Raw genomic sequence first — 288,358 nt, 5'->3', positions numbered from 1 at the left:
AGATGTTCTTTTCCTCAAACTTCCTGAGGGAGAATATGAGTACAGGTCAGGAATCAGCAAAGCATAATAATGTTTTATTTCAACTGAGGTTCTGGTTCCAAATGACCTTGTAGGCTGGAATTCATGGAGCCCTCCATTTGCCCAGGTTAACTCTAGTCTGAATCTCAGACTTCACTGCTCCAGGGAGATGAAGTCCTTTTTACTTGGGATAACAAAAATGGAATGAGGAAGCATTTGCCCCATTGCTTGTAGAGAATATTTCCTTTTCTATCCCAAGGCTTTCTCAGGCAGGGCTAGTCTAAGTCATGGTCCCACATATGGAAGAAGAGAGGGGAGGAAGAGAGAAAGAGAAAAGGATATGTTTTCTGTTCCTACTGCTCAAGCTACTTGGAGGAAAGAAGCAGAAGAAAGGCCATATCCTTGTGTACTTGATCTTTAACTAGACATAATGACGCCACCCATTTAAACAGTGGCCCGTAAAGTGTCCTTACAATTGAACAACATTATCGGTACTCCTCTTCTTAGCAGAGGAAGGAACCTTAATATTTTGGGCAGTGTGAAGGAGGGAGATTTGAAGACAGGAGACCATGAGCTCCTACTGGGACGTCACAGATGGGATAAGATGAATTAGAGAGGATCGTGAATACCAAACAGAAGAGGTTCAACTTTTTTTTTTAGTCCTTATCTGAGGCCACCTGGCATGGCTCAGTGGTTGAGCATCCACCTATGATCCAAGAGATCAAGGTTCCATTCCTGGTCAGGGCACATGCCCAGGTTTCGGGCTCGATCCCCAGCAGGGGGTGTGCAGGTGGCAGCTGATCAATGACTCTCTCTCATCATTGATGTTTCTATCTTTCCCTCTCCCTTCCTCTCTCTCTGAAATCAATAAAAAAGTGTAAAAAAAAATTTTAAAAAAAACTTCACCTGAGTCCATGCTTAGAGACAGTAAGGGAGAGAGAGGGAGGGAGGGAGGAGGAGGAGGAGGAGAGACAGAGAGAGAGAGAGAGAGAGAGAGAGAGAGAGAGATCGGTTGCCTTCTGTACACACCCGGACCAGGGTGGAACGCACAACTCAAGTATGTGCCCTGACCAGGAATCAAACTGGTAGCCTTTCTGTGCATGGGACAACGCTCCAACTTGGCCACTCCAGCCAAGCAGAGGTTCAACATTTTTTTTTAAAAATTCAATTCTCATTTCATGTTGAATGTTAATTTTCATTTTAGGAATTGGAGAATGACACAGCTTTTCAGCAAGCTGTGAGAACCAGTCATGGCAGAAGACCTCCAGTAAGTAAATAATTTTTATTGTGATAAAAAACACATAACAAAATTTACCACCTTGACCATTTTTTAATGTACATTTCAGTTAGTGTTAAATATATTTATTCTTGCCCTGTCCTGTTTGGCTCAGTGCTTAGAGTGTCCGCCCGCAGCACTGAGGGTCGCAGGTTTGATCCCGGGTCAAGAGCGTGTACCTCAGTTGCAGGTTCGATCCCCAGCCCCAGTTAGGGCACAGGCAGGAGCCAACCAATCGATGTCTCTCACATCAGTGTTTCTCTCCCTTTCTCTCTCTCCCGCCCCCCCTTCCACTCTCTAAAAATCAATGGAAAAAAATATCCTCAGGAGAATTAACAAATATATATATATATATATTTTTTTCCCCTCATTATTATGAAACTGATCTCTAGAACCTTTTCATCTTCCCAAACTGAAAACTGTCCCCATTAAACAACTTTCCTATTCCCCCTCCTCCTGGCCCTGGCAACCACCCTTCTACTTTCTGTCTCTATAAAGTTGACTACTTTTGATATATCATATATGTGGAACCATAAAGTATTTGTCTTTTTGTGACTGGCTTATTTCACTTATTATAATATTCTCAAGGTTCACCCATGTTGTGGCATGTGAAAGGATTTTCTTCCTTTTTAATACTGAATAATAGTCCATTGTATGAATACTCCACATTTTGTTCTGTGGACACTTGGGTTGCTTCCACTTCTTAGCTATTGTGAGTAATGCTGCTGTGAACATGACTGTGCACATAACATTTTGAAACCTTGTTTTCAATCCTTTGGATAGATACCCAGAGGTGCGATTGCTGGATTATATGGTAGTTCTATTTTTAATTTTTTTAGGAGCTTCCTTTTTCTTTTCCATAGTGGCTACACCATTTTACAATCCCAGTAACAGTGCACAGGGGTTCCAATTTCTCCATATCCTTGCCAAAAAATATTATTTTCTATTTTTTGAGAGTAGCTATTTTAATAGGTCTGAGGTGATTCTCTTGTGGTTTTAATTTACATTTTTCTGATGATTGATGATGTTGAGTATCTTTTCATATGCTTATTAGCCATTTGTATATCATCTTTGAAGAAATGTCTATTCAATTTCCTTGCCCATTTCTTAAGTAGGTTATTTGATTTTTTGTTACTGTGTTCTAGGAGTTCTTTCTATATTCTGGATATTAACCCCTTATCAGATATGTGATTTGAAAATATATTATCTCATTCGGTAGGTTGCCTTTTCAGTGGGTTGACTGTGTCCTTTGATGCACAAAATTTTTTTGTTTTATGTAGTTCCATTTGTCTATTTTTGCTTTTGTTGCCTGTGCTTTTTGTGTCACATCCAAGAAATCATTGCTAAGTCCAATGTCATTAAACTTTTCCCCTGTGCTTCCTTCTATGAGTTTTATAGTTTAGGTTTTATGTTTAGGCCTTTTATTTATTTTGAATTAACTTTTGTGTGTGGTGTAAGATAAGGGCCTAAATTCATTTTTTGCATGTGGATATCCAGTTTTCCCACTATCACTTGGAAAGATTGACCTTTTCCCATTGTGTGGTCTTGGCACCTTGTTGAAGATCATTTGACCATATACATGAGGGGTTTTTTCTGGGCCCTTTATTCTGATTCATTGGTCTGTTCTGTTTTTACAGCAGTACCACACTGTTTTTGTTACCATAGCTTTGTAATCTGTTTTGAAATCAGGAAGTATGAGTTCCCCAACTTTGTTCTTTTTAAAAATTATTTTGGCTATTCAGGGTCCCTTGAGATTTCAAATTCATTTTAGGATGAATTTTTCTATTTCTTCAAAAAATGGCATTGGGATTTTGGTAGGGATTGAATTGAGTCTGTAGATTGCTTTTGGTAGTATAGACATTTTAGCAATATTAAGTTTTCCAATCCATGAACATGGGATGTTTTTTCTTTAATTTCTTTTAGCAATGTTTTGTAGTTACATTTTAGATCAAATAATATTTTATGCTTTTGAGAATATAAATTCTATTTATGTAAGGTTTGGAATATGTTTACCTAAATCACTCATTGTTTGAAAAATGTTTGCCTTTCTAATTTTTAAAGTTATATAAATATTGATCCTTCAAAACAGCAGAGCTTAATTTACAAATTACTCTCTTGGATTAATGGTCCTCCATTAATTAATATTTCATCAGTACCTAAATTGCTAGAGTGATTTTCTTCAGTATTATTAAAATTTTTGTGTATGTCATGCAAAGCATAGACATCTGACTTGCACAGTGTATGGAATCTGCCAAGCTTTTGTAGTTGAAAACAAACAAGGTTGGTACTAAGTGAAATAGTGAAATATAGAAAGTTTTGTAAGAAAGGGTGTAAGTTGTTATGGGACCATAACAACTTATTTGTCACTGGGACAATCAGAAGAGACTGATTAGGGTAAATTTACAGTTGAATGTTAATGGGAAGAAAGGTACGACAAATGAGAGTGTAAAGTGAATAAAGGAGGAGACAGTAGGATCACTTTATCTGAAGAGATCTTACCAATGCTTACAAAAAACAAAAAACAGATTTAGTCATTTGTAAATAGTTAAAAAGAGTAATAGCAAAAAAGATATATATAGATATAAATCTTTCCTTCAGTTTGTTCTCATAGAAAAAAGTCCTGAGACCTTACCCTTTTCAGCTTTTTGTAAGACCTATTGTCTGTCAATTAGGTCAAGTTTTTAATGTGTATGTTTTTAGTATCTTATATTTTTACTGATTTGGGGGAGGGGGCCATTAACTACTTATTAATGAAAAAGATATGGTCAAATTTTACACTATGATTGTAGATTTTTTTTTTAAGTTTTTTGCTTTACATATTTGGAGCAAAAATATTTAGAAATGTTATATTTTCATGGTAAATTGAGCCTTTTATTGTTATGAAACACCTTTCAATCTCTAGTAATGCTGTTTGTCTATTTTGTTAGATATTAGTATGTTGATATAGCTATACCCACTCTCTTTTGTCTAGTGTTTTCATGATATATCTGTCCTGATCTTTAACTTCCAACCTTTCCATATCCATATATTTAAGACATGTTGCTTATTAGGAACATGTAACTGAGTTTTGCTTTATAAATACAGTCTGATAATCTTATTGTTTTAGTGAAGTATATAGTCCATTTGCATGTAATGAAATTACTGGCTTGGCTTAAATTTATTGTCTTACTATTTGCTTTTCAATCTTTCTGCCTCTTATATTTCATTTTCTTTCTTGCCTTCTTTTGTTTTTTTTTTATTATTCCATTTCCCCCCACTGTTATCTTGGGAGTTTACATCTATAACCATTCTCTTAGTGTTTTCCTAAAGATTATAATGTTCATCTTTAACTTATTAAAGTCTGGTATAAATTAGTGTTTTACTGCTTCTTGGACAATGCTAGAATTTTACATTATTTTCAGCTATTTTTCAGTTCTAGAATTTCTATTCTTTTTTTTAATATTTTCACATTCTCTGCTGAAATTATCAGTCTTGTGTTTTAGTTCATTGAACATACTAAGCATAGTTATGTTCAAATCTGTGTCTGATATTTTCATTATATGTATCACCTTCTGGGTTTCTTTTCATTCTTTTGTTTTTCTTGGCTCTTTGTTAGGTAGTCTTGCCTCCTATATGTCTGGTTGTTTTTGAATGAATGCCAGACATTGTAAATGAAAAACCTGAGAGATAATTTAAGGCTATATGTCTGTGCTTTCCAGTATGATAACCACTAGCCACATGTGGTGAGTTACAATTAAATTTTTTAAAATTAAATAAAATTTAAAAATTCAGATCCTTGTTACACTAGCCACATTTCAAATGCTCAGCAGCCAGCCACGTATGGCTAGTAGCTATCTCATCAGACAGGGCAGGTATTGGATGTTTCCATCAGTGCAGGAAAGTTCTACTGGATAGGATAGCCTGAAGTGATCTCATCTTTTACTAGAGAGAATTCACTCTTGCTTATGCCCCTAAAGGCACTAGAAATCCTGGGTTACCCTGATCCTGTTGAGTTTGAGATGATTCTAAATAGGAACTTTAGTCCTTATGAGGGCTGGTATACTTCTAACTTACTTTTCAGTCTTAGCCTTTTGAGATCAGTCTAAAGTCAGAAGGATTACAAGGGCAGCCACCTTCGCCAGCCCCAAACTTCGATGTTTAAATGTTTATTTCCTCAGACCTGTTAGTGTACAAAAAGCTATGTATAGCTTCTCAGCCATGCCTTTGGAACAAATAGATGGTTGTAGGAGAAAACAAAACCTAATGCTGGCTCACCTCTCCAGCCTTCCCTTTTCCTCATCTGGAGACTTTGCAGTTCTTCACTGCCTTAATGGTTCTCTAATATATTCAAACTGATATTTTACAAAAACATTTTTGTCCCCAGCTTTTTAATTCTTACTGGCAATGTTATTTAAAACTAGTCCATCATAGCCAGAAGTAGAACTTCTCTATTGATGTTTTAATCAAATATTTCAAACAAATATGCCTAACAACTGACCAGTTTCCCTACATGATCCTGTTTGATTTCAACTATAATTTTGTGATCAACATACATACCTTGGATCCTTATTTCAAAGATGAGAAACTTTAGGTTCAAAGAGATTAAATAAACTCAGCTAATAGAGGAAAGCTGAGATTTGAACCCAGATTCTCTGACTACAAGTCCTGTCTATTGTTAGACCTAGTGGCTGGCAGTAATAAGAATGCATGATGAATGATGGCAGCAACCATGAAAATTGATCTTTCCTAGTGGCACTTTGGGTCATTCTCAAGTCCCCTTTCTCCTATAAAATTAATTCCAGAATAGTCTCCTTCTCAATGCCTAAAATTCCTGAGCTCCTTAATATGTAGGATAATTTAAAAGGAAATTATTCTAAATATTGTATAAACATTTCTCTATTGATAAGTCTATATTTCCCACTTTTTCCAGTTTTCTATTATGTAGCTTAATCTGAATTCTATTAACTATGTTTTTTTCCCCCCTCCCCAAGATAACTGCTAAAATACCAAGCACAGCAGTTACTAGACCTGTAGCTACTGGATATGGGGTAGGTTTTCTTAAGGTGAAAATATTAAGATGCTTTATCTTAAACATAAGTTCACTTTAGGCAGTTCTAAGCAATTTGGGCTATTTTTCTGTTCATGACCCAGATATATTTTCTATTTTGAATAGTTATGAACATTATAAAAGTCCTATTTGATTAATAGCTTTGAATATTCTAGTCATTTTGATTGTAAATATATCATAAAATATTTTATTATCTTGTTCTATTTGTAAACCTTGTGTTGATTGACTCCCTTTCATTTATTTATATAATATGACCAAGTTTCATGTGTATTCCATTCATATATTTTATGTGAAGTTAGATGTAATATAAATGTAATGATTGTAATTTTAAAAAACTTATTAATTAATACATAAAAAAGTAAAATTTAAGAAAAATTTCAAAGGCATATATTTGGGCCTTGCTTTTATTTGAGATTTTTGGAGGAAAGATGCTATATAAAAATCCATAAAGGAAAATCTTTTAAATGTTGCCCAAATTTGGATGTTTATATGAAATAACAGAAGAATGGGAGAAACATAAGTGAATGAGGTGGTATATCATTTCCCAGTCCTTATGATAGTATTTCTTAGAGGTCAGAAAAATGGTTTCAGAACCTAGAGGTCCAGGGCAGTTGCCTTCATGCTGTCCCTTTATATGAATGAAGAAAGTAACCTTATATATAACTGTGTGCCATATGAAACTTGCTTTTATTAATCAGCCTACACATGTATTACTTATAAATTTGATTTTTGGTGATGTTTCAGAACAGGAGACAGCAAACATTTGCTGTGAGGGGCCGGGGCGTTTAGGCTTTCCAGGTTAGACAGTCTCTCCTGCAGGTACAGGAATCTGCATTCCTAGTGCAGGAGCAGCCACAGACAGGCATGGCTGTGTTCCAATGAAACTTTATTTACAAAGACTGAGGATTGTAGTTTGCTGATGCCTGCTTTAGAGTTTTACTGTTTGACCCTATGTCCTCAGATGATACATGGAAAAAAATATGTTTAGGTTCATTTGCCAATAGAATGAAGAAAAAAGTTATGAAAAACTTTTATAACTTTGTTTGTAAAATAAAGTGTAGATTTTTTTTGGAATTGTTTTAACTTAGTTTTCTGTTTACTAGTCCAAGACATCCCTGGCATCATCAATGGGAAGACCGGTGACAGGGGCTGTCCAGGTATCTCTGTCATGTGGTTGTTTATTTGGGGCCTCTCTTGTGACTTAGAATATTACCAAGGTTTTCTTTTTTTTATTATATTATTTAAAATGTTAAAGAAGATATTATTTATATAATGACCCTGATTCTTTAAAGTGTGGGCTACAGGTTGGACTGTTTGAAATCTTTGGAGGCAGTCTCTGGACTTACCTGAGGTCTCAGATGGGATCCTACTGGGGAGTGGACATGAACTGATGGTTTGCTTGTATGGTGCACTCTGGTTTACAACCATGTCTGTGGTTTCTCTCATGGGCATAGAGGATACCAACCAAAAGTAGGGGAGTAGCCAGCTAATAGGCTACATAAGGTGCTACGTAAAAATCCATGAATTTTGGGGTTTTTTTTCTTTTCAAACAAAGTAAGCCCAGTTAATCAAGGAATTATAGTTATAGGAGAAAGGGAAAATAGAGACAGGATTGACACACAGGAGCAGAAGCAGAGAATAAGTAGATAGTGATTAAAAATCAGTATTAAAAATTGCAGTTATATTAAGGTATGTGTCATTTGCAGAACTGTAAATACTTTTAAATGATTCCTATTCTTTTAAGGATGGAGTTACTAGACCTATGACAGCAGTGAGAGCAGCTGGTTTTACCAAAGCAGCTTTGAGAGGTTTGTCTCTTAATTTTTTCAGAGCTTTTAATATTTGTTACTGTTTTTGTATGTGTAAATATTATTACCATTTAAAATCTAACATGCCATTGATTATAAGGTGTGCCATTATTTTAAGTACCATAAGAAAGGAAAGGGGTGATGAAAATACTCTGCATCACAATTGGGATATAGTTCTACTGGCAGTAATTTGTTAAATTGTACTGAATAAATTGTACATTACAATTTTGTGTTTTATTTTATATAAGTTAGAGCTCATTTTTTAAAATTAAAGGTAAAAATAGTATTTTTTTACATGATAACTTAAATAATAATTTTAAAATAAAATTTTTAGGACAAAAATTAATGTTTATTATACCAGCAAGGACAATTAAAAAGCCAATACCAGGTTATTACTCACATGATTGATAATTTAGAGTTCATAATAGGGATAGATTACTGTGAGGGAGGAGTAAATACTGAGAGATCATCTCATTTTTGTTTTTGTATGTTAACACACATGTTTTATTTACACAAAAAGTTTTATGTAAAAAATCTCACCAATTTCTTGATATACAAAATATTTATGTAGACATAATAAATGTCCTGCCTACTTGATAAATAGGTAATCCAAGTCACTTAATAAATAAATAACTTGTGCAAGGTTTTATATTTTCTTCAGTTATACTGGGTTGCAGATTAAATATGAACTTTTGAATTGTGTCTCAGGCTCTGCATTTGACCCCCTTGGTCAATCAAGGGGCCCTGCTCCTCCTTTGGAAGCCAAGAATGAAGATAGGTACGTAAGTCCTTATGCTGTTGTTTCATTGTTGTTGTTGTTGTTTTCCAAATAAATAATTTTTAAGTATTTTAAAAGTTTGTTTCAGCAGAATAGTAATTATGATATCATCCCAAGTTCTTGGAATAGCAAAAGAATCAAACCTAAGAAAAATAGCCATGTGTATACTGTATAGTTTTATTATAATGTTATTTGACTTGAAGATATATTTAATTTTTATGGAGCCCAATATTGATTCTCTTGAAGGCCAAACAGGGTTGTAAATGTAATAAAATATGCTTATTTTAAAAGAATATTTCAGAGAAAAGAATTAAGAGAACATGAAGTCAGTCGTATCAGTATTGAGAAATTTAATTTTTACTGAATTAACTTAGTTTTGTGCTAGTGGTTAGAAAGTAGCCAAAAACTATGGTATAAATTCAGCTGTATATAAGTACTTGTATCTAGGTTCCTTTGATGTGTACATTTTACAAATAATTTTAGAAGCAAATACTGAGTACTCACTGGGTGCCAAGCATTGTGCAGTTTTATAGATAAATGAAGACTGAGCTATTATTATCATTAGTTTGTAGAGAGAGAATATAAAGAACAGAGATCTTGACTTGGTAGCACTAATAAATGGCAGGACTGAGATTTGAAACCAGGCTATTTCCAGAGCTCATGCTATTAACCACTGCACTGTTTTGTTTCTATAAAGTAGGTGTTATTAAATTGTAATTCTTAAATCCAGTATTTGGGCTTTTGTTTAAATTACATAATTTCCATTTTCAACTAACAAAGATCTCTATAGAAAATCAGTTTATTTTGTATTCTAGTTAATGACAGCATGTCTGCTAATAAAAGTATGTTATTTTTTAAAAATATTATATCATTCTGGATCCTTTTAGCTGCTAACAACAGAAGACACATCAGAAACACACACACAATAAGAACATCTGTTATGTTATTAACAGGAAGTCTGGAGGAAGGGCAGGTCTAGGGATGGTTAATTTAACTTCCCAGTAACATCAGCCCTGGTTCATTTTCCCTCTGATTCTCTTGGCTTTTCTCAAGAGCCTGCCCATCCTTATGATGCCAAGAGTGCCATTAGAGCTCAAAATTTTCAGAATCAGAACATTGATAAAGCCTAGCTGGAATCAGAAAGTTCCAGTCTCAGGACCCTTTTAAAAAAGCAAAGAAAATCTCTCTAGGACCCTCCACCCCAAGAAGATGTGCCTTCACTTCTCATCACTTGCCTATGACTGAACCAAACATTTGGCAACAGAATGAGACTTGACGAGTGTAGATCCTGCATGCAAGGAAGGGTGGATGGCAGGCTCTTGTGTGGGTTGGTGTCCAGCACTGTCTGCATACAGAGTCCATTTTTTAATTTTTTTTGGCATTTGATATGGACAGGTTAGTTACTTTGAGTGTCTTCATAGAGTTCTCTTACAGATTTTTGCTTTAAAATTTTACATTGATATTTTAGGTTTAGTAATAACAAACTGTTGGCAACCAGAAAATAGAATTCTATACATTGTAACCTTTATGAAACCGCCATCTATTATGCTCATTTATTAGTTAGAATTTTGCAGATCTTTGTAAACTCATAAAATTTATATTCCACCTGATGAAATTTGTAGGCAGGTTCCAATGAAAAATATAATTCTGTAGACAAGGCTATGCTGTTAAGTTTATTCCTGTATTTTTTAAAGTCACATTTCTGGAGGGTTAAGAGAAATACAATGTGTTCCGATATACTCATGGTAAAATTTTATCTAGGCACTGATGTGCATTCAGAGTGTTGTATTTTGCTGAAAGAAAGTAGGAGCAAAAAGAAATTTATGTCATTTTTGAAAGGTGACTGATTTGAGGTATTGTGTTTGCCACTAATGGAGTCAGGGTTTTTAAACTTCTCACCTTGTTAGAAACCTTCTCTTCAGTACCTATCTGGTAGTAAATAATAATTACTGTATTATTTCTTTTATGGGGAGCTTCAGTTTTCCTAACCACCATATAAAGTTTCCATTTGGCCCAGCTGGTCATGGCTCAGCGGTTGAGCATCAACGTAGGATCCAGGAGATCAAGGTTCAATTTCCAGTCAGGACACATGCCCGGGCTGTGGGCTCGATCCCCAGTGGGGGGGCATGCAGGAGGCAGCCGATCAATGACTCTCTCATCATTGATGTTTCTACCTCTCTCTCCCTCTCCCTTCCTCTCTCTGAAACCAATAGAGATTTATTTTTTTTTAAAAAAAGTTTCCATTTGTCATACATCTGAAAAAAAGATCTGCTTTCTCTTGGAGATAATAATACAATAGCATGGCTCCTAGACTTACCTTACTGGGTTTAAATCCTGGCCCTCTAACTTTCTAGCTGTGTGATCTTGGGTGTAGCACTTAACTTTCTAAATCTCAGTTTCCCTATCAGTAAACAGAATAATGATAGTACTTGTATTAAATGTGGTTATGAGGATTAAATGCCACAATTAGGGTAAAGCATGTAGCTCAGTGTGAAATTATACTTATACTAAGTAAATGTTAGCTATTTTCACTGTTATTCTGAATAATTACATAATGTAATTGTTAAAAACAATAGTACATCTGCTCCTTAATGCCATTTCTACATTTGTCTTATCTATGACCTATTCATGTTGAAAAGCACATATAATGGAAATGTTAAAAGTAAGTTTAATTTTAGTATACATCATTAGAGGTTGAATGATTACCTGCTTTCTTCTTTGATAGTCCAGAAGAAAAGATTAGACAACTAGAGAAGAAAGTAAATGAGTTGGTTGAAGAAAGTTGTATTGCCAACAGTTGTGGAGACTTAAAACTGGTAAGTTTATAAACTAACAGGATTCAGTATTATGAAGTGTGTATATGTATATATCTGGTTTTGTATGTGCATACATACAAGTATCTGTATAGATAAATATTTTTTGTTTTGCTATTGATTGGCCTTAGAATTTTCACTGAAGCAATTATTTTGAGAACCTGCAATTGTAACTACATAAGCTCTGATGTTAGACCAGTTGACTGATTTTATAATTTTTGACATTAGTCATTTTGGTAGGGGAAAAAAATTGTAATGTATTTGTTGATTAAATTTTGAAGCCTGGTGGACTAATGGATTAAATTCAGCCTGCTCAAAGGCATAGCTAACATCATCCGCTCACAGTGCTGAGAGCTCTCTTTTATTTAAGTCTCACTACAGTAAAGTATTTTTTCCTAAGTAGACTGCAAAATCATGGTTTGTTTGTTGGGAATCCTACTCTGCTTTCTTTCTTTTTTTTTAATTATTAAATATTTTCTTTTAATTTGCTTTTGTTCATATTACTTTGATTGTTATACTATATAAATATAATTTCTGTGACTTTAGTTATCGGATTAATGACTACCATTAGGGAAGAATGTTCAATATGAAAAGCTACTTTTGTTGCTGATAAAACTGGTGCCTTTTTAAATCTAGTTCTAAAAAAAAAAATCTCCTGTTGCATTAATCTGTGTATGGTTAGTCTCAGAGGAATAGAAAGTTCCTGGCATTCTAAGTAGAATGTGAGAGCCAAACTAAGCATCTGCCATAACATTGAGTAGCAGTTATCCTGTGACTTGTCTAGATTTTGGGCATCCCAGAAACCAAACAAATCCATCTAAATTCCTATCACATAAGATGGAATTAAAATACCCAAAGATTGAGGAGTTTGGAGGAAAAAATAAAATCAAAGGCATAGTCAAACCTAAAAGTAGTGGAAGGCATGGTAATGAAGAGACTGGACTTGGGGCAAAGCTACTGTACATTTTGTCCCTCAGACTCCCTCTTCTTTTCCAGAATAAACACATATTTTTATGATGGTGAGCTCCAGTTTAAGCAAATGGTCTGGCTTCTTTTGTTGTCAAGGAGAGTGTGTGTTAAGGGTACTGCCGGGCCCTGGGCATCCAGGGATGGGTATGGCATCCAACCAGCTGCATGCAGGTGTTTCCCAAATGTACAGATGCTCATAATGAAGGCTCAGAGTATAAACTTGATTTCAGGCCTTAGAAAAGGCGAAAGACGCAGGAAGAAAAGAGAGAGTGTTGGTGAGACAACGTGAGCAAGTGACAACTCCAGAAAACATCAATCTGGATTTAACTTACTCAGTAAGTATGCAATACCTGTTGAGTAAAATTATTTTGCCTAGGATTTGTAGATTCCAGAAGTCTTTTATCTTTTATATTTGTTGTTTCCTTTTATTTTTAAAATCTTATTGAACCTCAGATGCCTAGAATTAGATTAATGATAATCTTTCTTTGAGCAAGAGTTCATGAGACACTGTTGTCTTTGGTCTGTGTGAAGATCTCTTTATACACTTTATTTATTGATTGACTTAGAGAAAGAGAGAGAGAGAGAGAAAGAGAGATATTTGTTGTTCCACTTATTTATGCATTCATTGGTTGATTCTTGTATGTGCCCTGACTGGGGATTGAACCCACAACCTTGGTTTATGAGGACCACATTCTAACCAACTGAGCTATCTGGCCAGGGCAAAGATCTTCTTTTTATTTAGTTTGTTGATTAGTTGTCTTTAATAACTTAGTAAGTGCTCACAAACCACCAGCCAATGGCTATTTCTTGAAGACTGCTGATATTTATGCTCTGTTCAGTGTGGTTACTTTAATTAGATTCTAATGTGGACTTTTTGGCCTGTGATTTTCAAGAACTTCAAATGAGGCAAATAAGACATTGTTCTGTAAGGGTAGTAAAAAAAACCAAAAAACTAATTTCTAGCAAAATTTCTTTAATTCTAAAAAGAGAGTTCCTTGATGTTGATAGAGCTGTTTTAAAGGGTATATTTTTAGTGGGAAAAGTTGTTATGTGTCAAACACATGGAAAAAAGTACATATGAAACTAAATAAGAATTTTAGATGTTTACTATTTGTAGCAAATATTTTTAAATTCCATGACCAATTTACAATGATCATTTTTTTACCTCTAGGGAGATAACTTGCTATAACTTAATAACTTAAATTATAATTTTGCATGTAGAGAATTACTATTCAAATAAAAGTTTAAGATATTCCTACATGAAGTTTAATTTATATTTATGAAAAGAATTTGGTTCACTATATTGCTTATTCCTTTTATCACTAGCAACATTAAGAAGACATGATTATTCTGTGTAGGTCTTCCTGAGATTAATGGATGGCAAATACTACCTAAAATAGAAAGAATACATAGGAAATTAAGGTGAAATTCAGAGGTCAGCCTTACCTATCTGAATGTTCTGTTTCATTTGGAATGCAAGATTTTCTGTCTACTTCATTTTCTAATTGGTTGGGTATCTTGATATAAGCAACTAACTTTGTTATATGACTTTAATCTCTAGAAAGGTTATAAGCAAAAGGGGCCTAAAATGGTCATTATGTGTCTGTTTGCAATATTTTTCTTCCTTAGGTTCTTTTCAACTTGGCCAGTCAGTATTCAGCTAACGAAATGTATGCTGAAGCACTAAACACATATCAAGTTATAGTGAAAAATAAGATGTTTATCAATGCAGGTAAGTGTTTATAGTCAGTTTGTCTAGTAAGTTTAGTTCTTTTGTGGTGTTCATTTATGTTTCCTCACTTTATGGTTTCTTACAATGAAATGACCTATGCTCTAAAATAAATTTGTTATTTATATAGTGGTGTCCTGCTTAAAGATACAATTTATATTAAAATCACACAAATGCAAATGAGGAAATATAGTTGGTATGAGGTATATTACCTAATAGTAAACAAAAAATGTGCTCTGTCATCACAGGTAGAGTGAGGCATGGCAACCCCATCAAGTGTGCTTCCCCTTGTATAATTCATTCCCAAGAGACTATTATTTATATCTAGCATGCACATTGTGTAGTTTTTGATATCCGTATTAAAGTTTATTAATATCATTTTTTGAATGTCATATTAAAATGTATGTAGCATTATTGAGTCTAATTTTAAAATTCCACGTTTTTCTTAGGAGAACACAACTCCAGTTTTCTAATGTAAATCAGTTGTTTTCTAGTTGTATTTTTTAGGAATCCATCTGTCTTAAGTTCCATTTCCTCACATAATTAGTTTGTGGATATGTGAAAATAGTATGACTATTCTAAAGGGAGAATTTTAGGTAATGCCTGAACCTTTATAACTTGAGAAAGCTTCAAATAATATGAATTATGGTTATCTAAAATATCATAGAAAAAAAATGAAAAACAAAATATTATATATTCATTTATTTTTTAAATTAGGAAGATTGAAAGTGAATATGGGAAATATTTACTTAAAGCAAAGAAATTATTCCAAAGCCATTAAATTCTACCGGATGGCATTAGATCAAATTCCAAGTGTCCATAAAGAAATGAGGTGAGTTTACATAATGATAACTTGTAAAATTTGTGTTATTTTTCAGAAACAAGATAACTCTTCTGACCTGTTGTCAGTGGGTTGAACATTTTGAGGTGTTTGTACATGAGAGGTGTTAGATTTATGTGATGTCTGTACTTGCACACATTTGTATAATGACAAGTTAAAGGTTAAAGGCATAATATGTGACCAACTGAAGTAAAACTAAACTACTTGCCCTCTATAGGGGATAATCACCAAATGCAGCTAATTGCCAACACAAAATCTAACTTAGTCCTTTAGTACATGCCAGACTCTCGAAAACAAGGCTAGAAATTTAGACACTCTGACATTGGTGCTATAGATTGAGAGTGAAATCTTGGGAGGAAGGGATTGCTTTTGAATCTGAGAAGACAGGGTTGGAGGGGGAAAATGGGATACTTTCTATTCCTACAATATTTTGAGAGCAGACACAGTAAATTACCTTATGGTCTGGTAATAAATTCAGGAACATAGGTTTCCAGGATATTTACTGGTCATAATTTCCCCTAGTCCCAGTACACTCCCTCTGTGAAACTTAATTATGTGCAAATGCCACCTTTCGTGATCATTTGTTTTTAAATTATGCACGACATCTTATCAGTAAATACCTGGCTTATAAAACGGTGCCCTTAAAGTACTTTTAACCCCAGGTGAGGCCAAGAATTTGAGCTTTTTAGAAGGTAATAATGTTAGACAGCATATATTAAGTATTTAATAATCAGGAATCAAAAGGTGCTGTAGTGCCCTGGCAGTGTTTCTCAGTGGTTAGAACATTATCCCGCACACCAAAGGGTTGCGGGTTCAATTCCCAGTCAAGGGCACATACCTGGGTAGCAGGTTGCATTCCTGGCCTGGCTCGGGTGCATGAGGGAGGCAACCAATCAGTGTGTCTCTCTCACATCGATGTTTCTCTCCTCCCTCCCTCCTCCCCTCCCTCCCTTCGTTTCACTCTCTCTAAATTCACACACAAAAAAAGTGCTATAGTAATTAAGTTGAGGGAATAATTATTGAGAACAGGAGTAGTAAGGAAAGACATTATGAAGGAGGTGTACTTGAGATAAATGAGTTAAGTGAAGAGGAAAGAAGGGGAAACATTCCAGACAAAGGAACAACACAAGAAGAGTCAAGGAAATCAGTGTTCATGATCTGGTCAGAGAATTATGAATGAATGAATGAATGTAGTTGAAATAGAGGGATTATGTTGAGAAGTAGTTAGAAATAAGATGGGATCGTGGCCTTTAGAATGTCTATAACCAAAAGATGGGCAATAACAAGTACTGAAGAGATGCAGAGAAATCAGAAACCTCATACATTGGTGATGGTACAGCCACTTTGGAAAATAATTAGGCAATCTCTTAAAAAGTTAAACACAGATTTATTGTATGACCAGTGGTACTGTATGTACCACTCTCAGGTACATACCCAAGAAAGTGAAAACATGTCACAAAGGATCATATATGAATGTTTTTAGCAGCAGCATTCATAATTACCGAAAGTGGAAACAATCAGTGTCCATCAAGTAGGCTATGGATGAGTTAAATGTGGTGTATTCATACTATTTGACAATGAAAGGAATGAAGTGCTGGCATATGCTACAATATGAGGAGCCTTCAAAAGATTCTGCTGATTGAGAGACACCAACACAAAAATGTAACATTTGCATGAGTCCGTTTATATGCAGCATCTAGAAAAGGCAAATCCAGAAACACAGGTTAGGGCCCTGGCCAGGTAGCTAAGTTGGTTGTCACATATAAGAATAATCAACTAATGAATGCATAAATAAGTGAAAGAACAAATCAGTACCCCCCCTTTCTCTCTCATCAGTCAATCAATAAAGGAAAGGTTTATGTTGCCCAGGGCTGGAGGTGGTAATGGGAGTGACTGCTGATGGACATAGGTTTTCTCTTTAGGGTGACAGGAATGACTTAGTAAGAATACAGTTATAGTTCCACAACTGTATGAATATAGTAGTAATCATTGAAGCAGGTACTGAAAACAAATAAATTTTGTGATATGTGAATTAAGCCTCAATAAAACTTCAGCAAAACAAAGCAAAAAAAGTCAAGTAGAATAGAAAAGAAGGGAACTCTGGAATGTCTTGACTACGGTACTGAAGAGTTCAGACTTAATGCTGATCCCTGTTTATTTCTCTTTAGGATTAAAATTATGCAGAACATTGGAGTTACATTTATTAAAACTGGCCAGTACTCTGATGCCATTAATTCATTTGAGCACATAATGAGCATGGCACCGAACCTGAAGGCTGGCTTCAACCTCATTCTCAGTTACTTTGCAGTTGGAGATCGAGAGAAAATGAAGAAGGCTTTCCAAAAACTGATTGCTGTTCCATTGGAAATTGATGAAGATGATAAATACATTCCACCAAGTGTGAGTATGGGAAAGACTGTGGTAACAAGACCTTAGTTATCCATGCTTTTCTCTTTCCACAAATGAAAAAGTTGGAGTGGATGACTTCTTAGGTTTCTCCCAGCCCTATATTAATGTATTTTAATTAAACAAGATTAATTAATGCATTTTATCATTTTTATTTATTATTTAAATTAGCTTGAGAATAGGGTGCCATTGAAATAGGGTTAGAAAGTATGGTTAAAACAGACTGTACAGTTTTAGTTAGAAAAAAAAGAATATTAGGAAAAACAGGATTACATGCCAGGACATCTATAATACTCTCAACAATAAAAATAAATTTAAAAAAAAGAGTAATAGCCCTGGTCGGTGTTGCTCAGTGGTTAGAGCATTCAGAGGACCATATGTGAATGTTCATAGCAGTAGCATCATAATCAACAAATGTGGAAACAGTCAATGTTCATCACGTAGACTCTGGATGAATGAAATGTGGTGTATTCGTACTATGGAATATGGCCCGCACACCTAACAGTCATGGGTTCAATTCCCAGTCAAGGGTTGCAGGTTCAAACCCGGCCCTGGTCAGGATGTGTGCAGGAGGCATCCAGTCGATGCCTCTCACATATCAATGTTTCTCTCTCTCCTCCTCCCTCCCTCCCTTCCAATCTTTCTAAAAGTTATTGGAAAAAATATCCTCAGGTGAGGATTAAAAAAAGTAAAATTAAAATTAAAAAAGAGTAATATAAAGCCTTTTTTATTGTTTCTTTAGTCATTGTTGAGCAGCGGGAACTAAACCATATGTACTAAATACGTCAGGAATGAAAAGAAGTAATTCTTCATCCTTATTCACAGAATGCAGCATAATATAAAAGTCATATTTTCAAAGACCTGAGGAAATTTACATAAAGTGAAAAATACTCATACATGAACATAACCTGGAAGGAAGTATACCAAAATAGAAAAAGTAGTTTCTGGAATGAGATTTTTTTCTTAATGCTTTTAAAAATATTTTTCAAATTTCTTACACAGAAATTATCGCTATGCCACGATTATTTTACATTAAGTCAAACCATATGAAATTGCCTGTATTTATAAATCAAAATAGTATAATAATATCAATTTCATAAGTCAAATTTAATAGATTTTCTTAATAGATTTTAAGGGCATTGCAGCTCTGTTGTTGGTTCCACCACTCAGTACTTATTCTCTTGTGCCTCAGTTCCTTTATATATAAATTATATGTAATTATAATAACCTGCCTTATAGGGTTGTGAAGGTTAAATGAGAGTATGCATGTGAAATGCTTAAAACAGTACCTGGAATATAGGAAGTTTTGAGTAAATGTTAACTATTATATGTTAATTTCATAATGAGAAAAAATATATGTTGTAAAAAAATAAGTATTTTTAATAGGGAGTAGAGATATGGATTATACTAAGTAACTGATGATCATTAAAGCATTTGTATTTGAGTTTATAATTGATAATATCACACAGCTTCTGTGTAGTTGGTCCTTTTCTGTCCAGCCTGACGTTTTTATCAGCTGCTCAGAATCTGTGTTAGTTCACTGGAAAATGTGACAGGTAATCAGAAATAAGAAAAAGAAGTTCTACTTTACATAAGGGAAAATGATGTAGAAAGATTAATTTACTGTTAATTTTCTGCAACTACTTAGTGGTGAGGTTGATTAGAAATCCAAGTTCTTGGTGTTTATTTCTGAATTATTAATTTTTTTCCCAATTTTATTTTCCAGGATGATCCACATACTAACTTAGTGATTGAAGCTATAAAAAATGACCACCTAAGGCAAATGGAACATGAAAGGTAATATTTGGGGCACTTAATAATTAAAATCTGATAATATTGGTTAAAGTTGTATAAAAGACTTGAATGTGCATATGATTATTTCTTTCAAAGCTCATTATATGCAATGTATTTCTTGAATAGTCCTGTTTTTCACCATTTCTGTACTTCACTGGATTCTCTTTTGTCCTTTACAATAACGGCAGTGCTTGTTTGATTCCAGTTATTCTTCCTCAGTTACTCTTACTATTTCCTTGTAATTCGCTTTCCCTCTGCATTTGGGCAATATTGGAATTTTGTTTATATTACCTTTATTTTTGTAGATTGTATCTTTATGTGTTTTTGTCCAGCTTCCCAATTAAATTTCAGCTCCCAAAGACAAAATTCTTTCCATTTTATTTTTTCCTTCCTCCAGTATGGTACCTAGTCTCTGCCAAGTATGTTTTGAAACTTCTAATATTTATTGAATATGCAACAGGTATATTGTTAGTATATCACATGATATACAGGGCCCTTATTTTTTTTTTAATTGTAGTAAAATACACTTAACATATAGTTTACCATCTTAACATAATCCTCATGGTTCAGGAGTGTTAAGTATATTGACAATGATTTGTTACAAGAACTTCCTCATCTTCCCAGACTGCAACTTGGTACACATTGAACAACTCTACAGCATACCCTCACCAGCCCCTGGCACCCACCTTTCTACTTTTTGTGTTTATGAATTTGTCTGCTCTAGGAACCTCATATTGGAGGAATCACATTATTTATCCTTTTGTGACTGTCTTATTTCACTTAGCATAATATCCTCAAGGCTCATCCATGTTGTAATGTGTCAGAATTTCCTTCCTTTTCAAGTCTGTATGATATTTCATTATATGTATGGAGGGCCCTTAATCTTTAGGAAGTAGTTTAACATTAAAAATAAAATGGAGATTCTGCCAATAATACGCCTGGTAAGGGGTTAATATTCAAAATATATAAGGAACTCATACAACTTAACAAAAAGAAGACAAACAATCCAATTAAAAAATGGGCAAAGGACCTAAATAGACACTTCCAAAGTGAATATACAGATGGCCAATAGACATATGAAAAAACACTTAAAGTCACTAATCATCAGAGAGATGCAAATTAAACAACAGTGAGATCACCTCACACCTGTCAGAATGGCTACCATCAACAGTTCAACAAATGACAAGTGTTGACAAGGATGTGAAGAAACAGGAACCTCATACACTGCTGGTAGGAATGCAGATTGGTAAAAAATAGTATGGACTTTCCTCAGAAAATTAAAAATGGAACTGCCATTTGATCCAGTGATCCCACTTCTAGGGATATGTCCTAAGAAACCCGAAACACCAATCAGAAAGAATATATATGCACCTCTATGTTCATAGCAGCGCAATTTACAATGCTAAGATCTGGAAACAGCCCAAGTGCCCATCAGTAGTTGAGTGGATAAAAAAGCTGTGGGACATTTATACCATGGAATACTATGCAGCTGTGAAAAAGGAGGATCTCTTACCCTTTGAAACAGCATGGAGGGACCTGGAGAGTATTATGCTAAGTGAAATAAGCCAGTCAGAGAAAGACAAGTATTACATGATCTCACTCAAGAATTTATATGCATATATGCATAATCCATGGACATAGATAATTGTGTGGTCAAGGCCTGGGGAAGGAGTAGAGATGAGGTAGAAGGGGTCAATGGGGTAAAAAGGGGACATCTCTAATACTTTCAACAATAAAGATTAATTTTTTAAAAAAGTAGAGGAGCCCGGCCGGGCGTGGCTCAGCGGTTGAGCGTTGACCTAGGATCCAGGTGATTGGGGTTCCATTCCCGGTCAGGGCACATACCCCGGTTGTGGGCTTGATCAATGACTCTCTCATCATTGATGTTTCTATCTCTCTCTCTCCCTCTCCTTTCCTCTCTCTGAAATAAATAAAAATATATTTAAAAAAATAAAATAAAATAAAAATAAAAAGTAGAGGAAATATTAAGAGGTACAAAAAACTGCTGAATAATAGAGAGGGGGATTTAGATTTGATTTATCAAAACCTTTTTGGCCACAGGCATTCTCAGCTGATCAGTATAGCTTCCAACACTAAGTACTTGAAAGCAGCTCTGTGGGCATCACTGAATACTAAGAATCCTTGCTGACAGAGTGCTTGAGCACTTGCTATATGTGACTAGCACTTTGCTGAATCCTTTCCGTGGATTATCTGGTTTAATCTTTACCTCATCCCTGTGGAGACTGTGGCATTTCTTTCTCTTGGAGAACATTAAGAATAAAGTGAACCTTTTTTAGAACAGCTCTGGCTGCCCTGCTCAGGGTGGATCTAAGAACATGAAGCGATGGTTGGAAGGACACAGCAGCCTGTCTCTGTGCTGCATACTTGCATTGACTTTTCTGAGATCATGGCTCCAGGGGAGTCTGCAGGGATTCCATGTCACTTGTTGCTCATGTCCTCACTGCATTTCCATACCTCCCCTTGCCAAGTACTACAGTGATTCTTGGTTACAATGAGTTAGAATACTCAAAGCAGAGAAAAGGGAAAACGATGAAATTGCTTTGTTGCATTTTGACTGTGTAAATTTCACAAATCTATTTGCTTGGCTGGCATGATTCCCCATCTGTTTAGGAAAGTCATATTAAATATAAATGAAGGTTAAGTGATTAATCTGATTTTCCCTCATTGTCATGATTTAGAATTTAACGAGGTGTCTGGACACTAGTAAAATTAACTTAGAGTCCTAAAAAATGTATATGGTTTGTATATAAGATGGCTCCACCTACATCTTCATTCTGACTGCTATAAACATGTTATGATTAAATACATTCTTATTCAACAACAACAAAAAAATAGAAATTAAGAGTAGTTTTTTATTTATTAGACATTATAAACATGCAATTAAAGGCATTTCAACAAAATAAGCTCCAGGTTCAAGTGGCTTTATCACTACATTCTACCTAATACTTGTAAAAGAAAGAGCACAAATCTTAATAAAACTCTCCAACAATAAAAACAAAAAAGACAAACGTAATAACAAGTATTGGCGATATCACACCCACTAGTATGACTGTAATAAAAAAGACAAATTTGCCCAGCCGGCGTGGCTCAGCGGTTGAGCATCTATCTATGATCCAGGAGGTTGTGGTTCAAGTCCCGGTCAGGGTACATGTGCAGGTTACGGGTCCGATCCCCAGTCAGGAACGTGCAGGAGGCAGCCAACCAATGACACTCTCTCATCTTTGATGTTTCTCTCTCTCTCTCTCCCTCTCTCTGAAATCAATTAAAAAATATTTTTTAAAAAGATGTAATAAGTATTGGTGAGGATGTAGAGAAATTGCAATTTTATATGCTGATGGTGGGAATGTAAAATGGTACAGCCACTTTGGAGAACAGTCTGAAAATTCCTCAAAAGATTAAGCCAGCAATTTCTCTTCTAGGTATGTACTCAAAAGAAATTAGAGCATATATCCACACAATAACTTACACACAAATGTTCATAGCATTATCCATACTATCTAAAAAGTGGAAACAACCCAAGTATTCACAACTTATGGATAAATAATACATGGTCTATCCATACAATGTAATAGTATTTAGCCATAAAAAAGAATGAAGTACTGATATATACTACAATACATGTGAACCATAAACATTATGATAAAGAAAAGAAGCCGGTCACAAAAGACCACATATTCTGTGATTCCACTTACATGAATGAGGCAAATCTATAGAGACATGTAGTAATTCAGTTTTACTGTTTACCACACAATATTTCTTTAATGGCCATTTGCTTTAATGACCACAGACAGTGCAGGTTATGTAATATCAGCTGCAGAGCTATTTTTCTGTAGAGATTCTCTTCCTTTAATTTGTCAGCATGTGTCATAAAATAGAAAAGTGAACTGTTGACTCAGAAGGCAGTCACAGCTTCCATTTCCTAGTCCTGATTTTCAACCTGACTTACAGGTTTCTAGTGTAGCTGTTCACCATTCTGCAGGCTTCATGGTATGTTAACTTTGATACATAATTTTTACACTTAAATTTTTTTACATTTTATACCATGTTTCTTTATAAACTTTTTTTTGTTTGTTTGATATAGAAAATCCATGGCAGAAAAATACATCATGACAGCTGCAAAACTCATTGCTCCTGTAATTGAAACATCTTTTGCTGTAGGATATGATTGGTAAGAGGGAAATTCAGTATAACTGGATGGGTATGGTATTTTCTTTTCATAATTTATATTTTTATTGGTTAAAATTTTATCTGCTATGATTTGCAAATATTTTCTCTTATTTTGTAGGTTGTCTTGTCATTTTGTTGATTCTGTCTTTTGCTGTGCAGGAGATTTTTAGTTTGATGTAGTGTCACTTGTTTTTATTTTGCTCCTTGTGCTTTAGGTGTCATATCCAAAAAGTCATTGCCAAGACCAATACAAAGGAGCTTTTTCCCTTGTTGTTGTTTTTTTCTAGGAGGTTTATGGTTTTCATTTCTGATTTTATTTACTTGAGTTTTTTCTCTTTTTTTCCAAGATAGTCTAGCTAGAGATTTGTCTGTTTTGTCCATCTTTACAAAAAACTAGCTCTTATTTTTGTTCATCTTTTCTATTGTTTTACTAGTTTCTCTTTCATTTATTTCTTCTCTGGTCTTTTTTCTTTGTTATTTCTTTCTGCTAACTTTGGACTTAATTTGTTTTTATATTTTTAGTTCCTTGAGGTATAAAGTTAGGTTGGGCGCTTTTTTTTTTATGGTTTTTTTCTTAATGTAGGCATTTATTGCTATAAACTTTCCTTTTGGAACTGCTTTGCTGCATCCCATAAGTTTTGGTGTATTTTGTTCTCAATTTATTTGTTTTAAAATATTTAAAAATTTTTTCTTTTGATTTCCTCTTTGACCCATACGTTATTCAGAGATATGATTTTTAATTTCTACATATTTGTGAATTTTTCATTTTTCCTCTTGTTATTGATTTATAGTTCCATACCATTTGCTAAGGTTTGTTTTGTGACAGCACATGATCTATCCTGGAGAATGTTGTGTGTTTGCTTGAGAAGAATGTGTTATTCTGCTGCTGTTGGATTTCTGTATCTCTGTTAGGTCATCTGAGCTAAGGTATAATTAAACTCCAGTGTTTCCTTATTGATTTTCTGTTGTATAATTAATTGATCCATTATTGAAAGTGGGGTATTGAAATTTTCTACTATTATTGTATTGCCTATTTCTCCCTTCAGATCTGTTAGTATTTGCTTAATATATTTTGGTACTGTGATAGTGAAATCATATATACTTATGATTGTTATATCTTCTTGATGAATAGACCTTTTTATTGTTCTATAGTGACCTTCTTTATCTTTTGTTACAGTTTTGACTTAAAGTGTATTTGTCTAAGTATAGCTACCTTTTGGGTTTCCCTTATACATGGAATATATTTTTTCCATTCCTTCAGTTTGAGCCTATGTGTGTCCTTAAAGCTAAAGTAGATCTCTTGTAAGCATAATATAGTTGGGAACTTGTTTTTAATCCATTCAGACACTCTATGCTTATTGACTGGAGAATTTAATCCATTTACACTTAAAGTAATTTTTGATAGCTAATAATATTGATAGGTTAATTAGTAATTATTGATAGGCATTAATGCTATCTTACTGCATTCTAGCTCTTTTGTAGTTGCCTTATTCCTTTTTCCTCCTTTCCCTTTTGCTGTCTTTGTGAATTGATGATTTTCTCTAGTGGTATTGTTTCATTCTCTTCTCTCTCTCCTTGTGTATCTACTGTAGATTTTTGCTTACATAAACATCTTATAGATATAACAGTCTATTTTAAGCTAATAACAACTTAACTTCAACTGTATACAAAAACTACCCATTTACACCCCCCCCATAATTTTGTTTTTGATGTCATAATTTACCTCTTTTTATATTGTATATCCACTAACAAATTATTGTAGCTATACTTATTTGTAATACTTTTGTCTTTCAACCTTTATACTACAGTTAAGTGATTTGACATACCACCATATTAAAATATTAAAGCATTCCGAATTTGACTATAGAGTTACCTTTTCTAGTATGTTTTATATTTTTATATGTTTTCATGTTACTAGTTAGTATCCTTTCATTTCAAATTAAAGAACTCTTTTCAGAGTTTCTTATAAAGCAGGTTTAGTGGTGGTGAATTCCCTTAGCTTTTGTTCATTTGGGTAAGTCTGTCTCTCATTTCTGAAAGACAACTTTGCCAGGTAAAGTATTCTTGGTTGGCATTTTTTTCTTTCAGCACTTTGAATATATCATCCCACTGTCCTGATCTGCAAGGTTTCTGCTAAGTAATCTGCTAAAAACTTTATGGGGGTTCCTTATATGTAAAGAATTATTTTCCTCTTGCTGATTTTAAAATTCTCTCTTGTGTGTAACTTTAGCCAGTTTTATTATAATGTGTTTTGGAGAAGACTGTGTTGGGTTGAAATTTCGGAGTTACCCAATAGCTTCATGAACTTGGATTTTCAAATCTCTCCCCAGATTTGGGAAGTTCTTAGCCATTATTTCTTTAAAATAAGCACCTTGCCCCTTCTCACCCCCCTTGTTCTTCTGGGACTCAAGTAATACATAGATTGTTTCTTTTAATGGTATTCCATAATGCACGTAGGCTTTTTCACTCTTATTCATTCTCTATTTTGCTCCTCTACTGATGATTTCAAATAATCTGTCTTCTAGTTCACTACTTCTTTCTCTGCTTGGTTGAGTCTCCTGTTGAAGCTTTTTATGAATTCTTCAGTTCAATCATTATATTCTTCAACTCTAGAATCTCTGTTTGTTTTTTAATGGTTTCTGTGTCTTTGTTGAACTTCTCTATTTATTAATTCATTATGTTCCTAATTTCATTTAGTTGTCTGTTTTCTTATAGTTGACTGAATTTCTTTAAGAGGATTATTCTGAGTTTTTTGTCAGGCAGTTCATAGGTTTCCATTTTTTAGGGTCACTCATTGAAGTATCATTAGTTTATTTTGGTGGTGATGTATTTCATTGATTCTGATCTTTATTTCCTTGTGTTGGTGTTTGAGGAAGTGGGCAGCTCTTATAATCTTTACAAATTGACTCTCTTGGGCAAAACCCCTCACCAATCAGCCTGTGCAGACCATCTGATGGTGTTTGTGGGCAGGCTTGCTGCTGGAATACTTGGGTGTGCAGGTCTGGTGCCTGAGTTAGCAGATCAGCAGGCCTAGTGCTTGGGTACACAGGGAGCTGCCTGGAGCCTGGGTCCACTAGGGCAGGCTTTGTGCTTGAATCTGTAGTTATGGGGCTGGGACCTTGATCTGCATGGACAGACCTGGATCCTAGGTCCCCAATCATGCACTAGGGACTACTGGGGTGGGTTCAGCATCTAGATCCACAGAGGCTGTTCTGGTATTGGGACAGGCCAGGAGCCTGGTTTTGCAGGAGCCTACCTGGAAGCTAGGGCCATGTGGGCCAGCCTGGCCTCAGAGCAAGCCTAGAGTCTAATGCTGCAGGAGTTGGCCTGTAACCTGGTAGCCTCAGGGACTGGCCTGGAGGTTGGGTCTTCAGGGCTTATTATGGCGCTTGGGCAGACCAGAAGCCTATGTCCATGGGAGCTGGCCTAGCCTGGGGCCATGGTGGCTGGCCTGGTGCTGCGGTGGGCTGGCGTCTGAGGTGACACAGTCAAATGTCCAGGAGATACATGGAACTTTTTGAAAGTATAGGGTTAGTAAGGATAAAGCGGGGGAAAGGGGAGGACCTTCTAAGCAGAGAGAAGAGTATTCTTGAAAGTGCAAACACTGTCAGCCTTTCTCACATAGAGTCCTTAAGACAGTTAAGCCCTGAGGTTCTGAGGCATCCTATGCAACTAGAATGGTGAAAGCTATGTACATACATCCTTAGGAAAATTGAGGGAAATTACTCAAATAATTTTCTGTAGGGCTACATTCATTTGCACACACCTATTTGAGAAAGATAGGCAGGAGGGCACAGTGTATTTGTCTTTGAGGCCCTTGACTTGTTAATAGCAACATGGTGAAGGAATCAATTTCTTAAATAGTTCCTGCTTTTTTGGTCTGCCACATTTGTACACATGCTATCTCCCCTTCCTGGAATTCCCTTCTCAGGTTTTTTTTTAATCCTCACCCACGGATGTGTTTACTGATTTTAGAGGGGAGGGAGAGGCAGAAACATCCATGTGAAAAAGAAACATTGATCGGTTGCCTCCTGTACACACTCCCGACTGGAGATGGAACCTGTAACCTCGGTATGTGCCCTGACTGAGAATCAAACGCACAACACTTTTGGTGTATGGGGCAATGCTCCAACCAACTGAGCCACCGAGCCGGACACCCTTCTTGTTTTGCCAAATCAGTTCTTCCTTGTTCTTCAAACTGAGTTCAGATATCTCTTGAATTCCTTTCCCCAATCTGGTTTAGATTCTCTGCCTCTGTATTCTTGTATTCTTTACAACAGTTCTCACACAATGCAATTCACTGGCCTACTTCCCTCATAAGGGCATGAACAGTATCTTATTTATCCTTACATCCCTCTACCAAACATAATATCTGATGTACAATAGACATTAAATGTTTGCTGAATGCATAACTGAATCAATGGTTTTCAAATTATTTCCTTGTAGTTCTTGAAGTTTCATTAGCTGTGTCTACAGGTTTAACTTGTTGGTAGGGGTGGGAGGTGGGGCTGGGGAAAGAGGGACATTGAAAGGAGCACTGATCAGACAGGGCTTCAAGTCCTCTCTCCCCACTTCAAGCACGAGGCCTCTTTTATAAATCAAGGTTAAAGTAAACAGATTCTTCTTGAAGAAAGAGATCTTCTGCTTTAATAGTTTTTAAATATTGGTCTAGGCCAGTGGCTTTAAAACATTTGTTAACCAGACTCTCAGTAAGAAATATATTTTCCATTGTTTACTGAAATTTACAAGGTTTCTTGAAACAATCCTTCCCCTTATTATGTACAATGCCCATTGATATTTTTTCTATTCTGTGTTTTAAAATAAGGCTCATGATCCTTATTTTAAATTAATTATGTTAATCCAACTAATCCTAAATTGATCTCAATTGACCTCAATTTTAAGACCGTTGGTCTTGGTGCAGTGGGTTTTGGTATCAACGAAAATTGGGTTCAAATTCTTACTTAACAGTTTGCTACCTATGTGATCTCAGTTCTTCCATTTTCCTATCCATGAAGTAGAGACAATGCCTGTCATTCAGTGTTGTTGTGAAGATTAAATGTGACAACGCTTGTAAAGGAATTGGCACAGTGCCTGATATACAGTTAAAAATAGATATTCTGTGTGCTTTGGGGAACAGATCTATAGTCTGTTCAAGTTTGGACTCACAAAAATGAAATATATTCTGTAATTTCTATTGAATTTTTCTCACCATCACAGCATTTAAGATGAAAAAATATATAGAAACAATTTTACCTGTTAAAAATTGAAATTGTTTTAGTAAACCCCAAAACCAGAATGTAGCTATAATCCAATTTCATTTAAAATACCATAAATATTTAGAAATGACAGCAGGCTAATGAAAAATTGGATGAGGAAATTAGTTGAGAACTGTAGAATTCAGCAATTCAATGCCTTTATTGGAAGAAAGCAAATACTTAGGCTTACATAACAGTAGGGACACTTCAAATTTTTTTTCCAAAAGTCAAATTTAAGAAAACCAACAAAAATATAGTAAAACAAAATAACCTTTTTTCCACTTTACATTATAGGTGTGTCGAAGTTGTGAAAGCTTCTCAATATGTAGAGCTAGCAAATGACCTGGAAATAAATAAAGCAATTACATACTTGAGACAAAAGGACTTTAACCAAGTAAGTTTAAAAAGTTAGATGATATTTCATATGTTATTTGAGCAAAACAATCATATTGGGAAACTCCTCTCTAGAATAATGTTACCTCTGAATATTCTGAAGGTGAGTGACTTCTATCTGACCATAATTTCCATTACTGTGATACTTTGTTTGAATTTTGACCTGTTTATCCTGTTTGTTTGTTTTTATAATCCTCACCCTAGAACATGTTTTTATTGATTTTTAGAGGGAGAGGAAAGAGAAGAGAAACATAGATTGGTTGCTTCCTTTACACGCCCCTCTGGGCATCGAACCTGCAACCTACGTATGTGTCCTGACCAGGAGTTGAACCTCCCTACCATCATCCTACAGCACAGGACGATGCTCCAATCAACTGAGCCACCTGGCTAGGGCTGTCCTCTTCCTAAAAATGTAAATGCTTTTCATGTAAAATGTGGTTGTTTGCTAAATTATTAAACCATGTTCTAGTCCAGAGATTAACTTTCTCCTAGAGGTTTTCAAGCTGCTCCCTGAAGCTCTAAGGTTTTTCAGAATCGGGTATTACGTGTAGGAGAAGGAAGGCCAGGATCTGGAATAGTAGCCTGGGGCTCCCATCCACGGTTTTCACCTGCTGTCTGTTTTATGTTGCATTGGATCTAAGAGGGTCCTATTGAAAACACAGTTTCAAAACCCTCCAGGATCTCTCACTGCTACCACTGCTTTCTTGCTTCCTCTGGTGGAGGTGGAACAGGTGAGACATAGTTGTGACAAAACCAGAGGAATAGACAGCTTTATAAAAGAGGAAAGGGGACAAAAGAGAATAAACAGAATGAAACTTGATACTCTAGTTTATAAAGCCAGTGGTTAGTGTAATATGCGCCAGTAACTAGAAAACTCAGCTTCTCCGAGTTTAGACCCGGAGAGCAGGGGCCAAGAACATCCTATCCCAAGCCTGTGTTTTCTGGCTTTCTTCCTACTGAAGGACCTTCCTTTTGTCTAGGAGACAATAGAAATGACTAACCCCTTCTAGAGGGGTGAGGAGAATGCCATCTACTCCCAGATATGAGAGGCTGCCCTAGTGTTCATGTTATGATTACATGATTAATACAGTGCAGTACCATGGACTGGTTCCATTTTGTGTACGAATTTAGTGTGCTTAATGTTGCTTTAGCGCCCTTACCAGTGTGGGTCAGTGGTTAGAGTGTTGGTCTGTGCACCAAAGGGCTGTGGGTTTGATTCTCGGTCAGGGGCAGCTCCCTGGGTTGCAGGTTTGATCCCTGCTCCAGTCAGGGCCCCTTGTAGAAGGCAACAAGTCAGTGTGCCTCTCTTTGCCTCCTCTCCTCCCTCCCATTCTCTCTAAAAAAATCAAAGGAAAAAAATATCCTCAGATGAGGGTAAAAACAAATTGTTCTAACATTTGTAAAGCACTAAAAAGACTTTTTTTATTACAGGTGTCCCATTTTTCCCCCCAATTGACCCCCTCGACCTCCCTCACACCCCCTCCCCAGGCCTTAACCCCACAGTTATTAACTGTGTCCATGGGTTATGCATATATGCATATAACTTCTTTGGTTAATCTCTTCCACCCTCCACCCCTCTTCCCTCTTTCCTCTGAAATATGATCGTCTGGTGCCTGTGTCAGTGTCTCTGGATCTATTTAGTTCATCAGATTCTTTTGTTCATTAGCTTCTTCTTAAGGAAGACCCTTCAACATTTCATGTAGTGCTGGTCTGGTGGTGATGAACTCCTTTAGCTTTTTCTTATCTGTGAAGCTCTTTATCTCACCTTCAGTTCTAAATGATAGCTTTGCTGGGTAGAGTAATCTTCGTTGTAGTTCCATGTTTTTCATCACTTTGAATATTTCTTGCCACTCCCTTCTGGCCTGCAAAGTTTCTGTTGAGAAATCAGCTGACGGTCGTATGGGTGCTCCCTTGTAGGTAGCTAACTGCTTTTCTCTTGCTGCTTTTAAGATTCTTTCTTTGTCTTTAGCCTTTGGCATTTTAATTATGATGTGTCTTGGTGTGGGCCTCTTTGTGTTCCTCTTGTTTGGGACTCTGTGCTTCCTGGACTTGTAAGTCGATTTCTTTCCCCAGGTAGGGGAAGTTTCCTGTAATTATTTTTTCAAATAGGTTTTCAATTTTTTGCTCTCTTTCTTCTCCTTCTGTTACCCCAATAATACAAATGTTGGGCCTCTTGAAGTTGTCCCAGAGGCCCCTTATACTCTCTTCGTATTTTTGGATTTTTTCTTTTTACTCTTCTGCTTGGGTGTTTTTTGTTTCCTCATGTTCCAAATTGCTGATTTGATTCTCAGCGTCCTCTACTCTACTATTGATTCCCTGTAAATTATTCTTCATTTCAGTTCATGTAGCCTTCATTTCAGATTGGTACTTTATTATGTCATCAGTTTTCTCAGTTGTTTTCATAATACTCTTACTAATATGCTTGAGCATCCTTATAAACAAAATTCTGAACTCTGTATCTGTTAGCTTGCTTGGTTCTATTTCATTTAGTTCCTTTTCTAGAGATTTCTTCTGTTCTTTCCTTTGTGACATGTTTCTTTGTGTCCACATTTAAGCTGCTTCCAGCTGTTTGTTTCTATGTATTAGGTAGAGCTGCTATGTCTCCTGGAATTTGTAGAGTGGTTTTGTGTAGTAGGTGTCCTGTAGGGTCCAATGACTCAGCCTCCCCGGTCACCTGAGCTGGGCCTTGTAGGTGCTCCCCTGTGTGGGCTGTGTGCACTGTCCTGTTGTAGTTGAGCCTTGGTTGCTGTTGGCATTACTGGGAGGAATTGACCCCCCAGGCCAATCAGCTGTGAGGACGAGCTGCAACTACAGCCAAAGAGCTGTTGTGCTGGAGACACCCCTATGGAGCAGGATTTACTTCAGTGGAGCTTTGGTGTTCACCAAGTGCATCCCTTGAGTGTGTCACCTGTGGATGTGGTAGGGTTGTAATCCAATGTGGTCAAGTCTGACACCAGGTCGACTGTCTCCGGGGTCTCCCAGGAGGTGCAAAGTCAGCTTCTGCCAGTGCTTTCCCCAGGGCCACCCAGCATGAGCTACACAGCAAACCATAGTTGGCTGCTACTTGTGCTGGGCTTGGCGTTGTCCAGGAGAGGCCAAGCTATGAACCAATGCAGGCTGCCACTAGTGCCAGGCCTGGAGCCACTTATCAAGCCATATGGGGCACGCTACTGCTTGTTTGAGAGATTTTAGGAAAGTCCTAAGCATAAGGCTCAAGAGGCCACTTGCATAGAAAAGCCACTGGAAATGGCTTGGATGAGCTTACAGGTAGGGAGGGGCGGGGCCTCCAGGAATCATCAGGATGGGCCCAAAGGTGTGAGTCAGGTACTGGAGATTCAAATATGGTGCCTGCTTCCTGGCTCTGTGCGGGGAAGGCTCACCATAGGGCCAATGGCCTCTGCCAGCTCTTCTGTCTGGGAAAAAGCTGCCCCTCCAGCTCTCGCCCCAATTTCAGGCAGGTTAGTTCCTCCCCAAGTGTCCCAGGTTCTTTTCAAGCTGCTGCCTGACGCTGGAGCTCAGAGGGAGTGAGTCCGTGCACAGGCCCTTTAAGAGGAGTTGCCTGGGACTCCCGTGACCCTCGGCGACAGTCCCCACTGGTTTTCACAGCCTGAAGGTGTGGGGACTTCTCTTCCTGGCCCTGGAGCCCTGGGCTGGGGGGCCTGATGTGGGGCTGGGACCCCTTACTCCTCCAGGAAACCTCCACCACCGAGATTCCCTCCCAGGTTTCAACTGCAGCACCGGGTGTGGGCCTGCAGCCGCATCTCTGTGATCCAGCCTTGATCCACCCGCATCTCTGTCCCTCCTACCGGCCTCAATGCTTTTTCAGTTCCCTGGTTGTAGGGCTTCTGTTCAGCTAGATTTCAGGAGGTTCTGCATGACAGTTTTTCTGTATTTTAGTTGTAATTTTGATGTTGTAGGAGGCGGTGAGTACAGCTGTTATCTACGCCGCCGTCTTGTTTCCTCTCTAAAAAGACTTATCAAAGGATCTTTATATCTATTCTGTCATTTGATCATCACACTGTGGGTCATTAAATGTACCACTGATAGCTCTTTAATTCTGCTGTCATGCTGTTAAATGGAAGCAAAGCGAGATCACTTGTTTTTTGTTATCCTGCTGAAGTCATCTCTGGGCCAAAACAAAATTTTTGTTTGTGTGGGAAGTACTGTTTAGGTCACAAAATAGAAAAAAACATGTTTGTCTTTTTTTTCAGTATATTATTTTTAAGTGGTCTTTTTAGAAAGATTTAACAATATATTACCATAGTTCAGGATTTTAATAACAGTTTAATTTACCTGTTTTAAGAATGTAATTTCTGCTTTCTTTTCTACATGGCTCTCACATACTAGGGAGCAGTTTTCTTTCCCTCTCACGTGACTTCAGAGTTTAATGGCTGTGTGTTAATTCCTATTCAAATGACTTATGTTTTAAATTTGCATATACATTTGTGACACAATTCAAAAGTAAAGGTAAAAACATCTCAATTCTTATTCAAAGTGAAATGCAGCTTATAAACTTACATAAATAGTGGCTTTCCCACAAATAGTGTAGAGACTGAGTGAGGGGTCTATGAGGAGACTTCCACGGTTGAGCAGTACAAGCAGCAGTAACTTCTGATATAAGTTTTAGGACCTTCTTAGCAGTTTTAAAGAGGACTGTCCAGAAACATAAGTGAAATAAAAATCTCAAAAGTGAGGGCATGTTTGGGTTTTTTTCTTCCAGAGTTTACTTTGTGGAATTATATTAATTGCTGGCCTAGAAACTCCCAAAAGTTTTCTTTAAAATACTCAAAACCCCTGTAAAAGAATAATTATTTACTCATATTATAACCAAAGCTTATGGAATCTAGTATTTTTAAATCTTCTACCCTTAAAAAACATTAAGTCAAGTATGTTTCATGTTTCTGACTTCATTTGAGGTCAGACATTTGAACAGCACACAGGTCAGACTTTGTCAGATATTTTCAATACCAATAGCTGATGGCCATTGTCAAAGCTCAAGAAGGATTTTTGCTTGGACACAGTGCTCTCTGGCAGCAGGAGGCACCATGAAGCAAAGCATATTCTACTCAGTAAATGCATTTGGAAGGGAAGGAGGAAGGCATGCAGGTAGGCAGACCCATCATCTTTCTCTACTTTTTTTTCCACCCTGATATTTCTTAGTAATTCCAAAGTTGATAACTTATTCACCTTTCACGCAAGGTGTTTGGCCATTCCAAATGTCCTATTTGGTTACAATTATCTCAGACTTTCAGGTGGTTAAAAGTATACTTTGATTTCTCATGGCTTTTAAATGTAGTTATATTTGGATCTACTTCAGATCATTTTTTGTAATACTCCTAGAATTATTTTCTGTCATCAGTTTTGGAAAATCCTCAGCCACTAGCCTTTCTTCACCTTCTGGAATTCCAGTTATGTTTGTCAGTGGTGGTCAAGGGGGCTTCTGGCCAGAGATAAGCTCTGCCAGAGAGTACTTTGTGCCCCCAGTTCTTGTCTTGCTTGTAGGAATGAATTCAAACAAGAGACAACAAATAGCAGCAAAAGCAGTCAAGGATTTATCTGTAGGAAAGAAATACACTCAGATAGGGCCTGAGCAGGCAACTCAGTCAGCTGAGATCAAACCTAGTGCCCTGAGCGGGCAGCTCAGCAGGCCCCAATATTTGGGAGTTTAGAGGATTTATACCCCTAGGCTGGAAAGTCCCTAGGCAAGGGCAAGTCACGCCCTCCCACATGTCTCAAAAAAATGTATCTTTAAGCTATAAAGCTCCTTCATCTAGGTGCTATGCCACTGGTTAGGCTACATCCTGGAGGGCTCTGAATCTGCCCACATAAGGGTCTGCCACCTAATTGTCTATTTTCAGTTTGTCACATCTCACACACACTCCCTCCAAGCCCCACCTACCTCTCCCAGCTCATATCTTTCTAACTGCCTGCTCTAACATGCTTATATGAGATTTCACTTTGTTCCTATATGCCTCTTATGGTCTTTTCTAAGAACATTTTTTAGCCTTTTATTTTGCTGTGCTTATTTTATTTAGTTGGAATGTTTTCTGGGATCTTGTTTGACCTTCAAATCCTGGTTGCCTCTGTAGCTCTTCAGTGCCTTCAGAAAATATTTTCAGTATTTTATCTAACTTTTCTAATTGTTCTCAATAGGACAATGGTCTTCTGTAAGCTAGTTTCTAATGGCCAGAAGCAGAAATTATAAAATTATTTTGCAGAGAGCAAATTGGATCATGATTTTTAGGTAAAAACCTTACCACGCACACCATTGTGCAGAGTAAACTAAACTGTGTAACAACACTCACAGGCTTGCTATTTACTGCTCTCTTCTACGGTCTAATATGGCATTAAACACATCTATTGTGTTCTTAATTTTAGTTATGTTATTTTTAGTGTCATTTTATTTTTTATAAATTTTAATTCCCAAATGAAATTCTCAATTTGTCATGTTTTCTTAATCATATTAATGCACCCATCTTTTGTCCATCCCTGCTCCTACAGTTAGCCTGAACACTGTCATATTATAATGGTAATAACTTAGAGATATTTTATTTCTAGGCTATAGAGACCTTAAAAATGTTTGAAAAAAAGGACAGTAGAGTGAAAAGTGCAGCTGCAACCAACCTCTCATTTCTGTATTATTTGGTAAGTTTTATGTTTTTGTAACTAAGATTTGATAATGTGGTATTTTCATGTTGCTAAATTTCTGCCTGAGGAGCTGGCCTAAGGAGAGACTTGACAGAGCATATGCAGAATGTCAGTGGAACAGGGTATATGGAAGGCCAGGTCATATAACAAGTTCTGGGCCAGCGGTTGAGTTTATGGGCATGAATGAGAGGACATCTCAGGAGGAGAAGGGAGGGTGAAAAGTGGTGGTGGGAAACATCACATCATGAAATTGTAGAGTGTAGATCTGGGAGATGAGCTGGAGATAACATTTCAATTCAAGGCTAGTAATAACGAAAGTGACATCTTAGGTTATATGACTTATGTAAGGTCACAGTGTCATCTATAACAAGCAGAGGTTGAACATCTATGGATGCCAATCATGGGGAATACTAAAAGGCTAAAAGCTTCCTAAAAGGGAACATTCTTAATTTAGAACAAAGGGGGCAGATGGGTAGAGTAGAAAGGAAGGAAGGTTGGCTGAAAGTAGAGAACATCAAATTAATGTGAGATACTAAATGCTTTAGAAATTCAGAGGAGGCAAATAGCATTTTCATTTAGGGGTTTGGGGGAAGATTCCAGAGAGAAGTTGGATCTTAAAGGTCAGAGTATAGATAAAAGAGACGGGGACATTTGCAGGGAAACTAAGGGAATAAACAATGCACAGAGGCAAAAAAAAAAAAAAACTGGGAGAGAAGAGGTATGTAGGATCATTGTGTTTGGTTGTACTACACTTTCAGTCCCTCTTAGAGTTTCTGATTTGTGCACATTGAGAATTGCTGCCGTATAGAACCACTGTTATAGCAGAAAGGTGTTACATCCTTTGTGTTAAGACAGAAAAGAGATAAAGTCCCTGGTGAGGAAGGACCCTAGTGTTTTATTCTGCTGGCAGGAGAGTAGTGCCAGAGACATGTGCAGAGGAGTGTGCGAATTAGAGGGGAAGATGCCAAGTTTGTTCTTAAATATATTTTTTAATTTTTATAGTGATGGCAATATAATTCAAATGTCCAGGAGACATGTGTAACACTGATCTCAGACAGGAAGTCAGGTTACAGATAAAATTTGATGATTGTCTCTGTGAATTATAAGCTTTCATAATAGATGCTATGGACTGAATTGTGCCCTCCAAAATCATGTGTTGAAGCCCTAAGCCTAGTGCTGGCCAGGCATCTCAGCCCTCCAATGCTTCTCTAGCAGGAGAGCCTGGACTTCCTACATGGGACAGGATCCATCGAGGAGACCCCAGTGCACAGGTGTTTATCAGGTTCCTCTCTGCATTGAATTCATTGTTATCTTATTGAGCAAAATGACCATGGGAGAGAAACATACAGGGGCATGAAGACTGGGCGGTGTCATCCATTGTGGCCATTGTTTTAACAGTGAGTGTATCACTGCCTGCGTTCAAGGCCCAGTTATTCACATCCTTTCCATATTCAAAATGTACATACCCCTCCCAAGACTCTCATAGTCTCATCATCGTAGTCTGAGGCTAGCCTCTTTATAAGGTCTAGATAGAGAAAGAACTTTCTCAGGCACAGGTCCTCTTGATCTAAAGATCCAGGAACAAAAAAAATCACATCTGCCCCATACACTTAATTTTCTGTGGTGAGCCAAGGATAGGAAAACTGTAATAGACGCTCCCATTCAAAAGGGATGGGATGGAGGCACTGGTCCTTAGCAGTTCTGAAACTCAGCTAAGCACTTGTGGTCAGTGCCCCCAAATGTGGGAAAAGGAAGTGTTCCTTGATGAGGGCCCAGCTCTGATCCCTGGTGGGTGGTCTCCAATCCTTTGGTCTCTGGCTCTTGGTTGTGTCCTCTGAGAGCACCTTTCTTTTACAGAAAAAACAACAACAACCTATTGTTTGCAGCTGATTAACTTTCTTAGCCTCCTTTTTGCCCGGAAAAATTGGGGGTCCAGAGGCCCTTTTTCATTTTGGACTGTGTCTGTACCTTTAATCCAAGCTGGCAACACTTTCATTAGTCCAACTCCCTTAAAAACTTGGAAAATTTTCTATAAATCTCGTTGGGGTGTCCTTATGCCCCCAAAACCACATCCATAATTTTCTTTTAAGGCACACCTTTTTCTACTTAGTTGTATGAGGCTGCTGTTGAACAGAGCCCTAAAGATACTACCTGAGAGAGAAAGTTGGCTCTGCTAGGCACTCTTAAATCTGAAATGTCTCCAGAGATGATACAGCCACATCTTTGATTGGATCTCTGTCCTTCAGCCATTTCTTACTTTGAGGATCTGTTTTCACTAAGAGAAATCGAAGACATGAAATATATAAAATGACACTGAACTGTACATTTTTAAAGGGTCAATATTTGAATGATATCTCAGTTTTTCAGAAATTCAGTCAGGGTAGCCACTGGAAGTGTTATGAGAGAAGGGATACAGGAATTAGAACATCCATAGTGGTGGAGGAGCTGTGGGAGTGAAGGTGAAGAAGCAGTGTTTGGCAACCTGAGCAGGGGTCACCATTCAGTCAGTGAATGGCCTAGCACATCCAGAAGCCACCCGGGGGGACACTTCCTGGAACAGCTGCCTCCTCTGAATCCACTGCCAGGCCTCAGCATGGATCTAGGTCACTGTCGTCAGCAGGAACAATGCAGTCAGGAAGAACAACCAGGTGTGGAATAGAAGTGAGTGAGGAGGACAGGCTGGAACCCCAGCATTTCTGTATCAGGCATGTATCTGATGACCAGAAAAAGACCTGCAGAGAGGAAGGCTGCTGCTTCATATTCTAGAAGTTCCCTTCAGCCAACTCTAGTCAAGAGCCACACAGGGAAAGGTGTTCTGGGAACGGTGGCCCCCAGCTTAGCCAAGCTGATAGGGCACCAAAGGCCACACCACCTAAGAACTGAGAGGTCTATATGGCAGGGTCCTGATGGAGCACTTGGCAGCGAGGAGGAGTGAAGAAGCAAAGACAATCGAGTGCTAGGACTTAGTAGGTGATTCACCCAGTTTGATCAGGGCAGATGGACAGTGATGCCTTCATACTACTTCAAGGACTTGAGGTTTGGGAAGCATGGTGTGCAGTAAACAATAACATGAGATTTGGGCATTTGAAATGGAGCCACCTACATATAGATAGCGATGTTATTCAAAACATGAGACTGGAGACATCAATCATAAGACACATGGATAGTTGAAAGTGCTGAATAAGCCTATCAAACCCAATAGATGTAAAATACTTGTTTCTGTTTTTCATGTCTGTAATCTCAAAAAAAACATTTGATGAACTCCAAATAATTTGTATATGTTTTGTGCTTTAGGAAAACGAATTTGCACAAGCCAGCAGCTATGCAGATTTAGCTGTGAACTCTGATAGATATAATCCATCTGCTCTTACTAACAAAGGGAATACAGTGTTTGCAAATGGTGACTATGAGAAGGCAGCTGAATTCTATAAAGAGGCTCTGAGAAATGATTCTTCTTGTACCGAAGCACTTTATAATATTGGTAAGACAGGACAAATTGTTTTTTGTGCTTTCTTAAATATATTTTTATTGTTGAGAGTATTATAGATGCCCCCATTTTTCCCCTTTGCCCTCCCCCACCCGGCTCCCGACCCACCTAAGCTTCCACCACACTATTGTCTGTTTCCATGGGCTATGCATATATGCATATAAGGTTTTGGTTAATGTCTTCCTGCCCTCCACTCCCTCCCTCCCTCTGATATCTGTCAGTTTGTTCCATGCTTCCATGTCGCTGCACCTGTTTTGTTCATCAGGTTATTTTGTTCATTAGATTCCACATATAAATGAGATCATAAGATATTTGTCTTCTTCTGACTGGCTTATTTCACTTAGCATAATAATCTCCAGGTCCATCATGCTGTGTCAAAAGGTAAGAAGAGGTCCTTCTTTTTTATAGCTCTTTAGTATTCCAATGTGTAAATATCCCACAGCTCTTTTATTTACTCATCTACTGATGGGCACTTGGGCTGTTTCCAGATCTTAGCTATTGTAAGTAACACTGCTGTGAACTTAGGGTGCATACATTCTTTCCGATTGGTATTTTGGGATTCTTAGGATATATTGCCAAGGGTGGGATCACTAGGTCAAATGGCAGTTCCATTTTTAATATTTTGAGGAAACTCCATACTACTGTTTTCAACAGTGGCTGAACCAGTCTTCATTCTCACCATAGTATACTAGGGTCCCCTTTTCCCCACATCTGGGCCAGCATTCATTATTTGTTGATTTATTGATGGTAGCCATTCTGGCAGGTGTGAGTAATACCTCATTGTAGTTTTCATTTGCATCTCTCTGATGATTAGTGACATTGAACATTTTTTTATATGTCTCTTGATCATCTGTATGTCCTCTTTAGAGAAGTGTCTAGTTAGGTCCTTTGCCCATTTTTCAGTTGGATTGTTTGTATTCCTTTTGTTCAGTTGTATGAATTCCTTATATATTTTGAATATTAACCCCTTATCAGATATGTCATTGGCAAATATGTTCTCCCATACAGTGGATTCCTTTTTTTGTTTGGTTGGTGGTTTCTTTAGCTGTGCAGAAGCTTTTTAGTTTGATGTAGTCCCACTGGATTTTTTTTTTCCATTTGTTTCCTTTGCCCTAGGAGATGTATTGATGAAAATTATGCTATGTGAGATCTCTGAGATTTTACAGTCTAAGATTTCTGCTAGGATTTTTATGGTTTCATGTCTTACCTTTAAATCTTTTATCCATTTTGAGTTTATTCTTGTGTATGGTGTAAATTGGTGATCTAGTTGCATTTTTTTTTTTTTTGCAGATACCTCTGCAATTTTCCCAGTACCATTTATTGAAGAGACTGTTTTTACTCCATTGTATGCTCTTGACTCCTTTGTAAAATATTAATTGACCATAAAGACTTGTGTTGATTTCTGGGCTCTGTTCTGTTCCATTGATTTATATGTCTGTTGTTGTACCAATACCAGGCTATTTTGATTACAGTGGCTTTGCAGTATAGTTTAATATTTGGCATTTTCAGACCTCCAACTTTGTTCTTCTTTCTTAAGATTGCCATGGCTATTCTGGGGGTTTTTTGGTTCCATATAAATTTTTGGAATATTTTTTCTAGATCTGTGAAATATGCCACTGGTATTTTAATAGAGATTGTGTTGAATCTGTAGATTGCATTGTGTAATATGAACATTTTAATGATGCTGATTCTTCCAATCCATGAATATGGTATATTCTTCCACTTGTTTATAGCTTCCTCTATCTCTTTTTGCAACTTCCTATAGTTTTCCGAGTACAGGTCTTTTACCTCGTTGGTTAAGTTTATTCCTAAGTCTCTTGATTTTTTTGTTGCAGTGGTAAATGGGATAAAACAATTACATTTACAATTAGTTTCTCTTTCTGAGAGTACATTATTGGTGTGTTTTTATAAAAAATGGGTGTTGGATTTTGTTGAATGATTTTTCTGCATCTATTAATATGATCGTGTGATTTTTGTCCTTAATTTTGTTTATGTGATGTATCACATTTATTGATTTGCGAATATTATACCAGCCTTGCATCCCTGGAATAAGTCCCACTTGGTCATGATGTATGATCTTTTTAATATATTGCTGGATCCGATTTGCTAGTATTTTGTTGAGGATTTTAGCATCTGTGTTCATCAGGGGTACTGGCCTGTAATTCTCTTTGTTTGTAGTGTTTTTATCTGATTTTGGAATTAGGCTCATGCTGGTGTCGTAAAAAGAGCTTGGAAGTGTTCCTTCCTCTTGGATTCTTTGGAATAGTTTGAGGAGGATAGGTGTTAGTTCTTCTTTGAATGTTTGGTAAAACTCCCCTGTGAAGCCGTCTGGACCAGGACTTTTGTATGCTGGGAGTTTTTTTATTACTGCGTCAACTTCATCAGCAGTTATTGGCTTATTCAGGTTTTCTGACTCTTCCTGATTGAATTTTGGAAGATTGTATTTTTCTAGGACTTTGTCCTTTTCACCCAGGTTGTCCAGCTTGTTGGCATATAGTTGTTCATAGTATTCTCTTGCAATCCTTTGTATTTCTGTTTTGTCTGTTGTTCATCTCTTCCATTTCTGATTTTGTTTATTTGGGTTCTATCTCTTTGTTTCTTAGTGAGTCTGGCTAAAGGTTCATCAATCGTATTTATCTTTCCAAAGAATCAGCTCTTGGTTTCATTGATCTTTTGTATTGGTTTTTTAGTCTCTATGTCATTTATTTCTCTTCTTATCTTTATTATTTCCTTCCTCCTACTTATTCTGGACTTTTCCTGTTGTTGTCTTTCTGTCTTTAAGTTGTAGGGTTAGATAGTTTATTACAAGTTTTTCTTGCTTTTTGAGGTAGGCCTGTAGTGCTTGAACTTCCCTCTCAGGACTGCTTTCATTGTGTCCCATAGATTTGGGGTTGTCGTATGTTCATTTTCATTTGTTTACAGGAAGTTTTTTATTTCCTCCTTGGTCTCTTCAGTGACCCATTCATTGTGTAAAAATAGGCTATTTAGCCTCCATGTGTTTGAATGTTTTTTAGTGTTTTCATTGTAGTTCATTTCTAATTTCATGCCATTGTGGTCTGAGAAGATGTTTGTTATGATTTCAGTCTTCTTGAACTTGTAGAGACTTATTTTGTGTCCTAACATGTGGTCTGTCTTTGAGAATGTCCTGTGTGTACTTGAGAAGAATGTGTCTTCTGAAGCTTTGAGGTGGAGTGTTCTGTAGATGTCAAATCCATCTGATCTAGTATGTCATTTAGGATCACTGTTTCCTTGTTAATTTTTTGCCTGGAAAACCTATCCCGTGATGTCAGTGAGATGTTAAAGGCCCTTAGTATGACAGTATTGCTGTCGATCTCTCAAAGTCCTCCAGAAATTGTTTTACAAAATTAGGTGCTTCTTTATTGGGTGCATATATGTTTGAGTTATATCCTCTTGTTGTAGTGATCCCTTTAGTATTATGTAGTGACCTTTCTTGTCACTTGTTATGTATGGTCTTCATTTTGAAGTCTAATTTGTCAGATATGAGTATTGCTACCTCAACCTTTATTTCATTTCCGTTTGCATGGAAAATTTTTTCCATCCCTTCCCTCTCATCCTGTGTGAGTCTTTTTTTCTCACGTGGGTCTCTTATAGACAGTTTATATTTGTGACATGTTTTCTTATCTACTCAGCTACCCTATGTCTTTTTATTAGAGCATTTAATCCATTTACATTTAAGGTTATTATAGATAGGTACTTATCTATTGCCATTTTATTTCTTTATGCCTATGTTTCTCTCTCTATTTCTACTTCTATTACAACAGTCCCTTTAACGTTTTCTGCAATGCTGGTTTGGTGGTGATAAACTCTGGCTATATGTTCATCAATCTTATTTATCTTTCTGAAGTGCCAGCTGTTAGTTTCATTGATCTTTCGTATTGTCGTTTTTAGTCTCTGTGTTGTTTATTTCCACTCTGATCTTTATTTTCTTCCTTCTACTTCCTCTTGGCTTTTCTTGTTCATTTTCTAATTCCTTTAGTTGTAGGGTTAGATCGTTTACTTGAGCTTTTTCTTGTCTATTGTGGAAGGCCTGTAATGCTTCAGGACTGCTTTCGCCCTGTGCCATAGATTTTGTGTTGTTTGTGTTCATATTCATTTGTTTCCAGGAAGTTTTTTATTTCTTCCTTAATCTCACTGGTAACCCATTTATTGTTTAATAACATACTATTTAGCCTCCATTGTTTGAATGTTTTTTAGTGTTTTTATTGTAGTTGATTTTTAGTTTCATGCTGTTGTGATCTGAGAAGTTGCTTGATATGATTTCATTCTTCTTGAACTTGTGAAGACTTGTTTTTTGTCATAACATGTATTCTATCTTTGAGAATGTTCCATGTGCACTTGAGAAGAATGTATATTTGGTAGCTTTAGGATGAAATATTCTGTAAATATAAATGAAAGACATCTGATATAGTGTGTCATTTAAGGTTGCTGTTTTCCTTGTTTTTTGGTCTGAAAGATCTATCCAGTGATGTCATTGGGGTGTTAAAGTCCCCTTCTATGGCTGTATTGCTATCTATCTCTATCTTAGAGTCCTCCAGGAGTTTTTTCATATATTTAGGTTCTCCCGTTTTGTGTGCATATATGTTTATTAGGGTTATTTCCTTTTGTTGTAGTGATCCTTTTAGCATTATGTAGTGACTTTCTTTGTCTCTTTTATGACCATTGTTTTGAAGTCTAATTTGTCAGATTTAAGTGTCCCCCCGCTTTTTTTTGTTTTGTTTGAATTTGCTTGGAAATTTTATTTTCACTTTCATCCTGTGTGTCTTTTGTTCTGAGGTGGGTCTCTTATAGACAGCATATCCTTTCTTATCCATTCAGCTACCCTTTGTCTTTTTATTGGAACATTTAATCCATTTGCATTGAAAGCTATTATTGATAGATACTCATTTATTGCTGCTCTTTTTCTTTATGCTTGTTTCTCATTTCCTACTCCCTCCCTCCTTCCCTCCCTCCCTCTCTCTCTCTGTCTCTCTCTCTCTCCCCCCCTTTTTTGTACAAGTCTCTCTAGCATTTCTTGCAAAGCTGGTTTGGTGGTAATAAACTCCTTTAGCCCTTTTTTGTCTGGTAAGCTCTTTATTTCACCTTTAATTTTGAATGATAGCCTTCCTGAATAGAGTAGTCTTGGTTTCAGACCCTTGATTTTCATTACTTTGAATACTTCATGCCGTTCCCTTCTGTCCTATAGTGCATCAGTTGAGAAATCAGCTGACAGCTTGTAGTAAGTGACTGTCTTTCTCTTGCTGCCCTAAGATTCTTCCTTTGTCTTTAACATTTGTTATTTTAATTATTCTGTGTCTGGGTGTGGGTCTCTTTTCGTTCATCTTTATTGAGACTTTCTGTGAATCTTAAACTTGTGTGAGATTTTCCTCCATCAGGTTAGGGAAGTTTTCTGTCGTTATTTCTTAAAACAGTTTCTCTATCCCTTGCTCACTGTCTTCTCCCTCTGATATCCCTATGATGTGGAAGTTCTGTTTTAGTTGTGTCATTGTTCCCTTAAACTTTCTTCATGCTTTTTGTTTTTTATTTTTCTAGTCTGTTTTTTCTACCTTATCTTCCAAATCACTGATTTGATCCTCTCCTTCATGAAGCCTGCTTCTAATTCCTTCCAGTGTCTTCTCAGTATCAGATAATAGTATTCTTCATTTCTGACTGGTTCTTTTTCATGGTTTCTACGTGCTTATTCATACTGTCATTCCCACTAAGGTCCTTGTAGTTCCTATTTAGTTTCTTGTAGTTCTCACTAAGCTCCTTGAGCATTCTTATAACCATTACTCTGAACTCTGTGTCTGATAACTTGCTTTTCTCCATCTCATTTAGGTCTTTTTCTGGAGATTCCTTCATTTCTTTTATTTGACGTTTATTCTTTTCTCCCCATTTTAGTTGGCTCTTTGTGTTTGTTCCTGTGTATTATATGTATACCTGCTATTACTCCCAGTTTATGGGTTGGCCTTTTGTAGCAAATGCCCTGTGGGACCAAGTGGTACGGTGTCCTTGAACTCCAGAGCTGGATGCTCTAGGAGTGACATTTTGTGGGTTCCTTGGGCTCTCCTGTTGTAATTGGGTCTTGATTGTTGTTGTCCCATTCATGGGTGGGATCTCCTCTCAGGCTGGCTTGAGGCTCCACCCCAACCACATCATGCAACCTGCTCTACAGGTGTTGACAGGGCAAAATAAAACAATACAGGGAACAAACAAAAGCATACAAAAGAACCCAACAAAAACAGCAAAAACAACCACAAAAAAGAAATGAGAATTAGGAAAGAAAAAAGAAGAAGAAGAATAAATGAAAAAAAATAATAATAAAATTAAATAAAAATATAAAGAATACTAGAAGAAAAAAGAGGAAGATAAAAGGTTATGAAAGGAAACAAGGGGAGAAAAATAATAATAAGGATTGGGAAAATAAAATGGTAAAAAAGAACTGATGGAATAGAAAAAAAGTTTTGACATGGTAAATAGCAGAGAAAGGAAGATAAAGCTAAAGAAACAAAAGAGATAGAAGATGGCGGCCCTGTGAGAAGCAGCAGCGCCCCCGCTCCAGCCACGGACTTGATTTCCTCCTAAAATCCTATGTAACCAGCTTGAAAATAAAACAGAGAAACATACCTGAGTGGATGAAGTGTGAGTGGGGAGCACTGAGGAACCATTACAGAGTCCAGTAAGAGAGGGGGCCCTTGGAAGGGGGAGTCCCCCCTGAAGCCTGTGCTGGGCTCCGAGCCTGAAAGCTTGGAGGCTGCAAAGCCCTGCAGACGGCATCCAAAAGTGGGGATCTCACACCCGGAGCAGAGAGAGGAAGGAGCACCCCGAGCACAGGGCAGAGGGACCCAAGGGAGCGGTGAGTCCGGAAGGAGATGGCACCTTCCTAGGAAACAAAGCCTCTAGGGACGGCTGCGACCGGCGTCTGGTGCTTGGGGTGCCGACCATAGGGAAGGCTGTCCCAAGGACTGTGGCACCCAAGTAGTGAGGGACCAGAGGACTACGCTAAGCACCCGCACACGGGGACCCTCTGCCTCCCTGTGGGGCACTGGGTTGAGCCCCAGAAAGTGCTGAATCTGCATGGTGTGGGGGAGGGGAGGAGCCCTCCCGCCCTGAGCTCCCGGGTGCCAAGAGGCTGGGATCTGTGACCGGCCCTGAGGGGCCCAGTGGTGGTGCCTCAAGCCGCTCCAGCTTTGCTGAGACCAGTGGTGTGGAGAGCTGTGTGGAGCTGACTTTGGGTCCCCTCCCGCTGGGTGCCTTGGAGCAAGGGTGGTGGGACCTTGCAGGGCGGACTCTCTGCCTGTGTGTTGCTTTGTGCTTTTGGAAGTTCGATTGTGGAACTGGTTCCCACCTTCCCGGCGTGCACTGCACAGACAGACCAGCGGAGGCTGCCATTGGGGTGTGCACAGTAGATGGTCTGAGGGGTGAGAGTGGTGCGACCAGCCAACCAGAGCTGAGCAGGGAGGGGTGGAGCCGACCGGCCTCTCCTGAAGCCGGGAGCACCACCCCCAACAGGAAAGGGGCGGGTCCCGCTCACTGAAGCCCCAGACACACCCGCAGGGCACAGTCCTGAGGGGGAAGGGGGAGCAGCTCACAGGAGGACTCTGCAAGAATAAGACTCTTGGGGACTGTTGTTTGGGAACTGGAGGACACGCTGAAAACCCCTGCTTGGGGCTGGGCAGGCAAAGGGCCCACCAGAATGTGTTCTTAGTCGAACCCACTGGGCCCTGGCTGCTGAAACGGCCCATATAGAAAAGGCAACAGGCTGAAATCAATCTGAAGCTGCAGCAGGACAGAGCCTGGGGAGCTAGAATCAGAGGACAGGGTAGGGACTGAGGAGCTGGCAATGGAGCAGAGACTAACTCCCGCAGAGTGAGCACCTGACAGCGACACCTCTAAGGGGAGTGATACCCTGAGCTACACTAGCCACCCTGCACCCTGAAGACTCTACAGAAGACTCTGGAGCAAGACCAGGCAACTACAAGGTTGCAAAACAGCTGACAAGAGAAGTTGGCCCACGGAGAGTCTCAAATCAACCATCTAACTAAGGACACCAGAGCCAAACCTAGACGGATACTTGTGTATCCTCACATTGAGTGATACACAAGTACCTCCCAGGAGAACTGAAATCACAAAAAACAGTGACCCTCAGACAACATAAGTTGCCCAGAAGAAACGCACCTCATTGACTACCTTTTTCTCTGCTGTTTTTTTGTTTTGTTTGGTTTTGTTTTTTTTGGTTTTTGGTTTTGGGGGGGTTTTTGTTTGTTTTTTGTTTGTGGGTTTGTTTATTTTTTCTCTTTTTTCCTTAGGAAGAAGAGAAAGGGGAGAAAATTTGTTTTTTCTTCATCTTTAAATTTTATAAAAATCTTTTTTTTTTAAGACATTTTTTAACTAATTTTTTTTTTTTATAAAAGAATTTTGTGTTGCTTAGCTTGTTTTTGGTTTTGTTTTCGTTATTTGCTTTGTTTTGTTTTATCCTTGCTTCTACTATCAAGACTTTCTTGATATCCCTGCTTAACGACTGTGACTTTATCATTATCACCAAGTTTACTGCTTTCCTCTATAGTTTCCCCCAAAACTCTTACCAGACTCCCTGCCTGCCTGGGCTTTATCTCTCTCTCTCCTCTCAATCCATTGGCATAACTTTTTTCTTCTTTCTTTTTCTACTTTTCTTTCATTCTTTCATTTTGCCCCCTTCTGTTTTCCTGTCTGAGTGTTAGTTTCTCTTATTCTCTTTATTGTATTTTTGTTTTCTCATTTTCAACTATTATCCTATTCCTATTTTCTCCCTTAATTTTGTGCTGGCCCTTCTTTCAGAATCTTTTCTCTGCTTCTGTTATTTCCCAGTAGCTTCTCTATTTTTTACATTTTAGTTTATTATTATTTTCTAAATTTTCACCAGTATTAACAACAACATACACCTCTGGGCTCCACTGGACCCACAAGACAAAAATTCCACCCCACAAGACTGGGACACAGCAAATATATCTAATATATAGATATAAGTACTAAGACCTACCAAAATGGGGAGACAAAGAAACAACCCCCAAATTAAAGAAAGGGAAACATCGCCAGAAAAAGACGTTGATGAGATGGAGTTGAGCAAGTTATCAGAAACGGAGTTCAGAGTATTGATGAAGATGATCAAGGAACTTAAGAAGACTATAGATGATAAGATCGAGAACCTTAGTGAAAACATGAAAAAAGAGATACATACCATAAATACAACTCAGATAGAGATAAAGAATGCTGTATCTGATATCAGAAATGCACTGGAAGGAATTAAAAGCAGGCTCAATGAAGCAGAGGATAGAATAAGTGACTTAGAAGACAAAGTAGAGAAAATCACACAATCAGAGCAGCAAAAAGAAAAAACACTCAAAAAGCATGAGGACAGTCTAATGGAACTTTGGGACAACATGAAGCGAAACAACATTTGCATTATAGGAGTGCCAGAGGGGGAGGAAAGAGATCAAGGGATAGAGAACTTGGTGGAAGAAATAATTATAGAAAACTTCCCTAGGCTGGCGAAGGAGAAAGCCACACAAGTTCAGGAAGAACAGAGGGTTCCAAACAAGAGGGACCCAAAGAGACCCACTCCGAGACACATCATAATTAAAATGGAAAATGGCAAGGACAAAGAGAAAATATTAAGGGCTGCAAGAGAGAGACAAGCAGTGACCTACAAGGGAAACCCCATAAGGCTGACAGTGGATTTCTCAACAGAGACTCTTCAGGCCAGAAGGGAATGGCATGAAGTTCTGCAAGTAATGAAAAGCAAGAACATGCAACCAAGATTGCTTTATCCAGCAAGGCTATCATTTAAATTTGAAGGTAAAATAAAAAGCTTCCCACACAAAAAAAGGCTAAAAGAGTTCAGTACCACCAAACCATCATTGCAAGAAATGCTAAAAGGACTGCTTTAAGTAAAAGAAGGAATAGTGAGAGAAAGGTACATCAGCATAAAGGGGGAAAATGGCATTAAATAAGTTGATATCAATAGTAACCTTAAATGTAAATGGAATAAATGGTCCAATCAAAAGACAAAGGGTAGCTGAATGGATAAGAAAACAGGACCCAAATATATGCTGTCTACAAGAGACCCACCTGAGAGCAAAAGACTCACACAGGCCAAAGGTGAAGGGGTGGAGTAAAATATTCCATGCAAATGGAAAGGAAAAGAAAGCTGGAGTAGCAATTCTTATTTCTGACAAAACAGACTTCAAAATAAAGACCATAACGAGAGAGAAAGATGGTCACTACATATTACTAAAGGAATCAATCCAACAGGAGGAAATAACCCTTATGAACATTTATGCACCCAATACAGGAGCACCTAAATATATACAAAATCTCTTGGAGGACTTCAAAGGGGAGATTGACAGCAACACAATCATAGTGGGGGACTTTAACACCCCACTCTCAGCACTGGACAGATCATCAAGACAAAAAATCAACAGGAAAACGCAGACCTTAAATGAATCACTAGACCTAATGGATTTAATTGACATTTATAGAACATTTCACCCCAACGCAACAGAATACACATTCTTCTCAAGTGCACATGGAACATTCTCAAAAATAGACCACATGTTAGGGCACAAGGCAAGTCTTTACAAATATAAGAAGATTGAAATCATATCAAGCATCTTCTCGGATCTCAATGCCATGAAACTAGAAATCAACCACTATAAATAAACTCAAAAATATTCAAACACATGGAGGCTAAATAGCATGTTATTAAACAATGAATGGGTTTCCAATGAGATCAATGAAGAAATCAAATACTTCATGGAAAGTAACAAAAATGAACAGACAACCCAAAACCTATGGGACATGGCGAAAGCAGTCTTGAGAGGAAAATTCATATCATTACAGGCCTATCTCAAGAAACAAGGAAAAGATCTAATGAACCATCTAACACAACAACTAAAAGAACTAGAATGAGAACAGCAAGGAAAGCCCCGAGGAAGTAGAAGGAAGGAAATAATAAAAATCAGAGCAGAGATTAATGACATAGAGACTAAAGAAACAATACCAAAAAAATCAATGAAACCTAGAGCTGGTTCTTTGAAAAGGTAAATAAGATTGATGCACCTTTAGCCAGACTCACTAAGAAACAAAGAGAGAGGACCCAAATAAATAAAATCAGAAATGAAAGAGGCAATATAACAACTGATCCAACAGAAATACAAAGGATTGTAAGAAAATATGAGCAACTGTATGCCAACAAATTGGACAACATAGGGGAAATGGACAAATTCCTAGAAGCATACAACCTTCCAAAGTTGAATCAAGAAGAGGCAGAAAACCTGAATAGGCTGATAACAACTAATGAAATTGAAGCAGTAATCAAAAAACTCCCAGCAAACAAAAGTCCTGGACCAGATGGATTTACAGGTGAGTTTTACCAAACATTCAAAGAAGAATTAACACCTATTCTATTCAAACTATTCCAGAAAATTCAAGAGGAGGGAAAACTCCCATATTCTTTTTATGAGGCCAGCATCACCCTAATCCCAAAACCAGATAAAGATACTACAAAGAAAGAAAACTACTGGCCAATATCTCTGATGAACATAGATGCTAAAATCCTCACTAAAATACTAGCAAACCGGATCCAGCAATACATTAAAAAGATCATACATCATGACCAAGTGGGATTTATTCCAGGGATGCAAGGCTGGTACAACATCCACAAATCAATAAACAAAATGAAGGACAAAAATCATATGGTCCTATCAATAGACAAAGGAAAAGCATTTAACAAAATCCAGCATCCATTTCTGATAAAAACTCTCAGCAAAGTGGGAATAGAGGGATCATACCTCAACATAATAAAGGCCATATACGACAGACCTACAGCCACCATCATACTCAATGGGCAAAAACTAAAACCATTTCCATTAAAAACCGGAACAGGACAGGGATGTCCACTTTCACCACTCTTATTCAGCATAGTACTGGAAGTCCTCGCCATAGCCATCAGACAGGAGGAAAACATAAAAGGTATCCAAATTGGAAAGGAGGAAGTAAAACTGTCATTATTTGCAGATGACATGATACTGTACATAGAAAACCCCAGAGACTCCATCAAAGTACTACTAGATTTCATAAACGAATTTGGCAAGGTAGCTGGATACAAAATGAACATCCAGAAATCAATGGCATTCTTATACACCAACAATGAACTTTCAGAGAGAGAAACTAAAAAAGCAATACCATTTACCATTGCAACTAAAAAAATAAGATACCTAGGAATAAACTTAACCAAGGATGTAAAAGACCTGTACTCAGAAAACTACGTGACACTGAAAAAAGAAATAGAGGAAGATTTAAATAGGTGGAAGAAGATACCATGCTCATGGATTGGAAGAATTAATATCATTAAAATGTCTATACTACCCAAAGCAATTTATAAATTTAATGCAATTCCTATGAAAATACCAACAGCATATTTCACAAACATTTCGAAAATTTATATGGAACCAAAAAAGACCCCAAAAAGCTGCAGCCATCTTGAGAAAAAAGAACGGAGTGGGAGGGGTCACATTACCAGACTTCAAACAAAGCCACTGTAATCAAAATGGCCTGGTATTGGTACAACAACAGGCTTATAGATCAATGGAACAGAACAGAGACCCCAGAAATTGACCCACACCATTATGGTCAGTTAATATTTGACAAAGGAGGCAAGAGTGTCCAATGAAGTAAGGACAGTCTCTTCAATAAGTGGTGCTGGGAAAATTGGACAGATACATGCAAAAGAATGAAACTAGACCACCAACTTTCACCATACACAAAAATAAACTCAAAATGGATAAAAGACTTAAATGTAAGTCACGAAACCATAAAAATCCTGGAAGAAAACATAGGCAGTAAAGTCACAGACATCCCACATAGTGGACTTTTCACTGATACATCTCCTAGGGCAAGGAAACAAAAGAAAAAATAAACATATGGGACTACATCAAACCAAAAATCTTCTGCACAGCAAAAGAAAACAGCTTCAAAATACAAAGGAAACCCACGGTCTGGGAAAACATATTTGCCAAGGATGAATCTGATAAGGGGCTAATTTCCAGAGTGTACAAAGAACTCATAGCACTCAGCAAGAGAAAGACAAACAACCCAATTAAGAAATGGGCAAAGGGCTTAAATAGACATTTCTCCAAAGAGGACATACGGATGGCCAAGAGACATATAAGAAAATGCTCGACATCGCTAATCATCAGAGAGATGCAAATTAAAACCACACTGATGTATCACTTCACACCTGTCAGAATGGCTGCCATCAACAAACAACATGTGCTGGTGAGGGTGTGGAGAAAGGGGAACCCTAGGACACTGCTGGTGGGAATGCAGACTGGTGCAACCACTATGGAAAACAGTACGGAGGGTCCTCAAAAAATTAGAAATGGAGTTGCCGTTTGACCCAGTGATTTCACTCCTAGGAATGTATCGTAAGAATCCTAAAACATTCATCAGAAAGAATATATGTACCCCGATGTTCATAGCAGCACAGTTTACAATAGCTAAGATCTGGAAACAGCCCAAGTGCCCATCAGTAGATGAGTAGATAAAAATGCTGTGGGACATGTACACCATGGAATACTATGCAGCTGTAAAGAAGAAGAATCTCGTACTCTTTGGGACAGTATGGAAGGACCTGGAGAATATTATGCTAAGTGAAATAAGCCAGGCAGAGAAAGACAAACATCACATGATCTCGCTTATACGTGGAATCTAAAGAACTTAATAAACTGATGAACAGAATAGATTCAATGACATGGAAGCATAGATGAGACTGATGAATGTCAGAGGGATGGAGGAGGGCGGGTGGGTGGAGGGGGAGAGAGTAACCAAAGGATTTATGTGCATATATGCACAACCCAAGGACATGGACAATGGTGGGGAGAGAGACTGGGGAGGGGGAAGGAACGGGGTGGAACGTGTCATTGGGGAGAAAAAGGGACATCTGTATTATTTTAAACAATAATAAAATTTAAAAAAAAAAAAGAAACAAAAGAAAAAATAGAGTAAGAAAAGGAAAGGTGCAAATAAGAGGTCTGAAAGACACAAGAGAGAAAATAGTTACAATAATACCAACGTAATGAAAAAGAAAATAATGAAACAAAAATAAAACCAAAAACCACCAAGTGAAGTTTGTCTTGGCAGATTTTTGTGCCTTCTAGGATTTCCTTTGGATCCTGCTCTTATGTTGTCTGAGGCTGACTGTTTTGTATGCTGATTTCAGGCCTCCCAGCAGATACTTTTGTTCTATCCAATGTCAGAAGCTGTCCAAGTTTGGCTCTCGGCACCTTTTTCCAAGCTTCAAGCAATCCACAGCTTGTGGCTGCCTCCATTGGGCTTCGCTGCCCATGGGAGAAGCCAAGCTGAGCTCCTAGACCTGTTTTTTAGCAGCACAGGTCCCTAACGTGGGTCAGCAAACATTCAGACTTTAGGGAAGTGTTCCTGGTGGGTGTGTTCCCAGACTATTTCCCTGTCCTTAGTCTGGCAGAGTACCTCTTAGGCTGGGTAGTGTGGTCTGCCAGGAGTTTCTATCAGCCCTCCTGTGAGAGGGAAGTGCCGAGCAGCTTCCTGGGAATGTGGGGGAAATATTCCTGCCCCAAAACCAGCCACTGAAGTTCCCTGAGACTGCTGCCTCCTCCACATGGGTTGAGATGCTGGGTGGGCACGCTGGATTCCAAAGGGTGGGGCAAGCAGGATTCCTTAGTGTGGAGCAAGCTGAAACCTGGAAGGCGGGGTATTTGCCTTTCCCCAAGATTCTGCTGTTAGGAGGGGCTTGTGCCTCTCAGGAAAAATGGCTGCTGAGATATGGGGTGTGGGATGATTCAGCACAGGTATCAGGCAGTTGCCCTCCTTGTGACTCTCCCCTATTGCCTCACCCTGTCTCTCCTCCAGAGACTCCAGTCCACTCCACCCTCTCTCCCCTGAAACCTAGGGTGAATGTCTAGGAACAAAACTCCTATGTTCCTAAAAAATGGCTTTGTCTCCAGGCAGCTCATTTCCCTGGCTGATAGAAGCCCTGGTGACTGGCTTCCATGTGAGCAGCTGTTCCCAGCTGTGGCTGTCTAGGATGGGATGCCCTGCCTGGGGTCCAGGCCTCGCTCCTCATCCTTGGCCTGCAGCTCCTGGTGCTGGGCCAGCGCCTCTTGTGTCCCGTCCCTTCCTACCGGTCTCGAGGTGGTTTCTGCCCTTGTTTAAATCTTCTCTTCACCTAGTCTTCAGCTGGTGTTTCAAAGTAAATATTCCCCAATTTAGTTTTAATTCTACTTAGATTCCTGGAGGAGGTGGGAGAAAATCCACCTTTTCTGCCCCCATCTTCCAGTTCTCTCGGGGGTGTGCCCTGGAGTTTTTTTGTTGTTTTGGTGTTTTGCTTTTTTTGCTTTGTAATTATTTTTCCTTTTTTTCCTCTCTCTTTTTGCTTATTGAGTTCCAACTCATTAGGAGGAGTTGACTTCCTTTTAACAAAGAGTTAAAAAGAAGACACTTTGAATATAGATTATTTTTAATGGAATTAATGATTCAGAAGCTGTGCACCTGTAAAATTTGTACAGATGTTGACATATTTCCCCCTAAAAAGGCTTTTCCACCCTGGCCAGTATTGCTTGGTGGTTAGAGCATTGGCTGTCACACTGAAGGGTCACGGGTTCAATTCCCGGTCAAGGATACATAACTGGGCTGTAGGTTCAATCCCTGTCCCTGGTCGGGGCACATGCAGGAGGCAACCAGTCAATGTGTCTCTTTCACATTAATCTCTCTCTCTCTCTCCTTTCCTCATCCCCTTTCCCCTCTGTCTCAAAATCAATGGAAAAAATTTCCTCAGGGGAGGATTAAAAACATAAAACAAAAATAACACTTTTCCAATTTCTGTTTCCATCATGGTGTATGAGACTGATTTCCCAAGTCCTGCTAATACTGCATATTGTAATTAAACTTTTGCCAAACTGGTAAGTAGGGGGGAAGTCTCATTTTCTTTTAATTATGAACAATTTCAAATATAAAAAAACTATACAGAAAAAAATAAATGCTCGTGTACCTACTACCTATATTTAATACATTTTAACATTTTGTCATTTTTATTTCAGAATGTTTTTAATAAACAAAATGTTACCAGACCTGAAAGCTCATCACCTCATTCCCTGACTGTCAGAGGTCAGCTGAAATGAGTGCATTCCTTCCTGTTCATGAGTTTGCAACGTTGCATACACAGTTCAGTGCAGTACTGTGTCTCATCTCGGGTTACTTCTGAAGTTTTTTTCCAGTTTTCTTTTCCCTGCATTTTGCTTTGTGTGTGTGTTTTATCCTCTCTTTCTCATCACTACCTTTTTTCTCTGATGTTTGAGTGTCCTCAAAGTGTCCTCATGTTCAGGAGTGTGCAGCTGAAGCCGAATAGGTGCTCCAACGCATGAATGAGGCTGATTGCAGGCCACCTGCCACAGGGCCATTTGTCTGGCCTGTATATTTGGGGATCTTCCGGTCAGGCAGGTGGATATCTCCTCCAAGGGAAGACTCTAATCCGTCAGACTGAAAAAGGAAACCCTGGCTGGGCCAAGATGAGAGGAGGCAGGGGGAATTTGCAATTTTAGGTGGAGTTAAGGAGAGCCTCCCTCAGGAGACATTTACAGTCACACTGGAAGGGAGGATACGGCCTTTTGAGCATATGGGAAACGAGCATTACTGACAGGAAAGTAGAGAGCAAAGGCCTCCATGCAGGAGGTTGCATATCTAGGTATATATTTATCCTGTTTAAACGCTTCAAAAACTTGTCCTAGTTCATTGTTTGACTTTATAATTCCTTTGGTCAAACAGAATTTTTCTATTTTTCATGAAAATTTTTCTCTTTGAAAATGTATATTGCTTTACAAAGCCCTTCTCTTCCCTAAGATTTTCCTATTTTTTTATAGTTTTACAGCTTTGCTTTTTGTGTTTAGTTTTAAAATATAAATTTTCAATTTATTCAAAATCGAAACAAATTGAAAATGGTAATCTACATTAGTCCTCATTAATTTTAAGTAACCATTAACTAAGTTCTATAACTGAGTCCATTTCTGAACTGTTTATTCTATTTTAGTGATCTTTTTGCCTAGTCCTTTTTCCTACTACACTCTACCATCACTAAAGCTTTTTGGTGTCTGCCAAATATTAGTGGAACATCCCTGCCCCCAACTTTTATTTTTTGTTGTTTTAATTTTTATTTATTGATTTTTAAATAGAGAGAGAAACATTGACTTGTTGTTTCACTTATTTATACATTCATTGGTTGCTTCTTTGTGTGTGTGTGTGTGTGTGTGTGTGTGTGTGTATGTGTGAGAGAGTTTTTTTATTTTATTTTAATCTTTTATTGTTGAAAGTATTACATTTCATGTCGTCCCACAGCTCCCTTAAGCTGTCCTCCTGTTTTTAAATTGTTTTTTCTTTTTGGTTCTCTAATTGTTTTTCTACCCTATCTTCTAATTTGCTGATCCGACCCTCAACTTCCCCCAATCTGCTGTTTATTTCTTCCAATTTTTTTTTTATTTCTATGACATTCTTAATTTCCTTCATAGTTTCCATTTCTTTTTTGAAGCTGTTGAGCATCCTTGTGATCAGTATTCTGACCTCTGTATCTGATAGATTGCTTATCTCCATTTCATTTAGCTGTTCTTCTGGGGAATTCTTTTGTTTTTTCATTTGGGGCTTATTTTTTTTTTGTCTCCCCATTTTAGCTGCCTCTTTGGAGTTTTTTCTGTCAATTAGGTAGATCTGCTAGGACTCCCAGTCTTTTGGATGGTCTCTGGTGCAGGCCAATGTCAGAAGCTGTTTGTGACTGGCCTTGAGTACCCTGTTTGGAGCTATCAAAAGTCCACGGCTTGTGGTCCCCTATGCTGGGGCTGGGTGCATTGGGACAGTACCAAAATGCACACCAAAGTCTGCTTTTCCAAAGCCCAGGTCCAGAAGCAGATCAGGCAAAGTCTCAAAGCATCAAGAGGTGTGCCTCTGCCTGTAGACTGATTAATCTGAGTCTTTTTTATGAACCTCACACTGTAGGCAAGGCATAAATACCACAGGGCGGGCTGTGAGGTTTTCCAATGGTGGGGAGGTTGCTTCCCTCCCAGGCAAAAGCTGCTAGCTGGCAAAGGTCTACCTGAGAAAGATGTGCTCTGCAGTATGAGTGAATGACTCAGCACAGCAATCCAGATTGCTGCCCTCTGAGCTCTGTCTCCAGTCTGCAACCCTGGTTTCTCAAACAGCTCTAGTCACCCTCCCTCCCTCTGCTGGAGCCCAAGGTGAGTGACTCACATGAAACTCTATGCACTGGCCCTTTAAGAGGGTGCCTGTATTTTCAGCCATCTCTCCCTGGTAGACAGAAACCCAGCTGCTTTTCACAGCCATATAGTATGTGGGCACCTTTCTCACTTCTGGTCCTCTGAGCTGGGAAGCCCAGCTTGTGGTGTAGGCCCCAGAGTTCCCAGTGGGAACCCCCACAGCCGAGATATCCCTCTGGGCCTTCAGCTGCTGCCTTCGGAGCCCAGCCAGCCCGCTTGCGCCTCTGCACTTCCTGCCAGTCTCTATGCAGTCTCTGCTGTAGGTCCTAGGTTATGAGGGTGCTCTCCAGCTAGTCTTCAGTTGCCTATTCAGGATGGTTTTTCTTTATTTTAATTGTAGTTCCAGTTTGGTCCTGGGAGAGTGTCAGTGTAGCTTCTGGTCAGTCTGCCACCATCTTGGAAAAAATCTTTTTGTTGCTTCTTGTATGTGCTCTGCCAGGGAATGAACCTGCAGCTTCAGTGTATTGAGACAGTGCTCCAACCAACTGAGCTACCTGGCCAGGGCCCAACCTGTTCTTTTAAAAAGAAAATCTGTTCATTTTTATTTTCTCTTCTGGATGAATATTTACATGTATTTAAATGTTCATTCTGTTACTTTGCAGAAATTCCTTATACTTTTTCTTTTTTTCTTTCCTTTTTTTTAAGGCCTTACCTATAAGAAGCTAAACCGGCTTGACAAGGCTTTGGATTGTTTCCTGAAGCTTCATGCAATCTTGAGAAACAGTGCCCAAGTTTTGTACCAGATAGCCAATGTGTATCTTATGTGAAGAATTTAAAGTCATTATTAATTCATTAAATTGGTGATTGAGTAGCAATTATGGAGTAAGCTTAACCAATGAAGTAATTTACTCGACTGATTACCTCCCACATGCACCCCAATAGGGAGCGGGGAGAAAGCTGGCAACCGAGGTACATGCCCTTGACTAGGAAGCAAACCCGTGCCCCTTTGGTTCATGGGGCGACACTCTAAACACTTAACCACACTGGCCAGGGTACCATTAGTAATTTTAAGTACTATCTGGTATACTTTTGGTACAGTAGATAAAAAAGTTGTTTTATTAAAAAAATTTAGTTATAGAACAAATGACTTCATAGTTATTCCTTTTAGCCTTTTTGTTTTATCCATTTAATTTCTCTGAAATTGCCAGTATCATGATCTGATAGTGCCCAGTTCATGATCAGTTTGGACGCAGTCAAGTCATTGATATGTTTAAGACTGTTTCAACATATTTTCTTATTTTTATGTTTTTTTATGGTATCACATTTTTCATCATTAAAAACAGGCGACTCTTATTTTTCAAAAAAAGTTTGGATTGGAATAGGTGTGAACAGGCTGAGTGTATGCAGAAGACTCACTAGGCACAAAGGCTACAAAAAACTCCCTATTTTTGGCTTATAACCTAATTAGTGAAACAGGAAAATAAATGAAACTATGCCCTCAATATGTTGAGTGTGTTACAAGAGGTAGGATGATTGAATACAACATTAGGCATTTTATTAAGGAGAGACTTTGGACAATGCTTTGGGAGTTGATCTTAGTGGATGGTAATGAGGCAAAGGAAAATCCAAGTGTACATATGGAACAAGAGTCACAGTGCTGCTCAATTTTTCATTTTCATCCCTAAGGAAATCCAAAGTAAATAGTATTAAGTAGCACATCACTATAGGCTAAGGAATATTTTTATTGTAATGTTATCTTTTGGTTTGCTTATTGATCAATGAATTCAGAAAAACTGTTATCCTTAACTGAAATTGTCCAAGATATGAATTAATGGAAGATCCCAATCAAGCTATTGAATGGTTAATGCAGCTGATCAGTGTTGTTCCAACTGATTCTAGAGCTCTGTCTAAACTTGGAGAATTATATGATAGCGAAGGAGAGAAGTCCCAAGCATTTCAATACTACTATGAGGTAGGCAGATAATCATACTTTCTTTCTACTTTTTAGTGTTTACAAATTGTTTTTAAAAATGGAGTGTACCTTTTAACTTACCATTTTTTTTATTATTGACACTATTACAGATGTCCCCTAATTTCTGCCCCTTTACCCACCTCCTACCAGCCCCTGCCCGCCCCCACTGTGGCCATCACCACACTGTAGAAATGCTTATTAGTTTATAAATGAATAATGATTTAAAATGAAAGCATTTGTGGAATATAAAGTTAGTTTTTGATTGATTTTAATAAAAAATTAAATAAGAAATACAGACTAATTTTTCTCTTGAAGCATGACTTTCATTTTTTATTCTATTATGTATTTAATTTGACTTGAATTATGTATCAGTACATCAAAAAAATATTTATAGATAGTCAAAAATGTGTCAAGTCTTGTTTTCTAAATCTTGTATAGTTTCAAAATCTTTTAAAGTACATATGACAGACAGTTCATACTTCTTTATTGAGAAATTTCACACTGGATAAATTAATCCACTCAATGGGTAAAATGTTCCAGAAGTAAATTAAGCATTGCCACTGAAGTTGTATTGTCATGTTCTGTATTTTCTCTAGTCATACAGGTATTTCCCTTCTAACATTGAAGTCATTGAGTGGCTTGGGGCCTATTATATTGACACCCAGTTTTGTGAAAAAGCCATTCAATACTTTGAAAGAGCTGCTCTTATACAGTAAGTAGCCATTGTAATTTTATGTTTAATTAAAGTCTTCTGGTGGGATTTTATTTTATTTATAGAATTAGAATCCGAGAGACACATTAAGTTCATGAACAAGTATGAATAAACATTCATTATTTCCATTTTCTTGTATTATGTTCCATTTTACTTGGTCTTTATTGTGATCAATATATTTCCTTTTTATGCAAAAGTTTTTTAAATACCTGCTTTAAGGTACTTTATGTATTTTTCTTATTCATATCTCAGCAAATAAGTATTATTTCTTTATCAATCATAAAAATGACTATCTCAAAATACGGGGATGTAAAGCACAGCATAGGGAATATGGTCAGTAACTGTGATAACTATGTATGGTGCCAGATGGGCACTAAAAACATCAGGGGCAGCACTTTGTAAAGTATATGATTGTCTAATTACTATGCTGTATACCTGAAACTAATACAAAATAATATTGAATGTAAACTGTAATTGAAAAATAAAATTAAAAAAAAAAAAAATTTTTTTTTCTCTTACTTCCAAAAAGAAAATGACTATCTCAATCCTAGGACAAAGTTTCATTTCTGAAATAAGTTTCAATTTATAATTGATATATATTAAAAATTAAACTTTTAAAGATGTCTTTAATTTCATATTAATGTTTTGTACATGTATGTTTTAAAAATAATTGAAATATATAATATTCTGCTTTGTATTTGGCCAAATTTAATTTTAACATTAAATATGACTGAGTCATTTGAATGATAAAGGAAACCTTAATCATTTGAGTGGTTTCTGTGTGGAATTTGTATTAGGTAATTAATTTTTGTGACATCTGCTTCACATAAACATTTTGAGAATTATAAAACTAACAGGCATAGGGGAATAGCTTTTAGTTTATATGTTCTAGATATGGCTGCAGAGGTAATACACTGTAACCTTTTTATTACACTTAATCCTAATTCTAACCCTTAACTGTTAGCTCAGGTAAGACCCTTCCTCCTTTGAGGCTCCATCTACCATTGTTCCCAACTGACTCCTTCTGTGAATGTCACATGTTGACCTAGTCTAGTACATGCTCTTTCTTTCTAGCCCATCAGTATTCTAGCCTCACAAGTGTCCACCTCCCCAACTTCATTGATCTTTATCTTCTCTTAAGATTAGCCATCTGCCCGGCCGGGCGTGGCTCAACGGTTGAGCGTCGACCTAGGATCTAGGCGATCAAGGTTCGATTCCCGGTCAGGGCACATGCCCGGGTTGCGGGCTCGATCAATGACTCTCTCATCATTGATGTTTCTGTCTCTCTCTCTCCCTCTCCTTTCCTCTCTCTGAAATCAATAAAGATATATTTAAAAGATTAGCCATCTATATCTTACCTGATTATCACCCAGCATATTTTTACCAATAGAATCTTCCATTTTAACATCCAGATGTCTAAACATAACCTCACCTCTTTCCCACCCCTACTCTCCAGTGTGTCTCTCTTGGGTAAAGACCAAGAACTCCAGTCTCTTGACCCTCCTTCCTCTTCCAGGCTCTACTGGCTTTAGCTCTGAGGCCATCCCTTCTAGGCTGCGTCATTGATCACATCTCTGCTCTTTCTTGTCAACATTCGTTGGCTACTTTGCTGCCCCACTTGTCCCCCAAAATTTCATGGGTTGATCCAACCTTTCCACTGTTGTTCACAGCCTGGAAAGGTCTATTGTACATAGATGAACTAAGGCCACACATATTTGTGTTATGTGAACACTCCTCATCAGTCTGATGTGTTTCTCATTACTCCCCTTTTTATTTCCCTAACAGATCACCTCAATTTTTCTATTTTGCATTTCAGTTTACCTGAAAATAGAAGCCTTTTCCAGGAACTCCCCTAACGTTTCCCTATAAATTTGCAGCTGAATTTGCCTCCTTCTGTCTAAGTGACAGAGACATTCCATAATACATTGGTTACCCTCTCCTCTTTCTGAGCACTTATTTTCTGTGCCATACATCTGAATTTCCACTTTATGGAGGGGTGCTGGTTTCTATTTGCTTTGGTGAGAAAGTTAGGAAATACATGACGGTGCTTTTTTAGTTTTTCTTCCTGAGAGTTCATTGTTGGTGTATAAAAATGCCAACGATTTTCGGATGTTAATTTTGTATCCAGCTACATTGCCAAACTCGTTTATCAAAGCTAGTAGTACTTTGGTAGAGTCTTTAGGGTTTTCTATGTACAATATCATTGTCATCTGCAAATAAATACAGTTTTACTTCCTCCTTTCCACTTTGGATACCTTTTACGTTTTCTTTTTGCCTGATTGTTGTGGATAGGATAATCCAGTATTATGTTGAATAAGAGTGGTGAAAGTGGACATCCCTGTCTTGTTCCTGTTTTTAGGGGAAATGCTTTTAGTTTTTGCTCATTGAGTATGATCTTAGCTGTAGGTGTGTCATATATGGCCTTTATCATGTTGAGGTATGATCCCTCTATTCCCACTTTGCTGAGAGTTTTTATCAAAAATGGGTGTTGGATTTTGTTGAATGATTTTTCTGCATCTATTAATATGATCGTGTGATTTTTGTCCTTAATTTTGTTTATGTGATGTATTACATTTATTGATTTGCGGATGTTGTACCAGCCTTGCATCCCTGGAATAAATCCCATTCGGTCATGATGTCTGATCTTTTTAATATATTGCTGGATCTGATTTGCTAGTATTTTGTTGAGGATTTTAGCATCTGTGTTCATCAGGGATACTGACCTGTAATTCTCTTTCTTTGTAGTGTCTTTATCTGATTTTGGAATTAGGTTCATGCTGGTGTCATAAAAAGAGCTTGGAAGTGTTCCTTCCTCTTGAATTCTTTGGAATAGTTTGAGGAGGATAGGTGTTAGTTCTTCTTTGAATGTTTGGTAAAACTCCCCTGTGAAGCCGTCTGGACCAGGACTTTTGTGTGCTGGGAGTTTTTTTATTACTGCTTCAATTTCATTAGTTGTTACTGGCCTATTCAAGTTTTCTAATTTTTCCTGATTCATCTTTGGAATATTGTATTTTTTAGGAATTTGTCCATTTCACCCAGGTTATCTATTTTGTTGGCATGTAGTTGCTCATATTATTTTCTTACAATCCCTTGTATTTCTACTGAGTCAGTTGTTATATCGCCTCTTTCATTTCTGTTTTTATTTATTTCAGTCCTCTCTTTGTTTCTTGGTGAGTCTGGTTAAAGGTTCATCAATCTTGTTTATCTTTTCAAAGAACTAGCTCTTGGGAAAAAATGAAAATGAACAGACAACCCAAAATCAGTGGTTTCATTCACTTTTTAAATTATTTTTTTAGTCTCAGTGTCATTAATTTCTGCTCTGATCTTTATTATTTCCTTCCTTCTACTTCCTCGTGGCTTTTCTTGCTGTTCTCTCTCTAATTTTTTAGTTATTGGATTAGATGGTTTAGTAGAGCTTTTTCTTGTTTCTTGAGGTATGCCTGTAATGCTGTAAACTTTCCTTTCAGGACTGCTTTCTCTGTGTACCATAGATTTTGGGTTGTCTGTTCATTTTCATTTTTTTCCAGAAAGTGTTTGATTTCTTCCTTGATCTCATTGTTTAATAACATGCTATTTGTCCTCCATGTATATGAATATTTTTGAGTTTTTTTATAGTGGTTGATTTTTAGTTTCATGCCATTGTCATCCAAGAAGATGCTTGATATGATTTCATCTTCTTGAATTTGTAGAGACTTGCATGGTGCCCTAACATGTGGTCTGTTTTTGAGAATGTTCCATGTGCACTTGAGAAGAATGTATATTCTACTGCTTTGGGATGAAATGTTCTATAAATGTCATTTAAATCCATTAGATCTAATGTGTCACTTTAGGTCTCTGTTTTCCAGTTGATTTTTCGTCTTGATGATCTGTCCAATGATGACAGTGGGATGTTAGTCTCCCCTATGATTATGTTCGGTCGATCTCCCCCTTAAAGTCCACCAAGAAATTTTTTATATATTTAAATGTTCCTATATTATTGGGTGCATATGTATTTATAAGGCTTATTTCTTCCTGTTGGATTGATCCCTTTAGTATTATGTAGTGACCTTCTTTCTCTCTTGTTATGGTCTTTATTTTGAAGTTTATTTTGTCAGAAATAAGTATTGCTAATGCAGCTTTTTTTTCGTTTCCATTTGCATGGAATATTTTTTCCCATCCCTTCACTTTACACTTGTGTAAATATTTTGCTCTTAGGTGGGTCTCTTGTAGAGATCATACATATGGGCTCTGTTTTTGTATCCATTCACCTACTTTAATGTCATTTTCCCCCTTCATGCCAATGTACCTTTCTCTCAATATTTATTCTTGTTCTTAGACCAGTCCTTTTAGCATTTCTCGCAATGCTGGTTTTGTGGTACTGAACTCCTTTAGACTTCTTTTGTCTGGGAAGCTCTTTATTTCACCTTCAATTTTAAATGATAGCCTTGCTGGATAAAGCAGTCTTGGTTGCAGGTTCCTGCTTTTCATTACTTTGACGCTTCATGCCACTGCCTTATGGCCTGAAGTGTTTCTGTTGAGAAATCTGCTGTCAGCCTTATGGGGGACCCCTTGTAGCTCACTGCTTCTCTATCTTGCAGCCTTTAATATTCTCTCTTTTTCCTTAACATTTGCCATTTTAATTATGATGTGTCTTGGAGTGGGTCTCCTAGAGTCCCTCTTGTTTGGAACCCACTGTGCTTCCTGAACTTGTGTGGCTTTTTCCCTCACTAGCACAGGGAAGTTTTCTGTCATTATTTCCTCCTCCAAGTTCTCTATCCCTTGCTCACTTTCCTCCTCCTCTGGTATCCCTATGATGCAAATACTTTTTTACTTCATGTTGTCCCAAAGCTCCCTTAGACTGTCCTCAGACTTTTTTAAGGGTTTTCTCTTTTTGCTGCTTTCATTGAGTGGTTTTTTCTACCTTCTAAGTCATTTATTCTGTTCTCTGCTTCATTGAGCCTGCTTTTAATTCTTTCCAGCCTATTCTTGATATTAGATATAATATACTTCATTTCTCCCTGGTTCTTATTTATGATATCTAGCTCTTTTTGCATGTTTTCACTAAGTTCCTTGACCTTCCCATTTAGTGTCTTGTCGTTCTCATTAATTTCCTTAAGCATCTTTATAACCACTACGCTGAACTCTATTTCTGCTTACCTCCATCTCATCAAGGTCTCTTTCTGGTGATTTTTCCTTTTCTTTAGTTTGGGGCTTGTTTCTTTGTCTCCCCATTTTAGTGACTCTTTGTGTTTGTATCTGTATATTAGATATATTTGCTGTCTCCCAGTCTTGTGGAGTGGGACTTTATAGTGTATATCCAGTGAGACCCAGAGGTGTGTTTTCTGTATACTTCTGAGCTCTTTGCTCTAGGTGTGTCCCTTTAGTGGGTATCCTTTTTGTGGGTTCTTTGGGCTCTCCTGTTGTGATTGGGTCTAGATTATTGTTGAGCTGTTCTTTGGAGGACTCTCCTCTCAGAATGGCTAACTTTGTGGCTCAGCCCCAACCATGTCATGTGATTTTTTTTTACAGATGCTAATAGGGCAAAACAAAACACAACCAAACTCCCAAGAAACAAGCATTATCTTAAAAAATATCCTGACAATCACAATGAAAACATCACAAGAGAAAGTAGAATTGGGAGAGTGAAGCCAGGACACAAATGCTAAAGCAGAAAACAAAACAAAACCAAAGGAAAAATCAAACAAAAAAAAGTAGAGAAAAGGATAATATTCTTAATAGTAAAGAAAAATTAAAAATAATAATAATGAAATAAAATAAAACAAAAAGTAAAAGGTAGAGAAGCTACTGGGAGATAAAAGGGGCAGAGAAAAGATTCTGAAAGAAGGATGAGCAAAAAATTAAGGGTAGAGCATAGAAATAGGAAAATAGTTGAAAAAGAAAAAATAAAAATAGACAAACAGAAACAAACGAAAAGACAGGAAGACAAAGAATAAAAGAGGAGGAAAAGAAAAGAAAAGAAGAAAGTTATGCCAATGGAACAAGAAGAGAGAGAGATAAAGCAAGGGCAGGGAAGGAGCCCAATAAGAGATATGGGGGGAACAATAGAGAAAAGCAATAAACTTATTGGTTATAATGATAATATCCCAGCAATAAAGCAGAGAATATCAAGAAAATCTTGATAATAGAACAAAAAAACAAAGGAAGAAAAAAAAACAAAACAAGCAAAGCAAGACAAAACAAATTTTTTAAAAATTAATTTAAACATTAAAAAGAAAAAAATTAAAAACAATTGAAAATGTTTTTTAAAAGTTTTTTCCTTTTTTTTTCTTAAAAAAAAAGTCAATCATGTGAGAGTCCTCTAGGCAGCTTATGTTTTTTGAAGCTCACTGTTTTGTATGCTGATTTTGGGTCTCCTGGCAGGTACTTGTGTGTCAGCCACTGTCAGGAGCTGTTTGGCTTTGGTGTCCTTAGGTAGTTGGCTGGTCTAAGGCTCTCTGTGGACCACCTCCACCTACCTGTCAGCTATTTTGCCTTCCCCTTGTGGTTGCCTGGTCTTACTCCAGAGTCTTTTGAAGAGTCTTTAGGGTGCGGGCTGGCTACTGTAGATCGGGATATCACTCCCCTTACTTAGTGGTTTTGCAGTCAGGCGTTCACTATGGGGAAGTTAGCCTCTGCTTCAAAGCCAGCTCCTTAGTCTCTACCCTGTCGTCCAATTCTAGTTCTCCGTACAATGACCTGCTGCAGGTTCAGGTTGCATTCAGTCTGTTGCCTTTTCTGTATGGGCAGTTTCAGCAGCCTGGGCTCAGTGGGTTTGATTAAAAAAGACTCTGGTGAGCACTTTGCCTGCCCAGTCCCCAGGAGGGGTTTTAAGGTTTTCCTCCAGTTCCCAAACAATAGTCCCTGAGAGTCTTATTCTTGTATTGCCATTCTGTGAGCTGTTTTCCCTTCCCCCTCAGGACTGTGCCTTGTGGGGGATATCTGGGGCTTCAGTGAACTGAACCAGCCCCTTTCCTATTGGGGATGGTGCTCTTAGCCTGCTCCGCCCCTCCTTTCCCACTTCTGGTTGGCAGATCTCACAGGGCTCTCAGTTCAAACTCTCCACAATGCAGACACAAATCCCAGCTTTTGCTGGTCTATCTCCCCAATGCAAGCCAGGAAGGTGGACGCCTGTTCAGCAATCAAAAACTCAAAAACGCATAAAGCAACAAACAGGCTGAGAACCCTCCCTGCAAGGTCCTGGGGCTCTGACGCCTGGGAACCAAGCAGGAGGGGGCACAAAGTCAGCCCCACACAGGTCCCCTGCACAGCTGATCTCAGTGAAGCTGACGCAGCTCCTTGTGCGCTATCCTGGCTCCCCTCAGAGCAAGTCAAAATCTCTGATTCACCCCACTGGCAGCTCTGGCAACTGGAGTCTCGATCCACCCCACTGGCAGCCAGAGACCCAATCCTCCCCACCGGCAGCTTCAGTAGCTGGAGTTCCAATCGGCCCTGTTAGTGGCTCTGATCCCCCTCTGGCAGCGGGAAGGCTCTCTTCCCCTTCCCCATGCCACACAGTTCAAACGCTTTCTGGGGTCCTACACAGTGCCTTACAGGAAAGCAGTGTCCCTGTAGGTGGCTGGGGACTGCAGCCCTCTGGCTCCTTTCTATTCAGAAGCCACACACTGCCAGACAGCCTTTCCTGCGGGCAGCACCCCAGGTGAAAGTCCCCTGCCCCAGCTGCCGCCATTAGGCGCATTGTTTCACTGGGAAGGTGCAGTCCCTTCTTTGCAGGCACACTGTTACCCCGGTTCCCTCTGCCTGCGGTGCACGGCTCTCCTTCCCTTCTCCTCTGCTCTGGCTTTGAGGAGCCAGTCCAGCCTCTAACCCTCGGGCCTCGCAGGCTAGCACTGGCTTCAGGGGGTCTCCCCCTTTCTATGCCCCCCTCTTTTACCAGACTCTATGGTGTTTCTTAGTGCTCCTTACTTGAAATATGTCCACTCAGGTATATTTCTCTTGTTTTTCCAAGCTGGTTATGCAGCATTTTAGCTGTAAATCCAGTCCATGGCTGGAAGCAAGGGCACTCTGCTTCTTGTCAGAGTGCCACCATCTTCTCTTTCTGTGTCCTGTTTCTTGAAAGGCAGAGCATTTACATGCATGTTCACTTTGTGACAATTTACGGCGCTATACAGTTATGTTTTGTATAGTTTTTCGTGTATTGTACTTCAGAATAAAAGGTTTAAAAGTAATAAAAGACAATTCAAGCCAGAAAGGCAATACTGCCCCACCCCAATGGTGCCATTTGGAAATGTGGGGGTGGGGAGCATTTTATGGTCATGGTGATGGGGACACACACTGGCTATGAGGTGGGCAGCTGCCCAGGATGCTTAACACTCAGTAATGTGTAGAGGGTTTGTATAATGAACAGTGAGTGTCACCCTAAATGCCAACAGCACCTTCCACCAAACACTGCACTAGAATAGAACATGTTAATCATATGGCTTTGTCACTGAAATGTCATCTTAAAACTCTAGGGTCTTTTCTCTGGGGCCATTTGGTGTGTTCAAGGAAAAGTGTCAGCCTTGCTGATGTCATCTTGGTAGCTGAAAGAGGCCAGGACTGAGCCTCACTGCTCCCAAGAGGACTTCTCACTATATCCTCCCATTTTCATTTCTCACCTCAGACCAGCCTGGGCCCTGGCCACAGCCTCCCTGATGAACTCCTAGAGCGTGGGGGCCAGCTGCTTCCCAGTCACAGTGCTCATCTGTCTTCCTGTTGCAGTTCCACTCTTTGTCCTCCCTTTTCAGTTCTGTTGATTCCAGTTCAGCATTTCTGGAGATTTTCGGAGAACATCTCCTGCTTCTCTTTATATGCCCTTTGCACACCCTCGAGTTTTAGCTTTCTCCTCCCTGTTGAAGGCAGTCTCCATCTCCTTCATCCATCACCCATCATTTGTTTGTGTCTTTATACCATTTGAATTTCTTCTGAGATGGAGCTTGAGTCTTCCCTTCTCCTTCTTGTTTTTCGGGGTTAATTCCAGGAGAGACATTGCTACATAAAAGATCTTTACTCTTCCATCTTAACACAAAGTTGTGACTCTTACGTGTTACTTATTTATTCCAAACACAGAGATAATTCTTTCTGGTGGTAGTTTTCAAACTGCATCTCATTGCCTTGTGTAAGTGTGAAACTAGGGGTTAATATGGGATTTTTATACTGGTACATACTTTTGGGGGAATGGCCTTAGACATAGCTCTTACCCTTGCCTGATCTGTTTGTTTCTTTAAGATAAATGGATAGAATGAAATGCTACCTGAGGCCAATTCTGTTTCTAAAATTCCATCATTTTCTAACTTAAAGTCAAGTCATTGCAGATTTAAAATACTTAAAGCCTTTAGCACTCTTCTGTATTTATTATACTGTGCTAGGCAATTTATAACCAATTTGCTGGAATTTTTTGGTGCATTATTTAATATGTCTTACCTATGCTCTCTGTAAATTTTTCTTTACTATAAGGACGGAGGAGAAAAGTAGGCATTCATTCAAGAAATGAACTTAGTTTGTTATTCCTAAACTAGGTTCTAATGTAAAACAAATAAAAGAGACAAGCGAAAACAGTTAGCCTCTTTTACTGCAGAGCATGCCTGTCCTAGATTAATAAGCACCTGGCTTCCTCAATTACAAAAGTAATAGCAGGAACGTGCAGGTTAATGGTGGAGATGAATAAAATACATTTATCTCATGTCCTAAGTTACTCCTTTGTTACCTTTATGAGACATGGCAGCTTAAAGCATAAAATCTATTGATGGTCACACAGGTGACCTCAGTGCCCAATCATCTGTGCTAATGGAATTAACAGATCACCTGTAGTTATGAGCAACTAGAATTAATAATCCAGAGTGTCATCTAGCACTTTCTTACCCTGAAGTTACTGAGCTATATTCTTCCTCTCATCATGCTACGTTAGTGGTTGGAAAGATTGATCCATTTTCCCCATAAGGGTGCACTCACATGCACACACACTACTTAACAACTGGTCTAGCTGCTATTGTGTGAATTTCCCAATAGGTAGCATTCACAAAATAAGATTTTCTTTAAGAAAAAAAAAGTGGTTATAATAATAAGTAATGTTTATGGTTTACATACCTTGTGTTACTTAATTCTTACAACAACCCTTTTAATAGGTACTATTACTATCTCCATTTTATAGATGAGGAAACATGGATAACTTACATGTCATGGAATTAATACATTACCAAATTAAAATTCACAATCCTGACCTTGAAGGCAGCAGTCAAAATGTATAATAGAATATGCAAAGGAGGAGAACTTAAGTGAATAGTGACACCCAGTATGTGTCACTGGGTGGTCATGTCTGGTCCTTCATAAACAAAGGCTATACTGCCCTCAGAAGTTTATGGATTAATAAGGTTCAGAAACCTAAGTAACACTGCAGTATAGTAAGTGCAGTATGAAAGAAACTGTAGTGTTGAGCAAGTCCATGGAACAGTCTCACCCAACCTGAATGGCAAAGTGTTACGAGGTCAGCAGAAGCCTCAATGTGGAGTGGCTGTCCTGTGCTGAGACCCAGAGTGTAGACATGTAGCATGCACATACTCTGTATTCCTGTCTGAATTTGTGGTAGCATAGCATGGTGAAAGACACATGGAAAGGCAGAAAACTACAAAAAGTGGGTAAATGGAAGTGGGATCTTGGATTATCATGCAGTTGAAGAAGAAGTGATGGGTTTTAAGGAGGAAAATAATATGGTTTGTTTTTGTTTTTTTAAAATCCTCACCTGAGGATATTTTTTCTATTGCTTTTCAGAGAGAGTGGAAAGGAGAGAGAAAGAGAAACATTGACATGAGAGAAACACATCAATTGGTTGCCTTCCACATGCGCCCCGACCAGGGACCAGGAATTGAGCCTGCAAATGAAGTACGTGCTCTTGGCCAGAATTGAACCTGGGACCCTTCAGTTGCTCTAACCACTGAACCAAACTGGCCAGGGCTGGTTATTTATTTTAGAAAATCATTTTTTAAGGGAAAGGGGGAGGGGATGAATAGAATTCTTTTTTATTCTCTCTTTAGTTGAAACCTAATTGTTCAAATACAAAGTCAAAAATTGCCTTGTAGGTATTAAATTTCCAAGCGTAAGTATAAGATTATGGCAAAAGTAATAATAATGTTTAAAGTAGAATGCAGTGGTCTTCAACCAAACAAGTTAATGGTTCTCATAAAAATTTCTAAGTAAAGGCATAAACTAGATTGAAGGCCTCTTAAATTTAAATTTACTAATATAAATATGACAGGCAATAATGAAGTTGTATATAGTATATGCTATTTTCAATAATAAAGATCTAATCAAAAGTCAAAAAATAATTGAAAGATAGTACAGATCTGTGGCTTTATAAATCTGTTTGACCATCTCAGATTATTTTTGTTTCCTCTCTAATTTCATATCATTTATTTCTCTTATAGGCCCACACAGGTGAAATGGCAGCTGATGGTAGCTAGTTGTTTTAGAAGAAGTGGTAAATGCTTTTATTTTTATTGATTTTTCATATATTTTGCTGTTTCTGTCTTATAGGTAATTATGCATAAAATGTGTTCCAATTGCATTTTTGTTTATTAAAGCATTAACTTTTCATAACTACACATATTTGAAGCATTATATGAAAAACATAATAATTACTACAGACAGAAAAAAGTTACACTTTAAAAGTAGGTCTTGAAGGAGGAAACAAGATGGCGGCGTAGGTAACAGCTATACCCACCGCCTCCCACAACCACAGCAAAATTACAGCTAAAATACAGACGCACCATCACTCAGAACCTCCTGAAATCTGGCTGAACAGAAGCCCTACAACCAGGGAACTGAAGAGGCATCGAGACGGGTAGGAGGGGCAGAGACTCGGGTGGCTCGGGGGTGGATTGGGACTGGATCATGGAGATGCGGCCGCAGGCCCACACCCGGTGCTGCGGTTTAAGCCTGGGAGGGGTATCTCGGCAGTGGAGGTTTCCCGGAGGAGTGAGGAGTTTCAGCCCCACATCAGGCCCCCCAGTCCAGGGCTCCAGGGCAGGGAATAGAAGTCCCACAACTTCGGGCTGTGAAAACCAGTGGGGACTGTTGCTGAGGGTCATGGAGGGAGCGGGAGTCCAAGGCAGCTCCTATTAGAGGGCCCGTGCATGAACTCACCCAGACACACTCCCTCTGAGCTCCAGTGCCCAGCAGCAGCTTGAAAGGAACCTGAGACAACTTGGGGAGGAACTAACCTGCCAGAATTCGGGCGAGAGCTGGAGGGGCAGTTATCTCCCAGGCAGAAGAGCTGACAGAGGCCATTGCCTCTTTGGCAAGCCCTCCCTGCACAGAACCAGCAGGCAGGCACCATATTTGAATCTCCAGCACCTGACTCACACCTTTGGCCCCACCCTGGTGATTCCCAGAGGCCCCGCCCCTCCCTACCTGCAAGCTCATCCAAGCCATTTCCAGTAGCTTTTCTGTGGAAGTGGTGTCTCGAGTTTATGCTTAAGACTTTCCTAAAATCTCTCAAACAAGCAGTCGTGTGCCCTATATGGCTTGATAAGTGGCCCCAGGCCTGGCACTAGTGGCAGCCTGCATTGGCTCACAGCTAGGTCTCTCCTGGACAATGCCAAGCCCAGCACAAGTGGCAGCCAACTGTGGTTTGCTATGTAGCTCATGCTGGGTGGCCCTGGGCAAGGCACAGGCAGAGGCTGACTTTGCACCTCCCAGGAGGCCCCAGAGACAGTGCACCTTGTAGTCAGACTCGACCATGTTGGATTACAACCCTACCACATCCACAGGTGACACACTCAAGGGATGCACTTGGTGAACACCAAAGCTCCACTGAAGTAAATCCTGCTCCATAGGGGTGTCTCCAGCACAACAGCTCTTTGGCTGTAGTTGCAGCTCGTCCTCACAGCCGATTGGCCTGGGGGTCAGTTCCTCCCAGTGACGCCAACAGCAACCAAGGCTCAACTGCAACAGGACAGTGCACACAGCCCACACAGGGGAGCACCTAGAAGGCCCAGCTCAGGAGACTGGGGAGGCTGAGCCACTGGACCTTACAGGACACCTACTACACAAAGCCACTCTACAAATTCCAGAGTCATACCTAATACATAGAAACAAACAGCTGGAAGCAGCCAAAATGTGGAGGCAAAGAAACATGTCACAAAGGAAAGAACAGAAGAAATCTCTAGAAGAGGAACTAAATGAAATAGATCCAAGCAAGCTAACAGATACAGAGTTCAGAATTTTGTTTATAAGGATGCTCAAGCATATTAGTAAGAGTATTATGAAAACAACTGAGAAAATCGATGACATAATAAAGTACCAATTTGAAATGAAGGCCACATGAACTGAAATGAAGAATAATTTACAGAGCATCAACAGTAGAGTAGAGGATGCTGAGAATCAAATCAGCAATTTGGAACATGAGGAAACAAAAAACACTCAACCAGAAAAGCAGAAAAAAGAATCCAGAAATATGGAGATAGTATAAGGAGCCTCTGGGACAACTTCAAGCGGCCCAGCATTTGTATTATTGGGGTGCCAGAAGGAGAAGAAAGAGAGCAAGAAATTAAAAACCTATTTGAAAAAATAATTACAGAAAACTTGCCCTACCTGGTGAAAGAAATCGACTTACAAGCCCAGGAAGCACAGAGAGCCCCAAACTAGAGGAACACAAAGAGGGCCACACCAAGACATCATAATTAAAATGCCAAAGGTTAAAGACAAAGAGAATCTTAAAAGCAGCCAGAGAAAAGCAGTTAATTACATACAAGGGAGCACCCATACGATTGTCAGCTGATTTCTCAACAGAAACTTTACAGGCCAGAAGGAGTGGCAAGAAATATTCAAAGTGATGAAAAACATGGAACTATAACCAAGATTGCTCTGCCCTGCAAAGCTATCATTTAGAACTGAAGATCAGATAAAGAGCTTCACAGATAAGAAAAAGCTAAAGGAGTTCATCACCACCAGACAGACCAGCACTACATGAAATGTTGAAGGGTCTTCTTTAAGAAGCTAATGAACAAAAGAATCTGATGAACTAAATAGATCCAGAGACATTGACACATGCAACAGACAATCGTGTTTCAGAGGAAAGAGATAAGGGGGGTGGAGAGTGGAAGAGATTAACCAAAGAAGTTATATGCATATATGCATAACCCATGGACACAGTCAATAATGAGGTGAAGGCCTGGGGAGGGGGTGGGAGCGAAGTGGAAGGGGTCAATTGTGGGGGGAAATGGGACACCTGTAATACATTCAACAATAAAGATAAATTTAAAAATTTTTTAAAGTAGGTCTTAGTTATGTGTCCCAACCCCACTGTTAGAAACAGATTTATCTCTCAAAGTTAATATGTAATCATTTTTACCAGTTAGCCACAGAAAAACAGGCATTCTGTACACATCAATTTATATTTCATTTTCTGTCACATAATTCTTTTTTTTTTTTTAAATATATCTTTATTGATTACAGAGAGAGGAAAGGAGTGGGAGGGAGAGAGACAGAAACATCAATGATGAGAGTCATTGATCGAGCCCGCAACTGGGCATGTGCCCTGACCGGGCATCGAACCCTGATCGCCTGGATCCTACGTCGACGCTCAACCGCTGAGCCAAGCCCAGCCGGGCTGTCACATAATTCTTAATGTCCTATGTGTGTGGCCACATTAATGAGACTATCTCTATCTCCAAGCCTGAGGAAGTCCCGGGTATAGAACACTGGGGCTATATTTTTATACGAGATGTTACTTGTGTTTTCAATAACTGCTTTATTAGGTCCTGTGCTGTTGACCCCTGTCCTGAAGGGTAGCGATGTTAATAGTTTTGAACTGAAGTGAATGATGTTAAAATTCAGAGATTGAGCAGGAGACAAACATTAACAAATGTATGATCCCTCTTGTAAAGCATACAAATGACCCAGGAAAAGAAACTCCTCAATCTCAGGGAAGCATTTGTTTTGTCAAAGTGTTAACAGGGTGCTCTTGCCCAGTTCTGTAGCTTCTTTCTTGACAGACCCTATCTGAGCTCCTTCAGAGTGGCGTCAAAATATCTGCTCTGGGTTGTCTTCAAGTCATTGTGAGGGTTGATCGTTAATATGACTGTGTCTCCTGTCAAATAACATACAACATAACTGCACTGTATACACTTTATCTCATCTGAGTTCTGATTGCCTCTGTTTATTTCCATATCAGTCATATGTAGAGTGTACGTATATGGGGTATTCTGAATAATTTAAAGACATAAACCTTCTTGAGTTATGGATCGGTGGGTTGGAAGAGAAACTAACATTTACGGAGAAACTGCTGTGAGTTAGATGCTTCCTCTCTTTGATTTAATTCTCACAGCAACTCTTTGAGGTTAGCGCAGACATCCCTCTTGAGCCCTGTCGCCCAGAGATTCTTAGCTCATTCACTGAGGTTTCACCAAGACCTTTGACCCAAAATTCATTTTTTCTATTCTTTGCTGCTGCATGAAGTTCAATTATTTTATTATAAAACAAAATGTTTCCTATAAACATTTAAATGTTTCAGTGATAATTACAAAAAAAATTATGTTTCATCTTTTCCAACTAAGTGAATGACAAAATTATTAGTCTATCACATAAATTCTTTTAAATTTTCAATTCACTTGAAATAATCTTTAATTTTTAGGAAACTGAATGGATCTTAATTTGTACCACTAACATTTATTTTAAGAAGTGGAACTAAGTTTTAACCATAATTTTCTTCTCCTCTAACCCTTTTCAAATTTTTTTTTTTCTATGCATTTTCTTCCATTAGTTATGTTAAGAACTGTTACACATGCTTGAGGCAAACATGAAAGAAAGTCTTCCTGCTAAACCAATTAAGTGGTACCAGTATATTAGATTAAAATTAATGTTTTGCTGAATCCTATTAATTTATATAATCTGCTAGTGTGCTTCTTTCTCTTTTTTTATTTGTAGGTAACTACCAAAAAGCATTAGATACTTATAAAGATATTCACAGAAAATTTCCAGAAAATGTTGAATGTAAGTGAGATTATATTTTGTAACTTTGAAAGTATAGGTTCTCACATTTTATGCCCTGTTTTACATTTGGTACAATAGTTACATACATAGATACCAACCTATAATTGTGGTACATGTGTTTTGATCCACGTTTACAGGATTAGAGAATATGACTATACAAATACACATTTTTTTAGAATTTAATTGTTGATGGATTTACATTTACTATTGAACTCTCTCCAAAGTAAACAAATCTATATTCCCCATCTTTTGTACAGTGGATTTGATGTAACTTAAAATAGCAATGGGAAGTATTACAGCAATAACAAATCAGGATCAAGAAAAACACAAAATAACCATAATCATATGCTGTGTATCCCCACTAAACTCTATATTGAGCCCTGAATAGATGTACGGCTAAGGGAAAGAGATAAAAGACAATCTATTCTATAATCTTTAGTGTTTATAAGGAAATAAAAGGCAATTTCTGACATACTCCTCCTGGTAGCAAATAGAGGCAAGATTTCCAGATGGCACTTACTGGCGTTCAATTAACATTAAATGACTATAGAATGAATAAATGAGAGCCAGGAAGGAAGATGGTGGCACTCTGACAAGAAGCAGAGTGCCCTTGCTTCCAGCCATGGACTGGATTTACAGCTAAAATGCTGCATAACCAGCTTGGAAAAACAAGAGAAATATACCTGAGTGGACATATTTCAAGTAAGGAGCACTAAGAAACACCATAGAGTCTGGTAAAAGAGGGGGGCATAGAAAGGGGGAGACCCCCTGAAGCCAGTGCTAGCCTGCGAGGCCCGAGGGTTAGAGGCTGGACTGGCTCCTCAAAGCCAGAGCAGAGGAGAAGGGAAGGAGAGCCGTGCACCGCAGGCAGAGGGAACCGGGGTAACAGTGTGCCTGCAAAGAAGGGACTGCACCTTCCCAGTGAAACAATGCGCCTAATGGCGGCAGCTGGGGCAGGGGACTTTCACCTGGGGTGCTGCCCGCAGGAAAGGCTGTCTGGCAGTGTGTGGCTTCTGAATAGAAAGGAGCCAGAGGGCTGCAGTCCCCAGCCACCTACAGGGACACTGCTTTCCTGTAAGGCACTGTGTAGGACCCCAGAAAGCGTTTGAACTGTGTGGCATGGGGAAGGGGAAGAGAGCCTTCCCGCTGCCAGAGGGGGATCAGAGCCACTAACAGGGCCGATTGGAACTCCAGCTACTGAAGCTGCCGGTGGGGAGGATTGGGTCTCTGGCTGCCAGTGGGGTGGATCGAGACTCCAGTTGCCAGAGCTGCCAGTGGGGTGAATCAGAGATTTTGACTTGCTCTGAGGGGAGCCAGGATAGCGCACAAGGAGCTGCGTCAGCTTCACTGAGATCAGCTGTGCAGGGGACCTGTGTGGGGCTGACTTTGTGCCCCCTCCTGCTTGGTTCCCAGGCGTCAGAGCCCCAGGACCTTGCAGGGAGGGTTCTCAGCCTGTTTGTTGCTTTATGCGTTTTTGAGTTTTTGATTGCTGAACAGGCGTCCACCTTCCTGGCTTGCATTGGGGAGATAGACCAGCAAAAGCTGGGATTTGTGTCTGCATTGTGGAGAGTTTGAACTGAGAGCCCTGTGAGATCTGCCAACCAGAAGTGGGAAAGGAGGGGCGGAGCAGGCTAAGAGCACCATCCCCAATAGGAAAGGGGCTGGTTCAGTTCACTGAAGCCCCAGATATCCCCCACAAGGCACAGTCCTGAGGGGGAAGGGAAAACAGCTCACAGAATGGCAATACAAGAATAAGACTCTCAGGGACTATTGTTTGGGAACTGGAGGAAAACCTTAAAACCCCTCCTGGGGACTGGGCAGGCAAAGTGCTCACCAGAGTCTTTTTTAATCAAACCCACTGAGCCCAGGCTGCTGAAACTGCCCATACAGAAAAGGCAACAGACTGAATGCAACCTGAACCTGCAGCAGGTCATTGTACGGAGAACTAGAATTGGACGACAGGGTAGAGACTAAGGAGCTGGCTTTGAAGCAGAGGCTAACTTCCCCATAGTGAACGCCTGACTGCAAAACCACTAAGTAAGGGGAGTGATATCCCGATCTACAGTAGCCAGCCCGCACCCTAAAGACTCTTCAAAAGACTCTGGAGTAAGACCAGGCAACCACAAGGGGAAGGCAAAATAGCTGACAGGTAGGTGGAGGTGGTCCACAGAGAGCCTTAGACCAGCCAACTACCTAAGGACACCAAAGCCAAACAGCTCCTGACAGTGGCTGACACACAAGTACCTGCCAGGAGACCCAAAATCAGCATACAAAACAGTGAGCTTCGAAAAACATAAGCTGCCCAGTGGAATCTCACATGATTGACTTTTTTTTTAGTAAAAAAAAGGAAAAAACTTTAAAAAATTTTTTTTAATTGTTTTTAATTTTTTGTTTTTAATGTTTAAATTAATTTTTTAAAAATTTGTTTTGTCTTGCTTTGCTTGTTTTGTTTTTTTTTCTTCCTTTGTTTTTTTGTTCTATTATCAAGATTTTCTTGATATTCTCTGCTTTATTGCTGGGATATTATCATTATAACCAATAAGTTTATTGCTTTCCTCTATTGTTTCCCCCATATCTCTTATTGGGCTCCTTCCCTGCCCTTGCTTTATCTCTCTCTCTTCTTGTTCCATTGGCATAACTTTCTTCTTTTTTTTTTTCTTTTCTTTTTCTCCCCTTTTATTCTTTGTCTTCCTGTCTTTTTGTTTGTTTGTTTCTGTTTGTCTCTTTATTTTAATTTTTTATTTTTCAATCATTTTCCTATTCCTACACTCTACCCTTTTTTGCTCACCCTTCTTTCCTTTCAGAATTGTTTCCCTGCCCCTTTTATCTCCCCGTAGCTTTTCTATTTTTTACTTTTTACTTTATTTTATTATGTATATATATTTTTATATTTTTTTACTATTAGCAATAGTATCCTTTTCTCTCTCCCTTTTTTGTGGTTTTTTTTTTGCTTTAACATTTGTGTTCTTGCTTCGTGCTTCCAGTTCTACTTTCTCTTGGGTGGTTTTCATTGTGATTGTCAGCATATTTTGTAAGATAATGCTTGTTTCCTGGCTGTTTGGTTGTGTTTTGTTTTGGCTTGCCAGCACCCGTACTACAGCTCACATGATGTGGTTGGCGCTGAACCTCACAGTTAGCCAACCTGAGAGGAGAGTCCTCCAAAGAATGGGTGAACAACAATCTAGACCCAATCACAACAGGAGAGCCCACAGAACCCACAAAAATGACACCCACTAAAGGGACACACCTAGAGCAAAGAGCTCAGAAGTATACAGAAAACACACCTCTGGGTCTCACTGGACATACACTACAAAATCCCACCCCACAAGACTGGGAGACAGCAAATATATCTAATATACAGATACAAACACAAAGAGTCACTAAAGTGGGGAGACAAAGAAGCCCCAAACTAAAGATAAGGAAAAATCACCAGAAAGAGACCTTGATGAGATGGAGGCAAGCAAATTATCAGAAATAGAGTTCAGAGTAGTAGTTATAAAGATGCTCAAGGAAATTAATGAGAACCACAAGACACTTAATGGGGAGGTCAAGGAACTTAGTGAAAGCATGAAAAAAGAGCTAGATAAGATAAATAACAACCAAGCTGAAATGAAGAATACTATATCTAATATCAAGAATAGGCTGGAAGGAATTAAAAGCAGGCTCAATGAAGTAGAGGATAGAATAAATGACTTAGAAGATAAGGTAGAAAAAAACAATGAGAGCAGGAAAAAGAAAAAACACTTAAAAAGCATGAGGACAGTTTAAGGGAATTTGGGGACAACATGAAGTGAAACAACATTTGCATCATTGCAGTGCCAGAGGGGGAGGAAAGTGAGCAAGGGATAGAGAATTTGGTGGAGGAAATAATGAAAGAAAACTTCCCTATGCTGGTGAGGGAGAAAGCCACACAAGTTCAGGAAGCACAGAGGGTTTCAAACAGGAACCCAATGAGACCCACTCCAAGACACATCATAATTAAAATAGCAAATGTTAAGGACAAAGAAAAAGCAATTCCTTGGGAAGATGTAACATTTTTTCAACTTCTAATGCAGTCATGTTGAGACACTGAACGATAGAGTAGATAAGTTCATTGAGAGATACAGCAGCTCTTTGCTTTAAAATACCCATACAGCAGATAAAATAACATACTTGGAAAGACTATTTTTAATTTTGTCCTACAGTGATAATGAACACAAAACAGCACATTGCAATTCAGTACAAACAATCTTTTCTGAGCCACGTTTCCCAGTGGCCCAGCTCTAGCCTAGGATTACAGGTACTGCCTCTTCCTTAATTAACATATTCCTCACTTTGGCTTTTATAAAAGCTCAGCAGCAGATGGCTCAGCTATAGTGTTGCTGGTAGCTTAGGAGCAAGGAGTTTCTAGTGCTAATTAGAGCAAGTTCTTTAACCTGCTGCAGTGGTCTCCAGAAGCCAGTCAGGAAACAGCCTACTTGCTGGGGATTCCCTGTCACAGTTTCAAAAACTATAGATTTGTTGCCCTATCTATACAAATTCTCATTTAGATTCACAGTGGACCCAGATATTTAATTTTTTTTATTTATTTAAAGCTTTTTATTTGATTCTTAATCTCAGTCACTTTAGGAAACTGGTGCTTTAGAGATTAAATGAGAGCAATGATTTTTTGTGTGGAAACTATGCAACCCAAAAGTCACCTGGGCAAAAGTCTCAGCAGCACTGATGTTGGGACTGGACCATTCTGGGTCCCATGGATTATAGAGTATTTTAGCACTCCTGGCCTCTGCCCACTGGATGACAGTAGCACTCGCCCCCACCCCCACACCATTGTTATGAAAAACAGAAATGTCCCCAGACATTGCCAGGTGTCCCCTGGGGCTGGGAATGCTGTCTGTCCAGAACCACTGCAGTAACCAGAGCACCTGGCACTTGACCAGTTAAAGAAACTATCTCCAAACACCACCAAATTTCTTTCTTTATGGAGAGTTTAAGATTCATTCTAAATATTAAATGAATGTTTACCTGTGCCACAGGGAATGTCTAAGATAACTTTTGCCTGGATAATTTCAAAACAAATGTCAATAGTCTACCTTAACTGTAGTCTTAGGGAAACATTTGCACCCATGGAATGTCTTGTTTTGAGCAGAGTTTTCCGGTGAACCCAACAAGATAATTTAGTCTTAAAATATATTCTTCATTTATCAAAAATTGACTTGCCCTATGAAGTTACAAATGACATACTAAATTTCAGAGGATATCTACCAAAAACAATTTTTATTTTACATTCAGTATTCCTGAGTCATTCTTTCTAAGGATGGGTAGATAAGAGTAATAGTTGTGTATTATTTGTAGAAAATAAAAATTACCTTATTATGATTTACTAATGTATATGTAGACAATTTATATGCTAATATGTGACATTTTAAATTACTTTAGCATTGCTACTTTGCAAAACATTAACGGTCATGAGTAGATCATTTACTTAAACTCATTTCAGGGAAGTCCATCTTCCCAGGTCAAGAGAATACGAGTAGAGGTACTTTTTTAAAAAATGTATTAAACTTACTGGGCTATCATTGTGTAAGAAAATTATATAGATTTCAGTTTTGCAATTTTTTAACACATTTTTCAAGAGAGAAACAAATACTGTGAGCATCATTCCTAACTGTGCCCCAAAAGACTGGTTAATGATTTGTTGTACTTTCAACACAGTGCACAAATACTTTTCTAAATGTACTTTTTACAATTTAGGTCTGCGTTTCTTGGTTCGTCTCTGCACAGATATTGGATTAAAAGAAGTTCAAGAATATGCAACAAAACTCAAGAGGTTGGAAAAAATGAAAGAGATAAAAGAACAGGTATCTCATATGGGCCGAAAACTACTGTCTGTTAATTTTCAAAATGTCAGCCTTCTATAGCTCAACTGAGTGATGTTGGGGCTTCTGTCAGTAAAATGAAGTTGAAATTGTTTTGCTCTGGCATAAAGGAAACACAATAACTAAAATCGTACTTTTAGGATAAAGTTCTGTCAAAAGTAAATTTCCAATAGGAGGAAGTACAATAGACTCACGGTCTTTAGTGGATCATACTAATAGACAAATAATTGTAATTTCACACAATATGAAGTAATTTATTTAGTCATTTTACATACTTAATTTTTAGATAATAAGTTAGTTTATACTCTCAATTTTAATTTAAGAGTCCTGTGGCCCATGGAAACTAAGAGGCAGTTATTTGTGTACAGCATAGTACTTTTCCCTCTATAGTAGAGATGGCTTTGAGAATAACATTAACATACATGGAAGCATTTTAAATATATTTCTATGTTCCATGCAGCATGTGGAATACCAATGTACTTATCTTTACTTCTTTAAAAGAATAATTTCTCCGAAGTTTGAGCCGAGAATATTTAAAAGTTTAACATGATTTTTCAAGTATCTGCCTTTCATTGAAGATATATTTACCCTCTATAGATAGAGATTCAGATTAACTTTCCCATTTCTTATAGTTTACCACTTAATTTTTTCATTTACTGAGCTGTGTCTTAGTTGAGCAATTATACCATCCTCTCTCTTTTAGTTACCTTTACTTTTGCTTCCTCTCCCCTATTGACTTTTCCTCTCCCCTTTTCCTCTTTCCTTTCTTGCTTTCTTGCTCTATGATGTTAAACTTTTGTTTTTCATATGACTACTATGGACTAATATTCATATGGACTGAGTTTATTATAAATATATGAATGTCATTGAAACTGCTTTTCCTTTCTAATTACTACTCAGCCAACTTGGTTCTTCCATCAAAATATTTATTTATTCATTGACTATTGTCAACTTTTGCCTATTTCTCTCACAAACCTGACCTCTAATCCTTATGTTATACTCATTAAAAATAATTCCCTAATTAAGAATACTTTGGTAAACTTGTTACCATATGAGTTACAATTGATGCCTTTAGATCATTTGTTTACCTTACCAAATTATTAATGTCTCCCTGTGCTTGAGCGAAACCTCTTTTGGTAATATTTTATCACTATTCTCCTTGTAATCTGTATAAAACCAAGTATCATTGAGATGTCTTCTTTTATTATCGCTTCTCCTTAATGTCTTCCCTTCCCACCTAGTTATTTCTTCATCTTTAGGATTAAAGCTCTGTCCTCACCCACAAAACACTGTCTCTCCAATTTCCTTGAAATCAATTTCTCTGTCATTCTTCAGTACTCCTCATTAAATCTTACGTCAAAGAAATGTTTTCTTGATGTTTTCTTTTTTTATGTTTTGCTTATAAACACAAAGCAAAGAGGAAAAGTTGAAAAGAAAGGTCCTTGGAAGAGGAAGAAGAAGCTTAAAGAGAAAGAATTCTCATCTATCTGAGAGCCAGCTTCTCAGTTAATTGTTGCAAGCCTGTTTGTCTTTTCTAGGTTGTAAGTGCAGAGGGCAGGGCACTCTTTTCTGGCTTGTGGAGCACAAAAAATACTATTAGTCATGAAACAAGATATAATAAATAAGTTCCTTTTCTAAGTTTGAACTTAAAACTTCTTGTTACTTTTTCTCTGTTTCTTGTTTAGAATCAATCCTTAACATCTTTCCTATGTAATTAGAATTTCTTCATAAAATCATTGTTATGCCAGCCTAATACCCTGCTGTACAGATATATCTTGATTTCTTTTAACATTTCCACAATGTTAGACAGTCACGTGTCTTTTTTATAGTTAGTAACTTCCTATGTCTGATTTTGAGGTGCTTCTTGCCAAAGCTGTATTGGCCTCTGTGATCATTTATAGGAGATCTCTTCCATGTTGCTGACTTGAGCCGTTAGTGAAATAGCCATGTAATGGAAACCAGGGACAGTGTAGCTAATCATCTGGAACTGCTTAAAGAACATAGAATTGACGCCCAGTCTCTGTCCCTGTCTCTCCTCTGGAAGGCTGATAATTGCAGCAGTTTGACAGCAGGAAGAAATAGAAGTGTAGAGCCTGATAACTTCCTGCATGATGTCAGCAATCTTTTGGTGACAGGTTTTCCTTTCATTCCACTTTACTGCATCTGCTTAACTAGACATTAATGATGACAGCTGATATTTATTGATTTCATGGTGAAGCGCAGGCATTGTTCTAAGCAATTTACATGCATCAACTAATGTGATCATCCCAATAATCCTATGATGTTGGATGTGGTATGATTATTACTACTTTTTACAGGTGAGAAAGCTGAGTTATATAGGGCTAAGTAACTTTCTGCAGGTCACCAGCTATTGGGGGCAGACCTGGGATTCAGATCCTGGCTCCTAACACTGTGCCTGCCACCTTAGGAAGATCAGAGAAAGAGAGTGATACAAGTCATCATTTTTAGTTGTATACAGTCCTTACTTATTCTGCATCCAGCAAAGTTGCTAACTTGTACCATGAATTAGATCAAATGTACCTTGCCATCAACTCACCATAATATAATTAGGAGTTAGGGTCTCAGAACAGTACTAGTAAAGTATGGTCTGTGGACCAGTAGAGCTTCAGAATAACCTGGGCATTTGTTAGAATTGCAAACTTTTGCGCCCCAGCCCCGACCTGCCCAAACCCTACCCCAGAATTACAGTCTCTGAATATGGATCCTGTGTATGTGCTTTTTAAAACAGTTCTCCAGGTAATTTTTATATTAACTAAAGTCTGAGAAGCACTAGTGTACAGTTTATGGTCCCAAAGGGCCACCTTGCAAAAGATCAAATACCAGCTCAGGGTATGGAATCGGATTTAAAGGTGGGGGAGGGGGGGAGTAGACATAAAATAAATCAGGCCATGGAATTTTAAAAATTATTTTTAAATGGAAAAGGATTTGTGTAGACCTCAGAAAGAAAGATAAATCAATTCAGGTTTATGTGGGTCAAGATAATATATCTCCTTTAGCCGCTAATGCCATTTTTAAGATGTTAAAGCCAGAAGGTTGTTTATATAGAATAATTATCAGAGAAACTCATCGTCTTCCTGGAACTATTACAGAAAAGAAGACCGTTCTCCCCTTTGTGCTTGAAGGATCACATTCTGAGTAAGAAGAAACTCCACCCATATGTATTCATTAGTGACAGCAGGAAGCAATTCCAGGCACAGGCCAGTGGGCCAGGCAAGAGTCACTCTGCCCAGTCTGGACCCCGGACCCCAGACCCCAGAGCAGTGCTGTATTTTAAGAGATGTTCATGTTTCTGTCAGACTTGACTCTTTGCTAGGGAAAGAGCAGAGTGAGAAGAACAGGAAGTGAAGACAGTATTTTAAATATGAAAAAGAAGAGAAAAATGTCAGCTAAAATTCCAAAGAGGATTAGAAAACAAAAGGAAATTATTAGGAGGCAAAAGAAAATAGATAAATAATTTATAAAATACAGGAAGTTTTAATTGCTAGTCCAAAAATAGAAGTATATTAGTAATTCATTCCATTTTTAAAATCAAATTTCTGAAATTTCAAAATTTTCAAATAGAGAAACTCAGGTATGGTGATCTCTAGAAAAAAATTTTGCTATTTTCTCCCCAAAGAAATCAGCAAACAATTCAAGAAATGCTTTATTTTGTCCAAATTGACAAAATATCATTTGATGTTCAAAAATAATATAAAATGTAGTTGCTATTTATCATCAAATTTCAGTTATTATCAAAAAACAATGAAAAATAAGTATACCATCTATTTGAGCAGAAACCCTTTTGGTTATATTTCCTAAAAGAAAAGAGATTCAGCAATAAGATCTCATAAAGGCATGGCTTTCAAATTGACTTACAGAAGAAATACAAAATTTAAAAAAGTTTATGTATGTAATAAAAGCTACAAGGATGTCTTGCACATTTTATGCATTATGGCATTTACAAAGTCTAACAAAAATGTGGAAGAAAATATGTATCATTGATATCAAATTCATGGTGATTTGAGCATTGGTTACATTTTCTAGGCGCAGCTTCCCAATCACTGCCTTTGTTAGAGGCCATTGATGCCAGTGTCTTCCTGTCCTACCTTCTGTTAGTCCCCATTCCTCCTTTCAGGAAACATTTATCACAATGTGCTGTACTCTGTGGAAGACACAGTGCTGTGTAAGAGCTGGCCCCATACTGAAGGTGCTCGTAACATGGGAGTACAAGATGAACACCAGTTCCTCTAGCCAGGGTCATGTGGCATGTGAGGGAAACAAGAGCTGTGGGAAGAGAGATGGAGGGGTTCAGCTTCAGAGGAGGACTCACATCATTCCTGGAGGAGCTAGTGTTTAGAGCAGGTACGGAATCTCTAGGAAGAAGAGTGCAGGAAGTTACAGCCATGTCCATGCATTTTTTGGAGTTTTCTCTTGAATTTGAAATCAGAGCCGGTCTTCTTAAGAATCCTTAACTAGGAAACAACTAACTGCTATTTGTTTATTGGACAAAAATCTAAGTCTTATTGAACAAAAGCATATGTGGTGGACAGGACCCTGGACTTATTTCCTGGCTTGACCATTGGCCAGCTCTGTGACTCAGAAGGGACATTCGTTCTTCTGGACCTCATTCTCATTAGCTGTAAAATTGGGAGAGTATTCCAGATCACCGCTTCTCAAAGGTCTGTGGTGCAGTTATTTTTTTGTCCCAATCTGTCATTGACATCACTAGCAAAATGATCACGCACTTGGATGTCAGAAATGTGAAATCAATATGCAAGCTTGTCAACCCTCACCCTCGAGTTCTGTGCTCACTTCATCAAGGATAGGTGACAGTTTGTGGGGTGGCAGGTTATTGGCCTCCACTCTGAGTAGAACATTTAAGGCTCTGATTTTATTCCAATTCCAGAGTAGTAGTAGAGGACATATATAGTCATATGCTCATATCGAACCGTAGGTATAAAAGGAAAAAATGTTTCTCACTCTCAATGCCTGTTTATTTAATTTGTCCCATTGTTTTATTTGTATCTATTTTGCTCCTCTTGCACCTACCTTTTTTTTTTTTTCAAAATTGGAATGGCATATATGTTTCAGAATAGGAATGCCATCTTTTTTTATATTATTAAAAAAATGTTCTTTTAAAGTTAGATAGATTACTTTTTTTTTTTAATATATCTTTATTGATTTCAGAGAGAGGAAAGGAGAGGGAGAGAGAGAGATAGAAACATCAATGATGAGAGAGTCATTGATCGGCTGCAGCCCACAACCCAGGCATGTCCCCTGACCGGGAATCGAACCCCGATCGCCTGGATCCTAGGTCAACACTCAACCACTGAGCCACACCCGGCTGGGCTAGATAGATTTAATTCAAATTAAAATGTACAAAGAAAGAAGTGAAAATCACCCATCCTAGCACTTTAAGATCACTATCAGCATTTTAGTATGTATCTTCCTGGGCATTTTACAAATATATACAAACATAGTAATACATATATATTTTTAAATGGTACTTTTTTTTACAAAAATGGGATTTTTGCAAAAATCCTGGCTTATAGCCCCCACACTGTCCCCCCAAAATAATGTGGACAGAGTTCCATGTCAATAAACAGACGTCTGTCTTTTTTTTCCCCTCTGTCACTTTCTGATTTGTGTTCCATTTTATGGCTGCTTCCCTCACATTTTAGTTTTGCTGTGATGAGAATCATTTTATTAATTATTATTCCAGTGTTTCCTCTTTTACCTGCCATCAGGCCCTGCCTCATACCAGTCAAAGGGAGACTTGAAGCAGCTTGTGATATAAAAATTCTAACACTTAAGCAAAACACAAAACAATAAAATATAAAAGGAAAATTAAGAAGGTCACAGCTTGGAGGTATTTCTCTTTAAGGGTGAATCTGTGTCTAAGAAAGTAGACTATTAAACAGATAAGGCATTTGTGAGGGTTTTTTTGGTTTTTTTTTAATCCTCACATGAGGATATTTTTTCCATTGCTTTTCAGAGAGTGGGGAGGGGGGAGAAACATCAGTGTGAGAAAGACACATCAATTGGTTGCCTCCCACACTCGCCCCAACCAGGACCTAGGATTGAGCCTGCAACCGAGGTACGTGCCCTTGCTGGAATCAAACCTGGGACCCTTCAGTCCTCCAGCTGGCACTCTAACCACTGAGCCAAACCGGCTAGGGTAGTGAGATTTTAATAGTGCTTTTATTGTAGAAGTTGAATTTCAAAAGCCAAGTTGCCTTTTTTCCCTGTAATAGTTTAGGTCCAACCATTGTAGAGTAGGACCAATGCAGGAAATAGCCTTTTAATAGATTATCTTCCCTTCTCCCACCCCTCCAGATGATTGTGTTTAAACCTGAACTTCCACACCAAGAGAATATTCGGGCTTTAGGATGTTTGTATAAGCAGAGGTTACACTGCAGTTAGAAGTGTAAGTGCCATTTGAGTGTTGGAGAGCAGGCTTTGAACCCCAGACTTACAAAACAACATAGTCTTTATTTCCATAGAACCAACTAAGGTAACAATCATTTTGACCCCAGCTTTCAGGAAAGTAGGAGCAGTAAGTCTTCAGAATTACATAGTAACATTAATTTAAAAATCAACTTTTAGTTATATTCAACTTCAAAGAAATGAGTTATTCTTTTAAACTCATCTTGTTCTTGTTCTTGTTCTTGTTCTTGTTCTTGTTCTTGTTCTTGTTCTTGTTCTTTTGCTCTAGCGCATAAAGTCTGGCAGAGATGGCCCCGGAAGTTCCCGCATCAAGAGAGAGGGTAGTGCTGGCAGTGGTAAGTATTTTCTGTCATCTTGAAGTTGTGGATTAGTACATGGACTTCTGGAAACATTTTAATCCAGAAATGTTCTTTATCTGTGTGTGTGTATTGTATACACAGTAAAACCTAATTAATTTTGTAGGCAGTCAGTCTGATATGTAAACAGTGTAAATGTTGGCGATTTTTGTTCTTTTTTTATTTTTTTTATTGATTTGAGAGAGAGAGAAAGGGAGAGACATTGATTTGTTGTTCCACTTATTTATGCATTCATTGGTTGATTCTTTTATGTGCCCTGACCAGGGATTGAACCCTCAATCTTCGCATATCGGCACGATGCTCTAACCAACTGAGCTACCCAGCCAGGGAGCAATTTTAGTTCTTAACCATACCTGTTTCTGCTAATAGCATAAGAAACAAGTTCAGGTTAGATATATTATCATAGATGTCCACCCTAATGAGGTTTTACTCTGTAATATTTAAAATTTACATTTTAGAGAAGTAAGATGGTCATATAGAATGTGGACAGTCCCAGGTCTTCAGTCTCACCTTCAGTTGTAGAAACAGTGCCAGTCTGGGAACTCGAGAACATGGTTCTTGTTCCAGTCTTAATCATGACAACCATGTGTCTCTGAAGCAACCACATAAATGCTGTAGGATTTAGGTGATTTCTGAAGTTTTTTGCATCTCCAAATGCCTTCATTCTGTAACAGCTCGTGACATCATTACTTAATAAGAAGTTTGTTTGGCAAGTCTTCCTTCCCTTTTTCCCATCAACAAAATCTACCTTCTCTCTCTACTTCAGGGGAAGTTAAACTTAGTAGAAATTTACTGGTTTTACATAAACTATTAGAAAAATAAATGCTAAATGAGACCAATAAACACAGCTCCATTCTCTCACACCCCTACTTAGCAGGGTCGTGCATATGTGACTCAGTCTGTGCAGCTGCCCGGCTGCATATCTGTCTGTGATCTAGGAGTCAGGACAAGGCAAGATGTGACCCTTAGGCAGGCTTTTCATTCCACAAACATTTAATAGATGCATCCTCGGTGCCCAACACTGTGCGCAGTGCCAGGGACACAGGGATGAATAAGATGGTGACCCCTGTACTCAAGAAAATTCACACAAGGAGAGACACGCAAGGAGAGAGCATAAGGGTTCTAGTGCTGAAGGTGCTGCCACAACAAAGACAGGCAGGTGTGTTTTCTAAGGTTCAGGGCTAGAGACTGCACCAGGGACAAAGACTCTTTCTAGAAGTCAGAGCTCCGCTGCGCCAAGTATGTAGGGCAGTTAATCATCAGTGCCTCTAGTTCTAGCAAGGCAGCCTGCCTCTCCAAGGATCAGTCCAGCTCTTCCCACTGGACCTCATAGTCCTGACTGGTTAGCCCTCAAGCCACAGGAGCTGTTGCCCAGAGCCTGCATCCCAAGAGTGCCAAGGGCGGGCTGCCACCTCGGGGAGCAGCCATCTCCTGTCTCGTCAGACTCCTGGTCACAATGGGCACTGGTCGCCATACTGTCCTCCCAGCCCTCAGATATACCTCAGTTTTGCCCCTACCCAACCCCTACTCCTGTTTGACTGTCGGGGGTTAGATTTAGCTGCGTCCTGGGTCTGAGAAACGGGCGCCTGCAGTTGTGGTAAGCCAGAGACAGCAGTCCAGGCCCACAGCCCCTCTTCAAGCCTCTGGGGCCAAGTGTGCTGTGAAATTCAGCATTTTTTGGAGTTTAGAAAAGTAATGTGGTGCATTAGCTATGTAGCATGTAATTCCCATGGGAGCACCTCATCGTCAAATAAAGTATTAATTCAGTGAAACGTGAATATTTACATTGAGGATAAATAATGGCTAAAAATCACTTCAAGGCAAGTTAGGGTTTATGCCCCAGAGGTTTACATACTGCCACCTGAACACATGGCTTTCAAACCTCTTTATTTGGAATTGTAGAGGAGGGATCATGGACCTGAATTAACAAAAATGTTCTGAACGGCCGAGAAGTCAGCAGACCAGGAATTGTGCTTCATTCCACTAAAGAACCTCTAGAAGGCCGCCAGACTCACTTGCTGCTGCTGGTTCACCCTTGCTCTTAGGAAGCAGGCTGTCATGATACAAGCTCTTGACATTGAGTGTCCCGTTAGGGGATAATTGTTTTGAGTAACCCCTGGGGAAAGTATTAATTATTTACTCAAATTCTGAGAACAGATTCACCACCCTCTAAGTATCCTACTTGTCTCTAAAAATCTTGCGTTTAGAGTTACCAACCAGTCCCTCCCAAAATAGCAGCAGCAACTTTATGGGAAGTTCTCAGCCTTCCCTGGTAACTCATGAAATGTCTCCAGTGTTAATCCCTAACCTGAGCCTGACTTACCCTGATGTCTTCACTTTGAAAATCTGCTTCAGAATCATCAGGACCTCCTAACAGGATGCCATGGCAGGCCCAGAACTATAGAGTAGGTTGGGGCTTAACCAGAGCTCCAAGAAAGTATCCCTAGGCCAACTCCAGTGTCCCCCTCTCAGAAACATCAGAAAGGCCAAGGTGCACCTCAGGGGCCAACAAGGTACCAGGTCCTCAGAAACGAAGAGCTGCCTAGCCTCCCTAGGTGACCTTTCCCTAATACTTCTGGAATCATGCTGTGCCTCAGAACCAAACAGGCCCGGACCCCCTCCTCAGTCAGGTCAGGTCGGTGAAGCAAAGACTGACACATAGGAAAGGTGAGCTCCCTGATCTGACACTTGCGTGCAGAGAGAGGCTTCTGTTAGAAAGTCACCCCTGGTCCCGGCCTCCTCACTGCTGCTTGTTCTTGTTCCTGCTTAATGAGCTTCCCTCACTTCAGTCTAGCAGATAGTCGGCTCGCGTACACAAATAAGCTTTATTCTCACACAAGGGCAGTTTGGAGTAGAAACTGTGGTATGGAGGCATTTTTACCAGCTGGGTTTCATGTTCCCAGTTCTCTTGGCACAAGTTGAAGGCACTAAACAGTTCCTTCCCAGGAGACTTGCCCGCTTTCTCTACCATTTGCTTTTTTGTTCCTTATTTCTTCCCTTCATCCTGAAGCCCAAGTTGGAGTGCCTCTTTTGATGACAGTGCCTCATGTTTTCTGCCTCCTTTCTCCAGTTCTCAGTACAGGCCCAGGGCAAGACTGTCCCTGGCTTTGAAGTCTGAGTAAATCATGCTGTGGACCCTTCTCTCACTGCCCCCTCTCTTTTTCCTTGTGCCCCTCCAGCACCCCGTAGCACACTGGACACACCCCCATCCTCAGTAGCCATCTACCCCCCTATACACACACACACACACACACACCAGCAGCAGTCACTCTGCATGGCTGTCACTTACCATTTGCTATTCAGGAATTACCAGTACCAAGAAATCATTTAGTCTGGCCCTGCCAAGAGAACTGCAGGCAGGACTCAAAATTCAATAAATCTAAGAGCTTTTTTCAGAGCTAATTTTTAAGTTGATAATTTTGTACGGCCCGTGAATGATGTTTAAATATCCAAATGGCCCTTGGCAGAAAAAAGTTTCCCCACCCCTGCTCTATGTAAAGGGAACCCTAATCTCACCCATCTCCCACCTCTAACCTGTAAAACCTAGACATGCACATTTACAGCTTAACATGGAAATATTTGGCCCTTCGACCTGGATTAGATGCACAGTGCAGTTAGGAGAAAGGGATGATTTTTATGTGAATCCAAATAAGGCCAGTCATAAGTATAAAAATTTAAATGCACTTCCTACAACTTGGTTTTTAGAAAATTGCCTAGGACAAAGGACCGTGGATCATCATTAATCGTTTATATAAAATAGCTATTTCTGAAATGCTTGAGGGTCCTTGGAAATTGTTCTTTTTTATGGATCAGACTGGTCTCCTGGCAGCTTGATTTTTGCTGTTATTAATTTGCTCAGCAAACCTCAGCTCCCTCCGTCTACAGTGGTTCTCAGATGTTAGTCAGAATAACCTGAGAGCTGACTACCCAGCTCTAGTGCTTCTGAGTCAGTCAGCTTCTGATGGGCCAGAAATCTGCATTTCTGACAAGGTCCCAGCTGATGCTGCTGGTCTTGGGACCACACTTTGAGAACCACTGCTGTATCTCCAGTGAGATAATACAGGATTAAATGTGACAGAATGTCAATAAAAAGGCCACCACATTTAAAACTGCAGTGTATGGCAGTGTATAGTCCCAGCCTTGGCCTCTTGTCCTGGCTCTGTCACAGCCGAAATAGTATAAGCATTACATGCACAACCCCACAACCCACAGAGGGCTGCACCGTACCTGGCACACTTTGAGGCTCAACACCACAGTGGAACTTCTTTAGTAGTAACTATTAGAGGATAGTTAGCAGTATCATGGTAGCATATTCAGTGTCACAGATCCTGCTAGTCTGATCGTGTTACCTGTCTTCTGGCACAATGGTTCTCTAAGCCAAGCGCCAGCACACTTTTCCCATAGAGGCCCAGATAGTAGGTAGTTTAGGTTCGAGGGCCGTGTCCTCTCGTGCCACTGTGATGAGAGGCAGCATGGACAACATGTAAGTGGATGGGCATGGATAGGTCTCAAACTTCATATTCAGACACTGAAATTTGAATGTCATGTAAATGTCATGTGTCACAAAATATTCTTCTTTAGCTTTTCCCCAACCATTAAAAAAGTCTATAAAACATTGTTAACTCACTAGACAAACAAAAACAGGGATGGGCCAGGTTTGGCCCACAGACTTTACTTAGCTGATCCCTACTCTATGCCCAGCTCTCCATGAATATTCTTGGTCATGCCCAGGTGGCAGTTCAGGGACTTCCTTTTGACCAAAGCATCAGTTACAGCTGTCTAATCTAAGGGTACAGCTCTACAATGAGACTATCGTTGAACTTTTCCTCTTAAAATGATCTCAGCTGTTTACAGCTCAGCCACCTCCAAATATGTCACACACAGAATAATGGAGTGATGAGACTTTGTATCAGCAGAAGATGCTCCCTCCCTCTCACCCTTAGCTTATGGCCCTTAGTTTGGGGTCGTTTGAATTAGTTCCTCAGTCCTGGTGTTCATTCAGGATCCGTGGACTCACTTTTCCAGGTTACTGCATCTTATGTGATCTTGGACAATTACTTAATCTTTTGTCACAGTTTCCTCATCAGTCACAGGATCTACCTGGTAGGCTTGTTGAGAGGAGGAGCTGAGTTTATACACAGGAAGCACTAGCAAGGGTGATTCCTTTGACAATAGAGACCATGGGCAGTACGCAAATTCTAGTGTCCACCTCTGGATATAGTGATGTACGACCTTGAGTTTGTTGTTCTCGATTTTTTTCCTGACACCGCAGGCTCACGTGTAATTTATTCATGAAGGTAAATGTCAGCACATGGATCACTGCCTTACCGTTTATAAAAGAAGGCTTTTAACAAAAATGCTAGAATTATATCTACAAATGAGTGTTGGTTTTTGAAGTTGCCAATCTGGAAAGTAGAACATTTATTCCAGTAATGCTATAGTTAATCAAAACATTCGTCAAACACCTCTTTTGGAATTTCCATCAGAGGCAATTTACAAAAAGCACAGAAAATCCAGTCTAAAAATTTTACAGATATGTGTACTATACATATTTAAATGTGATAAAATCTCTAAAGTATATTACATATATCTACAAGTATATACACATGTATACATATTTTATACATACAGTTACTTCCCTCTGTCCCTTCCAGTCTTTCTATCAACAAATAAACTTTTGTGGAGTTCCTTACCACAGGTACTCAGGAAATACCAATTCCCTTCCAGCTCTTTTCCCATATCCTTTTTATATGCCAAGTACTGAGTTAAGCATGTAGGATGTGAATTATAGTAAAAACAGAAAATAAATAAATAAATAAATAAATAAATAAATAAATAAATAAATAATAGTCTACTTTGCTTCCATCCTCACTGATCCCTTCACAGGCTCCCTCTGCCCCTGAGTGTTGCCTATTACACTGGCTGTCAGAGCCTACTTCAGTTTTGATGGGTAATATACAATTAAGTGAACAAAAGGAAGGAGTGAGTGGTGCAGTTAAACTGAGCCTCACAGCTGGAACAACGTAAGAATGAGCTGACATTCTCAGAGTACAGCTGGGTCCTAGCCATGGGTCCTGTGCAGTTATGTGCCAGTTGTATCATCTGTACTGACAGGCCATGCTGCTGGGGGCTGGGAGGGAGCTTCAGATTGTGGCCCCTTAACTCTCAAAAGGGATGGAGCAAAGGAATAGCAGTTTCCTCATGACAAAGGGTAGGTCACTTGCAAGTCAGACTACAAAGTAAGTTGGACAGTAGATTCATGTGAAAGGTCTCAAATATGCTGTCTGAAGTTCATTAGTGTTTCTAACAATAAACAAAAATTCCCTCATACTTATGGAGTGAGAGTAGTTTCCTTAGTGACTGTATTTTAGTTGGTGCTAAATTGAATATCATCCCAGGGATGAGAGAGGGAGAGAGAGGCCAAAAAAATTTTTAATGTCTAATGGAGAATGAAATCAGAGTTTATAGTTCACCAAAAGAGAATCACTTCAGAAGAGATTTCAAGGAATAAGGACACTATGTTTGTAGCACTCCGAGGAATGAGAAGAATTTTTTAGGTTTCATTTGGATAGCAGTTTCAAAAAATAAGAAAGTAATGGGATAGTTGATAGTCTTCCTAACTAAGGGAAATGGTGAGGGAGTTGAAGAATTATCGATATGTATTGATTAATTGAGCTTGAAGAAAAAAAGGGCCATTCAATTTTCAACAGTGTTGAAAACCCTAAAGACAGCGGTCTCAGTACACTGTTGGAGGCAAAAGTCAGATTTCCGTGATTTTAAGGAGACGCAAGTGTAAGATGCAGGAAGGTGGTGGAGAGGTTAAACTGTTCTCTTGTAAATGGTGGTAAGTATGCAACCTCACCAGTTATTAAAGAAATGCAGTTAACCTGTATGATTAGCAAGGACAGTTCTCCAGGATCCAGCGGGCACAGCCTTCTTTACAAGCTAAGTGCTTCTGGTGGAAGCTGAAAGTAGGACCCTGCACGTTGTGTTTGGTAATACTCTTCAAGACCTTTAAAAGGTCCACACCATAGACTCAGACAGAGAATTACTATACACACACACACACACTTATCACATTATTTATGGCATAAAATGCTGAGAATAAACTAAATGCTCAATGGGAAATAATCCTGGGTTTAATTGTGTTCTGAACAGTTGCCTCACTGGCAGTAACAACAGGCCCCTTTCTCCTTCCCAGTGCTGGGATCCCACATCCTGCTTCCCGGCCTGAGCTATGAGGGGTTATGTTGCCACTGTAAGCCCCAAAGCCAGAGTTGATACAACTCACAACTCTCAAGAAACAATCATATTTGCAACCAGAGAGCAATGAATAATAGTAATTTTACAATGTGGTTTCTTTCTCACTTTTCTGTAAACAAATTATTGTTCACTTAAAAGCATACTGAAGTCAGTAAAATAAGAAACCAGCAGGAAAGTCAGATATCTTACTGGATTTTAAAAGTGTATTAGAGGCATGGCATCATGGAAATTATTTATAGCAAATGTTTCAGGTAAAAGTTACCCACAGTTAGTGGACCTGATGGTGGTGGCCATGCCTCCTTTGCCTCTGCCATGAAGCACAATTAGTAGTTATCAGAATTTTAAAACATCATTGATGGTAGTAAAGATAAAAATCTATGTATTTTTCTTATTTTCATTACTAGTATAAATGTATTATGTGTTCAATTTGGTAAAATCATTCAATTTAAATCATAAAATCAGCCTAGCCGGGTGTGGCTCAGTGGTTGAGCGTCGACCTAGGATCCAGGTGATCAGGGTTCGATTCTCGGTCAGAGCACATGCCCAGGTTGCAGGCTTGATCAATGACTCTCTCATCATTGATGTTTCTATCTCTCTCTCTCCCTCTCCTTTCCTCTCTCTGAAATCAATAAAGATATATTTTAAAAAGTAAATAAATAAATAAATCATGAAATCATTGCCATAATCTAATTGTTTAAATAATTAACAAAAATTAAGTATATTGCTTTCTATCTTCTCTTTAGTTATTCTATTCTGCTTTCAGTTTATCTACAATTGTAAATAATATTCATGCTCCTAACCACATTCTTTCTAAATAAGTAAAGACTGTCTTCCCTTGGAAACTGACTTCATTTTTATTTGAAGAGAACATATGGGAGGAGTTTTTGTAGTCAGCCTCTTAACTTAATTTGTCCATGAATAGAGTCTATGTTATGAAGCGCACATTCTCACCAAAAAAGAACTCGTATTTTAAAACTGTAACATTTGAGACAACAAGATGGTGGTGTAGGTAACCGCAATGCCCTCTGCCTCCTACAACCACATCAAAATTATAACTAAAATACAGAACAGCCATCACGCAGAACCTCCTAAAATCTAGCTGAACAGAAGTCGTTTAGGCATCGAACTGAAGAAGCATCGAGACTGGTAGGAGGGACAGAGATGCAGGGCAGAGGCGCGGCCACAGTCCCACACCCCATGCCATGGTTTAAAACTGGGAGGGATATCTCGGCGGTGGTTTCCTGGAAGAGTGAGGGGTCCCAGTCCCACATCAGGCCCCCCAGCCCAGGGTTCTAGTGCCAGGAAGAGAAGTCTCCACAACTTCAGGCTGTAAAAACCAAGAGGGATTGTGGCTGAGTAATGTGGAGGCTGCTGGAGCCCCAAGCAGCTCCTCTTAAAGTGCCAACCCGTGGACTTACTCAGACAACACTCCCTCTGAGCTCTAGCGCTGGGCAACAGCTTGAAAGGAACCTGGGACATTCAGGGAGGAACTAACTTGCCTGGAATCAGGGTGAGAGCTGGAGGGGCAGCTTTCTCCCAGACAGGACTGGCAGAGGCCATTGCTCCTTTGATGAGCCCTCCCATCTCACAGAGCCCACAGGCAGGCAACTTCTCTAAGTATTCATCAGCCTGACTCACACCTTTCACCCTGCCCTGGTGATTCCTGAAGACCCCTCCCCTTCCTACTTACAAGCTCATCCAAGCCATTTCCAGTGGCTTTTCTATGCAAGTGGCCTCTCTAGCTTCATGCTCAGGACTTACCTAAAATCTCTCAAACAAGCAGGAGCTGGTCTCAGTGTGCCCCATACCTCTCAGTAAGTGACCCCATGCCTGGCACTACCAGAAGTCTGCATTGGTTCATAGCTTGGCCTCTCCTGGGCACCTCCAAGCCCAGCACAAGTAGCAGCCGTGTACTGTTTGCTGTGTAACTCATGCTGGGTGGCCATGGGCAAGGCACAGGCAGAGGCTGACTTTGCACCTCCCAGGAGGCCCCAGAGACAGTGCACCTGGTGGTGAGCTTCGACCATGATGGATTACAACCCTACTACATCCACAAGTGACACACGCAAGGAGTGGACTTAGTGAACACCAAAGTTCCACTGAAGTAAATCCTGCTCCATAGGGGTGTCTCCAGCACAGCAGCTCTTTGACTATAGCTGCAGCTGTCCTCACTGCCAGTCAGCCTAGGGATCAATTCCTCCCAGTGATGCCAACAGAAACCAAGGCTCAACTACAACAGGACAGTGCACACAGCACACATAGAGGAGCACCTAGAAGGCCCAGCTCAGGTGACTGGGGAGGCTGAGCCACTGGGCCCTACAGGACACCCACTACCCAAGGCCACTCTACCAACTCCATGAGACATAGCAGTTCTACCTAATACATAGAAACAAACAACAGGAAGCAGCCAAAATGTGAAGGCGGAGAAACATGTCACAAGTGAAAGAACAGAAAAAAATCTCAAGAAAAAGAACTAAGTGAAACAGAGCCAAGGAAGCTACTAGATATAGAGTTCAAAACAATGCTTATAAGGATGTTCAAGTTTCTTAGTAAAACCGTTAAGGAAACTAGTGAGATCATCAATAACATAATAAAGAACCAGTCAGAAATAAAGGCTAGCCCAGCCGGGCATGGCATTGACCTAGGATCAAGGAGATCATGGTTCAATTCCTGGTCAGGGCACATGCCTGAGTTGTGAGCTCAATCCCCAGTGTGGGGCATGCAGGAGGCAGCTGATCAATGACAACTCTCTCATCATTGATGTTTCTCTTTCTCTCCCTCTCCCTTCCCCTCTCTGAAATCAATAAAAATTTATTTTAAAAAAAAAAGAAGAAATGAAGGCTACACTAACTGAAAGTAAGACTAATTTACAGAGAATCAACAGAAGAGTAGAGGATGCCGAGAATCAAATCAGCAATTTGGAATATGAGTAAGCAAAAAACACTCAATCAGAACACCAAAAAGAAAAAAGAATCCAAAAATATGAAGTCTCTAGGACAACTTCAAGTGGCCCAACATTCACATTATGGGGTTACCAGAAGGAGAAGAGAGAGCGCAAGAAATTGAAAACCTATTTGAAAAAATGACGATAGAAAACATCCCCTACCTAGTGAAAGAAATAGACTTACAAGCCCAGGAAGCGCAGAGAGTCCCAAACAAGAGGAATTCAAAAAGGCCCACAGCAAAACACATTATTAAAATGCCAAAGGTTAAAGACAAAGAGAACATCTTAAAAGCAGCAAAAGAAAAGCAGTTAATTATCTACAAGGGAGCACCCATACGACTGTCAGCTGATTTCTCAGCAGAAGCTTTGCAGGCCAGAAGGGAGTGGCAAGAAATATTCAAAATGATGAAAAGCAAGAACCTACAACCAAGATTACCCACCAAAGCTATCATTTAGAATTGAAGGTCAGACAGATAAAGAGCTTCACAGATAAGAAAAAGCTAAAGGAGTTCACCACCACCAGACCAGCACTACATGAAATGTTGAAGGGTCTTCTTTAAGAAGAAGCTAATGAACAAAAGAAACTGACAAACAAAATAGACCCAGAGACACTGAAGCATGCAACAGACTATTGTATCTCAGAGGGAAGAAGGAAGGGGGTGGGGGGGCAGGAAGAGATTAACCAAAGAAGTTATATGCATAACCCATGGACACAGACAATAAGGGGGTGAAGGCCTGGGGAGGGGCTGAGAGTGAGGTGGAGGGGGCCAAGGGGGGAGAATGGGATACCTGTAATACTTCCAACAATAAAGATTGATTAATTAATTACAGTAATAAAAACTGTAACATTCTAGTCCTGGCTGGGTAGCTTAGTTGGTTAGAGTGTCGTCCAGATACCCCAAGGTTGCAGGTTCGATCCCTGGTCAGGGCACATAAGAATCAACCAATGAATGCATAAATAAGTGGAACAATATATCAATGTTTCTCTCCGTTCCTTTCTCTAAAATCAGGGTTTTTTTAAAAAAGGAAGGAAAAAGAAATAAGAAAACGAAAAGTACTTTTTAAATTTATGGCTGAATTGGCAAGAAAGAAGGAAATTATTTGGAGACCAAAAATGAGTAGAAAATTTAAATGCAAAGATGTAAGTTAAGCACAGAAGCTGGTGTTGGTACTAGCAAAATCCAGGTGGCCTAGAGCCTGGGTTTATAGGCACTCATGGGGAACAAGAGATAAAACTGGGGCCCCAGAAGATTAGAGGTCAGATCAAAGAATCGCTTTCATTAAGCCAGGACCCCTAATCAACAATACCCTCAGTGGGTCAAATAGAAAAGAATTCACCCCACAAAGGGTGAATTGACTCTATTGGAACATGATAAACAAAAAAAGCTCCCTTGCAATTCCTAACCATAAGTCTTCATGGTTTTGGAGGTACAATACATTATTAACCTGTGTGGCCTGAAGAATCAGAACTGAAAATTTGGTATAGAGTGGAATTGAGTTGGTGGTGCTCCCAGGGACCTAGAAGAAATAAACTTAATCCTCCCTGGAGGAGTATACTTTAAGCCTCAAATAATTCCTTCAGATAAAGTTCAAAAGAGCAAGAACCATGAGGAAATAAGCCTCTATGAGTGAGCAACAGAAACTATAGAATCTTGTCTTCAAGGACTATATATAATTATCAGATAAAGAATATATTTTAAAAGTAAGGCATATCTCTTGTTATCTGAATTCTAGAACTAAATAGATTCAGGTACTTTTTTTGAGGTGGGGTTGTAGATATCCTCTGTTATCTAAACTCTAACACTTGCTACCTAAAATTTAGGAATCAGGTAACACAGAATGCCGCGCTTTCCAAATTCTCACTATACAAACTCAGCAATTGCGTTCAGACAGTGGCGAATACTTATGTATTTTAAGTATGACAACAAATTAAAATAATATAAAAATTACTAGGCAGACTTGGAAAAACCAAATTGAACTTCCAAAACTGAAAAATATAATTGAAATCAGAACGCAATAGATGGTTTAAAGCAGGGGCCAGAAAACTACAGTGTGCAGACCAAATCTGGTTTGATCTACCACCTGCTTTTGTCAATAAAGTTACTGGAGCATAGCCATACTAAATCATTTGTAGTCAGAAGCTATATGGTCATTTACAGGAAAAGTTTCTTGACACCTGAAGAGCAGATTAGATCAAATGAAGAGAGAATTCATAACCTGGGAGGTAGAGCTGAAGAAATTACCCAGAATGCAGGACAGAGTCAAAGTGATGGGAAATAGGAGGGATTAAGAAACATGAAGGATGTAGGGGAAGAATATACATATTGAAAGACAGAATGAGGGAATGGAAATAAAGAATGAATGGCTGAGAATTTTCAAGGATTAGTGAGATCCTCAGATTTACAAAGCTAAATCAAAAGTGGGATATCCCTGGCTGGTGCTGCTCAGTGGTTAGAGTGTTGGCCTGTACACCAGAGGGTTGCAGGTTCAATTCCCAGTCAAGGGCACATGCCTGGGTTTCAGGTTTGATTCCTGACCCCAGTTGGGGTGTGTGCCAGAGGCAACCAATCGATATGTCTGTCTCACATCAATGTTTCTCTGTCTCTCTACCTCTCTCTCCCTCGCTCCCTCCCTCTCTTCCACTCCCTCTGAAAATGGAAAAAAATACCCTCAGGTAAGGGTTAACAAAAAAATTTTTAAAGTGGGATAAATAAAAAGAATTGCATATGTTGCAGTCAAATTACCATATACAAAAATTGAAAATCTTGCTGACTTCTCAAAGTCGAAAATGGAAACCAGAAATAATGGAATTAAATCATCACATTGCTGTCTCCAGTGAAGTATTTTAACTTCAGAAAGGTAATAAAATTTCCTAAAATACTACAAAAAAAATGAATACCGCCTTATCTTAGAAAATGTAGACTTCCAGATAAAAATAAATAAACTAGTTACTCAAAACATTATACTCAGCCCGGCCGGGCGTGGCTCAGCGGTTCAGCATTGACCTAGGATCCAGGAGATTGGGGTTCAATTCCCGGTCAGGGCACACGCCCGGGTTGCAGGCTGCAGCTGATCAATGACTGTCTCATCATTGAGGTTTCTATCTCTCTCTCTCCCTCTCCCTTCCTCTCTCTGAAATCAATAAAGATATATTTAAAAAAACAACAAAACAAAAAAACATTATGCCCAGCCCAGCTGATGTGACTCAGTGGTTGAGTGTAGAGGTCACCCCTTGGTTCCCAGTCAGGGCACATGCCTGGGGTTTGGGCTTTATCCCCAGTAGGAGGCGTGCAGGAGGCAGCTGATCAGTGACTCTCATCATTGATGTTTCTATTCTTTCTCTCCCTCCCTTCCTCTCTCTGAAATCAATAAAAACTTATTTAAAAAAACATTATTCCCAAAAATGAATGTATTTTAAAAATAGAGGTCATAGTGCTGTAAAATGTAATACCTTGCTTTTTCATTCAGCATTATATCATGTCTACTTTCCTGTCATCAAATATTGTCATGATTTTCTTAGTAAAAAATTTTAGGGAGTAGAATTACTGAGTATAAAGGTGTGCAGAATTTTAAGAATTTTTGAAAATTGTAGTCAAAAATGAAAAATTTTACATCTTAATCATTTTGAAGCATGCAGCATTAGCTAAATGTATATTGCTGTGCTGCAGGTCTCTATAACTTTTCCATCTTGCAAAACTGAAACTCTAAACCCAGTGAACAATGACTGCCCTTTTCTCCCTCCCATCTCCCCACCACTGGCAACCACCACTCTACTCTTAGTTTATAAGTTTGACAACTTTAGATAACTCATCTAAGTAGAATCATGCAGTATTTGTCTTTGTGAGTGGCTTATTTCACTTAGCATAGTGTCCTCAAGGCTCATCTATAGTGTAGCATGTATCAGGATTTCCTTCCTTTTGAAGGGTTAACAATATCACATTGTATGTCTGTACCACATTTTCTTAATCCATTAATCTGTTGATGGACACTGAGGTTGTTTTCACCTTTTGGCTGTTGTGAATAATGTTGCTATAAACATGGGTGTGCAAATATCTCTTTGAGATCCTGTTTTCAGTTCTTTTGAATATATACCCAGAAGTGGGATACTGGATAATATGATGGTTCTATTTTTAATATTTTGAGGAACCTTCATACTGTTTTCCATAGCACTGCAACATTTACATTCCCACCAGTGGTGCACGAGGGTTTCAATTTCTCCACATCCTTGCCAACACTAATTTTCTATTATTTGATACTGGCTATCTAACGAGTGTGAGGTGTTGTGATTTTGATTTTCATTTCCCTGATGATTAGCAATGTTGAGTATCTTTTCATATCCTTGCTGGCCATTTGAATATCTTATTTGGTTAAATGTCTATTTAAGTCCTTTGCCCATTTTAAAATTACATTGTTTTTGTTCTTGAGTTGTGGAATTTATATAGTCTGGATATTAACCTCTTATCAGTTATATGATTTACAGATATTTTCTCCTATTCTTTAGGATGTCTTTTCACTCTTGTTGAATTTTTCTTTTGCTGAACAGAAATTTTTAAAGTTTGATGTGGTTTTATTTGTCTGTTGTTTGTTTTGTTGCGTGTGCTTTTGGTGTCTAGCTTTTCCTCTGTTTTCTTCTAAGAGTTATATAGTTGCAGGTCTTACATTTTGACCTTTAACCCATTTTGAGTTAATTTTTGTACATGGTTTAAAGTAGTTTGCATGTAGATATCCAGTTTTTCCAACAGTGTTTGCTGAAGAGACTATCCTTCCCCCATTGTGTTGTCTTAATACTGTTTTTTGTTGTGTTTTGTTTTGTTTTTTTAAATATATCTTTATTGATTTCAGAGAGAGGAAAGGAAAGGGAGAGAGAGAGATAGAAACATCAATGATGAGAGTCATTGATCGGCTGCCTCCTGCATGCCCCTGACTGGGGATCCAGCCCGCAACCCAGGCATGTGCCCTGACCGGGAATCGAACCCCGATCGCCTGGATCCTAGGTCAATGCTCAACTGCTGAGCAACGCCCAGCTGGGCTTAATACTGTTTTTGAAGATTAGTTGACCATACATCAGAGTTTATTTCTGGGCTCTCTATTCTGTCCCATACTGTTTTGACTACTGTAGCTTTGCAATATGTCTTTAAATCTGTAAGTGTAAGGCGTTCAACTTTGTTGTTCTTTTTCAGCATTGTGTAGGCTATTTGGGGTCATTTGAAATTCTATAAAAATTTTAGAATGTTTAATTTCTGCAAAAAAAAAGTCATTGGGATTTTTATAGGGATTGCATCAAATCTGGACATTTCTTTGGGCAGTATGTACATTTTAAGAGTATTAAGTCTTCCAAACCATGAACATAGAATATATTTCTATAATTTGTGTCTTCCTTAACTTCTTTCGGCAGTGTTTTGTAATTTTCAGTGTACAATCTTTCACTTTCTTTGTTACATACATTTACTCCTATGTGTTTTATTCTTTTTGATGCTTTTTGTAAATGGAATTGTTTTCTTAATTTCATTTTTAGATTGTTCATTGTTAATGTATAGAAATGCAATTGACTTTTGTGTTGATTTTTGACCCTACAACTTTCCTGGATTTGTTTATTCAAATAGTTTTTTGGCAGAGTCTTCAGGGTTTTCTATGTATAATAAGATCATGTCATTTATGAACAGATGTAATTTAACTTTCTCCCTTCCTGTTTGAATGCCTTTTTTTTACTTGCTAACTGCTCTGGCTAGAACTTTTAGTACAGTGGTACCTTGGTTTTTAAACGTCTCTGTTGACAAACATTTTGGTTTACAAACGCCGTAAACCCCAAAATAAATTCTTTGGTTTTCAAACACGCCTCAGAAGTCAAACATGCCACACAGCTTCTGCTGAGTGCAAAATCCTGAGGCCTAGCTGTCAGCTGTTGATCCCTCGGTTTTCAAACATTTCAGAACTCAGACGGTCTTCCGGAACGGATTGCGTTCGAAAACTGAGGTACTACTGTTGAATGAAAGTGGTGAGCGTGGATATTGTTGCCTTGTTCCTGATCATAGAAGAAAAGCTTTCAGTTTTTCACCATTTAGTGTTATGTTCACTGTGGGTTTTTCACATATGCCTTTTATTATGTTGAAGTCATTTCCTTCTACTCCTAGTTTGTTTAATGTTTTACCTTGAAAGAATGTCAAATTTTGTCAGTTGCCTTTTCTGCATTAAAGAGATGATCATGTGGGTTTTGTTCTTCATTCTGTTAATGTGGTGTATTATACTGATTGACTTTTGTATTTATTCCTGCATTCCAGGAATAAATCCCACTTGGCCAAAATGTATAATCCTTTTAATGTGTTGTTGAATTCAGTTTGCTAGCATTTTGTTGAGGGTTTTTGATGATCAGTGTTCATCAGGGATATTGTTCTGTAGTTTTCTTGTGTTATTTTTGTCAGATTTTGGTGTCAGTGTAATGCTGGCCTCCTAGAATGAGTTTGGAAGTGTTCCCTCCTCTTCAATTTTTTTGGAAGAGTTTGAGAAGGATTGATGTTATTTCTTCTTTAAATATTTGGTAGAATTCTCCAGAAAAACCATCTGGTCCAGAGCTTTTCTTTATTGGGAGATATTTGATTACTGATTTAACCTCCTTACTAGTTATCAGTCTGTTCAGTATTTCTTCATGATTCAGAAATTTGTTTCTAGAAATTTATCCATTTCTTCTATGTTTTCCAACTTTTCACATAAAATTATGCTCCTTTTTATTTCTGTGTCATCAGTTGTAATGTCTCTTTTCATTTCTTTCTCTTTTTCTTTTTTTTTTAATCCTCAGCTGAGGATATGTTTATTGGATTTTTATTTATTTTTTTAGAGAGAGAGGAAATGGGGGGAGAAAGAGAGAAAGAGACATCAATGTGCTGGTATCAAACCCACAACCTAGGTATGTGCTCTGAGGAGGAATCAAACCCACAACCTTTTGGTCTACAGGACAATGATCCAATAAATTGTGCCACCTGGCCAGGGCTCATTTTTTGTCATTTTAGTCTTCTCTTTTTCTCAGTTTAGACCTAAGGGTTTGTCAATTTTGTTGATCTTTTCAAAAACCTAAGTCTTAGTTTTATTTTTTCTATTCTGTTCTATGTTGTGTTTATTTCTACTCTAATATTTATTATTTCCTTCCTTCTGCTAACTTTGTTCTTTTTTTAATTGCTTGAGGTATTTAGTTAGGCTGTTGATTTGAGATCTTTTTCTTTTTATAGTATGCATTTACAGCTGTTGCATTTCCCCCATAGCACTGATTTTGCCACATCTCATACGTTTTGGTATTTTGTGGTTTTATTTTCATTTATACCTAGATATTTTCTAATTTCCCTTGTGATTTCTTGTTTGACCCATTGGTTGTTTAAGAGTGTGTTTAATTTCCACATATTTGTGAATTTTCCAGTTCTTTTACTGTTAATTTCTAGTTTCATTTCATTGTGATTAGAAAAGATACTTAGTATGGTTTTGATTTTCTTAAATTTATTAAAACTTGTTTTATGGCTAACATGCATTGTATCCTGGAGAACATTCTGTGTGCTCTTGAGAACATATATGTCTACTGTTAATGGATGAAGTGTTCTGTATATATCTCTTAAGTCTACTAGTTCTGTAATGTTCAAGTCCTCAATTTCCTGTTGATCTTCTGACTGGTTGATCTATTTATTATTGAAAGTGGGATATTGAAATCTACTACTGTTGTGTTGCTTTTTCTCCCTCCAATTCTGTCAACGTTTGCTTCATACATTTGGGTCTCTGTGCTGTAAAGGTGTGTCTATATTTATAATTGTTATATCTTCCTGGTGAATTGGCCCTTTGATCTTTCTATAATGTCCTTGTGACAGTTTTTTTTTTTTTAATTTTTAAATATATCCTTATTGATTTCAGAGAGAGGAAGGGAGAAAGGAAGAGAGAAATAGAAACATCAATGATGAGAGAGCCATCATCGATCGGCTGCCTCCTGCATGCCCCCGACTGGGGATTGAATCTGCAACCTGGGCATGTGCCCTGACCAGGAATCGAACCTTGATTTCCTGGATCCTAGGTCGATGATTAATGGCTGAGCTGTGCCTTACCCGGGCTCCTTGTGACAGTTTTTACTTAAAGTCTATTTTGTCTGAAAATAAGTATGGCTACTCCTGCTCTTTGGGTTACCATTTACATGGATTATCTTTAGCTGTCCTTTCATTTTCAGCCTATGTATGTCATTATATCTCAAGTGAGTCTCTTATAGAAAACATATAGTTGGATTTTTTTTTTTAACTGTTCAGCCATTCTATGTCTTTTGGTTGAGGAGTTTAGTCCATTTACATTTAAAATAATCACAGCCAAGGAAGTATTTACTATTGTCATTTTATTAATCTTTCTGTATATCTTGTAGTTATTTTGTTTTTTTCTCTCTTGCTGTCCTCCTTTGTTTTGTTGATTTTTTATTTTTATTTTTTGTAGTGACATGCTTTGATTCCTTTTTCATTTTCTTTTGAGCATTTTCTATGGGTATTTTTTTGTGGTTACCATGGTAATTACATAAAACATCCTATAATTATAACAGTCTGTTTTAAACTAACAACTTCAATCGAATACAGAAATTCTTTCTTTTTATATCTTCCTCCCTTCACTTTGTTACCGATGTTGCAAATTATGTCTTTTTATATTTTGTATTAACATAGTTTTATAGTTATACTGATTTTATGTTTTTATTGTTTATATTCTATACCTAAATTAAAAGTGATTTATTTATACACCACCATGATAGTAGTGCAGGATTCTGTTTGTCTATCTATTTACCTTTACCAGGAAGCTTTATATTTTCATCTGCATTTTTGTTGTTTAGCGTCCTTTTGTTTCAACTTGAAGGACTCCCTGTAGCAGTTCTTTCAAAGCAGGCAATAAATCCCCTCAGCTTTTGCTTATCCAGGAAGGTCTTCTTTACTTTTGAAGGCCAGTTTTGCCCGATATAGTATTCTTGGTTGGAAGATTTTTCTTTCAGAACTTTGAATATATCATCTCACTCCCTTCTGGCCTGTAATGTTTCTCCTGAGAAATCTGCTGATAATCATTCTAGTTACCTTGTACATGATGAGTCACTTTTTTCTTGCTGGTTTTAAGATTCTCTCTTGGTTATAATGTGTCTCATTGTGGGCCCTTGGTTATAATGTGTCTCATTGTGGGCCTTTTTGGATCCATCCTAGTTGGAGTCCTTTGAGCTTCTTGAACTTGGATATCCATTTCCTTCCTCACATTTGAGAAGTTTTCATTAATCATTTCTTCAGATAATCTCTGTCTCATTCTCTCTCTTCTTCTGGGGTTCCCATAGTACATATATTTATCTACTTACAGTGTCCCATAAGTCTCTTAGGCTTTCTTCATTTTTCTTCTTCTTCTTTTTGGTTCTTCTGACTATAATTTCAAATGACCTATCTTTGAGTTCAGAGATTTTTTTGTTGTTGTTCTCACCTGAGGCCATGCTTAGAGAAAGAAAATGAGAGAGAGAAACATTGATTGGCTCTCCTCTGCACATGCCCCAACTAGGGGTTGAACCTGCAATCCAGGTATGTGCCCTGACCAGGGATCAAACTGGCAACCTTCAGTGCACAGGACGACACTCAAACGAGCTGCTCTGACCAGGCCACAGATTTTTTGTTGTTTGATTATGTCTGTTTTTTAACCCTTGTAGTGAATTTTTTTTAACTCAGTTACTGTATTATTGTAATCCTCAGCTCCAGAATGTCTATTTGGTTCTTTTTCTTTTTTTAATATGTCGTCATTGATTTCAGAGAGAGAAGGAAGACGGGGAGAGAGAGAGAGAGAGAGAAACATCAATGATGAGAGTCATTGATTGGCTGCCTCCTGCACGTGCCCCACTGGGGATTGAGCCCACATTCTGGGCATGTGCCCTCACCCAGAATCGAACTGTGATATCCTAGATCATAGGTCGATGCTCAACCACTGAGCCACACCTGCCAATCTATTTGGTTCTTTTTTAACAGCCCCTATCTTTTTGTTGATAGTCTCATTTTGTTCATGCTTCATTTTTCTCATTTCATTTACTGTCTGTGTTCTTTGTAGCACATTTAGCTTATTTAAGACAATTATTTTGACTTATTTGTCAGGTAGTTCATAGATCTCCATTTCTTTAGGGTCAGCTTCCAGAGATTTATTTTGTTACTTTGGACCATGTTATCCTGTTTCTTTGTGTGTCTTGTTACTTTTCGTTGTGTTTTCTTCATTTGAAAAAACAGCCACTTCCAGTCTTTTTGTACTGGCTTTGTACAGGGCAAGACCTTCACTCATCAGCCCTGCTGGAGATTATGGGAATTTCTCAAAATTTTTATGGGGTACTTCTTCTCTCTGGCATAGTGGAGGATCTCTGGCACTGCAACAACCTCTTCATTTGTTCTCTGCAACCCTCAAGTATCTAAAATATGCCAATTCCTCTTTAGTGCTCTAAGTCAGGTGAGACAGAAACCAGACCATCGGACAGCCCTCCAAAAAGCTGGCATTTTGGATGTATATTTCATTCCAATCTTTCCCTGCTTAGGAAGAAGCCATGAGCTGGACACATTCTGCTGATCACAACAAACTGCCAGCTTTTGTCTATAGAGAGGGAGGTCCTCTGAAGCTTCAACAAGCCACTGAGCTTTCTTGTGTTCTTAGCAGCTCTCGGGCATCCAGAATATACTGGTTCCTCATGAGCACTCCAAGTCAGGCGAGACAGAAACAAGTCTCTCAGGCAGTTCCATGAAAAACCCAAATGTTGGGTGTACATTCTACTCTTGTCTTTCCTCCCAAGGGAGAACCTGCAAGTTGGGCTTTTCCTCCCAAATGCGAGCTATGTTAACTTGTGAGTAGGGGCTGACACAGTTGAAATAAAATGGCTTTTCTTACCTGTGTCAATAAAGTTGTTCATGCCTTTGAGCTTCCTAACTGGTTTCTGGAGTTCTCATGAAGGCTTTTTGGACCATATGTTGGTGTTAAGTCAGTGTTTTTGTAAGGGAACAAGGTCTGGGGCTTCATGTTTCATTATCTTGCTGACCGGAAAATTTTAAGTCTTGTGATACTATCAAATTAATCTCAGAAAATTTGTTCATTTCACTTGCTATTCTGATATTTTTAAAATCTGGGCCACTTTAATAGGTGATGTTGAATCCTACATTTAGAATTATTTTAAATTATGTAATGTTTGATATCTACAAAAGAACCTGTATAGCATTGTTACAAAGCATATTAATAAAATTAAAATTAATGAAGCCATCATAAATCATTAGAACCAGAACATTGCTGTTTTGCCTACCTATGTGTTTTTCCATTCTGTCTTCTGCCTCTCTCACACATAACAACTATGAGTTTTATAGTTTATATGTATACAGGTTTACATTTTTCAGTTTCTTGCCTTTTCATATTTAATTTTATCATGTATGCAAACAATGTATTTAATTTTGCTTGTGTTTAAGCTTTCTTAAAAGGTATTCAATATATAGTGTCCTGGCTTGCTTTTTTTTTAACTTATTATGTTTCTAAGGTTAAGTAAGTTTAACCATTTTTATGTATTTATTGTCCATTTGAAATGTTTACTTTGGGAATTATCTCTTTGTATACATTATACATTTTATAGGGATATTCTTTTTTACTGGTATTGTTACTCTAAATTCTATGATTTTAAGATTTTTTTTCTTTTATAAAAAAGTATAATTTGGAAGTTTGTTAATTGATGGATAATTCAGATAAATTGTTTCCTGATTCTGTTTTCTGAACCTATTTGTTATTTAACTTCCCTCTAGGAAATAGTAATTGTTGTTTGTTTCTATAGGGAAAAGATTATAATAACTTGTTTTATTATTTGGGCATAAAACCCACCCCGGCTTACAAATGCTTATTGCTGCATTTTTACCTGCCCATGTATGGGAATGTTATTGCATGAAAGTTTATTGAAAATTATGAAATGAGGATATTTACAATATACCCTTATTGGTCTTTATAATAGAAAATATTTAAAAATTATATTCATGGCTTTTCAATTGGACAATTTAAGTTTTCTGAGGAGGTCAGTTTTCAGTTTTAAAAGTTTGTTCTTTCCGTGGGACCGAGTCCTTCAGGCTTGGAATTGTACATTAGGATTTCAGAAAGGCTTTGGATGCCTGAGAGAGATGTTGGGGTCTTGTTATATTCATGTAGATAGCTTATATCTGTGTGAAAAGTGAAGAAAAAGCAGTATTGCCTAGAGCAATAATTTTCAAACTTTCTTGACCTGAGCTCACTCAGCCACTTTGAAAGACACGCATTTGCACCTATAGATGGAAAAAAATTGACCTAATGGTACCAAAAAAATTAGAGAAGAACAAAATAAAACAAAATATGTGGACACATTCAATGCATTAAGCTAAGGCATTTTATTTTCTATAATATCAACAATACAGATAAATGGCAAGTTTTTTATAAGAACCCAGAGAGAACTTATAATTTTGGTTCAGTTGATCAACCTTAAAATGTGGGGATTTTAAAGACCATCTTGATTTGATTTATATTCATTGACATTGTCAATAAGCTAAAATATAAAGTACAATGAGAAACGATCAGAGCATATCTGTGGACTAGTCTCATTGAAAGTGAAGCTTTCATAACAGAAAAAAACAATATTGTGGGAATTTCAAGGGAAAGAAATAAAAACTGTGGGAGTGGAGGAGTGGTTCTTTTAAAATATATATTTTTTTTAGTAGAAGAGATGTAGGGTTCAAAAGTACTATTAATATTTCTTACTAATGTGAGTGTACAGCCCTATCTGAAAATCTTCAGTGATGTGAATTGCATTATTTCCCATGGCAGCCATTCCATATTCGGACACTGTCATCCTTTTCAAGTGTTGCCTTATACTGAGCCAAAATCTATTGTACTGTGCAGGGCAAATCTAATATTCTTCTGTATAAACATTCTTCAAATGTTTGAAGAAAGTGGATTATATGTCTATGTTATCTCATTTGCGTTTGCACAGCCTCTTCTGTTTATTATTTTATTTGATGTGGTTTTTGGTCCCTCAGCTGCCTTGATATGAGGTTGATGACACAGCTCATATTGATCTTATCACTTTCTATTTGTTCTTTCTCCAGTTCCTCTTTATTCTTTGCTATATTATAACTCCACAAAGTGGTCTTTAACTTCTCACAAGTGAATTGGCAAAACTGAAACCTATAACTAAGCACACATTTGAAAGAATACATACAGACTACTCTTAAGTGATGTTTTCTCTATATTATAGATTCCCAACAAGAGATTTCTTTTAAATATAAGATAACAAGAATTACACCCCTCAGTATTGACTATGATCTTGATCTTACTAAATGACCTATCATTGTCAGTTTAGACCAGACCAAAACAGGAGAGAAAGACTTGAGAACTAAAACTAAAAGGATTTTCAAAAAAAATTTACATCTCTCGGAAATTGGCTTCCAAATGAAACAACCTGCCTGTTTCTTGGCAAATAAGTATGCTTTAGCTTCATGATGTAGTGTTATGTTTTCTTAACATGTTAAACAAATGCATTTTTATTTTTTTGTTTTCAGATAGTGGCCAGAACTGTAGTGCCAGTAGTAAAGGTGAACAGCTAAGTGCCAAACTCAGAGCTTTACCCGGGACACACGAGCCTTATGAAAGTAGCAGTCACAAAGAAATAGGCAAGTGTCCATGATCCCCATCCAGCCCTACAGGCAAAATGGGTCTGAAGACTGGTGAGATGGCAAAAATGTATAATTGGGTGTTAAGAATTTCGTACACAAAGACAAAATTTAAATGACATGGAAGGGCATTTCTGTTCATGTTTGTTTTGTTTTTTATATCACTCTAATGTAACAATCTGTTTTGAACCTAGATGCCTCATATGTGGATCCACTTGGCCCTCAAGTGGAAAGACCAAAGACTGCAGCCAAGAAAAGACTTGAGGAGGATGATTTTGCTGATGAAGAGTTAGGAGATGATTTGCTTCCAGAATAATATGTACCTTATATGTTATTTATTAAAGGAAAGAAATTGCCTTGCATGGTAATACCCATGTTAAACCTTGGGTTAAATATACAAATTCTAATTATGTACACTTCCAAAGTTTTTAATAAGTGTATTCTGTTCTATGAATATAGGTTTAAGTCTTGTTTTGTTTTTAATTGAATAAAAACATGAAACTAATCCTTTAGGCCTATGACTTCCTTACCCTTTTGAAAACATTAACCCCCAGTAAGAAATGAATTTTGTTGCACAATCAATTATCACACACACGTGTATGTGTGTATTCACAAAAATTACCTTTTCTACTGCAGTGCATGCTATTTTCTGTAATTTCATTTTTAAAGTATTATAAACAAAACTACATTGATTTCATGGGTTGGAGCTTAAAAAATACTGTGCTAGGACATATCCTTGCTGAATCTTTATTCAAACTAAATTACTTCGAGTTTAGAAACTACAACTCTGGAAGTTTGCCTGAGGGAGGTTATAATACTATTCAAACAATATGGGAAATCTAGGATGGCTGCAGAGGAGGTGGAAACTACACACTCCTCCTCCATGTGCCAAACTGGATTTACAGCTAAAATACAAAGCAATCAACCTGAATTAACAACTGGAGAACACCTGAACATGAGTATTATATCCAAGGATTGCTAGAAGAAGCTACGCAGAAAAGGGCAGAGACACAAAGAGGGATGGTCCCTGCACCCAGGTGTAGCAGCTGAGAAGCCAGAGGGATATCATGGCTGCAAAAGTCCCCCCTGAGGAGAGTGGGGTCTCAACCTCATGCCGGGACTCCCAAACCAGAGCACAAGGGCCTGGAAGAAGAGCCTGCATAGCATCTGGCAACAAAAATAAGCAGGGAGGCCCAACCAGTGTGGCTCAGCAGTTGAGCATCGACCTATGATCCAGGAGATTGTGGTTTGATTCCCAGTCAGGGCACATGCCCAGGTTGTGGGCTTGATCCCCAGCGGGGAGCGTGCAGGAGGCAGCCAGTCAATGACCCTCTCTCATCATTGATGTTTCTCTCTTTCTCCCTCTCCCTTCCTCTCTCTGAAATCAATAAAAACATATTTTTATAAAATAATAAGTAAGCAGGGACTTTGCTGAAAAGAAGAAGGAGTCTGCTAGATTCCCTTTGCTCTCCTAAAGGGCCATCACACAGGAGTTCACCCTTGGGCACTTACCTGGGGCTCTGATAGAAGGAAGGAGATTCAGGGTATACGGGAGTCATAAAGAGAAGATCTTGGGGGGATGTCTCTGGAGAGATATCTGGAGGGTTGGCTACTGAGTTCCTGGTCCTGAGTCAACATCCCATACCATCCTATCTCAGGGTCCGGCAATCCTTTCTTACACCACCAGCGGGGGAAAGTGCACTAACCCCATCCTCCAAATACTGGTGATATCACCCTACCAAGCTCGAGTCTGGCATAAAGGAATGAAACTACAGACAGACTCTCAGATGGTCATTGAACTGAGTGGCTTTGGAACAAGGGCCAATCTTTCCCCTATCCCACAGGTTAGGCAGGCCCCTCCCCCAATGGAAGTCTCCCTTGTCAGGGTCTCTGGCACCAGGCAGCTACAGAGCTAGGGTGAGTCTTCCACTTGCTTCCCTCCTGCAGATCTGTGCCACTCCCAACAGAGGGCTACCTTGATTTACTTTACCAAATCCTGCTCCCCCCATCCTAAGCTCAGTTCTGCGGGCGGGGGGTGGGGGGGGCAGGGGGAAAAGGGAACGCAACTCAGAACTGGAACATTTGGTGCAATGCCCCTTCAGAGAGTCCCATCAGGGTCTCTGGAAGTGCACAGAGGAGCTAGGGGGAGGAGAGCAGATGGCTTCCCCCCCAAGGACCAGGCTACGCCCACTGGAGGGCTGCCTTATCTGTTCCTTCAAAGCCTGCTGGCACCATCCTGCTGAGTGCAGCTTCACAGGGGAAAGGGAGTGCAACTCAGAACTGGGACACTTGAGGTGACCTGCTCGGAGCCTCCCAACAGGATCTCTGGCAGTGCACTGTCAAGCTATGGGAAGGCAAGCAGCTCTTTCCCCTCCCAAGGGTCAAGGCCAGCGCCATGCGGAGGGCTGCCTTGATCTGTTCCTTTAAGTCCTGCAAGTGTGAGGGAGCAAGGATCACAGTTCAGAGCTTTGGAATGCAGGTATGTCACTGGAGTCTCTGAAGGTGTGCCTACAGAGCTACGGGGAGGAAGTGTGCAGTTTTCTCTCCTCACACAGGCCAGTGCCACCACCAACAGAAGACTGGCTTGATCTGTTTTCAAAAGCCCAGCTGGCCCTATCCCGCTGGGCTCAGTTTTGATGCAGGAAGGAGGCTCCACTCAGAGTGCATCTACATCAGAGGCTCCAGATAAGGGCTTGAATAGGTGTGGATATAACATAAAAAGAGGAGTGCAGCTCACCCCACTCCCATAGCCCAGGCACCCCAAGCAGAAATCTTTCTTGATCTGTTTGCCCAAGTCCCAGTGACCCCATTCTGTCTTGGTGAGCTTGCTCCTGCAGTGAGGACAGCTGGCTACATGCAACTGAACCTGTGGTGCACTCCTCCTGGGGGAGCTAGAGTTGGAAACTCTGGCAGATACTGATAGTATGTCTCTGGAATAGGAGCCACATTCTCCCCATCAAGTGCCAGACCATGCTGCCTCAAACGAGGGGACCCACTAGCCCTGTCTGCTCGACCTGGTCACTACTGAGCTTGAGCCCTGTGGAAGGGCCAGTGGAGCATGACCAGTTTGGGCCCATTCTACAACCTTTCTTCATAAGACTCTGGAGGAAGTCCAGGCAACTCGGGGGGGGGGGGGGGGCACTGAGTAACTGACAGGTGAAGGCCTACCTCAGGGAGCCTTGGAATTTTGTTGATCTGACCCCAGCTCAGAGCTCCAGGAAGCTGACCCATCTACACAGATTGGCCACTCCCATGCACACCCAAGTCAGGTAGATGCAGACACACACAATGAACATTGTGGTAGCTCTAGACAGGTAGCCCAAAACTGATTACACTCCTGCACCTGAACTACACAAAAGTGGATCAGAACCAATACAACCAGTGGTGGGCTTCAGACCAAACCAGAGCTTGATCCAACCACCAACCAGCCACACAAGTGATACACCTAAAGGAAGATTCTGGTAGGCACCAGATACTGCTGAGAACAACCCCACCTTGGGAAACAACCCCTGCATAGCATCTCATACAAGGTGAAAGAGGTTTATCCCTATAATCACTCAACCTGAAAGGTTAACAGCACCCATGAAAGAGCCAATAGCATTCATCAAGATGCAACTATAAGATGGGGTGCATATAATCCACAAGAAACATTCCTGGAGCATGGAGCTCAGGTGATCTGGAAGATTATGTCACTGAGCCCAATAAGACACCTACATAGCCTCTTGCATGCCATGATCAGGGTTGAGCCTCACAGTCAGCCAGCCTGAGGTTTGATCCCACCCACAAATTTCCCAACAGTAATCAAGACCCAGTTACAATATGAGGGCCCAAATAACCCACACAAGAGACATTCCTAGAGCACCCAGTTCAGGAGATGGAGACTGCAATGCTGGGTCCCCCAGAACACCTACTACAGAAGGCCACCCCACTAAGACTGGGAATTATAGCAATTATATCTATTATATAGAAACAAACACAAAGAGACAGCCAAAATAGGGAGACAAAGAAACAGGTCCCAAATGAAAGAATAGGAATAATCTCCAGGAAAAGAGCTAAATGAGATGGAGGCGAGCAATTTATCAGAAACAGAGCTCAAAGTAATGGTTATCAGGATGCTCAACAGCATGAAAAAGGACATAGAAACCATGAAAAATAGTCAGAAATGAAGAATGCCATTTGTAAAATAAAGAATACACTGAAATAAATAAACAATTGGCTGGATGAAGCAGAGGATCAAATCAGTGATTTGGAAAACAAGGTAGAAAAAACACTCAATCAGAGCACCATAAAGAATTAAAAAGAATGATATTAGTTTAAGGGAACTTTGGGACAACATAATATAACAACATACGTATCATAGGGGTTACAGAAGGAGAAGAAAGTGAGGAAGGGATACAGAACCTGGTTAAAGAAATAACGAGAGAAAACTTCCCTAACCTGGTGAAGGAAAAACTCACACAAGTTCAGGAAGCACAGAGTCCCAATCAAGAGGAACCCAAAGAGGCCCACACCAAGACACACCATAATTAAAATGGCAAATGTTAAGACAAAAAGAGAATCTTAAAGGCAGCATTAGAGAGATAATAAGTTACCTACAAGGGAGTTCCCATAAGGTTCTAATTTCTCAACAGAAACACTATAGGTCAGAAGGGATTGCAATGAAGTATTCAAAGTAATGAAAAGCAAGAACCTGCAACCAAGACAGCTCTATCCAGCAAGCCTATTATTTAAAATGGAAGACAAAGAATTTCCCAGGAGGAACCAAGATGGAGGCATAGGTAAATACAGTACCCACCTCCTCCCACAACCACATCAAAATTACAACTAAAATACAGAACAACCATCATTCAGAACAGCCTGAAATCTTGCTGAATGGAAGCACTATAACTAGAGAATTAAATAAGTAACCACATTAAGACTGGTAGGAGGGGTGAAGGCATGAACGGCTGGTCTGACACCCACATGTGGCAGTTTAAAATTAGAAGAAATACCTTGGCCGTGGAGACCCCCCGGGGAAGAGGAAGGGACCCCAGCACCCAGAACCATCAGCTCAGCATTCCAGTGCCGGGAAGAGAAGTCCCTGTAACTTCGGGCCATGAAAACCAGCAGGGATTGTGGCTGAGTGACAAGGAGGCAGCCGGAGACCCAGGCATTCCTCTTAAAGGGCCAGGACATGGACTTACTTGGACTTACTCCCTCTGAGCTCTGAGCTCCAGTGCTGGGGCAGCAGCTTGAAAAGATCCAGAGGCATATGGGAGGAACTGAATTGTCTGGCATAGGGCAAGAACTGGGGGTCAGTTTTCTCCCAGACAAAAGTGCTGGCAGAGGTCATTGTTACTCTGCTGAGGCCTCCCCCAACACAGAGCTAACTGGCAGGTGCCATATCTAAGTATCCATAACCTGGCCCACACTGTTCACCCACCCTGGTGATTACTTGAGTCCCCGCCCCACCCAATTTGCAGCCCCATCCAGGCTGTTTGCATTGGCTTTTCTACATGAATGGCCCATGCTGGCTCAGGGTTCAGATTTTCCTAAAATCTCTCAAATAAGCACAGCTGGCATCAGCATGCCCCACACGTCTCAATAAGTGACCCCAGGCCTGGCACTAGCAGCAGCTTGCCAAAGTTCATAGCTTGGCCTCTACTGGGTACTTCCAAGCCCAACGGAAGAAGCAACCATCTGCAGATCACTCTGTAGCTCGTGCTGTGAAGCCCCAGGCAGGGTACAGACAGTAGCTGAATTTGCACCTCCAGGGAGGTCCCAAAGACAGTGCACCCAGTGGTCAGCTTCAGACCACACCAGATTACAACCCTACCACATCCACAAGTGATACACTCAAGGGGTGGACTCAGTGAGCACCAAAGCCCCACTGAAGCAAACCCTGCTCCATAGGGGTGACTCTTGCACAGGAGCTCTTCAGCTGGAGTTACAGCTGGTCCTCACTGCAAATTGGCCTGAGAATCAATTCCTCTCAGTGACACCAACAGCAACGAGGCTGAACTACAACAGGACAGTGCACAAAGCCCACACAGGGGAGTACCTAGAAGGCCCAGCTCAGGTGACTGAGGAGGCTGAGCCACTGGGCCCTACAGGACACTGACTACACAAGGTCACTCTACCAATTCCAGGAGACATAGCAGCTCTACCTAATACACAGAAACAAACACAGGGGAGCAGCCAAAATGCGGACACAAAGAAACATATTGAAAAGGAGAACAGAAGAAATCTCCAGAAAAAGAACTAAATGAAATGGAAGCAAGCAAACTACTAGATATAGAGTTCAAAACAATGATTATAAGGTTGCTCGAGGAACTTAATGAGAATTTCAAGAAACTAAATGTGAATTTCAAGGAAATTAATGAGAATTTCAAGGAAATTAGTGAGAATATCAACAACATAAAAAAGACCAGTCAGAAATGAAGGATACATTAACTGAAATTAAGAATAATTTACAGGAAATCAACAGAAGAGTAGAGCATGCCGAGAATCAAATCAGCAATTTGGAATATGAGGAAGCAAAAAACACCCAATCAGAACACCAAAAAGAAAAAAGAATCCAAAAATATGAAGATAGTGTAAGGAGTCTCTGGGACAACTTCAAGTGGCCCAACATTCGCTTTATGGGGATGCCAGAAGAAGAAGAAAGAGAGCAAGAAATTGAAAACCTATTTGAAAAAATAATTACAGAAAACTTCCCCAACCTGGGGAAAGAAATATACTTACAAATCCAGGAAGCACAGAGAGTCCCAAACAAGAGGAACCCAAAGAGGCCCACAGCAATGCACATCATAATTAAAATGCCAAAGGTTAAAGACAAAGAGAATCTTAAAAGCAGCAAGAGAAAAGCAGTTACCTACAAGGGAGCACCCATACGGCTTTCAGCTGATTTCTCAACAGAAACTTTGCAAGCCAGAAGGGAGTGGCAAGAAATATTCAAAGTGATGAAAAACATGGAACTACAACCAAGATTACTCTACCCAGCAAAGCTATCGTTTAGAACTGATGGTCAGATAAAGAGCTTCACAGATAAGAAAAAGCTAAAGGAGTTCATGACCACCAAACCAGTGCTACATGAAATGTTGAAGGGTCATCTTTAAGAAGAAGCTAATGAACAAAAGAAACTAACAAACAAAATAGACCCAGAGACACTGAAGCATGCAACAGACTACTGTATTTCAGAGGGAAGAAGGAAGGGGATGGGGGCAGAAAGAGATTAACCAAAGAAGTTATATGCATATATGCATAACCTATGGACACAGACAATAATGGGGTGAAGGCCTGGGGAGAGGGTGGGAGCTAAGTGGAAGGGGTCAATTGTGAGGAAAACAGGACATCTGTAATACTTTCAACAATAAAGATAAATTTTTTAAAAAATTTCCCAGACAAAAGAAGACTAAAGGAGTTCATTACCACCAAGCCAGCATTGCAAGAAATGCTAAAGGGATTGGTTTATGAAAAAGAAGAAGAAATACAGAGAGAGGAACATAGGCATAAAGAAAAAAATGACAATAAGTACCTATCAATACTAACCTTAAATGTAAATGGATTAAACGCTCCAATTAAAAAAACATAGGGTAGCTGAATGAATAAGAAAATATGACCCATATATATGCTGTCTACAAGAGACTCACCTCAGAACAAGAGATTCACAGAGGCTGAAAGTGAAGTGATGGAAAAAATATTCCACGCAAATGGAAACAAAAAAAAGCTTGGGGAGCAATACTTATATCTGACAAAAATAGACTTCAAAACAAGGGCTATAACGAGACAAAGAAGGTCAGTACATAATACTAACGGGATCAATACAACAAGAGGATATAATCTTTGTAAAGACATGCACCTAATATAGTTTATATATATATATATATAAAACTCTTGGTAGACTTTAAGAGAGATATTGACAGCAATACAGTCATAGAAGGGGACTTTAACACTCCACTATCATCAATGGATAAATCTTCCAGACAAAAAATCAACAAGGAAACAGTGACTTTAAATGAAACACTAGATCAGATGGCTTTAATTTATATTTAAAGAACATTTCATCCCAAAGCTAAAGAATATACATTCTCCTCAAGTGCTCATGGAACAGTCTCACACACAACAACCCAAAATCTATGAGACACAGCAAAAGCAGTACTGAGAGGGAATTTCATAGCATTATAGGCCTACCCCAAGAAGCAAGAAAAATCTCAAGTAAACAATCTAACCCTACACCTAAAAGAACTAGAAAAACAACAACAGGAAAAGCCCAGAGTAAGTAGGAGGAAGAAAATAATAAAAATCAGAGCAGTAATAAATAACATAGAAACTAAAAATTAAAAAAAAAAAATACAAAAGATCAATGAAACCAAGAGCTGGTTCTTTGAAAAGATAAACAAGATTGATAAACTTTTAATCAGACTCATCAAGAAACAGAGAGGACCCAAACAGATAAAATTAGAAATCAAGAGGAGAAGTAACAACTGAATTACAAGAAATACAAGAATTGTAAAAAAATATTAGAACAACTAAATGCCAACAAACTGGCCAACCTGGGCACAGGGGACAAATTCCTAGAAACATACAATGTTCCTAAACTGAATCAGTAAGAGTCAGAAAACCTGAATAGACAGATAACAACTAATGAAATCAAAGCAGCAATAAAAAAAACTCCCAACAAACAAAAGTCCTGGAGCAAATGGCTTCACAGGCAAATTTTACCAAACATTCAAAGAACTAACACTAATCCTCCTCAAACTATTCCAAAAAATTCAAGAGGAGGGAAGACATCCAAGCTCTTTTCACAAGGCCAGCATTATCCTAATTCCAAATCCAGAGAAAGATAGTACAAAGAAAGAAAATTATAGGCCAATGTCCCTGATGAATATAGATGCTAAGATCCTCAATAAAATATTAGCAAATCGGATTTAGTGAAACATTAAAAAGATCATATACCATGACCAAGTGGGGTTTATTTTGTGGATGCAAGGTTGGTACAATATTTGTAGGTCAATAAATATGATACATCACATAAACAAAATATAGAAATCATATGATCATATCAATATGTGTAGAAAAAGCATTTGACAAAATCAAACACCCATTTATGATAAAAACTCTCAGCAAAGTGGGAATAGAGGGATCACACCTCAACATATATGAAAAACCTACAGCCAATATCATAGTCAGAGGACAAAAATTAAAAAGCATTTCCCTTAAAATGAGGAACACGACAGATATGTACACTTTCATCACTCATATTCAACATAGTACTGAAAGTCCTAGCCACAGCCATTAGACAAGAAGAAAAAATACATTGGAAAGGAGGAAGTAAAACTGTCATTATTCACAGATGACATAATATTGTACATAGAAAACCCTAAAGATTCCACCAAAAATCTACTAGATCTAATAAATGAATTCAGCAAAGTAGCAAGACACAAAATCAATATCCAGAAATTGGTTGCATTTTTATATACCAATAATGAACTATCAGAAAGAGAAACTAAGAAAACAATCCCATTTACTATTACAACAACAAAAATAAGGTACCTAGGAATAAATTTAACCAATGAAGTAAAAGACCTGTACTCAGAAAACTACAGGACATTGAAGAAATTGAGGAAGATACAAATAAGTGGATGCATATACTGTGTTCATGGATTGCGAGAATTATATCATCATCAAAATGTACATACCGCCTAAAACAATCTATGAATTCAATGCAATTCCTATTAAAATACCAATGGCATATTTCACAGATCGAGAAAATATATTCCAAAAATTTATATGAAACCAACAAAGACCCCAAATAGCCACGGCAATCTTGAGAAAAAAAGGACAAAGTTGGAAGGATCAGAATACTGGATATCAAACTATACTACAAAGCCACTGTAATCAAAACAGCCTGGTACTGGCACAAGAACAGGCATATAGATTAGTGGAACAGAACGAAGAACCCAGAAATCGACCCAAGCCATTAAAGTCAATATTTGACAAAGGAGGCAAGAGCATACAATGAAGTAAAGATAGTCTCTTCAATAAATGCTGTTGGGAAAATTGGACAGATCCATGCAAAAAAAAAAAAAAAAAGAAAAAAAAGAAAGAAACTAGACCACCAACTTACAGGATACACAAGAATAAGCTCAAAATGGATAAAAGTCTTAAATGTAAGTCATGAAACCATAGATATCCTAGAAGAAGACATAGGCAGTAAAATCTCAGACATCTATTGTAGCAATATTTTTGCAGATTTATCTCCTAGGGAAAGGGAAACAAAGGAAAAAATAAACAAATGAGACTACATCAAACTAAAAAGCTTCTTCACAGCAAAAGAAACCATCTACAAAATGAGAAGGGAACCCACTGTTTGGAAGAACATATTTGCCATTGATACATTTGATAAGGGGTTAATTTCCAAAATATATAAAGAACTTATACAACTCAACACAATCCAATTAAAAATTGGGCAAAGGACCTGAAAAGACACTTCTCCAAAGAGGACATGCAAATGGCCAGTAGGCATATGAAAAAATGCTCAACATCACTAATCGTCAGAGAGATGCAAATTAAAACCACAATGAGATATCACCTCACACCTGCCAGAATGGCTACTGTCAATAAGTCAACAAACAACAAGTGCTTGGCAAGCATGTGGACTAAAGGGAACCCTAGTGCACTGTTGGTGGGAATGCAGACTGGTGCAGCCACTGTGGAAAAAAGTATGGGGGTTCCTTAAGAAATTAAAATTGAAGTGCCTTTTGGCCCAGAGGTGCTACTTATGGGAATATATCCTAAGAATCCTGAAACACTATTAGGAAAGAATATATGCTCCCCTATGTTCATAGCAGTGTTATTTATAATAGACAAGATCTGGAAACAGCCCAAGTGCCCAAAAACTGAGTAGATTTAAAAACTGTGAGCCCTAGCCATTTGGTTCAGTGGTTAGAGCATTGGACTGAAGGGTCGCTGATTTGATTCCAGCCAAGGGCACATACCTCAGTTGTAGGGCCCAGTCAGGGTGTGTGAGGAAGGCAACCAATTGATGTGTCTCTCTCACATCGATGTTTCTCTCTCTCCCTCTTCCACTCTCTGAAAAGCAATGGAAAAAAATCCTCTGGTGAGGATTAAAAAAAATAACTGTGATACATTTACACAATGGAATACTACACAGTTATAAAAAGAAAGGAATTCTTACCTTTTGTGACAGCATGGATGGACCTGGAGATTAATGTGTTCAGAGAAAAAAGCCAGTCAGAGAAAGACAAATACTGTAGTGTATGATCTCATTTATATGTGGAATCTAACGAACAAAACAAACTGATGAACAAAATAGAACCAGAGATATGGATACATGGTACAGGCCACAGATCTCAGAGAGGAGGTGGGTGGGGCAGACTGAAGGAAAGAAGGTGAAGAGATTAGCCAAGGAATGTGCACAGCCCGTGGACACAGACAACAGTGTGATGAGGGCCAGAGGGAGAGGCGGGCTGGGGCTGGGTGGAGGCGGGCAAAGCAGGGGGGGATGAGGGACATCTGTAATAATCTCAACAATAAAAATTAAAAAAAAAAATAAAAATCTGTATTGGAGGCAGTACAAAATATAGTAAAAGAAAATATCAAACCATGACCCCATTGCTCTTTCCTGTAGTTTCTTTGTGCCTTCAGCCCAGTGGCGTGTACCCATAACACTGAGCAGTGACAGCTCTAGGAACACATTTCCAGTTTGTTACCTAGGGGTGGGGTAGAGGCCGGACTGCCTGAATTTCTTCTTATCAGGGTGTCTGGCTGATTGACACTGTGTAGAGGAATCACAATGATGAGCTGTCAGAAGAAGGGGCTCATCATGAACTCACTGGAGAGGACGGACTCCTTCACCTTATCTAACATCACTACTACAGCGTGCACTCTACTACTAGGTGCAGGAGACAGAAAACCAAGATCAATTATGATCCAACGGGGGAGGCAGTCAACAAATGCACTAGTATCTAGTATGTGCAAGACTCTGGGGAGACAATAGTGACTAGACTGAACAAGACCCCATCCTCAAAGAGCATTAATTCTGGTCAGAAGACAATGAGTATATTTTTAAAAGGGCTTTAGATATGGTTAAGTGCAGTTAAGAAAATAAAACAGTGATGTGATAGGGAGTGATGGTGGTAGAGTGGCTATAGATAGAAAGGGCTTGTGTCAGGAAACAGGATATTTGAAATAGAATATTTGGATGTGGTCCCATCATTGGGATGACAGTGTCTGGCGTCTGACCATATGACTTGATAGTTGAGATGTGAAGGGAGAGAAGATAACTGGAGCTCAGCTGTCTGGCCATGGTCACGTAGAGGCCAGGGCCTGAATGAATCATCTGTGTGGGTGTTACAGGTGTCAGGAAGGCAGAACAGAAGTAGTGGTAGGTCCAGGTGCTCACCAAGATGACAGCAATAACGAGAACTATGGTGGGAAAACCTGACAGTCTTTTAAAGGATGGAGAAGTTTGGGTAGATGTGTACATCAGTAACCCAAGAAGTTAAGTATGAAGGTAGCCAACCATTGCCTTTTGGGATTATGGGCCTAAAAGATTTTTCCAACAGCTCAGTTCCAGCTGTGCCTGGTACTTGGGTGGCTAAGTAACCAGAGGGTGAGAGGGAGGAACTGAAGATGACAAATTAAGTTTACGTGACTGCAAGGATGGTGACATCTTCAGTAGAGAACACGGTGAGAATCTGTTTCTAAGTAAATGTGACAAGCTTGATTTTGAGTATTTTGTTGCCTTTTTCTTGCTGTATGTCTCAAATTTGGATTTAATTATTAACAAGCTGATTTCACATGTTCATAAATATGCTCAGATTGAGAACTGACCACAAACTGGACAACGAAAACACTTTGCACCTGTTTGTAAGACATTTTCTCAACTGTTTAGACTCACAAAGATGAACCGTATATTCTTTCAAATTGGTGAGCATTTTCAGTAGTTTGTGATCTTTTCAAAATGAAAACTGTTAGAAAGTATTTTCCTTTCCACTTCCAAGGTAATAAAAGAACAGAGACATTGCCACGTTAACAGACAGTGGCAGGCATTCTGTTGAATAATATACAGAATAGTCTGGCACTGTATTGCCTCACATATTAAAGTATGTCTTGAGACATACTGAGTATTCCGTGAAACTTGTTATATATTGTCTCTCCTAAAGGACTCCTACATTTTATATATATACAAAATATATATATAAAATATATTACATGTAACATATAAAATATTTTAAAATATATTAAAATACATTAAATATATACATATAGCAACATTTGAGTATTGGTATCTATTTCCATTTCACCAGAAAGGAAATAAAGAACATTAACATTTTACTCATCAGAAAAAGGTGTTTTATAACCTCAAAAGAAATGTTTACCCATCCAGAGCTGTAAATCGCTTAAATTGGATATTTCAGTGGGATTTTTAGCAGTTAATAACATAATCCTTAAACTGTTCAGTTATAGACTATTCAAGGCATATAAAAATGTTGCTTTTCTACACAGCATAACTGAAATGTAGTTTAACCAATGGTCTACAAGGTAGTCAAACACCAAAGCTGCAAAACATTCAGGGAGCCATGACTTAAGTATTTTCTACACGTTCAAGAACAGTTTAGTGGGTATCTTTTGTCCTTATTTTCAAAGTATTACTGCTATAAAATGACCATATTCATGAGCCTGCCACCCAAAAAGCATGAAGCATTAATTTGTGGAATGAACAAATGAGTAAGTTTCCTTGTAAATATAACACATACAATTTAAGTATATTTCCTTTAATTTATTCACAGGATATCAGGTTTGTTTGACATGACTGTTTGCATTTACAATTTAGTTATCATGAAGCAGGAATCCCCAGCCCGGGGAAAAACCAAGTGATGCTCACGTACAGCCGTAAAAATACAAGTTGAGGGAAGATTTTAGTACTTTGATTTCAGAGTTGACAGAGACACGGAAAGATCATTTTCTGTGTTTAGGGGAAAGGAGAAACTGCCTCCTCTCGCCCTATTAAAGAAGTTGAAAAATCTGTAATGTATTTCTTTGAACGGTGGAGTCTAAGAGAAGGAAGTCGTCCTGCAGAAGAGAATCCTTCCAGGCTACTGAGTTCGCTTTTCCCAGGTAGCCTGGGGCGTTCTTGGAGAGCTTTGCTCACTAGAGACCTCTTTCCGCCCCGAGCCCGCTCGGTCCCCCTGACTTGGCAAACGTGGCCCCTCTGAGCCCGCACACTCTCCACGGCGGCGGGGGCGGCGCCATCTCCGGCCACGGCCCCTCCTCGAGCCCCGGCCCAGTCCCGAGGCTTGCGGCCCCCGGCTCGGCCGACGGTCCCGACGGCGTCTCCGGGGACATGGGGTCACTGGTGAGTACGCGCTACCAGCCGCTGGCTTCTCGTGCCCGGTTCGTCCCTGGGACCCCGCGCGCCGGACACCGAGGAGGAGCCGCCGGGATACGGGCCGCGCGCGAGGGCGGGCGGCGGGAGAGAGGCGGCGATGGCGCGGGGACGGCCGGCTCACAGGCACTCGCAGCCCGCGGCACAGCAGCCTGGCCGGCACACGCACACGCGCACGCCGCACGTGCCCCAGCTGCGGGCTCCGGGTCGGGCTCCGGGTCCGGCGCGCGGAGCTCGGGGCGGGGGCGGGGGCGAAGCGGGGCGCGCGGGGCGCGGGGCGGGGACGCGGGGCGCGCGGGGGCCGGTGTGCTCGGCGCCCATCCTCTGGCGCGGACGCGGCTGAGCGGCCTGTCCCGCAGGTCTGGACGCTGGCGGCCGGCGTGCTGCTGGCGCTGACGCTGCCGCCGGGCCGGGCGGGTGCCCCGAGGAGCAGCCGGCGGCCGGCGCGGGGCTGCGCGGACCGGCCCGAGGAGCTCCTGGAGCAGCTGTACGGGCGGCTGGCGGCCGGCGTGCTCGGCGCCTTCCAGCACACGCTGCAGCCGGGCCCGCGCGAGCAGGCGCGCAACGCCAGCTGCCCGGGGGGCCGGCCCGACCGCCGCTTCCGGCCGCCCACCCCGCTGCGCAGCGTGTCGCCCTGGGCCTACAGGTGAGCTGGGGGGCCGAGGGGGCGGCGGCGGGGTGGGGCGAGGCCCGGAGAGATCTGGGAGTCGGGCAGGGAGGACGGGCACGGGCGGGGGGGGGGGGGGGGAGGACGGGCACGGGCGGGGGGGGGAGGGCGGCGGGGGGGGGAGGGCGGCGGGGGGGGGAGGGCGGCGGGGGGGGGAGGGCGGCGGGGGGGGGAGGGCGGCGGGGGTGGGAGGTCGGGCAGGTGGGGTGGACGGGGAGATGGGGGAGATGGGGTATGGGGACAGGCAGGTGGGATGGGGCACATACAGAGGGGAAAGCGAAATGGGTAGGTGGCCCCGGACAGGTGGTGCGACTGGGTTGGGACCAGTTCAGTCCCACAAAGGCCTATTACCTCCCTTGAAGGAAATCTGCCCTGTACAGCTAGGCGCCACGTGATGTCTGGGTGGGAACGTGTATATACATATAGGACGATGGTTCCATACATTATAATGGAGCAATGATGCCACTAACCTATGCCTGGTGACATCATAGCTCTCGTGGTGTCACTAAATAGCCTTAAAAACGCTTGGAAAAATCTCTCTGAGCAGTAGCTTGGCTTCTCAGGCCAGAAGCTGTTCCCTTTGCATTTTTCTTTAGCCAGCGCTGACCTCTCTAGGCCCACAGGTGCCTCCCAAAGTAGGCTGAGGGCCTGAGGGCCAACAGGGGGAAGAGTAACACACAGCAGTAGCAGTGGTTTGTCAAAACCTCTTGTTGGGCATGTCTCCCAGTACAATTGGATCTCAGCCATACATGAAAATAAATTCTAATGTGAAAAATAAAACCACAGAAACATAAGAACACAGTTATAACTGACATATGTTTCTGGCTTGGGTACTTGATGGTATTTAAACAAAATGGGGAAACAGAATGAGCAGCAGGGTTTTTGGAAGGAAATTTAGTACTGGACCCATTCTCACATGCCTGGGAGGTGCACAGGTTTAATGACCAGTGGGCAGAAGGTGTGGTCTCAGAGGTCAGGGCTGGAGTGCAAATCGGGACTTGTCAGCCCTAGAATTTTGCACAGTGAGTTAAGCTGAGCTACCCTTGCTGCGTTCCCTGGGAACTGACACTTGTGCCTCCCCAGGACTCATCCCAGAGCCTCTGGGAGCAGGGGACTACTAAGGGAGGTTACGGATAGGAACAGTACACAGTGTTGAGAGATTCTGGTCTGGGCTACCCTGACTACCCTGGGAGCCTTTGCCAGGAGCTGTGTCTGGTGGCCAACAGCATCATCAGTGTTGTTTTTTCATATTATTTAGCAACACTGATGAAATTACCCCCCTCCCCTTTCCAGTGAGCAAATGGAAGCCTGAGGGCTTGCACTCTGAAGTTTTTTAGGAACCTGCGTGGCCAGGACTGCTGATTGCTGGATGCTAAAGGACCCAGCCCTCTGATCATTTCTTCCCACTTCCTCCAGGAGGGGTGTGGGAGGACAGGATTGGCTCCTAAGTGATGTTACTGTGGGCCAGTTTCATTGGGAGAGTGTGCTCCCTGTATGGCCTGAAGCTTGGATTCTAAAGAGTATTTAAGGCAAAAGACAGCGTGCTTAATAAAGATGGGTGGGGAAATGGACTCCAAGTCAGAAATTCTGAAAGGCACAGAAAGGACCACTCTAGGTTGATAAGACAGGCTTTAAAATAGAAATTTGGAATATAAGGTGACTTGCCGTATCTTTATGGGAGAGATGGTTCAATAAGTGATGTTGGGACAGCTGAGTAGCCCTCTGGAAAAAAGTACAATTGGATCTCAGTCCTATATGAAAATAAATTCTAATGTAACAAATAAAACCACAAAAGCAGATGATAACACATTCAGTTATATTTATAATCTTGAAGGAGAGAAGGCCTGCTTTGTAAACCCAAAGTCATAAAAGACAAGATTTATCAATTCAGTTACATAATTATGCGTCATTTATTCTTGGCAAATTTTTTTAAAACAGAAAAATACAAGGGCTAACGGAGAAATACTTGCAACCCCTGTCACAAAGGGTTCCTTCCCTAAAGAGCTCGTGAGAGGAAGACCTCGTGAAACAATGAGCAGGGCTGTGGACAGTCCCCAGGAAGGATGGCAAATGACTGAGGCACTCGAAACATGAAGAGATGCTGGACTTCAGGCACAATGAGTGAAATGCATGTTTAAACTGCGCCGAGAACCCTTTTTTTGTTGTTTGGCACCCATCAGGATCTGTTGGCAAGGCTGTAGGAAAAGGCATTCTTGTACAGTAGAGGGGTGTTCACTGATGCAAAGTTTATGGAGGGCAGTTGGGTATTAACTACAAAATTTTAAAATCACACGCTCTTCAACCCAGCAGTTCCACTTGGAATTCTGCACTTGTCCATGTTACAAATGGTGTTCCCTGTGGTAATAGCAAGTGATTAGAGCCATCTAAATATCCACCAATAGGCAACTAGTTTGGTAAGTGCTCTAAAAGCAGCTCTAGAGAGGACGGGGGCAGGTCTAAAAGTGCCTCAGTGGAGAAGTCCATCATCAGCATAAGGGAGGCAAGCAAGGCGCACGGTGTGGGCAGCCCTCTGCCGGTGACAGTTAAGAGAGAAGCAGTTACATAACATAGACATATGTTAAGTGCTATTTTAAACCGTACGCGCACACACACTTTGGGGCATCTTTGGAACCTGGTTATCACAGTGCCTCTCAAGAGGGGACGGGTGGGAAGGAGACTTACAGGATATGAGACTTTAACTCTTGTATCATCTGCATTTCCTGCCTCGTGCGTGCATTCCTTATTTTAAAACATCTTAATTTTAAAATTGAAACTAGAAAGGGAAGTTCAGCAGCCATGAGGACAGAGCAGATACTAAAGAAATGAACAACAGCCCTTGATTTCCCGAGAGCACGGAGTGACGGGCACATTTGCTCTTAGGGGATGTAGGGCTGACAGCACAGGTTCTGCAGGCAACTCGATAGATTTCTCAGAGCCCCTTGGGATCCCAAAGCTGGGCTGACCGTCGATGAGGAACTTAGCTTGGAGAGCATAAGGAATTGGGCCAGGGACAGATAGTAAATGGACTCAGTGATTCTATCAGAGAATAGCCCATGCTGCTGAACCACTGTTACTAGAAAATCTACATTCAACCTCTAGAATATAAATATATTTTCTCATTTACTTTGTGGTATCATGTTTGTTTCTCTTGAGCTCTAAAAACAAAAATAGAATCAATATGATTGCTCAATAAGTTTTTTTAAAGCCAAAGTGACCGTCATAAATATATTGTAAGAACAGTGAGGTTTATGAAGGTTTAAAGGTACACATCACTCATTTATGTTGAAACCCCAAAGATAAACACCTCCCAGTACTCTAAATAGTTTTCATTGTTTATATTTTTTCAATTCTGGGTAGTAGTCTAAAGATAGCTTTACTCTAGGAGATGGATAGTGCACAACCATTTATTCTCAGGCTTTGTTACTTTCCTACATAACCCTTTTCCTGCAGGGAATGTAAGAGACTACACCCAAATTTATTTTGCAGTAAACACTCCATAGAGAGCAATAATAGCAAAGGAATAAAAGGAAAGAAACAGGACCAGGAGGGAGGATAGGAACAAAGTCGAGTGATTTAAAAATAGAGGCAACAGGCCTCCAGGGAGTGTGCAGAGGCAAGGGGTGTTTTGGCAGGGGCCACCCAAGGGCAGTTAGGACAGTCCAGGTGCTGGGTGGACCATTAGTAAACATCAGTAAAGCTGATGCCACCCCTTGGAGAATCCAACTTGCCACCACTCTCCTCTGTTCCCAGAACTTCGGGCCCAGGTGACTTTGGGGAGCTCATATGGGTTGGGCGAGGTCCCCACCTTGGCCAGGTCAGCGATGCCCACTCACTGGGATGGCCTTCATGGTCTGCTAAGTCCATCATGAGATAGTTAGCAATGCTGCACCTGAGAAAGGTTTTCATCAGGACAGGTTGAAATAAAAGGATATTTTTGCGTCACCCTCCTCTAACTCAAACATCTGGTATCCCTGGATGCATCACTATTTCAGTTTACCGTGTGGGACAGTTACACCTACCCATCTAATAGTGACTGAGGGGAGCTGAGTGCCCAGAATACAGACCCTGACGCCTTTCTTCATCTTACCGTTTTTAAGTTGGAAAAGGACTATAATATTAATTAGAGAAAGTTGGAGAAGTTGGGAGTACAATGTTAGAAAAAGTTGTGACCACTATGGTGATGGTCTTTTTTTTTTTTTTTAAATATATCTTTATTGATTTCAGAGGAAAGGAGAGGGAGAGAGAGAGAAACATCAATGATGAGAGAGTCATTGATCAGCTGCAGTCCGCAACACAGGCATGTGCCCTGACCGGGAATCAAACCCAGATCTAGATCCTAGGTCGATGCTCAACCACTGAGCCACGCCCGGCTGGGTGATGGTCTTTTTTAATATTCCCATTTACCTCTCTTCCAAATGCACCCTCCCCTGTGTACACTTTCCTATTTGTCTCCAAGCCCTAAGAACAAAGGTTTCTAAGAACCCAGGAGGGTGGCTGCACCCACAAGGCTGTAACCTACAGGGGCCAGCACCAGGTAGACGCACCCCTGTGATGTCTTTCTCCCAGAAATGACACACGAAGACTTGGAGGAGGGCAAGGAGTACGTAGCTCACTACCTTAACAAGGACAAAGACAAAGCCATCTCCCCAAAGCTCTTCTGGAACTTACTGAAGAGTCTAGACTTGTGTGTGATATGAACTCTTCCTGATAACCAAGTGTGACACAACTGGCTCTTCTCTTTGCCCCAGGGACGGACACATCAAAGCTCCCCAGACAGGGTGTGGGCCTGAGTTGCTCTTCATTTGAAGAGACTGTCCCAGCTTCATGAATGGGTGGCATCTGCCATGACAAAGGAACACAACCCCAGGAGAAATTCTGGCTCTGTACTCATTGCTCTTCTCTCCTCCCTTCTGTAAAGCATTTTTCTGAGTTACCTTCCAAATGCTTTTACAAGCCATAGTCTATGTCTCCCCTGGTCCCTGACCTCCCAGGTGGGCAGATTTTACATGGTATCTACAGGTTTCCTACTTTTGGTTTTAACACTGGCCAGGCATCTGGCTAATTGCAGAGAGATTGCTCAGGGTAGTATGATTGATGGAAGACTCTGGACATGCCCCTCCCCTGTTGGTACCTCAGTTTCCTCCCAGTACAGGGGGAGGGCAGGCAAGCTGGGCCCTTTCCCCTGCTGACAGGCCAGAGCCACTCAGCAGAAGGACTTGCCTCTTGGCTCATCTTCAGGGCTGGCCTTGATGCCAAGTTCAGGATCACAGCAGAGTCTACCTCAGTCCCCACCCAGGGGTAGAACTGACACCTAACTGTCCTTGGCTCGAAGAGAGGGCCAGGTGGAGCCTGCTGCGACCTGGCTGCAGGCGTCTGTGCCTGGCTAGGCTCCCCGCTCTCGGGGCAGATTTTTTTTCCATGTCCTTTTTCATGAGAAATGCACAACTGATGTTTTCTTGTGGGGCTATGAGAGCATTTTCCAGAGCTCCTGGCAGCATGTGCTGAGATCTGTGACTTGGGCTCAGTGTGTGGAGAGGGGGGAGTTGCCAGCATGCTGGGCACCACTGCCCGGCACAGGAGAAGTGTTTTGGTTTTCATGTCCCCAGTTACTCCCTGGCCAGCAAGCCTCTCGACGCCCCAGCTGCAGGGCCACTTCCAAGGGGAAAAGGGGGACTGGAGGGTTAACACAAACCCCTGCCCCAGTGATTCTCTCTCAAACCTGGGGATCAAACAACCTACCGGGCTGTGTGCTGGAATGATCTCTGGGGGCTTTAAACAATGCCAACACCCAGGCCCACCCAGAGCATGACTTTGAATCTCTGGGGTCGGGGATAGACCACTAGTTTAAAAGCCCACTTGTGTTCCTCAGTGAAGGACAACTGAGACCTCCACGCCATCTCCTCTAAAATGCCAAGTGCTTGTTGGGTTGGCAGTGACTCCTCAGCATATGGGGTCTGGGGTTGGTAGGATCGTGCAATTCAGGCATATTTGGGAAAATGCAGTTACCCCACTGTTTACTATGAGCTGAGTTGGTATGTACGGGGTTAGGTGCCTTGTGTAGAAACTGCCCAGTTTCATTGCTGACTGTGTGACTGTTGGTGGTCCCCAGTTCGTGAGCAGACAGCTGTTTGGGCAACTCCTTTGAATGGGGGCTCCTGAGCCAGGGGGGGCAGTGAATGTGAGAATGTGAGTTTGTCACTGAGCTGCACATGGCTCTGATGCAGGGCGTCTGAAAACCACGTTTTGGAATTCTTGTCTGGGATTTTTCATTGCCCACACCCCAGGCAAAGACAGGCATTTTTCAGAGGAATCTTAGCTGTTGGAAGGGAGGTTGCTTCTCCCTTTGCCTTCCAGGGGTCCAGATGTAATTTTATGATGTCTTGGTATCTGGTAAGTGAGCCCCTCTACCCTTCTTCACGATGGTCTGGAAGCTTCTTGCCTTTTTCTCTCTATACAAAGTTTAGGATCAGCTTTTCCAGGTTCTAAGAGACATCTACTAGGATTTGGGTTAGAGTTGCACTGACTTTCTAGATTAATCTGGGGATTTTCCAGTATCTTGGAGGCTTAGTGGATTGCAGGTGTCTTTTCTAAGCAGAAGACATTAATTAAAATGTCAAACCATCAGTCCTGCCCTCAGGAAGCTGGGGGAGTAGCCTGGTCATCAGTCATCCCCTTCACTTTGCAGAGAACCAGCAGGGGCAGTGATTTGCCCAGTGCCATTGGTCAGTAACTAAATTTACCAAAATTAAAGGATCTGGACTCTTTTTGACTCCATCTGCCCTTTTACGACAGTCTGTTGGGTTGAACTCACTTAAGAACCACGACTACCGAGGCGGTTTTGTTTCCACTTACCCGGTTCAGTACTTGTGGGTTTCCAGTCTGAGCTGGAGAAGGCATTTCCCAGACCCTTTGTTCCTGGGTTTGGGTCTTGGATCGCAGTAAACAACCACCAGACTTAGTCTTTGCTGCTTGGAAATTAAAATAATGTTATGTTTGGGGAAACGGGAGGTTGAGCCAGGTCTGTGAATCTGTGGTAGTAAATCCCTAGCTCTTGATATTGGGCCTCAGCTGGGGCACACAGCAGCTGCCACTGGGTCTGCTGGGTGCCCTATTACTTCCGAATGGCAGTGCTCCCTGAACCATTCCGAATTGTTTCCTACCAAGTTCAGGGTCCCTGAGGGCAGTGTTCTTTTTCTGTTTCTGCTGTCACTCACATTCCTCCCCCAGCTCAGTTTTGATCACCTCCAATCATGCCAGAAGGGCAGTCCTTTGTTCTTGAATAAAGCATGCCAGATGTCCCTCCATCCAAGTGCCACCTGTAGCCCCAGGGACACTTCTGGATCCTGTCAGAGGGGAAAACTTAATGTGTTTCAAGTGTGTGTCTATGCCAAGCTTCTGTGGAGCAGCACTCAGAAAATGCAAAGACAAAAGAATTATTGCTCATAAGGAGGCGATAGTCACGCAGGTGTCTCCTCTGTCCCATGGCCATGTTTGGTCAGAAACAGGGTCCCTGTTGGAGTGTCTTCATGTTTCATTTTCATGGCAGCTTTCTTTATACACAGAGCACTTTAGCTGACAGTTTTCCCAGAATCTCAAGGCCAGAGGTTGGGCTGATGGGCTTTAGTGCCATGTCCGTCCCCTGGCTGTCCTGAGGCTTCTAGACCTTTCCTGTTCTCTTCGCCACCCCTATAGAATGTGTCTGTCTGTTTTCTGGGGTCTCCAGTGGCATTGGTACCCACAGCCACAGGGTTTCAAGTGTGATGTATGCATCATATCCCCGCCCTGGGGGGCACACTTCTGTTCTAAGAGAACCTCTTGGTCATAAAACCACAATTGGAAAACCATCGAATCTTACGCCTTTTTGTTATGTCCCCCATTCCGACAGAGGTGCAGGCGGTGTCTTTCTGTCAGTGTCTTAGCCCAGATATGTTACTGTGATGGTGGAAATTTCACTCCCTGGCTACCGACTGATGGAGTTGAGGTGTATATTTTTAGTCATATGAGCCTTCTGACCGTGGCAGCATCCAAGACACTGTGGTTCTACTGATAAAAGTAACAGGTGACGTGGATTGGTGCCTGCGCATGTGGTACACAGGGTGATCCTACTTGTTCAGGTTGGGTCGTCTTTGCTGCCTGAGGTCAAACCTGTATTTCAGACAAGGAAACTGAGTCTGAAGAAGCCATACCTGACCTTCCTACCCCCCTTCTCATTTTGTCCTGTAATGGAGTCTATACCATCAGAATGATCATGTCTCTACTGCTTACAACCTTTCTGTGGCCTCCCATATGTGCAAGGTAAAATCCAGGTCCTCAATACCCTGTCCACTCTCACAGTTCTCATCAAATTGCCACCCAACCACGTACGCACACAGGCAAACGTCACTACAGCTACAGTGACCACTGGCAGTTTCCCCCTCCCCGCCATGGTCCTCTGCTTTCCTGGCTCCTTTGCTGAGCCTTCCCTCACCCCTTCTTTACCAAGGGCAGCCCTCCTTGGCCTCCAGCCTCCCCTCAGACCTCCTTGGGCAAAGCCTTGGGCCGTCCCACCTGTGTTCACAGCAGTCTATGGTGCACTTGGCACTGGTTTGTCCTGACCATTGGCTGTGCATTCGTGAAGAAGCCACACCTTCTTCCAGTGCCCACTTCAGGAGCCTGACAAGTCTGCTGAGTTAATGTCCACTACTGCCCACTTTGTGACAAATTCAGGGGGCACTTTGTAACTAGCATCTAGCACTGTGTGTATGTATCTGTACACACGTTCATGTATTTGGTATGTATTTCTAAAAGATGTACTCTTTGTTAAACAAAACCACACAATACTATTATCACACCTGAAAGTTAACACTTCTTAATATCTTCAAATAGGTTCAGAGTCCCCTGATTGTCTCATAATGAAATGTTTTTCTTCTATTTTTTCTGCTTTATTATTTAAGTCATTTTGAAATAATTTCAAACTAATGAAAAAAAAGTGAATTTAGTACAAGAAATTTCCCGTACCACTTAACCAGATTGCCCACAGGTCGGCATCATAACTAAGCTACATTTTCAAGATCAGGAAATGGACCCTGGCAGAGGGCTGTAACCTACTCTGTGGCCCTTCTTCAGAGTGTCCCAGTAAGGCCCCTTTTCTGCTCTAGCTCCAGCTCTAGCCTAGGCTCACATGTTGCTTCTGGTGCTCAGAACTCTTCAGCTGCCTTCAGTCTGTGACAGTTCCTCAGTTCTTTATCATCCATGACTGTGACACTTTGAAGAGTACTGGTCAGTTATTTTGTGGGGTGTCCCTCAGTTTGGGTTTGATACGGTTTTTAAGTGACCATATACTTTCTCATCCAGAGACACTTGGGCATAAAGGGGTCTCAATTCATAACTGCACAGCAGGTGTAACCAGGCCAGTGGTGTCCTGGTAGTTGTCACTGCTCAAGGCTCTCTTTTTTCTTTTTTATTGAAATATAGTTGATATACAACATTATATTAGTTTCAGGTGAATAATATAATGACTTGATATATGTATATATTGAGAAATGGTCATCACAGTAAGTCTAGTTAACATCCATCACCTCACATAGTTACAAAATTTTTTTCTTTGGAGATTTACTCTCTTAGCAACTTTCAAATATACAATACAATATTGTTAACTTTAGTCACCATGTGGTACATTACATCCCAGGACTTATTTATTTTATAACTGGAAGTTTGTACCTTTTGACCCCCTTCTCATTTCAGCCACCCCCAAACCCCTCCCTCTGGCAACCACTAATCTGTCCTCTGTATCTCTGAGCTCAGGTTTTTTTTCTTTTTAGATTCCACATATAAGTGAGATCATATAATATTTATCTTTCCTCGACTAGTTTATTTCACTTAGCATAATAACCTCTAAGTACACCCATGTTGTTGCAAATGGCAAGATTTCTTTCTTTTTTTTATGACCGAGTAATATTCCATTGCATACATGTATCACATCTTCTTAATCCATTCATCTATTGATGGGCACTTGGGTTGCATCCATATGTTGGCTATTGTAAATAATGTTGCAATCAACGTAGGGGTGCACATCTCTCTTCATATTAGTGTTTTTGATTCCTTTGGATATATACCCAGAAGTAGGGTTGCTGGGTCATCTGGTAGTTCCATTTAAAATTTTTTTAGGAAACTCCATACTGTTTTCCATTGCGGCTGCACCATTTTACAATTCCACCAACAGTGCACAAGGGTTCCCTTTTCTCCACATCCTCACCAACACCTGTTGTTTATTGACTTTTTTATTACAGCCATTCTGACAGATGTGAGGTGATATCTCTGTGGTTTTGATTTGCTTTTCTCTGATAATTAGTGACGTTGAACATCGCATGTATCTGTTGACCATCTGTGTGTTCTCTTTGGAAAAATATCTATTTAGTTCCTCTGCCCATTTTTTAAATTGCATTGTTTTGGTTTTGGGCTATTGAGTTGTGTAAGTTCTTTATAAATTTTGGATATCAGTCACTTATCAGATGTATAATTTATAAATATGTCTCCCATTCAATAGGCTGCCTTTTCATTTTGTTGATGGTTTCCCAACACTCTTTAATATGCAGGTCCCCCTCCCTCTTTTGTTCCTTTTGGAATGAAATGCCTGCTGAGTTTCCTACATTCTGTATGTTGTTGGTCCTGTCCTCATAGTACTTTTGAATGTGTTCTCCATACCTATGTTAACAGTAAATTGGCTAAATCAGATTCCAGTTGGGTTTTGGACTAGCCTCTTCTCTTCTTGGCTCCAGGGAGGCCACTGCTCCCTTTGTCAGTCTCTACACTTAGACTTCTCCCTTAAAAAGTTGTTTTTCCCACCTTTTACTTGGTATGTCTGCACACACTTCCCTCAACAATTTCATTGAACCACCCTCTATATGCTAATAATTTGAAAATCTTTACCTTCTACCAACACCTCTCTTGGCTCCAGATCATCTTCCATCCCGTCATCATAAGGATCCACTAACATTCTGTCTGATCAGGTCACTTCACTCTCTAACACTCTGCCCATCACCTTCAGGGTTAAATCCAAGTTTTTTGCTATGAACAAGACCCTTGCTGGTCCAGCCTCCACAGTCACCCCAGCCCCATCTTGTCGTCTTTATGTGCTGCAGCCCTAACTCTGATGTGGGCCCTTGACTCTCAGCTTTGGCCTCTACCCTACCTGCCCTTTTTCCTTTCTTCCTCTGGACAGATGTACCCAGGAGCCACATTTGCCAGGAAGCCTCCCCTGGCTGCCACGCAGGGTCAGCTGTCTAAGTGTTCCTTTGTGCATTTATCCCTCAGATGAGTCCCTGGATAGTGGATATGTTTTGTAGACACCACACTGCCCAAAATGTCATTGGCAACATGGATGTTTGTGGAATAAATGTTGAAAGTGATTGAAGATTTTAGGAATTCCCTTCGAATGTTTAGTTAGGGTCTTATATTAACCTCCAGGTATGAAGGACGAAATACCATCATCAGCTCACCATCTCTCTCTCTGAGGCCCAAGGTGTTTTTGAGAACATGGGGAAAAAGCAGATTAAATTCAATATTGACTTGAATTGGACCTTAAATATTGTGGGTCTTCACTGAGTTGATATGGTTTTGGGAAGGGGCACCCTGAGCAGAGCTTAGCTGCAGCCCATGCAGGGCACATCCCGCTGTGGGGTGACTGAGGTAGGCTGAACGGAAGGGAAGACGGTGAAGAGGTGTGGGGAAGGTACCAGGAAGGACCATGTGCAGGCCTCTGAAGGCAAAGCAGAGGACTTGATGTGAACTGCCAACAAGAGGGGGCCTGAGGGAGCCTGTGCCTCAGAACCCCAGTTGGGTAGGAAAGAGGCATTGCAGAGGAGGTGGGAAGGGGGGAAAGGTAGGAGTGGACAGCTTTTTCAGTCCTCAAAAGGATAGAGTTCACTGTGTTACAAAAGCCTGGATGGAACAGCAATGATGAGAAGCTTAAAGTCTAATTTCAACCATGTGAGTGCATGTTGGAATGTGAAGGAGTGGACTCTGTAAATGTAAGGGTCTTGGTGGCAGAGACACTTGCATTTTGCAGGCAGCCCCCACTGCACCCTCTTGTTTGCACATAACAGATTTATTAGCGTTCACTCCCCGTAGTGAGGAAGTTAGGGGACCATACCTGTGTGTACACCACCAGCAGGGTTGCCTGTGCCTGAGGCCTCTTTGCTCCCCCATTGTTACCCTCATCCTTCTGGTCACCCTGAATGGGAGCTTTGGAATCCCTGATGACGCAAACAGAAAATGTGGCCTCTTGGCTTTAGAGGCTTTAGAATGCTCTTAGTGGCCAGGTCGGGTGTGGTCCTCCAGTTGAACCGTCACCCATCCTCTTCAGGGCATCCTGCCAGCACCTGCCCTCCCTCAAGTCCTCTCCTCCTGCATGAACCAGGTATCACCCACCTCTGGGACGTGGATGGCCACACAGTGCCTCCCTTAAGGCAAAACTATCTTAGCTCTTTCCACTGTGTAAATGGCACATAGTTGGCATTGAGTAAATTTGTCTTTGCATGAAGATACCATTTCTAGACTCTTCTCTGCCTAGCCATCCTGGCCATCAGTGTCTGAAGATGTTCGGCCCAAGAAGGACTCACATACCCTCCTTACCCGTCCAGGGCCATCCACCCTCTTCAGGCCACTCAGAGTTAACACTTGCCTCAATGGCATGGTCTCCCCCACAAAGAACATCCTTGAATCCTGTCACTCCCTCCCTGACCCCATCACTTGCCCAGCCGCAGCATCCACTTCACTCATTCCGTAAGAGCCTCAGCTGTCCCTCACGTGCTCCACCTCTCCCATTCCCTGCTACTCCTGTCCCCCTTGTCCACTTTTACTAGACAGTCCCAACATACTTCTTAACTGGAAACCTCTCAACCTGGTTGATGCATTTTAATCAGCAGTGAAGACTAGTCCACAGAGCCAGTCACTTGAAGGACCTATGACTTATGCAAGCCACAGGGGTCAGGGTAGCCTTGACCAGGCGCTTCTTGGGGCACCTGCTGTGCTGCAGCCTCACTGCTGCCAGGAGCGCTCAATAAAAGGAATGGAGGAGAAACCATACATACCTCAAGTTCTAGGGTTTAGAAACCTTTACGCACCTATCATTTTTTCCAGGCTCCCATTGGGCAGCACTTTGGGGGCCTTCCTGGACTGGCACCAGGCAGGTCTGCAAATGTGTGTGTGTTGCTTGAGAGGTTGGAGAAATCAAATATGTGATTCTGAGATTTTAGGGTCCCTAGCACTCAGCTCCAGAAGAAAGAAGAACATTCATGAGATGATTATACAAGTTTTAAATGGGCAGGTTAATGGAAATGAGAACTTGGAGTCATGGCGATCCTGTGAGAAATGGGGACAATCCTACCCTCTGAAAAGGGACATTAGGGAGGAGTCCTAGTTCCCCATGAATGACTTCCTTGCTTTGGGGAGGGAGTGGTAGAAGGTAGAGAGGGGCCTGGAGTTTCTCTTGTTCCCCCCAGGGAGCCATAGGGCCCAGCAAGCGCCAGACCCTTCACAGTGTGGCAGTAGGCTGTTTGTAGGTGTTTGACACTTGGTTCTTGGCATCTGACCTGAAAGTAGGGAGGCCTGGTAAGGATGAAAATGACCAAATTGAAACCTCCATGCACTTTTCGAATGTCCCAGACTGACCAGGTCTGCTGTACCCTGGTGTGACTTCAGCTCCTTCACAGAGGAGGGCACATGGACCCTGACAGATGGACACAGGGCTCACCTTGTGGCCTTCTGGACAAGCGTCTCAAAGCTGCCTTTGCTCACGGCTGTTTCAGCGGCCAGGTGATCGGTGTCTGCATGGCCTGACGCCCAGGCCAGCTAGCCCCATGCAGAGTTGCCTGTCCTGGGCCCTGGCAGTGTGGCCGTTTTCTGAGACTGCAGAGCCTGGTGGGCTGGAGCAAAGGCGGTTCTGCTCCGGGGTGGCCCATCACAGCTGGAGTTGGGATCCTGGCACAGGGAGGATGTCTGATTACACTCCAGTAGCTATGTGGTCACCTGTCGGTGCATGTACACAGTATAGAGGTGTTATTTTCTAGGGGCACTAGTGCAGAGTCTGAAAGCGTTTTAGGGAATGGCCTGCGGCCAGCTGTAAACTCTGTCTTTGCCGTCTGTAGACCCGGGTCTCGCATAGACGCTACCTGGGGTAAAGTGTCCGGTCAACCTTCTTGCTCCATGTGAGCAATAACCTCAACACTTCCTAGCACACCTTAGGCCACCCACTCTACAGATGGTGCCCCCTCCACCTGAGGCTGCACTGACGCCCGTTGGGCCCTCTGACCCCACGCGCAGTACCTGAGCTCACTGATTCCCGCACACTCTCGGGCACGCACCACCGGAGCTTGCACAGACCCGTCGCGCACCGCCCGAACCCTCCGAGCCAGGGGACTCTGACGCGGTGTACACTGACCCTCACGCGCTGCCCCCTCCCTCACTGACCCCGAAGGCACTGGCCAAGCTTGCAGTGATCCCGCCTCTCCCCACAGGCTGTCCTACGACCCCACTCGCTACCCTCGGCTCCTACCGGAGGCTTACTGCCTGTGCCGCGGCTGCCTGACCGGGCCGCGCGGGGAGGAGGACCTGAGCCTTCGCAGTGCGCCCGTGTTGCTGCCCACGGTAGTGCTGCGCCGCACCCCTGGATGCGCCGGGGGCCGCTCGGTCTACGCTGAGGAGTACGTGGCAGTGCCTGTGGGCTGTACCTGTGTCCCTGCGCTGGACCACGACACACCAGCTGCCCCCGGAGCAGACCGCGATGGAAAAGAGCGGAGCCGTGACCCGGCCCACCAGGAGCGGGACCGGGAGCTGCGCAGGCCTTTACGTCCGGGAGCAGGACAGTGACTCAGCAGGTCTTGCCCACGGGGCCACCCACAGGGGAACCTCTCCGGTGGCCCCGGCTTCTAGGCGTAAGTCAGTGTACAGTTGGCCCTAGTGTAGCGAGACCAGCCGCTGGAACAGGACAAGTCATCAAAGCCCCTTAGCCTCTGCACGTAGGTAGGTGGTAGACGCTTTTTAAAACATCTTTTTATAAGAATATATACCTACTTGTTTTCAATAGGGGCAGGAACTATTTTTATATTAGCGATTTTGAACAATTAAATTTTTACTTGCATATATACACTTTATAAATCTTATTTTCACTTCCTCTGCTAGATTTTAGCAGAGTTGGAATCCTCAGATAAACTCTTTTAAGCAGGCACTGTGGCCTGAGTCTCTAAAGCCAGGTTCAACCCTGTCAATCTGGTTGTGCCAGCAATGGGGACAGGGTTGAACCTGACATGCCCACCGTCTGGTGACAGTCCCCAGGGGCTGCTACAGAGATAAAAGGGAAGTGTAGTAGGCTCAGGTAACCCCAGAGCCATCCCAGAAATCCTAAACTTAGGTTTACTAGTATATGGATGGCTGCAGGTATACTGAATTAAAAATATTTTTTTTTCACTTTTCAAAGTCAGTGGGGCCAATTTGTGGGTAAGAGGTGGTGAGATAACAGCAGCAGGTGAAATGTGGCATCTTTGCCAACTCTCAAAAAGAACCTAACTCTAGGCTGTTTTAAGGGCTTCCAGAACTAGCCACATGAGGGGAAAGTGAGCTAACTTCCCATTTCCAGGAAGCAGTATCAAGCCTCTTTTTCTACATGTTGCAATGTGAACTGAATCCTTTCTTTAGGCTGGAAGTCTGTCCCTGAACACAATGATTCGTAAAAGTGAGTTCTTTTTAAGTCATTAAAATGGTTGTTGGTGAAAGTATATTGCTTATGTGTATTTCTCTCTCATGGGCTCAATTGAGTTTTAGACTTTATCTTAACTTTATGGTGGAAGTTTAAGAAATGATTTGGTCTTCGATCAAGTAGCCATGTAAAGTCAATCTCTCTGCTCTTCTGTGCCACCCCAGCCAAGCCAAGAAGTGCCCTTCATGTGATTCACTCCCAAGCTTCAGCTGCCATAGAAATAAACAGCTTTGGCTGCCTGAGTCACCATCAGCCTTTGTTTGATCTGGACGCAAGGATCACTGAGAGGACTTTCAACTTTACTGTTGACAGAGTTGTGCATGAAAACAAACTGCTGAACAGAATCTGTATTTTCCAAGTAGCTGTGGATAGTTTGGGATTTTTTTTTTTTTTTAAAGTAGCCCCAGTAGTGGTATTTGAGAGTGTGTTGTTCAGAAACAGAAAGTTCAGAGCAACTTTTTGTTGCCAGTTCAGAAAAACAAAAATCCATTGCCATGGGGTACTTCAGTTAGAGTGTTGTCCTAATACGCCAAGGTTGTGGGTTTGATCCCCAGTCAAGGCACATACAAGACACCACCAATGAATGCATAAATAAGTGGAACAATAAATCAATGTTTCTCTCCCCATCCTTTCTCTCTAAAAATCCATCAGTAAATTTTTTTTAAAATCCATAATTAAAAAGGAAATTGTCTTTCAAACCAGTGATTTGGGTAGTTTCAGTCATCACCACTGTTGTGCATCATCTTCTAGCCATTCCTCAGATATAAATAGTGTAAACTAGAGTAGATATGAACAAACTCTCTTTCTGGTGGAAATGTCACTATTTTATTCATTGTATTATTGTTTTAGTTTGTTAAAAGGTAGCACATTCCCAGTGGAAGAAACTGGCTTTCCATTCTAAGATCTATAAAGGCAACCTTTTTTTGTGCTTTTTCTCTGAATGGCACATTCATCCACTTAACCATTTATTGAGCACTTGCCCTGTTCAAGGTGCTGAGCTCCTGGAACCAACTGTGAACCACACCAACTCCATGCTCAGCTGAAAGTGGAAACTGCATTGGCTGTCAGTGCCTCGGGCATCTCAGGCCTCTGCTCACCTCATGTGCTGCCCATGAATAGGAGCTAGTTTGCGCACCTATAAAATGAGGTGGTGCCATCCACATCACAGGTATCATGAGGGTTGAACACCATTGTGAAGCACCTGGCACAGTGTCTGCCTGCACACGGCAGGTAGCCAAACACATTAGACAAAATACATTTTTATATGAGTTAAGCTTTGCCCATTCCCTCCTCTACCCCTTTGGAGAAATAAGGTTTCTTTCATCTTAAATGCTAGATTTACAGACCAACTAAAATTCTTTTCTTTTTAGGCTGCTACCTGCCCACAATTCCTAAATTGTTCTTTACATTTCTATGCATGATTTGGTATAATATGTTTTACCTCCTTAGGTAATTTTTAGCAAAGTGCTTCTTAAGGAAATAATATGGTAAGGATTATTTTTTAAAAGGACAAACATTTAGCTCAGGGGGTGTGGCTCAGTGGTTGAGCACCGACCCATAAACTAGGAGGTGTGATTCCTGGTCAGGATACATGCCTGGGTTGCTGGCTCAATCCCCAGTAAGGGTGTGCAGGAGGTGGCTAATCGATGATTTTCTCTCGTCACTGACGTTTCAATCTCTCTCTCCCTCTCCCTTTCAAATAAAAAAAAACATTTAAAAAAATTTACTGAATACTTAACATCTCAGGTGCTGATACACTGATAAAAATATAAATGTCTCAAAAATACAGAGTGATCTTTTAAGTAAATTTCAAATTACCTGAAAGTGTGACAACTGAGTTCTGAGAAACAAGCACAAGCAGCCCAGCATTCGCGGAGCACCAGCTACCATGCGGCTCTCCAAGACAAACCGTTTTGCTACAGTAAAAGCAATCCTAGTCTCTGATTTTCAACCTCAGAGGTTTACTTCTCACTCCCCCTGATGTCCAGTGCAGGCCAGCTGCAGCTGCGGTCCACTCGGGGGCCTAGACAGCCCAAGAAGCTTGTCTGGAATACTGCTGGTCATAGTGTCAGAGGGAAAATGAGGTTCTAACTAGAAGTGGCACATGTTACTTCCTTCATGTGTTGTTAGCCAAAGCAAGACAAATAAGATGGGGAAGTATACAAATCCTTTCCCAGAGAAAAGTTATTTTTAAAGTTTTTACTTTGAAATGTAGATTTACAGAAAATTGCAAAAATACTAGAGCGGTCTTGTGTGTCCTTCACCCAGTCTCCCCCAATCATGACATCTTAAGTAATTGCAATGTCACAACCAGGAGTGGACATAGGCACCGCCCAAGACCCCACTCAGTTTACCAGTTGTGCACACGTGCATTTGTATGTGTGTTTAGCTCTGTGTAATGCTGTCACGTGTGTAGACTTGTGTCACCACTGCACAATCAAGATTCAGAACAGTCCTAGCACCACAAAGACGCCACCCCCACCCCAGCCTCTGCCAACCACTGACCTGTTCTCCACTGCACAACATTCTTACATAAATGGAAATGCAATGTGTGACCTTTGGGACTGGCTTCTTCACCCTTGAAACCATCCAAGTTGCAGGGATCCACAATCAGTTCCTTTGCATTGCTGAGGAGTTTCTATGCTGTGGACGTAGGGGAAATATTTTTTGAATAATAGAAACTGGCACTTCCTTCATGTCCTGTTTGCTTCAGTGTTTGGTTTATAGACAGCACTCATTTTCTCAAGCAGCTTGGAGAGTTTGCTGTGGCCCTAGGTAGGATGCTTTCTCCAAGAACTAGGAGAGAAGAAAACATCCAGGAGGCCCTAGGACACTGGTTCCTGAGACAAGTTGTGTCTGCTTAAGGGGCTTGGGTAGAGGAGGGGCTCCTCACAAGTCCTACAACCCTCCCGGAGAGCTGCGGGAAGAATCAGCAGTCCACAGGCAGTGTCAGAATGAGCCCATTTTAGGGGGATGTAGGATCCAAGGCAGAGGCTAACGTTCTGTCCAATTTGGGTACTGACCAAGACACTAAGCTGTTTGCACTTCTGTTTTTACCTATGTTAAGTGAGGAGAGTAGGTTAGATGGATTGAAAGATTTCTTCCAACTACAATTCCACAGATTCAAGTTGGAAAGAATCTCAAGGTCCAGTAAGGAGCTATGTCCTCATTTGGGGAATCAGGTCAGGGAGAGCCCAGTGTGGGAGAGGGGAGAAGGGCACAGATTTACAACCTACTAAGAAAATAAAGAGGCAAATGTCACACAGGGTCCTTTCCTGCTTTATACACTGTCTGCATTTACACATCATAGTTTAGCCCAGAGTCATAATTCACGTAACAGCGAAACTCATTCGCCAAGGTCCGGGTGTGCTTTGGAATAAACTTGCACATCTTCACTTCAAGAAGTTTTGCTGCCTCTTCCTCCATGACGGCGCCTGAAGAGAACAGACCAGATGAACCTGAGGACAAATACAACCGTGTACCCTGGGCCCTGGTGCAACATGACAATACCACTCAGCAAATGAGGATGGAGGTCAGTTCTTCAAGTTCTTTTTTACATTCTCCAACATTTTTGAAAAAATTACTTCCTTCCTTTTCTTATTTAATAAATAGTTTTCCTGTCTCTGCAAAGCTAAGACCCTGCAAGCTTTAGAAATAGCCGGGCTAGGTGTGGCTCAGCGGCTGAGTGTCGTCCTAAGATCCAGGCAATCGGGGATCGATTCTCCGTCAGGGCACATGCCCGGGTTGCAGGCTCGATCCCCAGTCGGGGGCGTGCAGGAGGCAGCTGATCAATGACTCTCTCATCATTGATGTTTCTATCTCTCTCTCCCTCTCCTTTCCTCTCTCTGAAATCAATAAAGATATATTAAAAAAAAAAAAAAAATAGATTATATCCCACTAACGTAAGGAAAGCAAAAATAATTAAAAACTGGTGTTGCCCTGGCCGGGTAGCTCAGTTAGTTGGAGCATCATCCCATACACCAAAAGGTTGCGGGTTTGATTCCCAGTCAAGACACATACCTAGGTTGCAGGTTCGATCACCAGCCAGGACCATACAGGGTACAACCGTTTCTTTCTCTCTCCCCAGGCCTTTTCTCTCTCCCTAAAATCAATAAAAACATATCCTTGGAGGAGGATTAAAAAAATAATAAATATTATAATGCCTTAAAAAAAAAGAAAAAAATCAGGTGTTTCCGTTTTGATCAAGAACCCCCTTTTCAGCCCAGCCAGCATGGCTCAGTGGTTGAACATCACCCTATGGTCCAGAAGATCATGGTTCAATTCCTGGTCAGGGCACATGCCTGAGTTTCGGGCTTGATCCCCAGTAGGGGGCATGCAGGAGGCTGCTGATCAATGACTCTTTTGTCACTGGTTTCTCTCTCTCTCCACCTCTCTCTCTGAAATCAATAAAGTCATAAAACAAAACAACAACAAAAAGCCCTTTTCAGTAATATCCAATCTTGCAAACTCATAGGAATATATTCACACCAACCTTTGGATGACTCTGTCCTCACCCCACTGCCTGTCCTGCATTGCCCACCACTGTGGACATCACCCCAGATGCCGTCAAGAACCTGTCCCTTGATGCCCATAGCAGCAAGTGCTGCACAGACAGGAACCGAGGACTCATCCTGATTCTACCTTCTTCTCATTTCCCACATGCAGAACATAGCACATTCTTTCAGCTTCATCTCCAAGTGTATCTTTACTCCCCTCTCTGCTCTCCTGTGCTACCACCCAACCTTGTCCAGAGCTACGTCCACTCACCTCCATAAGTCCCTTTTGGTATAAAGTTAAAGCAAACTTCTTTAGGGATCCTGTTCCTTTAGGACTGGACACTTTAAAAGAAAATGGCAACTCTGACTGGCACCTGTATGGGACCCTCTCATCTGACTCCCTTTGAGGCCACTTCTGCAATGCTGCTCAGCCCCAGAGAACACTCGGATCTGAAGTACAGCGCCCTGACTCTATGTCAGCCCGTCTTTCTCTGATCTTTCATATACTTAACAAAATTAGGAATTCCTTTCTTATGTCTGTTGTTACCCTTTTTAACATATCCCCTAAAACTAAATGTATGCTCCATGAGGTCAGGCACCTGTCAGCTGGCACAAAGGACTAGTCACAGCTATGAATTAATAAGTAAATACTATTTGTGTGAACAAGAGTCATGTTCTTGACTAAGTATATAACTCAACAACGAGAACAGCTCCACCGCTCAGCTCAGAGTGCTTTGGGCAGAAGCCTGGCCACAGGCTAGGTATAGGAGCAGGGGACCACACCTCAGGGCCTGGACACCAGGCTGCCCAGAGAGGTAGTTATCATTTTAGTTCTGGGTGAAATTTCAGCACATCCACCTTAAGAAAACAGTGTATCTCAATCTCACCAGAAAGAACACTGTTCTGCTATAACAAACCTGATCTAATGCCTAGCTTGTAACCTCAGGCAACCCACGTTAACTCCACAGATTCGACATCAAGTGCACAGGCCGCGTCAACGACTGATGACAACAATGACGAGTATGCTCCCCATGTGTGACCCACCTGATGTGTCAGGCACTCGGTCCTCACAACCCTGCGGCGTTACCAGCCCCATTTTTACAGATGAGGAAATAGGGACATAGAGAGCTTACATAACATGTTTAAGGTCACACAATAAGTGGTGGATTCAGGATCTTAGTTTTAAGATCTCTTTCAACTCTTGACACCTGAGGCTTGAATATCCCCCTTTATCAACCCTTGTGAGATGGCAGCCTGGCACCTACCTGTGCACAGCAGAATCTTGTCTTGAGTCAGGTACTTGATGGTTTCTGAGGTTTTCCTGAGACATTCCTCAGAAAGATAGGGGGGATCTGCTATGACAATGTCAAAACTATGAGGGACAATGTTTACAGGGAAGTTCAGTGGATTATTGTAATCATAGAAGATAAACTCCTCTCCATAAATGGCAAATCTTCTGTCGTACTCAAAGATGTATACAGCCACGTCTTCTCTGTGCAGCTCTCTGAGTTTCTGGTAAACACTGGGGGTGCTCACACAGGCTATCCTGGAAAATAAAGTGAGTATGTGCATGAAGAGCTCTGGTAGACAGCTTCTAGCGTTAGACAACAACTGCACTAAAAACCAGAGGTCCTGTGCTCAGATATTCCTAAAGGAAATAACAGTGCAGCTAACATGACAGCAGTAAAGTATGAGAGAAAACTAACTGCCACACTTTTAAGGAAACTGGTATTTAAAAATTTGAAACTCATATTTTTAAGTATAAAAGGGATAAATGTGCTTTTTATAGTACAAAATGTAAGACATTAGGAACATATAAGGGCCAAGTTAGGTAGCCCAAAGTCTAAATTTGACCATTATTTTCATGTTTCCTTAACATTTATGTCAAATACTTTTAATCTCAAACTAAATATTTCGGAGTTACTTTGTAATATTCATAATCTTGAAAGAAAAACTCCAAATAACTGCTTCAGTAACTCCAGTTTTCCAAAATAATAGATTAAAATTAGGTCTCAGTGCAGAAAAGCTACTTTGAATTTCTGCTGCTTTTTTGTATAAGGAAATTATTACCAACAGCCTACAATTTATGAATGGGTAGGTAATGTTCCAATAGTTAACTCTTGTTTGTTTGTTTGTTAATCCTCACCCAAGGATACTTTTACACTGATTTTTAGAGAGAGTAGAAGGGAGGGAGGGGGAGAGAAAGACAAAGAGAGAAAGACATCAATGTGAGAGAGACCCATCGATTGGTTGCCTCACCCCAACCAGGGACTGAACCTGCTACTCAGGTATGTGCCCTTGACCAGGAATTGAACCCTCAACTCTTCTGTGCATGGGCTGATGCTCTAACCACGGAGCAACACTGGCCAGGGCACAACAGTTAACTTTTAATACAAATATATTTTATTTGAAATAAACAAAAATGCTTACACAGCTCAACAGGTCATTGGGAAACAAACTCTTGCTTAACTGGATTACTGAGCAAAAACAAAGCTGAAGCACAAACACCCTTCTTTTTTGACATGTATATGCAGTAGGTAGGAAGACACTACTTGGTTTTTTAAAAACTGACCTTCCATTAAGGCGTGGTCATGGAAGTGTAAACAATGTAAATGAATCCACACTTCAGTTGTCATATCGTATCTATGTCACCAGTGTATTCTGCCATCGCACATATACCTGCCAATATACCTGGGAAGGGTTGCTAAATCACAGTTACATTTAAGTTCTTGGCAGACAGGGCTGAAGAAAAGTAATATGGAACAAATTTTACACCCTATTAGAACAAATCACTAGTATTCCCTTAAATAACAGGTTACAATAGAAAGATACTGCCTGGAAGTTATCCTTTTCACTTTGGTTCATTTTCAGGTTTTGTGATTTACAGAGTTGTTTGATTCATTTGCTTATAGTACAATCCTGCCACGTGCATTAAAGCACAGATACTTATTATGTCTTCATCTGCATTTTTCAAGTCTGATACTCTACTACATCCCTCGTATGTCAGCAGTTCTTAAATATTAAAAAAATAATGGTAAAACTCTGCTAAAAATGCAGGCGTCTACAACTATAATGGTACTAGATGGGAAGGAGACAATAGGGAAGGGGGAAAAGCAAACACGTTCATGTGCAGGGAATGTGGTTCAAGTCTTTGGATTTAAAAACAACTTCCCCAGAGAAAAAGGCTATAATGGAATTTCCAGAAAACTTCTTTGGCACAACAAAAGGACCTGAAAAGCCGCAATCCAAACTTTTGAAAACTACAGCTATCCAGTGCTATAAATGATGATCAAAGCAGTCGCAGGGAGGAGGATGAGGGTGTATTCCATTCGGCTACAGTTGGTGGCACAGCCTCTTTAGCTGTTGGTGATCAGTATACACCATGGAAGTATGAGGTGTGATCCGAAGGACAGGGGTAGAAAAGCACTGAACATATTACCTGTCTATATCAGTAACAGGGCTTCCTGGCTAGGGAAATTTTCTAAACAGTAAAATGACTCCAGGAAAGATCTTTCTCCATTATTCAATGTGGCAGAATTAAAAATTTAAAAAAAGATTTACAAGTAGATATAGTGAAAACAGAAAATTATAAGGCAGAGAACACAAAAGTATCAAGACAATGCTATAGGTTCAACAATATTCCATGAGGCTAGAAAACCTGTTAACTCTGAAAGCCCTAGCTAAATATCACTCTTGGTTATAAATCACTTATATGACCATACATTGAAACCTTTCTTTCCACGTACTGAAGAATTCTACATTTAGCCTTTAAGCATTCTGCATTTCTTTGCCAATCTTGTAGCTGAGTATCTTGTTCCAGTCAATTTTGGTGTGGGTAACTGGAAGCTGCCAGTGCAAGGCCTTGAATGTGGTGTCTGACATTGTTTGATAGTTTTCACTAACTGCTGCCTGATATTCATTTTCTGCATGTTCTATGATTTTCATAAACTTATTGGCAGTTTGAAACAGTTACTGAATCCTGTACATCTTTATGACTAACCAATTGAACATTGCCATCTTCATAATAGTGTACCTGAATCTTAAGTACTACAACCACCTGGACTGTAGGTGGTGTGATGGTGAACCTCCATTCTGATCTCCAACAAACATTCCGGAAGTTTTTAGGCTGAAACTGGTAGCTTTCAACACACACAATAATGGTCTGCTGCACATCTATAGTTTTAGCATAAATAGTACAGAAGCCATTGGAATAATGATCTTTAACATAAGCCCTTAAAGTGCTGTCATAAGAGTCTCTCCAAGACTTCAGACCTCCATCTGCTTTCTTTGGCTGGGGTTCACTTACTTCTTTCCGTAAGTGATCAAACTTAAAGGAAATTTTGTTTCTTAGATCTAAAAATCTGCTATTACCCAGGTCACCATGTTCTGTAATTAAGCCCTGATCTTCACATCCTTCTATCTTCACAGGTGCGAACTGATCCATGTTATACTGGGCAAATGCATGTGCTACCCCTTCCCTGATGAGACTGTCATTAGTAAGCAGTAGCTGAACATGGTTGGATACTTCAGTACATTCCCCGGGGGGTACATAAGTGATGAATTTAGCAGCTATGTGTACCTTCTCCTCATCTGACACCCAATCGTCAAAGCTGACCAACTTGGGCTGCTTTGGCCCAGCCTAGTTAACTTTTAAAACCAACTGCTAAAAAAGCTAGAAGTAACAAATATTGAACTATTGAGTTGATTGTTGTCCATCTGTTACAATGGAATACTATGTGGCCATCACACGCCAAGACACTCTAGGAACATAAGGGGCAAAAAGACGTTTTGGTGAGTGTGAGAATATATGCTCAGAGGCACAAGAGCCAGAGACCATGGCTGCCTCACGGGAGGAGAGCTAGGGGCCTGGAGATAATGAGGAAAGAGATTGATTTTTTTTCTCAATGCCCCTTATAACTTTTAGATATTTATCATGTATATATTATCATTCAAAACAGTACTTCTTTTAAAAATTAAAAATTAAGCTCAGCTTTAAACCTGTGAGATTCATTCCTCACACACAGGCTGCTTGGCCCAAATACACTTGAAGTATGCAACAGCCTGGTGATGTCACGAATGCTTCTATAGAAAATGTGCATGTCCCAGTCTGAGTAACAGGGGCAAGAGCCCCAGCCCAGACTGCTGCCAGAGTTTGGGGAAAAGGCGGGAGAGTGAGGGTGTGGAGCCAGGACATCTTCACTGTGCTGGGATAACAAGCAGCAATCAGATGTACAATGAACTATCGCCCAAGAAAGAGGGTGAAATAAAGGTATTTTTAGACCAACTAAATCTGAGCTTGTTGCCAGCAGAACTTCTCTAAAGTTCTGAAGTACATGCTACATTCTGAAGGATGTACACAGGCAGCAGAAAAGTGTCTGAGATGCAAGAAGGAGGGAGCAGAGTGTGGTGAACCTGGGGGTACAGTGGGGTTTGTCATGGAGTGGTGGGGGTCCGAGGGCAACTCACCCCTGAGCTACCTCCTGCAAGTAACTGAATCTCTTGAGCCTCAGCTTCTGTCTTTAGAATGGAGAATGTAATGGTAACTACCTCACAGAGGTGTGAGAACTAAACAACATGACCCTCGTAAAGTGCTGACAGAGAGGACAGGGCAGGCAACAGCAAGTACTCAATAGATGCTCCTACTTTTACTCATCTTTATGATTATGACACAGCTTCTGAAAATACTGAAGATGCCTGTCAGAAAAAATTAAAAGTTGCATCCAAAGCCCTCATATTAATGGAAAAAATAAAATATATGTAAAAACACTGTCATTAGGAAAATCCTAATAAATAACTACATATAATTTAAAAATAGAAAGAACAGAAAAAAGGGAAACTTGGGGCTTTCAGTTAAAGATGGCAGATGAGACACATTCGTGTAGATTTGTACCCTCATGAAGACCACTCAATAAAACACAAGTAAAATTCTGTTCTCTTGTTGAAGCCAAGAGAAAGAGAATATGAGAAGAGACAAAAGAAACACACTTAGAAAGCTGGAAAACAGTGGAGAGTGATATCTGACTTGGCAGACCCAAGACACCAAATCCTAAACTGGCAGCCAGGAAAGCTGGGGAGCAACCCTGTCTCCATCACTGCAGCCCATGGCTCAGGAAGCTGCAGACCAGGTAACTCAAGAAGCAGCTGAAGGTCCATTTAAGAAGACAGTCACTCCCAGGCTCTCCTCCCTCTCCCAGGCCCCCAGGTGTCCATCCCTCCACAACAGGCATAAAACTGGAGGGATGGTCTCTGGATTGGAGGACAAAAAGGGGGTGCCAGCACAGCTAGTAATGTGGTACCACGTGGTAATAACAAGGATTAAGTTAAACTCATTGGATGCTGGGACCTCCAGCCCTCTAAGTAATGTGCCCCCACCCCCCAGATGATGTCACGACACACATAACTTCCAGGGATGAATTAGAAGACTCTTCCTAGAGCTCTGACCAGCCCCAGAGGAAAGACCCAGACAAAGTGACACTGAAGGAATAGGAAATAGCTCACCCAGGTCATCCAACTGCAGAGACCAAGTAGATAAGCTCTGCCATGTGTCACAGCTTTCAGAGCAAATGTGAGTGGTCAGTGAAGGTCAACAGACATTCAAGGAAAATATTTAATATTAGAGATCATGTTGGAATAAAGAGACTGTGGGGAGAAGAAAACATTTTTTAAAAATCCTGTAATTAATATCCTCAGAAGGATGAACAAGATACAGTAATAAAGAAATGTTCAGAACAATCAATGAACGCATAAGTAAATAGAACAACAAATTGATGTTTTCCTCTTTCCTCCTTCCTCTCTCTTTCTAAAAATCAATCAATAAAATTTTTTAAGTAAATATTCAAAGACCCCAAAAGAGAGCTGTAGATGATTATGTATATGATAGTAGAAATGGTAAACTCATCAGAAAGTTTAGAAAATAAAGTTGAGGAATTTTCCCCAAAAGTAAGGAAAAAAAGACAATAGATGGAAAAAAGAAAAGTAGATCAGGTTTAATATTCAAACAACAAGAGTTCCAGAAAGAGGAACAGAAAAAACAGTGGGGAGGAAATCAAAGAAATAATTTAAGACAGTTTCCCCAACCTGGAAGAAATGAGATTGAAAGGGCTCCCCACCCAGCACAAAAGGAGAATGCTCTACGCCAGGACACATCAAATACTGGGGATTAAGAGAAAATCCCAAGTTTGCACTGAGCAAGGAAAAAACAGGCTTCCTGCAAGAACTCAGAACAGCGTGGAATTTCTCAACAGTACCTATGGATACTTGGAGGCCAGGAAGCAATGTCCTCAAAACTCGAATTACATACCCAGTAAAACTATTACAATTGAGAGTAAGGGTGGAATAAAGGTATTTTCAGACATGAAAGGTTTTTAAAATTTCCCTCCCACATATCTTTTCTGTAGAAGCTACTGAAGGATGGACCCAATGCAGATTAAGGCTACAAACTGAGAACTGGGATACAGGAAACTGGGAATTCAGAAAAAAAGAGAAAAAAGGACCCTCAGCATGATGGTGAAGGAAGACACCAAGATAAAGAGCTGTAGCAAAGCTAGAAATCAACCGGTCCAGCTTGGAATGGGTGGTAAAGTTCTGAAGTAATTTTTTTCACGGAGTTGAAATATTTTTGCATTTATAGACAGAAGCTATATATATTTTTGCATTCATAGACAGAAGCAGAATTTGAGGGTTAAGTGATATGAATATAGAAACACATAAAAAATAGGAAATTAATTTTCTTCAGGGAAAGTGAAAAGTTTTACAGTAAGGAAAAAGTAAAAGGCTTAGCTATAAGGAACATTATGTTTTCGAAACAATATACACCCTGTTCTAGCCCAAATCAGGGAATAACTCTATTGGGAGCATGGACAGATAGCATACATGTCTGTGGAACTGGTAAAGTCTGAAAGAGCTAAAGCCTCATTCTCTGTGGTGAGAGATCAAGAAACAATGTCAAAGGTAACAAATCCAGAACAACCAACATAAACATGTCATTTAGAAATATAGTTGTAAATAAAAGGGAGCTGAAAAGGGGAGGAGTGGGCAAGGAAGGAAAATTAGAAATGGGTATTTTTTTAAACAACAAGCCTTTAAGACCATTAAATTACATGCATGTAAAGTTTTGTGGTTTTTTTAAAATCTTCACCCAAGGATGTGTTTATTGATTTTGAGAGAGAAGCAGGGAGAGAGCAAGAGAGAGAGAAACATCGATGTGACAGAGAAATATCGATTGGGGAGCAAACCTGCAACCTAGGTATGTGCCCTGACCAGGAATTGAACCCACAACCTTTAGGTGTATGGGACAATGCTATAACCAACTGAGCCACCCAGACAGGGCTCTGCATATAACGTTTTGAGGAAAATAAAAACCAAGATTAAAAAAAAGAAAACCTACATTCTTAAAACTTCAGAAAGTCAAGTATTAAGATATATTTTTCTCTTAGAACAAACTGTAGGGATATAAAAGGAGCAGGTTAGCAAATGTTAAAATAAAGGACAGAGATAAGACATTCTACAATGAATACATTTCTGGGTGTCTCTGAACTTGTTAATGCAGCAGTTCTTATTCCTCATATTCTACAAACCATGAACTACAAATTCTGCAGATTGTTTCAGACTTCTTACAAACCATCTCTCATCAAGAAAGGACATTTAAAATATTAATTTAGATTAAAAGAACTTAATAAACTGATGAACAGAATAGATGCAATGACATGGAAGCATAGATCAGACTAACGAATGTCAGAGGGATGGGGGGAGGTAGAGGAGGAGAGATTAACCAAAGAATTTATATGCATATATGCAAAACCCAAGGACAGGGACAAAGGTGGGGAGAGGGACTGGGGAGGGGGATGGGTCAGGGTGGAATGGGTCACTGGGGAGAAAAAGGGACATCTGTAATATTTTAAACAAAAATAAAATAAATAAAATTTTAAAAAATAAAAATAAAATATTAATTTAGATTAAAACAAAAGTGAAACAGAAGTTGAATCTCACCTTCCACCTTCCCCAGCAACTGCAACTGCTTCCTTAGCAAGCCTCAACGCAGTTTCCTGATTGTACCAAAACTGGCTCAATTGCTGTAACAGAGGGATGAGTTCAAATCATTTTAAAATTAGCATAAATTTGGTTCCTTTAAATTAAACATGTGCATATATTTAAAATTTTTCTTTTCATTTTAAAACCAATTTTTGGAAAGTTATTTTAAATTAATAGAAGGCCCGGGATCCAAAATGGCAGAAGCAGATGGAAGTTACACTCAAGTCCTTCTAGGACCACACTGGAAGTAAAATTAAATTATAGAACAATTGCCCAGCTGGCGTGGCTCAGCGGTTGAGTATCAAACTATGATCCAGGAGATAGCGGTTCAATTCCTGGTCAGGGCACATGCCTGGGTTGCAGGCTCCATCCCCAGCAGGGGGCGTGCAGGAGGCAGCCAATCACTAACTCTCTCATCATTGATGTTTCTATCTCTCTCTCTCTTCCCCCCTTTACTCTCTCTGAAATCAATAAAGACTAATTTTTAAAAATTTTTAGAAAATTATAGAACAATCAACCTGAATAACAAACTGAAGACTAGCTGACGATAAGTCTTATAACCATGGATTTATAAAACAGCCACATAAAGACTGGTAAGAAGGGCAGAGACACGAAAAGGGCTGGCCCCTACCACACATACTCAGTCCCAGCCAGAGGCAGCCACCAACTATGGATTGCTTTGTAACTCCTAACAGGCAGCTCAGGCCACAGGCAGCATCTGACATTGACCTCGACCAGAGTCTCTCCCAAGAGGCCCCAGAACAAACACAACTGGGAACTGGCTTCAGATCACAGAAGAGCACTACTCATTTAGCTTCACAAAAGGCACACCCAAAGGAAGATGTCGACAAGCACCAGACCCTACGGGGCCAAATTCTGTTTCATGGGGTCAGCCCCCTGCCCAGCAGCTCATACATTGTGGTTGGGGTCAATCCTCACAGTCAGCCAGGTTGAGGGTGAACCCCACCCACGGATGGGCAACAAGCAATCAAGACAACTATAAAAGGAGGGCTCATATAACCCGGGCAAGGGACACTTGTGGAGCACCCAGCTCAGGTGATCAGGGAGACTTCACCACTGGGCCCAACAGGATACGTACTACATAAGGCCACACTACCAAGACTGGCAAATATAGCAGATCTACCTAATACGCAGGAAAAAAAATACAGAGAGGCAGCTAAAATGGGGAGAGAAAGAAATATGCCCCAAATGAAAGAACAGGAGAAATCTCCAGAAAAAGAACAATAGAGGCAAGCAATCTACAAGACATCCAGTTCAAAGCAATGGTTATAAGGATGCTCAAGAAATGTAGGGGAAGAATGGATGTACTCAGTGAGAAATTCAACAAAAAGATAGTAAGCATGAAGAGGGAAAGAAAAACCATAAAAAAAAACCAATCAGAAATGAAGACTACAATAACTAAAATGAAGACTACACTAGAAGGAATAAACAGTAGGTTGGATGAAGCAGTGATCGAATCTACAATCTGGAAAAGAAGGTAGCAGAAAACACCCAATCAAAGCAACAAAAACAAAAACAATTTTTTAAAAATGAGGATTGTATAATGGAATTCTGGGACAACATCAAGTATAACAACATACCTGTCATAGGGGTACCAGAAGGAGAAGAGAGAGAACAATGGACTGAAAACCTATTTGAAGAAATAATGACTGAAAACTTGCCTAACCTGGTGAAGGAAAACAACACACAAATCCAGGAAGCACAGAGTCCCAAACAAGATAAACCCATATAAAGACATACCATAATTAAAATCCCAAAAGTTAAATACAAAAACGGAATCTTAAAAGCAATAAAAGTTAAGCAGTTAGTTACTTACAAGGGAGCCCCCATAAAACTGTCAGCTGATTTCTCATCAGAAACTTTGCTGGCAAGAAATATACAAAGTGGTCTGGCCAGGCCTGGCTCAGCAGTTGAGCACAGACCCAGGATCCAGGAGATCGAAGTTCAATTCCCAGTCAGGGCACTCGCCTGGGCTGCAGGCTTGATCCCTGGTCAGGGGCCTGCAGGAGGCAGCCGATCAATGCCAATTCTCTCATCATTGATGTTTCTGTCTCTCTGTCTCCCTCTCCCTTCCTCTCGCTGAAATCAATACAGAGAATCTTTTTTTTTAAAGAAAAGAAATATATGAAGTGATAAAAAGCAAGAACCTACAACCAAGACTACTCTACTCATGAAGGCTATCATTTAAAACTGAAGGAGCCCAGCTGGGCATGGCACAGTGGTTGAGCATCGACCTAGGATCCAGGAGATCACAGTTCAATTCCCGATCAGGGCACATGCCCGGGTTGCGGGCTCAATCCCCAGCAGGGGGTGTGCAAGAAGCAGCCGATCAATGACCCTCTCATCGTTGATGTTTCTATCTCTCTCTCTCCCTCTCCTTTCGTCTCTCTGAAATCAATAAAGATATATTTTTTAAAAAAATATTGAAGGAAACTAGCCCTGGCTGGTGTGGCTCAGTGGTTAGCACATCAGCCTGAGAATCAAAGGGTTGTGCGTTCGATTCCTGTCAAGGGCACATACCTGGGTTATGGGTTCAATCTCCTGCCCTGTTGGAGTTCATGCAGGAGGCAACCAATCAATGTGTCTCTCTCATATAGATATTTCTCTTTCTCTCCCCGCATCCTTCCCTTCCTTCTACTCTCTCTAAAAAATAAATGGAAAAAATATTCTTGGGTGAGGATCAACAACAAAAAAAATAAAGATATTTTTAAATAATAAAATTGAAAGAAAATAAAAAGCATTACAGACAAGAAAAGTGAAAGTTCATTAACACCAAGCCAGTATTACAAGAAATGTTAAAGTGACTTCTTTAAGACAAAGAAAGAAAAAAAAAAAGGAGGAACATAAATATGTATAATAAAAATGGCAATAAGTATGTCCCTAAAAATAATCACTTTAAATGTAAATGGTTTAAATGCTCCTATCCAAATACACAGGGTAGCTGACTGGATAAGAAAATAAGACCCATATATGTGTTATCTATGGAGAGCCACTTTATTTTCTTATTTTATTTCATATCTTATTTTACTCTATTTATTTTACTTTATTATTTTATTTATTTTACTTTACCTTACTTTAATTTACAGTTTAGTTTTTAGTTTAGTTTTAGTTTAGAGAGTTTAGTTTAGTAGAGTTTAGTGTTTAGTTTAGTTTAGTGTTTAGTGTAGTGTTTAGTGGTTTGGTTTAGTTTAGTTTAGTTTTTTAGTTTAGTTTAGTTTAGTTTAGTTGTTTAGTTTAGTTATTTTTCAATCCTCACCCAAGGATATTTTTTCCATTGCTTTTCAGAGAGTGGAAGATAGAGAGAGAGAGAAACATCTATGTGAGAAAGATATATCAGCTGGTTGCCTCCCACACACCCCCCAGCTGGGGCCAGGGATTGAGCCTGCAGCTGAGGTAAGTGCCCTTGACTGGAATCGAACCTAGGACCCTTCAGTCGGCAGGCCAACATTCTAACCACTGAGACAAACCAGCAAGGGCTGGAGATCCATTTTAGATCAAAAGACACACAAAAACTAAAATTAAAGGGATGAAAAAAATATTTCACAAGCCCAGACAGTGTAGCTCAGTGGTTGAGTGTCAACCCATGAAATTGGAGGTCACGGTTCAATTCCCAGTCAGGGCACATGCCTGGGTTGCAAGCTCAATACTCAGTAGGGGGTGTGCAGGAGGCAGCCAATCAATGATTCTCTCTCATCACTGATATTTCTATCTCTCTCCCTCTCCCTTCCTCTCTGTGAAATCAATAAAAATATATTTAAAACAAACAAAAAATATTTCATGCAAATAGAAACAAAAAGCTAGGGTAGCAATACTTACATAAGACAAAATAGACTTTAAAACAAAGGATATAAGAAGAAACAAATGCACCCAATGAAGAAGCACCAAAATTCATAAAGCAAATATTGGCAGACATAAAGAGAGAATCAAGAGTAATATAGTCATAGTTGGGGACTTTAACACCCACTGACATCAAGGGACAGATCTTCCAGACAGAAAATCAATAAGGAAACAGCTGCATTAAAAACACACTAGAACAGATAAATTTAATTGATATGTTCAGAGCATTTCACCCCAAAGCACTTTTAAAGTGCACATGGAGGGGAGATTCCATGATGGTGGCAGATTGAGTAGAAGCTACACTGACACTCTTCCAGGACCGAACTGGACTGAAAACTAAAATACAGAAAAACCATCCTGAATAGTCAACTGAAGACTAGCTGGAGAGCACCCTCATAACCAAGGACCTAGTGGAGACCACACAGAAATTGGTAGAAAGTACAGAGGCATGAGAGGGCTGGATGGGCCTCCACAGGCAGTAGCTAAAGGTCCAGGGGGATATCTCAGCTGTGTGGGATTCCCACAGAGAACTATGGGTCCTAAACCCCAAGACGGGCTTCCCAACCCAGAGCATCAGAACTGAGAAAGGTGCCCACATAACATCTGACTGTGAAAAGCAGCAGAGTTTCTGTCTGTCAGAGAGAGATGGATGGAAATGCAGACACACTCTTAAAAGGTCAATGCACAAAGTTTTGTGTGCAGCCACTTACCTTGGGCTCTGGCAGAGGGAGGGCAGAGTGGACTAGAACTGTGTGAGAAGAATCCAAGGGTGGTGGCTCGGAGGATAGAGATCAGAGGGCAGCTATCTGATTCCTGTGCTGAGTAATTCCCCCATACCACAGAGGACATCTTTCTCAGGCAGAGATTTACTGTCCAAGCAGCTTTTGCCTGGGGGGGGGGAGGAAGCAATTGCCCCACCTGTTGGAAAACCTCTGGCCCCACTCTATGGAGTTTCTACAGCCTGAGGCTAATTAAGAGACGGATAACAATCAACTGCTGGGTGCTTTGAGACTTTGCCTGATTTGCTTCTGGACCCAGGGTTTGGAAAAGCAGGCCTTGGTGTGCATCTTTGTCCTTTACAAATGCACCCAGCCCAAACAGAGAGAACTACAAACTGTGGAGTGCAGAAAACTTCAAACAGTGTACTCAAGGCCCGTCACAAACAGCGCCTGTCACTAGCCTGCACTAGAGACCATACAAAAAACTGGCAGTCCTAGCAGATCTACCTAAAACATAAAAACAAATCCAAATGGGCAGCCAAAATGGGGAGATGAAAAAAACAAGCCCCAAATGAAAGAACAAAAGAATTCTTCAGAAGAAGAGATAAATGAAATGGAAATAAGCAATCTATCACTTAGAGAGTTCAGAATAATGACTGTAAGGACGCACAACAGCATGAGAAAAGAAATGGAAACTATGAAGGAAATTAAGGACATAGTAGAAATAAAAAACACATTGAAAGGAATAAACAGCAATTAAGGGAAGGTGAGGACTGGATCAGCAAATTAGAAGACAGGGTAGAAAAAAATCACTCATTCAGAGATCCAAAATGAAAAAACAAAAAACAGGAGGACAGTTTAAGGGAGCTGTGGGACATGAAACATAACAATATTCACAACATAGGAATGCCAGAAGGAGAAGAAAGTGAGTGATGGATCGAGAACCTGGTTGAAGAAGTAATAACATGAAACATCCTTAACCTGATGAAGGAAAAATTCGCACATATTCAGGAGGCACAGAGTCCCAAGCAAGAAGAACCGAAAGAGGCCCACACCCAGACACATTATAAGTAAAATGCCAAAAATACAAGACAAAGAGAGAATCTTAAAGGCAGCAAAAGAAAAGTAATCTGTTACCCACAAAGGAGCTCCCATAGGGCTGTCAGCTGACTTCTCATCAGAAACTCTACAGGCCAGAAGGGAATGTCATGAAGTATTCAAGGTAATGCAAAACAAGGGTCTGAAACCAAGAATACTCTATTCAGCAAGGCAATCATTCAAAATAGATGGAGAAATAAAGAGCTTCCCAGACAAGAAAAGGCTAAAAGAGTTTATCACCACCAAGCCAGCATTGCAGGAAATGTTAAAGGGACTGCTGTAATAAGAGGGAATAGAGAGAGAGAAACAGGTGTAAAGAATTAAAATGCAAAAAAAAATCACTAAATCAGATGGATTTAATTGACATTCACAGAACATTTCACCCCAAAGTTGCAGAACATACATTCTTCTCAGGTGTACATGGGTCATTCTCAAAGACAGACCACATGTTAGGACACAAAACAAGTCTCTACAAGTTCAAAAAGACTGAAATCGTATCAAGCATCTTCTTGAATCACAATGGCATGAAATTAGAAATCAACTGCAGTAAAAACACTCAAAAACATTCAAACACATGGAGGATCACATGATCTCACTAATATGTGGACTCTAATGAACAAAATAAACTGAGGAACAAAATAGATCCAGAGAAGTAGAACAGACTGAACAATCTCAGAGGGAAGGCAGGGGTAGGGGAGTGGGTGAGATTAATAAAATAATTTATATGCATATATGCATAACACAGACAATAGCTTGGAGAAAGCCTGGGGGCGGCGCAGAGGAGGCAGACGCAGAGTGGAGAGGAGCAATGGGGAAAAAAATGGGACATCTGTAATACTTTTAACAATAAAGATAAATTTTTTAAAAAAGAAATACAAATTAGTAGTCACAAAATACTAATGGGGATGTAGATTACTGTATAAGGAACATAGCCAGTAATACTCTAATATCTAGGCACAGTGCCAGGGGGATACTTGAAATATTAGAGGGAGCACTATGTAAACTATATGATTGTCTAACCACCATTCTGTACCTGAAACTAACACACTGAATGTAAACTGTAATTGAAAAATAAAATTTAAAAAGAAAACCAACAAATAATTTAATAGAAGGCCCTACTTAATTTTGGAATTGATGCACTGGGTACCACTGGCTGCTTTTATCACAGGAGACAAACAGTCAATGTGTCTCCTGACGGAAGAACACATCCCCATCTGTGTATTAGTCCTGCCAAAAACATTAAACCCAAATCTGATTAAGCCTCTAGGTTCAACTATCAACTATTAGGATTACAAATACAGAGGACTGAAGAACATATTGAAGGACATCAGAGATGCCCAGTCCCTACCCCTTTTTTGTGGCCTTCTGTTTTTACGTGAGGAATGTTTCCTGAATTACTTGTTTTTCCCTCAGGGGCAAGTTGGTTGTTTTTCATCTTGCTCCTTCTGTTCACACTGATTATTTCCTTTTAAATTTCTACTGATCCTTAATTATCTATTCACATTTATAACTTAAGTTTTATTTTAATGGAAAAAGTGGATTCCTCTGCAATGCAATAGGCACATTTCTTCCCTGAAAGGCAGGGATGTTGCCAGTGGTGTGTAGACAAACACATATAGACAAACAATGGACTAGGTCCAGAACAGGTTCTACACCAATATTTTCTGATAGATATGGAATGCATTTACTCACCCAGTTCTCTTCTATTCTCCCAACACTGTATTTGTCATCCCCACCTGGGTCGGTGTGTTGATTCTTCTCAGCATAAAATTCCTGGAGAGCTGTTAAGGCGTGGGAAGAAAGCTGGGGGACATCGTCATCTTCCAAGTCACCCATCTCACAAATTGTCTACAACCTGCAGATAAATTTAAAAAAGTGCTTCTTCCCATCAAGTAACAATTTTATAATATTTATCTCACAGCAAACATCCAAACTGAAAGTGAGTTTTTTAAAAAAGTAAAACATATTTAAATGAGATCAAACATCTACAGAGGTTGCCCACTGAACTACAAATTTAACAAATGCAGTTTTCTTTTAAAGACAGTTTTTACAAATGAGATTTTCAGATTTTTATGATTCCTTGCTGAATGAAAATTTTACCATTAAGTATTTAAAGACATTTTGCTTTCTTCTGATACCCCAATGGCCATGTGCAGACATTTCAGTCAATTCTATGTACCAGAGATCTTTTTATACTTGAAAATCACTGTTCAGATGATCTAAGGCTCCTGGGTGTTGACAGGGTAAGTAAAGGACTGATTTTGGGGTTTTTTTAGAGGAGGAGCATAGAAGGAGATATGGAAAATAAAAGGGATGACTAGGAGAAAGAAAAGAAAAGTAAAACAGAGGAGGGAGAAAAGAATGGTGTTTTTGTAGGAACTGATGATGGCCAGGCACAATTACTTCCTGGGATACCACCCAAAGTTAGCCAAGCTGCAAAATTTAGGCATAGCTGTGAAGACATCCCTGTCTGCCCAAGACTCCTGACAACAACCGCAAGTTGAGGGGCTCCCCAAACCACCCTTGGTGTTCAGTAATTTGCTAGAAAGCCTCACAGAACTCACTAAGGACAAGTATACTCAGTTATCACAAAGAAAGGGTACAAATTAGAGCGTCAAGAAAGAGATGCACAGAGTCCCAAATGTCCCTCAGGAAGCTTCCATTGCCCTCAGGAGGCACTATCTTCCCAGCATCCATGTGTATCAGTGACCAGTTTGTATTGAGGCTTCATGGCATTACCACGAATGACTGAATTACTGCCCAACTGGTTGAAGTTAGTCCCCAGCTCCTGTCCCCAGGTTAGGTGATACAGCCTGAGGGCTCTCCATGAATAACAGAAATTCCTATCACAGGGGAAAGTGTTTACCTGTCAAAAGTCAAACCTCTATTTGGGTCAAATTCCTTATTACACAGGAACCAAACACATTTACAAATCAAGTTATTCTGAGCACAAAAACAGCACCCTATTTTTTAAAAAAACACTGTGTCTAGACCTAGTCAGTTTGGCTCAGTGGTTAGAGTGTCAGCCTGTAGACTGAAGGGTCCCAGGTTCAATTCCAGCCAAAGGCACCTACCTCTGATACAGGCTCAATCCCCGGCCCTGGTTGGCACATGAGCAAGAGGAAACCAATCAATGTGTCTCTCTCACATCGATGTTTCTATATCTCTATCTCTCTTTCCCCCATCCACTCTCTCTGAAAAGCAATGGAAAAAAATATCCTTCAGTGAGGATTAAAAATAAATTAAAAAACACTGTGTCTAAATTTTACAACAAGTGATGATGTGTTGAGTCAGCAAAAATTATTCAAGAGCTTTGTCATGCTGCTCCCTTCCTACTCCAAGATCTATGTGGGTGTATCTGATCCAGTCTTAGCCTTAGGCCCAAGACACCAAAGGCAACTGGAAAAAAAAGACTCTAACAGGAGAAATTCTCCAGGCCTAGGAGTATCCAAAAGGTGCAGAATAGCCATTTAAAATGAGAAATGCTTCTTGATGCTTTCTCCTTTTCAAAATAAAAAAAAAGCCAGACTTTCCACCTAAAATCCTACAAACAAAAACAAATCCTGGTATGTATTAATTACTGACAAACTAGTGTATTGTCATGAATCTCAAGAATGGGTAAATTACAAAGTTACAGAACACATATATTCCACTTACATGAAGTTCAGAACCACACGGGTAAAAGCAAGTGAATAAAAAATTCAAGGTTAAAGACAGTGGTTCCTTCTGGGAATGAGGGATGGGTTTGGAGAAGAATACACGTAATAATTTCTTAAATGTTTATTACAAATCAGGATAGACCTGTGGATTTGATTCTGTGAGTAAAAAGTGCCTGAAACAGCTTCCAAACAGTTTGATGCTTCTCCAGAGTACTGAAGGACTGAATGAGTCATTTTAGTCTACAGAGAAAAAAGAAAAAATTTTTAGGAAAGCATACTAGGAGCTATTAGGCCAGAAAATTTCCAAATGTAAATTCCAGGTTATGGTGTATGCATGCTGAACTGCAAACTGACTGCAAACTACTAGAAGGTTTCATTTTGGTTTGATATTTCAGAATTGAAAGTTCCTTTCATTTGGGAAAATAATTGGGCAACTATTAAAATCCAATGTCTCCTGGAGAGTTGAAATGTACAAGCTATTCCTGATTAAAGCAGCATGGCCCTGCCTAGAAGAGCTGAAGAACAAAGTGTGTGTGTGTGTCCATATAACATTCCTATAGACACACACATATATGTATATCCTTGATGTAGACAGGAATATCTGAATATTTATTTTATTAATACTGAGAAGCACTTTCCATAGGTGCATCTCTTGAGAAGGGCTTTCAAACTACAGCTTGAAACCTGTCAGCAAGTCATTTAGAAATAAAACATATAAACAAAAAAAAGAAACCAGTTGACTTTAAGAAAACTGTCAAAGAGCAGTTTAAGAAAACTATCTTTCATGGTTGTAAAAAGAATTAAATTAATCCCTGGTTGGTGTGGTTCAGTTGGTTGAGAGTCATCCCATATACCAAAAGGTTGCTGGTTTGATTCCTGGTGAGGGCACATGCCCAGGTTACAGGCTGGGTCCCTGGCAGCGGTACGGGGAAGGGGACAACAGATCAATGGTTCTCTCTCACATCATTGCTTCTCTCTCTCTCCCCCTCTTCCTCTAGAATCAGTGAAAAACATATCCTTAGGATTTTTTTAAAAGTTTACTTTAAAGTTGACCAAATCCATTCTTTTAATAACTGTTCACTGAGGCACTACTTTGTACTAAGCATTCTCTTAGTGATGGGAATCAAAGTCCCTGTCCTCTTGGATTTCACTTTCTAGTGAGACAGTGAGACCATAAACAACAGAAATATATGCTGGACAATGATAAGATAAATGGAAGAACATCTGGAAAGTAGGGGCTGCAATATTAGCAATCGCTGACTGTTTCCTACATCACTGAAGTGAGTTCAAGAGTGCATAACTGTTAAGTGGAAAACACTGAAATGCTGACATACTACACATCACTAAAAATTAAATTTAGTTTTAACATGCTAATTTTTTTACTTGTGACTACTTTATCATATCTTTAGCATTATGTAAAATTTTCTAAGTGGGTCTGTGAAATTGCTGTGAAAGATTTTCAAGTCCAAAAGAGTTGACAAGTGCTGTATTATATTAAACTGACAGCAAGCCTTATGTGGCACTCACAGAAGAACCAGGTAAGATTTCCCCCGCAGGGGAACATTTGGCAAAGTCTAGAGGTATTTTTGGTTGTCTTAACTAGGGAGGGAAGCTGGTCAACTCCATATAATTTATAGGAATACCCTCCACAAGAAAGAACTATATGACCCAAAATGTCAACAGTGCTAGGGGGTTGAGAAACTGCTCTACTGTGATGATGTGATGAACCTGCTATTAGAGGAGCTGCATTTAGTGCCATGGATCAGAGTCAAGTGCATGTGTGGGTGGAGGATGAAAGTGAGGCCACAGGTAGTTTACCTTAGCCTTGAGGGAGAGTACTGCAGAAGGAATAGCATGAAGATGCCGAAGAACAGCATAGTAAAGGGGCAGTCATGTGCAGCCTGGTCAGGGGTGAGCAGGCTCCTAATGGCCGGTACAGTCACTTTCTATTTCTTTACACAGCATCTGACTCAACATAACTAATGTAGTCTACAAAATAATGCGCAAAATTCTTCAATTTCCATATATCAACTTCGCTTAAAGCCATCCCTCAGTCCTCCACTGCATAAAATCCTACAGGCTCCCGCCCTGGCCGGTGTGGCTCCATGGTTAAAGCATGGGCCCGCAGACTGAAGGGTCGCAGGTTCCATCAAGGGCATATACCTCGGGCGTGTGCAGGTTCTCTCACATCGATGTTCTTTTCTCTCTCCGCCTTGTCTCTCCCCTTTCCACTCTCTCTAAAAATCAATGGAAAAAAATATCCTCCCGTGAGAATTAACAACAAAAAATCGTACAGGCTCCTACCACCTTCTCTGCAAGTGATTCTGGGGAGGCGGTGGGTGCAAAGGAAAGAGCATTAACTGGGGTTCTTCCCAGATTCCCAGTCACCTACAGAGAGGACCCCCTTCGAATCCCCGTGGGAAGCGCCCGCAGTCCCTCACTTCCTTCCCCTCCTTTCCTACAGGGATTTACCCCGCCTCCTAAAGCTCTACTCACGCTGTTTTAAACTAAGAAGTTAGAAACAAGTTGTGTCCAGTGAGACAGGATCATAAAGTCCAGTTCTGTCCTCCGCACCTGCGTAACCACAAGCAACCGCCTGGTCTCACGTCATCGCTGCGCGACATCCCCAAGCGTCCAAGCCCCTCCCTTGACCCTCTAATCCTCGACCCAGCACCGGACGCCACCACCTCCACATTGCTCTAGACCGCACAGACTTCTGCAGGGCGCCATCCACGCACTGCTCCTCTTCCCCAACGGAACCTGGAAAGTGGGAGCACAGCCAACCCCACGGCCACGCGCGTCCACTTACCACCACGCGTGCGCAGGCGCCTGGAGCTGGTGAGGGGAGTGGGCGGGGCCAGCCAAGCGGCGCTCGCGCGTGCGCACACCCGCTCAACCCGCGCGTTTTAGTTCCCGCGCTAGCGATGCGCAGGCGCTGACTTTGGAGGTGCGCTGTTCCCTTCAAAAATCGTAGGAATTCAATTAAAACGTTTAGGTTTTTCAAACGAAATGCAAGAAACCTATTTGCTCTTGGTTAGGTGTATATTTCAAAGACATCTATCAGGGCTTCGTTGGTCTATATACTCAGTCTTATATGAGAAATCAAGACAAGAGTCCTTATAATGTTGATAGGAATCGAAAAATTTCTTAGCTTCTCCGCCATAATCAGATTTCCTTCCCGAACTCAACGTGGTTACTAGGTCCAGCCATGAGCATTTTTTCACTGGAGGTGACAGCGAAGGCGACATCTGGTCAGTGAGCAGACAAGGTAGAAGCTGTGTTCACGCTGAAATAAGGCCAGCTATTGATTTGGCAAATAATCTAATCATCAGGCAGCAATATTGCCCTATGGAAATGATTCCAAACGTGGGAGACTTGCCGTGAACCTCCTAGAACCGTCTGTTGAGGGCATTCCTTCAGTATATATTAAAACCTCTAGCAAAGTACCTGGCACATAACAGGCACTTGTTAACCCGGGTAGTTACTAAATCATACTGATGCACTTATTTTCCATTCCGGAAGGCATTCAACCTGTATTATGTGTCTACCTTCCTTTCCTTTACCAACTTTATCAGGATGTTTTATATATTCTGCAGAATCGCCTTAAATCCTTCCTGGCATAAATTGAGGATATAAATAAATGACTTAGCTGCCAAATAATAGTACATAAAACAGGTTTGCAACTTGGGAAGTACCATAATTTCTATTATAAATACTGTTTCCTGGTCTGTAGCAACCCATGCTTTACTTCTTACTTTGATGTCTTTGAACTGATGAGAAGTCTATTAAACTAAGTATTTCAAAACCAGGTGTAACTTGGCAAAGGAACAGGAAAGAAAATATATAGAAGAAACTAAAAATCAGTAACATGAACCAAGAAACAGAACCAACTTTATGGCAGTATATTTTTCACAAAGGTGTAGCATTCCATACATTGGAGACTGCCCTGGCCTGTAACTTAAAAGCCATGTTAAAGCAAATTCTTTTTAGTTTGAAACGGATCTTTTTAAACTTTAGAAGTTTTAATTGCTTTCATAGTATGTGAGATGTGATAATTACCTTCGTGTAATGTGTTATTTTTTTATCATTAAAGTGACCAGGAAGTCAATAAGTTGTTATACCTCCACCAACAGTGCTTACTGCTCAGACAGCCTGCTCACAGTAATACATGAAGATTAAAATTTTCCTGGTGAGCTCTGCCAGCTTAGCTCAGTGGTTAAAGCACTGGCCTGTGGAATGAAGGGTCTCTGGTTCCACTCCAGTCAAGGGCATGTACCTGGGTTGCAGGCTTGCATGATTGAGGTGCATGCAGGAGGCAACCAATCGGTGTCGATATTTCTCCCCCCACCCTCTCTGAAAAAGCAATGGACAAAATATCCTCTGGTGAGGATAAAAAAAATTTTCCTGGTTTGTAATTTAATAGTTTTTGCAAATCATAAAAAATTTAAGATATCAAAGGCAATTTGATTCTCATTGAAGGGAAAATCACTTGTTAGGTTGAACTGGACTTGAAAAGATGCTTTCGAATCTAATTCAGGAATTATTCCTTTGTGTATTCAGAAGTGATTTTTGTTCACCTTGCTACTCTTCAGAAATGGTGCATAAAAGAAATGGAGATTACTCTGTTAAGATCTGTTAAGATCTCTTAAGATAAAGATGACCCTAGACTCAATTTTCCTTTTTAAAAAATAAGTACTAATTCTCTATCATTACAAGAACAGATTCAGGTGTTTTTCTTCAATTCTTCAAGTGCTTTATTACCAAATTACTAAAATTAACGTAAGCATGTTGCAAAGGGTGCTCCGGTATTCTAGTCCCATTGATGCTTTAAGAGACTATTAAATAAGCTGAGGAAATCTGATTGAGCTCTTCTAGAGCAGTGTAGTAAAGCCCTTAACTTCACACAAGAAAGAACCTTACTGAGTAATGTGCTAGAATTTAAACAGTATGCTGTCATTAGTACTGTATGGAATGCCCCAACAAAAGATTTTCTCATAAATTTCAAGTATGTCCTTTGCTTCCACTTAGTTTTAAAAGAAAGTAAAACTAAACTGCTATTTGAGATTACAAAGAATGCACACTGACCCAATCTGGGATCCCATGTTTATAAAACAAAGAAAATTATTCATAATCTTATCAACATTCCAAGGCATCATTTGTAAACCAGATGATATAAACCAACTGTATTTTTAGAGAGCATGATATTTTAAAGATGTCTTTTAAAAAACAATACCAGATTTTTATATTTGGGGCCTTTAAAATCACCTCTGGCTCTCTCAAATAACAGATGACTATTAGTCTGTGTCCCAGGTCCTGCCCTTAATAATTAAAGGGGGAAAAGGAAAACTCAATATGCTTCTGCTTAGTCCTCTTAAACCTAAATTTTCTATATCCACTCTTGGAGTAGGATCAAATCTCAATGTAACCTAAGAAATACCGTTATAAATCAATGAATATTCAAAGTAAAATCAAGTTTAAAATAAATATACTTTCAAAACGCATTTTCTTTCTTAAAAAAAATTAACTTTTCACTGCCTATGTTTAAGATTGAAGATTAGGTAAAGAGTGAAAGTCTGTCTGATACAGCAGAATGTTACTTTTCCACCTTCCCTGAAACGCCAAAAAAAGGACCCAAACCACTGAAACTACTTACTACAAATACGACCCAAATCCAATTATTTAATTAATAACTCTGAAATTGTACCTAAGACTGAGATGAGATAAAAATAAATACATTGAGCCCTGGCCAGTGTTGCTCAATAGTTAGAGCATCAGCCTGAGCACCAAAGGGTTACAGTTCGATTCCCATTCAAGGGCATGTACCTCAGTTGCAGGTTCAATCCCTGACCCCAGTCAGGGTGCGTGGGGGAGGCAACCAATCGATGTCTCTCTCTCACATCGATGTTTCTTTCCCTCTCTCTCTCCTTCCCCCTTCATCCCTCCCTTCTGCTCTCTCCAAAAAGCAATGGAAGAAAGATCCTCCCATGAGAATTTAAATAAATAAATTATAAATAAACCCTGAATATTACAGAACAGAAACAAAACTCTTTCTTTCTGAATCCTGAATATTCTATTAGGGTTGGGTATTCTCACAGAAGGTAAAGCAAATCTTTATCTATACAGATATATCATCTTTTTTATTTTAAATTATGACTGTATGTCCCCAGTGTCAATCATCCTATGCCTAGCACCATTTCAGTGTTTCATAAAATAGTCTAAATACCCATGAACAAATCACACACAGTCAAAACAAAAATGTAATAAAAATATTTAGTTAAAAGACACATATTAACTCCCATTTATGGATTTAAAAATACAAATAAAATTTTATCAATTTGATATTCAGCTTTTAACTGGCTCAATACATAGCCTTGATTTATTTCCTAAAATCGTATTGTAGCATCTTTTGAAAAATTAAATGCAACTTTATACCTTCATTAGTAATGTTAATAGAGGTAAATATTTAAACAGTATACTCGTCCCTGGGTCTCTCGAAAAAACTGAAAAGTCTTTTAAGTTTAAAATTTTAATATTTATAAATTTAAAAAATTTTACACGTGCTGAATGGTAGCAATGCTAACATTTTGTGACATAAACCACAAACTCACTGCATGGAGATTCTTTGTTCAGAGAGCCGAATCAACACCAATATTTGCAATCTGTCATAATATTGTGGTAGATTACACCACACCAGGAAGCCTAGGCTCAGAACACACTTGAGGTCAGATTCCTGTTAGGACATAGTACAGGTGCAGTATTTAATTTCAGGCTAAGAAAGATAGCTGTTAGTACATACCTGCAGCTCCTAATAGCTGAGGCCTAAGAGTATAGACTGAAAAGAAAACTTCTCCATTGCTAAGAAGGCTTGGGAACAGGTGAGGAGCAAACCCCAGGGGGTGAGGAGGACAAAGACATGTGCATGTGACCCTCAGGATGCCCATGTGCAAGCCACTCCTCCCTTCACCACTACCGTCTTAGAGTAGCTCAGTCTTCACAGACTTAGGGAGCTACAGGTCAGAACCAGATCACTCCACCAGTCTTCTAGAGTAGAACAGATACCCATTATTAAGCTTGTGTCTTTACCTGAACCAAATATATTCTTTGGCTAAATATGCCCTGGGTCCCCATTATAATCACTCAGACATACTTCATATCTTACATGTAAATTAAAATGTTTAAAGTTCAACTTGAACCATGGCACATCATATCAATTTGAGCTCAGCAATGTATCTAATTTGGACTTTTTTTTAATTTCAGAAAATCAGTGTTTTCAGAACATAGTTATATACCAAGTCAGAGGATATATCCACTTATATTTTAAAATCATTTAAAACATTATTATATCTTCAAATCCACCTGTTTTGTAGAAGAATTTATAGGAAGTTATGTTAAAAACTCATATCCAAACCAATTCCTTATTCTCTAGTTTAAAAAAACAACAAAACCCTAAGAAGTATTGAGGTTCCTGCTGCCTTAACACTTAATATTTTATTCAGGAACCAATAACGACAATTATCCATCAAAGACAGCTAACTTAGTAAGGTCTAATGACAACCACCAAAAAGACAGAGGTGGCAAACAGGAACAAGTAAAATTGTAATAGACAAAATAGTATTTTAAGGGTTTAATCAACATGGTCTACTAGGAATCTCAGACTTGAAAGCAACAGCTATTTCCCTTCAATACTTGAGGGGTTCATACAAGTATTAACAGAAATGGGAAATATGGTAAAATTACAAATATAGACTGGACCTTTTTTGTAAAAGAGAAAGTTCAGTCAAAGACAGTAAGGAGCCTGGCTGTCATAACTCAGTGGTTGAGCCTCAACCCATGAACCTGGAGGTCACAGTTCAATTCCTGGTCAGGGATGTCAATTGACGATTCTCTCTTATCATTGATGTTTCTATCTCTCTCTCCCTCTCCTTTCCTCTCTCTAAAATCAGTAAGAAAAAAAACATTAAAAAAAAAAAAAGGAGAGCCCTGTCTGGTGTTGCTCAGTGGTTAGAGCGTCAGCCCAATGACTGAAGGGTCTCGGGTTCGATTTCCAGTCAAGAGCACATGCCTCAGTCTCAATCCCCTGCCCTGGTCAGGGTATGTGTGGGAGGCAACCAATCAATGTGTCTCACATTGATGTTTCTCTCTCTCTTCCCCTCCCCTCCCTTCCACTTTCTCTTAAAAAAGCCATGGGAAAAAATATCCTCAGCTGAGGATTAACAACAACAACAACAACAACAAATAGTAAGGAGAGTGTTACTGGGGGAGGGTATTATAGAGATGCTGGGTTTTGAAATGAAAATTGTGAAAAATAGTAACCATCTCATTTGAACAGAATAATGTAATATAATTAAATACATGGCTTACAATGAAATAAGACTGTTCTTAAAATTAGTTTGAAAAAGATTGCAATTTTCTTTACATAAAATGTCACACTTTATACCAGATGAAAACTCAATGCAGTGATGTTAACATGCCATTGTCTTCCAACAAATTAAGACACAGCAAAAAACAAAGACCCAAATAACTGTGAAGAGGACACTGGGAAGTACTGTCAAGTAGTTTAGCTGCCCAGATAGCCACCCATCTAGAGGGACCATAAAAAAACACACAATACTTGTAACAGAGCTACAAGAGTATAGTGACAGGTGCTGTTACACGAATACCAATTGTGAAAGTAACAAAGTCTGTAGAGATTGTGCCTTGGGAAACAAATGGGCCCAGGAAAATAAAACCAAATAAAGAATGAACTGAAAACTAGAGGTTAAAGGTTACCATATATGAATAGAAATTTCATAGAACACAAAATTCTAAGAAAAATCAAATACTCAACAGTGTCCCCTTAACATGTATAAAAGGGAGGAGAAGGGGCACAGATAATGTTCTTGTTTTTAAAACTCTTTGGACAACAGTTTTAATAGTAAAAATCAATTTACTAAAGTTAAGTTAGTGTTCTTGACCCCCACTGGGAAAAGAACATTAAAACACACACCCCCCCAAATGAAAAGCCAATACAAGTAGCTAAAGACAAAACTGGACAAAATAAAACAAAAGGAAGACTCAAACTAAACAAATACCAGTCAGGAAAACATATATATAAACACCTGAAAAAAAAGCTGTGGTACATTTATACAATGGAATACTACATGACCATAAAAAAGTTTTTAGGAAAGAAAATATCACCTTTTGCAACAGTGTGGATGGACCTGGAGATTATCATGCTAAGTGAAATAAGCCAGTCATAGAAAGACAAATACCATATGATCTCACTTATATGTAGAATCTAATGAACAAAAATAAACTGACAAACAAAATAGAACCAGAGGCATAGATACATGGAAGAGACAGCTGTCAGAGAGGAGCGGGGAGAGGGAGACTGGTTAAAAGAAGGTGAAGGAGTTAGCCAAAGGACATATATGCATAACCCATAGACACAGACAACAGTGTGGTGATGGCCAGAGGAAAGGAGGCACGGGGGCTGGATGGAGGTGGGCAATAGTGGGGAGGGGGAATGGGGACATCTGTAATAGTGTCAACACTAAAAATAAAGTAAAATAACTCAAACTAAACAAATACCAATTAGGAAAACACATACACAAACACCTGAAAAGAGTCTAGCTGTTGCAGTTACGTGGCCTCCTCATTACCTGAAAAATGGTATTGGCTCTTTTTTCCTGTTTACCACTAATCACATTCTGGTGATACCTTAAGGCTTATTTGGTCCAATCTGAAATACATATTGTTTTCATTAAAAGTTGTCTAATAATACTGCAATATTATTGACAGCATCTGGGATAATTTAAAACATACATTTCCATCTAGATAAGTTATTAAATACAGATGCCTTTTTATTTCCCAAGGCATCCTTTTCCTACTCATCTTTATTTTTAAAAACTTGATTACAATTTTGTCATGGCCAGTGGACCTATCCAGTCAGTTGCCTGTCCCAGTCTCTTTGGCAAAGGGGTTACACTCATCACACACAGATAGGCATGGCTTACAATCACTGAGCAGGTATGCGGAGCTGGGAGACCACACACCAAGAACAAGGCAAAACAGAGGGTACTGGTACACATGACTTCATGTTTGTTAAGGGGAAATAAAGAAGAAATCTAAAAATGAACCCATGGTTCAAAGTATTTTTTAAAACACAATATGTGTATATCATGAAGAGTGACATTAGTTTTTTCCTAACCATTTTAAGATGCTTTTGCTTCCCCTCCACTGTTACTAGATGACAACTAATAGAAATGGTCCTCAAAGCTCTGGCTCCAGGCTCTTCATCAGCGTGTGTCTAAGTTAGCATACCAAGCTGGATATAACTTAGATGCTCCTGTTTTGGTTAACTGTAACTGTTAATAACAGTTACACAGTTTCACAAAGCATCATCATGAAGGACGCAATCCAGACAGTAATACCACATTCCAGGAACAGTTTAGCACAGAGGTATCAAGAGCATAGCAGGAAGCCCACCCTTTGAAGCAGTGTCGCTGTGCCCTATGACTTTGACATGGCAGTGGGCAGTTTCATATGCCTGCAGTTTATAAATTAGCTTTCAGTTCCATAATTTAAGGGGAGTATGGCAGCAGTACAAAATTTATCAAATTTATGTGACTCCTGTGAAATGAGGAAATACCCACTCTAGCATTACTGCCCCTAATGCCCCAATGTCTAAAGTCTGTAGGAATCAGTCACTCCCATTCTCAGAGTAGAGTACCATATCCATTGCTACAAAGCTGGATAGAAACATACTCAAAGAGTTAGACTACATATGGATGAGCCTTCATTTCACTCACAAACCCACATGAATACACCACCAAAAGGGTGCCAGGTTCAGAGCAGCTAACATCCTAACCAACTCTGAAGCATCAAAACAGCATTTCTTATTAAAACAAATCTATTGGGGGAGTTTTGTCCTTTCTTCTTAAAATTAAGGCAATGAAATGGCTACAGTTCCTAAAGTGTTTTTTTTTAATGGAACAAAAATATACATACTTTCCTCCTCAAGTTCAAGCATCAGAGTTTGACTAGAGGCCGGTACTCCACAAAACCTGTCACACCAGCCGATGTTACAAGGCCAGCAAGCACCACAGTACCTTCCCTCCTCCTGCCAAACTCAAACTGAATCACAGGGAGGAAAAGCGCCACAGAACAAAACCTCTTGAGTTTTCAGTATCTCTTGCACTGATTCAAAACTTTTGGGGTGGCAGAGGGGAGAAGTTTATTAAAATGAAAAATCCCAGAGCCCACAAACAGAATTCTGACTCTGAAAGCCTCCAGTAGGGTCTGGCTCCTCAGGTTGCAGGTGGTCAATGGACAATGTTTGAGAAACATCACCGAACATATCCACCTAATATTTTATAAAAAAAATTCTAAACTTTGGCTAGCCACCTAACGTCTGACAACGAGGGAAAAGGCACTGAACATGATTTCATGGTGCCCTTATCTGTTTGCACATATATAGAATTTCATTTTGAAGATGTTAAATCACCTTTCGAGACCTACAGAACACTTATGACCAACTGCGATAACACCAACAGCAGATGCTGATTTGAGGCTGAGCTCTCCTGTCTCACCACATCCGCTACATGTCAAATTGCCAAGGACTCCAAAACCCCAATGGCCAAGGAACTCAAGCGCAGGACAAGACTCAAGTCAACTTATAGCAATTCAGTGCACTTTGCAGAAAGGATCTAAATTAAGCATAGAGTTTTGTTCTTTATTTTACACAAAGGAGACCACCGACATTTGCCATAAATTCTTCCAAACTCTTTAGAAAAGCCATCTTCTGCTTCCGATCCAGCGTAGGTGGGGTGCTACTTGCAGTGAGCTTGTTGAAGGCATCTGCTAATCTCTGGTAAATAACTGGATCTTGTTGACTTGACAGTAATGTTTCAACCAATTCAGAGTACTCGGCCTATTGAAGAGATAAAGTGAATGTAAAAACACATCTTCCTCAAGCACCACACAAGCAGGTCACATCCGTTACCGAGCAGTGGGATTCTAAGAGGCAGGGTCTGCCAGCTCTTCTTCACAGTTAGCACACATTCTAGGTTCCATCCCAATCTTCCCCATTCACCTGTTATAACAACCCTATGAGACAAGTACTGTTTATATTCCTGTTTTATAGGTGGAAGTTCTTACAGTGAGATTACCTAACACATCCAAGATCATACGGCCTGTGAGCAAGAATCCAGGCTTTTTGACTCCAAAAGCCATGCAGTTACCTATTTTTGTTGTGTTGCCTCTTCTGTGTTTTCAAAGCACGTTACTCATGTTTGTTTTGCATTTTATACATAACCTAAGTCTGCAACCTTTGAACGTTTTCCCAGAGGTTTCTACAGACACCATGTCCACACAGTTCTGTGGAAAGCAGGTCACACAAATGAAGGTGAGAGGTGGCAATTAGGAAGAGGGTATTTCAGTCCTTTCTCAAAGTGGGAGTAGAACATTTGAATGTGCACATGCAGCTCAAATCAGCACTGTGATCAACGGCTCTGGGAGAAAGGGCAGGGAGAGGTTAAGAATTACAGGTATATTATGTGTGTGTATAGCTTTTATATTTTTAGTGTCCTCCATAATAGAGCCTTATACAGAGGAGTGGGTGCGGCATTAAAGGAAATGAAACCAGGACAGCTTTCCAAGATACGCGCTCTCTCTCTCTATTTAATCCTCACCCGAGGATATTTTTTCCACTGCTTTTCAGGGAGTGGAAGGGAGGGAGGGAGGAAGAGAGAGAGAGAGAGAGAAACATTGATGTGAGAGAGACACATCCACTGGTTGCCTCCTGCACAAGACCGGATGGGGGCCAGGGATCAAGCCTGCAACCAATATACATGCCCTTGGCAGGAATCAAACCCAGGACCCTTCAGTCTGCAGGCCAATGCCCTAACCACTGAGCCAAACCAGCCAGGGCTCTCTCTCTCTTTTTTAATCCTCACCCGAGGATATGTTTCTAGAGAGAGGGAGGAAGAGGGAGAAAAACATCAATCTGAGAGAGAAACATTGATCAGTTGCCTCTTGTATGCACACCAACCAGAGATCAGAGCCGCAACCTGGGTATGTGCCCTGACCAGGAATCAAATCCACAACCTTTTGGTGTATGGGATGACGTTCCAACCAAGTGAGCCGCCAGGCCAGTGCGATAAGCTCTCTTGGAAAAAAACTGGTTTGCCACTATTTTTCTTAGCTTCTTGGGATATCATGATGGACCAAAATGGTAAAACTGGATGTTAGTTACATTTGGAAAGGAACAGGGCACAGCACCCTACCCTACCCAGCCATGGAAACAGAGTGGCTGCCTTCACTGCCCCCTCCAAGGGGCAGGCCTGTTCACAGGGGAACAAGAATAAACTCAAACCACACCCCTGCTAATGTGAAATGACGGTGCCTTTGAGCCAGACCACAAGGACATCAGACTCACCAATCCCAAGCTCCTGCTCTCTGCTCTACAATGTATGAATATGTTTTTACAAAGGCAACCAGAATGTAATGGCTTACATATGTAGGGAAAAGGAGCCTATCTTCCTAGTAAGAACAGGAAGTCAAATGATAGAGGAAGGCCCCTGACTGCAATGGGCACCATCTTAGGAAGTGAACTCCCAAGTACCTGCACCTTGGGGCACAAACAGTACAGAAGCTGCCTGAAGGAGTTCTTCAAGTAGTATGACGACCACCTTGAAATCCTATCTTTCTAAAAAAGAAAATGAATGAAACCTTGAGTGCCAGTCACAGCAAATGTTACGGCCTCTACACTTTTTAAAAAAAGATTTTTTTATTGATTTTAGAGAGAGAGGAAGGGAGAGGGAGAGAGAAACATCAATGTGAAAGTGAAACATCCATCGGCTGCTTCTTGCATGCCCCCTACCAGGGATCGAGTCCACAACCAGGCATGTGCATCCTGACCAGGAACTGAACCAGCAACCTTTCAGTGCATGGGACAATGTTCCACCAACTAAGCCACACTGGCCAGGGCGGCCTCTACACTTTTAAAAAAAAAATCTTAGTTTCTCTAGCCAATCACTTGGTCATGCTGCGGGGAGCGGGGGAGGCGGGGGGCTAATTCTTTTCATATACTTGTTGGGCACTTACAATAAGGAAGGGACACAGGTGAGCCAGCACAACTTTTCTTCTGGTACATTAGCCCCACATCAGTGAGTGCTTCAGTCTTTAAGGACTCAAAGAAGAAAGGTGGGGGGGGGGGAGGGGGGGAGGGAGAAGGGGAGGGAGAGGGGGAGGGAGAGGGAGAGGGAGAAGGGGAGGGAGAAGGGGAGGGAAGGGCATTGTTTCCATCTTGTAGTAAGGAATAAACACTGTTGTTTCCCATGCTCTCTGAAGGCAGCTTCTTCTGGGTGCCATCTCATCCTGTTTTCCTTACAAAACTGAGCTCCTCAAGGACAGAAGTATACTTCCTTTATCCTCTCACATCTGATTCCAGGTTTCTAGCAGTTGTATAAGGATAAGCTTTAAGGCGAAGGATGGTTCATAACAGTGCAGAAGGGAAAATAAATGCTTATTAACTGACAAACAGCTTGTCTAATAAACAAAAAAAGTCAGAGCTAATGAGGAGGTGAAGAAGCAGGACCTCACTGCAACAAAACTGCAGCCCTGAGTCAGAGACTCCCTAAGATCTGGAGGGTTAACACCCATTGTGGGTCTGAACCATCCCCTTCTAAGAGGACCAGTGCCCTAAAGAGCCACAGCCCATACCTGGTGCAGGCACACCAATGTGTAGAACGCCTCACCGGCTGCTGTCGTCATCTCCGTGTTGTGCTTCTGCAGAACCAGCATATCAAAAACCAGCTGAAAGTGCACAAGAAAACTGCTAAATAAGACACACACACAAAAATCACAGTGTCCTCCAGCCCCTCCCTACTCCGAGAGAGAGAGAGTGATATGTGTTCTTAGTCATTAAATATATCTGAAAATTTTAAAAAATGGTTTTTTAAAAATCCAAGGATAAGATATAGATGTGACTACTTCCTGTGGTATAATTAAATTATCCAATTACCTGTTATATTTACATCAATTTTCAAGAACACAAAATAGAAGTGGAGAGTTACATGTACAGAAAATGGATCTCTAGAAAACACAGTGAACAGAAAGTGACTACTAAAGAAAGTAAGCACTTCTTGATTTGAAAGATTTACATGCACTGAGGGTACTTATCAAAGCAGGTGACCTCAAAGCTGTCACCCACGCACCTTACCTTCAGAAAGTGCCGTGTTGCTAGAAACAGTGGTGAGTCTGTCTCCTGAGCTTTTGCGCACTGCTCAGCCAGTGGTGTCAGGGCCTCCAGGCACAGCTGGCACACCTCCGAGCTCATTCTGATCATGAAGGTCAAAGAGCAAATTCAAGTGGACACACTTGAGGTATTAAAGACAAAAAATTACAGCTATTATCACATGGATTGTATTTCTAGAAATGAATGCAGGTAAGCAAGTATATCCTGTGCAACGTGTCTTTACTGAGCTAAGTGAGAAAAGACTCCCAAGGTTTTGAGAGATGATCCACAAGTGTTTGGTGTTTGGGGTCTGGGAGTAGAGACTTCCAGCATGTTTCTGACTGTGAGGCACACACTGATAAAAGCCCTGTTATTATCAGATCAGACACTCAGCAACAGTATGTGACATTACAAATTTGGGCACTTAATAAAAAAGTGATTTGAGGACCAGGGACCAAAATGCCTCTGGGATCTGTGAAATGAGAAAAAAAATGAGACAAACTAACACCACCACCACCAAAACAAACCCAGAATTAAGGCAGTTAACAGAGATGGTGGCTTTTTAAAGAAATAAAACTGAAATACAAAAGAAAAAAGAAAAATACAAATTTTAAAAACTTTTCTTCAGGTAAGATCTTTTCTCCATGTGACAAGTGATAATGATGCTTATTTAAAGGATATGAAGTCATTCCCAGTTCTAGAGAGCACATCAAACTTTTAAAAAGGTCTTCAGGAAGCTGTGGTATTTTTTCAGGAAAAATCTCACAGATAAATGTGATTAATTTGTAGTACTGATTACAAAGGGTTGGAAACTGAAAAAGAAAAATTAAATATTTAGATGCTTAATGTTATCTTTATTTTCATTAATACAAAAAAGTAACATAATAACAGGCAACTTTCTAAGTATAATGATTTTTTTTTAATTTTAGAACAAGAAAAGAAGGGGGGGAGAGGGTGGAGTCGGGGAGAGAGAAACATCGATTTGTTGTTCCACTTATTTATGCATTCATTGGCTGATTCTTGTATGTGCCCAGATTAAACCCGCAACCTTGGAGTATCAGGACGATATTCTAACCAACTGAGCTACCAGGACAGGGCCTAATGATTTTTTCGAAACAAATATAAGATACAGAAAACACAGACTTAATTAAATGTAAAAATAAGTTACAATAAAGGGAATATTTTAGTAACTGATATGATGGCAATACATAATAGAAACAATTATTTTCTGAATAATTAATAAAAGCTACAGCCAATTCCAGATAGTATTAACCTTAAAAAGTAAACAAAATAGCCAAATCTCAAATAACTAAATGACCTGTAAATAAAACCCTTATACGAATGTGTTTATTTGCATTTAAGTATGTTGGAAAAACACAAGAAGGTAATACCAATGGTTAAGATTATATGTAGAATAGCCCTTCACACTACCAAAATTCATTGCCTGCTAGGACAGCCCTGGTAGAGTAATTAATAGTTTAACCTCACTTAAGAGAATACACATCTGAATGTTTAATGTTCTGTTTTATAAAAAAATAAATAACCCCAAAAGCAATCACCACATAGAGTTGACTAAACTTCCCCAACTTACCACTCGTGCACAAACACCTCGCTCACGGTCATTGCAACCCTTTCCAACAGACATCGGTTATGAGAGAAGGGCTGGGCTGGCAATCTATGGCCTTCTTACTCTGATACACTCTTCCTCCCCCTCCCACTGTCTGTGCACGTGTGCACAGGGGAACACGCCTCCCTCCTCCTCTCCATCCATGTCCTTGTCCTCACCCTCAGAATCCTATGACAACTCATGAAAAGAGCTCAGTGGTGAAACCAAGGCACAACATAGTCAGAAGGTACAAAATTTAAAACTGTATGAGTCTTGGTTTCTTACCATCCTATTTCTACATGGAGTAACTTGTAAATTCCTTCTGCTCTTCAACCCCTCAACCTGAGAATAATGTTCAACAAGTACCAGAGGAATGTGTACACTGGAAAATCTAACTTAACTTTAGTTGCTTAATGACAAATGAGGGGATGAAAACTGCTAACATTAGAATGCAGTTTCTAAAAGACCCACTTTTTCTGTCAGTAACCTATCTCGAATGCAGAACTCTGAGGCAGGAGTGAGGGCCTGTGTTCTGAGCTGTAGACATGAGTGTGAATAACTAACAGGAACTCAAACATTTGATTTTCACGTGTACTTAGCAGACAAATAGGTATTCACATCCCTTAGTTAAATCAGAGGCATATTCTTGTCTAAAATATCTTGAAACTTCAAGCATACACATTTTAATGTTCACATTCATTTCCTTCAATTACCTTCAAAAGATCTTGTGACATCAAGGGCAGAATTAGGTTGACTCCATATAAAACCACATCCGCGGCTGACACAGACCTGCTTGCTGCTTGCCCTGGGTCATGTCCCCTAAACACTTCATCTATAAACAGAAACCACACAGTCTTACAGCCATAACATCAACAAATCTGCAAAGCTGGATACAGTGTACCCTCGAGAAAGTAAAAACAGATTCAAACCCTAAGCCACAATAAATCTGACTGGGTAATAGTACACCTGGTAAGCTTGGCTGGATCACCCTTCTGTATTTCTTTTTAGGGTCTCAGAGTACTCTATACAGATGGTATTCTGTGTTTACATCACATATAATTCTTCAATAATAAGAGAAAACTAATGCTTAATCAATGTTGTTAAAAAGTAAATCTACTCCACTGATACGCTGGTCACAGTAGGAATTAAATAATTTCCATGGTAATATCTATTTTATCTCTTAGGTGTGTGGAATTTTTCTAGCTGAAAAGGAATGGGGGGAAATGTAGAAATTAAAATGTTACATAAAAAAGAAAGTCACTTTTTTAAAAAAAGCTACCATGATGAAGGGTTATTATCCTTAATCCATAAAGAGTACCTATAAATGAATAGGAATCCTAAGACCTAAATAGATAAGCGAGCAAAGTCCATAACAAATGTCTAACAAAACCATCAACCCAATGAAAAACAGTTCATTTTAATCAAGCAATGCAAATTTTTAAAAGTTACTACTTTTAATTAAATTGAAGATGACTTTTAAATAATATTTACATGCTGGTCAGGATATAGTGTAATAGTTACCCTAAAAGTTATATAGTAAAACCTTTTGAGCACTGTATATACTAAAGATATAATCAGAAATTCAGACAGAGATTTGTCCACAGAAGTGATTACTGCATCTCTATTTATAACAGCAAAATCATAAACACTGCAGATGTCCAATATTAATGAAATTGGTTAAATTCCAAAATATGGAAAACCATTCAGCCATCAAAAAGTCATGAAAAATTTTAATGATGAAGAAAAGGCCAAGAATACATTAATAAAAGAGGCAGAACATAAAATTATATTTAGAGTATAATTGCAAAGAAAACTACAAAAGAACCAAAAGGGAAATTACCAAGATGCAATTTATAGTTGACTCTGAATTATGTCAAAGTATGGGTGATTTTTCTATCTCTGTACTTCCAATTTTTTCTATTAAGAGCATATTACTTTAGAACAAGGGGAAAAAAGATAAAATGGGGTAAAATAAAAATGCAATTCTACTTTAAAACCACCTTTCAGCCTAATTCTGAACTCCTCCACAGGGGTCTCAGTTCTAGTTGGAAGAATCCCATCTTCCAAAGCAAGGCATGCAAACCTGGAGTCCACCAACAGGAAGCCGGCACCTGCCTGAGGTGTGAGGCTATCCTGGCACTGCCGGCAGGCGTCCCTAACAAGATGGGCTCTCCATGTGTAGGCTGTGGCCTGGGGCTTAGTGGATGCAGCTCTCCAGCCATGAGCTCTGCTAAGGATACAAGAATGGAGCACAGAGGTACATTGCCAGTTACGCCTTTAACAGCCCACCTAGCATGTTAATTTCATTTCATAATATTTAAAATATTTTATTTTATCTCACCTATTATCTTTATTTTTTAAATGAGTTAAAAATATTATCTTCCTTTTTATCATCTATTTAACCAGTTAATGCTGTTTCTTTATCATTTTTCTATTTTAACTGTCTTCATTTTTCTTTCATCTAAACTTCAACCCTATCTACCCTTATTTTATTCTTTCCCTCCTTACTTTGTACTTTCAATCCTGAGCATTTTAACCTCAATTTCTTTCTTTAGTGTTTAATTATAATTTGAATCTTTTTGCTCTTTTATTTTGAAAATCTCCCCTCTCCTGTTTACCATAGTGTTTGCTCTCCCATTTGTTGTAGAACAGCAGGACGAAATGCAACTTGTACCATAAATCTGGGAGACTGCAGGGGCTTTACCCTCCAAATGCTTAAGTGTTCTCCCTCCCTTTCAATATCAGCTCTGATTTCTGAGTCAGATTACTCAGGGTACAGAGTTCTGACCTGGTGTTTACACCCTAGAAAGTCTACCGAAGAGTTTCCAAGAGCCCACAAATCAACTGATACAGTGTGTGAAACTGTGGGTTGGTATAACACTCACTTTTCAAGGAAAAGGCTCTATAGCTACTTCAGGATTTAAAGGTGCATGACCTAGAAAAGGTTGAAACTCCTGAATTAAGGACTGACCTGAAGGAATCAGAAAAATGGGTACAACACTTGTGTGAGAGACAGGCCTGACAGAGTGGCAGTTGCGCCCTTATAGGAAGGAAGCACTGAGGGGGTGTGGGACAGGGCCTTGAAAACCTGAGGGCCCAGTTAAACTGCGAAGGAATCAGCCTTCTAGACTGTGAAGCGGACAGTGCCTGGGATAGTGCAGACACTGAAAAGAACTGTTGTCCAGTGAATAAGGAAACAGAGAAAGAACAAGCTCAAGTATGGGGCATAATGAGGAAAGTGGAAAGTGATAGCACCCAGCTCAAGAAGAGAATCTTATATAAAACAAGTGTCCACAACAACAAATATCTGCCTAACATGAAAGGAGATGCTAGATCAGATTTGTTTTTCTCTTAGAAAGCAAGATCTCTTTTGTGTTAAGGCAAGGTAGGCTGTGGGGTAGGAGGGAGGTGAGAGAACACTCTACAAATACGTAAGTTTTCAATTACTGGCGAAGTTCTCACCTGTAATAACTCCTAGCTACCAGGCACTGAGCTCAGCACCAGAGACTTCTGAGCTCATCCACGAACACTCTAAAGGGCATTTCTCAGCACACCCACTGAAAAGTTAGGAAAGACACTGGAAGGCTGACTGACTTCCCCAGAGTCCTGCTGTCTTTAAGCCACTAGGTTAATCTCCCAAGGGTGGGCTCTGAGCTCCAGAGTTCAGCATTTCCCACCCAACAAGGATTCCCATGCCTCACTCTGGAAGCTTTCCTGGGGCAGCCAACTAAGGACACTAAGGAGGGACCAGTCAGTAAAGTGTAAATGAAATCTGGTGCAGGGATGTGAATCTAGTCCTGCAACTTAGCAGTTGATCCACATCTGTGGGCAAGTGACATATAACCTCTTGTGCTTGTTTCTCATATATAAAATGAGTTTAACAGTGGTACATACTTCATGCCATTGTGATAGGAATAGCACCTGGCATTTAGTAAGAACCTAACAGATGGAAAATCTTACTATTCTTCTTATAAGAGGAAAGCCAAGCAGGAAGGGCCAGGGATCCCACCCTCACTTTACAGTGATCACAGAGATGACACTTTCATCTATTTTGTAAACTGAACTTCCTCATCAGATTTCACTTAACAAAATACCCTTTGCTTTAACAAAAACAACAACAACAAAGTTTACACCCTACCTGTATCACTGAAATCTATGAACTCTTTTGACAGAAGGTTGGTAAGCAGTTCCATAATAAGAAGTAGGTCCTGGTATTGTTCCTCCTCGGCTGTGACATCCACTCTCTGCCGCCCCAAATTATTCTTAGAATATACTTGCAGCAAAGTGAGGCAGGCTTCATATAAGTTCATTGCTTTGGACTGTAAAAAGGCATGCAGAAATTATGCTAACAAAACAAATATAAATATTAAATAAATTAAAAAATATAATCTAATAAATTTACTCTAAATCCCAATAGATCTTAAATACTTGTTTAAAACTACATTAAAATATTAACAAAAAAGCCCGGCTGGCATGGCTCAGTGGTTGAGTATCGACCCATGAACCAGGAGGTCACAGTTCGATTCTTAGTCAAGTGCCCAGGTTGCCGGCTCAATCCCCAGTAGGGGGCATGCAGGAGGCAGCCAATCAATGCCTCTCATCATTGATGTTTCTATTTCTCTCTCCCTCTCCCTTTCTCTCTCTGAAATCAATAAAAACATATTTTAAAAAATTAACAAAGATGAAAAAAGTGCACACTCATTAACCATGTTTAAAATATTAGCAATTTTCCAGCAATAAAATCTGGCATCCAATTTTTTTATTCCTTTGACTAGAGAGGTAAGATTTTGGCAACAGAACTACTTTACTGCTGCTATTCAGCTTCCTTGATTTTAAGATTTCAAGTTGTATAACTTGCAAAAACAGAGTATCAAACAGTGGCCTTAAACATGAGAATGGCACTGTCATGTCCTCTCAATAACTTACCTGTGAATACATTTTTAATATTTAAAATGTAACCTCACTTTCAAGTGGGTTCCTTTGATCTAATTTTAAAAATTACAAATCAGGAGCCCATATTAAATGATTTGGACAAGATTTAAGCTAATCTGCTAATAAGTACAAACATACATTTTAAAGAGCTTTCTAAATAATTTAATAGGACAAAAAGTACATCTTTGCTTGTTGAATATAAAAGAATTTAGTGTGTCTAAACACTCATCTGATTTGCAAAAAAAAGGTACAAACTGCCATTAAAAATCTGAGGCCTGCCCGGCCGGGAGTGGCTCAGCAGTTGAGCGTCAACCCAGGATCCAGGCGATCAGGGTTCAATTCCCGGTCAGGGAATATGCCCAGGTTTCGGGCTCGATCCCCAGTCAGGGACGTGCAGGAGGCAGCCGATCCATGACTCTCTCATCATTGATGTTTGTATCTCTCTATCCCTCTCCTTTCCTCTCTATGAAATCGATAAAGATATATTTAAAAAAAAAATTTTTTTTGAGGCCTTAAGTGTTCTACCACAGAGAAATTGGTTAAAGTTCTCTACCATGATCTATTTGTTTTATCATATTCTTCATTTGAATGAGTTTGATTTAATATTAGCCCAAAGAAATTACTGACTGTTAACATGTTTTTTGGCAAGAATTTGTATTCATTCAACACGCCTTCCTCTGAATTCTATATTCGTTTGAAAAGTCTTTTTGAAAAACCTTTTGGAGGCATAAAAACATTTCAGATAATATTAATTAAATTAGAAGGAAAGTATTTATTATTTTGTTATAGCTTTAAAAGAGTTTTAATCCTGAAGGGATAAAATTAGAAAGCGCTCACCTCTCCAAGATAGCATATCTGTTTATGTGCAACTTCAACAAAAACTTCTATTATGAGATTGACAGTCTCTGGTGTATTTTTGTAAACTTCCATCAATCCAATGCAATTGGTAAGGAAGTCCATTAAGAAATTAAAAAGGATCGCGACATTGTCAATCTGGGTAGCCTCAGCAATGCCACACAGGGCCTCGAGCGTGGCAGTTATTTCCTGCTTGACCTCCTCCTGCTGGCACATCTGCTGAAAGTTTTCCTGATTTATCACCCTTAAGAATCGCTGCTGCAGTGGCTGAAGAACCTATAAAAACAAAGCATGGATTTTCTAAAAGGCTAATTCACATACCTTATTTATTTCTTCAACTTCATTTCCTCAACTAGGACAGTCACTTTCCAAAACATTTTTAATTGTTGGAGGTAGAAAAAGTACAAAAAACAAAGAATATCTGAACCACACATTATGTCCCCCATTTTGAGGGTCATCAAAACTCCTGCATGAGGCAGACATTACCTCACACCTGTTAGAATGGCTGTTATAAAAAAGACAAGAGATAAATGATGGTGAGGATGTGGAGAAAAGGGAAAGCTCATGCAGTGTTGGTAGGATTGTAAACTGGTGCAGCCACTATGAAAAATAATATGGAGGCGTCTCAAAAAATTAAAAATAGAACTACAATATGACACAGCAATTCCACTTCTGGGTATATAGTCAGAGGAAATGAAAACACTAATTTGAAAAGATATCTGCACCTATAGGTCCACAGCAGCATTATATACAATAGCCAAGACATGGAAACAGCCTAAGTTTAAATGTCCATCAATGGATGATGGATAAAAAAAGTTGTGGTGTAAATATATGATGGAATACTATTCAGCCATAAAAAAAAAATCCACAAACACACACACAAAAATATCCTCTATTGAGAAAACATGAATGGACATTGAGGGCGTTATACTATGGGAAATAAGTCAGACAGAGAAAGACAAATACTGTATGATTTCCTTTACATGTGGAATCTATTTTTCTGAAAAAACAAAAAAGCCCCCACCAAAGGTAGTCAGAAGGTACAATCTCCCAGTTTTAAGATAAATAAGCACTAGGAATGTGATATACAACATGACAACTATGGCTAACACTGTATGACTGATGAGAAAGCTGTTAGGAGAGTAAATCCTAAGAGTTATCACGAGGAAAATTTTTCTTTTTTGCTTTTCCTTTTTATTTATCTATAGGAGATGATAGATGATATAACTAAACTTACTGCAATAATTATTTCACATTATATGTAAGTCAAATCATTATGCTGTACACCTTAAACTTATATAGTATGTATGTCAGTTACATCTCAATAAAACAAAAATTGTAATTTATGGAAAAACAAGTGCATGCTATCATCTCATTTCCGTAAGTAATTTAGCTTCAAGAAAGAGAAAGAGAAAGAGAGAGAGAGAGAGAAAAGAAAAAAGGAAATCCCACAAATCACAGAACACAACTTCAATGCTATCCAGAGTCTGGCCACTCTCCTCATCCCTTTCCAATAAAACATTAAGCCTCCATAGTAGGGACTGTTTTCTACAGGGGTGGGCAAAAGTAGGTTTACAATTGTGAGTATACAAAACAGAGCTTATTCTTGTATTTTTTATTATTTATTGTATGATTTTCCATATGAACAACTGAAAACCCACTTACACATCAACCTGTATAAACGGCGAGAGGGTAAATATTTTAGACTTGGCAGGATACGCCACCTCTGGCCCAACTACTCAGTTATGACTGTGCTGTCACTCAGACACAGCCATAGACAACATGCAAACAACTGAGAGTGACTGTGTTTCAATAAAACTTTATAAGAACACACAGCAGGCTACATTCGGTCTGTGGGCTACAGTTTGCCAATCTCTGTTCTACAGAGTCAAGTCTAACACAAGCTCTTGCCTGTTTTTTTCCTTTCCAACTCCTCTTAGCATAGAACATAACTTTGGATATTCAGTCTTATGCTGAGTATAAGAGTCAACAGGCATATTCATGAAGATAATATCTTAATTCTATTTAAAGCTGTACATATAATAACATAATTATTTCAACTATAATACATAGTCAACCTGGTTTTTCTTCTGGTTCTGAAGTCACAACTGCCTAATGTCTGCTCCTTCTAGTCACATGGACTATAGGCTAGTAACCTACATACCATTGTTAAGTCTTGGTTCCCAATTTAAAGCTCATTACATGAGGCAATATTCATGGTGGTTGTTATGGGTTGAATTATGTCCCTGCAAAATTGGTATGCTGAAATCCAAACCCCCAGGAACTCAGAGCAGAGCTTTATGTGGAAATAGGGTTGTTTTCAGATATAATTAAATTAAGATCAAGTCATTAGAGTAGATCCCCTAATCCAATATGACTGGTGTCCTTATAAAAAGGGGAAATTTGGACACAGGCATGTGAACATGGAGACTATCACGTGAAGGTGAAGACAGAGGTGGGAGTGGTGTGTCCAGAAGCCAAGGAACACCAAAGATTGGCAGTAAAATCCCAGAAGTCAAGAGAGGCCTGTACCAGATTCTCCCTCGAAGCCTCAGACAGAATCAACCCTTCCACAACTGATCTCAGACTTCCAGTCTCCAGAAGTGTGAGACAATAAATTTCTGTTGTTAAAGCCACTAAGTTTGTGGTATTCTGTTATAGCAGCCTTAGCAAACTAATACAGTGGTTCATACATATCTCCTTGTTCAAGACAAAAGAACATTTCACTGACTCTTTTTTTTAAAACCTCACCCAAGGATATTTTTCCCCCTTGCTTTTCAGAGAGAGAGAGAGAGAGAGGGAAACATCGAAGTGAGAGACACATGGATTGGTTGCCTCCTGCACACGCCCTGACCGGGGCCAGGGATTGAGCCTGCAACAGAGGTACATGCCCTTGACCAGAATCGAACTGGAGACCCTTCAGTCTGTGGGCTGATACTCTAACCACTAAGCCAAACTGGCTAGAGCTCATTGATTCTTAATAAAGAATATACCAGTTCAGATTCTCATTTGAGTTGGGGGGGAAAATATACCTAAACTGCAGAACACATGATACATTAGGAAGGAAAATTATCAGAAAAGTGATGACCAATGTTTATGTCTCTGTGGACTATTTTATGGCAACACACAGATAAACCAACAAAGTTCTACCAGAGGGTGGAATCAGAATCAGGGGAACTGTTACCTCGGTCCAATACTGTTGTTTGGTTTCTGTGTCCATCTGTGCAAAACCTCCCAGGACAAGAGCCTTCATCAGGGTCCTCTGCACCGGACTGGACAGAAAATTCAGAGGGGGGCTTCGGTTTGCAAACTGTTTAGCTAAATTCCACCAGTTTTCACACTGGATTACTAGGTTTGCCCTATGGGCAGAAACAACAAAAGAAAGATATACCACTTACATCATATGTATACTAAGTAAACAAAATGGAAGGTGGCTGGATTTAATTAATTTTAAAGTACAGTAAACTGGGCACAGACTTTGGAGTCCCACGAGCTTGCATTCAATTCCCATTGGTAATCTGACAATGTAAAATGTATTTAATCTCTCTTATGTATCAGTTTCCTGATCTGTAAAATAGGGATAACAACAGTAATAACAACCCTAAAGCTCATGGCTGAGACTGATGTGATTAAATGAGATACTTCATATGAAATGCTTGGAACAGTACCTAGTATATTATAAGAAACCAATCAATAGTAGCCAATGACAATAGTAATTATAATAATCGTATTCCTATGCAGTAAGAAAAATAAAAACATTTCCCAAATTTGTTGTAGAAAGCACTAAAAATTTTACTTTACAAAATTAAATTAAATTAATTATTAAATTATCAGTTTTCCTCATCTTTAAAATGGGATAATACTAACAGGATATCTGAAAAGTCAAGTGAGACTGTTTTATATTAAAGTTCTTTAAAACTTTAATTTATAAATAAATTACTAAATTAAGATACTTCAATGCCAAACCCTTAAACAGTCAACGCAACCCTCACTTGTAACACAGGAAAGCCCTATTTGCACTTGTAATAATAATATGACGGTGCTTTTTAAAACATACTGCTCCAGAAATGCAGGGTTTACCTAGACCTTAGGACCACATAAATGTTGGTCACTTGCAAAGTCTACACTAAAAAGCAAGCTAATTACACACAGCCTGGCTCTTACAATCAACTTACCTTTCTCTTCTTTCCACTAACGTGACAAGGAGCTGCACAGTGTCACTTGCAAGGTCCTGCTCACTACTCCACACTGAGAGGTTGCTGATGACTTTCTGTAAGAGGTAGCCAATAATCCACTGAGAACCCTCAGTATCTGCTCCAAATGCTGTACTGAATGGCAGACTTATCTTAAAGAGAAAACCAATTTTTTAGGCCAGAAAGAAAGACCAGCTTAAAAAAAAATCCATAGAAAAATGAAACTGAAGTTAACATCTAAATCTGAAGCATTGCTTAGTTCACATCAAATACAAAGAACATAATACATTCTCAAACAGTAATCTATAACTTAATATTGGTTAAAATACCCTGAATCAAGTGAATGTGCCCTAAGAAAAGTTATTAAAATAGCATGCCATTAATACAGTGCTCTTCAATGTGGAAAATGTTCAGTTCTTAGTCACATTCTGATGAGAAAAATCTCCAAGAAAATGTTCTCACTTCTACAACTGCCAAAATCATAAATCCAAATGAAGTTAAACAGTTTTACATTCTGACCTGATCATATAGCTTCTCATCCACCAGAAGATAAGTCTTTGCCCAGCGTTTTAGAAACCAAACAATGTCTTTGCCCATTTGAGGGCTTAGCAGATGAGTGAGATCTGCTCTTATTGCTCGAGATTCAACTTCCGAAACTCTGAGAACGGCAGATAACAGCCTATGGGTACAAAAAGAAGTCATTTATTCTTCGATCTATTTATTAGTTATTTTCTTCATAAAAGTCCCTTTTTGTTTCCAAACTCTCTGGATTTAGGCCAGGCTGTACATGACATTTTCATTAATAAGGCTGCAGACAAATGCCCCACTTTGTTGCTGACCTTTCAGGAAGCAGCAAACAAGACAAAGAAAGGGATAGGAGTCCTGGTCAGAGACATCCATCTGTTGAAGTTGTACCTGCATTACTGTCTAAATAGATTTTTCAGACTCAAAATAGAGAAATACAAAAATTTTAAAGTTTAGAGTTGCCCTGGCCAGTGTGACTCAGTTGTTTGAGCATTGTCCCATGCACCGAAAGGTCGCCAGTTTGATTCCCTATCAAGGCACATGCCCAGGTTTGGGGTTCTATCCCTGATCAGGAAGCAATCGATCAGTGTTTCTCACCCCCCTTCCTAAGATCAATAAAAACATATTTAAAAAAATAAAAGTTAGGAGTAAATGCTAAATTCTTCACCCACACCATAACTACATAACACTGACATGATTACCACTATTTGTTTTTATAATATACTGGTCATTTTATGGTGCAGGATTTGGTAACAGACCTATTCAGAATGTTTTGAATATTGAGTCCTATCTCTAAATCTCACAGTCCTGCCCCAGTTGGATGGTTCAGTTGGTTGGAGCGTCGTCCTGTACACCAAAGAGGCTGTGGGTTCGATTCCCGGTCAAAGCACATACCTAGGTTGCGGGTTTGATCCCCAGTTGGGGTGCTTACAGGAAGGAACCAATCGATGTTTCTCTCTCTCCCCCACCTTCCTCTCACTCTAAAAAAAAAAAAATTAATAAACATATCCTTGGGTGAGGATAAAAAAAAAATCTGATAGTCCTATTCATTTCCTAATAAACTTGGTTCTTAATGGTATTATAAAATAAAAATCTTACAAGAAAAATAACCTACATGGTCTATGCAATGTCCTTTTCTACACTACGTAAGTCACATGGCTGTGTGTTAACAACTCAGCGTGACATGGGATTAGGGGAGCACATAACCACAAGTGATATATATTTAACTTGCCTTTAGCTAAAAGGCAAAGCAAGGATTTGACTGGAAGAACCCATTATCACACCATTTTGTGAATATCAGTGCCAAGAAAGAGGTTTTAATTACATGAAGTCTGGCTTCTACTGTCCCTACTGCTCTCAAGATGACTGAACTGTCCCCTTGTGATGAAATCTTATAGACATTTCAGTTCTTTATCCAGCTGGGTGTCCCAGAAATACCAGATGCTGCTGAGCACTTCGCCCTTTTGAAATGTCTTCCTTTGTACCGTGTTTTCCATATTTCCCCTAATCTGTTTCTTACTCTTCCCCAGGTTATGACATCCTCCTCTCCTCTGACCTCCTTCTTTAAAAAGGTGGTTTCTAAGGTTCTGTGCCCGAAATTCTTCTTTTTCACTATCTATACTCCCTTTACCACCAGTGCTCAAACTTTTATGCACTGGAATTTAATTACTATACTGTTGGATACTCACAATCCATTTGAAAAAAATAGTTTTTAACAGTTGGAAACTTTACATTGTTTGTTTTTCTCCTTAAATTTTTATTTTGATTTCATTGCCCCACAGACTATTATCCTAATATAATAAATTTATACTCATTTTATTGATCACACGGTACGCTTCTCTGAAACAAATATGTCTAGCTACTAAAACATAATTTTATAAAATTTCCAATGATGGTAAGACTTTTAAAATGTCTTCTGTATTGACTTATTACAATATTTACTAATACATAATTGCACAAAATATAAACACACATTTAAATTATTAAACATAAATATGAAATTTTATGTATCTCTGAATGAGACCGATATGGCAGGGTTTTATTCTCCAAATTAGCTTATGTGTGAAAAAATGTACTTATTGCTAGAATGAGAAAAAGTTGAAATGTTTTTCATTTTAATAGATTAAAAAACTGAGAAAACATATTCATGTGAGTAAACTGAAAGCATTTTAAAAATAGCAGAGCCCTCAATTATTTGAACTTCTTACAAGTTATATGCCAAAAATCACAGAGCCCTACCAACAAAAACTATTTTTAATAATATGATAACTGACAGCTTTATTAGATCATTCTTCAGTGTTATTCAAGGCAAAGGACTAAAAACCTCCTGACTTGTAAAATTACTAGTTTTCCATTATTCAGTCACTCAATTCCAATACCACACTATCTGGAACTCCGCAGGTTTCTACACACCTGCCAACCCACCACAGTAAGACTTGGAACGAGGAAGAGTTTTGCCCTTGTTTTGAAAAATGGGAGCAAGGTCAATAGGAGTACCACCAGCAGATGAACCCGGGGCTCCTGGGAGCCTGTCCTCATTCCTGCCTCTCTCTTCACCACCCTCGATCAACCCCAAAGTCCCAAAGAGCTGCCCCAGAAACGCCTATCACCTATCTGCCCTTTCAATCTTTTCACTCCAACGGAAATGCTTCCTAACTTACCAACCATCCTTTGCATCCAGCTTCCACACTGTAATCTTCTAATAAAACAATTTGATTAGCTGACTTCCCTGTTTCAAACTCTTTTCAACACTTTTAATCCAACTTCATTAGCCCACTCCACAGCTCACCCTACCTCTTAACCTCCAACAAACACCTCTCCCCTCATGTGTGTACATGAGCCTCCTCTCACATGGCCACTTTGCTAGGCTGCTATCAGTGCCTGGAATACTCTTCTCCTTCCTCTGTATGCTACAAACTCCCATTCATCCGCCAAGTGTCCATTTAAATGCCACCTCTTCTGAGGAGTCCCTCCTTGGTCCTCCTACATCACTACTGCATTCTCAGACCTTGACATGTAGAGAACTTGAAACAACTGATTACAATGTCACAACATTGTTTTAGTTGTTGCCATTGCAAGATTGATACCCTGGTCTTCAGTTTCTTCACCATGCTATCTGAACATATTTTACATTTCAGACAGCATTCAGTCTTGGTATTATGGGAAATCTTGGATTACCTTTTCATTTCATAAACCAAAAGTCAGCACAGTGAGTCAAAGAGAGCTTTCTACTATCATTCTGGTCTGGACAAGCATCTTTCTCTGGATGACAGCACTAGCCTCTTTACTGGTCTCCCTGCTCCTACCTCTGCCCTTGGTAATTTACACTTAATGCAGCACGGTCACCTCTTCTGCTCAAAACCATGCAAGAGCACCCACCCCATTCAGAGCAGAAACTACAAAGGCCCAAAGATTTCACTGATCCCATTTTCCTTCCCTTCTAACTACAAAATTCTTCCTCACTCTGCTCCACCCATAGTAGCAGTTCCTATGGCTCCTGGATGCCCACCTGTGGTGGGGCCTTGGCATCCACTGTTCACTGTTGCAATGCTCTTCCTCGGCTTCCCCAGCCCCTCACCAACCTCAAGCATTGGCTCACCAAACACCTTTTAAAGGAAGCCAACACTGACTACACTATTTCAAGTTACAAGCAGTCCCTGAGTCTGCAACTCTGATCCCCAACCCTGTTCAGCTTCTTACCACAGCACTTATGATCTCCAAACAGAAGACATTATTAACTGATTTATTGTCTTTCCTCTATAGGGAGCTTCAGAAGGGGAGCAATTTGTCTGTTTTGCTCACTAATGTATCCCAAATGCCTAGAACAGGGCCTAATATCAGAGATACTCAATAACTATCTGTCAAGTAATAATTTCAAGAAATATAAATTAGTTTTTCAAACAAATAAGGGATATTTTTCCTACATACCATTCAATTTCACCTTAATTCTTTGGACTAAAAAAAAAGTGATGATTTTTTTTTGGTGGTTGTTCTAACTCTCCCCTCATCCCTCCATAGTCTGTGCTCTCAGATGTTTTGCTCCCACAGTGATACCTGAGACTGGCAAAAATTGAAAAAGCACTGAAAATACAAGGAAAACATTCCTGATGGTACTGCCCAGACAAGAAATATGACAAAGAATATCACGTGACAGCACCCTGAAATGAACTGCCTTTGAAATACCATTCACCATGAATCAAACCAAAGCAAAAGCAATGATTTCTACATACTTAATCTTAGGCCTGTAGTCATCCTAAAAGGAAGAGACAAAACTTTTCCAATAGAGCATTGACACTTTATTTCAAACAAGAGAATGCAACAATAAAGGAATAAATTCCCAAACATCTCCTTGATATTAGCTTATGAGTTCAATTTTTTAAAAATCTTATTTTCTACTGCATAGGCTTAAGTGATATCCATGTATTCTGGCATTAAGATAAAGAGAATAAGGGGGACAGCACCCTGTTTAAGTTACTGATTTTGCAACTGACAAAAACCAATATTATTTCATTACTGACATCTCTGTCTGCAACCTAAATTTCAATATATTGAAATTCAAAATACTGTTTTCAAATTCCATTTTAGGAGAACATTTAGTTCAGGTCTATCCCTCCTTAATGTCACCATTAAGAAGTAATGAAAAAGTTGCCATTACTATTAGGAAGATCAAAATGAATTCTTTCATTTGTGGCACATAGTCTTGTACCTTCACTGACAGGGCTTTCAAGTTTTACACATTCAGGATAAATATTTCTATTTTATAAGATAAGAATCCATTTTCCTTAAGAAAGACACTAAAATATAGTTTTAGCTTTATGAACAATAAGTACTTGTTAATGTTCATCTGGTATATAAGAATCTCATATTCTGTTTCTTCGATTTAGGGTGCCTGTACCTGTCATCAGTACTGCTTTCTGACAGGTATGATCACAGTGCATTAAAGCAAATGTCCCCCCAGTCTCCCTGTATTTAGAATAACTGTATGCTTGTCATTACTGGGTATGGCTGTCAATCTCTGACCAGAGTGGCAATGCTTAAATATACTGAGTACTTGCCGTCCTTGTGCATTTCAAGGCTTCTCAAAATTTTATCTTCTTTCATGTATCAGATTTATAACGTACCTATCCCTCAAGTCATCTACCCATCAACTCAGAACTTAATAAAACAGTATAAATTACAAGAGCACAGCTAGAGTTTATATTACCTAATCACAGAATCTGTTCTGTTGTACCCTGGGATGGAAGAAGCCTTTTCTCCTGGAGATCCCAAAATTTGAAGTGTTGTATTAATGTCAACTTCAGATGAATGCTTAATGGAATATTCCATTATTTCTGGAGGTATTAGCGGAGTCTCTCCCTGAGTATCATCAGCTAAGAGGTAGCCTTCAGTTTAAAAAAAATTAAAAACGAACACTTAACAAATCTACATTTATCAAATTGCACTATAAATGTTTTGCTTTATTTGATTTATATACAGCATATAAATTGGTGTAAATGTAAATTATAAATTTAATGTTATTTCAAATTTGGTGAGAAGAAACTTTCTATTTCTCAATAATCTCTCAAAAACAGGAAAAAACAAAGGACTAATGTCTACAATTTTATAAAGGACTAATTCAACAATTTTATCATTCATATTGACATGTAGGCTTTTTAATCTACTACCTTTTAGTAGTTTTCAATAATATATTCTGTAAAGTTAATGGGAATGCTACTATTATCTATATCAAAAGTCAATATTTAGGGATGCCTTTTAAAAAATAAAGATTTTTTTTTTCCTGACTATTTAAAATACAGAAATACTTGACAATATGGTTACAGAAGAAGACTCTAAAAAGTCAGACTGCCTAGATTTGCATTCTGGCTCCAAAAATTAATAGCAGTGTAACCATGGGCTAGTTCCTTATAACTCTCTAAGTCTCAGATTCTTCATTTATAAGAAGGGGATAATAATAATGACAATAATAATAATACCTAATAATTGCACCAATTCAGTGGGCTACAATGAGCTCCACATAAAACATTTGGTATGCAACAGGCAATGAATACATGTTAGCCAGTATTTTTTTTAAATGCATCTATAGCTGTAATATAGCAGCTGCCATCAAATTTCATCCAATACTATGTATGGAATATCATTTTTAATACATGAAGCTTCTTTTTAAGGCCTAAACTGCTCAGCTGACTATTACATTTTAAAAAGAAACAACCAACCAACCTGTAACTAAAATAAGCCAGTGAATATCTTCATATAGCTCATCAAGCATTTTGTTGTCAATGGCGCTTGAACCAGGTGAAGCAAGTAACTGCTGCTGATGTCGCTGCAACTGACTGTGGAGCCTGGTTACTCTTTCTTCTAATAAACTAAAAAAAGAAAACACAATAGTTTCATAAAGTCCAATAAGCAAAGACCTAGAATAACATAATTTCCATGTGTTAGACAACATAAATTAAGACATCAGCACAAAAACATATATATGGAAGTATTTATTTGTGTACACAACTGTTCTCACAGCACTATAGGAACTGTGATTTATCATTTATGACAGAATTAAAACATTGATTTACAAATAATCAAGGTTTACAACAGGTATATGAAAATTGGTTATTCCAAGTTTTTATTGATACTGGTCAAATCATGTCTCATACCATGTTTCCATAATCTCTCTGCCATCTATGCTATAGTGCCTGGCTCCAGTGTACAAAAGCCAAGGAATGCAACCATGAGTGTGTTTCTGTCCATTTGCTCCAGTGTACTGGGTACATACGGGGTAGGGGTGTAAAAAGTGCTCTCCAGGAAAGTGTGAGTACAGAGTATTTGCTCCATGGGTTCTCTGGACTGTGTGTACCTTGTCAGAAGAGGTATACAGTGCTCTGCAGCAACTCTTCCTAGCATTCCTACACTGGCTAGTTGATCTGAAAACTGGTCTCGGTCATCCTCTTGAAGCTCACTTATTTCCTCTTCCTCACGAGAGGCCACACCATTGGCAGTCTGTTATCAATGAGAGAAATAATGAGTAATGAGCTGCACACCTTCGTCCCATAAGCCACGTAATCCTGTTGCACTGTGATATAGCTTCTGCACTTCACATGAGAAGGGGAGATAGACAGAGCCAGCCTTCAGTGCAGCTGTCTAGGAACCCCTTTCTAACAGGGCTGACAGCCCTATAGTCACCCAAAGGGAGGAAAGCGGAAAATACAGGAGAAAGAAGCAGAGGATATAAACCCATAGCACACATATGTAAACACAGTTAAATGCCCACTCACAACCCACCTCCCACACCACAGAATTTAACTTCTGTCACTACAAAGATCTGACATCTTTAAGATCCATGATCCTTGGAAACAAGAAGTCATTAATTCCACTTGACAAATAGAAAGCCACAGGTGGGTAACTGAAAATTGAAGAAAAGGGAGGTTAACTACTAGCCACATACCACAAAACATGGTGCATTCAGACAAGGGGCCACTTTTGCTCTCTATCTAATGCTCTCAGCAAATCTTCTAAGAAGGTCAGCCCAAATTTCTAGCATTACACAATGTACAAGAGGATAAAAACAGACAAAACAGAGCCTATACTGAACCAGATTTTTTATTCACAATCTGGCTTAAAACTTACCAAATTCCTTGTGCCATCTGGAGCAGCCAGGTGGCACTGAATATAGGAATTGAAGACTTGAACTGCATGCTGGGTAAAAAAGCCTTTATGGAAATGTTTGTCATCTTGGACCAAAGTCAGCCAGGACTCCAGCAACTTGTCATATGCTTCCATGTAAACCATGTCATCTTTATCAAGCTAAGAGAAAAATTTCACAAAACAATGGTCAAAGAAATAAGGTGGGCATTATTATAACAAGTCACATAGCTATACATATAGCTTTATAAGTTTTTCCTTTAATAAAGGTCCCTAACTATTATTCAATAATCTAGCTGAGTTCATTCTAAAATTAACTAATCAATTCAAACACTGCAGTAAAAATGTGCAGGCTTTCTAATTAAACTTTCTAAAATCTTTCTAACTTAATCTAAATAATTCTTAGACAAACAGGAATTAATGTTTATTTCTTAATAAGACTAGCTAATTCATGTATTTTTAAAATGAAAACTATATTAATACTTTTCTGTAGCCAAGAAGATACCTGTTAGATTGAAAAGACCAAATGTGTACTTACTACAAACTTTTAAATGATTTCTTAAAAATGGAGAACGATGACTAGCCTAACCAGCATATTTAAGAATGTGGGGAGAACTTCACAGACTTTCCTTAACATTTTATAATTTTTAAAAAAAAGCAAGAATAGGGCCTACAGAGGAGTCTGAAGAAGATGCTGAGGCCTTCCTACTTAATTAGTAATCTGGACATATAATTTAATCTGTGTATCAATTTCTTCATCAAAAATTCACTAGATCACCATTCAGTGAATCCCAGAATACTTAGTATCAAGCACTATACTTAGCATAGAATTCATAAATAATGTACCGTTCATGCTTTTGAGCTTAGTCCAACAGGGAAGAGTGAGAAACAAACAGAAAATACACTAAAGACCACCAGAGACAAACACAGATTTCAGGGTTGGTTTTTAACAACAGCATCTCTCATAAATAGTTACAAATAAAGAAGCAGTCTTTTAACTATGTATATATTCACTCTTAAAAAGGTTTTGGCACAACCCACCATTTCTGACATTCTGTTAATAGGTAGTGAACTTAGGAATACTAAAGGTCTATAGATCTAACCTGTAACTTGCTTTTCTGGTTCCTACAGCAAATAGACTGGCCTCACCTACAAATATACAACTCTGGAACCTTCATCAGAGAGTACTTTCATCAGTTTGTAAATAACTCAAAAAAGAAAAGTACTGGAAAATCTGTATTAGGAAGTATTCCAGATTCAGCTGGACCACCAGAATACTACCACCAACTCATGGCATCTAAGCGTCAGGTAAACTGCTGCCAGTGAATCGTTTCCTTGTGCCTTCAGCTTTTATTAACCCACAGCCTACAAAGTAAAACAGTTTTTTTCTGGGTCAAATAAGCCTTACGAAAGTTGTTAATGGTTTTAAGTCATTTTGTGAAAATTTACATAAGAATGAAAGGAAAGTTAAATGAACTTCATTAGATAATTTTAATAAGAATTTAAACATAACAAACCCTATTTTTATTCCATATTTTCTTGACCTTGAAAGTACAGACAGTTTAAATCCTCAATGTCAATAGTAGGTTCTGCAACTTTAAGTGAAACCACGAACAACAAAACTGATTTTACCACAGGCTGATTGGAATGAAATGTTATTCAAGAACCTGCTGCATAATGAAAATGGACAACGTTCTTTTAATGTCACTGGAACATATTCATCTTGTACATAGTAGTTTCTTGTTATTTGTGGTATGTATATTTCTATAAAGTTGCTGCAGACTCCGAATTAGTGAATGCAGGGTTCAGTTCCTTCTATTTTTCACCAGGTAAACAGATCAACACATCACCTTGTTTGAAGTGTGTTTGTTTATAGACACCTCATTTAATATGCATTATTGATTCATAAACAATGAACTCACAGCCAACAGTGCTGTAACTCATGCCTGAATGAGGCTTGTCTAACACCCACATTTGCTCCACATCACAGCCTCCTTGCTCTCTGGAACATTAGCATTCAGCACAACTCGGAGGGGCATTTTAAAAAGTGAAATCACCGCCCCAGCCCGTTTGCTCAGTGGTTAGAGCATCAGTCGAAGGGTCCTGGGTTCGATTCCAGCCAAGGGCATGTACCTCAGCTGCAGGCTTGATGCCTGAGTCCCAGTTAGGGCAGGTGAGGGAGGGAGGGCAACCAATCAATGTATCTCTCTCTCTCCCACTTCCACTCTCTCTGAAAAGCAATGGAAAAAATATCCTTGGAAGAGGAATTAAAAAAAAAAAATGAAATCACCCTGTCAGTCACTGAACAGAAAGAACTCCAATATCTTGTGACAGAAATTTGAAGTACCCCATTTCACACAAAAATGCAAAAATGTTATCACTGGAGACCATGAAAAGGACACTTGTTTGCAGTATGAGGGCTGAAACAGGAAGGCAGGGCACTGAAAATGAAGCTGCCTCATTCGACTTCAGCTGGGAACAAGTGAGCCAAGCAATTCCTATTATTCATCACCCTTTGTATGCACCTGCCTGTGAATGATAGTGAAAGTGCCACCAGTTCTGATTTTGGACTTACAAATAGATTTTAGCAAGGGGGCAAATATGCAATCTGCAAAATATGAGAATCAACTGTACTTGTCTCTTAGAGGTTCTGACTATTAAGCTGGTTCTTTTTGCTCATGTATCATCAAAATGCATAACCCTTTTGAAGACTTCAATAGCTTGAAATTTTCTTCAGTCAAGTTCTTGATTCCATAGATGCAAAAACATATTCATTAAGATTTAAAAATACCAATGAAAAGGATCAATTCAACCCATTTTTTCATTTCTACATCATTTTTTCCCTTCCAGCCACCTCCGTACATACTGCTTTTAGTGTTAATCCAATCAATGTGCTGTAATAAGTAAATTTTGTTGCATAAATATCAATAACAATAAACACTGTCAACATCCTTTAGCAAAATGTGACAGTCCAAACTCTTGTCACAAAATACTGGATGAAGTTTCCCCTGTGCAATGAATGTGCTATATTTTCTTTTTGGCTTTGGAAATATATTGTTTGCTCATGAATTCTTGGTGATAATTTAGGATACAGTCTGCTACAACTCAGTCTCAAATTTCACTTATACTATCAACTTCACCTTTACCATCATTAAAGAGCCTGGAATGCTGCTGTCTCTTTACATTCATCTTCTGATTTGTTTTCCCACTGTGAAATGCCTTATTCTAGCAATTTTCTTCTACTATTATTATGAGCAGAAAATGAAAAACTCTGAATTCCACACAGTACCCAGTGAAACTTAAAAAAAATAAAAGACTTAAAAGAGTATCTTCAGACTTCCTTTATAGCTTCTTGAAAGATCAAGCCATACTTTGGAAAATTCAATTCAAAGTTGAAAAATAAATAGCAGCTGTGTATTTCACTTGTAGTAACTGAGTTCACTATTAACTCATCCTTATAGGTGATTCCATCATTCCTCCACTATCTTATTATTTTAGACTTTTTTTAAATTATAGCTAGGAACTGATGAGTAATGGTGAAATACTTCCTGAGGTCATAAAACAGCAAAATATTTCAAGATACAGGAGAAATAATATCACTAAGACCCATAATGTATTTTAGACTTAGGGAATAGTCTGACATATCCATAAGGCAACTGAAAAATAGTAAATGCTCTTTTTGTCCTAAGGGCTCCTAGAACGAACAGTCATGGAAAAAAGAAAAAAGAAAAAAAAAAATCAATGTTTAAAATAGAACGGTTCAAAAAAGAAAGTAAAAACAAGCCCCTGGTAATACACTGAGAGTTAAAGAATGTAAAAAATCTGTTTAAGCATCACCTGTGGTCATGGGATTGAGGATTCAATTCACTGTCTCCTACTTGAAGCTATGCAAGAGATTTTTTTTTTCCTTCAATTTTTATTTTTACTAAAATTAGAAAAAATTCCTGAGATGAGGTGAGCTTCCTCTTTTGGCACCAGATCCTTTTAAGGAAGTGTATCTCCCATCCCACTTCAAATCTAAAAAGTCAAATTTATTACATATAAATAAGCTTATAGCTTATATATCAAGATTGCTCTTTTTCTCCAGTCTTAACTTTCTACTCTTATTTAATTCTGATTGTCTTTCGCAAGTTTTAAGCAATTATTTCATTTTAAATGTTCTTTTACTAAGTCAACAGAAATCTTGTATGAAACAGAGGGTGATGAAAAAAATAAAATAATCCCTAAATTTTCAACTGCTATGCTCATTACCTTTTGTCTATCTCTCTATGACATACCCACTCTTCTAAAGCCTGCCTGCTTCTTGAACAGAAGCTGTCAAGAGTGGCCTTAAGTGAAACAAGCCACCAGTTGAAGGGTTAACTGAAAATGAAACTGACTTAAGAATGTCTACTAACAGGAGTCACCTGGTAATTTATAAGACTGCTGCAGCATTACTTAAAACAGTGCAAATAAATTTACTGAAACATTCCCTTAATTTTTTACATTAAATACCATGGTTCCTAACACCAATTGATAAAATAAGAAAATGTTCATAATAATATAAATAAAAGTAATTATTTTGTTTTTATTTAAGTCTAATTAGTATGCCTTAAAATCTGGAAAAAATACATCAAAACATTAAAATAACAAGTTTCAAAAGGAAAAACTACAAATGACTTGGTTTATTTCTAATTTTTTGCTTTTTCAAAAAAAATTTAAAATACAATGAATAAGCATTAAATGTCCATAATCGGGCAGAAGGGTATTATATAGTTCTATGTATGATTAAAGAGATAACAAGAAAGCGGTAAGTGATGGGATTTGGGGAGAATTTTAACTTTATGCACTGTTTAAATTACTTTTACCAATGAACATACATTTTCACAACATTAAAACTGCATTCTGAAATGACCTGAGTAATAAAATTCTAATTATAAATGTGAAGAAAAAAGTAAAAGTAAAAGTAAAAACTTAACCTGCAACAGACACATTCCTAAAAAAAGTGTGACTTGGTCTTTGGAGAAAACCTGAATACTCCCATAATTTTTAGTTTATGTCTCTACCCCCCACCCCCCGCAAAATACCAGGCTTAGTCAATTTATAGGCGAGAGCTGCTGAACTAGAAAAAAACCCAAAAATACAAAAAGCAACCAATCTTATACAAACTGACTTTTAGAGAAGAGAAAAATAGGACAAGTTGGAGAGTGATCTGTGAGGCTGGTGTAACTGATACCAAACACATTAGCAGTTTATAAAGGGCCATGATACATGGTCATCAAGTTGGGTTTAATTCAGAAATGCAAGGGTAATTTTAACATTAGAAAAACCTGTAATAAGTGCTATTCCTAATGATAAGCCAGAAAAGATGTCTTTAGTTACCACTTGTATTCAATATTGTACAAGGAAAAAGAAATACAAATTGTGAAGACTGCAAAGAAGCAAAACTGTCATTATTCACAGATCATATAATTGTCCATAGAAAACTAAAATGACTCTAAAGACAAATTATTAGAATCAGTAAGAATTTTTAAGTTAGTATATATCAGACCAATATAGAAACATCCACTGCATGCATTGCTCAATGCCAGCAACAGTCTGAAAGGTCAGGTTTAAAAAAGATACTACTTACAACAGCAACAAAATTATAAGGTACTAAAGAAAAAAGTTGTTCCTTTATTGAGAGACAATAAATTAGACCTAAATTAGTATACAATAATACCACATTCATGAATAGAGCTGATCTAGTAGTGATGTCCATTCTTCACTAAGGTTCCCTATAATCCCAACCACAATCCAACTTGCCAAACAGAAGATTTACATGAAAGAATAAAAAGCAAATACACCCAAGACCCTTCTGAAGAACTGGGGGGGAGGGGCGCAAAGAGGGGGAAAGAACGACACCTGTCCTACCATACCCAGACATTTCCTCAGAACAAAGCAAAATATAGGTGCAGAAAGACAAACTGACCAATCAAAAAAAAAACATTTATATGTGAAAACGAGACATATGACAGCACTAGTCCAGCAAGTCATTGAGAAATGAAGGGCTATTCAACACATGTTGCTGGCAGCAAAACACCCAACAAAGTGAAAAGACAACCTACTGATTGAGAAAAAATATTTGCAAACCGTAAGAACTCATAAAACTAAATAGAGGAAAAAAAAAAATCAATTAAAAATGGACATTTGAATAACATTTTTCCCAAGAAGACATTAAGTGGCCAACAGGTACATGAAAAGGGGTTCACCATCACCAATCACCAGGGAAATAAAAATCAAAACTACAATGAGCTATCCCCTCACACCTGCTGGAATGGCTATCATCAAAAATACAAAAGATGACAAGTGTTGGTGGGGATATAGAAAAAAAAGGGACCCTGTGCACAATTGGTGGGAATGTAAGTTGATCACTATGGAAACCAGTATGGAGATTCCTCAAAAAATTAAAAACAAAACTAACATTCAATCCTGCAGTTCCACTTCTGGAAATATATCCAAAGGAAACAAAAACATTATCTCAAAGAGATACCTGTACCTCCGTGTTCACAGCAATTTACAATGGCCCAGATATGGAAGCAACCTCAGTGTCCATCAATGGATTAAGAATAAAGAAATTGTTGTACACACATACACATGTATACACACAATGGAATATTACTCAGCCATAAAAACCGAGGACATCATACCATTTTGATATCATGGATGGGCCTTGAAGGCACATGCTAAATAAAATAAGTCAGATAAAGACAAATATCATATAGTCTCACTTACTTGTAGGGGAAAACCAACACCAGACTCAGAGATCAGACTTGTGGATTTGTGATTACCAGAGCTGGGGGATTGAAGGAAGGGGGTCCAAAGGTCCAAACTTGCAGTTATAATATTAATAAGTACTAGGGATGTGATGTACAACTTGATGACTGTAGCTAACAGTGTTGTGTGATATGAAAGCTGTTAAGAGAGTAGGTACTAAGAATTCTCACACCACAAGGACATTTTTTTTCTTTTCATTGTATCTAAATGAGATGATAGATGTTAGTCAAACCTACTGTGGTTATCATTTACAAAATATGTAAGTCAAACCATTATTTTGTACACCTTAAACTTAAACAATAATGTATGTCAATTATTTCTCAATAAAACAGGGGGGCAGAAATTACAAATATAAATGAATGAATGTTGCTGAAAAATATCTGTTAGCCATATGGAAAAAAATACAATTAAAGCTTGATACCATATTCAAAATTAAACTCTAAGGTGGTAAAATCATGAAAGGCAAACTGTTTTTTGTTCGGGGTTTTTTTGGTGTTTTTTAAGTATATTTTTAATGATTTCATAGAGAGGAAGGGAGAGGGAGAGGGAGGGAGGGAGGGAGGGAGGGAGGGAGGGAGGGAGGGAGGGAGGGAGGGAGGGAGGGAGGGAGAGAGAGAAAAGTCAACGATGAGAGAGTCGTCATTGATCTGCTGCCTTGCACACGCCCCCCACTGGGGATCAGCCCACAACCCGGGCATGTGCCCTGACCGGGAATCAAACCGCGATCTCCTGGATCCTAGGTTGATGCTGAATTGTTGAGCCACACCCAGCCGGGCAAGGCAAACTGTTTTAAAAAAATTTTTTATTTATTGATTTTATAGAGAGGGAGACATGGATTTGTTGTTCCACTTATTTATGCATCAACTGGTTGCTTCTTCTATGTGCCCTAACCAGAGATCAAACCCGCAACCTTGGTGTATTGGGACGACACTAACCAACTGAGCTACCCAGCCAGGGTATGAAACTTTTAAAAGTATTTGGAAGAAAACGCAGGAAGGGTAGGTCTTTGAAACAAGGAGCTAATAATGCAAATCATGAAAGAAATGACAGTGAGTTCAACTAATATGCAGAACGCTTGTTCATCACAAGATATCATAAAGAGTAAATGCAATATGGTATCTGGGACTGGAACAGACAAGGGACACTGGTGGGAATTTGGTGAAGTCCAAATAAAGCATGTAGTTAATAAAAATGTAATGTTGTTAACTTGTTAGGTTTGACACGTACCACAGTTACATAATATGGTAATATTAAGGAAACTTGATCGAAGATATATGGAAACTGTACTATCTTGGCAACTTTTCTGTAAAGCTAAAGTAATTCCAAATTAAAGAAAAAAATAGCATAAATATGGGAGAGCAGAGCTGCAACAGGATATATAGAGAATTTCTACACATCACTAAGAAAGGACAACCTGATAGGAAAGGGGCAATGAACTAATCCAGACCAAGGGAATTACACATTTACAATATGAAAAGATGCTCAATGTCACTAGGACTTGGGAAAACAAATTAAGATCATGTTTTATACAGTACTTGCAAGTTTGGCAAGAACTGTGGTGGTGAAGACATGGCAATATTAGGGAAACTTGGTAACAGTATATGGAACCTGTACTATCAATGGGAGAGGCTTACTAGTACCATCAACCGTAGTACTGGTAACATTCTTGCATTGGGTTGTGGGTTCATTCATGGTCATTTTATTATGTTTCAGAACCTATATGTTTTATTTTTTGTCTGTATCAAATATGATATATAATAAAATCAACCTTGGTGGTTTTGAGGACTAAAGAAGTATATAATGATCAAACACAGTGCTAAAAAGGCCAGCACAATGCTCAATTTGTTATTAGCAGCAGGAGAAGGAGGTGGATTTATTCCTGAACAAACAGTTATTGAATGCTAAGAGCTAAGTATGTGGAATATGAAGATGAATAAGATCGTTTCTTCCCACAGAAACATCTGCGGCCTGTTTATATACTTCACAAAGCATGTGCTTTGCAGATATCATTTGTTAAGTCTTAACAGTTTCTCTTGCCAAAATAAACAGACTGGTAACACATCTTAAGAGGAACTTAGGGAGTAGCATCCTCTGACCTCCAAGGAAGAAGCTGGGCATTTTCCAAGAACTACCTTCATTGTTCTTTAGTACATATACCATGCATGCTATTGTAGTTTACTTATTTATATAGAAAAGTACATCTAAAATGTAAAAGCCTTTTTATTGACAAAGAAACAGTCCCTCCTATAAAGCCCCAGTATGAGAGAAAACAGAAGATCACAGGAAACTGTAAGAGCCCCCATTCATTGGATGGTGATTTAAAGTAAGAACTGAAAACTGCTAAAGAGACTTCTGGCTCCTTTTGAACACCAATACAAGTAACTCATCAAGCAAAGTGTGAGAAATGTGGTTAATGACAATTGGCAACTAGAGCTTTCAGTCTAATCATGGAGAACTGAAACCTAACCGTGTGCTTTTTCATAAAACCTTGGCCCTGCTCCATGGCCACCCTGGCTAACACCCACCATCCAAGCCAGAGCACGTGCACAGCAATGACGGAGGAGTCCCAGCTAGACACTATGTGCTCACAGCCCAAGTATTGGCAGGCCTGCTGCCAGAAAGGCTTTGGAAAGGGGCTTAGAGCTTATGAGACTACTTGACCCCACTTTACTCCATTTGGGAATGAAGGGTGGGGAAGGTGATCAAAATACGATATCAACACTTACATTTCAATGCCCATAATTAACTTGGAAGTGTATAGGAGTGAATCTACAGCTCTTCAGCTGTAAAAAAAAAAAAAGGCTGCCTTTGGTGTGAATATCTAAAAAGTCATTAACTGTATTTATGAAGATACTGCCAAACAAAGCTTTGAAAATAAAACTTTCAGTATGTAAACTGCCCAAATTTTTTACTTTAAATTAAATTTCAGAAATTAAATCTAGCATTACTGTTTGATTCCAACTAAACAACATTCTGGAAAAGGCAAAAATATGGAGACAATAAAAGTATCTGTGGTTACCATAGGGTAGAGTAGGGGTATGGACAGGCAGGGCACAAGGGATTTTTAGGGCAGTAAAACTCCTCTGTGTGATACTATAATAGTGGATACAAGACATTATACATTTGTCCAAACCCAAAGAATGTGCAACACCAAGAGTGAGCCCTAGTGTGAACTGTGGAATTTGGGTGATATAGACGTGTCAATGCTGACTTATCAACTGTAATAAATGTAGCATCTGGTAAGGGATGTTGATACTGCAAAGGCTGTGTGTGTTGGAAGGGATATAAGGAAACTCTGTTTTCACTCGGTTTTGCTGTGAATCCAAAACTGCTCTAAAAAAATATAGCGTGTGTGTAAATACCTAGTATCAGATATTGCAGAAATGTACAAGGTGAGTCTTGTATAGAAGACAAATCTCATGTAGAGTAGGTCTAAATCCAATTGTTATGCTGTAAACTCCAAAACTACTCCTAACCACTACAGTACTAGTTACTATCAGGTTTTTGGTATAAGCCATTCCACAGTAGATTTTTCTCTACAAATAGCGAATAACCAATATGACAACTTTCAATCTCTTCCATGAAATTGTAAAACTCTGTCTTTGATCATTAGTAGTGTCTTCATATGTAAACATAAATTACATGAGTTAGTTTTCAAATGCATTGAGTCATAGACATAAAAAAGCAGTAAGATGGGAATGGGCGATTAATTCTCACATGTAAAAGTTTATTCTAAGTCATAACCAACTTTAAAAAGTTCCATGACCTCTGACTTAGTGTTCCAATTTCCAGCTGGAGGCTGCTGCTGCCATACTGCTCTTCACAAGGATTTGGGAATGAAAACAAATTTCATAACAGAGCTCACAGAGAATGGAAAAAAGTGCCAAGAACACTGGCAGAAAGTTTGCTCACAGCATTCATTTGAAAATACGCTGAAAAAAATTGGCAGAAATAACTTACCCAACAAAACACATGCTTGCAGTAACAGAGGGGGTTAAAAACTCCAGGTACACGTAAGGGAAGAAAAGGTTCTATCAATATACTATTTCTTAATCTGGATGGTCAGTACACAGTTGTTCATTTTATTATTCTTACAACTTTAATATACATATAAAGTTTTTCCTTTATATAAATGAAACATTTCACAGCCAGCTGAGCATTTACAGGCATTGACACAACCCCCAAAACCCAATTACAGGTTAAATAACATATGTACAGCACAGAGCAAAACATTCACAAGACAGGACAATGCAGAAATGGAGACCAGAAGAGCAGTACTGGTGCATGCTGTTATTCATCTGTGTAAATACTGAGATTCTTTCCCTAGGGTAGTAGTATCATTTAAGGCAAATATGGCAATTTGGAGAAATATAACAGTAACGGCACAAATAAAACTTCATAAACTCTCCATTTTAAAAAAGTAAGAATTTAAAAGACTTTGAATGTCAAATACAAAATAAAATTCATTCTCTCATGATTTTATTTAACTTTGGAGTACCTGTGCAACTGACAGTATTCCTGGCTTCTGAAATCCCCTATGAGAAATTGATTTAGTGGACAAACAGTGCAGCTGTTTGATGAGTCCTATAGATAGATCACTTAAAAATAATCTACCCTACAAAAACACCATGAATTCGAGTTGTGATCAACAAAAGAGGGGATTTTTTGTTTGTTTTTTATAATCCTCAACCTGAGGATATTTTTCCATTGCTTTTCAGAGAGAGTGGAAGGGAAAAAGAAAGAAAGGAACATCAATGTGAGAGAGACACATCGAATGACTGCCTTGCCCCGACTGGGACCAGGGATGAGCCCACAACCAAGGTACACTATTGCTGGAATCGAACCCAGGACCCTTCAGTCGGAGGGCTGATGCTCTAACCACTGAGCAAAACGGGCTAGGGTGACAAAAGTGTTTTTAAATGTTACATTCCTAGACTAACACACTTTCTTTCTTTTGGAAAGAAATTTCCAAATTCTTAGTGCTAAAGAAAACATATGAATTTAGCACCATGCCTGGCACCTGGTAGGTATTCAGTACATATTGTCGGAAGTGAATTAATCAGCAACATTCCCAGAGTAACATCTCAGGAACTCCCCTGGCTTACCTGAGTAGAAGGGCAATCCCCTTTCTCTACCTCACTGCAGCATTTCTTTTGAACACCTAGCCCATTAGATTTGGTTCCGTTTCTAGTGCTACTATTACAGACAATACAAACGATACCATATGGAACAATAAATTTACAATGACAGTAAATTGGCTTAATTCTAAATCTACTACACTCTATGTCATGTGCCAGAAGTCTGTAAAACTTAAATACTGGTTCAGTGCTAGGTACAGCAGATTGAAAAAAATCAGAGATGACAAGTCAGCACTAGTAAAATTGTAAACCAATCAGAATTAAAACGCTGAAATTACTTTTAAAGCCCTCTTTTAATGAGAATCTGTATTTAAGATGTAATAAATTTTCTTCCAAATATCCTAGTAGAGCTAAAGTTATTGTTTGTATTAAAAAGAAGTCCACTTTAAATGTGCAAGGTTTAAAAAAATACTCCGGCATCTCACCTAATTCTTTGATCTTTAAAGCAGAGGAAATAAATGCCTATAATGGGCAAGACTGTGTCTTGCTCTCCACAGTATCATCAGAACTGCTAGGTGGGCATGCAGTGTGGCTTCTCAAACAGTCCCATCCTCTAATGAGCTAAGGTTCTCTGTGTTGACATCACCATTCCAAAAAGTTAGCTACTGCTTTCCCTCTTATCACTGAAATATCACCCAGTTTTGCTTCCCACTTCTCAGTTTGTAATTTGGCCTCAATGTACTCCTTTTGACCACATCTTCTCTCCACAAAGTAACTGTCCATGGAGCTTGAGAAACCAGTACTGAATTAAGAAGGCTAAAGTTGAAATGCACCCACTCACCTACTAGGCATTACTCTCTACAATAAACTTCAAACAACTTCATCAAGTACCTTTTTCTTTACTACCTTGTCCTGCTGGTCTTGAGAATGAGCTACAAATGCACTAAAATTAAATGTAAAGTTCTTTCTTTATAGGGTTTATCTACTACCACCTCCCTTACGTACCCACTCCACACACCTACACATATACTTCAGTGTTTAAGCAGCAAGACAGCTGCTTGTTCAATTAACTCAACATGTTACTGTGGCTTCTGTCTGATGAAACTACTGAAGGCTGAACTTAAAATTATCTACTGACAAAAGAAATCAAGAAACCATAGTACTGAATTTGAGTCATATTCACTTCAACTTTTACTAAATTCAAATGCATGTGTTGTAGAATAAACACTTAATAAAATAGTTTATATAATAATATGAACAATTGTTTTGTTAGGGCTTTAATTTTTAAGTCAATAGTTTCATCCCCACAAACATTCTCACCTCTTCAGTCTGGCAACAGACAATAATTGATTTCTGGGGGGGAAGAAAAAAATTCCTTGGCTTCAGGAAGCCGCAAATAATAGCAAGAAATTTTAACAGCCAAGGGCAATGTGGCTGAAGGCTAGAATTGCTTTTTTGAGCAGAGTTTCTGGTCACTGCAAGGTGAGGGTTTGTCACAAATAATCTCTTTACATACAGGCTAAAGCTACCGAGGAAGGATGTGCTTCATGAACACAACAAGCATCAGGAATTTTTCTTCCCTCACTGGCAGGTGTGGCTCCATTGGTTGGAGCATCATCCTCTACACCAAGAGGTTGCATGTTTGATTCCTGTCGGGGCACATGCAGAGGCATCTGATCAATGTTTCCCTCTCACACTGATGTTTCTCCCTCATATCAATGTTTCTCTCTCCCCCTCCTTTCCTTCCCTCCCTTCCTCTAAGATCAATTAAAAACAACAAACCAATTTTGTCTATTTTAATAAAAGAATTTTTCTTCCCATTAAGACACTCCTTTTTTTCCCTTGCTACAGCAACATAATCAAGATCAGACATCTAAATTTCTAAAAGGGGATACAATCTATGTGTGTTACTAAATAAATGTAGTTCTGAAAAAATATCAAAATAAAACAAGTGTATATACTGAATATTTTCCAGGAAAAGAAACTCTGATATTTAAAAAAAAAAAAAAGAAAACATTTCACAAAATTAAAATTATAAAAAAAATAATATTAATATTATTGGCTTACAAGTTAGTCTTACTTGGTAAGACAATACAGATAATACAGGCGCTCAAATTTATCATTATTAATCCACATTTTATTGTGTACATGTATAGGCACCTTCATATACTTAAAACATCAGAAGTTATCATTCTAACTATACCGACAAGAAAACACGCTCACAAAGGGTAAGCAATCTGCCCAGGGTTTATTACTTGGCTCACGATGTACTGTCTCCCTCCAAAGTTCATGATCTTTCTGTTGCATGCTGACTCCCAAAGCAGTTTTTTTTTAAATATCTCTCAATTTTTCTATTTTAACTTAAAAGATCATTCCTTTAAACATTTTCCACCTTGGCTCAACTCTGTATTACGTGCTGGTTCCACAATTACGGGGTGCTCAGGGAAATAACATGACGTACGTGGCCTTTGTCTCAGAAGCTCCACTCTGGTTCAAGTACTTTAGTGTCAGCTGCACCTACCCAGGCCCTGGACCAGCAGACAGGAGACAATGCAAACAATGGGAGGATGAGATGACACCCATGACACTTCAGTCTTATGGTAGTTCACCATGTGGGGGTGCTCCTTGGCCCAGCCTGACTTCACCAACCTTGCCAAGTCAGCTAGTATGAGTCAGGCAAGCTTTACACAAATTTCTTCCCTCCATCTTTTTCAACAGGTAACAAATTATTGTTTAAAACATTTTTAAATGTCATAAAAAGATCAGTTAAAAGAAACTGATTAATGAAAAGAAGTAACACTTTTCTTCAATGAAATTTATCAGGAACATTATAACTAGAGCACAACTTCTTGTGAAACAAGCACACTTCTCAGAAAGTGTGTCTAGAGTTTCTGTATTCTAGTATTTCTGTGAGAGAAAAACTGTTGCCAAGTTGTCTGCCTCCTGGTCAAAATAAATAAACTCTAAACTTAAACTCTGCAAGCCAAGGATATTCTGTATCTTCCAGCAATTTTTCTATAAAATGTTTAGGAACATCCTTAACCCACAAACAGAAACCAAAAGGTAGCTTTGTTTCTAAATATGAGGTGGACAGGCTATTTAATCCATCTGGTTTAGAAAACACACAAAGGAGGGAACAAAGTACAATGAAACAGTGTTAAATGAAACCTGACTAACTCAGAATCTGTGATAATCTGAAAGGGGTCTGAATAAAACTTAAATACTTAAAATTTCCCTGTATTTCCATACTTAGGACCTCATTCTCCCCCCTGAGAAATTCAAATCTCACATATGATACCTTTAAAGCTTTAATTTCTCCACTACCTACATTTTTTCCAACATACAAATATCTGCACGACCTGGTTCCTTTCCTCATGAAACTGATGCCCAACCACGTAAACACAACCATTCCTGAGTTCTTTATCCTCTGAACTTCTAAGGGATAAAAAAAACACACTGCAAGGCTCCCAAAAGAACTCAGTTAAGGTTTAGTATGAAGTTCTAACAGATATCTGTACTCTTTTAACCCTTACAATCTTTGAAAAGGATCCGCATTTTGCTTCATAAAGAGAACAATTAGTTCTATAATTTAATAACTACTTTGTAGGGGGGAAAAGCAATGATTTCCTATGATTAATGTGGTTATTCACAGTAGCTGTTACAAATGCAGTTGTGTTGTCAAGGAGTTTTAGTACTTGTTTTCAAAATTAAATATAAAATTTGAAAAATATACATTTTACCAAAAACACCTTCAGTACTGTTACTGGTCTTCATTTTAATATAAATTAAATGTTATCAAGATATACTATTAAACTCTAGCAAAAAAATTAAAGAGCACAGTCTAATTAAAATAAGCATGGTTATAATTATTTGAACCAAATAGTACTTATATAAGTCCCATAAGTCCAAATCTTTAAAATTCTCAGTAAATATATAAAGTTATACATAATCGCAACTATACCACAAAATTAGCAGCACCATTTAAACTTAAAAGTTTTTATTGTTAAAATGGGCTTTCAACAGCAATTCTTAATATAAACGTTTCACTCCATTTCCTACATTCAGGTACTAAATTACCACAAAGTTAAAATCTTAAGATCAATACATTTAACCTACTAAAGAGATTTTAATCCACAAATTTTTAAAAGTCATGTTTCCAAATACCGATTGCCAAGTAATTTGCACATATTAAACAAAAATGCAATTTTAACAACAGCTAGCACTCACTTAAAATTATTACTTGTCATGAGAAATGTCTCAAAAGCCCAGAAAATTTCCTTGTGAACGACAAAAACTATTTATTTCAGAATGGTCACTTACCACTTCTTCCAGTGCAGCACTACGCCCAAAAGAACAAGTGAGGTGTGTGAGACAGTTCACAAAGGACGAGAAAAGTTCACTTGGAATGGCAGTTAAGACGTTTCTAGGGAACACAGTTATCAGGTTGCTGATAATGCTGGAGATCCCCACAGCTTCAGAATCTTCTATTTCAATTCTACAAACCAGGTAACAAGAGTTACTGGTGGTGGAAAACAAGTTACAGTACCTCATTTCCAAACATGCAAAAAATTATCACCTATTCATTCATTTTTAAAGGCATGTCTCTGTATTAATTTCAAATTACCCATATAACTCAAAATATACAAAGTGGGGAAAAATCACTAGCTCCTTTTTTCCACCACTGTTAAACATAAAGAAAAACCTAAAGGTTCCTTTTTCAGTGACAAAGGGCAAGTATACCTACCCATTGATAGTACTCAGTAAACCCTCAATGAAGTGTGCTAGGTAGTCAACCTGTGCTCCTTCATCGGGGAAGACAGGTCCATGTAAAGAAGCTAACTGGGCCAGGCACTGCAGAGAATCTTGTGCCATATCCGAATCTTCTCTGATTTTTCGATGTACCTGTTAGAAAGAATTACTAATCCATAAAAATAAATTCTTCTTTTGTAAGGGTCACGTGTCTATCATGCCGAATGAGGTAAGAGAAAACTTCACAGAAGCTGGTAATTTCTAGAAAATTAATACCTGAATTAAGCTAAATTTGAGAATGTCCCTCAGTCCACTTTGCATTATAGACCATGATTTTAAACATATCAATTAATTTTAACTGCAGGCTACCTACATTTTGAACATTGAACTATCTCCAGCATGTTATGACAAAGAGAGAAACAGATGCCAGCCAGTCAGACATAGTGCTTCTTCTAAAAACAGCAACAACGACAGTCATCTGTATTATGCTAGCTATGCCTCGCTACAGCTCCTTGCTAAAGTTAGCAGACAAGTTCAATCAGGAGTATACAGATGCTGCTTTAGTGAAAGTAAACAGTTGCACATGGAGAAAACCAATATACTGCTCAATTCCTAGACATTCGTTCATTCAGCTGACATAAAGCACTCTCAATAACTCTTGAGGTTGCCTAAAATTTGTTTCAATCTCACTTTATCCTACATCATTAATAAATGCCAAAATATTTTAAAACAAAAAATGTATTTAAAGCCACTTTAAACTTCATCTAGATTTTATTTCAATGATGCAATACCGATGTGAAACACCAGGTGTACAGTATTCCGGATGAAGGAAGTGCTTCCAAAATATTGCTCCCTAACTTTACAGTGTTACTAATATTCTCAGATTTTAAAGATGCTTCATTTCTGTGAGTTCACGTCTAATTAAAATAGCCAAGGAAAACAATAAAGAAATTGTGACCATTTTCTACTTTCCACAAGCATTTGACTTCTTCAGTCCTTTTCCTACACAACTCTCTCTGCTTTCTGAATGTAACATAATTTTAAACATTTATTCTCTATTTGTTTCAGGTTATGTTAACTTTGACTCTGCAAATCATAATAATTACTTGAAGTCAGAACATTTCTCTTAAGTATTTGCTGGTACAGTGCTGGGACACAATGAACAGATACTAAAAAAATCCTCATTCACCACTGATTCTATTAAGTTTTAATCCCTGAACTTCTTAAGGTTCTAAGAAACTTAAAATACTAAAAGTCACAAAGTTAACTGATCTACTGACATTTAAAATATGTTACCCTCTCTGGTCTAGAACAGCATTGGCAAACCATGGCCCACAAGCCTAATCTGGCCTCCAATCATTTTGTATGGCTGTGGTTTTTACATTTTTGTATGGCGCCGGCAGGATCAAAGAATATTTCAAGAGATGTAAAAAGTATACAAAATCTACATTTTTACATAAGTTCATAAAAGTTTTACTGGAACACTGCCATGCTTATTTGTTCAGGTACTGTCTAGGGCTGCTTCTATATTGCAATTACAATGGCAGAGCTGAATAGCTGCCTCAGAGAACACATGACCTGCACGGTCTAATATTCACAAGGGGGCTTTACAGAAAAAGTTTGCCAACCCCTGGTCTAGAACAACAAAAATGTTTTTCAAAGTATATTCTATATTTTAAGTTTTATATAATAAATTTAAAGTACAACTTAAAATTCCTATGTCTGCATCGTCTAATAAAGTTTTGAACATAACTCATTTGGAAGTTCCTTGTCTGAAAACTATAACTAAATTTCAGTCATCATGCCCTTGTATCTAACCAACATTAAACATGATATCCGTGGATGCATTATCAATGGGTACAATGCAATCTGGGACAACAGTGGGTTTCTCCTCTGCCCAGAGAGCCAAATGGTTGCTTGTTCCTGGTCTTGTGATAACAAAAGAAAGAATACCTTTAATGGAAGAATATTGACTATATAATAAAATAAAAATAAGAAACTGTCCTCAGAGCTTATCTGTACTGTTCTCTAAAACATGAGCCACAGGCCCTGGTCAGGTAGCTCCATGGTTAGAGTATTGTCCTAATACACCAAGGTTGCAGGTTCAATCCCCAGTCAGAGCACATACAAGAAACAACCAGTGAATGCACAAATAAGTGGAACAACAAATTGATGTTTCTCTCTCTCCCTTTCTCTCTAAAAATCAATAAATAAAAAAATTTTAAAAACCACAAAAAACCATGAGCCACATAAAGCCCAAGATAAACCAATGATTGTTACGCAATATAGTAGGTTCATGCCCTTCTTCCAACGTCAGCATTACAAAGGCACTCTACCATATCTGAACTATATTCTACACATTTAAAACTGAATTCATCATCCAAATAGGGAAGAAGCAGAGGGATAAGGAAAAGCCAAGTCTAGCAGAACACCCAGAGAGGTGAACGGTAAGGCAGGATAAGGGTGAAGACAAGGAACAGAGAGCGCCAGTGAGTGAGGTGACGATTTCCATGGAACATGCTGACCCTGAGATGTCTGTGGGCCTTCCAAATCCAAGCCTCCAGTAAGCACTGGGATTATAGGCCCTGGACTCTGGAGCAGCCTGTGCTGAATATAGACCTAGGAGTCATCAGAGTAGAAGCGGTGCCTAAGATCCTACATGGGGAAGGGGCAGCCCAAGGAAACTGTATGCAGTCAGTAAAGTTGAGAACTGACATGGGAACACTACTATTTATTCAAAGGCAGAGAAAGAAGAGACCCTAAACTAGATAAAAAAGAATCTTACAAAAAGGTAGGAGATTTTTCCAACATTTGATGGAAGAGAGAAAAACTGAGAAGTCTATAAACTTCAGGTGGGCAATATTCCTAAATTCAGGTAATCAACATACTGCAAGCTTGATTCCATGCAATAGTATATTTATGTTTAGCTACTCAATACAGAAATAGTGATATCTCATGGAAAACTGCTTTCAATTAGGTAACGAATCCTATGATTGAAAATAAATTTAACAAAAACTGAATAAAATTTTAAGATTTAGTGATTGTCATTTTTCTAACAGATAAAATTTAAATTGTTTATAAACTGCTTAGATGAAAATAAGAGGCCACAAACACAAAGCTATAGAAATAACAAAGTGAAAAAGGGTTAACTTTCAAATTCGAAAGTTATTTGCATGTGGTCTTTCACAGCTGACAGGAGCAGCTGTCTGGTTTGTGGAGACAGCTGTTCAGATTTGGAGTCGCCATTTCCAGGACTGCCAGCAAGTTTTCCACCTTTTCACAAACTGCTGGAGTGGGGTCTACTTTTAGCTGAACGAGCAACACAAAGATCTGAACTTGGATCCATATTAAAACAATTTCTGCCAAACGAGGCAAGCAACAGAATTTTTCAATTCAGTTACAATGATCTCTTTGATACTGACAGTATTTTTAGTCATTATTTCTGATTTAAAGAAAAAAAATAAAGCTAATGTTTAGCCTGAAACTTTCCACAGAAAACACCTTAATGTATAACATGGATGAGTAACCTCATTCTAGAGATTCTTAAATATATACAATATTTTAAATGGTTCAATAAAAAATGGCAACACAGTTGTAACACTAGTAAATAATTATTTTTAAAACATGAAAAGGTAAGAAATTATTATTAATGCTTGGAGTTAAGCAAAATAGTCTTTTTTTTTTCTTTTTAACTGCTCTTTATTTAGGCCTTTGCCCTGCCAGACATTAGATCTAACTTGTACGTTCATGCTCCAACAGCACTCAGCCTCCAAAACACACACACACACAAACACACACACACACACACACACACACACACACACACACACACACACACTTCCCTACAGCTTCTGACTATTATATTGAGGCTGTGGGCAAACATGGAACATACCGCTTACTTCTTTATATTTAGCAAATAAGAAATAGCACTATTTAAAAAAAAAAAAAAAATTCTATGCAATAACCCTAACTTCACCCATGACCAATAATTCATACATAAAAAGTACACTATTCTAGAAGAGCAGTTCTCAAAATGTGGTCGAGGGATCCCTAGGGGTTCCTAAGACCCTGCCAGGTTGTCTCTAAGGACAAAACTGTTTTCCTACAATAATACTAAGACAATCATTATCTTTTCCATCCTTATTATCACACATGTATACAGTGGAGCTTCCCAAAGGCTATATGTAGTGTGTAATACTGCAACCAACTGAACACAGAAGCAGACATGAGATCAGCTGTCCTGTATTAAACCTAACATTAGAGAGATTTGCAAAAACTGTATAATGCTACTCTTCTCACTAAACTTTTTTTTTGTTCACAAAAATAGAGCTCTTTGTTCATTAAAATGCTATTATTATGTCATGGTTTGGTATTACTATTTTAAAATGAATTAATACATTATTTTTTAAAGTTCTCAGTTTGAATTTTTAATATGGCAAATATTGTTACAACCCAGATAAACAAAAGCTCTTTGGTATCCTCAATAATTTTTAGGAGTGTAAAGCAGTCCTAGACCAAAAAGTTTGAGAACTTCAGCTCTAGGATATGAAGCCCTTCATAATTCTAGACTTTTATAAATCAGCAGGAACATTTCTATGTAATTTCTGTTTGAGCAGATACATTGATTAGAAGAGAAGGCTTTAGAGGACAAAAGCGATCTGTGCATTTTTACCTAAGAAAACTACAGAAGCATATACTCCTTTAGTGGCCCTTTCCATGACCTTTGCTACCAGAGAGGAAAGATACAACTTACTGTAAAGAAAAGCTCCATGACTCTGCTGTCCAGAAGGGTCTCCCGCCAGGACTCCGTTGGCTTTAACAGCACATTTTGTGAGGATTCAAACATGGCTATATAATGTCTGCCCAGTTATCTGGTGTCAAGGTCAACAACAATAACATTCTTACTTTGTCCAAAGTATAAATATACCCTAAATATAACAAGAGCCATCCAGAAAGAATGTAATGGAAACAGTTTAAGCCTCTTCACATATGCTACATAATTCATGCATGAAGCTTAGGAATAAAAGGCATTAAGTGCTGAAAAAAAGAATGCTATAGGAATGCACAATAACAGTGTCATTGTAATGATATAGCATGCTGCAGGAATACAGAAATTTTGATGACCAGAGATCTTAATGGTGGCGACAGGAGGATGAACACTCATGCAAAACAGATGCCAAAATATATACAAAAAAGGAGAAATCAATATACAAAATGTGAGTCTCACAGAGTCTACTTGGGAAAATAGCATTTCCCCAAAAGAAATATATTCCAGAACAGCCCTAGCTGGTTTGCTCCTTGGTTAGAGCATCAGCCTGCAGACTGAAAGGTCATGGGTTCGATTCCAGTCAGGGCATGTACCTTGGTTGCAGACTCGATCCCCAGCCCCGGTCTGGGCACATGCAGGAGGCAACCAATCAATGTGTCTCTCTCACATCGATGTTTCTCTGTGTCTCATCCTCTCTCTCCCACTCTCTAAAAACAAAAAGAAAAAAAGAAAAAATATCCTCAGGTAAGGATTAACGAGTTATATTTTTATATATATATATGTGTGTGTATATATATATATTTTCCCCCCAAGAACAAACATATATCACATTGAAGAAGAAAAACTCCCACATCAGAGTAATCAAATACCAATTACACACAAAGAAATAATTGGTTCACATAAAACATATTTAAAAATCAATGCTCATTTAAAAATCCCACAGACTTGCCCGGCCGGGCGTGGCTCAGCGGTTGAACATCGGCCTAGGATCCAGGCGATCGGGGTTCGATTCCCGGTCAGGGCACATGCCTGGGTTGCGGGCTCGATCAGTGGCTCTCTCATCATTGATGTTTCTATCTCTCTCTCTCCCTCTCCCTTCCTCTCTCTGAAATCAATAAAGATATATTTAAAAAATAAAAAATAATAATAATAAAAATCTCACAGACTAAAAAATCAGTTTGTATGGTGTTCAGGTGCTCCACATCAAACATACTTCTAAAAGAATACTGTCTTTGCCATACATAAGTCACCATAATATATTTACAAAAGTTTATGAACATAACTCACTCAATGACACTGACATGGTAAATGAGGTCTTTCAGAACTAGGAAGGCTTTGGGGCCTAAAGACAATAACTCTGCCTATCCCACAGTTCATCAAATGCCCAGCTGAAATATATCTACCAGGCTACATTCTCATCACTGCATAAGAAACTGCAAAAACAGTTATCCAAAACTACAGCTTGCAAAACTTAGATATAAGTTCAAATGCTGTAATTTCATTAAAGCCCAAATCATTAACAGAGAACATTAAAAGCTGTGACAATATTTGGAAAGCATTTTTTAAAGATTACTGCTTAACCACCTTTTAAAATCTCTAATGTTATTTTGTGCCTAAAGAGTAGGGGAGCACTGCTAGTTGTTTCAGAAGAGAGTCTACTTGCTGGATTTTGAAAAATCACTCCACTCAATAGATGAATAAAAGACAGACCCAAACCAGGGCCATTTCAGTTCCTTACCTGCCCCCTTGTGGAGGTGCAGGGGGAGTCCAACACTGAAAGAAAGGAACTGTTGGAACTCAATAAAGCCAGTCTGAATTTAAAAAAAAAAAAATCAGCCCACGAATACTGTCTGTTTTCAGTGTACTAGTAGTTTCTAAAATGATCTCATGTTCTCACTAGAAACCTAAGGCTGTTAACAATATGACCTTCATTCACAATGTAACACCCTGATTGAATACTAGGTTTTTCTACATGTAGTTTTGTTTTCCAGTTCAGAACCTGGAAGAGATTTCTCTGACACAAAGTCTGCCTTCCATCAAAAAAGCTTATTTGTAAGGCACCTCACTCACAGAGTCAGCATGACGTCTTTGAAGAACCACCACCCATTCCTACCACTAACAATACCACATTCTTATAATGAAAACACACATATTCTAGTTTGTATAAGATACACCCAATATAACTTAATTACAAATAATATCTCTCTACTAAAAAACATGTAATTATCACCCAAAGCATTTAAATAAAAACTTAAACATAAAAACAACAAAAAGAAACATTATTATAATGAAGGAAACAAAAATTTTAAAAACACTATTCCAACAAGAAATGTATTTTTTAGTTAGCAGATTGTGCGGGAGAACTTGAAATTGTTGCCTCTGAACAGGAGACTAAGAGGACTCTTTTGTGTTACCTGAAAGATCACTATGAATGTTCAGGTGTTACTTTTCAATTTTAAAAACTAGTTAGAAGTATATTACAATGTGAGAATACTCAAATACATTCAAAATAATGTAAAGAATTAGGATAATTCAAATTTTAATGTGGTATTACCAATTAATTAACTATTTTAATAATGTGTGAAGACCCCAAAATACCACTCCTCCCCCAGGTAATTCTTTTTTTTTTTTTCCTAAATATGTCTTTAGTGATTTTAGAGAGAGAAAGGGAGGGGGTGAGGGGGGGAGGGAGGGAGAGAGAGAGAGAGAGAGAGAGGGAGGGAGGGAGAGGGAGAGAGAGAAACATCAAGGATGAGAGAGAGTCATTGACTGGCTGCCTCCTACACACCCCCGACTGGAGATGGACCCCGCAACCAGAGCAGGTGTCCTGACTGGGAATCGAACCGCGATCTCCTGGATCCTAGGTTGATGCTCAACCACTGAACATGCCAGCCAGGCCACAAGATGACTCTTAATGTAGAATATTATTAAAATAAAACAAAGAGACTACCACTAAAATTCAGAAATCTAGCACTTCTATTCTTTTTCTGTAGTTGGGAAATGATCTTTAATTGAAACATTTTCCTTTGTAATTCTGAACTAGCTGGGCACTCCACTACACCACTATTGATGTCATCTATGATGTCATGAGGGTGGCGGACGTCAACACTGCAGCCCACACACTGGGCAGTCCCAGGACCTTTTTAATGGCTGCAGAGAGTTGTCTAGCTAAAGATAAGTGATGCATTGGTCAGGCAATGCTGACAATCTCATCAAAAGTGGTATTTTCACTGTTTCGCTTCTTTCTGTCTCTTTGTGGTTCTTTGAGGGCTTTGATGATCAGGGCAGAGGCAGTAGTACTACCTCAATCTGGGCCTATCTGTTCTGAATGGTCAGTTTCACTGTAATTCCCAGACCTTCCAATTACTGGTTGCTTTTGAGATTTCATCACCAACCTTTTTTGGAGATAGACCCAGGGGGCCAATCTTGGGGGCAAGGGCAGATGTGGCACCCACTTCCCCAGAGGTGCACCTCAGGTATACAACCAATCTTGTGGTCAAACTTTGGCAGCATGGTGGAGGCAGCTGGTGTCAGATGAACCCAGATTTGGAATAACCAAAGAAAGTTGCACCTAAGCCTCCTCTGAGCCAAAAGCCAAAAGCTAGGACAGGACTTCTATTCTTAAGAAAATATTTTTTTAAATGATTTAAAGTTTGAATAAAGCATATTTCTTCTAAAAATAAGTTTTAAATAAAATAATAGTTTTTTTCAAAGCTTTCAAAAGTTTTAGTTCATAGTACTAATTTGACGTGTCATAATATCTGGACGTTATACGGCTTTATCTTTTTTTTAATCCAAGTATGTAACCAGTGAAAGAGAAGTCTAACAAGTGATTATTTAGGAATTAATCTTTTATCATACGTATTATAAGCTTGTCAGGTTTTAGGACACATAGGTGTCACAACAGATTGATACTAGTTAAACAGCTATCATTTACCAAATTTAAATTAGATTTTTAAATCAAGAATTTTCCTGGGCTATGGCTTTACACATTTTTCTAAAGTGAACAATGAACTCAGATAATTTATATATTGTATCAGAATAATTCATTTGTAACCAAATAAAATAAAATTCAACCAGTAAGACAGCCATACATAGCTACTTTCAGTCTTTTAATAATCCTATATCTTTTTAAAAATTTGTCACCAACAGCCCTAGCCAGTTTTGCTCAGTGATTAGAGTGTCAGCCCTCAGACTGAAGGGTCCTGTTCCGGCCAAGGGCACATACCTCGGTTGCAGGCTCAATCCCCAGCCCCAGTCAGAGGGCGAGCAAGGAGAAGATCAGTCGATGTGTCTCTCTCACATCGACTGATGTTCCTCCCCCCCCTGCCGACTCTCTCTGAAAAGCAATGGAAAAAATATCCTCAGGTGAGGATTAAATAAATAAATAAATAAAATTTGTCAAAGACATCTAATCTTACTTTACCTTCCCATGTTTCCACCAAACTCAAGAATCGGGAGTTATAATGCAATGGTTTTTCTGTCATCGTACCAAATCCCAAACCATGACGATCCTATCTAGCTCTAAAATTGTCTGTTTAGGAAAGTTCATCATCTTCTGAGAAGTCAAAGGCACATAAAATGCTCTATAGCTGCATGACCAGAGCCAAGCACAACCAGGCTGAGAGCCAGAAGGACAGAGAGCTTAATCGCACACTGCTACTGACTGTCACTGGACAAATCACGTAAGTCTTCTGTCTCAGACAATGAACTGTATTATCACAAGTATATGCCTCTTAGCATGAGGGGGGAAGCCATCTTTGTAAATACATGTGTTCCAACATATGCAATGGGTTCTTGTTCACTTGTTAACACCTTCAGTAAGGGTATCATTTGTGCTGGTGACTGACAGTAAAAAGACAATTAAATGAGTCACATAATATCTAATATCTACAAACTATCCTCAGGCAAATATGGAGAATCTAAAACTTCCCATTGCCTATTCTTACAGTAAGTATATCACAAAACAGGACTGTGGAAACAATGGACATTTTAGCAAAGTAATAAATAATTTTTCCATCCTCCCATGTTCTTTTTATGCTACCTCATTAGTAAAAACAAAGTTTTAAAAGCAAGGAAAGCACAATATTTCTTCTTAACAACAAAAACTGCTACTTCTCTTCTGGCATAATACAAATGCCATGAGCCAGTCTTAAAGACGCACTTAGTGCAAGTAACAGGAAGTCCTTGGAAATAAAGGAGAGCTGACCTCACCAAGATGTTTTCCCAAGCCTTACCTCCAAATAGTAATGATGACTTTACTGGAAATCCTAGTTTAGGTGAAGACGTCTATATCTCACTACTATTTTATGACCCAGTTAGCTTTCCCCAAGAGATCAAGTTAAAAAAATTTTTTTTCCAAAACCAAATCAGATCCACAAAAATAGAATACCAATAAAAGGCAGTGTAACCCAACTAAAAATAGAAGTATCACTGAAGCCAACATACCAAACATACCTGCCAAACATTCTTATTACAAAACGATATTGTCATTTATGATTAGCATTGCCAAAACCCTTAAGCATTTATGGACACCAGGTGAACCACTAGTTAAACAATATTAGTAGCATAAACAGATATCCAAGAACTGAGATAATACTTCTGAAACACTCTCACCTCAATAATAAAATAACATTGTTAAGCATCTATTACTATGTGCTAGACACTATGAAGGTGCTAACAATATAGTGAAGAAAGCATGACCTGTGCATTCGTGAGCTCCCAAAAATCAGTGAGTCAACAGATATTACTCAGTCAGCTAACAAACGAAAATTTACACATGAGAAGTGAGCCAAGTGGAAGTAGAGCATATGTAACATGCATATGCGAAGCCACAGTACAAGAAACCTGACCTGGTCTAGGGTACATAACTGAGGATCAATAAGGAGGTGACTAGGAAAAGAAGGGTACAAGGTACCCGGGCAGAGACACTCCATGTGAGAAGGCACCAGAGCAGAAGGAAACAGGGCCTGTGAGTGCCATTCTAACTAGGGGAACATGGAAGAGAGCTTTGAGAGGGTGGCAGAAATCAGACGACCCAGGCTCTCAAAGTCCATTTTTCAATGGGGATGATGGACAACAGAGGGTCGGTCATAGGACAAGGACACTTTCTTTGAACAGCAGTGACCTAAAACAGAATAAAAATCAGGTAGATTTAATGTCAGTCTCATGTGAGAGAGTGAGAAAGGGCACAACGGCTGAAGAAACAGATCACTGGGCCAGGGAGGTTTTAATATCCACCAAATCTCAGGAGGTACAGACTTTGTACCACACCCAGAACTAAAGGGGAGGATACTTCCATAAATCACCTTCTACACATATAAAAGCTACATATAATAATCCTTTTAAAAAAGAGTTTGCAGCCCTGGCCAGCCTGGCTCAGTGGTTGGAGTGTCAGCCCACAGACAAGGGTCTCGGGGTTGATTCTGGTCAGGTGTACATACCTCCGTTGCAGGCTCAATCGTTGGCCCCACTTGGGGCACATGCAGGAGGCAAGCAATCGATGTCTCTCTCACATCCATGTTTCTGGATCTCTCTCTCTCCCCCTTCCACTCTCTAAAAAACACTGGAAAAAATATCCCCAGGTGAGAATTTAAAAAAAAATTATATATATATATATATATATATATATATATATATGTTTATATATATATTTTAAAAGAGCTTGTAGATGGTATCATGTATATAGAAAATTTTTTAAATCCACTAAAAATTGTATTTGAACTGGTAAGTTCAGCAAGGGTAAATAATACAGGATCAACATTAAAAAAATTTTACTCCTGGGGATTCCAAGACGGCAGAGGATTAAATGGAAGCTACATTGACACTCTCCCAGGACCACACTGGAATTACAACTAAAATATAGAAAAACCATTCTGAACATTCAACTGAAGACTAGCCAGAGAGCACCCTTATAACCAAGGACGTGAAGTGGAAACTGCATAGGCACTAGGAAGTGTGGAGGCACGAAAGGGCTGGCCAGGCACCCACAGCAAGCAGCTGAAGGCCCAGAGGGATATCTCAGCTGTGGGGGATTCCCACTGAGAACTCTGGGATCTAAACCCCAAGCTAAGCTCCCCAGCCAATAGCACCAGAACTGACAAAGGTGCCCACATAACAACTGGCTGTGAAAAGCAGTGGGGTTTCTGTCTGCCAGGGAGAGATGGCTGGAAATGCAGGCACCCTCTCACAGGGCCAACACACAAAGTTTTGTGTGCAGCCACTCACCTTGGCTCTGGTAGAGGGAGGGCAGAGTGGACTAAGATGTGTGAGGAAAATCCAGAGGTGCTGGCTCTGGGGATAGAGCTTGGAGGGTGGCCAACTGGATTCCTGTGCTGAGTCATTTCCCCATACTACAGAGGACATCTTTCTTAGGCAGATGTTTACTATCCAAGCAGCTTTTGCCTAAGGGGGAAGTGACTGCCCCACCCTGTTGAAAAAACCTCTAGCCCTGCCCTGTGGAGTTTACCCTTGCTGTGGTCTACATAGCCTGAGGGTCATTAAGAGACTGAGAATAACAATCAGCCTGCAGGCAGAGGCAGATCTCTGGGTGTTTCGAGTCTTTGCCTGATTTGCTTCTAGGCCAGGGACTTGGAAAAGCAGACCTTGGTGCACATCTTGGTCCTTTCCAAATGCACCGAACCCCAGCAAGGAAGCCAAAGCTATGGATCGCTGATGGCTCTAAAAAGGGTACCCACGGCCAGTAACAAGCAGCGCCTGACACTGGCCTACACCAGAGACCCTCCAAAAACACTGGGAATCCTAGTAGATCAACCTAATACATGCAAACAAACCCAAACAGGAAGCCAAAATGGGAAGACAAAAACACATGCCTCAAATTAAAGAACAAGAGAATTCTCCAGAAGAGATAAATGGAGATAAGCAATCTATCAGATACAGAGTTCAGAATAATGATTGTAAGGATGCTCAACAGCATGAGAAAAGATATGGAAACTATGAAGGAAATTAAGAATGACATAGTAGAAATAAAGAATACATTGGAAGGCATAAACAGCAGATTAGAGGATGCTGAGGATCAGATCAGTGAATTAGAAGACAGGATAGAAAAAAATCACTTAATCAGAGATTCAAAAAGAAAAAACAATTAAAAAACAGGAGGATAGTCTAAGGAAGCTGAAACATAACAATATTCACATCATAGGAGTGCCAGAGGAGGTTGAAAGTAAGCAAGGGTTAGAGAACCTGTTTGAAGAAATAATGGCAGAAAACATCCCTAATCTGGTGAAGGAAAAAGTCACACAAGTTCAAGAGGCACAGAGAGTCCCAAGCAAGAAGAACCCAAAGAGGTCCACCCCTAGACACATCATAATTAAAATGCCAAAAATTCAAGACAAAGAGAATCCTAAAGGCAGAAAGAGAAAAGCAATTCCTTACCTACAAAGGACCTCCCATAAGGCTGTCAGATGATTTCTCACCAGAAAATCTACAGGCCAGTAGGGAATGGCATGAAGTATTCAAGGTAATGAAAAGCAAGGATTTGAAACCAAAACTACTCTATCCAGCAAGGCTATCATTTAAAATAGATGGTGAGATAAAGAGCTTCCCAGACCAAAAAAAAAGGCTAAAGGAGTTTATCACCACCAAATCAGCATTGCAAGAAATGTTAAAGGGACTGCTGTAGTAAGAAGTAGAATGCTTGGTGAAGCTCCGCTGTGAAGCCATCCAGGCCAGGGTTTTTGTTTTCTGGGAGTTTTTTTTATTACTGCTTCAATTTCATCAGTTGTTGGCCTATTCAGGCTTTCTGATTCTTCCTTATTCAGTTTTACATGCTCTCACTTATATGTGTAATCTAATGAACAAAATAAACTGATGAACAAAATAGATCCAGAGACATAGAAGAATGCAACACACTGATGAAGCTCAGAGGGAAGGCAGCAGCGGGGGAGTTGGTAGGGGGAGATTAATCAAAGAATATATATGCACATATGCATAAGTCATGGACACAGACAATAGTGTGGTGAATGCCCGGTGGGGGGAGGGGTGAGTGTGGGGTGGAGATCAATGGGGGAGAAAAGAGGGACATCTGCAATACTTTCAACAATAAAGATTTTTTTTTTTTAATTTAAAAAAAAATTTTATTCCTGTACATTTGGCAATGAATAATATGAAAGTAACAAAAATTAACTCTATTTACAATTGAATTAAAAAGAATAAAATACTCAGGAATAAATTCAACAAAAGAAGTCTAAAACTTATATTCTAAAAACTATAAAGCAGAAAGATCTGAATAAATGTAAAGACCCTATGCTCACAGATTGGAAAAATTAACACTGTCAACATGGCAACATTTCCAAACCGATCTATGCCTCAACACAATCCCTGTGCACAATACCAACTGCCTTTTTTGCAGAAATAGATAAGCTGATCCTCAATTTCATATGGAAATGCAAAAAATGCAAAGACAAAATAATCTTAAAGAACGAAGCTGGAGGACTCATGCTTCCTGATTTCATAACTTATTAAAAAGCTACAGTAATCAAAACAGTGTGGCACTGGCATAAATTCAGAGCAACAGAACAGGTTTCAGAAGCCAGAAATGTACTGTTGCATTTATAGTCAGATGATTTTACACAAGTTGGATCCTTACTTTATACCATACACAAAAATACTTAAAATGGATGACAAAACTAATGTAAGCACTAAAACTATCAAACTCTTAGAAGAAAATACAGGATTAAATCTTTGTGACCTTAAGGACAAGGACAAAGTCAAAGAACTGATACAATCCAACTTACTTTAAAGCTATAGTAATCAAGACAGTATATTGTTGGCAAAAGAATAGACAAATAGATTCAGTGAAACAGAATAGAGAGACCAGAAATAGACCCCCATAAATGCAGTCAAAGGAGATCTTTCACAAAAGAGCAAAGGTAATACAATGTAGAAATGATAGTCTTTTTTTTGTTGTTAATCCTCACCCGAGGACATTTTTTCCATCAATTTTTTGACCCGGGGGCGGGGGGGGGAGGTGGTAGAGGAGGGGATGGGAGAGGGGGGAAGAGAGAAACAACAATTGGTTGCCTCCCACACGTGCCCCAACTGGGGCTGGGGCTCAAACCTGCAACCTAGGTACCTGTGCCCTTGATCAGCAATCAAACCTGCCACCCTTTGGTGCATGGGCCAACGCTCTAACCACTGAACCACATTAGTCAGGGCAAAATGAGTCTTTTCAACAAATGGTGCTAGAACAACTGGACATCCACATGTTAAAAAAAAAAAAAAAAAAAAGAGTATCTAGACACAGACATTACACCCTTCACAAATATGAACTCAAAATGAATCATAGGGATAAATGTAAAACGCAAAACTTATATTCCTATAAGATAAGAGAAAAACTAGGTGACCTAGGTTTTGGCAATGACTTTTAAACAAAATACAAAAGGCATGATCCACGAAAGAAAGAACTGATAAGCTGCACTTGGTTAAAATTAAAAACTTTTGCTCTGTGAAAGACAATGTGAGGAGAATGAGAAGATATGCTACATACTGGGAGAAAATGTTTGCAGAAAATATTCTGACAAAAGACTTATCCAAAATATATAAAGAACTCTTAAAATTAAACAATAAGAAAACAAACAGCCTGATTAAAAAGTGGGCCAAAGACTTTAACAGACACCTCACCAAAGAAGATACAAAAAAGATACACAGATACAAATAAGCACTTGAAAAGATGCTCACCATATGTCAACAGGAAAATGCAAATTTAAAAAAGAAACCTATTAGAGGGATAGAACCTACTACACACCTATTAGAACAGCCCAAAATCCAGAAAACTGACACCACCAAGTGCTGGTGAGGATGTAGAGCAACAGGAACTCTCATCCACTGCTGGTGGAATCCCAAAGTGATGCAGCAACTTTGAAAAAATTTGGCAGTTTCCTATAAAACTAAGAATACTCTTACCACCACCTGTGCTCCTTGGTATTTACTGACCCAAAGGAGTGGAAAATTTATGTTCACACAAAAACCTACACATGGGTGGTTTTCCATAATTGCCAAAACTTGGAAGCAATCAAGATGTCCTTCCATAGGTGAATGGATAAAGTAAACTGTCATACAGAAAATGGAATATTATTCAGTGATAAAAAGAAATGAGTTATCAAGCCCTGAAGAAACATGGAGAAACTTTAAATGCATATTACTAAGTGAAAAAAAGCCAATATGAAAGACTACATACTGTCTAATTCCAACTATATAACATTTAGGAAAAGACAAAACTATGGAAACAGTATAAAGGCCAGTAGTTGCCATGGGTTTGGGGAGAAAAAACTTGGCAGACACCTCCTTAACCAAGTGATCAACATGAACACTCCCCCAATGGAACAAGCTGACACCATGTGCCTCTTGACATAAAGTACTGAAGACGACACAATGTCATAACTGTGGTATAGTCCTACAAAAAGTGAGCAACCTGAATCTAATCACAAAGAAACATCAAACAAACCTCGATTGAGGGACATTTTAAAAGGAATTGACTTATATTCTTCAAATATGTCAAATTCATGACAGACAAAGAAAAGCTGAGGAACTATTACAGATCAAAGATGACTTAGGACAGCCCTGGCCCATTCGCTCAGTGGTTAGAGCGTCCGTAATCCACCCATGGACTGGTGGGTCCCATGTTCGATTCTAGCCAAGGGCACATAACCTCAGTTGCAGGTTGGATCCCCGGGCCCAGTCAGGGCACGTGCTGGAGGCAACCAATCAATGTGTGTATCTGTATCCGCCCCCCCTCCCTTTCTCTCCCTTCCACTCCATAAAAAGCAATGAAAAAAATATCCTTGGGCGATGATTAAAAAAAAAAAATTATTTAACTAAATACAATGTACTAAAACTAGCTATAAAGGGTATTACTGAGACAACTGACAAAACTTGAATATGGACTGTAGCTCCAATAATAATATTGTATTGATATTTAATTTCTTGATTCTGAAAACCACTATAAAATTTTGTAAGACACTGTATAAGAACCACAGATTTCAAAATTCTTGATCACATATAAACCTACAGGGAAGTATTCAGAGGTAAATGGGCATAATATCTCCAATTGCTCTCAAATGGTTCAGGGAAAAAGAATGTGTTTAAAAATACACATAAACATATACAAATGTGTGTGTGTGTCGGGCAAAGAAAAATAAATGATACAAAATGTTAATATTGGTGAATCTTGGTAAAGGGCATACATATATGGCAATTCTTTGAACTACTCTTGAAGTATTTCTGTATGTTTAAAATTACATCAAAATAAAAAAGATACCAAAAAAAAGCAAATTACAAAAAATTATATATAAGGATTGATACTGGTCATTTACACAGCCTCATTTAACATATCGTTTCTAAATGATCAAATATATTTGATACAAAATACACAACATTATTTACAAGGTCTACTTGCTATTCATCTATCTTAAAAGACAAACCTTTTTTTTTAAAAGGCCATCAACTTAATACAGAGTGGGGCAAGTGGGTTTACAGTGGTTCATATGGAAAATAATACAATAAATTAATAAATAATACAAAAATAAACTGTTTTGTGTACTCACAACAGTAAACCTACCTTTGCCTCACCCTGTATATATTAACTAAGTTAAATTTGATCATTAGACCCTCTTCAAGGTACAAAGCTAAATAATTATTCCATTCTCCCTCCCACTGACTGAACAGATCTCCGAATAATTGCTAAAATTAGAAATTATGTCAGAATTGGGATTTTTGAAACTAATTTTCTTAATTTGCCCTGAAAATGTAACTTAGTTTAATTCCACTGCCACATTCCTTCTCCTACACTTAAAGCTAATTAACCCACTTAGGAAGAACTCTACTCAGCTGTGGTTCAGCAACCCAGCAAATGGCTGCTACACAATAACACAGTCACATAAGAACTCACCGTAAGCAAAGAAGAATAATATTTCAAGTCAAGATGTACAGCTACTTCTCTTCAAACAAGGAGTCACTTCCTTTAGCAACATTGTTACCCTGCTTATCATTTTTAGAGGGCAGGTTTTCCAAAGCTTTATCTAAATACTTTATAAAAATACCTTATCTCTTTAGACAAACTGTTTTCAAACCCAGAGCACTGTTTCCATTTACAAAATAGTCACACTTCAGCCAACTACAATTTCCCTTAAAACAGACTTTAAATTTGGCTACAATATATGCAGTGTGACTTTTGTTGATTTTCCCTACATATGTAATTAATGTTTTGATAGCTCCATATAGTCTGTTACTTTGTAAATCTGCCTCAAACTTTTTCAACATTTTTTTTTATGTTTTCTTATTGATTTCAGAGAGAGGAAAGAAGAGAGAGAGAGAGAGAGAGAGAGAGAGAGAGAGAGAGAGAGAAACATCAATGACAAAGATCGGTTGCCTCCTGCATGCTCCCTATTGGGGATGGAGCCTGCAACCAGGGCATGCACCCTGAATGAGAATCGAACCATGATATCCATGTTCATGGGTCAATGCTCAGCCTCTGAGCCACGCAGGCCGGGCTCAAAAAATAAATAAATAATAAAGATATAATATTGATTGCTAGGAGAAAGATGATTAGAGATTAGGGATAAAAGAAGGAAGTTATAAACCTCCTGTAAACTGCCCACAGAGCAGCAGCTCACCATAACTGTCTTTGGGGGAGGATTGATTAAAGACATCTAGAACAGATTAAACTTGCTGTAATTTCCTGTACCACAGGATGTACGTCAGATCAAGAAAGAAGAGCATTTATAGGTAGCTAGCTGGTGAACTTTATTCAAGGAGACTATTAGGAGCTCAACAAATACTGGCTTACTCCATAGTGTTTTAAATGTATTGTTTAATTTAATCCACTTAATCCATATCCTCATTTTACATTTGGAAAAACTGAGTCTCAGAGAGGTTAAGTTGAGATTTAACTTAGTTCAGCTGAGACTGATCTTAGATATGTCTGATTCAATGTGACACAAATGGAAGACACTGTACAGCATGGCATTCAGTCTATCAATGGGCAGCAAATGTTCCAGAAGAGCAAATTGTAAACTTTAAACTAAGGAGCTGCTCTCCAAAATACAAACTTCCCCACTTCAGTAACTGATTTAAAAAGCAGATATTTAGCCATAGCTGGTTTTGCTCAGTGGTTAGATCATCGGTCCATGGACTGAAGGGTCCCGTGTTCAATTCCAGCCAAGGGCACATACCTCGGTTGCAGGCTCTATCCCAGGCCCAGGTCCGGGTTGGGGCACCTATGGAAGGCAGCCAATCAATGTTTCTCTCTCGATCTCTGTCTCTCTCTCTCCCTCCGTCCTTCCTTCCCTTCCACTCTCCTTGAAAAGCGGAAAAAATACCCTCAGGTGAGGACTTTAAAAAAAAAAAAAAGGCAGATATTTATAGCTGTAATCTAACCCATTTCAATTGCTTTTGTATTACTAATAAATAATTAGCTAGAAATAAAATTTTCATATTATTCTCTTGAAAAAGATGTTCAAACAATAAACATAACTACCTTATTATTTACCCTTGAACAGTATCACCACCAAAAAATCAAGTTAGAGCCCTGGCCAGGTGGCTCAGTCGGTTGAAGCATCCTCCCATACACTGAAAGCTGGCTGGTTCAATTCCAGGTCAGGGCACATACTAAGCTTTGGTTCAATCTCCAGTCAGGGTGCATATGGAAGGCAACTGATCGATGTTTGTTTCTTGTTTCTCTCTCTCTCTCTCTCTCTCTCTCTCTCTCTCTTTCTCTGTGTCTATCCCCTTCCTGTCTCTAAACATACCCTCTGGTGAGGATTTAAAAAAAAAAAATCAAGTTACAGAACGCCAAATTAGCCTTAAGGAAAGACAATAAAAAAATCCAAGTCATTACATTCTACAAGGAGAAAACAATTCAGATGCTTGATAGAAATGCACTTCCCATCTTTCTCCTTTTCCTGCCTAAGACTTACTGCCCTTCCTTTAGGGAGCAAGAGTCCCAACATCCATTAAAATTTTCCATTTAATCAATCTTCTATAAAGTTGCAAATGTAATTTTAAATTCTCTAAGCAGTCCATTGCACTGTGTATTATAAAATAAAAGAAATTAAATTCCACTTCTAAAAAACATTTATCTTCTTTCAACAAGTTTTACAAACTACAGAGACAAGGTACTTTCAACCATAATTGTCACCTATTCAGTTGTTAAAGGATATAATTTGGAGGAAGAAAGTTCCAGCTCAAGACCTGATTGGCGAGTGAGAGGTAGCGCTGAAACACTGAGGACATCTGAGCACTGAGGTTTTCCCGCCTGCTGAACTCCTGCAGAACTTCCACGGTTAACACGAATATCTGACGGAGGTCTTCTTCCTGCAGTAATTAAGTCACAAGTATTTTTCTGTCAAAAGCTTATTCAAAATGCATTCCCCTTCAGAACCATAAAAGAAAACAAACAAAAACCTTAACATTTCCAATGGAAAACACTATTTCTTTAGGAACATTTTCCATTTTCAGGCCTGCTCATATTTTCACCACAGTGAGCTTTCAAGTGACACCAATTTGAACACATTTACTGTGACAAAAATGCTACTTTGTGGAGAGGTGAGTCTGACAACTAAACAGAGCTGGAGGGGTCAGTTGCTCTGGTGCAGGGCCCTTGGATTTAAGCCAGTGTCTTCACATAACTTTACTTCAGAGCCAAACAATACACACAAGACAAAGAGCCCACACCATCTGCAATAACATTTTAAATACACAGCCCTCGTGGGCATTCTGCCAGGCCTATTTTTAAGGCCAGGAGAGTTCACCAATTGAAGCACTGATATCTAAATACAAAAAGAACAAAATAAACTAAGAATCTTTAGAGTAGTATTTGGTTTGTTTAAAGACTAGAATTAAACAAGTGATCTTAAATTGTCAACTACAGCCCGGCCAGGTATGGCTCAGCGGTTGAGCGTTGACCTAGGATCCAGGCAATCGGGGTTCGATTCCCAGTCAAATCACATGCCCGGGTTGCGGGCTCAATCCCCAGTCGGGGGTGTGCAGGAGGCAGCCGATCAATGACTCTCTCATCATTGATGTTTCTATCTTTCTATCCCTCTCCTTTCCTCTCTCTGAAATCAATAAAGATATATTTAAAAAATAAAATTGTCAACTATATTAGCCAAACCTATCACTTTATGATATTCTAGGAAATCATAGGACAAACCTTCAGGCTGTCATTCAACCAGATAAAAATAAATGTCCGCACTGCATTGGGAACAGATTGCATAAAAAGTGAATAATCTGATCATTAAAACATAAGAACAAAAATGGCAATACCTGAAACACTCTTTTGCAGTTACCATGAAATTCCATACTCAGTCCAATATTGCTAGTTTTACTTGAACTTGAGAATTCACTCAATAGTGCAGTCAGAATAGAACAGGCCAGAGTTTGCTATAATTATTGGATAAGAAATAATTGAGAGGCATTATTTTTCTAATACTTTGTTTCAATACCACATTTGTTCAAACATAATAAAACATTTTCTCTCTATCTTAGGTCTTCCATTATATCTTTAGATTTTATACCTACCAAACAGAAAATCAGATAGGACAAAATAATGATTGGCTCTCCTTCCGAAGTGGCCTAGTAATTGTTAGTAGTCCTTCCTCAACTCCAGTTACCCAAATCCATCCAAGACTTGAACTCAGGACATACTCCTAAGTAGATCACGAAGTGCAAGTGGTATTTTAAGATAAACAGTGTTGAATGTATTATCTCATTTAATTCACACAACAATCCATACCCCATCTTACATTTGAAAGTGAAATTCAGAGAGACGTAAGAAATGAAGGTCAACTGATATTGGGTCCAGGTCTGTATATGCTCAAATGACTATAAAGTGTATTTCCAAACAAATGAAAAAGGGAAAGTGCATAGTCTCCCAAGTATTAACCAGGTAGTATTCAAAAGTTTTTAAAATTGAAAATGAAGATTTTCCTTCTTGATGGCTCTTATCCAACAGGCTTCTAATATCAATTCACCATTTTTATTCACAGATTAGAGTCAAGGTGCCATGGATGGAGAGGATACAAATTATTTTGGCACATTTCCAGGGGTTAAACAAAAATATGTTCACTTCCTCTGAACAACCAAAGATTAAAGTCAAGATGATACTATTTATGCATGCTAACACAACAGCTGAATAGTCATCCCACCCACCAACTGCCACATCTTTGTTCAGAAATGCTTCTGATGTGGGTACCTTGACCTTACAGATGCTTATCTTGGCAAATCTTAGCAAATACACATAAAATTAAATTCCCCAAGATAGCCATGAGTTGGTATTTGTTGAAGCTGAATAATGGTTCCATGGATGACCAATATACTATTTTGTCTATTTTTGCATGTCTAAAATTTTCCTCTAAAAAATGTAAAAAGAATTAAATTCCTATTTGCCTCTTAATCTCAACTAAAATAAGCATGATGTATAATTGATATTTATAGATGGCATACTAGCTCATACATTACAGCAGTTTCTCACACTTTTCCACACCAGGAAGCCCTAACCACGGAGAACACATGCAAATTTCCACAGAACCTGGGGGATAGACCAAACTGCTTTCAAAAAGGATGAAGTACTCTGAAACCACTTAAACACACACACACTTTGTAATTTTACCTCAAAATATACATTTGTTTAAATATAAAAATGTCCCTTCCTCCCCAAATCGGCAAGAGAGGTTAACTGTCTTTGCCTGGCCCCAGGCATACGGTTTAAGAAACCAGGCACTAAGGAGCCTCTTACAGAGAAAACAGTTCACTGCACAGTCATTTCATTTTCCAGTTTAAAGGGATCTTAAAAACTCATCAAGTACAATCCCTTCATTTTTTTCAGTTAACAAAATTGGAGCTAAAAATGAGTTTCTTTTAAAATGGTATATTAATGATTAACGTGCCAGCAATGAAAATTTCACAGATACATTTAAATAATGTTGAGATCAACAATGAACCTAGATTTTAAATACAGCTAGGCTTTGGTGGGGAGAATAGGTATTAAGTTCAAACTAATGAAATGCAAAGGGAAAAGTAAACTCATAAGGATCTAACACAATGTATTACAAAATCTTATGGTTCTGAAAATAATTTTTAATATCCATATTTTTATGTCTTTTAGCCTTAGCTTTCCTCCTGTCCTTTCTATATAATATTGCATTGAATAGAACATTATGAACCCAGCAGTAGTCATTAAACACAAACTTCTTACAAATAAATTATCTATATTATTTTTGCACAAGCAATTTACAACTTGCCACAAATTACTTTTGAGTACCAAATTATATTCACCACAAAACAGCATGTTTTTTTAATTCTGACCATATTTAGATTTTAATAACACAACTCTAATGACTGAAATGTGTAGTTACAACAAAGCTTCACTACTTTGGCATGAAATAAACATTTCCTAAGATTACATGCATGTGTTTTTGGTCAAAACCCAAAAAAATGAGAGAAGGAAAGAGGCAGTGAGAACCTTTCTGAGGTTATGATGGCTCAGAAAAAGTCAAAACTTTTCAAACTAAGTGTCTCCTTTAACTACAAACTTTATCAGTCACACAAGGGAACCCTCAGTGGGAAGAGATTGCTTCTGAGATGTAGCAATCAAGACATTCCTCCAAAACAGTAACCTTTCACACTAAGGAAATACTAATTCACCCATAAAAGAAAGCACATTATTAACCCATAATTAAAACAAAACACATTCTTATTACAGACTTAGCTCTCTGAACATTTTGTGTTTAAATAATTTTTCTTCCTAAAAAAATAATATATCATCTTCTTTAAGAAACTGGAATAGAGCCCTAACCAGTGTGGCTCAGTGGTTAAGAGTGTCAGCCCATGGACTAAAGGGTCCCGGGTTCAATTTGGGCTAAGGGCACATACCTTGGTTGCAGGTTTGATCCCCAGAGTCAGGGCGCGGTCGGAGGCAATCAATCAATCAATGTGTCTCTCTCACATCAATGTTTCTCTCTCTCCCTCCCTCCCCCTTCCACTCTATAAAAATGCAATGTAAAAAAATATCCTCAGGTGAGGGGGAAAAAATAAAAACAAAAACTGTAAAGTACAGAAAAGCACAAAAGGGAATAAAATTTCCCACAATCCTAACATCCAGGGCCACTACTGTCAACATTTGTCCACAGCTTCCCAATGTGTTAATGCATAGGTATCATTATATACACACCATTACCATCAACCCAGATGTTCTGTTTGTATTTTCCCTTTTCCTCTCCATATTTATGAAATAAAAACACAAATTTTTAAAAACTGTGTTCTTTTCAAATTTACCACTCAAAGACTTAAGAAATACATGAGAATAAATTATGCAACATGGCTAAAAGTTATTACCAAAAATCAAATATTCTGGTTTTAATGTAAGTAAAATTACTAGCTTTCAAAGAATTAAGTAAGATATTTTCATCATTAAAAGATACCAAACAGGACCAGGCTGGTTTGGCTCAGTGGTTAGAGCGTCGGCCCGAGGACTGAAGGGTCCTGGGTTTGATTTCAGTCAAGGGCACATACCTCGGTTGCAGGCTCAATCCCCGGCCCTGGTCAGAGCACATGTGGGAGGCAACCAGTAGATGTGTCTCTCCCACATCAATGTTCCTCTCTCTCTCTTCCTCCCCCTTCCACTCTCTCTGAAAAGCAATGGAAAAAATATCCTCAGGTGAGGGTTAAAGAAAAAAAAAGAAACCAAACAGTTTAATTGCTCCTTAATTTGGAAGCCCCGTAAAGACTTGAGAACAGTATCATAAACATTAATTATACTATACTGCTAATGCTCAAAGGTGCCAAAAGTATGGAAACTCCTGGAGAATAATGAATAAGTATTGCTTGTACATTAAGAGAAAAGCACTTCCGCACATATCAATAGAGTATTTCTCCCTACTGAAAGAGGAATTAAACACATCGCAAGGTATCTAAGACTCATTTCCCAGAGTGTTCACTCATTTCAGTATTTTATTATCAATTAAATTAAATTTCCTTAGAATAAAGTTACTCTCAGGATAGATGCATTATAATGACAATAGCTGGGAAGCAAGCTCAAAGTGTAATCCTGAGAGAAAAGAGACAGAGAGAGGAAAGGGGAAGGAATCCAATGCACCTATGAGAGGTCACAAGTATTTGTTATTCTTAGCCTGTAGAAGGTTCCCCTGTACTAGCTTCAGACTTAGACCCTAACGGGTAGCCCAGCTGCATTACCTCTGAACCCCCCACTGATTAGCACCACAAGCCCTTGATTTTGAGGACCTCAATTTAATGGACAAAAATTCCAATCCATATGTCATATGTGAAAATTAACATCCTGTTAATTTTTAAATGCTTTCAACCAAGATTTGCTTATAATTAAATAACAGGTTATTTTTTTTTGTTATTAATTCATTGTTATTTTTAACAAATTGTAGCAAACAGGCCATATGATGGAAAAAACATCTAGTTATTTCGCTGACATAAACATTACATATCTACAACTATAGTCAACATATTTAAATCTAAGAGTAAACAATTTTCAGCAAATGATTAGTGCATGATCAGACCGCATCATGCTCGGTAACTGGTTCTTGTTGTCCTGTGGCATGACTTTCTGCAGCAGTTTTAATGCATGCTGGCTCATGTTCCAACATGCACTAAACCATGCTCTAGCAGTGTGGGTTTGTTTACTGGCGGTGACTGGTGATTGCATGCATTTAATAGACCAATTCAGTATAAATTTAAAATTGCAGTAATACAGAAAAATTAAACTTTTCATACTTAATTTTTTTTGTTAATCGTCACCTGAGGATATTTTTCCCTTTTTTTTAGAGAGAGAGCAGGGGGGGGAAGAGAGAGAAAAAGAGAGCGAAAAACACCTATGTGAGAAACATCGATTGGTTGCCTCCCACACATGCCCTAACCAGGGCTGGGGATCAAATTTGCAATCCAAGTATGTGCCCTTGACTGGGAACTGAACCCACGACTCTTTGGTGCGCAGGTCGACGTTCTAACCACTGAGCCCATTGGCCAAGGGCAATACATACTTAATTTTAAATACACAAACATTGTCTATATAAGTAAAGACAGGTTAACTAATTTGTCAATTATTTAGCATACACATTCGGAAACCCTACTTTATTATATAACAGGCTTTCAGCTTTAATGGACAACCCCTCGCCTGAATTAGTCCATTATATCAAGGCTTTATTGTACCTTCAAGTATTGCCTCTTTACCCCTTGTCACAGTCAGGGCTAGATATTATTTCTGTACTGGAGACAGTGACTCTGATACTCAAGAGGGTCAAAAACAAAAGCTGTTCTAAATAATTTAGAGTGGTGAATTTCAGTGAAATCTGATCAAAGTTGACTGATAAACAGGAGACTGAGTTTGTCTACTAAAGTTTACAGGGATTAAACTAGTATTTATTAGGTGAATAAATACTATTAGTACAAGTCTGAGACTTATAAGAGGTTAAACATTGCAAGGCTTCATTTATCCAAAATAAAAAAGAATTAAGTCAGTATCTGTTCATTTTCCAAATGTAGCAAACATTTTTAATGGAACTTACTATATGTAAATATTTTCAAAAGACTTATTTCTAAGGCACTTAATATTTGATGTTGTAATACTAAACACCTGGAATCTACTAAAATGCATAGCCTTGCATGCCATGACCAAGTGGCACCAGAGTCCAGGCTCTTTGATTTACGTTACTCCCATTTTTTTTAGTCATCCTTGTCTGGTGTCACACATGCTGTTGGCAACGTGACTAGCACTAACAAGCCATCCTAAATTGATAATTCTCATTTCCAACAAGTTAGAAACCAAATAATACAATTTATTAAAACTATATCCAAAATAAATTCGAAATAACAACACACAGGGCTCTTTCTGGAGTCCAGTACAAGAAATCCACTGTTTAAACAAAGAAGTCAGGAAATCTGGGTTACAAGTCCATGATTTACTACTTCAGGTACCTGAGGGCAATTCATTTCTGTCCTGGCCTCACTTTTCTCATCTACAAAAAGGGTCACCACCCTCTGCCCTGCCTTATTCATGTGATTGTCCTAAGGTTTAAATTAAATCATGCAGGGAAAAGGACCAAGTAAATGGAGCAGGTTACCATAAGGTGAAGAAGCAACAGGATTTTTATCATCATCATACAAAATAATCACCTATTTTGGCTTTTCTGGTCCTACTTCTTGATTATCTACATTCCACCAAACTAAAATCAAAAGGCAGGTTATCGATTAAAAAAGGGAAAGCCAAACGAGAGCATCACTAAAGTAACAGAGCATAAGCTCAGTTACCTGGATTAATGAATCAACTTTATCTCTACACCTTAACACTATATTAATACAAAGGGAAAGTGAAAAATGAATACATGATGTACTCCCTATATTTTGAGCTGTTGATAAATTTAAAAAGAAAATTTCAATATGTAGAACAAGCAGAAGAAACTCAATGAGGTTTCAAGGTTATGAAATCATCTAATCTGTTCTCTTTCATTGAAGTACTGAAAGTCCACAAGTTAATTCACTAACAACTAAGTAACTGTTGTCTTCACAATAAAGTCTTACAGCAGCATTCTCATTTCAAGTAAACGCCATTAATTTCATGATGGTGAAAAAATATCCTAAGAGATAGCTTGCCTTACTCACCAGCTTACTATAACAAGCACAAGATACTCAAACACTAACTCCAGCTGACAAAATACAATACTCTTGTTCAGAGGGAGGACTGTCTCTTATAATAGCCTGGCTCTTACCCCAGGAGCTTTATTACCAAGAATAAACTTTATGAAAGGTTGCCATACATACAGACTTCCAGCTGCTTCTCTAAGCAAACGAGACTTGTAATAAGAGAGATTAAGCTAGTGTCACATTCAGGGCAGTGCTGCTGTGGACAAGTGAGTTTCTCACTCACTTCTCTCTCACATGGCAAAAAGAAAAGAGACTTAAATGCTAAATTAAACAGCTTTAAGAGATTTAATATATACCTACTTTCAAAGGAAATAAAACAAACATGAAATAGATTAAAATTTGCTTAAACATTAATTTCAAATAAAAAACTTAGCTACTTTCCTTAGGAAGTATCTATCCCTCTCAACCTAGTACACAACAGACCTGGCCCTTGCAAACTGCGATGAAGCAATCTCAGCAACCTTTACAGCCGTAGAGGGAAAACAGCCCGTCCACAAAGATGGGCATGAAATAATCTATTATTTAATAACTATACAAGCATAATCGCTCTAAGAATACATACGATACATGAAAAAATGTATTGTGTCTAAAAATATAATCTCCTTAGGAAATATTTTATGAATTAGATATTCTTCCATAAAATTATCTGTAGAGAATCAAGACAAATAAAATATTTCTTAAAGCATTAAAAGTAGAGCTAATAAGTTGGTTTTCTATTTTTTTAACTACACAATTAGTTTTCACTCATGGATAATAGCATAAATACTTCCTTCTGACTTTCAACACTTAAAATATTATTTGATAGAAAAAGAGATAATTTAGTAGCACTCAGGTCCTAAGATTATATAAATAAAGGGGTAAGACCAATGGGGACATCAACACTTGCTGAATGTTTACTAAACTCACTGAGTGCTCTCTCCTCTGCTGGGCAGCCCCTAAGTGTTAATCCACAACAAAAATCAGTGAATCATGCTATACTGCCCCCAAACTTATTTAAACATGTAAGTTAGACTAGTACAAGGGGATGGACCACCAAAAAATATACTCTTGGAAAGGGAAGAGTGAAAGCCAGACTACAGTTTCACTCAATGCATGAGGTCAACCTCTTTCATTCACAGAAATCCATCAATTATCTTTTTCCAAATATCTCTTAAAATCACCTTTATAAAGGAAGTTTCTAGCCAACACAAACCTTCCCCACAGCTCTGATTACTTGTCTCTACCCCTTGTTCTTCCCTTGCCCATAACAGCCACCACTGGATGGCACACATGGCCATCACTAACAAAAATTCATGCAAATAACAAGAATACCGCTATACATACATCATTCTCCTTTCTTATAAAGTCTTAAACCTCTCTCCCACTGCTGTTCATGTCTCTGAGACTAAGAAAACCTTAAGTAAATTCTTGTACCGCTCCCAAAACTTCTCAACAGTCTGAGGAAGAGAAAGAGAGAGGAACGTACATTAAAACATTTTACTGGTCTGTAACCTCATTTTTTGCGAACTACCAGGCAAGGACAACAGGGATGGCCACAGTAGGCACTGAACTTGCCACATAAATGCAGTACTTTTGAAGTTTAATGTTTTCAGTGTAGTCACCATAATAAATTCATCCGGCAATCTTGAAATTACATTATACCTCCCACTACTGATGTCCTACTGCTATAAAAAGTCTGTAAACTCTGTTAGTAGAAATTAAACTTTTAAAAAAATCTTTCTGTTTTGGAATATTTCATAAGGATATTAAATTTACCCACTATTCTTAAGGGTATGCACTGTGTATAGAGCAAAATCTTCTCTAATAGTGACATCTGTTCCAATCACTCTCGGAACATCAATTATTTCAGGGGCTCAAAGAAGTCCAATTGCCAGGTTGTGTTGAGATGACTTTTTGGAGTGAGTCAAACTGCCCAGGGAAAAGGAAGTGGGGAAGTCAACTCCCGTGTCTGTGCTCATTCCTGAGAGAGGCAAGGGACTCCTGAGCCTTTACCTTCAGCATCCAGGTGCCAAGAAGCTATTTGTGGGGGGTAAGGACAGAGCACAGAAATTCTACTAACCAGGGAGAAGGCATTAGTCTTATGACATGGATGCCAAAGTTACTGGTTCCATTCCTGGTCAGTTTTAACAAGCTGGACTCCTTCACTGTGAATGTCACGTAATGCAACATGCCCTTAGTAGAATCTAACACAAAAAGATTAACCAGACTCGGAGCAGTGGACTAGGATAACACCTCTAAGTAGCAGCCTCAGTGCCAAACCTTCCCCACAAGCTCTGGTTAGTTGTTTCTACCACTTGTTCTTCCCTTGCCCATCATAACAGCCACCACTGGATGGCACACATGGCCATCGTTAACAAAAATTCATGCAAATAACAAGAGTACCGCTATACAACTAAGGCAACCCTGAAGCATCAGCACATCAAAAGCAAAACTCTTCATCAGAAATGGATACCATGTACACCAAGGGAGAGATTTTGAGAGTAATGATTAATATAGGTAAAAAGTAGCTCCCCAGTTATTTTTACCTCAAATATTTTTAAAGGAACCTTACCTGGGAACTATTTTCAGGAGAACTTCTCACTACATAAAACAAGCCAGCCCTAGCTGGTGTGGCTCAGTGGTTAGAGCAACGGCCCAAGGACTGAAGGGTCCCAGGTTCGATTCCGCTAAGGCACATACCTGGGTTACAGGCTCCATCCTTGGCCTGGCTAGGGCAAGTGCAGGAGGCAACCAATCGATGTATATCTCTCACATCGATGTTTCTCTCTCTCCCTTCCACTCTCTGAAAATCAATGAAAAAAACATCCTCAGGTGAGGATTAAAAACAAACAAACAAGCCAAATGCCTCAGAAAATGTAGTAATTCAAACATAAACATTTTGAAGTTGCTAGTTGTTTGTTTTTAAATGTTTTTTATTGATTTCAGAGAGAGGAAGGGAGAGGGGGAGAGAGGGAGAGAAACACAATGATGAGAGAGTCATTGATGGGCTCTCTCATCTACTGGGGATAGAGCCCACAATCCGGGCATGTGCCCTGACCAGGAATTGAACCTCACCTCCTGGTTCATGGGTGGGCTGAAGGTGCTAGTTTTATATAAACAAATAAACTTTACAATACTAAGATTAAGTGAAAAGAACATAAAATTAGACCTCTAATTATCAACATCTCTAGAACTACACTGTCTAATATGGTTGTCACTAGCTACATGTGGCTATTTGAATATAAATTAACCAAAATTAAATAAAATTTAAAATTCAGTTCCTCAGTCACACCAGCCACATTTCAAATGATTAAAAGCCACCACCTTGCTGGTATTGTGGCCACATATTAGAGATAACAGGTATAGAACATGCACATCTACTCTTAAAGAATCTGCCACAAGCATGGTATAGAAAACAATATCCACACAATCAAAAGTCAAATTTAAATAGGAATACTCTATATCATGACTCTGATGGCAGTTCACTGGTACAACTGCACAACTCATCCACGTGTACACTTTAAATGGATGCAGTAATGCATATAAATTATTCCTCAAAAAAACTGATAAGAAAAAAAAAGAACAGACACATGCCCACTGATGACTTCCAAAGGTAAAACAAAAAAATTTCAGGGTTATATAGGAAGTTTCAAAGTCCTGACAACTTGCTTACGTATTCCTTCAGTCAAGGCCCTGGCAGGTCATTCTGGAGTCCCAGCCAGAGTGGTGGGAAGATGGCTGGAGCAGAGGTGAGAGCACATCTGTGCACGGTAAGAGGTGGGGAGAGAAGAGATCCAAGACACTGTGAAAAGGAAGGGACAGTGTGCAGGCCCCCTAAAATGTACCTTGACCTCCTAAACGCAAACCATCAATAAAATGATTAAAATCACACTCACTGAGAGACCACTGAAAATAAAAAATATTCATAAAGAATTGTAAGGTATACAGCCTCACATAGGTACTGTATCTTTTAAATGATTTAAAAAATTGGTAAAGTGAAAAAATTACCCAAAACATTTAAAGATTTAATACCTGAGAATCAGAACAGCCAGGTAGTACCAATCCCAATTCTACATGAGTTAAATGCCATGTGACTGATAAAGGTCAATTATTCTAACCAAGAATCACAGCTGATCACTAATACCAACCCCAAGCCCTCCTGCCCATGACAGAGTGACTACAACCAAACAGTCATTCTGCAGGCACAAAGAGTTCCCAAAAGGGAGACACAAGACTGAAAGGGGAACAAGCTAATCAGGCTCTCCAGAGTAATTCAATCAAGAACAATGGTTGTCAAATTTGTTCAGTTGACAGTGACACCTGGTAGTCACAGTCTGCTATACATAGTATATATATTGGTATAGCAATGTTTAATAAGTGTTATGTCAGATATCATTTCATATTTTATGCAAACATTTCTACTATCAATAGTAGCTGTCAAAGGTGTTTATTAAATAGGAAGGAAATGTTCAATAGAAAGAAAATGGTGAAGCATAGTGTGGTATATTAGCTTATAATACTTTACATCATTAAAATGATGCTTATGAAATCTACAACAACATGGAAACATTGGATCAAATGAAAAAGCGAACTACACTATATCTACAGTACATATACATATGAAAAAACTAGAAAAAACAGGAACAAATAAAAGCTGCTTTTTCTTTCATGTAGATACCCATTACTATTGCTGTAATGGTGTCTGTATAATACAAAATACAAATATTAAATGTTTACAAATGTGAATAGTTAGCACACTTACCACAGTGGGATTGCCACTACTGATCAACTGGCTGACTTCATGAAAAATGCTCTTGCAGTCAATTGACTTATCTAGTGAGCCTCTTTTTACAATTACTGCTACTGCTAAGAGAATCTGTTCCCGAACATACTTTTGGAGGCTGTAAAACATAAAGATCAAAGTGAAAACTTTTACATAATTCTAATATAATAACACTCCCAAATTTCTCATTATGCCTGAATTCCTAATAACCTGCTTATGTCTGAATGGAGCGTAGCCTACTGGTTATGCACAGGCTCCAAAGTCAGAAGACCTGGGTGCAAATCCACACTCTATTATCCATTGGTTATGTAACCCAAGGTAAGATAGTTAACACTCACTCACAGTTTTCTCATCTGTGGAATGGGGACAACAGCAGAGTTGTTACAAGAATTAAATGTTCTCAAAACTGTGCCCAGTGCACACTAAGCACTATGTAAGCATTAGCTACTTCAGTCAGTGTTCAATACATGTAAATCAGCTCACTAAGAGCCAGATTAAGATTCTACCAACTAAGAGAGAAATTCTGACCTAATATCCATCTCCAACCACTTGTATAATCTTATATCCATCCCCTTTAATGTAGAAAGGCAACATGCTAACTATCCAAGACAATGTATGGAAACATGCAAAGTCTAAAAAATCTTTTTTTAAAATCTCATCTCTAAGATATCTTCCTTAGTGTGGTGGCAGAAGCACTGCTCCCAAATGGGGGCAATGTAAAAAGCCCACTAGACAAGAGCATAGAGATTTAACTGCCTTTTCACAACTGTTTCTTAAAGGTAAACCTCAGAAAACAAAACCTTGAACTTTGCAATGCAGCCTTTAGAATGCACAAGGATACAACCACCATGTGCCCTTGAAATAACACCCCAATTTTTCCATTACAGTTGACTTATAGTATTATTTTATATTAGTTTCATGTGTACAGCATAGTGGTTAGACAATTATATAACTTACAAAATAATCCCTGAGAAAATTTAGGTACCCACCTGGCACCATGCATAGTTATGACAATATTATTAATTATATTCCCTATGCTGTACTTTATACCCCTGTAACCATTTTTTTAATTGATTTTTCTTGAGAGAAAGAAGGGGGAAGAGAGGGAAGGGGGGAGGGGGGGAGAGAGAAGTGTCACTTTGTTGTTCCACTTATTTATGCATTCATTGGTTACCCTGACTAGGAATCGAACCTGCCAACTTGGAATGACACTCTAACCAACTGAGCTACCCAGCAAGGGCCCCTGTGACTATCTTCTAACTGCCAATTTGTACTTCTTAATTCCTTCTCCTTTTTCACCAGCCCCCCAACCCCTTTCCCATCTGGTAACCATCAGTCTGTTCTCTGTATCTATGAGTTTGTTCAATTGTTTTGCTCTTTAGATTCCACATATGAGCAAAATCATATGGTATTTGTCTTCCTCTGTCTGACTTATTTCACTCAGCATAATACCCTCTTGGTCCATCCATGCTCTTGCAAAAAAATCCCAAATTCCTTAACATGGCTTATAAGCAGTGGGACACAGCCCAACTTTCCTGGGACACTCCCAATTTACTTGATGTCCAACATAATTATTAATAGTGCTTTCTTTTACTCTGAAAAGTGTCCACATTTGGACAAAAATTATATGGTCACTCACTCCTAAGGCTCTTTATGGCTGGGTGCTGGCTCCCCCCTCTGATGTCACCCCTTCTACGCACACTCAGAACTGCAGGCATACTGAACTTCCTTCAGTTGCTGGCACAAGGCTCACGCACTTCCAGGCCTCTAAATTGCTTTGTCCAGACAGCATCCCTGAACAGCGCCCTTATACCTGGCTGGTCATCACTAAAGAGGGTTCTTCTGTACCTCTGTTATAACACGAAGCATCTGTTACCATGGGTTTAACTTCATCTCTCAGATTGGCCTCCATGCTAGGACTGCTGCTACTGTAGTCTCATAGTAAAGTATAATGCCTGCCAATAATAGGCATGTTAGAAATTTATGTGAATGAACACATGTCCCTGTGTATAGACTAAAGCGAAAACTGTTTCTTCAAAACAAACACTTGAAAGCATTCCTTAAGCAAATAGAGAGATTCTATTATGATCAAGAATATGAGTTGAGCCCGGCTGGGCGTGGCTCAGCGGTTGAGCATCAACCTAGGATCCAGGCAATCAGGGTTCGGTTCCCGGTCAGGGCACATGCCCGGGTTGCCGGCTCAATCCCCAGTTGGGGGCGTGCAGGAGGCAGCTGATCAATGACTCTCTCATCATTGATGTTTCTCTCTCTCCCCCTCACCTTTCTGCTCTCTGGAACCAATAAAGATATATGAAAAGAAAAAAAAAAAAGAATATGAGTTGACCAAAGGGAATTTTTACACTTTTGGGGGGACATAATAGTTTCAAATATTAGTACTCACTGACTACTAGAAAACGCACATAAAACTGAATACTATTACTAAGAATGTGCATAAAGGTAGTTTTAAATATCTCTATTGAAAAGAATTATAAATTACTAGGAAAATAAATAATAATAGCTAACACTGGGTGCTTATGATATGCAAGACTTTTATATAAACTAACTTCACAAAACTTATTACATTTAATCCTCATCACTATCTTTTGAGTACAATATTATTATTCACTCTAGTTAATAATCAGAAAATTAACGCACAAAGAGGTGAAATAATTTGCCCAAGGTCACAGATTTAGAAGGGGCAGGAGTGGGAGTCCTTTTCTCAACCACCATGATCTACTGCCTCTTTATAAAAGTGTACCTATGCCTGGCTGGAGTGGCTCAGTGATTGAGCATCAACCTATGATCCAGGAGATCCAGTTTGATTCCGGGTAAGGGCACATATCTGGATACAGGCTCCATCCCCAGTGGGGGGCGTGCAGGGGGCAGCCAATCAATGACTCTCTCATCACTGACGTTTCTATCTCTCTCTCTCTCCCCCCTTCTCCCTTACTCTCTCTGAAATTAATAAAGATGTATTAAAAAATAAAATAAAAGTGTACCCTGCATTTCACTCTATGCAAATTTCGCTTTAATTAGGAGGAAAAAGAAAACCAAAAAAAATTCTGTGCATGAAATGGCAGTATTCTCTCCTACATAACCTGCAGTATTTGACCTATGCAGTACACTGAAAGTTGTAACTGACTCTAATCTACCCTGTAGGGCAGGAGTAGGGAATACCTGGCCCGCGGGCTGGACCAATAAATTATTTGGTCTCACCCTGCCAAGGCAATCACAGGCAGGACTTGCAGGACTCGAAATTCAATAAATCTAGGAACTTTTTTCATAGCTAATTTTTAAGTTGATAATTTTGTATGCCTATGAATGATGTTATAAATCTCCAAATGGCCGTTGGCAGAAAAAAGGTTCCCCACCCCTGCTGTAGGGCATTCAACTAGATAAAAAGTTTTTCATGAAAGACAAAAAAGGAAGATTATTCTAGAACAAAGAGACTACAAGGACAGGACAACTAAACCTGTGGTTAAATCCTGGATCGAAAAAATAAACTACAAAGGAGGAAAAGGACATAAATAACGTTATTCAGACAATTGGGAATATCCAAATATGAAATCAGAATTACATTAGATAATAGAGTATGAAGACGATGCCCTTAGAAGTCATGCTGAAGTGTTTAAGGATGAAGCATCACGATTTCTGCAGCATCCTTCCAGATGGATCAGGAGAAGATGCATATACATGTATACACACAGTATATACACACACAAGGGAGATCCAATATGACAAAACGTTATTTGAGACCCTGCTAGGGAAAGGGCATGTGCATGTTCACCGTACTATTACTTTATAAACAATTTTAAAATATTCCTGAACTAATCAAAATGACGTAAGGGTGAGGTTATTTTGGATAATACAAGGAATCACACATATACCCACAATCAAAATTTGCCACACCTTTAAGTCTACTAAGCTTTCCAGAACTCAGTAGTTCCCAAGTTCAGGAGGAAGGGGAGTGAGCTGTGATAAATGAGCAGCTCCAGGGCAAGTTAGTATCACACCCAAGTGCCCTCATCAAACAACAAATAAAATTTAAATAAAGAAAGAAAACCAGCATGGAAGGAAAAAAAAAGAAAGGTTAGAAACTGGAGCAATTTTTTTCTTCCTGTTAAAACCAGAAAAAATAAGCCATTCTCCCTACCTTACATATACATGTATATCCACTCATCTATAGAACACATTATTTATTAAACCTGCAATACTAACAAGCTAGGCAAACCTTAGCTTTTTTCTGTCATGCATGTAAAGCAGTCAGCACTAAACTGAGTGCTAAAGTCATGCCAATAATTATGAATCAATATTACAAACTCGAAGACTGCCAGTGAACAATCAGTAGAAAGGAAGGTGTAACAGTATGCTCTAAATTATTTTTAAAGCTTTATGCATGTTTATCACCATTAATCGACATTCCTCATTACCAGCATTTCTAATTACATAACATTTTCTTCATTGAACTTGGAAATGAACAACATATATGCAAAAAGTATCCAACCACCAAAACACAGAGACTTCCTAAGACTTCCTAAAAGAAGTGCACCCAAGGCTTCCTAGAAGAAGACTTGGCATTTAGGGAACTTAAAAAAAAAAAAAGGTAATAAATGAATCTTCCCCAAAAAAGTTGTATGGCTGATAATTTTCCTCTTATTTAAAAAAAAAAAAATCATAAAGTAATAAATGTACACTATCTTGTAAAATGTTTAAACACTACAATGTGTATAACATGAAACAAAATTCATCTTTACCCCATTCCTCAAATGAGAGCCCCTCTCCAAAGGAGCTGTTAAAGAATTTGGTGTTTTTTTCTTCTAAAACCTTTTCGTATAACATACATTTCTATATACACATACAGGTAATGTTTAGTTTGTCAATGTACTTGATTCCTCCCTCATCTGTCTTGGGATACTCACCTGTTCTATAATGCTTACCAAGCACCAAAAGAAGAACAAGTACAAAGGCTTTTCAACTGAGTCCAAAATTAACTTTTATTTACAACCAAAATCTTCAGAACTAAACAACAAAAAACCTAACATCCGGTACAATCTTTTCAAAGAAATAACACCTAGTATTATAAGGTCATATAAAAATCATTATTTCCTTGGGTGGTGAACACACAATACAATGTACAGATGATGTATTAGAGAATTGTACACATGAAACCTATACAATTTTATTAACCAATGTTACCCCAATGAATTCAATTTAAAAAAATCATTATTTCACTAATTAGAAAAACATGCTACAATCATGTGTATGAGTTTTTTGTTTTCGTTTTCTGTTTTTAATATATTTTATTAATTTCAGAGAGAGGAAGGGAGAGGGGGAGAGAGAAACATCAATGAGAGAGTCATTGAGCGGCTGCCTCCTGCATGCCCCCTGCTGAGGATTGAGCCTACAACCTGGGCATGTGCCCTGACCGGGAATCGAACCTGGATCTCCTGGATCAGAGGTCGATGCTCAACCACTAAGCCACACTGGCCAAGCATGTGTATGAGTTTTTAAAATATGAGCCCCACACAGAACTTACCCACAGCGTCTATGATTAAAAAATAAAGAAAAACAAAGGGAAAAGCTCCAAAAGGATAAGCTTAGCACAAGTGTTTCAGCAGAACCTCTTCTGTGTACTTACTTGGGCCTCTGTAAGACGTAGGTTAAAAGGAATGTTCGCAGTGACTCGATGCTGCCTTTTTCCAAGAGAATCCACTCCCGGACCACTGCCTCCATGATGGCCGTGGCAGCTTGAAAGAGGACATAGTCCACCTTGCTTGTTTCTGAGGAGAGAATTAGATACTTTCTGTAAACAGCAGCTCATCTTCCCTTGAACACGTTGCATTTATTAATTGAACTTTTCAGACAAGGAATAAGATGGTTACCTGTTCTTTTTTTTTATCCAGTGACCTTGCTCTAGCACCACAAAGAGGTTAGTTCCTCTCAGAAGACACCTCTGGCAGGTGGCAGCTAATCCCCGATCACAATTTTCACAAACTTTCCTCACCTCTCTTCAACTGTTACTTCCAAAGCATGAAGAACTAAAAAATAACACAGCTTTAAAAAAAATAAAATAAAAATATAAAGCAGTCAGAAAACTTCCTAAGAGATTCTCACCCTGTGCAAAACAGAACTTGGTATCTGCAAAATACCTTAATAAACTAGTCTTTGAACATTACTATTTGTGATGAGCCACGCTGTTAAAATATTCCAATGTTAAGTAATTAAGCTTTCAGCAGGATGACCCATCTCCAATAGCAAGTTCAGAAATAAATACAATCGATGTTATTTTTTTCAAAATGTTAAAAAAAGTAAAATAAAATAAAAAAATTAACAATTTACACAAGGTGAGAAGTTCTTGTGAATTTTCTGATTGCAATACTGATCAAACTGAGTAAAATCCCAAAGCTACACTTAGAAAGATCCAGCCTTAACTAACAAGTGATAGTTTCTAAACTAAAAACTGAATTCTGAGGGGGGAAAAAATAGAAAATTAACATACTTAAAAATATTTTATATTAATTTTCTATTTTTCTTTTATTCACCAATACAACTCCAGTCAGTTTCCAAACAGCATTATCAAAAGGGAGAAACAGTCAAAATAAGTCAAGAAAAAGTGGAAATTTTCTGACGCTCCAAAAAATAACCATCGTGTAAAATCCATGAGAAATCTATGATTAGACTACAGGTTATTTGCCAAGATCACTGGACATGGGTATCTGAAAGCCTCGTGAAATTCACTCTAGGCAAAGAATAGCACCTTCAAGAAATTATCAGAAGAGCATGAAGATACAGTCCGGCACACCATTTTCTCTCCTATTCAAGTTCTGGTCATTTAAAAATCTTATAAGTGATCCTGACACAATTAGCCATAAAAATGTGAGAGAACAGTATACCCTACATAAATGCCTATTATATTACACTACTACCTAGGAATTTTGAAAATACCAAAACTAATAAGTGAAGCCAATTTGCACCTTCTTTTTTAACGTTTTATTATTCCATGCTATCTTTATATGAATTCTAATTGAGATGATCATCACAACTCACAAAAATTTAGAAAACTTAAAACAGAACCAATAAATAAAGCAATAGTTTCCAAAAATGTAAACCTATAACGAAAAGATGCATTTAAAGTTCCAGGAGAAAAATAAGCATTCTGTTAAAAGAGAATTTTAAACAGAAATCAGCTATATCTATTTAGGTCACTTAAGGAGAAATACAGTACTGCTATATAAAAGTAACTCAAATAATCTCTTTTTATAAATCTCTTTTTGAAACAAAATGATGGTTTCTGCCTACCTTCATACTCCATTACAAACAGTAAAAATTTTAAGAACAAGAAACCTAAAATCCTTAACCATGGATTTTAACAAAAAAGCAAAATTGTAGGGACTCACAGAATTTTGGAAATAGACCTCCAAAGATCACCTAGTTCAATTCCTGCATTTTACAGTTAAAGGAACGGAAGCACCAAGTGATAAAGAAACAAATCGGAAATCCAAGATCACAAAGCTGGTGCGGTCCTTGAACAATACTGATCCACCCCTACCTGCACGTGCCAAGAAAGGTAAGACGAAACAAGGACCTTCTGGTCTTCAAGAGCAATGGAACATGCTTACTCCTAACTATTTGTGCTGGGAGCACAATTATAAAAGGTGAATGACTTTCAAAGATTTCAAGGTAACTCTTTGTTTTTTTAATTGATTTTTAGAGAGAGGAAGGGGGAGAGGGAGAGAGGGAAAGGAGGAGGAAGAGAAAGAGAGAAGGGAGAGAGAGAGAGGGAGGGAGAGAGAGAGAGAGAGAGAGAGAGAAACCCATCCAATCTGTTGCATTCATTAGTTGATTCCTATATGGTGCCCTGTTCAGGGATTGAACCCAAAACCCTGCCATAACCAGATGATGCTCTAGCCAACTGAGCTTCCCAGGTAAGGCTCAAGGTAACTCTTTTCCTCTGCTTGGTATTAAATGAAGATCTCTATATTACTACCCCATAAGAAGCTCTCTAAGAAAAGAGGAATCTGGAAAAAAGAAAGCCAAATTTTAAAGAAGAAATTTTCCTAACCTAGCAAATTACACTTTCTCATGAAAACTGTTCAGCCTTCATACACTACACTTACCCCCAACATAAAGTTCAAAAGCTACTTGCAGGAGGTCTGGCAACTTGCCAGCAGGACCCACAGTATATGAGGCTTATTCTTCTCTCTGTTGGAGAGATGCTGGAAATGGCCACATCTTCACATCTAGAATTTCTAATTAGAATGGCTTTCCACTGACTAGGGCACAGTCTAGATGACTAATTATTTTAGGCCACTTTAGCAGGACACCTTCATTTCCTACTTCGTAACTTTAATAATAATTACATAAGTAAAATTCATTTGTATCTTGTCAGCCATCTGAAACTAGACAGAGCAATAAAGACAAAAGTTAAAATGAAGTAAATGTTAGAGAGGAAATGTATACACTACGTTCTGATCAGAAAGTATTTTTTAAAAAAAAGAAAACCCTAGTAGTCAAGCCCAGATGTCAGTGACGACAATCACCTCTCTGGCCTTAACGCATAGGTGACATAAGCACCCCAAAGGCTGCTTAATAACACACACGTGCACACCATTTTGTTTTATTTTGGCTACTTCTGAGACAACACATAAAAGAATTCCACTTCTCCCTGAGAGAAGGACAAAAGAATGTCACAAAGCTCCAGGAGTGCTAAACCAGTCCTTCACTGTCTGGGAGTGTAACAGTTCTTTAACAAGAAGAGAACTCAGGTTTTGTCAAGGAACATTTGACCCTACAAACCTAGAAAATTCCTATGCCTTCTGAGGTGAAACAGTTTGAAGTGCTCTTCTGACAAAATGCACAGCCATGCAACATGCACATGCACACACGTGTGAGCACATACGGAAAAGAGCAAAAAAATTACAACTTGAATGAAAACAAAAAGATAAGACAAGGAAATGAGAAAAAAACGAGAAACATGATGAAATTTGGGAAGGGGAAAGGAAGAATTTTAAGAGGCCAGAAAGGGGAAGCATCAAGGCGAAAGTCTCCCCTTTATTAGAATATATTACCCCAACATTCTACAAAAATGAAATATAATCCCTAGACAAGAATGTGAAAATTCTGAATGGTGATTGACTGCCACTTGCATGAGAAGTCTTCTTAGAGGAATTAACCTTTCTGTGCTGGTGGCAACCGAGGACGGAGTTAAAAGATACTCTGTGAAGTTTAGATGTAACATTAATGTAACACAGGGCTTGGCAGTACATTAATGACTGTAATACATGCACTCAGGCTTTTAAATAGTTCATGTCTCAAAACCCACACTGATTTCAGAAGCACGACTGGAATCGGCAATACTCTTCTTTAGAAATTTTTATCAGAAAAACAAGTTTTCCAAAACAAGCTCAAATCATAACAAAGCAACAATACTTCATAAATACACATACTCAAAAAAGGAAAGAGTGGTATAAACAAATACACTCTAATAAAATACTTATAACTTAGATCAACTACTTCCCAACTAGTACAGAATGATAATGAATTACAACAGAAAGTCAGATGAAACATTGATGGAACTCTAGTTAATGTAGTTAACGGCACATGCCATGAAAACCATTCTCAGATTATTTTAGGTGCTGGTTTAACAAAATGGTTTCCTAATTCCATTAATGCTGAGCAATTTCCAGGCATTAAGGATGAAGAAAGTCTGTTAAATTCTGAAGGCTGATGCTTAGTTTGCTTCTTTTAATTTAATGCTGAGTTAAGTATTTTCCATAGGCATAAAATAAATTATCTTAGTGCCAGAAACAAATTCACCACTCAAAAAAAATTCAAAACTTCCTCATTTGGAATTTAAAAGGTGGTTATTAAAGCTGCTCCTCTAACAGTGAGATCTAACTCCTAGGTGGGAGAGAGCCACCTTCACCACCACTGCTAGCTCCTTACAAACAAAAAATAGCCTTTATTAAGCTTATTATATTTTTAATGGGGTCATGTCATTTACCTGACTATTTACAAAGTGCTTTTCTACATTGTTACTACATTTGCACCTCCCAACTTAAGATAGCTAAATCCATGAAGGAACATGACATCACTGTTCCCATTTCACAGGTGAGAACAGGCCCAGAGAGGGTAAGTGACCCCTCAAGGTGATGAATACATGCAATAGGCACCTCTGGAGCTGGGACCTCAACAGTCCCTGCAGCTTTTCCAACCCAACTAATCAAACAACTCTAATTTATAAGCCTGTGTATGTATTTTTGACATTATAACTTTCATTGCAGGGGATTTCAAACTGGTGGTTAACAGATAAGTCAAAGCACAAGAACAAAAGGTCAGATATTTTAGTTTCTAATCCTCCACTAACCAATTTTGTAGTCATGGATAACTCAGCATTTCAGCCTTAAATATGGATGGCAAAAAATGGCTCCAATTTTAAAAAAAGAGCCAATAATAAAAAGGTTATAAAATATCTGAGAGGCAGAAGATATGAAAATACCATCTTTGGAAACAGATCATTTCTGTACATATGTCAGATATAAGGACTCATACAATTTTTTTTACAAGTGTAAAAAAATCAATGCTTCATTTTAGGATATACAGTGATATATCCTATACAGAACTGACTAATATTCACTAAGCAAGCTGAGTACAAACTATTAAAAAATAAAAAGCTATGAAGAAAAAAGACAAAAGAAAGAAATTGTAGAAAGCTCCCAAAACAATCTGAATTTTAAAACACTAGGATAAGATATGGTACATTTCCTATAATAAATGCGATCACACTTGAAAACAACTGAAAAATATATTAAGATTTTTTTTTTTCCACTCTTAACAGCCTTCATGTTATGGCCAATAATAAAATTATTGAGGTGGGAAATCTAAAGTTAAAAAACACTTTCTGTCTGGCTATATGGGATATCTTTAAAAATCACTTCAGAGAATGATTATTAATGAAAAATTATAACTGTACAAACCTGCTTATTTTAAAAAGAATTTAAAATATGTAACATTCAAGATAGAAAAACTAGAAGTGATTATGCAAAAATATTTTTAAAGTAAATACTTACCCAAAATATGCTTGCAAACTGCAAATGGTGACTTCGATTTCCTAAATGATAAGAATATGTGCTCTGCATGCTGGCGTTGTTCATTGTTGACCATGGAAGGCGGTGCCTTGACAGTTAAGAGAAACAAACAGAGCACATGTGTTCAGTAAGAAAGCTTGAACCACAGCAATCCTTTTACTCACAATGAAAAAATATTTTCACTTTGGAGAGCCGGGGGGGCAATAGGAACACATATTCTTACTTTTTTTTTGGAACTAGTAATATGAAACTTCATAATAAATATTTAAAATATTGTCTCAGGAAAAGGAAGACATTTCCAGCAAGGTTTGGGCCAGAATCCTTTAAAGCTGCCTACATTTTAGATAGATACTTATCCAACATGTTTTTTGTATCCTTTTAAACACAGCCATTTTACTGACTTTTATTCCAAAATATACCACCCCATCTAACTTGACCAAATTCAAATAATTTTGAAATTCTTCAGCACTAGTGAGACTGAATCCTAAGTTCCTTTCCTTTCCTAGTCTGTCCCTGCCTTTCTGTTTTTGTAAGTAGCATACTTCCCTTCTGAATGAAAGAAACTTTTACATCTTCTCTTCCCAAATGAAAGTAACAAGCTGACTGTGATACCTAAGTTGAAACTAGAATAGCAGAGGTCTCACTTTAAATTCTTTTATTCTTTTTTCGCACAGGGAATGGCTTGAATCTTATTATTCTTTTTTTTTTTTTAATGTCTTTATTGATTTCAGAGAGAGGGAAGGAGGGGGAGAGAGACAGATAGAAACATCAATGATGAGTCATTGATCGAGCCCGCAACCCGGGCATGTGCCCTGACTGGGAATCGAACCCCGATCGCCTGGATCCTAGGTCAACGCTCAACTGCTGAGCCAGGCCCGGCCGGGCAGTCTTATTATTCTTAATTTTAAATATACATATATATGAAAAATGCCATCTTGGAATGTTCTCTAAATATTTTCTGCTTCTTGGAGGTCTCTTTTTACTAGTTCACAGCAAGAATTTCCAGCAGCACTTTGCAGAGCCAGTGTATGCAGGTGGGAATTGGCTTTGAGGGTTTCTCATGGCTTTTCAGCCTTTATATGTGTACCAGTCTCACATTTGGCTGAAACCTCAGGATTCTCCATCAGCCTTCTGTCTTACCTTCATGGTATTAGAACCTCCTGTCTCCTAGAAGGGAGGATCAACTGCCCTTCATGCCCTCTGCAGGAAGAACTATTCTGTATGACACATCTCAGCTCTTCCTCAAGGGATGATTCTTTCATCAGAAATCTACAGTCCACCTATCCCGACCTCTCTTGAAGTCTGTATCCAGAGTCACTAGCCGAAAAGCATGAGTGACCTACCTCCCCGCTTACGGCCTTCCCCAACCCCCTTAAATTTTATAAGCTTATGACTGGACTTTAGCCCACCAACTTACCTGGTTTGAATAACCGGTTATGCTGAGAGCTAAAACTGGCAACAGTTGCCCTGTGCCTTCAGGGTGGTTCGATGGGGCAGAGTATGCCACCATCTGAATACTGGGCACTGAGTGAAATGTGAATGATGCTCATGTCACTGACTAGAACTCTGAGGGTGGGATGGGGGTTAACTACTATTTTGGGAGGGTCATGAGCTCTTTCCCCTTCTTATTAAATAAATGGATCAAAATTAATAATTCAAGCCCTGCCTGCAAAATAAATTTTTTTAGTATTGTTTAGCAAAAACAATAAAAACACAAATTTTTTAACTCAGAAAAATCAGGGAATAGTAAAGTCTGGAATTTATGAAACTCCTATCTGAATAATAAATTAATCAGCTTCTAAACAAAACAACTTATGAAGTCTGCCCAGGTTTTTAAATTTTATTTTGTTCTAACAATCTTTCTTCTCAAGATAATACCCTCTGAGCTGCCTAAGCTGCCTAAGGGTATAATGCTCTACCTAAGCATACAGTCCCATTATACGATTTGGTTATCTGAAGAGGAGAAGAGACTGCTTGTAAAGCCTACCAATCAAAATACAATTCTCAATTTGAGAGGAAAGGGAGAGAACAGATGGTAGGAAAATAAACCTTTGTTATTGTAACCAGTAAAAAGTAGGGAAATCATAATTTCATCTATATTCAAAGAATCTGGAAGACAAACATTTTGCAAACAAGTACGTAGATCAATATTCATTATAAACTATATTAATTATGCAACATTTGTCATTCTAATTTCAGTGAAAATAGTAGAAAGGAAAAAAAAAGATGTATATCCAAGAGAAGTAAGTAAACTTCAATGCTCTGGCCTAAAAAAATTCTTATAATTAGTTAAAACCAGTGATTTTCTTAAGGATATAGCACCCTCTATAGCTCTCTAGGTAAAAGTGCAAACATTTCCAATAAAACAATGTGTCAAATTCTTTAATACTTTTTTTAAAGGCTTTATTAATAACATACTGTGACCAGCTAACTGCTAAATATATGTTTCTCCTTCCATTTCCAAATTCTTCATTCCCACCATCTTCCCCAACTTCACCCAGAAAAAAAATTTTTTAAATACATCTCTATTGATTTCAGAGAGAGGAAGGGAGAGGGAGAGACAGAAACATCAATGATGAGTCATTGATTGGCTGCCTCCTGCACGCCCCCTACTGGGGATCGAGCCCACAACCCGGGCATGTGCCCTGACTCCGGATCCTAGGTCGATGCTCAACTGCTGAGCCACGCCCGGCCGGGCACCCAGAAAATTTCTGAGTTAGACATTTTTTTATTCTCATCACCCTTGAAAAGTAGAACTACACGAGCATAATTTTGCAAGTTAATATGCAAGTTATTCTACAAAAATATTTCCTAAAGCTAATTGTCTTTGGACATCCTAATAACCACACACTTAATAAAGTACAGGTCTGAATATATTTTATATAACAAATAATTAAATTTTGCCCAGCAGGGTGTGGCTCAGCAGTTGAGCAGCAACCTAGGATCCAGGAGATCCAGGTTCTATTCCCAGTCAGGGCACATGCCCGGGTTGCGGGCTCGATCCCCAGTCGGGGACATGCAGGAGGCAGCCAATCAATGACTCTCATCATTGATGTTTCTATCTCTCTCTCTCCCTCTCCTTTCCTCTCTCTGAAATCAATAACGACATATTTTTAAAAAAAGAAAAAGAAATTAAGGAATCCTCAAAAGCTAAAAAGGAAGCAAAAACAGGGACTTAAAGATGAAAGCAAGTACATATGCATGCACCCTAAAGATGCATCAACCCCAAGTGACCTTGAGTTTGCATTGTGACAGCCGTCCAATGTACAGAAGAGATATAGCCAGGGCCTTCCTAAGGTAGAGCTCTAACAGAGCATCCTTCCACATAAAGATGGGATCTTCAGAAGAAGGGTAAACTATTGAAAAAGAGAGAGAGAGGCCAGGCCCTGGCCAGGTAGGTTCAGTTGGTTAGAGTGTCATCCTAACAGACCAATGTTTTGGGTTCAATTCCCAGTCAGGGCATATACTAGAATCAATCAATGATTGGGGAGAAAAAGGGACATCTGTAATATTTTAAACAAAAATAAAATTAAAAAAAATAAAAATTAAAAAAAATAACTATAAAAAAAAAAAAGAATCAATCAATGAATGCATAAATAAGTGGAACAGCCCTAGCTGATGTGGTTCAGTGGTTAGAACTTTGGCCTGCCCACCAACAGGTCTTTGGTTTGATCCCCATTCCAGTCGGGGAGTGTGCGGGAGACAACCAATTGGTGTCTCTGTCACGTCAATGTTTTTCCTGCTCTCTCCACCTTCCTTCCTCCCTCCCCTTCCATTCTCTCTAAAAAGCAATGGGGAAAGAAATATTCTTGAATGAGGATTTAAAAAAAAAAAAAAAAATGGGACAAATCAATGTTTCTCTCTCTCTAATCAATTTTAAAAATAAATGAATAAATAAATAAGCAACAGTAGTCACTACACAAAAATTACTTCACTACCAAATATTCATTACCAAATGTTCAAGAACCTGAACAAACTTGTTTTGCTAAAAGGGTATGTGACAGCCCTGGCAGATGTGGCTTAGTTGGTTGGAGCATTGTCCCATGTACCAAAGGGTAGAGGTTCGATTCCTGGTCAGGGCACATACCCAGGTTGCAGATTCAATCCCTGGTCAAGGTGTCTGGGAGGCAACTGATGGATGTTTCTCTCTCTCTCTCTCCCCTACTCCCTTCCTCTCTCTCTAAAATCAATTTTAAAAAGTAATAAAAATAAAAGGATGTGACAATATCGTGTACTCTCTTAGGATATCTGTGTAAAAAAATTCCTTGGTATAGTTCACAAATGGACAAATGTTAAAGGTAGGTATATATATGAAGATGATGATGAAAAATTCATTGTCTTCATCATTCTATTTGGCATTTATAAATCTAAAAATGGAATTATTTATAATTACAAAGCAAAGAATATGGCCATTTTCTTTTTATCAAAAGCATTATATTTGAGTGATTCTAAAGCAAGAAAAGAAACAGGAATAATTAGAAAGAATCAGTATTCATTTTCACAGTGGAAATGCAACAAGCAGAAGTAATGATGGGACCTATGAGGATTATGTGAAATCTGGGATCAGTTTGCAAAACAGAAGAAGAATGCAAAAAGACACACAACCATACTCCAGACCTATGGTAGCCACTCCCCACGTGTGGCCATTTAAATTAGGTAAAATTTAAAATTTAGCTCCTCCACTGCACTCACCACATTTCAAGTATTCAACAGCAACACATGGCTATTGGCTACCATGTAGACATATAAACTTTTAACACAGAAATTCCTATCAACAGAGCTGCTGTGGGTGATACAGAGAAAAGGTGGTGACAAAGGATTCTAAAAAGCTGGAAATCTACAAACTTACCCAAAGCCTCATATAGAGCAGTCAGTAACAAACCATTTATTAATGAGGAAAACAATCTTATTTTTTCCCTATAACTGAAGATGCAATGGCAGGATGTAAACAGGCATTTCTAACAATATACGAATCATTAATCTACTTTTGGTTTCTTGTATGACCACTACTAGTAAGAATTGTCAGAGGACACATTTATATCTAAAATTAAATTCAAACTTATAAAAAATTGATTTATGTGAAGTTAAATCTTTTTAGAAAAAAATGTTCTGCAAGAATCATCAGCTCTAAATGTACTAAAATTTATATTTGTAAATAATCAAAAATTTATCCCAATGTTGTCTCAGCCTATAAAATATAACAGCTCTAGGAAAAGCTGCATCAGCAGAAAAACCCTACTCAAAATAAAAAATTATCAAAAATTGCCCTAGCCAGTTTGGCGAAGTGGTTAGAGAGTTAGCCTGCAGACTGAAGGGTCTCAGGTTCAATTCCAGTCAAGGGCACATACCTCGGTTGCAGGTTCGATCCACTGGGTGCATGTGGGAGGCAACCAATCAAGGGGTCTTTCTCACATTGATTTTTTTTTCTTTCTATCCCTCCCTTCCACTCTCTCTGAAAAACAATGGAAAAAATATCCTTAAATGAGGATTAAAAAAAAAAAAGTATCAAAAATTATTTGCAATCTTGCATTGCAAAGAGCAACTGACATCACTTTTGATTATACTGACTGGAAATGAACTTGCTGAAAGTAAAATTTTGATGACCTAATACATTTGTAGAAAAGTAAGCCAAAAATATTTTATGACCAATCAAGATATCACAGGTGTTATTTTTTGTATTATATTAAGTTATAATACTCAAATATTATTCTTTTGTCAATTTATAAGTTTATTACTCAGCACTATTACTCCTATTATGTTTTACAATAAAATATTTTTAAAGGAAAAAAGCTTTATATTTTAAAACCTATAATGGTACTTTTTACCTGCTTTTTGAACCAAGGGCTCCACAAATTACGTGGCCAACCCTGGCTAGAAAACAAAGACAGTGACAGGAATACCTTACAGCTGGACTCAGGAGAGCCAATAACTAACTGTTGAGTTCAGAGCCCACTGAGACAGACAATTAAGATGAGGAGATAGAATGAGACATGGCCCAGTAAATCAGAACCTTTATAGTTAAGGCATAGGAGTTTGCAGTTGTAATAATCACTCCAGACTGATTGTGCACATGATAAACTCTGAAAGCCCCTACTCTAGAATATTCCTTCTTTGCCACTTTATAGTGGGCCTGATTTTTCCCACAATTACAAATGAATAGAGCTTGGCCTAAGAGTAAATCCTTATCTCTTCTCCAGAATAAAGTTTATGGTTTCTATAACAGCTCTATCTCAAAAGCCTTTTTCCCTTTATTTGCTAGCAAGGTTATGCTTATAGCAGTGATGAAACAATCTGCAGAAATGGGATAACCTGACATAAATGCAAAGCTACAAATCTAGTGTGTTGTGTTTTTTTTAGTATGTTTTTATTGATTTCAGAGAGAAAACAGGAAAGGAAGAAACAGGAACATCAATGATGAGAGAGAATCATTGATTGGTTGCCTCCTGCACACCCCCTACTGGGAATCAAGCACAAACCAGGCATATGCCCTGACCAGGAATCAAACTGTTACCTCCTGATTCATAGGTTGACATTCAACCATTGAGCCACACTGGGCAGGCTACAAATCTAGTCTTTACTCAGCCCCAACCATAATACAGCTTCTAGTTATCTTTGAGATAAAAATTATAGAACATTCAAGAAAGTCACCACAGATTTTTAAAACAATTTTATCAAAATTTTATTATTTGTGACTCAATTTTTTATATCATTAAAAATTCAATCTCTATTAAACTTAGAAATTGAGGACTCTTGCCACTTCCAATCCCATTCCCTATATACCTATTCTTAAAAGTTTAGTATATATCTTCCAATTCTGCTTCTATGCATATATAAATCTATGCAGATTTTTTTAAATTCTCACCTGAGGATATTTTTTAATTGGTTTTAGAGAGGGGGAGTGGAGAGAGAGAAAGGGAGAGAGAAAAACATCTATATGAAAAACATCCATCGGTTGCCTCCCATACAAACCCACAACCTAGGTATTTGCCCTGACCAAGAATCAAACTGGCAACCTTTTCAGTGCATGGGATAACGCTCCAACCAACTGAGCCACCTGGCCAGGGCCAAAGATTTCTTTTTATTTAGAAAACAAAGATACATTCTGTTCTGCACATTTTTCCTTACTTATTTTGAACATCTTTCCGTGTCTATTCAGATCTTCCCATTTAAAAAAAAAAAAAATACTACATATTAGATCCACATTTCTGGAAAGTTCCAAAAATTCCATTATGTATAATACCAGTATTAAGCCAATTTCTTCCAACTAGACATTCACGCTGTTTCAGTTATTTGCTATTGCAACGTATATATACCAGAGGCTGAATAAGTGGCTAAAAGTGAAATGGATGGGGTCAGAAGGCATAACAGATTTTTAAGGCTTTGGTACTTCCTACCAAAAACTTGTAGCTCTTTATACTTCCACTAGCATTCTCTGCTTCTCCACATCTTTACATCTGAAATACCATTTTAATCATAGTTCTGGTTCTAGACTACACTGTTCCAGCTTTCTATTCCCTTCCCATGACAGGGCAACAATGTTTCAATTATTGCTGCTTTCAAATACATTTCAACAACTGTTACATCAAATCCCTCAAACTTTTCATTCTTTTTTTTAAATGTTGTTATTCTCATATAATTATTCTTCTAGATATATTTTGTAATTAATTAGTTAAGTTTTTCTCCCACCTCAAAAAAGGGTGAAGAGGGAAGAGGAATTTTGATTGACATTACATTCAGTCTATAAATTAATGAGGAATTGCAACCTTAACCAGATTAATTCTTTGGACTGAAAAATGCAGATCTCATTTAATTCTGACCTTCTTTTAAAGTCTTCAAGTAAATCGTACAGTTTTCTTCACAAAAACATTGTGTATTTCACCCTGACTGGGTGGCTCAGCTAGTTGGAGCCACCCAAAAAGTTTTAGGTTTGCCCTGGCTAGTTTGGATCAGTGGTTAGAGCATCGGCCCACAGACTGAAGGGTCCGGGTTCAATTCTGGCCAAGGGCACGTACCTTGGTTGCAGGCTCAATTCCCTACCCCAGTCAAGGAGGTGTGTGGTAGGCAACCAATTGTTCACATCAATTTTCTCTCTCTCTCCCTTTCACTCTCTCTGAAAAGCAATGGAAAAAATATCCTCAGGTGAGGATTTAAAAATAAATATATAAAAAATAAAATAAACACTCCAAGAAGGAAAAAAAAAAGGTTTCAGGTTCGACTCCTGGTCAGAGCATGTTCAAGATTTCTCTCTCCCTCTCTCCCTCCCTAAAAATCAATAAAGATATCCCCAGGTGAGGATTACATAAAAAGTAAAGTGTTGCGTTGTTTATTAAATAGTGCCCTATAATTTATCCCTACAATTTTTTTATTCCTAATGTTGAGGTCTTTTTTCCATTTTTAAGCTAATCACTGTTGGTATAAAGGAAATTCTGCAATTGGTTTATTTGTCCTATATCCAGCCACCTTACCAAACAACTACTGATTCTAAGTGTTTTAGTTAATTTCCTTCAAATTTGTTTCCTAAAAATCACCTGCAAATAATCACCTTCTTTACTTTTCTTTCCAATATTTGCACTTACTCCTTTTTAATATCTTACCGTATTAGCTAGGCCCTCCAGAGGTGCTGAATAATAGTTATAGTAGGACTTCCTATTTACTCTTAAGGATAGCACCATTTAGCCCAGGCTAGGTACCATCATCCCAATACGCCAAGGTTGTGGGTTTGATCTCCCTCTGGTCAGGGCACATACAAGGAACCACCAATGAATGCATAAAACAAGTGGAACAACAAATTGATATCTTTCTCTCCCTCCCTCTCTCTAAAATCAATAAAAATAATAATAATAATAAAATAATATTATACCATTTACTAGTGGTTTCAAAGAACTGTTTTAATTATATATATTTTATCAACTCCTAGTTTACTAAATTTTTAATCATAAAATGCTGTTAAATTTTATCAACTGCTTTTAGGTATCCATGGATGACTTCAAAGGTCTTCTCACATTTCTTCTCTGGATCACTGGCTATGTTTCAATTAGCTGAGTCCGAGACAAGTACAACTGCAAAATACACATATACTTCAAATGAATTTTAAATAAAAATTTTCCACTAACTAGTCTGAGAAAAAAATTGTTAGTGCCAGTTTTCTAATATCTAGTGAGTGCCACAGCAAAGACTAAAAGACAAGGTTGAAATAAAAAAAATTAAAAAATGCTTACTGAATAATAGCGCATCTTTCCAATAAGAAAAGTAAATGCTATAATCAAAACTCTTAATTTTACATGTGCATTACTGATTACAAAAAAAATAAAAGCACTGTACCTTATTCAAAGAAGGGACTCAGGAAATTCTACTAGGTAAATGCTCAAACACTCCCCAAACATACTGCATTTGGTTTTTCCAGACCTTCATACAAATAGATCCCTCTAGCTGGGATACTTGGGATACCCAACTAGAAAACTCCAATTTGCTCTTCACGACTAAGCTAAAGAATCACCTGTTCCGAGAAGCCATTTCTAGGTCCCCACCTCATTTTGAGATAGATGTCTTTCCACTGTACTCTCACAGAACACTGGATATACTTCTAATTATAAATTACCTAACAACCGCTAACAGTTTTGCCTTTCTCTCCATTAGACTATGCCATCATTAAAAACAAGGTCTTTCTCCTGCCTCCTCAGCAAATATAGCATTGTGCCTCCCATATATATACTGAAGAAATGCTCTAGAATGAACAAGTGGCCAGATATTGAATTCCAGGACCAAGCCTACTATATAACCAAAGGCTAATTATTAACCCCTCTGAATCCCAGATTTTCTAATTTATAATGTTTAAGAATATCTCTTCTCCTATTTACTTCACAGGATTAATATGAGAATCAAATAATATGATACAAATTTTTGTACAGCACAACTTTTCAGATGTTTTCAAAACATTAACTTCATTTTATTACAATAAAAACTATGAAAGCCAGTCACGAGTCACTTTCATTAAAGTTGCATTTAGATCTATTAAAATTCACTCTGGCTTTAAAACAAAGATGCAATTACTTTCCTATAAAGTTTCAGCTAACATATGTGCTGTACACTATCTTATATCATCAAAAGACAATCCCTAACAGTCCAGGGGAACAAAACCAAGGAAATTCAAGACAATAAGTAAAGCACTCTTTGGATTTGTAGTTCAAACAGGTGCAATATAAATACTAAAAAAATACTAAACTTTTCCATTATGGTGTCTCTAAAATCAAAACACATCTTACATTTTCTATCAATTCACCAACAGACAATAAAAACAAACTTCCTTCAAAATTCATCCACAATAAGGTGAACAAAGAAAAGTACAGAAGGATATGAATCACACAATCTCATTTATGTAAAAAAACGCATTTTAAAAAATGACTTATAGATGCTCTTATATGCTTAGAGATTTTCACTACAGATACCAAAGGAAGCCACCTCTGAAGAGAGGGAATAGGAACTTAGGGAACTTTTACTATCCCCTATCCACCTTTCTGCAGGGCTTGAATTTCTTACTTTTCAGAAAGGTAGCTCTAAGATTTTATTCTTTTTTTTAATGTTTTTATTGATTTTTTGGAGAGGGAGGAAGGGAGAGAAACACTGATGTGAGAGGTTAATACTGCTCAGCTGCCTCCTGCATGCCCGCCACTGGGGATAAAGCCTGCAGCTCAGGCATGTGCCCTAATGGGAAATCTAACTGGAGGCCTCTTGGTGCATGAGAGGATGCTCGGCCAACTGAGCCACACAGGCCAGGCTCTAATATTTTATTCTTAAATCAAGGATAATATTTATAGTATATCATTTATGCAAAAAGAAAAAAAACAAACACTATATAATGTAGCCCTAGACGGCCTGCCTCAGTGGTTGGAGAATCGGACTGAAGGGTCTCGAGTTCGATTTCAGTCAAGGCACGTACCTCAGTAGCAGGCTTGATCCCTGGTCCTGCTCGGGCACATGCAGGAGGCAACCAATCCATGTGTCTGTCTGTCTCCCCACCTCCACCCCCTACCCTCACCCCCACTTCCACTCTCTCTGAAAAACAATGGAAAAAACCTCCTCTGGTGAGGATTTAAAAAAAACACTGCATAATATATACTGTAAAAGCACAGGAAAATATCGAAGCATATTCAAACTTCATGTGGATTACTTAGGGAAACTAGTGGAGAAAGGGAGAGGAGGAGGCTCACTTTTTATTCTGTACATTTGTGTTTTGTTGATATACTTAAAAATAATATGTTCCAGTATTACTGTTATAATTTTTAAATTAACATAAAATGTATCTACACCACCAAATTTTCAGGTCTATAAATGTAGCCTGCTAAACTCTTACAATCAGAGATACTCTCACTGATGAGAATGTTAGCACAGAAGAGTGGTGGACTTTACTTACTCTGGTTATGTATTTAATATTCTCTCAAAAATGTAGGTTAGGTATCTTAAGCAAAAGCCAACAACAGAAATCTCTGTGGAAAAGAAATGTTCAGGCTCTATTTAAACAATGTTCTATTTGCACAATTTTCACAACAGATAATTTCACTTGCATACTGTTATTAATTTACAAAGTCCTTCCTTGTTCTAGTTTGTTCACCTTCAAATTTATTTTCTAGCAAGTAATCTCACTGCCTTGAATCAGATTAGGTAGTATGTATAAGCATCTACAGAAAATATTCTGTTACTACTTTTTTGGGGGGGAATCACTCATGTTGAGACCTATAAAATCCATAAATATCATAAATATTCTAAAGGGCTAATACACTACTTTATTTGGCAGTTTATCCAATAACCTAAATAGGAATGAACTTAGATGTTCACAAGCAACTACGAAATCCAAAAATACATTTTGAAATTTCTCATCAAGTGATAAAATGTAACATTTATGATATTATAATGTGGACTCTGAGAAGCAACATGGTTCTGAAATGGGAGTCTGGTGCTCTGGTTCTGGATCAGTCTTAACACTAATTTGTTCTGGTGACCTACCTTCGGCAAGTCACTTCTACCTCTTTGAACCTCAGTTTCCCCATCTGTAGAATGGAAGGGAGAATGCTTAGACTAGGTTCTTATATTTCGAGGTCTCTATTTCCTGAGAGAATTTGATAAAAAGCTATAGAAACTATTACCAAAAATGTATGTTTGCACCCAAAAATTAGCTTATAATTTTCTCCTGATATCCGTCATGGACTCCCTAAGACCTTTGGATGAAAAGGTGTCTTGGGATTATTCTAAACATTAAAACTCTTCTGATTTTCATGAAATATAACAAAAAGAAAAATTAAGCAAAAATACTGTGAAAGACATCACTACTTACTTGTAATCCCAAAATATATTAAGAGCTAAAATATATAACAAATATCTGTAAACAAGGTTTCCTCAGATAGATATCCACCTGACCCAGTGGTGGATAAACAAAAAAATCACCCATTCTCTTTTTGAATATTCTAATGCTTAAAAAGTGAAGGAGATTTAACAATCTTAGTTACCCTCAAATGAATTAATTTTCCTGCTTTCTAGTCCCACTACCCTCTAAGTTTAGAACCACAGACTGGTAACAGACAGACCTGAATTGGAGTCCCCACTCTACCATTTCCCTTGAAAATTTAAGTCAATTACTTAGCATCTACATGTTTGAATGCCTTAGTTTATAAAATGAAAATGAAAATAATTCATAAAATTACTGAGGCAATACATGCAAAGTGCTTGGCATAGTGCCTCACACATAGTAAACACTTAATAAATGTGAGCTATTATTAATAAATTGAAATACAGCTATCATACTGAGAAATAATGCAGTAAATGCTACTCTTACACATTTTTAGTACACACTTTTGAATAGTAAGTAGAAATTTCTAAAACAGAATTTCCTATTTTCAATAGCATTTTTTTCCATACTCTTCTCTGGAAAGATTTAAAGTATGTAAACGGCTATCTATTAGACATATATATGAGGTGGTGGGGTAGAGTAGAAAGAAATCAAGCTTTAGAGCCAGGCAGGTCTGAGTTGTGGACCTAATTCAGTGGCTCAGTAATTATGTAATCCAGGCCATGAAAACTCTTTCAACCTTGTAAAGCTATTGCAAGGAGTACTAAGTATGTAAAACATCAAGCACAATATCTGGTATGTAGTATGCATCAATAAACATCACTTATGACTATTCTCCTAAGATACCCCTCACAGGTGATAAAACTAGCTTCGCTAGGCAAGAGGGAAAGCACAGGCAAGCACAAATCCAAATATTCAGGCAATGATGAAGAACACTTATTTTCTCTTATCAATGAAAGCAAGCAGTGGTTTGGGGGTCACATACAACTTCCAGAGCAAATGAAAATGGGGCTCCTAGAAAACTAACCAGTATTTCAGTAAATTCTCCATGTCAGGGATCTTAAGAACCTTGTATTTAAGAGGGAGACTGGGCAGTTTTTTTATGGACCTCCTAGCAAGAATCTTTAAACATTATCTACTCAGTTTTGTGACAAAATGATTCATTTAACTTTGCTTAGGAGGAAGCTAGTAAATCCTTTTTTATTAAATTTCTCAATTTCATGACCTATCCAGTGTTATATGCAAAAACAAATCTTGGTAAATGAAACTACAAGCTGTGCTAAAATTAGTTCAAATGGTTTTAAATGTGATGTTCCAACACATAACCCAAACATTGGACCAAAAGGAAAAGAAAAAAAAAAGTCCAGCCCTGGCCAGGTAGATCAGTTGGTTAAAGCATCATCCAGATACCCAGATACATCCAGATACCCAGATATGCCAATGTTGCAGGTTCCATCCCGGGTCAGGGCACAAACAAGAATCAACCAATGAATGTATAAGTGGGTGGAACAACAAATCATGTTTCTCTTCTCTCTCTCTAAAATCAATAAAATAAAGTTCAAAAGGATAACAAACCTGACTGCATTCAATTCTTAGGAAGGCTGGATCAAGTCAAAGAATCAAAAGGGCTTCTAAATCCCCCCACCAAAAAAATATCTACAAACACGGAAGTCATCATTTAAAAATCAAAACTGAGCCCTGGCCGGGTAGCTCAGTCAGTCAGAGCGTGGGATGCACCAAGGTTGTGGGTTGGATCCCGGTAAGGCCACATACAAGAATCAACCAATCCATAAGTGGAACAACAAATCGATGTTTGTGTCTGTCTCTCACTCACTCCCTCTATCTCTCTCACCCACTCTCTAAAATCAATAAGAAAAATTTTTAAATAAATGAAAAACAAAACTGAGCCAGCAAATACAGTTTACTAAGTAAAGGAATATTGCTTATCCTGACTTCTCCCTGCGAAGAATCTTCCAAAACTCTGGGTGAATAATCTACTCATCGAACTCTTGAACGTGTAGTGTCGGAATGAAGCGGACACGCGACCCACGGGGAGTATTGGGTAAAGTTTGGCCCCAATGACCTTGGTCCCAAGGAGTCCCCTCCCTGCCGCTGCCGCCCTTCCACGTGCTGGCGCTGCGGTGGCCCCGAGCGTCTGCAATCTGGGGGATGCACTTGGGAGCCCAAGGCAGGAGGGCGCAGGGGTGCTAACAGCGCCGGGCCGGGCAGGGATTCCCTGCCTCCCTCTGGCTCCGCGCCCGGCTCCGTACCCTTGCTGCGCGCATTGTGGGGCACCCCGCGGCCCGCGAAGCCCTTGTCCCTCAACCGCACATCCCCGGGATAGGCAGCCCCAGGACCGGGGTCCGATAGCAGGACAGCAGCATGAGAGACCTGTGCTACGCCGCGCCGCCGCCTCCCTCGTGGGCTCCCAAGCGGTCCGGTGGGCGCGGCGGGGCCTAGTGGGCTCGGAGGCTAGGGCGGGGCAGCGCGCTCACCATCAGAACTTTAGCCGCGTTCTCCAGCTGGGCGATCACTTCTGAGGGCCCAAGTGCCGCCGCCATCATGGTCTCTCTTCAATGACGCGCCATCCAGTGCATTCTGGGAGCGGCGGTGCTGCCGACCAATCGGCGCACGCTCCGCCCCCACGCTCCCAGGACGGCGACGGAGGCGGCGAGGCGGAGCGGTGACAGGGTGGAAGCCTGGCATCTGGCGGAGGACCAATGGGGTGATCGGACAGGGTCCAGAATGAGATTGGGGAGCAGGGGGGAGTACCTGGAGCCCGCTGTTGGATGGGTAGCGATGGCCGCGCCTGCGCTGTGCTGGTCTCGGGTTCTCGGGCGCTGTTCCCCACAGAGCCGCCGTTCCCTGTCAGTGACTCCGAGTCCCCGGCACCGCGCAGACCCCTGCCGTATCCTCGTGCCCCGGTCCACGCTGCTCTCTACGGGGGGAAGCCTTCTGAGAGCCGAATCCCGGGTCGCGCCCCTTCGCCCCTGGCCCCTAGGACGTGCCTCTGGCGTCCCGACCTCCATTCCTTGACCGCGAGAGCGCACTCCCGCAGACCCTGCGGAAGGCGTCGTCCGGAGGCACCGCATGCCGCTGACACCCCAGCAGGAAAGCCGTTCCTTCTCTCTAGCCAAGGCTCTCAATCCTTGCAGGAGAGAGGGAAGCAGGTACCCGGCTGACTACATGCTTCTCTTAACCAAGTGAGAATTCGCGGCTTCCAAGCTCTATCGTATTCACGGGTTTCATTCTGTTAATTCTGGGTCCCTGTGGAAAGGCCATTGGAGCCACTAGGAACGCCTCTCACTCAGTCAGTCTGCTTTACAACGTTCAGGCACGTGGTCCTGAGAACAGCAGACTCAGCGTTCACACAGATTGGTTTGGATGAGGGTGTATTTCATTTGGAGCCGACATCCTTGTTCTTGTAACATCGTCTGCTACCTTTACTGCTTCTCTGCTCTCTCGGGCTACACAGTGGGGAAAGAGTGAAGACAGGGAGTATATAAAATGGGGTAACTTTAACCAAGCCGCTAAAAATTATTAACATTAGGAAGGTGGAACATGAGGAAAGACTCCATTCTTGTTCTAACTGGCCTTGGAACTCAAACTTTTTGAACTTTTCAGTCTTGCGTCAATGCCTGAATATACATCTGGACATACACCAGACCTCCAGATAGCCCTCTGATTACCTCGGTAAGGGACTCACATATCCAGACTATGGAACCTGACCAGACCTGGTGTCGATCATCCAGGATACCTGACATTTGACTGATAACTGTCCTGGACCAATCCTAGGGCTAAGGATGTGGGACTGATAATTCTCAAGAATGCACTTTTTTCCATAAGGAAACTTTTCTTTCTTTTTTGCAACACTTAGGGGTTTTGCCTAGCTTGTCCCAGGTTTGCAAACCCTAAGACCCTTGAAAAAAATCCTTATTTATTTCTAGCCAAAGCCTCCAGACGCTTTTTGAGTTCTCTTGACAGCAGAAAGTCAAATTCATTTCAGGCTTTTTAAGTTTCCTTTGTTGAAATCTTACTATAGTTCTTCCTAGTTATAAGTAAGTTATACTTTGGGGGTTTGTTCTTTTTTATGTCACTGCAGAATTGCATTATTAGCTCCATTGAAAAACAGTTTCATTTGACATTCCTACAACTTAAAGTTGAGAAAGTGAATTAACAATTTTTCTTTTTAAATATATCTTTATTGATTTCAGGGAGAGAGAGAAACATCAATGATGAGAAAGTCGTCCTTGATCGGCTGCCTCCTGCTCGTCCCCTGCTGGGGATCCAGCCACAACCTGGGAATATGCACCCACCAGGAATCAAACTGCAATCTCCTGGACCCTAGGTCGGTGCTCAGAAGCTGAGCCACAACAACCAGGCAAGAAAGTGAATTAACAATTTTTATTGCTTGAGAAACAAAGGAACTTTAATTTCACAACATAAAGATAAAGCGAGCCAAAATGCAGTTAATGGACCTTTTTAAGAATTGTGTGAAAGTGGTTAAGATAATGACACAATAAATATTTGACTAAATGTCTCTAGCTGTGACAAAGAGTAATTATGGCAGATCAGTGATATATCTGCAGAACTGTAGACAAATGAATAGTTTGTGTCATTGAAGGTTTGAGGCTTATAATGCTTCAGATTGGGCCTTCTGCTCCAAAGCATTTGTTTTGTGCAATTACATAAGAACTTTGCATCTAGCCACCCAGAAAAAGGAAAAGTATTTTACCAAAGGTGAGGGTGAGTGTTCTACCTCACAAATTAAGAGTATTTTGAATTTAGAGGCTTTAATAAGTGGGTTACAGACATCTCACATAACTGGGAGCCATGAATGTTAGAGCAAACACTGAAGTCGTAGAATATCAGTGTTGGAAAACACTAGAATTTATCTACTAATCTCCCCTCCAAATGCCTATTATTTCTTGATTTCCTGTTTAACAATAACACTCTCTTGAGGAGGGGTAAGGAGCAGTATTGCAGTCACCTGTGATTCATATCATAAAATAGAAGAAGGGAAGAAAGTTGTACAAATTCCAATAATTTTTCACGAGGCATGAGAAATGTTTACGATCTAGGAAAGGGTAGTTGCCTGGTTGAAATGTTCCTGAAGTTAAGAACATTTCACAAATACATCCCCTTGTGTTTTTTTTTTAATAGTAAGAATATTTATTCATTCATTTCTTTTTAGAGAGTGGGGAGAGAGAAACATCGGTGTGAGGGAGACATATACATTGGTTGCCTCCTGCATGGGTCCCTACCAGGGCCGGGGATCGAAGCCAAGACCGTTTGGTCCACTGGCCAATACTAACCATTGAGCAAAACCGGCCAGGGCCCCTCGTGCTTTTAGGGTACTGCTTTAACACCTGTGATGTTTACAAGAGAAAAATTCTGAGATGTGCTAAATTAAATTACAGCCCAAGGCTGGAGAGTAGAGAAAGAGACAAGAGTAATTAACCAAATAGCTATGAGCCAATTAGCAGTAGACTGCTCACATTCCTGAATGTATGCTGAAGCTTTGAATCAAGTTATTTAGTGATCTTCATATCCTGCAATTGGCCCGGCTGGGCATGGCTCAACGGTTGAGCGTCGACCTGGGATCCAGGCGATTGGGGTTCAATTCCCGGTCAGGGCACATGCCCGGGTTGCAGGCTCGATCAATGACTCACCATTGATGTTTCTATCTCTCTCTCTCCCTCTCCTTTCCTTTCTCTGAAATCAATAAAGATATATTTTAAAAAACAAACAAACAAACATATCCTGCAATTGCCTATAACCAATCAAAAGTAGTAAATGTTGCCCTGGCCAGTGTGCTCCGTGGTTAGAGCATCAGCCTACACATCGAAGGATCTCGGGTTCAATTCCCAGTCAAAGGCATGTACCTGGGTTGCAGGTTCAATCCCTGGTCCTGGTCAGGAAGTATGTGGAAGACAACTGATCAATGTATCTCTTTCATATCGATGTTTCTCTCCCCCCCACCTTCCACTCTGTCTAAAAATTAATGGAAAAAATATCCTCGTGAGGATTAAAAACAACAAAAAAGTAGTAAATCTTTCTTACAGGCTTCAATCCTATTATAGAACTGCCTAGGCTTTACCTTTCCACCCCCCTTGTCTGTAGCCAATGTAAATTCTTTCAAAACAACTTACATCTTTCATCCCCAGAATATAATGTATAAAAGTACCCAGGACAGCGAACATGTTCATCTTCCCCATCTCGCCTTTCTGCTGGTGGTTTAGATTGTACACTCCAGGATCTGGTCTTTTTCTGACTAGCATGTGGATCAATAAACCCTTTCTTTCAGAAAAGTTTTCTGTGTGAAGGTTTTTTATTTAACAAGGTTATGGGCTTCAAAATTATTCCTACTTTATTCTTCACCAAAAATGATTATGTAATATAAGGTCCTGGGAAAAATAGGTTTTGAGGTTTTTTTTGGAGTGTGTGTGTATTTAATGGAAACTAGTGGAATTTGCTTTATAGTCAACATTCCTAAATTTTCTTTCTTAAATTAATGGCTCTCTGGGAACATTTGTTAAGCAAAAGTATCGTTACTCTCTCCACTTGACATTCTGGTGCAAAGAAAAAGCCAACTGTTGTGGAACACAGATGATATTTTAAAACTAGAAGAGAATTTAGAGATGATAGAATCATAAGACTCTGGAAATGAAAATATGCAAGGTACTTACTTGTTTTTTACCATGGAACCCGCAAAATCCCAGCTTCGTAAAGATATATGTCATTGCAAGGAATGTGGTGTGACCGAATGTTGTGACTGGGCTACCCTGAGCCATACCCAAGGTTGAAGATTCAATCCCCAGTCAGGGCACCTACAAGAATCGACCAATTAATGCATAAATAAGTGGGACAGCAAACCGATGTTTCCCTTTCCCTTTTTCTCTTTCTAAAATCAATCAATAATTGAATATAAAAATAAAAAGAAACTGAGCTACCTTGAGCTAGTAGAGTGGTTTACAACAGACAATCACTGTATCCCGGAAAAACCTGAAACATGCCTTGTTGCCCCTGTGAGTTTGCTGGACACAGGGCATCTCATCAGACAGTTTGAGAACCACAGCTATGTACCTTTTTGAATAACTTAAATCTAGTTGTCAATCCATGGGAACATATGAAATATATATCTTTATATATCCCCCAATAATTTTGACCCACTGGGTAGAGACATTTTGGACAGCCTTGGGCAGCCTGAAGTGAGAGTGGGTGGAAGGAAGCATCAGTCCCCCTTTTCCTCTTTCCTGGCATCACTGGTGTTCAGAGAAAGAAAGAAGAGTGTGGAAGACAGAGGTCTCCTTATTAGTCTGCCCATTAAGTGCAGATCCGGACCTGAAGCTTATAAAAATTTATAAAATGTTGGAGACCCTCAAATATTAAAATGGAAATGGGCTCATGCAGGTTAAGTTCATAACTTAAACTTCTTTACCTCATGGGAGGTTCCCATTTTTTTGTTGGTCATCCCACCTCTTTGGCTAATGCTAACTAAGCTCTGTGAGGCAGCCTCCAAATGCTGAGGTTTCCATTGGGAGGGATCCTTCAGAGAGCTCTGGGAGGAGTGAATCTTCACAATTCCCTGATATGGGAGGAGGTCTAGCTCCAGCATGGCCTCTTTGTACAGGCTCTGCCTCCCTTGGTCCTCCAGAATGCCCATACCGGCCCAGTGTACAATTTTGAGTCAGCCGCTTCAGGTCCAGTTGTCATCCACAGAGTCCACTCAACTGACACAATCTTACTTTACCCAAGGGGATCAGTTCAGCCAAACAATCAACTGTGAGTTCCTCCACCTCTTCTCTCACCATCTCTTCCTAGTTTTCTTCCCCCACTTGGGAGGCACATGGTTCCTGATCAGCAACAACTCTGGCCAAGCCAAAGTCCATCTGCTGAACAAAATGTTTATGTTGACCAGGGAAGTGAGAAGGTTTAGAGAAGCTGACTGGTGATGGGATGGGCTGCCCTCTGGCATTTCTCAGTAAGCCCAGAGGGGTCTGAGAGGCTCCCTAAACATGTGGAGTTCTTAACACTGTGATCCATGGATCTGAGCCTCAGTAGCAATTCTGGAATGAAAGGAAAGCCTCTGTGAACCATAATGTAAATTTATTCAAAGTACTGAAGTGAAATGTTTAAACAATAAAATAAAGATAGCATTCATAAGAAGTAGTAAGAAATTAATACCCTTGTGGGACTATAAACTGGCACAAACCTTCCAGGAAATTGATTTGGAAATATGTAACAAGAGCTTTAAAAATGGTCTTAAAGTCCTGGCCAGTATGGCTCAGTGGTGTGAGCATTGGACTGCACACCTAAGGGTCTCGGGTTCAATTCCTGGTCAAGGGCACATACGTGGGTTGCAGGTTCGATCCCCAGCCCCATTCAGGTGCCTGCGAGAGGCAACCAATCAATGTGTCTCTCTCACATCAATGTCTCTCTCTCTCCCACCCCTCCCTTCCACTCTCTCTAAAAATCAATGGAAAAAATATCCTCGGGTGAAGATTAAAAAAAAAAAAAATTTGTACACAAATCTCTTTCTGCATCTCTACTTATATCCTTAAGGCTACTTATTTTTTGTTTTTGTTAATCCTCACCTGAGGATATTTTTTCCATTGCTTTTCAGAGAGAGTGGACGGGAAAGAGAGAAACATCAATATGAGACAGACACATCTATTGGTTGCGTCCCGCACATGCCCCAACCAGGGCCGGGGATCGAGGTATGCGACCAAGGTATGTGACCTTGGCCAGAATCAAACCCGGGACCCTTCAGTCCACAGGCCAACATTCTAACCACTGAGCCAAACCGGTCAGGGCAAGATATGCTTTTTAAAAGAAACGTTATTTTCCGTCAACCTTATTTCCATTTTTTGTTTACAAGTCTGTGGAAGAACAACTTGAGACCACACAGTAGTTGTCCTACTCATTTAGTGGCCTAAGCATTGGGGGCTGTAGAGCACATTCAGTGGGAATGGCTTAATAGGCATGAGGACAACTGCTCACCTCCAGGCTGAGGAGTAGTAAACACCAACCCATGACAAAGGAAGTGATGTGCCCACCAGTCAGAGCCATCCTTGCCCAGGAGGAGAGAGGAACACATTTGGGGGATGGGGGTGCTAATAGTTTGGGTTCTGGTTTTAAGGGATCACCTAAAGTTCTGTTGTGAAAGAAGAGAAAATAAAGGGGCTTTGCAGAGAGGGATACAAAGATGTGGTCAGGCCCTGGACAGTTTGGCTCAGTAGTTAGAGCGTTGGCCCACGGACCAAAGGGTCCCAGGTTCAATTCCGGCCAAGGGCAGGTGCCTCGGTTGCAGGCTCGATCCCCGGCCCTGGTCCAAGTGCATGTGGGAGGCAACCAATCTATGTCTCTCTTGCACACTGATGTTTCTCTCTCTCTCCCCCTTCCCCTACTCTCTCTGAAAAGCATTGGAAAAAATATCCTCTGGTGAGGATTTAAAAAAAAAAAAAAAATGTGGGCAGATGGAGAGAGAGAGAAGTAGTAAGTTAGGAAACACCGGGTTGGGTCACCCAAGGCCCAGAACCTAATCAAAGACACTCATCTCAGAAAGGGCCCCCATTGACTTCATGGTGGAGGTAAAGGGTAAGACCACTGGGAGGGGCAATAGTCAAGAACCTGAGGGGCTTTGGGCCTGGAACCCACTAGAGGCTGAGTGCCCAGTTTAGGCTTTGGCAAGAGCCTCTCTGAGGGCAACCCAGGGCCTCAGCAGTTCCTCCCACAGAGACTCAGAGAAGGGCATGCCTGCTCTGAAGCCAACTGCTAAGGGGCTGGATCTGTCCCAGCATAGTCTTGAGCCCCAAAGAAATCCCTGGCCATCTGCAGGGTGGGAGGTAGATGTCCTACCCCTTCCCTTGAGCAGCCTAGAGGCCTGGAGATAAGATACCCCATCCTCAATTCTGTACACCTTCTCCCAGGTGGGAACAAAGGACAAGAATTTGGGAGTGACAGGAATGTGGCCACACACTCAAGTGCACAAATTTATACCTGATTAGTTACCATTCTGAGTAGACTGGGCTTATCTTCTCTTAAAGAAGCTATTAGGAGAGTTATAATTATTAAAATGTCTCTTGGATGATTAAGTGCTATACTAATGGTCATACTACTTGTCATGTCACATTTTTGAGTAATAGTTTATTGTCTACTGGCATCACTATCTCAGCATTTAGTCCTGTGACAGTGCTGACAAACTTCATGAAAGGTGATAACCAGGCACTTAGGTGATATATTCTATTATCAGTGGAGGGTAAAAAAAAAAAACACCCTAGTGATAAGAATATACCTTGAATCATATAGAATTTTAGATGTAAAAGTGACCTTGGATATTCTAGAGGCCCAACCTCCATTTTTTTCTTATAATTATTATATAAAAAATCACACTTTAATGGAAGAAAATTTAGAAATAAGCAGAAAATATAATGGAGAAATAAAATTCACCAACAATCGCACCATCCAGAAAAGGCAACCATTTTTTTAAACATGTTGTCATATTTCTTCTCAGACATTTAAAAATTTGATAAATTTCTTTTACTCTCTACATTCCATAATTGAGATCATACTATACACACAGCTTGTCTACTCTACTTTTAACTTAACATTATACAGTGATCATTTAGTTTGTCATTAAACCTCTTGGAAAATAGGATTTCTAAAGATTCATGAAGTCAATACGGTGTAGAGTTAGACCATAATGTTTTTGTCTCATGTAATTGGACATGTCATTGTTTTTAAAATAAGATTGCTATAAATATGTTGGAATAAATAGTTCTGTGCTAGCTTTTGTCTTTATCAGCTCCACTTTCTTTGTCCTCTCTGGAGCAGGTGAGTTGCTACCCGAATCTGCATTTCCTGGGTTGCAACTCTTTTTGCTCAAATAAATGCTTTTTATTCTTTATTACAGTCTAGGGGCATGTGAAATGTCTTACATGGGCAACACATGAGCTGAGCTGGATATGTTGGGCCTTCAAAATAGAGGCTGATGGAGAAATCAACTCTACATGGTCACATGGCACACTCCAGGGCTTCAAAGGCGCAGAGCCACTTGCACAGAGTGTCCGTGTCCTAGGGGGTTTTGACCACTCAGGATGACTACTTGCTCCAATCCAGTGGGTCTCACAGTTTTTGAATTCAGGAGCCCTTTACACTCTTAAAAATTATTGAGGATCCCAAAGAACTTTGTGAGTATGGAGGATGTGGAAAAGAGCTGTGTCTATCAATATTTACCATATTAGAAATTAAAACTAAGATATTTTAAATGTTTATTTATTAATTGAAAAAATAATAAAATCATTGCATGTTCACATAACTAACATGTTTTGTGCAAAATAATATTTTCCAGAACAAAACCAAAGTTATGATGGGATGAGTGGCATTGTTTTATATTCTGCAGATCTTTAGAATATCTCCTTTCTTTTTTTCTGCCTCCACATTCAATCTGTTGTGACATGTTGTTTTGGCTGAAAGAGATGGAGAGAGTCCAGCCTCCCCAGGCATGCAGTTGGAAAACAGGACCTTGTAGTCCTGGAAGTCTGCAGAACACACTTTTGACAGCTGCTGTTCTGGCCTAAGTCGAGATTTCTGCAACCCCATTAGCAGTGCTCCAGCAGAAACCTGTACACTGTTTCAACAGACTAGAGACAAATTCTCTTTGGAAAAGGGTTTTCTGGGAGTTGCTATAAATCACATGACTCGTTTGAATCTTTTTACTACTTTGAAAAATACTTCAGCCATACAGCCCGTTCTTTTTCAAATAAAGGAATTGGCCTCATTGAACAGCCTGATCTGCATGGCCCTGTCCACAGGGTGGCTCCTGGCCCATCCTTTTCTGCTGGATCTGGTCCAGAGCCCTTCATTCCTAGACGGGGCACATCCAGAAGCCTGGGGAAGGAGGTGGGATGTGGCCACAGAGAGCCAGCAGCACCAAGGCTTGCTCTTGGGCATGATGGTCTTCCACAGCTGTCATTCCTTAGGTTTCTCATAGCATTCATTCTTGCAGGGGAAAAAAAAGATGAACCAAACAAGAACACACCTGCTCTAGGAAATTTTCCTGAATTATTGCATTGAGGAATTCCTCAATTCCATTAAAATTTTTTTCTCTTCCTTGAAACTCTTATGATTCAGATGTTAGACATGGACTAATCTTCTAATTTTGTTATGTTTCTTTCTGATTTTTCATTTCTTCATCTTTTGGCTTTTTTTTTTTTTAGAGTTCCTTGACTTTATTGCCCAAACTATCTACTAAGTTTCTTCATTCTTACTATCATTGTTTTTTTCTAATTTATCTTTATTGTTGAAAGTATTACAGATGTCCCATTTTTTCCCCCACTGACCCCCTCCACCTCGCTCCCACCCCCTCCTCAGGCCTTCACCCCATTATTGTCTGTGTGCATGGGTTATGCATATATGCATATAACTTCTTTGGTTAATCTCTTCCTGCCCCCCACCCCCCTTCCTTTTTCCCTCTGAGATACAATAGTCTGTTGCATGCTTCAATGTCTCTGGGTCTATTTTGTTTGTCAGATTATTTTGTTCATTAGCTTCTCCTTCAAAATTTCATGTAATACAGGTTTGGTGGTGGTGAACTCCTTTAGCTTTTTTCTTATCTGTGAAGTTCTTTATCTGACCTACAATTCTAAATGATAGTTTTGGTTGTAGGTTCTTGCTTTTCATCACTTTGAATATTTCTTGCCACTCCCTTCTGGCCTGCAAAGTTTCTGTTGAGAATCAGCTGACAGTCGTATGGGTGCTCCCTTGTAGGTAATTAGCTGATTTTTTTCTTGCTGCTTTTAAGATTCTTTCTTTGTCTTTAATCTTTGGCATTTTAATTATGATAGGTCTTGCTGTGGTCCTCTTTGGGTTCCTCTTGTTTGGGACCCTCTGTGCTTCCTGGACTTGAAAGTCGATTTCTTTCCCCAGGTAGGGGAAGTTTTCTGTAATTATTTTTTCAAATAGGTTTTCAATTCCTTGGTCTCTTTCTGCCTCTTCTGGCACCCCAATAATATGAATGTTGGGCCTCTTGAAGTTGTCCCAGAGGCTTCTTATACTATTTTCATATGTCTGGATTCTTTTTTCTTTTTGCTCTTCTGGTTGGGTGTTTTTTGTTTCCTCATGTTCCAAATTGCTGGTTTGATTCTCAGCGTCCTCTACTCTACTGTTGATTCCCTGTAAAATATTCTTCATTTCAGTTCATGTAGACTTCATTTCTGACTTCATTACTTTATTATGTCATTGATGATCTCACTAGTTTCTTTAATAGTCTTACTAAGATTCTTGAACATCCTTATAACCATTGTTTTGAACTCCGTATCTAGTAGCTTGCTTGGCTCCATTTTATTTAGTTTTTCTTCTGGAGATTTCTTCTGTTCTTTCCTTTGTGACATGTTTCTTTGCCTCCACATTTTGGCTGTTGCCTGGTGTTTGTTTCTACGTATTAGGAAGATCTGTTATGTCTCCTGGAATTGGTAGAGTGGCTTTGTGTAGTAGGTGTCCTTTAGGGTCCAGTGGTTCAGCCTCCCCAGAGACCTGAGCTGGGCCTTCTAGGTGCTCCCCTGTGTGGGCTGTGTGCACTGTCCTGTTGTAGTTGAGACTTGGTTGCTATGGGGTCACTGGGAGGAATTGATCCCCAGGCCAATAGGCTGTGAGGACCAACTGCAACTACAGCCAGAGAGCTGCTGTGCTGGAGACACCCCTATGGAGCAGAATTTACTTCAGTGGAGCTTTGGTATTCACCGAGTTTGTCCCTTGAGTGTCACTCGTGGATGTGGTAGGGTTGTAATCCGACATGGTCGAGCCTGACCACCAGGTGCACTGTCTCTGGGGCCTCCTGGGAGATGCAAAGTCAGCTTCTGCCTGTGCCTTTCCCATGGCCGCCCAGCATGAGCTACACAGCAAACAGTACATGGCTGCTACTTGTGCTGGGCTTAGAGGTGTCCAGGAGAGGCCAAGCTATGAACCAATGCAGGCTTCTGGTAATGCCAGGCCTGGGGCCACTTATTGAGAGGTATGGGGTATGCTGAGGCCAGCTGCTACTTGTTTGAGAGTTTAGGTAAGTCCCAAGCATGAGGCTCGAGAGGCCACTTGCATAGAAAAGCCACTGGTAATGGCTTGGATGAGCTTACAAGTAGGGAGGGTCAGGGTCTCCGGGAATCACCAGGGCAGGGCCAGAGGTGTGATTCAGGTTGCTCGAGATTCAAATATGGCACCTGCCTGTGGGCTCTGTGGGGAGAGGGCTTGCCAAAAAAGCAATGGTCTCTGCCAGCTCTTCTCTCTGGGGGATAGCTGCCCCTCCAGCTCTCACTCTGATTTTATGCAAGTTAGTTTGTCCTCGAATGTCCCAGGTTCCTTTCAAGCTGCTGCCCAGTGCTGAGCTCAGAGCAAGTGGGTCTGAGTGAGTCTGTGTGCTGGCCCTTTAAGAGGAAAGCCTGAAACTCCCCCACCCTTCACTCACTCAGCCACAATCCCCGCTGGTTTTCACAGCCCGAAGTTGTGGGGACATCTCTTCCCAGCCCTGGAACCCTGGGCTGGAGAGCCTGATGTGGGGCTAGGACCCCTCACTCCTCCAGGAAACCT

The 288,358-nt window shown here is 39.3% G+C and overlaps 4 protein-coding genes and 2 pseudogenes across 12 annotated transcripts in view; 2 read left to right on the top strand and 4 right to left on the bottom strand.

Annotated features, from left to right (window-relative positions):
- Positions 1-113,406, top strand: part of IFT88 (intraflagellar transport 88) — a 132,300-nt gene extending 18,894 nt beyond the window's left edge. For 2 of the 4 annotated variants that reach the window (XM_016203548.2, XM_087814415.1), the window contains exons 3-26: positions 1,223-1,285; positions 6,265-6,321; positions 7,445-7,498; positions 8,086-8,149; positions 8,858-8,927; positions 11,653-11,743; positions 12,940-13,044; positions 14,339-14,441; positions 15,156-15,270; positions 17,448-17,679; positions 19,412-19,482; positions 23,582-23,668; positions 29,217-29,316; positions 35,874-35,960; positions 39,258-39,444; positions 58,425-58,533; positions 59,541-59,691; positions 60,288-60,403; positions 71,800-71,852; positions 76,301-76,366; positions 82,100-82,206; positions 88,940-89,006; positions 112,791-112,901; positions 113,096-113,406. In XM_016203548.2, the coding sequence (XP_016059034.2) occupies positions 1,223-1,285; positions 6,265-6,321; positions 7,445-7,498; positions 8,086-8,149; positions 8,858-8,927; positions 11,653-11,743; positions 12,940-13,044; positions 14,339-14,441; positions 15,156-15,270; positions 17,448-17,679; positions 19,412-19,482; positions 23,582-23,668; positions 29,217-29,316; positions 35,874-35,960; positions 39,258-39,444; positions 58,425-58,533; positions 59,541-59,691; positions 60,288-60,403; positions 71,800-71,852; positions 76,301-76,366; positions 82,100-82,206; positions 88,940-89,006; positions 112,791-112,901; positions 113,096-113,217 (2,388 nt within the window). In that variant the 3' untranslated portion in view covers positions 113,218-113,406. The remainder of the gene's footprint in view (positions 1-1,222; positions 1,286-6,264; positions 6,322-7,444; positions 7,499-8,085; positions 8,150-8,857; positions 8,928-11,652; positions 11,744-12,939; positions 13,045-14,338; positions 14,442-15,155; positions 15,271-17,447; positions 17,680-19,411; positions 19,483-23,581; positions 23,669-29,216; positions 29,317-35,873; positions 35,961-39,257; positions 39,445-58,424; positions 58,534-59,540; positions 59,692-60,287; positions 60,404-71,799; positions 71,853-76,300; positions 76,367-82,099; positions 82,207-88,939; positions 89,007-112,790; positions 112,902-113,095) is intronic. The other 2 variants (XR_015714049.1, XM_016203549.2) reach the window with 2 other exon arrangements.
- Positions 113,407-126,870: 13,464 nt separating this feature from the next.
- Positions 126,871-143,712, top strand: IL17D (interleukin 17D). Its single transcript, XM_087814414.1, has 3 exons — positions 126,871-127,263; positions 127,653-127,939; positions 142,456-143,712. The coding sequence occupies exons 1-3, from the start codon at positions 127,252-127,254 to the stop codon at positions 142,805-142,807; spliced, it is 651 nt and encodes a 216-aa protein (XP_087670540.1). The 5' UTR covers positions 126,871-127,251; the 3' UTR covers positions 142,808-143,712.
- A 3,244-nt stretch (positions 143,713-146,956) lies between these two features.
- EEF1AKMT1 (EEF1A lysine methyltransferase 1) lies at positions 146,957-169,384 on the bottom strand. Of its 4 annotated transcripts, none has more exons than XM_087814412.1 (7): positions 169,050-169,199; positions 168,717-168,790; positions 165,969-166,088; positions 164,587-164,749; positions 157,178-157,260; positions 149,455-149,735; positions 146,957-147,151 (listed from the first exon to the last, which is right to left on the bottom strand). In XM_087814412.1, exons 4-7 carry the CDS (start codon positions 164,728-164,730, stop codon positions 146,991-146,993), a joined length of 669 nt encoding a protein of 222 aa, XP_087670538.1. In that variant the 5' UTR covers positions 164,731-164,749; positions 165,969-166,088; positions 168,717-168,790; positions 169,050-169,199; the 3' UTR covers positions 146,957-146,990. The 4 variants fall into 4 exon arrangements, with proteins under 4 accessions (XP_087670538.1, XP_016059032.2, XP_016059030.2 ...); XM_016203546.2 differs by having other exon boundaries at positions 146,957-147,127; positions 169,050-169,196; XM_016203544.2 differs by lacking the exon at positions 165,969-166,088 and having other exon boundaries at positions 169,050-169,200.
- Positions 150,872-154,696, bottom strand: LOC107529932 (F-actin-capping protein subunit alpha-1 pseudogene; annotated as a pseudogene).
- A 3,425-nt stretch (positions 169,385-172,809) lies between the features above and the next one.
- On the bottom strand, positions 172,810-276,345 carry XPO4 (exportin 4). Of its 3 annotated transcripts, none has more exons than XM_016203540.2 (23): positions 276,271-276,345; positions 261,418-261,523; positions 255,987-256,128; positions 250,328-250,466; positions 239,185-239,301; positions 238,080-238,233; positions 222,889-223,001; positions 218,131-218,288; positions 217,707-217,881; positions 201,499-201,675; positions 200,729-200,871; positions 200,098-200,243; positions 199,085-199,262; positions 193,876-194,035; positions 193,339-193,508; positions 192,348-192,522; positions 189,146-189,439; positions 187,515-187,695; positions 184,090-184,208; positions 182,452-182,582; positions 181,756-181,873; positions 181,257-181,349; positions 172,810-178,464 (listed from the first exon to the last, which is right to left on the bottom strand). In XM_016203540.2, exons 1-23 carry the CDS (start codon positions 276,337-276,339, stop codon positions 178,267-178,269), a joined length of 3,456 nt encoding a protein of 1,151 aa, XP_016059026.1. In that variant the 5' UTR covers positions 276,340-276,345; the 3' UTR covers positions 172,810-178,266. The 3 variants fall into 3 exon arrangements, with proteins under 3 accessions (XP_016059026.1, XP_016059027.1, XP_016059028.1); XM_016203541.2 differs by having other exon boundaries at positions 193,339-193,433; XM_016203542.2 differs by lacking the exon at positions 222,889-223,001 and having other exon boundaries at positions 238,111-238,233.
- On the bottom strand, positions 225,766-227,390 carry LOC107529954 (large ribosomal subunit protein uL11 pseudogene; annotated as a pseudogene).
- Positions 276,346-288,358: the final 12,013 nt, after the last annotated feature.

This window comes from Miniopterus natalensis, chromosome 2 (genome assembly GCF_054644295.1).
Source record: "Miniopterus natalensis isolate mMinNat1 chromosome 2, mMinNat1.hap1, whole genome shotgun sequence".
Lineage (NCBI taxonomy): Eukaryota > Metazoa > Chordata > Mammalia > Chiroptera > Miniopteridae > Miniopterus > Miniopterus natalensis.
The sequence above is the reverse complement of the archived record's forward strand: the minus strand, read 5'-3'. Positions and strand labels throughout refer to the sequence as shown.

Coding starts and splice junctions, on each gene's coding strand:
- IL17D (XM_087814414.1), top strand. Junction 127,940..142,455: donor GTGTCGCCCTGGGCCTACAG/GTGAGCTGGGGG, acceptor CTCTCCCCACAG/GCTGTCCTACGACCCCACTC.
- EEF1AKMT1 (XM_016203545.2), bottom strand. CDS start 164,730: ATGGGTGACTTGGAAGATGACGATGTCCCCCAGCTTTCTTCCCACGCC. Junction 157,261..164,586: donor GGAGAATAGAAGAGAACTGG/GTGAGTAAATGC, acceptor CCTCTGTTACAG/CAATTGAGCCAGTTTTGGTA. Junction 147,152..149,454: donor CAAGATTCTGCTGTGCACAG/GTAGGTGCCAGG, acceptor ATTTGTCCTCAG/GTTCATCTGGTCTGTTCTCT.
- XPO4 (XM_016203540.2), bottom strand. CDS start 276,339: ATGATGGCGGCGGCACTTGGGCCCTCAGAAGTGATCGCCCAGCTGGAG. Junction 200,244..200,728: donor TGTATACCTCTTCTGACAAG/GTACACACAGTC, acceptor TTCTTTTTTTAG/TTTATTAGAAGAAAGAGTAA. Junction 199,263..200,097: donor CTGGCTTATTTTAGTTACAG/GTTGGTTGGTTG, acceptor TTTAAACTGAAG/GCTACCTCTTAGCTGATGAT.